The sequence below is a fragment of the Cucumis melo genome, chromosome 4 (genome assembly GCF_025177605.1).
Source record: "Cucumis melo cultivar AY chromosome 4, USDA_Cmelo_AY_1.0, whole genome shotgun sequence".
NCBI classification, from domain to species: domain Eukaryota; kingdom Viridiplantae; phylum Streptophyta; class Magnoliopsida; order Cucurbitales; family Cucurbitaceae; genus Cucumis; species Cucumis melo.
In genome coordinates this window covers 30,133,786-30,373,693 of record NC_066860.1, presented here as the reverse complement: position 1 = coordinate 30,373,693, position 239,908 = coordinate 30,133,786, and the positions used below count along the sequence as shown (strand labels likewise).

At 31.5% G+C, this 239,908-nt stretch overlaps 22 protein-coding genes, 1 long non-coding RNA gene, 1 other non-coding gene and 2 pseudogenes across 46 annotated transcripts; 15 read left to right on the top strand and 11 right to left on the bottom strand.

The window, feature by feature from the left end:
* Nucleotides 1-1,095: 1,095 nt before the first annotated feature.
* LOC103487163 (protein NRT1/ PTR FAMILY 3.1-like) lies at nt 1,096-5,322 on the top strand. Its single transcript, XM_051083984.1, has 4 exons — nt 1,096-1,280; nt 2,958-3,175; nt 3,374-3,933; nt 4,336-5,322. The coding sequence occupies exons 1-4, from the start codon at nt 1,136-1,138 to the stop codon at nt 5,231-5,233; spliced, it is 1,821 nt and encodes a 606-aa protein (XP_050939941.1). The 5' UTR covers nt 1,096-1,135; the 3' UTR covers nt 5,234-5,322.
* Nucleotides 5,323-5,597: 275 nt separating this feature from the next.
* Nucleotides 5,598-7,574, bottom strand: LOC103486870 (cytochrome P450 94A1-like; annotated as a pseudogene).
* Nucleotides 7,575-9,935: 2,361 nt separating this feature from the next.
* On the bottom strand, nt 9,936-11,870 carry LOC103486871 (cytochrome P450 94A1-like). The gene is made up of 2 exons (XM_008445009.3): nt 11,129-11,870; nt 9,936-10,950 (listed from the first exon to the last, which is right to left on the bottom strand). Exons 1-2 carry the CDS (start codon nt 11,803-11,805, stop codon nt 10,092-10,094), a joined length of 1,536 nt encoding a protein of 511 aa, XP_008443231.1. The 5' UTR covers nt 11,806-11,870; the 3' UTR covers nt 9,936-10,091.
* Nucleotides 11,871-28,035: 16,165 nt separating this feature from the next.
* LOC127149088 (uncharacterized) lies at nt 28,036-36,844 on the bottom strand. Of its 4 annotated transcripts, none has more exons than XR_007820378.1 (5): nt 36,533-36,844; nt 30,083-30,256; nt 29,050-29,134; nt 28,777-28,919; nt 28,036-28,397 (listed from the first exon to the last, which is right to left on the bottom strand). It is a non-coding gene; the product is annotated as an uncharacterized LOC127149088 (long non-coding RNA). The 4 variants fall into 4 exon arrangements; XR_007820379.1 differs by having other exon boundaries at nt 28,777-28,873; nt 36,533-36,843; XR_007820381.1 differs by lacking the exon at nt 36,533-36,844 and adding an exon at nt 30,336-30,375.
* On the top strand, nt 30,364-35,786 carry LOC127149087 (uncharacterized). Of its 3 annotated transcripts, none has more exons than XM_051083982.1 (9): nt 30,364-31,200; nt 32,055-32,123; nt 33,147-33,209; nt 33,917-34,059; nt 34,181-34,236; nt 34,310-34,409; nt 34,543-34,654; nt 35,000-35,209; nt 35,569-35,786. In XM_051083982.1, the coding sequence occupies exons 1-6, from the start codon at nt 31,171-31,173 to the stop codon at nt 34,381-34,383; spliced, it is 435 nt and encodes a 144-aa protein (XP_050939939.1). In that variant the 5' UTR covers nt 30,364-31,170; the 3' UTR covers nt 34,384-34,409; nt 34,543-34,654; nt 35,000-35,209; nt 35,569-35,786. The 3 variants fall into 3 exon arrangements, 2 of the variants coding, with proteins under 2 accessions (XP_050939939.1, XP_050939940.1); XM_051083983.1 differs by having other exon boundaries at nt 34,310-34,437; XR_007820377.1 differs by lacking the exon at nt 32,055-32,123 and having other exon boundaries at nt 30,365-31,200.
* A 3,103-nt stretch (nt 36,845-39,947) lies between the features above and the next one.
* On the top strand, nt 39,948-42,735 carry LOC103486873 (WAT1-related protein At5g07050-like). Its single transcript, XM_008445011.3, has 6 exons — nt 39,948-40,239; nt 40,377-40,439; nt 40,545-40,661; nt 41,131-41,542; nt 41,627-41,778; nt 42,175-42,735. The coding sequence occupies exons 1-6, from the start codon at nt 40,037-40,039 to the stop codon at nt 42,428-42,430; spliced, it is 1,203 nt and encodes a 400-aa protein (XP_008443233.1). The 5' UTR covers nt 39,948-40,036; the 3' UTR covers nt 42,431-42,735.
* A 3,420-nt stretch (nt 42,736-46,155) lies between these two features.
* Nucleotides 46,156-48,789, top strand: LOC103486872 (WAT1-related protein At5g07050-like). Its single transcript, XM_017044180.2, has 6 exons — nt 46,156-46,517; nt 46,855-46,917; nt 47,159-47,275; nt 47,434-47,845; nt 47,935-48,086; nt 48,391-48,789. Exons 1-6 carry the CDS (start codon nt 46,324-46,326, stop codon nt 48,674-48,676), a joined length of 1,224 nt encoding a protein of 407 aa, XP_016899669.1. The 5' UTR covers nt 46,156-46,323; the 3' UTR covers nt 48,677-48,789.
* A 3,148-nt stretch (nt 48,790-51,937) lies between these two features.
* On the top strand, nt 51,938-55,014 carry LOC103486874 (cytochrome P450 98A2). The gene is made up of 3 exons (XM_008445012.3): nt 51,938-52,547; nt 53,470-53,867; nt 54,182-55,014. Exons 1-3 carry the CDS (start codon nt 52,064-52,066, stop codon nt 54,824-54,826), a joined length of 1,527 nt encoding a protein of 508 aa, XP_008443234.1. The 5' UTR covers nt 51,938-52,063; the 3' UTR covers nt 54,827-55,014.
* A 1,521-nt stretch (nt 55,015-56,535) lies between these two features.
* Nucleotides 56,536-64,580, bottom strand: LOC103486875 (V-type proton ATPase subunit H). Of its 3 annotated transcripts, none has more exons than XM_008445013.3 (12): nt 64,408-64,580; nt 64,096-64,148; nt 61,836-61,961; nt 61,587-61,689; nt 60,991-61,063; nt 60,202-60,267; nt 59,968-60,085; nt 59,233-59,394; nt 58,931-59,056; nt 58,545-58,670; nt 57,321-57,500; nt 56,536-57,097 (listed from the first exon to the last, which is right to left on the bottom strand). In XM_008445013.3, the coding sequence occupies exons 2-12, from the start codon at nt 64,129-64,131 to the stop codon at nt 56,849-56,851; spliced, it is 1,365 nt and encodes a 454-aa protein (XP_008443235.1). In that variant the 5' UTR covers nt 64,132-64,148; nt 64,408-64,580; the 3' UTR covers nt 56,536-56,848. The 3 variants fall into 3 exon arrangements, with proteins under 3 accessions (XP_008443235.1, XP_008443236.1, XP_050939937.1); XM_008445014.3 differs by having other exon boundaries at nt 64,401-64,504; XM_051083980.1 differs by lacking the exons at nt 64,096-64,148; nt 64,408-64,580 and having other exon boundaries at nt 61,587-61,702.
* Nucleotides 64,581-65,110: 530 nt separating this feature from the next.
* LOC103486877 (protein kinase and PP2C-like domain-containing protein) lies at nt 65,111-73,587 on the top strand. Of its 3 annotated transcripts, none has more exons than XM_051083978.1 (12): nt 65,111-65,312; nt 65,403-65,520; nt 67,002-67,168; nt 68,304-68,371; nt 68,499-68,722; nt 69,164-69,215; nt 69,946-70,483; nt 71,300-71,369; nt 71,459-71,678; nt 71,778-71,882; nt 72,954-73,058; nt 73,331-73,587. In XM_051083978.1, exons 1-12 carry the CDS (start codon nt 65,198-65,200, stop codon nt 73,523-73,525), a joined length of 1,977 nt encoding a protein of 658 aa, XP_050939935.1. In that variant the 5' UTR covers nt 65,111-65,197; the 3' UTR covers nt 73,526-73,587. The 3 variants fall into 3 exon arrangements, with proteins under 3 accessions (XP_050939935.1, XP_008443237.2, XP_050939936.1); XM_008445015.3 differs by having other exon boundaries at nt 65,113-65,312; nt 72,963-73,058; XM_051083979.1 differs by lacking the exon at nt 65,111-65,312 and having other exon boundaries at nt 67,002-67,143.
* Nucleotides 73,588-76,076: 2,489 nt separating this feature from the next.
* LOC103487164 (zinc finger protein GIS3-like) lies at nt 76,077-76,736 on the top strand. The gene has a single exon (XM_008445387.2). It carries the CDS (start codon nt 76,077-76,079, stop codon nt 76,734-76,736), a length of 660 nt encoding a protein of 219 aa, XP_008443609.2.
* Nucleotides 76,737-83,426: 6,690 nt separating this feature from the next.
* LOC103486878 (uncharacterized) lies at nt 83,427-90,333 on the top strand. Of its 3 annotated transcripts, none has more exons than XM_008445020.3 (11): nt 83,427-83,752; nt 83,993-84,098; nt 84,197-84,511; nt 84,612-84,699; nt 85,582-85,628; nt 86,420-86,482; nt 86,604-87,461; nt 87,611-87,868; nt 87,955-88,220; nt 88,317-88,575; nt 89,900-90,333. In XM_008445020.3, exons 1-10 carry the CDS (start codon nt 83,664-83,666, stop codon nt 88,531-88,533), a joined length of 2,307 nt encoding a protein of 768 aa, XP_008443242.2. In that variant the 5' UTR covers nt 83,427-83,663; the 3' UTR covers nt 88,534-88,575; nt 89,900-90,333. The 3 variants fall into 3 exon arrangements, with proteins under 3 accessions (XP_008443242.2, XP_008443241.2, XP_008443239.2); XM_008445019.3 differs by having other exon boundaries at nt 89,897-90,333; XM_008445017.3 differs by lacking the exon at nt 89,900-90,333 and having other exon boundaries at nt 88,317-88,734.
* A 616-nt stretch (nt 90,334-90,949) lies between these two features.
* On the bottom strand, nt 90,950-91,861 carry LOC103486879 (3'-5' exonuclease-like). The gene has a single exon (XM_008445022.3). It carries the CDS (start codon nt 91,807-91,809, stop codon nt 91,180-91,182), a length of 630 nt encoding a protein of 209 aa, XP_008443244.2. The 5' UTR covers nt 91,810-91,861; the 3' UTR covers nt 90,950-91,179.
* A 1,843-nt stretch (nt 91,862-93,704) lies between these two features.
* LOC103487165 (uncharacterized) lies at nt 93,705-97,799 on the bottom strand. Of its 4 annotated transcripts, none has more exons than XM_051083977.1 (6): nt 96,905-97,799; nt 95,909-96,021; nt 95,456-95,827; nt 94,596-95,222; nt 94,442-94,504; nt 93,705-94,100 (listed from the first exon to the last, which is right to left on the bottom strand). In XM_051083977.1, the coding sequence occupies exons 1-6, from the start codon at nt 97,146-97,148 to the stop codon at nt 94,014-94,016; spliced, it is 1,506 nt and encodes a 501-aa protein (XP_050939934.1). In that variant the 5' UTR covers nt 97,149-97,799; the 3' UTR covers nt 93,705-94,013. The 4 variants fall into 4 exon arrangements, with proteins under 4 accessions (XP_050939934.1, XP_050939933.1, XP_050939932.1 ...); XM_051083976.1 differs by having other exon boundaries at nt 93,705-94,109; nt 96,905-97,797; XM_051083975.1 differs by having other exon boundaries at nt 94,442-95,222; nt 96,905-97,797.
* Nucleotides 97,800-101,382: 3,583 nt separating this feature from the next.
* LOC103486880 (pentatricopeptide repeat-containing protein At1g80270, mitochondrial-like) lies at nt 101,383-137,132 on the top strand. 5 transcript variants are annotated; one of them, XM_051083971.1, is made up of 4 exons: nt 116,704-116,872; nt 117,218-117,761; nt 118,353-119,329; nt 136,547-137,132. In XM_051083971.1, the coding sequence occupies exons 1-4, from the start codon at nt 116,838-116,840 to the stop codon at nt 136,815-136,817; spliced, it is 1,827 nt and encodes a 608-aa protein (XP_050939928.1). In that variant the 5' UTR covers nt 116,704-116,837; the 3' UTR covers nt 136,818-137,132. The 5 variants fall into 5 exon arrangements, with proteins under 5 accessions (XP_008443253.2, XP_050939926.1, XP_050939927.1 ...); XM_008445031.3 differs by lacking the exons at nt 116,704-116,872; nt 117,218-117,761; nt 118,353-119,329; nt 136,547-137,132 and adding exons at nt 101,383-101,580; nt 101,927-102,470; nt 103,062-104,473; XM_051083969.1 differs by lacking the exons at nt 116,704-116,872; nt 136,547-137,132 and adding an exon at nt 101,386-101,580 and having other exon boundaries at nt 118,353-119,748.
* Nucleotides 108,052-111,507, top strand: LOC103486882 (pentatricopeptide repeat-containing protein At1g80270, mitochondrial-like). Its single transcript, XM_051083973.1, has 3 exons — nt 108,052-108,210; nt 108,887-109,409; nt 109,992-111,507. The coding sequence occupies exons 1-3, from the start codon at nt 108,176-108,178 to the stop codon at nt 111,234-111,236; spliced, it is 1,803 nt and encodes a 600-aa protein (XP_050939930.1). The 5' UTR covers nt 108,052-108,175; the 3' UTR covers nt 111,237-111,507.
* Nucleotides 122,388-125,883, top strand: LOC107992295 (pentatricopeptide repeat-containing protein At1g80270, mitochondrial-like). The gene is made up of 3 exons (XM_051083967.1): nt 122,388-122,542; nt 123,198-123,795; nt 124,420-125,883. Exons 1-3 carry the CDS (start codon nt 122,508-122,510, stop codon nt 125,665-125,667), a joined length of 1,881 nt encoding a protein of 626 aa, XP_050939924.1. The 5' UTR covers nt 122,388-122,507; the 3' UTR covers nt 125,668-125,883.
* On the top strand, nt 128,294-131,772 carry LOC127149086 (pentatricopeptide repeat-containing protein At1g80270, mitochondrial-like). Its single transcript, XM_051083968.1, has 3 exons — nt 128,294-128,446; nt 129,102-129,699; nt 130,284-131,772. The coding sequence occupies exons 1-3, from the start codon at nt 128,412-128,414 to the stop codon at nt 131,529-131,531; spliced, it is 1,881 nt and encodes a 626-aa protein (XP_050939925.1). The 5' UTR covers nt 128,294-128,411; the 3' UTR covers nt 131,532-131,772.
* A 1,682-nt stretch (nt 137,133-138,814) lies between the features above and the next one.
* LOC103487166 (pentatricopeptide repeat-containing protein At1g15480, mitochondrial-like) lies at nt 138,815-139,648 on the top strand (annotated as a pseudogene).
* Nucleotides 139,649-140,447: 799 nt separating this feature from the next.
* On the bottom strand, nt 140,448-149,219 carry LOC103486884 (transcription factor HBP-1b(c38)-like). Its single transcript, XM_008445033.3, has 11 exons — nt 148,360-149,219; nt 146,700-146,800; nt 146,010-146,083; nt 145,703-145,897; nt 145,135-145,212; nt 144,971-145,030; nt 144,661-144,738; nt 144,497-144,548; nt 143,372-143,643; nt 141,308-141,556; nt 140,448-140,961 (listed from the first exon to the last, which is right to left on the bottom strand). The coding sequence occupies exons 1-11, from the start codon at nt 148,458-148,460 to the stop codon at nt 140,815-140,817; spliced, it is 1,407 nt and encodes a 468-aa protein (XP_008443255.2). The 5' UTR covers nt 148,461-149,219; the 3' UTR covers nt 140,448-140,814.
* Nucleotides 149,220-157,411: 8,192 nt separating this feature from the next.
* LOC103486885 (uncharacterized) lies at nt 157,412-166,963 on the top strand. Of its 5 annotated transcripts, none has more exons than XM_051083964.1 (18): nt 157,412-157,752; nt 157,825-157,863; nt 159,054-159,119; nt 159,219-159,291; nt 159,389-159,491; nt 159,574-159,743; nt 160,311-160,460; nt 161,004-161,147; nt 161,289-161,349; nt 162,973-163,283; nt 163,771-163,902; nt 164,301-164,420; nt 164,531-164,617; nt 164,698-164,820; nt 165,029-165,149; nt 165,754-165,879; nt 166,002-166,136; nt 166,600-166,963. In XM_051083964.1, exons 4-18 carry the CDS (start codon nt 159,262-159,264, stop codon nt 166,743-166,745), a joined length of 1,959 nt encoding a protein of 652 aa, XP_050939921.1. In that variant the 5' UTR covers nt 157,412-157,752; nt 157,825-157,863; nt 159,054-159,119; nt 159,219-159,261; the 3' UTR covers nt 166,746-166,963. The 5 variants fall into 5 exon arrangements, with proteins under 5 accessions (XP_050939921.1, XP_008443257.2, XP_008443260.2 ...); XM_008445035.3 differs by having other exon boundaries at nt 159,369-159,491; XM_008445038.2 differs by lacking the exon at nt 157,825-157,863.
* Nucleotides 166,964-172,819: 5,856 nt separating this feature from the next.
* On the bottom strand, nt 172,820-173,248 carry LOC103487167 (uncharacterized). Its single transcript, XM_008445389.1, has one exon. The coding sequence runs from the start codon at nt 173,246-173,248 to the stop codon at nt 172,820-172,822; it is 429 nt and encodes a 142-aa protein (XP_008443611.1).
* Nucleotides 173,249-176,857: 3,609 nt separating this feature from the next.
* On the bottom strand, nt 176,858-185,072 carry LOC103486886 (amino acid transporter AVT1A-like). The gene is made up of 12 exons (XM_051083965.1): nt 184,693-185,072; nt 182,256-182,497; nt 181,762-181,988; nt 181,359-181,382; nt 180,776-180,956; nt 179,439-179,664; nt 179,195-179,330; nt 179,024-179,041; nt 178,774-178,921; nt 178,266-178,309; nt 177,570-177,632; nt 176,858-177,151 (listed from the first exon to the last, which is right to left on the bottom strand). The coding sequence occupies exons 1-12, from the start codon at nt 184,953-184,955 to the stop codon at nt 177,023-177,025; spliced, it is 1,701 nt and encodes a 566-aa protein (XP_050939922.1). The 5' UTR covers nt 184,956-185,072; the 3' UTR covers nt 176,858-177,022.
* TRNAM-CAU (transfer RNA methionine (anticodon CAU)) lies at nt 181,509-181,593 on the bottom strand. Its single transcript is given in 2 exon segments — nt 181,509-181,544; nt 181,556-181,593. It is a non-coding gene; the product is annotated as a tRNA-Met (tRNA).
* Nucleotides 185,073-187,033: 1,961 nt separating the features above from the next.
* LOC103486887 (amino acid transporter AVT1A-like) lies at nt 187,034-194,970 on the bottom strand. The gene is made up of 12 exons (XM_051083966.1): nt 194,587-194,970; nt 193,172-193,455; nt 192,794-193,008; nt 192,455-192,478; nt 192,183-192,363; nt 191,870-192,089; nt 191,662-191,797; nt 191,556-191,572; nt 191,309-191,457; nt 190,907-190,950; nt 188,337-188,399; nt 187,034-187,574 (listed from the first exon to the last, which is right to left on the bottom strand). Exons 1-12 carry the CDS (start codon nt 194,778-194,780, stop codon nt 187,482-187,484), a joined length of 1,620 nt encoding a protein of 539 aa, XP_050939923.1. The 5' UTR covers nt 194,781-194,970; the 3' UTR covers nt 187,034-187,481.
* Nucleotides 194,971-206,272: 11,302 nt separating this feature from the next.
* LOC103486888 (ferredoxin-dependent glutamate synthase 1, chloroplastic/mitochondrial) lies at nt 206,273-230,391 on the top strand. The gene is made up of 33 exons (XM_008445042.3): nt 206,273-206,727; nt 208,960-209,272; nt 210,945-211,387; nt 211,511-211,642; nt 212,373-212,471; nt 212,757-212,827; nt 215,050-215,146; nt 215,649-215,741; nt 217,769-217,914; nt 218,753-218,912; nt 219,748-219,858; nt 219,979-220,194; nt 220,685-220,842; nt 222,782-222,911; nt 223,085-223,143; nt 223,253-223,358; nt 223,742-223,838; nt 224,143-224,258; nt 224,378-224,575; nt 224,706-224,816; nt 224,966-225,205; nt 225,317-225,415; nt 226,081-226,176; nt 226,262-226,459; nt 226,660-226,734; nt 226,896-227,024; nt 227,154-227,252; nt 227,824-227,966; nt 228,042-228,135; nt 228,745-228,983; nt 229,088-229,166; nt 229,489-229,572; nt 229,900-230,391. Exons 1-33 carry the CDS (start codon nt 206,422-206,424, stop codon nt 230,059-230,061), a joined length of 4,899 nt encoding a protein of 1,632 aa, XP_008443264.2. The 5' UTR covers nt 206,273-206,421; the 3' UTR covers nt 230,062-230,391.
* The last annotated feature ends 9,517 nt before the right edge of the window (nt 230,392-239,908 follow it).

Genomic DNA, 239,908 nt, shown 5'->3' with positions numbered 1-239,908 from the left:
CAACTTTAATTATCTATATTCTCGCTCTTAATTTAGTAAATATGATTGGTCCAAAATTTCTCATTCAATTGTAAAAAAAAAAAAAATAAAGAAATTTAATTAATTATTATAAATTTTTTAAATTAATTAATAGACAAGACAAACAAAAAAGGGAAAGAAAGAAAAAGATATACATATATGTCAAATTGATATTTAAATTAATATAATTTTAATATAAATTGATATCAAATATGTGATATATTAATATATCAACAAATATAATTATTGCTTTTAATACTCTATACATCGTTAGCATTGACATAAATTTAGTGTAGGTTTAAAAAAATCAAGCTCTCCTATATAAACTTTATGCTTGTGATATATATATAATTGAAATTATGTCTAAATTGTTAATTAGTTTAGTCGGTGAATTAGTCTTTTAACCCTCTAAATTCAATTTCAAACTCCATTTCTATAGTTTTTAGATTAACTTTTACCGAAATATAAAGTCCAGTAAGAAAGAAAAATTTGCACCCACAAATTGTCTGGCTTTAGAAGAATTCATACCACAATTTTTTTCTCAAAATGGAACCAAATAAAGAACACAAAATATTCTTTTTTTTTTTATCATGTATCTCGAACAACTAAAATTTGAAGGACACATAAGGTCTAAATCATTGAAACAATGACATATATCATGTCACACACCAACCATATATATAGATATAAAATCTAAAACAAATTTAATTTTAGTGAGAAAAAGGAAAAAAAAGAAAGCGAAGAGCTACAAGCTACAAGCTACAAGGCAAGAACAAAAACTTACGCCAATAGTAATGTATATGTGTGCGATCCATATGCAATAGTTTGGAGCTTTCTTTCACACATATCATAAATTAAAAAGGTATAGTTGAATGAAGACAACCAAACTCTCTCAATAATTTGGACCTAAATTTATCAAAAAAAAGAAAGAAGAAGAAAAAGAAAAAGTGGGTGTGGCAGAGAGGGTCACATGCCATTGGCCAAAGTGGGGTCTCAACTTTTGGAGGGACCCTATTCTTTTTGATATGAAACGCACCGTTTTGTGTGTGATAGAGAGGGTTATTATAAATAGGCCTGAAGAGAAGGGTTTGGAAATGGGGCAAAGAGATAACTAAGAATGGAGATTGAGTCCTTGAGAGTGAGTGTTGATGGGAAGGTTTCGAAAGATGAAGAGAAAAGTGAGAAAGAAGAAATGAACGAGATGAAGAAGAAGAAGAAGAAGAGAAAGCTTGGTGGTGTCAAGACAATGCCTTTCATTCTTGGTACTCTTTTTTCTTTCTTTTTTTAAATTTATATTTTAGTTTTGTTTTTGAAATGCGTCATTCGATGATTTGTTTGAGTATATTTATTGATATGTTGATATATCTAAGGGTTCTACATAATTGACATATTTTGTCATGGTTACACATAAAATATAATAAATTATCACCTATTAAATTTCAATATATATATATATATATATATATATATATATATATATATATATATATATATATATATATATATATATATATATATTGGAATAATAATAAGATCTAAGTGAGCGTAAAAATATCATTGTTATTATTATTATTTTTTATAATTTTTTTGATATATTTAAGTTATATATGTATAATTAAAATCTTGTTATCATATTTTAATTCTTGGTGTTGATATCTAAGTAGAATAATGAATATAAAAATGGCTTTTTAAAGGATTTAAAAGTGAGAGTGAGAGTTTGAGATTTAGAACTTAAAAAATTTAAATCCAAAGTAAACTTTTTTAAACTACTTGTGTTTTAATATTCTTTTTCTTCTTGTGATTTTTCTATAATGATAGTTTGAAATTAAAATATTTCTTTCTTACAAATTAGACTTGGACAATTCAACCATTAAAAAATAAGAGTTTTATCATTTTTTCCTTTAAAATTAGGTCAATTATTTTTCCTCTGCTTAGTTACTCTTTTCTTTTTTTTTTTTTTTAAGAAAACTTCATAAAAAAATTTAATTACATAACTACTAAAAATAATTTTATAGTCCTCACAAGTTAAGTAAATAAATAAATAAATCAAGCATATATAAATAAAAAAAATATTATTAAATTGATGTCCTGATTTTTCCTCTCTCTCTCTATATATATTAGGAAGGGTTTGATATTGTGTGGAGAATAGCCTTTGTCTCAAAGATAAATATCCATTTATAGAAAGAAGAAACCATTTGTATTTTAAGACTTTTTTATGACTAAAAAAAGACTTTTTTAGAAAAATTATGAAGCAATCTACAAATTAATATATATATATATATATATATATATATATATATATATATATATATATATATATTATATGTTCAGATATATTCAAGATAAGTATTATAAGAAAAAGAACTATTATGATATTTTGACTCAATATTCATATAATAATAAATTGTGTGCATGTGAGAAAAATTAATAATTAAGTAATTAGCTAAGACATTGTCTTTCTTTTTTTTTTTTTTCTTTTTTTTTTTTATAAAATATAAAATATATTATGAATCTTTGACCTTGACCTTTGCCTTTTTTTTTTTAATCCTTTGTCCCATTGTTGCCAACAAAATTACTCATCTCTCTTGATGTCTAAATCAACAATAATTAGGGAATATAACAATTGAAACATATTAATTAGCCTAATCAAACTTAAATTACTTTTACAAATTATAATTGATGTATAATTAGGTAATATTTCAATTTTATCATATTTATATTAATCCTCTTGTAATTGTTTTAAACCTTATACTCATGAGGAATGCAATTTTTGAGTAATATTAGAGTCGTTAGATGTGTGTGATCGAATTCAAAATAATTTATTATATACACGTACAATATATGAGATATTGATCGAATATAATTAAGTCTCTTACTTGAAAGTTGTTAATACAAATTTATGTCTAGTAGAGTTATGTTTGTTTATATTATAATTGTAGGGAATGAAGTGTGCGATAGATTTGCAAGCTCGGGTTTTCATTCCAACATTATAACATATTTGACACAAGATCTTAATATGCCTCTTGTTCCTGCCTCCAACATTCTCACCAACTTTGCTGCAACTTCTAGCTTCACTTCTCTTATTGGTGCTCTCATCGCCGATTCCTTTGCCGGTCGCTTCTGGACCATCACTATTGCCTCCATCATCTATGAGCTCGTATGAAAAATCACCACCACCCTAATTTTGTATCGAAAGAAAAATTAAAGTTTAGATCCCGACTAAACTTAATATATAGTTTATTATTCTATATATAAAAAGAATCCATAATTTACATGCAGTTCAGGTAGAAGATACACGAGTTACTTTTTATTGTTCTTTCTCAATTACTTAAGACTCTTTGTATGTTATTGGTAGGGAATGGTCACCATCACCATTTCCGCTATTCTCCCATCACTCCACCCGCCACCCTGCCCCACCCAAATCAACTGCATTCAAGCATCCGGCACGCAATTAATGTTCCTTTATCTCGCCCTACTCCTCACATCTCTCGGCGCAGGCGGTATTCGACCCTGCGTTGTTGCATTTGCTGCCGACCAATTCGACATGACGAAGGTCGGTATTGCAGGGCGAACGTGGAACTTCTTCAATTGGTACTATTTTTGCATGGGAATGGCAACTCTCACAGCCCTGACCGTGGTGGTGTATATTCAAGACAACGTGGGGTGGGGCTGGGGGTTCGGCCTTCCAACCATAGCCATGGCCTTGTCTGTTGTGGCTTTTGTTGTGGGCTCGCCACTTTACAACAAACTCAAGCCAAGTGGGAGCCCTTTGGTTCGATTGGCTCAGGTTGTGGTTGCAGCCTTCAAGAACCGAAAGGCTGTTTTGCCCGATGACTCTGAGCTTTTGTATAGGAACCATGAGCTTGACGCTGCCATTGCTGTTCAAGGAAAGCTTGTCCACACTGATCAGTTCAAGTATGCCTAAATTATAAGTCAAAATTAATTAAACACAATTTTCAAAAAATTAAATAAAAAAAAAATAATGATCATCAAACCAAGTACTCTTTTAATATAATTATCAACTCATACACAGGTTTATGATTCAATTCCTATCGTTGTTGAATTTAGAAAAAGTAAACATATAATAGAATGGTTTTTACATGTGGGAACTAAATATGTATAATTTTTTTTGGAAAAAAAAGTCATTTTAGTTTTTTCAAAAGAGTACATTTTTAACTTCAAGTTTAAGATTGTTTAGTTTTGTTTCAAGCTTGAAAATTTGTAGTTCTAACATTAATTTTTTTACTAAAAACAAACAAGTTTAACTATGCTCATTTTAACAACTTTGATCCATTTATATTTTTGCGACACTTTCAGGTGGTTGGACAAGGCTGCAGTCATAACAACTCCGGACTCAACAGCCAATCCACCGAATCTGTGGCGGCTGGCCACCGTACACAGAGTCGAAGAGCTAAAATCCATAATTAGAATGCTGCCAATATGGGCAGCCGGAATCCTCCTAGTGACAGCCTCATCTCACCAACACAGCTTCACAATCCAACAAGCTAGAACAATGAACCGTCATCTAACACCCACTTTCCAAATTCCACCCGCCTCCCTCTCCATCTTCGGCATCCTATCGATGCTCACAGGCCTCGTTCTCTACGACCGTCTCCTCGTCCCCTTTGCCAAAAAGCTCACCCACAACCCCTTGGGCATCACTTGCCTCCAACGAATGGGCGTAGGTTTCGCCATCAACATCGTCGCCACCCTAGTCTCATCCGCTGTCGAAATCAAACGAAAAAAAGTCGCTGCAAACCATGGTTTGCTCGACAATCCAACCGCAACAATTCCATTTAGCGTGTTTTGGTTAGTACCACAGTTTTGGCTTCATGGGATCGCGGAGGTTTTCATGTCGGTTGGGCATTTGGAGTTCATGTACGACCAGTCGCCGGAGAGCTTGAGGAGTACAGCAACGGCGTTGTATTGGCTAGCAATATCAGCGGGAAATTATATAGGGACATTGATGGTTTATCTTGTGCATAAGTATACTGGGGAAGAGCATAATTGGTTGCCTGATAGGAACTTGAATAGAGGGAGATTGGAGTACTATTATTGGCTAGTGAGTGGGATTCAAGTTATAAATCTTGTGTATTATGTGATTTGTGCTTGGTTTTATACTTATAAGCCTTTGGAAGAGGAGAAGATTATCATAGAGAATAAAGATAGTGATCAAGAGGGAGAGAGGTGTGAAGACACAAGTAAGATAGCTTAATTTAATTTTCATTAACTAGGGGGTCAAAGGACTTGTTTGAGAAAGATAAGGTTTTGAATATGATTTTCTTTACAAAGGATTGTGCTTAATTGTATTGTATGGTAGTAATATGTGTAGTAGTGTGGATGGTTTTAGCTAGGGTTTATGTATTTCAAAGAAAAATAATTGATCAAGAAAAAAGGCTAAATATAATGTGTTTCACTGCAATAATGTATCAAGAAATTACGGTCTACGTCTTTTAAGAAATTTACTATAAATTCAATTATTATTTTAGGAAAATATAAAAAAAGATAATTGAAATTGGTAGCAATTTTAGAAATAACAATTAAATATATAGTAATATTTTTTATAGAATAAAAAAAAATGAAAAGAAACTAAAACTTCATAAATATCTACTTATTCTTTAGATACACACGACATAGTGATGAAAATGTAAAGAGAAGAAGAAAAATAACTTATTTATTCAGAGGCTAAATCAAGAAGAATGCTGTGGTGACGATGATAAATTTGGGCCTCAGATGGACAAACCCCTATCTCTCTTTTTAATCATCACTTGTAAACCATTCTCCATCCTCAATGTCAACGACAACAAATGCTTTGGACTCTTCTTCTTCTCCACCATCTCCACTTCAAACTTCTCAATCACAGCCGCAGCTATGGACTTCATCTGAATATAAGCCATGTCCTTCCCCAAACACATCCTCGGTCCCGCGTGAAATATCAGGAACCGAAACGGACTCTCTGTCTTACAAACCCCATTCTTCAACCACCTCTCTGGCGAAAATTCTCCATAATCCTTCCCCCATATGCTCTCCATTCTCCCCATTGCATGCGTATGGTACGTCACAAGCCAACTCTTCCCAATAAACGTCCCATCGGGTAAGACGTCGTCGTTTCGACATGTTCTTGAATCGACTGGCACCGGTGGGTATAGACGGAGAGTCTCTGATAAAGCTGCTTGTAGATAGTGCATGTCACGCAGTTCGTCGAAGCTATACATTTCTCCAATTTCCTTATGTGCTTTTTTTCGAATTGTTTCAAGTTCTGCGAGTATTTTTTGTTCGACATCGGGTCGAGAGGATAAGATCCAGAAGAACCATGTTAGAGCGGATGAAGTGGTATCAGAACCGGCGAGGATGAAGCTTATGATTATGTCTCGAAGGAATTAGGGAGAATTGTTTTGGTCGCCCATGAACCGAGATAATAAATCTCGATCGTTTTCTATTTGGGTTGTGTTCTTTTCTTCTAATCTTGAGTGGATGATGTCTTCAGCAGATTTGTGAACTACGGCTACTGATTCCTTTAGGGTTTTTTCTGATCCTATGTTAAAAAATTTCTTCACTTTGTAGAAACCTGGGAAAGCATACATGAATCTGTGTTTGCAAAGATAAAACTAAGGTTAATTAGATTAAATTTGTGACAATTATTGGAGTTTTCCGTATGGTAAATTGTTGCTCAAAATGTGTCGTACGTGTCGGTTGGACCATTAGAGAACTTAAAGATTATCCACCAAGTGATTTTAAAAGTAGCATTTATATTAATTATTATTTTGCAAATGTGATGTATCGTTTACAAGAAAATAAAAGTACATCTGTAATTTAACAAGAAAATAAAAGCTCAACCAAATAAAGTGGCGGAGAAGAAAGTACCTGCCGGAAATGAGATTGGCGGAATTCTCGAAAGAACGCATAAACTCAGCGGCGGCAGGGCCATCTCCGCCGAGACAAGCAGGGTCATAATTAAAAGCCAATCTACAAACATTGTCAAACGCAAACCGTTCCAAAACATCCTGTAGGTCCAAAATCCGTTCCGTTTCACAAGCTTTTCCAAAATGAGGCAACAATCTACTCTGAATCTCAACAATAGCATTCTCCAAAACAAAATTCCTCAACGATTTCGTATGGAATTCATAACTCGCCGTCTTCCTCTGTACTTTCCAAATTTCGCCGTCCGAGTTAAAAATTCCTGTGCCGAAGAAATCTTCCAAAAGCGAAAGGAATCTTTCTCCTTTTGGGTAATTCTCGAATTGGGTCTTTAGTATATGCTCAACAACAAGGGGGTTTGCCGTGATTACGCTGACTTTCCCTAGCCGTTTGTACACCGCCGTGTTCGTCCCGGCAGTTTCTCAGAACCTCTGTTGACCAGTCAAGAAAACGATGGCGGTTCAGTAAGAATAAGGGCAAGGTTCCGACGAAGGGGAAGTGTTTGAAGCCTTGTTGGGGTTTGGATTTTGATTTTGTTGAGGTGAAGAAGAGAAAGTAAATGAAAAAAGAGAAAAAAGTGAGGAAAATGAAGGGTGTTAGGATATCCATTGGATGTGGTGGAGAAGAGAAGAAAGGAAGGATATAGTTTTTTTTTTTTTAGAATTATTTGAAAATATATAATGGGATGACAAAAATATATATATATATATATATATATATATATATATATATATATATATATATATATATATATATATATATATATATATATATATATATATATATATAAAGGTAAAAAAAGGGCATATGGAAAGTAAAACCAATCAAACATCTATGGTCTCAAAGTGATAGATATTAGTTGAGGATGATATTTAATAAGTGAAAAGTTGTAAAAGTCACCTTGCCATGTAATTGCAATTATATTATTAAAGGTAGTCAAATTTGAGTATTTAAGGGTTAAAATTTGTAACTTTTAAGAGATTAATTTTTTAATTTAGAGATTGAATTTTTAGAATTGTCGTAAGTTTGATTGTCATACTTATACACACTTGTGTATGTTTAAGGATTTAACTTTTATCACATATGATAGTTTTTAGGTACACATAGCTAAAACTGGATCTAGATTTTACACTAATTGTTAAGATTAACATGCATCATCATCCTAAACCCTAAATTAATTAGAAATTAGGGTTTTGAGAAAATTTATATTCGAAATTTTGATTTTTTTTTTATAAAGAATTATTGTATTGTATGGTAGTAATATGTGGAGTAGTGAGGATGGTTTTAGCTAGGGGTTGATGTATTCGAAAGAAAAATTGAAGAATAAAAAAGGTTAAATATCATGTGTTCACAACAATAATGTATCAAGAAATTAGGGAAAAGTGAAAAAGGGTCTACCTTGTACAGAAATAAATAACATAGGTTGACAACGTTGCTACCGGCCTTATCATCCCTACTCAGTTATGAGAAAATGTCTAGTAATTAATCAACTCGTTTCAATATAGTTAATTGGTATTGAGATGAAATCTTATATTAATCTAATGAATAAAATGTATATAAACAACGACAAAAGATAATTATATTTCAAACTTTGTTTAGTTTAATAGCTTTAATTTTTTCCTTTTGAAAATAATTAAGACTATGTTCTTTCAATTTCTTAATTCGGTCTTTACCCTTTCTCAAATAAAGTATTAAATTCTCAAAGGAATTTAAGAAAGAAGGAAGTTTTTAAAAGGGACGAGAATTGTTATGGATAGCACATAAACGAAATTATTTTCAAGATATAGCAAAATATTTAAAGACTACATAGAGTTTGATAAATTTTGTTATATTCTTTAAATAGTTTTAATATTTTGCTATTTCTAAAAATTTCATTTTTTTAACTACTTTAATTTTTTATATGATTTTCAAAGTTTAGTATACATTTTTTAAATATTGGTAGAGAAATTATTGATAATAAAAGAAATAAATTTAGAGGTTGCAAATGGGTTTATTACAGGGTTTTTCTAAAAAAAATATAACAAATCGGCAATTTTAGGTTATATAGAAAAATTTAATGGAAAAAGTCCACAGATCCACAAAAAAAATGCTAAAAATACTTTCGTCAACATGTGATTAATTGACCATAAGAGTGTGGGTAATCTTTTTCTAAACGATTGTTTACTATAGTCTAAATGAATGATCTACGATCATTTAAGTTGATACATGATTACGTAGTTTTTTTAACAATGAAAAAAAGATTTCAATTTTAAACGATCGTGTTGACCATGCTAAACGAACGTACTGACTATAATAAACGATCGAGGTTGACAATGGTAAACGATCGTTTAGATCATGCAAAATTGATGTTTAAACGATTTTGATATTCTTGAATATGAGGAAGATTAGCTTCAAAGAATATTGTCAAAGATGATAGAGATAAAATAGGAGATTTAAACAAAATAATAAATCTTTTTAAAATAGAAGAAAGAAAAACTGAAAGAGGAGACTAAGAAATATGAGAAGAGAAGAAGAAAAAGTAGAGTGGGAATTGTCCTCGAAATATAAGGTAAATTATGAAAATATTGTACCCATTTCACTGATTTTTGCTTTTTATTACGCAAATATTTGGAAGATTTGTTATATTTTTTAAAATAGCTAATTTTTAAAAACTAAAAATCATAATGAAACAAACCAAATAGACATATTTATTTTCTAGTTATTAAAATTTAAGCTTATAAATACTACTTCTTCTTTATCTATGAATTTATTACTTTTTACTTGTTTCTAGTATTTTTTTTGGCTAGAAATAAAAATAGAATAATTTGAATAACAATTTTAAAAATAATTAAGTATATAACAATATTTTTTAAATATTGCAAATATAGCAAAGTATAGATTTTTACGATGTGTACTTCCACATATCCAATATAACAGGTACATTTACAACTATCCCATAACGTATAAAGATATTAGCCACACAAAAAAAGCAACAATATAAAAGTTCAAAGAAAAAAAAGGAAAAGAAACTAAAAGTTCATAAATATCTACTTATTCTTTGTATATACAGAAGACATATATAGTGCTGAAAATGTAGAGTAGTAGAGAAAAAAAAAACTTATTATTGAGAGGTCAAATCAAGAAATATGTTATGGTGACGATGAGAAATCTGGGCCTCAGATGGACAAACCTCTATCTCTCCTTTTAATCATCACTTGTAATCCATTCTCCATCCTCAATGTCAACGACAACAAATGCTTTGGACTCTTCTTCTTCTCCACCATCTCCACTTCAAACTTCTCAATCACAGCCGCAGCTATGGACTTCATCTGAATATAAGCCATGTCCTTCCCCAAACACATCCTCGGCCCTGCGTGAAATATCGGGAACCGAAACGGACTCTCTGTCTTACAAACCCCATTCTCCAACCACCTCTCTGGCGAAAATTCTCCATAATCCTTCCCCCATATGCTCTCCATTCTCCCCATTGCATACGTATGGTACGTCACAAACCAACTCTTCCCAATAAACGTCCCATCGGGTAAGACGTCGTCGTTTCGACATGCTTTTGTATCGACGGGCACCGGAGGGTATAGACGGAGAGTCTCTGATAAAGCTGCTTGTAGATAGTGCATGTCACGCAGTTCGTCGAAGCTATACATTTCTCCAATTTCCTTATGTGCTTTTGTTCGGATTGTTTCGAGTTCTGCGAGGATTTTTTGTTCGACGTCGGGTCGAGAGGATAAGATCCAGAAGAACCATGTTAGAGCGGATGAAGTGGTATCTCGACCGGCGAGGATGAAGCTTATGATTATGTCTCGAAGGAATTGTGGAGAATTGTTTTGGTCGCCCATGAACCGAGATAATAAATCTTGATCGTTTTCTATTTGGGTTGTCTTCTTTTCTTCTAACCTTGAGTGGATGATGTCTTCAGCAAATTTGTGAACTACGGCTATTGATTCCTTTAGGGTTTTTTCTGATCCTATGTTAAAAAATTTCTTCACTTTGTACGAACCTGGGAAAGCATACATGAACCTGTTTTTGCAAAGATAAAACTAAGATTAATTAGATGATTGTACCTCAAAACATTTGTAATTTAACAAGAAAATAAAAGCTCATTGAAAATTTCCTAATCCATCCCGAAACACAGAGTACACAAGCAAGCAAGTATTACTTAAAATGTCAACGAATAAAGTGGCTGAGAAGAAGGTACCTGCCAGAACTGAGAGTGGCGGCGTGCTCAAAAGCACGCATAAACTCAGTGGCGGCAGTGCCATCGCCGCCGAGACAAGCAGGGTCATAATTAAAAGCCAATTTACAAACATTATCAAACGCAAACCGTTCCAAAACATCCTGTAGATCCAAAATCCGTTCCGTTTCACAAGCTTTTCCGAAAATAGGCAACAACCTACTCTGAATCTCAACTCTAACATTCTCCATAACAAAATTTCTCAACGATTTCGTATTGAATTCATAACTCGCTGTCTTCCTCTGTACTTTCCAAATTTCGCCGTCGGAGTTAAAAATTCCTCTGCCCAAGAAATCTTCCAAAAGCGAAATGAATCTTTCTCCTTTTGGGTAATTCTCAAATTGGGTCTTTAGTATATGCTCGACAACAAGTGGGTTTGCGGTGATTACGCCGTGGACTTTCCCTGGCCGTTTGAACACCGCCGTGTTCGTCCGGCAGTTTCTCAAAACCTCGGTTGACCAGTCGAGAAAGCGGTGGCGGTTCAGTAAGAATAAGGGCAAGGTTCCGACGAAGGGGAAGTGTTTGAAGCCTTGTTGGGGTTTGGATTTTGATTTTGTTGAAGTGAAGAAGAGAAAGTAAATGGAAAAAGAGAAAAAAGTGAGGAAAATGAAGGGTGTTAGTGATAGAACAGAGATATCCATTGGAGGCGGTGGAGGAGAAGAAGAAAGGAAGGATATCGTTTTTTCTTTTTTTAGTGAATTATTTGTAAATATATAATGGGAATGACAAAAAATAATAATAATAATTATAATAAATAAAAGAAAAGAAAAAAAAAAAAGGCATATGGAAATTAGAACTATTCAAACAAACCATCTATGGTCTCAAAGTCATAATTATTAGTCGAGGATCATATTTAGGTACTTAAATACGGTAATTTTTTAGTATTTAAAAGACTAAAATTCAACCTTTAAATTCATATTATTATTTGACTTTGTAATAATAGTAAATTTAAAAAGTTAAATTTTTATAATTTAAGGTTGAATTTATAGAATTATCGTACGTACGTTTGTGGCTCATAATTTTAAAATTTATCCATAAATTTGAAGGTTTAATTTTTATAACCGTTTCTAAGAAAATTATGCATAAAATGATTTTAAAAATTGGAGAAAATAATAATCTCAATTTAAAAAGAAACAAATTGTTAAAGGGAGCTACCAAAACTTGCTTGGTTTGTTTGGAAGCCCCAAAATTTACATTTCAAAAAGAAATCCTTAGCTTGGAAATAGTTTAATTTTAAAAAATTAATTTTGTATGAAATGAAGTTAAAAAAATTGATTTTTGGATTTGGAAGTAAAGAAAAATGATCTTAAATATAAGCATAAACATGAACATGATTTTTTTTTCTTTTCTCCTACTCTCTATTCAATAGATTTAGTTGGTACAAGGCCAATGGACTTTTAAACTTGGGATAAGAAAGAACCCTAAAGAAATCCATATCAATCGTTCCAAAATTTGCCGATGAAATCATAGATATACAAGTACTCCATGACATGCACTATCTCCAAACAACATTATCCAAGACTCTTTGATTATACCTACAAGTGTCTATTGACTCAAAAGCTAATCTTTCCGAATTAAATACTTAATTGTACTTATGTATATAATACTTCTTTTATCACTTATTCATAGAAGACTTTCGAGTTAATCTCTCTCATTTGATTTTGGCTAGCTTTCATTCTAACTACTCCCTTTCTCGCTTAATTAATGAAGTATTCTTTTCAAAAATTAAAATAAAAATAAGAGGGAGAAAAATTGCAATGTAGTTCTATAATTTTCTATTATATGAAGTCTTCTCCATAAAATACCTAATTTATTTACAAATTTAGTAAAATGACAAAAAAAAAAATATTTTGTTTCATTTTACTATATTTAAAGATATTTTTATGGTTTTTTTTTAAATAACTTCTCTTCTATTATTTTGTGTTGAAAAAATAGAGAAAGAAAATAATAAAAAGAAATCTTTGTTGTTGAATTTTGAAACTTAACAAATTTAGTCGTATGAACGAGCTATAGCTCACACGTCTTGTGTGTATGAAAAGGGTAGTTCTAAATCCGAGTAATACTTAATCAATTCTTTCTAATCACATAAATTTAAAAACTAAAGTAAAATTATCAGGTGACAAATTTAGAAAAGAAAAAAAGATGACAAAGTTATAGTAGCCATTGGTTTATAAAATCCATATAAATTAATATCTTAAAGACTTAAACAATTGACTCTTCCAACGAATTTTTCATTTGCATGTGTACTAAAGGAAAACAGATGTTATCATTTTCTAAACCAACCTTAATACCTACCTACCTCATTTAATTTTACTTTACGTTTTTCGAAATTTCAAGTTTACAAATCCCACTAATTATTCACCTAATTACTTTTGCTGATTTGTTATTAACATTTTAGGACTTTTATTTTTAACAAAAAAAAAAAAAAAAAAAAACCAAAATTTGAGGAAAAAAAAAGGAATAATTTAAGATAATAAACAAGAACTCGGTACACACATGAGTTATTTGTTTTACTAATCGATGAAGTTTTACGATGTATGTTTTTCATTTCTTGGAATTTGGAAAGGCATTATCTACATTACTCCTAAGTCCTATCAACAACCTAGCTCTTACAATTTAAATTGTGTGAATTGTTCTATTCACGTAAAAATTCGTTGTAAATTAGAGTAACAAAAATAGATATATAGTAGGTTGAAATACATTCGAGCACTTTTCTTAAAATTCACATCCTAAATTCAATTTTTGAAAAACTTCATTTTTTTAATTTTTAAAAATTGATTTTAAATTTGATTTGTTTTTTAAGAAACATATTTAAAATTTAGGAAAATTAACAAAAAATAGTTATCGTACAAATGTTTTTTTAAAATATAGGAATGAAACATGAACAAAAACAAAAACATTATCAAAGTACCATTACTAAATAGATTAAAATTTTAATCGATACAAACTCGAGATTTAAGGTGTACGATTTATAGCTTTTTGGACAAATTCCAAAAACCTATATATATTTATAGTGGAAGTTGAAACTATGTGAATAGAAATCAAACCTCAAATTTATACACAAGTGCTAAACTTGTGACCCACAAACTTTTAACAATTCTATAAATTCAACCTTTAAATTATAAAAATTAATCTCTTCAAACTTGCAATTGTTACAAATTCAAACAATAATATGAATCAAAGGTCCAATTTTAACCCTTAAATATATTGGGAATGACTATCATTGTACTATTTTATAAGAGTTGGAAATTAATAATTGTTATTATTTAATATATTTTATAACTCAAAAACCGTAATTCTTTTATATATATATATATATATATATGTTTAATGAAATTTTTTTGGTGATCTTTTTCCTTCTCAGCAAAAGAAAACCCTAATTTTTTTCTTTGAGCGTTTTTCCTTCTGATTATATTCCTAACTCTTACGAGTGCACGCTAGAGTTTGGAAGTTGTGTTAACCGTGAGGAGCAATCTGACATATGCGATTTAGCACCAAGGTCGTGCCGAATTTTGCTTTCAAAGCAGTGGTTCGACACGGTACAACAACAATGGTCAACGTTTGTTTTTCCAACAAAATATTGGTTTGATATTCTTTTGGGCTTATCTCTAGCGCTTCTTTTTGGGACTTCACTACGTAGTTCTTTGTCGTTATCGAATATATTTTGAAGGGATGATAAGATTGGTGTTAAGAAGGTGTGTCCACTTGGTGAGAATTCTCGAGTACACCTACTTATATATGGCTAATGGTATAGTTATTTCTAAACAATTTTCAACAATGCATCTAATAGATCAATATTGTCAAACTATGGTATTTATTTCTTTACAATGTTGACACTTTTTCACTTTCCTCTAATTTCTCGATACATTTCTTGATGTAACATATTATATATATTTAACCTTTTTCTTTGATAATTTTTCTTAGATGAAGCTAAGAAGCGAAGGAAAAGGAAAAGGAAAAGAGAGATGAGGAAGGTGAGGAACAAAGTCGCCGGGAACAGAGAATTCCATTGGAGGGGTAGTAAAAAGATAGAGTTTGAATGATTGTTTTAAGTGTATTTTAAACAATTTTTAAAATGAGTTTCTTGAAAAATATTTTTTTCTCTTAAGTCAATCCAAACGAATTCTTAACTAATCGAGTATTTTGATTAATAGGTCATTCAACTTCTTTTTATATAAAAAAGGTTCATACACTCCATGCTATCTACTATATCTTTATTAATTATTTGATATGTTATTAAATATTTATTCCGTAGATTTTATATATATAATGCTTAAAAGTTCCTTACTAGCAAACAATAAATGGGTAACATCTAATTTCAAACTTTTTCATAATGATAAGTGATAAACTATAATTATACAATTTGATGAGAAGCTAACATGTAAATCAAAACTTTTTCTACAATGATATTTATGTCTAATAATGAATGTACTTCCCAACACTTGATGACATGATTAATCAACTTATCCAATTTCAATAAATAGATATTAATTAAATTAATTGATAATCATCCATTAGTTGTAATTGTTAAAAATTAAATGGTGGGAAAGAAATCACATTCCATAATTATTATAATCTAAACCTAAACCTAAAGATTCACTGGGAGGAAATAAATGTATCAATTTTAAATTGCAAATTTAACGAACATAGTTTAACTGACATCTATAAAATGATAAAATGTTGGTGGTGTTTTGATTTATTTTTCGTGATATTCATAGATTCAAGATAAATGAATTTTATTTTTAAATTTTTTATATTCTAGATTAAAAGGGTCTTACATGTTTGCAAATCTCCTACCTCATATATTTTCACATATCGATAAAAAGACTAAAGAGTTTCATTAATATATAACCTAGATTAGGGTTGCACTTATTAATCAACCTACAATATTATTTGGGGTATAAATGGATCTTTTATCCATAAATTATATGCAAATTAATGAAACTAACTTAAAAGTCACTCATTTAAAAAGTTAATTAAATATTGAATAATTTCAATGAATCTATGTTTCTTTCTTTTAATAGTTTCTCTATTCACTTTTTTGTCAAGGAAAGACTAACTTTGAAAGAGAAAACGAAATATATTTGATTACATGCAACACAATATATTTGATATAATATTATAATGTTCTAAAAACAAATCAAATATATAATTGATAAGTACAGAACAAGTTAATTTGTACAATATATTGTCTTGTATATCGAACAATATATACATATATTTTTTTTATAATATATTTGTAAAAATTCTCGAAAATTAAATAAACTTTAATATATGTGATGGAGAAGTGATTGAGATTTTCAACCTGAAAACATACTAAGAGAAAAGAAAGAAATCTTTACCTTAATTTGAAATACTTTTACATTAAATAAATATCAAGTGAAATTAAAAAAATAATAAAAGCAAACTAATTGAAAATTGAGTTAATAAAAAGTAAGTAAATACTTTGGAATTTGGACTAATAGAGAAAAGATTAAATTGATTGAAAAATTAAAGCTAATTTTTTTTAACGAAATAATTCAAAATACAAGACAATAGGAAAGAAATTAGGGATAGTTGCAAATATAGCAATTATATTCAAAATAATTAAGTACATAGCAACATCTAAAAAAATTGTAAATATAGCAAAATCTGTCAAAATCTATTAATGATAGAAGTCTATCACTGATAGATCATGTAGCAAATGTTGGTCTATCACTGATAAACCATAAGAGTCTATCAACGATAGAAGTCTATCATTGATAAATTTTGCTATATTTATAATTTTTTATAAATATTGCTATATACGTAATAATTATTCTAAAAATTGTTACCTGTTATAATTATCCCATAAATTATCGTGTAAAAGTGTTGAATGGAAGGTATAAAATGGGCCATCTAATTGTGAAGTCTTGTGGGCTTTATGGAGGCTTTTGATGGCTAAGCCCAAGCCCAACTTTACCCATCTATGGATCTTAAATATATCCAACCATCTAAAGAAGGAAGAGAAATCATATCCTTTCCTTCTTAGTATACAAAAAAACAGTTAGTAATCAAATTTATTTCATGAAAAAACATCTTATAATAATAACTATTTTATTTCTACTATGAAACTATTTTATTTTTTACTTTCAATTTTTGGAAATTCAACTCATAAATAATTTTACAGTAAACTTTTTTCTACTAATGTTTTCGAAAACTAAAAAAAAAAATGTCACTTTAACTTAAATGAAAAATTAGAAAAAATAAAAACAAAACTCTTGCACTTCATAGAAAAATTAATATAACAAATTTTATTTTTTGTCAATTTTTTTATTTGTGAAAGAACTATTAACAAATTTGTTTTTTTATTTCTAAACTTAACCAAAAACTCAAGTCTCTTAAAAGATAAAAAAATAGTAAATCATTGGGACATTTTAAATTATATTTGGAAAAAACATACAAAAAATTCATAAAGAGAGCTTAAAAAGAAAAATAAAAGAATTGTGAAGAGCAAGAGGAAAACACTAATCAAAAGAAGACTAGAACCATCAAACTTAAACATAAGATTGTTCGTGTCCTATATACTTCATAGAAGTACATTATCTAATTTGCATGTTTATATATATATATATATATATATATATATATATATATATATATATCTTCTTTCCTCAAATATAAATTTACCCTTATATCACATTAAAGGGCATGTCACTTCCCCTTTCTAAATTTAGAGATCAACAAGTAGTATATTATTATATGAGAAATGTGGTGGCTAGAGATACATTGAGAGAAGAAGTACAACAGCTAGAGACAGCAAAACAAAACATACACAAAACTTATTTTCAAATTTCAATTAAAAAAAAAAAAAAAGGAATACATAATTAATAAAGTGTACAAACTATATAGATATATAGATATATATATATAATGATTAGATGACACAAAAGTTGGACAAAAGTAAATGAAGTGGGATGCGAAGAGTCGACCCCGTTTAATTTGTCGGTTACTCAAACATGGGTTGGTGAAAAGAAATAAAATAAAATAAAGATTACTAATTTCTTCTTCATATCCCCCAAAAGGCCAAAACCAAACCCTTCAAAGCAAAATCAGATATGGTCTTTATGTACCAAATATCATTTGTCGCAACCCAAAAGCAACTTTTTTGTATTTGGTGGCCTCGTTTTAAAGCTTAATTAAAGTTGGACTCTTTTAAAAACCCCATAGTCTTTAAATTAAATTATCTTTTAAATCATTTTTCACAAAATTTTATTCACAAAGATCTATAATTTAGATATGTGATGAAAAAAAAAAGTTAAAAAACTTTTATCCGAATTAATCCGAGTCTATATCTCAACTAAAAAGTATAAAAAGAAAAAAAAAAAAAACTATATTATAACAAATCATCAAAGGAGGGTTAAATTGTGAAATATGAAAATTTGGTTTTTTTCTTCTTTTAATTTTTGGTAGTGCTCATGACTAAGCCCATTTCAAAGGCATATGAACGTGTTGCTTTCGAAAACCTCTTGGATTATTTTGGAAATAAAGGAAAGAATTAGCCTTTGTGGTAAGTATATAATATAGTGGATGACAGTGTGTTGTTGTTTTAAATTATAATTTACTTAGAGGAAATTAAACCACATGTTTTAGAAAATTATTTAGGGTTTTAAATTAATTTGTAATTAGTTTAATTGAGAATATTATATCGTAATTAATATAAATTTTAAGAGATGTTTAGATCGAACATATAGTTAAAAATTAAGAACATGAAATGATGGTTTGATTAATTAATTTAATTTCTTTTATGTGGAGTAGATGAGAGAGACCAAAAGGCATAGAATAATAAATGAGGTGGCCAAGGAGGAATTTTCTATGTTATATTAGACACAAAAGAGGATGATTAAAGCCTTCTATAGGCCTAATTATTTAATTACAATATTATTCTTTAGTACTTTGGTTAATTGCAATAGGATAATCATAACATCTTTGTCACAAAATTCTTTAATACTTATTGTCATTCGATTATGTAAATTTTCTTCCAACTATTTACATGAAATTTTACCATTATCTATTTTAGATAATGCTATTGTAAAAATAGTTTGTTTTTGTATGCTTAAAATATAAAACATCCATTCATAAATTTTTAGATTTTGTTGTTTCATTTCCACTTATGTTCTCAAAACTTAAAGCTAAATTTTATGATATCTTAAAAATAAAAAAGTGTTAGTTGAAAATTTTAATTCAAGCATTTTTTTTCTAGAATTAACTTGATTTGACTCTTAAATTATAATCGTAAAGATTTAAGTTCTCTACCCTTATAAATACTTGTCGTACGATGATTTCAGGAACGAGGTAAGTTTATTATCATTCTAAATTTCTAAAAAAAAAAAAAGGGACGTGATAAGGATGTTAAACTAGGTTGACACATCTGGGTGTGGGTAATCTCTTGTTCCCTCGATGTTGATTTTCTTAAAAAAAATCTAAAAATTTTATAATTATTCACACACATTATCGAACTTAATCCTTTGTTGAAATGGGAAGAAGTTTAGATTTTTTTTTTCAAATGTTAACAATAACATCCATAATTTAAAATTATGGTCTTTATTTTAATTTAGAAACTAGTTAATCAATAAAATTGATTAGATAATTCAAAGTTAAATATAATTAATTGTTATATTTAGTCGATCAAAGGGGACTTAATAGGTTTTTATGGGTCCAATATGTATATAATGCATTTAAGATTGATTATGATTATCTGTTGCTCACATCACCAATGCGTACGGAGCCATACATTTGTTATAATTAATGGCATCATTATATTATATTGCATTGCTTATGATGTTTCTAGAATACTAATTATCAATTCATAGACTATTAATTATCTCAAAAAGTCCATAGTTCTACTATGATATCAAAAATAAAAATAAAAAAAAAACAGAAAGCAAGAACTTTTCTTATAAGATCAACTAAAATCATTATAAATATATATATATATATTGTAGTCCTTTGCTCATTTTCATTGAGATTATATATACATTAAAGAATGAAATGGGTTGCTACATATAAATGCATTATTGTTTGTATTATTATTGTATATGAGTTGTTGGTAATTGGTGGGTGAGTGGTGCATTATATTTTCCAAATTGTTCACTAAGTGCTGTGAATATTTTGGGCAATTGGAAATCTCTGTCATTATAATTTTTGACTCATATTTTTGGGCCATTTTATTTGTTATTAATAATATTTTCAATATCCCATCATTATGTTTTTTTAATACAAGTGGAGAATGGAGTTTTATGAGGCCCAACACATGTTTAAGTACTTAAATCTAAAATATTAATAAATTACCTAAAGTGTTCTTCTTCAAAATTTCAAAGTACTAAATTTTGATAAAATTATATTTATATCAATACTTTAAATTTTTATTAAAGACTTTACAGGTAGAGAGAAATATAATCAATATTAATTAAAAAGAAATAACTTTATTATTATAATTTGATTACAAATTGTCTTATTTGTGATAACTTATGTTTAAACGTTAATACCAATCCGAGAAGTTTAAATTTAATATTATATGTCATCTAGCATTCATCCAACAAGTTAAAAGGTGATATTAATTAGCAGGAAATAACATTAACTTAGGGACATTTTAATCAAATTTAAATAGATTAAAGAAAATAATTAGTGAGTAAACAAGTTTGTTTTTTAAAATAAAAACTAAAAATGTCAAAAAAAAGTCCCCACCATGAAATATCAAAATTCTTGAATGGATAGATTATTTCTACGACTCACCCTAAAAAGTATAAAGAGCGATTTTTAAAATTACAATATGAATTATTTCTTTTATGATAAATTATGTTGAGTTACAATCCGTTTTTAACAAATATTAGGTTTTAAAAACAAAAATTTTGAACTAAAAGAAAATATTTTATAAAGAAATATCGATAGCGCACGTTAAAAGCATAAGGTGACCTCGTAATTTTTAAAAGAGATAAGTGAGTTACTCATCGTACCGTCAATTAAATTTTGAGATAGAATCTCGAGCATATCTAATGTATCATCTTGGTGAAACATATATGTATATATAGTTACTTGTCTCGTTGTTAAATGGAGAACACGTTTTTATTTAAGAATAGAAATATATTTACATTAAAAAAATATAGGAAGAGCCACATATGGATATGTGGGCATGTTTTTCACATATATGTAAAACATGATGATAAAAGTATTAGACTAATTCATGTAAAAGTATTGGCTCAAAAGAAATGATGTAGAAGTAGAAAATTAGTAAAGTGATGGATTAGTCACAACTGAAAATGAAAAACTAATTAGTAAGAGAATGGGAAACCCTATGTGTTAAGCATTGAATTAATATACAATACTTATTTCAGGTCAATATTTTTATATACCTACCTGCTTTATGTCACTAAAATTAAGTTTCACCCTTCAATTTTTTTTTAAAAAAAATTGTATTTTATTTACTAAAAACATTTTGAAAAAAAATATTTTTGGAAAGATAAGGAAAGATTTATGAATAGTTTGTTAATTGTTAAGTTTCTTCTTTATTTGATTCATATTGTCCACCATTATTTTGAAAAATCAACCCAAATCTTAAAACCTAATAAAGAAAAATAGTTTCGAAATTAGTATGAAATTAAAAAGAAACCAAATGTAAATTTCAAAACAAAAAAAAAAAAAGAAAAGGATGAACGAGATGGTTATCCTACAAAATTAACGAAAAGAATATAAAAATAAGCTCTCTCGTTCTAAAATGATTTAGGGCATTTAAGTTTAGAACACTACTTTTAACTATAACTTTTTTTATTAATTTAGTTATTCACTTTCTATCAAAAATATTAAAAATGAAATAAAGTTTTAAAAATTATGTTTTGAATAATGAAAATAGTTATCTTTATATGTTCTTTTATCTAATCGACGTGGAACTTTAGTTTGATTAAAAAAAAAACTATTTTTAAAAAGCTTGCCTTTTGATTTAGAAAAAGTGGACTAAAATTAAAAAAAAAAAAAGTAAAAAACAAAGTTGAAAAACCATAATTAAAAATTGATCGAAAGTAAATAAACATAAAACAAAAATTGAAATTGTTAAGAAATTACGGTAAAAAGTAAAGCAAGTTTTCACGCTAGGTCTGTTGGACGATAACAACAATATAATAACCACATTAATAACAATAACAATATTGAAATTTTAGATTTTATTAACGATAGATAAGAATAGACATTGCTAAATATTTATAACTTTTATCGATATTAATCAACGACATTGATAGAAAAAGTGTCGTGTATCAACATCTATTTTAATACGATCTAAAATTTTTATAATGTTTTATAAATATTTTTTTGTAATTTTATATTATTTACGATAATTTTGAAAAACAATAAAGCTTCAAAATTCAATATGACTCTGGATGTCTGGCTGAAAGCATTACATTAAAATATACCAACATCACCAACATATAATACAATTTAAATTAGTAGTAATTATTAGGTGTACAAAGATTTAAAATGTCATAAATACAAAAATTCAACTCCATACAAAGCTACTTTATTAAGCTAAAGGAATTTCATCTCCAAACATATTAAAGGGCTTAATTAATTAATTACATCAACATATCATATCTATCTATAAAAGAAACATCCATAGAAATTAATATTAAAAAACGTGTTTACAATTATAAAGAGATGGAGGTTCATTTTCAGCCCCAAAAGATGAATTTTTCTACCTATATATATTTTCACATTTATTTGTTGACTTAGAGCTCATGATATTCTGATTATTATTTTATTTATCAAAACCTTCTCTCTTCTCTAGAACATGTCATGTTTTATATCAAATTGCACAAACATAGATTATATATAATTAATTAGGGTTTTGTTCGATCACTCTTTGTTGCATATCAAATATCTCTCAAAAGCATGATCTTCGTCCAACCTTGTCCAAACAAAGATGTCCTTTTATATATATTTTTGTTAATTCCAAAATTCACAGAGGGGTAAAACATGCACACTTGGGCTTTGCATGATCAACAATGTTAAATTTATTTGATAGGTATAATAGATCCTAATGCTCTTTATGTGTTATTATTGCTTGTAGAATTGGAGAAAATAATGGTGAGAATATAACAATATAATAAATTTTGTACGATCATCGTTCCTGCAAGCATAAAGAATATATTCCAATATAATAATTCCAATTCATTTACCTATATAGATCTTTCGAATCATGATTTTTCTTTAGTACGAAAGAGAGAAGTGGGATACGGAAATTTGAACCTTTGACTTTAACAGAAAAAAAGTACATATTAATTACAGTTGAATTATATATTCGATATCACAAATATATATTCTTCATTAGATAAAAAAGTAGATACGTTACACAAAGAAAGAATGACATTTTTTTTCAAGCCAATCGAAATAGACGTTTATTAATTTTTTTGATTTCGCTTTTGCCACATAGCATACCGTAAAAAACAGTCACTCAAAGAATATAAGAGTATTTATTAAAAGATTTACTTACGGTTGAGAGTTATATTCACTTTGACAAATTTTCGTTGAAATTACGCAAAGAAACAAAAGACTTATCTACTGTATCTCTCTTTCTCATGGCCACACATGATAATACCATATATAAAAGAGAGGGTATGTCTTGGCTCTTATCAAGAAAGATGGAAGAGACTTAGAGCATAAGAATATATACTCAGAGAGGTTTAATGTTCCAATAATATATAAGAATGACAGCTGAAAATTTAGATGTGCCATAAAGAAAGTTCGTTAATTGTTGTACCTAACACGTATATGTACGATAAACATTAAAACAAATAAGACTAATCAAAGAATTTTAATTAGTCATACAATTTTTTTTTTTTTATTCATTGAAGACTAATCAAAGAAGTTTAATTAGTCATTTAATTTTGTCTTTGGTGATAGATATATATTCTAAAAGGGAAAAATAAAATGAAGCAAAATGAAGCCACAACTTGGCCTCTTAAGAGCTATTGATTTGGAATGAGAATTTGAGTCCATTAAATTGTCCTTTACAGCGAAGTACTGAAAGCCTCATATTATTCTGTTGGTGTGTAAAGTAAAAATATAGAGCATAATTATTTTGATGAGGACATAAGGTTCCAAACTTTGTCTTCATTCCGATATATATATATATATATATATATATATATATATATATATATATATATATATATATATATATATATATATATATATATATGTTAGATTTGGATGACAAATTTTGAGACTAATAATATTGAAACCTAAACCTAACTTCCACTTTCACGAACTAAACTATGTATGGTTAGAAGAATATAATGAAGAGAATATAATAGTTTTCATATATCTAACACTATCCAAAAAGACATATACCTAGTTTTTAACCTAGTTTTTTTTTTTTTTTTATTCTTGTTGTTTTAAGTGTCTTTTACGAAGTGATTTTTTCTTTTTCATTTTTTGAATTGTGTTATAGATCAAGGAATGAAATCAGCATATTCATGTTTACTTGGTCATTTTGTGCACATATCTTAGCTAGTACTTGTTCCTACTTTTTGTTGTCTTATTTTACATGGCAATCGTCCAATGGGTTCGTTGAAAAACACATCTTTAATACTTGAGATCATTATCATTATTGTTTGCTTGTATATATTTAAAATCAAAAGGAACAAGAGAAAGAAAACTAATTAAAGGAAGTAGAATTATTTAAGGGATGAATACCAAAAGACCACTTCATTTCAATTTTTCGGTCTAGAGAGACTTGGAAGGACTCTATTCATTTTTCTTTTGTCCAAGGAGCTTCACTAATGAGACCTTAGTCAAAAGAAATTTGGCCTGGGTTGATTTATTTTTGTCTAATTTTGTGCACACTTTTTTTTTTCACTTTGAGTTAAGGTTTTTTTATATCAAATGTAGGTTATAGTGTGGTTTGTCTAAAATTTCAAATCGGCCAACAATTTTATCCCCAAAGTTTATTTTTTGTGTAATACTTTATAGTAAAAAAAAAAAAAAACGAGGTGGCACCCTCTACACTTTATAAACAATTGATAAAAAAAAGGTTTCACATCTAGAATTCTACTATAGAAAATCTTCAAACGCTCCCTTAGATTGTATTCAACACAAGACCCATGAAAATCTTGGACAACAAAAACTGATCAACTTTATACTTCAAATTTTAAGAGAAATAGAGATGATCACATACATCAGAAAACCCTAAGTTGAAGCCAACGTATGTATTTATATTTTTAGTGGAATCTTACACACCCTACCGTCCAAGAAAATCAACTTGGCTAATTACCCAAAGAAAAAAGACAACAACACTCCAATGATTGTTCCCAACACATGCTCATGGATTATATTGCTAGCTCATGCCTCATACAAATCCAACATGGTTTGCCCCTTATGGTCCCACGAACTATTTCCCATATCTTCTACTGTCACTTCCAAATTTTAATTCAATATAACTCAACTTAGTAAGACGGATTATATTAATTAACAGGTATATATATATAAGCATGTATCTACACTTTAAGTGCAGAAGTTCGAGTATGTCATCTTATAGCTTTTTTAAATTTAGAAAAGAAAAAAAAGACAACTTTCAAAGTTTTATATATAAACACTTATGGATCATTTTTCTTTTGTTGTGATTATCCCATTTTAAAATGATATTCTAATCTTAAACAAAATTGCATTAGAACATCTATTGAATCATGCACTCCATGTCACATTTATATATTGAATTTAGTTTTTACAATCAAACTTGACATTGAATGAGTACAATCATGAAATTGAGTTGAATACATATAGTATAGTATAGGTAAGTGTCATGATTAGTGCGATGATATAGATAAAATTCTCATATCAACTAGATAATAAAAAGAAAATCTTGTAATTAGTACATTTAAATACTTTTAGTAACCAAGAAAATAATGTCCCAAGGGCTATATACTTTTCTCTAGTAGATATAGATTATTATGTTTCGTCTTTTAAAAATAATAATAACAATATTATATTTATAGACCATTTTTGACGAGACAGAATAACAACTAATTAATTTCTTTCAAGTTGACATCACACACTTTAGTAAAATTAAAAAGAAGAATAAATTTTTGGATATTGATTCAAAAGAAAAGATTTTAAAAGAAGATCATCGTGAAGGTGGTTAAAGAAAAGATGACGAAGATTCATTGTTGTAATAATAAACAAAACACTGTCGGAGGATCCATTAAGTTTGGCAAGTTGAGTACTATAGCTTACTCACGTCATCATATATCCTAAAGTTTGGGCTGAAAAGAAATCCAAAAAGGAAAACAAAAGACAAATGAGTGTGTGTGTGTGATGATCACATAACATAAAAGGATCGTATAGATATAATTTGTCATATTACCTATATTTACTATAAAGTATAAAATGATTGATAATTTCTCGACGTATCAAACACCTCCCGATAAAATTTGATAAATAAATAAGAAATCAATATGTATACAAAATTTACGTAGTTCTCTAGCTAACACACCTACACATCATCTACGAATAGGAAGATTTGAAACTAGTTTATTATCTTGAGGAACAAAAAAAGTAAATTATACAATAAAAGATCGATGTAGATATGGGTTAGAGTGTTCAAAATAAAAATTAAGTTTCTTATTGTGCTTTTTGAAAGATATAACTTAATGAGAACCATATGTGTTTGATCACTTTTTTAACAACATGTATTAGGAATAATGGGGTCCGTTGACGAATCCGAATATCTCAACTATAATATAACACATATTTTACAACCTTGATCATGCATCGAACTCAAAAGTGATGTATTGCTTGATAAATATATACAAAGACCGGAGATTAAAGGAGCTTAAAGATTAAGACTAAATAAAATGATATATATGTTTGATGACTCAAAATGTCAAATAACATATTCAAGATAGTTCAAACCTCGAAGATGTTTAGAAATTGTCGTGTAATTGATAGGGTTGTGTAGGTATTTTTTATTGTGTATTTTTGAAAGACATGGCAACGTCAACACCATTGGGAGGTGATTAGATTTCCATTTATTACTATTGTTATTATTTTCTATTGGGTGCTCCACTCATTATTTTCTATTTATTATTTTATTACTTGAATGAATAATACACGTAATTCCAACTCTCCTCTTATTCCATATCACTATGATATATATCATTATATAACTACGGTTCATTCTATAATTTATTTCTTAATTAACTTCCCCGATTAATCATTTTACTTTCCCTCTATTTTTGTAATTCAACCTTTACTTCCATTAATCTTATTTTAATTTCATGATATTATATCATACTTTTTACTAGTTTTATCGTTGTAGATTTTCCATTTGGACTTAACTCTAATCTCAAAAGTTAATAGCACTTATGATATTTGAGCTATAATATTATTTTCATATTTTCTTTCTTTTTAGTATACACACTACAAGAATTTTGGCCTTTAATGTCGGTTTAAAACCGACATTAAAGGCCTTTAATGTCGGTTTAAAACCGACATTAAAGGCCTTTAATGTCACTTGACAACCGACATCTTTGCGAGCGTTATTAAAGGCCTTTAATGTCGGTTGGGCTTTAATGTCGGTTTAAAAACGACATTAAAGGCCTCTTTAATGTCGGTTTAAAAACGACATTAAAGGCCTTTAATGTCGGTTTTCAACCGACATCTTTGATAGTGTTATTGAAGCCCTTTAATGTCGGTTTGGCTTTAATGTCGGTTTAAAACCGACATTAAAGAGGCCAATAATGTCAGTTTAAAACCGACATCAAAGGCTTGTTTTTGTCCATTTTTAGAAATTTATATTTATTTAATTGTTGTATTATTGTCCATTTTTTATAAACCAACATTGAATCCAACAAGTGAAATTAACTACAAACTTGAAACTACAAGTCACATTACGTAGGAAACCATATTATTCAAGTCTGATTCCACCAACAATGAAAATGCTATTAGCACTTGCACATAAATCCCATTCATATCTTAAAGCAACAATAAATCCCATTCATATCTTAAAGCACATAAATCCAATATTATTCAAGTCTGATTCCACCAACAATGAAAACACGCTTGTAAAATTAATTGCAACCAAACAGAATTATATAAATTCAAAGATCACGACATTTTAAAGGTCTCGAAAATGCTTCTTCAAACAATTATTAATATTGGAAACAGGCACCAAATGCAGCAAGGGCTTGACATTCCTCTTCCTGAACTGTAGCAACCGAGCTCGAATAACCTGAAACCAAGTCACTCAAGAATCAGCTAAGAAAAATGACTATAAAAACCACACCACAGTTGACAACAAATAATTCGAATTTCTTTCATAGGTATATTGAACCTTTAGCTATTTTCCATTGAAGATTTATATATGCAGTTATATCAATTTCGAGAAAAGCCTACCCTAGTCTACATAGGTCAGGCAGTTGAAAAACTAAACTAACAGTTCTCGAATTTATAAATTAGACCTAATCTTCAAGAATTCAACAATGTAGGTCATAAAAGAATTTTTTCTGTGTTTCATAAACAAAGTAATGAAACCAGTTAATATCTAAGATTCAGACACTTCAGAATATAAAGTGGCATTGTTCAAGATAAATGAATGAGAATAAGTTCACCATCTCAAGGCCATCTTGATTGGTGTTGTAAGGCAAGAGGTAAAAACATCTGCAGGAAATTCAGCTCTTTGGGGAAGAGTTTCATGTTATTCACATGCTGCAAGCAAAATGCAGTCCCTCGTTGATCCAGAGGGATCGTGAAGCTATAAAAAAGAATGATATTGATGTAATTAAGAGTATGAACATCATGAATCTTATGAAAAGAAAATGAAAAATATCACTCCTGATGATGATAAATTAGTACAGATAAAATAAATAGAAGACAGTAAATACCTCAGTGAAGGCATTGACTATCATCCCAGCAGCAGAACAGTCGAACACGTAAATGGAAGGTGTCTTCAACCATGAATCCAGATCACTAATAGGTAAGGGGATGTTAAACAGAAAATCATTAAGATGAAAAAATTAGGGGTCGTTTGATTTAAGGTTTTATAAATGCCAGGGAATTAAGAATGTCGGGGAATATGATACCTGGGATATAAGGAAATAGTGTTTGGTTAAATGGCAATGGTATCCAATTTTCTAGGAATAAATCTCCAATTTACATATAGAAAAGTTGTGATTCTTTTTTTAATTTGTGCAAGTAGTTATCAGAAATTTAACTTCCACGTAATAGCTGTCTTTCCCATGTTCTTGGCAAAAGCATTTACATCAGGGGCTGTGATTTTATCCAAGCAGTGAGAAAATAGTGGGGAAGGATTTGGATTTGGAGATTTGGAGATTTTGGTTAGGAAAATGAGGAAGGACATTTGAAATAGATAAAGCCCAGGTTTTGTCATCAAATCACATCTAAAACTTAACTCATTCAAATTCTTCAAAATAAATAAAACAAAAACAAATAGATTTAATGATTGCATCAGACGTTTTTTTGTAGAAAAAAGAAAAGAAGCCCTAGAAGGCCTTGAAAAGGTGAAGGCAAAGAAGAAGGAAGAAGAGTGATGGCAAGAAAAGCCAGCAGCATGGAGGAGGAGAAGAAGCAAAAGTTGAAGAAGAAGAAAGTAATCGATTAAAAAATCAGTGACAAAGAAAAAGAGTAACTGAAAAGGAAGGAATTTTCTAAAACCCACCATTTTATAAGGTAAAAGAAAATCCAACTTCAACTTCATTATGGATGCATTGGAAAATGATTTTCCTAGGAAAGTAAAACAAAACCATGAAAAAAAACACAGGCTTCAAATGCCCGTGCCCATTCCCCCCTCCAAAATCCCCCAACCAAATGCACCCTTAGTGAAATACGATAATCACATAAAACTCAAATAAAAGCAAAAGTTCAAGAAAAAGAGTAGTAATGGTGTAAAATATCTACCTATCCAGCACTCCATTCTGGCACAAGGTGAAATCTTAATTACATCAGGTGGATCAACACTAATATTTAAACATAATGGAAGAGAACCCGTTCAGTCTTTGCATACTTGCGACATGTACTACAAAGCTTTTTTACCTCTTCCACAGTGGGATCCAGCTGAACTTTATAACGGGCCTGCATACACATCATCAAGTTAGGATATAGACTAGCAATACAGTAAATCAGACAAAGTTCTGGGCATAATGGTCTCCACCCTGGGTTGCCACCTCTCATACTGTACACTCACTAGAAGAAATATGATCTTTAATGTCGGTTGTAAAAAATGAAAATGGATGTTTAATGTCGATTTTTAAAATACGGATGTTTAATGTCGGTTTTAAACTGACATCAAAGAGGAAGGATTAATGTCGGTTTAAAACCGACATTAAAGCTATGTTTATTTATTTATTTTATAAATTAATATCTTCCTTTAGGTTTAGTATTTTGATGCTTTTTTCTTTAACCCATTTGCAGCCGCCTCCATCCCCCTTCCTCCCTCTCACTCATCTCCCCATCTTGCATCTACTCTTTCTCCATCTTCATCTCCTTTTCTTCCATCTTTTCCATCTCTTCGATCTCCATTGGTGCGAAGTTCCAACTCTTCTCTCTTCGCCTCTGAGATCCTCCCTCATATAGTTTCATCCGACAGTGACTCTCGTAATCTCAAGCGCATCTTACATATGCTCACTAGCTACGATGTTTTTGAGGAATATCTCAGCAACATTTACCTAGTCGCAAACGTTTAGATTCACCGTCATTCTCCCTCTGTCAAAAATGGCGAAAATGGTGAAAACCCCCATTCACCATCATTATCAGCAGAGACAAAACCAGTTTTAGACGAAACCGAAATTGAAGTTGATGGGAAGAGAGAAGAAGAAGAAGAGAAAGCGACGGATGAAGGCATCGGACCCGACGACGAAAACAACGGCGCATTGGCGGGTCCAGAGGAGGAGGACCAGTCAAAGGAGTGAGAAACTCCGTCGCTGGAACCGGAACCAGAGAGAAAAACACAAATAGAAACATCTGTTCTACCAAATTGCTTGCTGTTAATGATGTACGAGCCAAAGCTATCAATGGAGGTATAGTGTGGTAGCAATTTGTATTTTCCCAGGAAAAAAAAGGTATTTTGCCATTGTAGGTTTTTGCATAATTCTGCCCTTTTGCAATCACATGTTTTTCTTTTTGCCCCTCAAATTTATTATATTGAAAAATTGGTTTTAAACATTTATATGATCATCAACTTTACCTCAATTTTGTTAGAAAAAAGAACAGTTCATGTGCTATGTAGTTCTTAAATTTATTTCAAAATAATGCTAAAATTTGATACTGGAAAGTGGATGTAATAATAATTTCTAGGATAGAATTAAATTTTAGAATTTAAATGAAATGGAGTACAACACAAATCTTAGTTGAAAAGAGATTCTAATCTTGGTTTATGAAAATCAGTAATTAAATAGCAATGTATTTCTTCATACAAAAGTTCTCAATATGGCATTAGCTTGCTCATTTGGAACGTAATTTTCTATATTTAGATTTTGCTTTGGTTCTTCATTATAGCTAAATAAAAAGGCTATTATTAAATATTAGGCTTTCTTACAAAATTGAGTTGGGTTTTTTTATCCATTTGAACTTGGGTTTAGGAAAATTAGGAGGAAACCTACTTACTGATCTCTTCATTTTTCTCAAAACAGTGAATAAATTCATTTACTCACTTACCCATTTGAAATTTCTTAAGAAACACACATACACACATGAATTCTCTTCCAAGTTTGAACTGGGTTTTAATCAAAACAGAAAAAACCCCACTTACTTGTTTGATTTCCTTCAAAATTTGTCTTAGATGATTGATAAAAACAGGGGGGAAAATACCCCACTCGCACACTCAAAATTTCTTCAAAACCCCACTAACCCACTTGAATATTCTTCAAAGTAGAAGAATCTGCAGCTTCATCGTTGTGGTCATAATCTTCCATGGAAACTCCGACAAAGGTCTAGTAATGAGGTGAAGAAAGTCTATGTTTTCCCTGAGATTTCTTGTGTTCATCATGATCGCTTTTAGAGCTCTAGGTGATTTGACTGGGATTAAGAAGCACTTTTGCATAAAGATAAGTAATTTTTGTGCCTAACTTTTGCTTTGGGTGATTTGATTGGGTGATAGTAATGTGATAAGTGTTTGAAGTAACATGCTGTTCTATTCAACCATTTGTGCTCTGTGGATGTGATCCTTCTCTTTATTACTTTTCTAAATAAGCAGAATTTCTTTCATAATCTAGTGTTTGTTTAGATTTTGAGTTGTCTGCAGGTGGCTTGTCTACTCCATTTCAAGTACAAGTCAAAACGTTTCTGATTTCCCATTTGTCTCTCTTTTTAGTTTTATTTACTTTGTATGGTTTGAAATTTTGGGGGGTTTTTTGCTCAAGGGATTGTTTTAGCTAACTGCATATTGTATTTAACTCTTTGTCAGATTCAGAGTAGTTGAAATGTGAAGTACAATAGAATTTTTCCCCTCTTTATATTTGTAGTATGAGCAAACAAATTTAACCGATCGATTGAATGTGGGCTGGGGTGAGGTGGGTCTGTGGGAGATTACTGAAATAGTTTAAATTAGTTTGAGCAAGCTATTAGAAGTTTTATTTGGTGAACCCTTGTATACTTTAATTCTTGGTTGAGTTTTACTATAATGTGATGTTTTTTTTTGTATCCATACTTGGTTCATGTTCTTTTTTTCATTATCAAAATCATTGTCCATTATGGTGCTTGTGAGATCTTATTATTTAAGGAAAGATTACTTAATAGGTTTTGTAAAATATAGGGAAATTTATATGGTTGAGTTTGATTTAGCAACCTAGTTGTGGTTGTATGCAATAGTGATTGTCATTTCAAGTTTGTACTAGAAATTTTTTCTTTTTATAGCATGACAAACATGAATGGACTGGTAGCAATTGGCTTCTGTTTTTGGTTGGTTAGGTAACTTTTGTTTTCTCAATGTAAATAACATGTTTCTTCAAATTGGTGGAAATTGTAGAGTGCAATGGCGTATGTTTTCGATTCAACCTTTGATTGCAAAAATATTGATGCTGCAAAAGAGGTATGCTAATTCAGTGTTCCTGTTGAGAGAAATAATGTGTTCTTAGAGTCCACAATTAATTTTCTTGTCGTAGACTTTTGGTATTTATTAATCTCCATGTTGCTTGTAATAGAGAAATTTACACCCCTAGTGTTACACTTGAAGTTCACGGGCGCTTTAAGATTTTGTAGATTTTTGAATCATCCTTGATGTTTAAGATTAATCTATCAATAAGTTTAGATGGCAATATTCCATAGGGACCATGCATACTTGGGCATGCACAAGTATTGGTTTCTGTATTTTGTGCATTTTATTAATTCTACATTCAAATCCAATGCTAATTCTAAATATACATAGGTTTGTGTCTATTTCATCCTGGTCTGTAAAGCATGCAAGTAAGAAAGTTAAATTGTGCTAAATTTTTTACTTAGTGGATTTTATGCTATGAAGGATGTCGCAGACTGTGTGGATGATTTTAAGGTTGCTTGCCTGAAAAACGACTTTTTGGGGCATTTTGATGTTTTTAATCCTTTTCTTCGGTCCCCATTACTACTTCAATAGGCTAAAAAATTTCATATTTTCTTTGTTTTTGATTGGTTGGTACTTGGTTATTGTGGATTACAGAGCCTGAGTTATGTTTGTCAATTATTTTTCTTTTTCCGTTAATAAACAGATGTATATATCATTTTTTTTAAATGTGAAAGACTGAGCTATCATTGATATGGCAGATATACGGGGCCCTTCGCATGTTTGTGAAAATGCATTTAATGTGGAATTCCAAAATACTTATAGACGGCGGAGACAATGAAATTGTGGCAACATCTCTGCTTGAGGCCAACGTCTTATACTATCATTGTTTTTCAGTATCTATGTAAGCTGAATTAACTTTCTTTACTGTTTAGAATTTGCTTAAACCGTACATATAAGAGCATGCACATTTTTTTTATTGTTTGTTTGTACCAAGTGTTGAATATCTACTTGATAATATTAAGGTTGGGCCTAAGTCATTCCTCCGAGGACCTTTGGACGATTCAAAAGCCAATAAGACGTAAGTTTTCTAATGTATGATCGTAGATCAGTAATTTCGTTTTTGTTTCCCTAACTTTTCTATAAATTTGCAGGAGACCACGGCTCTACTGTGAACTTTCTGATTGTCCAGCGGAACTACTTCACCCCCCTGAAGATTGTAACGTGAATTCCACATTGCCCTTCACTCTTCAGGTGTCTCATTAGCCAGATTGACCACTAAGTAGTTATCTTGTGTGGAGAATATTATTTTTTAGATTTATTCATTACACTGAACATGCTTTTCATTGTCTAATCTGATATTTGTTTGCTTGGCTTGTTTCTGCAGATTTGTCGAGTTGAAGATTTGTTTCTGCAGATTGACCACATTGCTTGGCTTGTTTCATGGGTCAGGGATATATTTGTTTACCTATCTGGTGCAATTAGTGCTTCTGGTCTTGGTATGCATTTTTCTTCCAATTATTTTGTTCTTACCTGGCAGGTTCAAGTAGTTTTAATGAAAAATTGTTAATATACCGCAGCTTCATCTCAACTGAAGGTTGAACATATTACATTACACTATTGTAGATAAATTAAAGTTTTCTGTTGTGCTTCGGCTATGTATCGTTTTTCTTCTTCTTCTTTTTTTCCATTTAAATTGGTATCTTAGTTTTATCTTGCATCCTTTGTGGGTTTTCGTTATTGTATGTGATTGTCTCCATCTTTTCTTGATGAAAGTTTGGTTATTCATAAGAGGAAAATTTTCCATTATTGCAACTCACCATGTTTTGTACTTGGTTGTGCAGGCTGCACCGGTGGAGTGGGTAGAGGACGAATTTTTGCAAATGGTCTTGGTGCAGGTGGTGGACATGGTGGGAAAGGTGGTGATGGATACTATAATGGCACCTTCATTAATGGCGGTGTTGCGTATGGTGATCCCAATCTCCCTTGTGAACTTGGCAGTGGTAATGGAAATGGTAGTCTTGCTGGCGAAACAGCAGGTGGTGGGATTATTGGTAAGTTGTGATTCTTCCTCTCTTTCTCTGGTTTTGTTTATTATTTATTATTTTAGTTAATTTTTAATGATGTTTATGTTTACTTGGAATGAAATTCCATTGGTGACGTAAGGGACATTTTTTCTTTGCGCTACTTATGCTTACGTTGGACTACAATAAGCTTTACTTTTCAACTTATTGTGTTGATGTTGCTTATTTCTTTATAGATTGATATTGGTTTTCATAATAATGTTATGTAAAAAAATGTTGATTATTCATTTTGTGGGCAATATTAAGAACTTTTCATCCTTTTCTGCAATTTCAGTACTTCAAACAGCTTTGTTATTCATATAAATGGTTTATTTGGATATTGTTTGTAGATAATTGAAGTGATATCGGGTTGAAAGCTAAGCGATTGTGTAGAAATGGTCAAGCGACCGTTGAAAATTGAAGACTGAGAAGGCATTTAGGATTTTAGAATCTTTTTTCATGTACTATTGTAGAATGTATATATAAACATAATATTAATATTTTATTTTGTGTATTCAAATGTAAAAGACAAATGTTATAGTTTCTAACATAATATGAATTTCATTGATTTGTTGGCGTGTGAAAAACATATTTATCTACATTGACCCAATGTCGGTCTATAGGACAATAATGTAACAATTAAATAAAAATAAATTTGTAAAAATGAATAAAAAACTAGGCTTTAATGTCGGTTTTAAACCGAAGTTCAACCGACATTAAAGAGCTTCAATAACACTATCAAAGATGTCGGTTGAAAACTGACAAACCGACATTAAAGAGGGCTTTAATGTCGTTTTTAAACCGACATTAAAGCCCAACCGACATTAAAGGGCTTCAATAACACCATCAAAGATGTCGGTTGAAAACTGACATTAAAGGCCTTTAATGTCGTTTTTAAACCGACATTAAAGAGGCCTTTAATGTCGTTTTTAAACCGACATTAAAGCCCAACCGACATTAAAGACCTTTAATAACGCTCACAAAGATGTCGGTTGCCAAGTGACATTAAAGGCCTTTAATGTCGGTTTTAAACCGACATTAAAGGCCAAAATTCTTGTAGTGACTCAATGTTTTTCCAATACTTTCAAGTGCTTTTTGGGGTGCCATAGAAAACGGATCTGCAACAAGAATCTGAAAATTAACAAACATGTTTGATGCTCACAGCTTCACATTTTGAGAAAAAAGAAAATGTTGGTGATAAATCAGTATCCGCAAACCCCATGAAACTGAAAATTAGTCTTTCAAAAGAATTAAGTTTACATAAAGCAACATACAGTGATGAAAGAGTAAGCAAAATTCCCAATTCAAACTTACCATTCTTTTCGTCGACAACCCCAAAGCAAAAAACCCCAAAGCAACATCAGTGTTTGAAGAAAGTGAGGAGTGACGGCGGTGGTGGCGGGCACGAGCTGGGCACGAGGGACGATGGTGGTGGTGGTGCCAGCGACTCTTCGGAGAAGAAAGGGAAGATTGTTAGATGAGAATGAGGAGTGAAGAAGAAATTGGAAGGATGAAATCGTGTGGGTGATTGAGAAAGAGTAAAGTAAGAGAGAGAAAGTCATTTTTTATAAAATAAAAAATTAAAATTAAAATTAAAAAGGAGCTTTAATGTCGCTTTTCAAAACAAGGATGTTTAATGTCGGTTTTAAACCGACATTAAAGCTCCAGCTTTAATGTCGGCTTAAAACCGACATTAAACATCCGCATTTTCAAAAACGACATTAAAGCTCTTTTTTCATTTTTTCCAACCGATATTAAAGGCCAGATTTGTTCTAGTGACATATAAAAGAAGAGTTATAAATTACATTTTAAGAGTCTTATTTGGTGTATAACTCTAAATGCTTTCCTAACTTTGTTTTGACGTTGTATATTTTATATTAAAAGATTGAGATGGCAGTGAAATATGTACATTTAGAACTTAGTGTTCAAATTAAATTCAAAATTTAAAAAGCACACACAGAGGGGTTTCTATTTAGAATATATATATATATATATATATATCTTTTTAATGGTGATTGACAGGTACAAATCTAGCCCTTATATTTCACAAGAAAATGTATATCTTTTGGCAATTTAATACTTTAAAATGAATAATAATGATATAGTCTTTTTTCTAATATATATATATATATATATGAAAGTTACCTCCATTAAGAAAAGGAAAAGAAAGAATATGGTGAAAGGTTACGAAATTTTACCTTCAATTAATAAGAAGAAAATTAAAGTTAGGCTAGAGATTATCCAATCTGCTTGGAGGTTATATGATATCAAATCAACTAATTGTGATTATCTTAAACATAAAAACAAAAGTTTGGATACAAAAATCTAATTTTGTGGAATTTAGTGGGAATAATTTTTCAATATGATGGTTTACGTAAGACTTCATTTATATGTGATATATTTTATACTTAATTCTAGAAGAAGAAAATTAATAAAGGAGAAAATATCTTCTCAAACTATATATTTTAATGAAAATAAAGCACAAAATTTGTAACTTTTTATTTTTATTTTTATGGACAAGTAGTATATATTAACATATCTTGATTTCTTTTTTCTTTTTATATGCCATTGTTAGGGTTCCCAAACTCTTTCCCTTTTCTTTTTGGGATAAATGTGTCTGTTCCAAACATATTGCTTAGAAGTTGTAATATGAGGCAAGTGACACCAGCAGAGGCCATTATATACTAAAAGTGCTAAGAATTCTTCTGTTTAAAAAGCCAAGAAATCAATTAAAATCCAAAACAGTTGTAAATGATTATTAAAGTTCAAAGTTCTAATAATTTTATCATCCACTTTGCTCTTATAAAGTTCACAAATGTTATATGTTTTTTTTTTTTTTCTTTTGAGAAAGTTATGAATCTTAATTAATTGTATAAGCCTCTAATTGATTCGCCTTAAATGAAAATAACTTAACCCGAGGTAGCCATTGAAATGAGAATAGTAATTTATTTTGATCAAATATGTTCAACTTAGTTAGTGTGAAGAAGTTATATTTGAAAGCATAAAAGGTGATTTAGTTTTTTGCTGATGCATGAATGTGTCTATATATAGTTGAAGCTACCGACCCCCTAACTGATATATATTTGTTATAAGAAAATGTATCTATTCTGTATAAACATGTCTCCACCAAATTTCCAACACTAACGTTCGATCATATTAATAATGTGCACTCTTTACACTCTAGAATCAATTTTTCCCTATGTGCAATCTCTAACTTTTGCTTGATATTTAATTTCTCCCAGTTGCCGAGGGTAAGCAATTGACAAACTTTTGATATTTTGACTTTGGCCACATTTTCTTTTCTCGTAATACATTCATCAGTACCCAACAACTCACATCAAATATTCTCACACAATCATGTCTTTTGAACATATATATGAACATTTATATATACACAATAAAATTTAAACTTAAATCTAAGGACACCCTTCAATTTTTCCAAAATTATGAAAGAGAAAAGATCAAACCCTTGTGTGTGGTTAATTATTATTGAACGAAGTTCATTTTCACTAGCTAAAAATTACATCGTTATAAACTTCAATTAGATTTTATTTTTATTCCTACAGAAAAAGGTTGAAATACAGTAGAAACTCAAAATATATGCACTCTTACCTTTATATTATTGAGATTAGATTTGGTATTAGCCAGATTGTTTTTGTGGGTTCCATATTCTACCAAATGGTCCAATAACCAAAGTAAATTCCCAATCCCACCATCACAATAATGCTTTAATTTCTTTCTTCTTAATTTCCTGTCATCTCTCTATGGCCTTCAACCCAACCACTCCAAAAGTCACTTTTCTTCTCTTTTTCCACTCAATATAATATTTATATAAATATGTATAAATCAAACCATAATATCCACCTCAACTCTTCTATGGATATATACACACAACTTTTATGAATATACAAATATTACTTTAACATTGTACATTATTTGCACTCCAAGGATATGTTCGTGTGAATTTGGGTTGGGCTTGATTACATGGAATAATTTTGTAGATTCAAAAATTATTTTATAGGGTAAATTTCTCTCTTACTTTTTTATTTGGAATGGAATGACATTTAGAAAAATAATTGCTGTCTTTGATGGACTTATGCTCATCATATAAAATCTTTTTTATTCGATTAAAAGCCATAAAAGTTGTGTATTCTTTTTTTATCATTCCATTTTTACATCATTTATAATTAATTTTTTCCCATGTTTTTGTTTATTTTTTATCTTTTATCCTTTTCTTGAAAGGGAATAACTTTAGAATTATTAACTAAAATTCATATATATGGAACAACATATTGGAGGTATATTTATGAAAGTGACATTTTATATGAGTAGTTTTAAATATTGCCTTCAATAAATAAATTGCTAACTTATATTTTTATCCACTAAAACAAATATCACATCAAAAGAAAGGAACCAACATATGGAGGGAATGTTCTTTTTCTTTTCTTTTCTTATCTTTTTTTTTTTTTTTTTTTTTTTAATTTTTTCCCTTTAGTCTACCAAGTTTTATTCTTTAATAACATATGCATCAACAAAAAAGAAAAAAAAACCCATTATATCTCACAACTCAAAATTACGTCATGAAATATATAGAATTTATTCTTGAAATGAAAAAAAAAATATTATAATAATAATAATAATAATAATAATAACAACAACTCCACTTAATTGCCTATAAATATTTAGTGTTGCAAAGCCAAATTCTCTTAGGAAACACACTCATAAGCTTTTCTAAGAAGTTGTGTTGTGTTAAATTCCTCTCTTCATTGTTTTCCTCTTCTTCTTTTAGTTAAAATTCTAATTAAACTTGACAAAGCCATGGGATTCTTAGAATGCATTGGCCGTTTCTTTCAAAATGCAAACCCATACATCGCAGTCATCTCCCTTCAATTCGGCTACGCCGGAATGAACATCATCTCCGTCGTCTCCCTCAACCGTGGTATGAGCCACTACGTCCTTGTCGTCTACCGTCATGCCTTTGCCACTGCCGTCATGGCACCCTTTGCTCTTGTTCTCGAGAGGTATACATAGTACATATCTTTCGAGTTTCATTTTCAAACAAAAAGTTTGTAGTTTTCCTGTCATCGTATCTTAAGACAAACATATTTTCTTTTTAACTTCTATAACCCATAACTCATTACTATTTTCATATTTTCAGGAAAGTAAGACCTAAGATTACATGGAAGATTTTCATTCAGATGTTTGCTCTTGCTCTTCTTGGGTTAGTACCAAATACTAATTATTTTCTCATTCTTTCAAATATCTAAAAACTTATCATTTTTGTGACCTTCTCTATATCTTCCATGGCTTTTGATCTCTGAAACAGACCACTGATTGATCAAAACTTCTACTACGTGGGGTTGAAAATGACATCCCCAACTTTCTCTTGTGCGATAAGCAACATGCTCCCTGCAATGACATTCGTCATGGCAGTCATTTGCAGGTACTTTAAAACTCCGTTTCCGTTTTCTCGTGCTGACAAACTAATAAAAAGTGCAAAGAATATGAATAAATAAATATTCTGAAATCAACGACAGAATCGATATAGAGATTGATATGTTTATATGTTTAGCTACATCCACAAACAAAAGAATATAGCAGTTTATTATAATTAAAAAAAAACTATCAAACTCAGAAATATACATAAAGTTAGAGAGTTTATACAGTACATTCGTCTAAAATCTAAAATCTGTACCTAAGTTGTAAATAACATAAATACAAATCTCTTATGTTCAATAATTCAAAATAACATATAATATATTCAAAACATTCCAACAACAAAGATAGGGAAAACACACGCACCAATAATACACATTTTTAATAGCGGATCAAGTTTTTACTTTAACATAAAGTTACAACATTCTATTACGATGTTACTTCTTCTCCAATAATTATTATCGGGGTTCTATCAGGATGGAGAAGTTGGATTTGAAAAGAGTGAGATGTCAAGCGAAGTTGTTTGGAACGATAGTGACGGTGGTGGGAGCTATGTTGATGACATTTTACAAAGGAAGTGTCATCAACATCTTCGGGACCGGGCACAGCCACCAACCGTCATCGGCCGACGCAGCTGCAGTCAACCACCACCACGACGGAGAGTTCATCAAAGGCTCCATATTGCTCATCATCGCCACTCTGGCTTGGGCAGCCTTCTTCATTCTCCAAGTAATAACCTTGAGAAAATACACAGCCCATCTTTCTCTCACCACCATGGTTTGCTTTTTGGGAACCCTTCAAGCCATTATCGTCACCCTCGCCATGGAGCACCGCCCTGGTGCCTGGGCCATCGGCTGGGACATGAACCTTCTTGCCGCTGCATATGCGGTACGAAAAGACGATAATTATGTCGACTTTTCCGTGTTTGAAATTAAAAGTTATGAGTTATAATGTTGAATATTATTTATGCAGGGGATCGTGACATCAGGGGTGGCATATTATGTTCAAGGTTTGGTTATGAAGACAAAAGGGCCAGTTTTTGTTACAGCTTTCAGTCCATTGATGATGGTTATTGTTGCTTTCATGGGATCTCTCATCTTGGCTGAAAAGATTTATGTCGGAGGGTAAAATAATCAATTTCCTCTTTTTTTTTTTTTTTTATTTCAAAATTATTAATTTTCACTCCAAATTTTCTTATTTAAGAATAATATAAATATAAATACTAAAATAAAATATTAAAAACACACTTAAAAATGAGATTTTATCTCTTGGAAATAAAACGAGTCAAACTCATCTATTCTATAGATATCAAATTTGGTGTGTTTTTTTAAGTTCATCTCAATTTTAGTTTTCTTTAACTAAATGTTCCTTTGGGTTTCATGAACTCCAATATTATATTAGTAGATAAATATATAATGACAACTTAAAACCAATTAGTTATACGAAAAGAGTAATAAGATAATTATGAAGAGATTAGTTGGAACACAATCTCTGACTTATAATTATGTTTGAATTTACAGGATAATTGGAGCAGTGTTGATTGTAATAGGATTATACTCTGTTTTGTGGGGAAAATACAAGGAAAGCAAAGAGAAGGAAAGTAATGGAGATATTGTTGAAGCAATGAAAGGTGGAGATGAATTGCCTATAACAAATGAAGGCAATGAAGAAGCAATAATTGATCATCAAAAGAAAGAGGGTTTGGCCATTACTATTCCACCCATCGAAGCACTTAGCATGGAGAAGAGGCAGCTTCAAGACACACTCGCTAATTAATTATATAAATACTCCAAATTTATTAATAAAAAAGAGAGAATCTTGAAGATCAAATAACTTAGAAATGGCTAAGAAAAAGTGAGGAGAGGAGGAGGAGGAGGAGGAGGAGAATTTGATCAAATACTTCTTTTTTTTTTTTCTTTTTTTCTTTTTAATTTTCTTTTTTTCCTTTTTTTGCATTCTATTTCCAATTTAATCCCTCCATTTTTCCCCCTTTTTCCCTTTTCTTTCTAAACTCTAGTTTTCTTTTTCTCTCTTGATCTCTTTTTGGTTGAATATGTGGGCCTTTAATGTTGGCCCTTTCAAGTTTTCTACATGTAATCTCATAAGATCCTTAAGTTAGATAATGAGAATCAAAAAGAAATGGAGCTTTCTTTTTAGTAAATCTATGGAGGGAATGATAAATTATTCCATAATTTTTCTCCTTTTCTTTTTTAGTGAAACAAAATTGTAAGAACGGAGAACATGATAATCAAAACATATTCAACCTTAGGGCGTAAGATAATGCATATACTAACCTACCACTTAGTTAACCATGTAATTGTGTATAATTGCACTAATAATTGCATATATAGTTTAGTAGATAAAAGTATAACGTCTTAAAATATGATGGTTGAGTGTTTGATGTATTAAATATTATAGGTGTGTGTGTGTGTGTGTGTTGGAATATAGGAATAATTGTGCATGTTCATGCACATATAGATGAATGAGTGTGAGATGGTGGGAAATTGTGGGACAAAAGTATGGAAGAAAAACGCTGACGTTTGATAAAGATTCCACTAAGGTTGTCTTTGAGTGGCAAACTCCTAAATGTCACCAAACAACATTCTCTTTTTATTCGTTAATATTAGTAATATAACCAAATACCCAATTGCTCCAACTTTATGTTTTTTGAGGATATATTGAGATCACTTACATCACCATCCACCCATCCACCACCCTTATCGTTTTATTTATACATTTTCTCATCTTCCTCGTGTTTCCTTCGAATTATATGATATAATCTATCAACTTGATCATCATGATAAATCTCTTCATGGGCCTAAAGTCTAGAGGTCAATTCATGTGTCTAGTTCAAGCTTAATTATTAGGATTCTTTCATGAATTAGATTGGATATATGAATCACTGTTTCTAATGGTGAAGTAGAAGATGGTGGACGAGAACTTTGAGAAACAATGGAGAAAAAATTGTGTTAGCGAATGTCTGAGTACTTGAAGAAAAAAAAATTGCCTTTTGCAAAAGTGAAGATAAATATTATTGATTTTCTTACTTTTGAAAGCAATTTGTTTACTTTTTACTAAATAAGTAATGATTGACATAAGTTGTGTCACAAATGTAGACATTTAATGTCAAGTACTTATCGATGTCAAATGGTGATCCTGATTGAACACCTATAATAATAACATGTTCTTTAACGTCAATCGCTTGTCTGTCATATATCACACCTTTATAATATATTAGTTTTTGACCAACATAAAACGTCATATATATATATATATATATATATATATATATAATATCGAGAATATTAACTCTTCATATTTGTCACAAATTGATTGTTTCAACTTCTCTTTGTGGCAACTTTTTTTTGACATTTAGTTGAAAAGAAGAAAACATAGGCAAAAGTAAATTAAAGACTAAATCTAAATCATTATCCTTTTCATTAACAAGATATCTTCATTCTAAAAAAAATATAAAGAATTTGAAAAGATTTTAAACTTAGCATTGAAATATAGTTAATAGCATGAGAGAAAAAGAAGTTCTTTAAAACATAAGTATTGATTCCATCGTCGAGTTTTTAACCAAATTTTAAAGATGAGATAGAACAATACATGAAGTATAATATTTCATAGAAATAGCTTTCTATACGACTTTTAGTAAGCAAATAAGCTCTCCTTTTACCTCTAAAACTAATGCTACGTCAAAGAGAAAATTTACGTATGTAATATTGAATTGAAGGTTCTTTTCCCTATTTTTTCTATGCTTTTATTCTTTAATTAATGTAACATGTTTCAACCAAAACACCAATATATATCTCACGACTCAAAATTATTTAGGCAAACTACATATAATTTTTAGTTTTAAATTTATATATATAGATTATATAAAGTGATTATAGGGAGAAATGTTTGTTTTCTAAATTTATGTTAGGATTATTCCATTTTTCTCAAATTATGGAATATAAGACGTAAAATAAAATAAATAATTAAAAACTTATTTTCTTTTTCCTATTTCTTAATATCACGTGAAAAGGATTTTTCTTTTCTTTTCTTTTTTTTTTTAAATCTCATTGTCACTATTTTGGGCAAAAAAGTAAAAAATAATTAAAATAGGATTAAAAATAAGGAATTTTTTTAAAAAATAAAAAAATTTAGCAAACTATTTACATCAAAAAAACTATTAAAGTCAAAAAAAATTTACAAAAGATAAATATTTTATCAAATATTTTATTTTTGATAATTTTTTTTAAAAGAATATCACTGTTTGATTTTATTAGTTTGAAAAAAATCCTTTAAAAAATGGATTATCTACAAAGGAAAAAAAATAGATGATATTTTCTCTCCCTCTTTATTGTTCAAATTTTGTTAGCTCAATTACCCTCCCTATCAAAATATTTGTGTATGTTTTCTTTCTCATAGATAGTTATTACATCTCCATTTTTAATTTGTTTGTTTTTTAAACTTGGTATGTAATTGAGATTTATATTTAATAGTTCAAAATTGAAAATTTGATTAAATAGTCTTAATTTTCAACATATCTATATAAATTTCATTTACAACTTTACGATTAATTCCTACTAATTAATAACAAATAACTAAATAAAAGAAATTTTGGTGGAGTAAATTAATTAAATTTTGTATTGGTTAAAAGTTGATCAGTTGTGTATATACAATAGTAATTGAGATTTTCTTTTTCCTTTGTGTTATTTGTAGATGAAAGATTTTATCGGTTTTCGAGCTTGAGTAAAACAATAATTTGTTTATTTTTCAATAAACTAAGTGATGATTAGTATCGGTTGTCACAAGTAATGTAGGCATTTAATGTGATCAGATACTCTTCAATGTCAGATAGCGGTCGTCATTGAACACCTATAACAACGTTCTTTGATGCCGGTCACTCGTATATCATCACCCATATATATATATATATATACACACATGCACGGGTTTTACTAAATCTAAGACAACGGTGGATATAATTTTGTCAATTACGATTTTTTCTCCATTCCTTTAAATTTGGAACTTTAGATTTATGTAAATTGCTGTTTTTATTCTTTTTCATATATGCTTAATTAACAAGGTATATTCATTCTAAAAAAAATATATGAAGAATTTGAAAAGAAATCAAAGTAATAGTTTTAAACTTTGGCATTGAAATATATAGTTAATATATAGTAAGGGAAAAAAATGAATTCTTTGAAGCATAAGTATTGATTCGGGCATAGTATAACATAGAGATGTCAAATTTTTAACCACATTTTAAAGATAAGACAGAACAATGCATGGATGGATAGTTTTATACAACCTTTATAAATAAATTTAACTCTTTTCATCCTCTAAAGTTAATGTTACATCAAAAAGTAAACAAGATATGGAATATGGAATTGAAGGGTTCTTTAATTTTCAGTTTTCCCTCCTTTTTTCCATGTTAATTTTATTCTTTAATGTAACATGTTTCAACCAAAACACCAATATATATATATCTCACAACTCAAAATTTATATAAGCAAATATAGAATTTATTTTTTAGTTGTCTATAAAGTACATATTTGGTGTTTCAAGGCATTTTGTCATAAGCATTTTTGACAGTGTTAATTCCTCTCTTCTCATTTTGTCATACCTAGTTTTCTTCTTCTTCTTCTTCTACATATTATCTTCAAAAACAAAAAGCCATGGGATCCTTTGGCCATTTCTTCCAAAATGCAATGCCTTACATCGCAGTCATCTCCCTTCAATTCGGCTACGCTGGACTGAACATCCTATCTGCCATCGCCCTCAATGGTGGTATGAGTCACTACGTTCTTGTCGTCTACCGTCAGGTCTTTGCGACTGTGATCATGGCGCCCTTTGCTCTCATTCTCGAGAGGTCCAAATATTATACACTATCCTTCCTCTGCTATCATATTTCTACAACATTACAATAACTTTTGTTTTGTTTAATTTCACCAAAAAAATAGTATCTTATACCTTGTGATCAACGCTTTTAAATTAATAATGGATAGTTGTGGTTAACTATTGCATGCTAGAATAAATTAAAAAGTAACTTTAGAGGTATATATTAATAAATAATTTGTTTTGACAAACAACTGAGGTGGGAGTTTTTTCTATAATCGTTTTTTCTGCTTGCAAACGCAATCCAAGCGTAGGGCTACGTTACATTATTTCCCTATAACTCATTTTTCCATTCTCTTTTATATTTTCAGGAAATTTAGACCAAAGATTACATTTAAGATTTTCATTCAGATATTCGTTCTTGCTCTTCTTGGGTTAGTATCAATACTTGGCTTTTAATTTCTTTATTATTATTATTATTATTATTATTCAAGTCAGTTTGCATAAAATTTAGAGGTGGAACAAGTTCTTCTACATGTAATTTTAAAAATTTTAAAAATCAAAAGTCAAATGGCTATCAACTAACAAGTCCTAATTTCTCCTTCCTTCAAGGTTACGTTTTTTATTTTACCTCTATATCTTCCATATGGCATTGATCTAGCTATGTCTCAACAGGCCATTGCTTGACCAAAACTTATACTACATGGGGCTAAAAATGACATCTCCAACAATCGCTTGCGCCATAGTCAACATGCTTCCTTCGGTGACATTCGCTATGGCAGTCATTTGCAAGTACTTTAAACCAGCTTTGGTTACCCTCATCCTCTCGTTCCTATTAAAATAATAAAAAGTGTAAAAATATGAATAAACTTGCTAATTTTTATTGGTCAAGTTTATGATAATTAACCTTATGAAACTTCTATGTTCTTATTTCTTTATTGATTTATCAGGATAGAAAAGTTGGACTTGAAAAGAGTGAGATGTCGAGCGAAATTGTTGGGAACAATAGTGACCCTAGGTGGAGCCATGTTGATGACATTTTATAAAGGAAATGCCGTCAACTTTCTCGGCACAAAGCACGGCCGCCAACCGAACACACCATCCACGGCCGTGCTCAATCACCACAACCAGGGAGAGTATATCAAAGGCTCCATTTTGCTCATCATCTCCACTTTGGCTTGGGCAGCCTTCTTCATCCTCCAAACAATAACCTTGAGAAAATACACAGCCCATCTTTCTCTCACCACCTTGGTTTGCTTTCTGGGAACCCTTCAGGCCACTGTTGCCACCTTTGCCATAGAGCGTCGCCTCTCCGCCTGGGCCATCGGTTGGGATTGGAACCTTCTAGCATCAGCTTATGCAGTAAGAAAGACTAATTATTATCAGAGACATTTTTCAATCTTTAAAATAAATGTATAACGCCTCATAATATTGAGTTACAAATTATGTAGGGCATTGTGTCATCAGGGGTGGCATATTATGTTCAAGGTTTGGTAATGAAAACAAGAGGACCAGTTTTTGTTACAGCTTTTGGTCCTATGGTAGTAGTGATTGTTGCCTTCATGGGTCATTTCATCTTGGCTGAAGAGATTTATGTTGGAGGGTAACTCATCAATTTCTTTCTCTCTTTCTCTTGTCTATAAAATTAATTACTTTCCTCACTAAAATTTTCATTTAAAGAATAATATAAAATGTCAAAACAAAATTACTTAGAGATACATTTGGACTACACACATATTTGTATATATCTTACCTAAACCATAGTTTGTCATGTGGTAAAACTGTCTTTTTCTTCTTTCTTTTTTTTTTTAAATATTTTTTTAGTTTTTTTTCTTGTGACTGTTTTTGGAACACAACATAATATGATAAATCTTAATTATATTATATTTTTATGTTTGAATTTTCAGGGTAATTGGATCAGTGGTGATTATAATAGGGTTATACTTTGTTTTGTGGGGAAAGTATAAGGAAAGCAGAGAGAAGAAGGAAGAAGTTATTGGAGAGATTATTGTTGAAGCAATAATGGAAGAAGGTGATCATCATGATCATCAATTGCCTATTGTAAATGAAGGTATTGAATTAGCAACTGATCAAAAGAAAGAGGGTTTGGCCATTACTATTCCATCCATGACTTCACCTAATAACATGGAAAAACAGGCCTCAAGACACCAATCAAACCAAATCAATAATTAATAAATAAAATATATTGAAGAACACTAACAAAGAAATTAAAAAAGGGAGGAGCAGAGAATATTGATGATTAAACACTCTTTTCTTTAAATTTGCCTTTTTTTTATATTCTATTTCATCCTCATAAACCATTTTAGATGATTGTTGAATATCAAACTAATATATTATCAACATCACAATCCTCTATTTTTAATTTAGAGAGAAATGAAGGACTGTGGTGATTTAAACACATAACCTCCTACTTTAATATATATATATATATATTGATTAAAAATCTTAAAATAATAAGGTGAAAGTAAGTTTAATATTATATATATCGAACACATCAGAAAACGAGAAGTGAGGAGCATACTTTTAATTCATTGTAAAATGAAAGTAAAAATGAAGCACATAGAAAGAGGATTGTATAAAAAATTTAAAGGTTATTCAAAGAGTTAGAATGTAATTAGAATTATTAAAAATCATAACAGCAAGAGAAATGGTTAGATTGAAAATTGTAGGATAGAAATGGATTTTATGTTATAAATGAGATGGAAAACATTCAATCTAAAACATTCCTTGTATTGAAAGCTTTAAAAACAGATGAGGGGTGAGGGGAGTAGGTATATGAGTTTGAAAAGAAAAGGAAAATGATGTCTAAAAAGGAAGATATTGGAGTGAGAATGTTGGGCATGGGTTTGAGAGATAATGATGTTTGTCCACCATCCACCCTTTTCATTATTCAAACCCATATCCCTACCTAACTCCTAAAGTTATCTTATTATGTGCCTCTTCTTCCCCATATTGCAATACAATGTTCTGATCCAATTGTATTTTATTTTGTTTCCTAACTATTATCCGTTACTTAAAAGTCATTTTTGAAGTGGTTGAAAATAATTTGATTTTATGTCATGTTTATTTAATCACTTCATACTAGCTAATTCAATGTTTTATTTATATATATATATATATATATATATATATATATATATATATATATATATATATTATCTATTAAGAATTTTGTAACGTTCCGAATTTAAGAGGGGGACAAGAATGAAACGATATTACATAAAAGAAATCCTAAAAACATAAAAGTAAGGTTAAGAAAGACTTAAAATTTAATACAATACATATACCAACAAGATGCATTTTCCTTTTCGACAGTTCAATCATAGAAACTCCAAAATTAAGCATGCTTAGTTTAGAGTAATTCTAGTTGGGTGATGCATATGAGTGAAGACAAAACATCCTCAAATGACTCGTGTAATTGGTTTATGGGGACGATTATCACTCTTTTGAGGCCATGAGTATTAAGTTCAAATAAAGTTCTACTTTTATTTCAAAATGATTTATCAAAAATCCAACGTGAGCACTAAAATAATTAAATTTATGTTTTCCCTACTTTCTACCGACAACAATAAGAGTAGGGGAGATGGAAGCTTTCAAACCTCAAATTTAGTAAATTTAGTACACGTCAATTATTATATAAAATAAAAAAAATATATGTCACATTTAGTTAGTGGCAGATTGTAAATGATGAAGGACTTCACTTACCGAAAGATTATTCTATATTTAAATTAATATAAAGAAAAGAGAGGAGAAAAAAAAAAAGGTTTGAAATGTCAAAAAGATTTGGTAAAGTAGATTATTGGGTTTGAAATTGATAATTAATTTACATAAGATAGAGAAATGTAGGTTGGTGTGGTTAGAAATGAAAGAAAAGGGTAGTGATCGTGGGAGTATGGCTATTTAACATTCCACCAAACTCTTTTTATAAATTTATGACCTCCACGTACTCCAACACCCACCGCTTCTCTATCATTTTCTCCCAACAAACAAACTCTCTCATTCCTTTCCTTTCTTTTCTTTATTTCCAATTCTGCCCCTTTACCTACACCACTCCTTCCCACCACTCCCAACCTCTCCAACAACCTCCTCCACTATTTCCAATTTTGTTCACAAACTAATTTCATTTTTTCCTATTAATATTTACCTCAACCTTTTTTTTCTTTATGATGCCCTCGAAAAGAAAAAGAATACCCCTAAATTTTTAAAACTTAAATGTCTTTGAAATTTTGTTTCAAATATAATCGTTAATTATAGAAAAGTTTCATAAATACTCTTAAATTTATAAAAATTTAAAAATATATATTTTTTAAAAGTATAGTTTAAATTTTTGTGGATATGTGGATATTTTTAATGATATTTTCATATTTTTATGGATTCGATATCGATAGAGGAGATTAATTGTTATTTCTCTTATATATAGTAGAAAAATCTACAAAACACAAATATAAATATGAAAATGAGACTAATGTAAGTATAATATAAATAATAAATATGCTTATTTATTTGAAAATAATAAATATTTATTTACTAATTTAAAATTATCTTTTGAATTTGTTGTTTTTATAATTTTTAAAAAAAATATCAATCTAAATCAAAATTTATGTAAAATTAAGACTTTTATATATCAATCAACATCAATATTTCAAATTTTGATTAAAATACAAAGTAACACAAAATCTCATGATCTTTCAAGAAAAATATTCCCTAAAATATACTAAAACAATAACTAATCAAACTATCATTGTCTGTTAATAGTTAATAATTTTATTATATATTAATTATAATAATAACTATTGAGATTAATTATATTTATGATCTATCAATGGGTGTTAATAGTCAAATAAATTTAAAACTTTGGTTTTAATTTAAAATTTTTGTTTAAATAGCAAGAAAATCGGTGTAAATTTTGGATCTATGAAAGTATTTCTTAACATTTGTTAAGTTCAATTATATTTTTGAAACTTTTCAATAGTTTAAGGATATTTTTTAAACAGAATTTTAATGAATAGGATATTTTTTAACATTTTTTCTTCTTTTTATAATTTAGCCCTATATAATCTTACAATTTCATTTCATTTCATTTTGATAAATATTGGATATGTAAATATGAATCTTCGATCTTTAAGAAAGAAAAGATAGAATCATATTGCTATCTTTCGGAATATAAATGAGTGTAGCGGTATTAAATTTATATTTGAAAACATATTGCAACGTTTTGGTTTTAATAAAATTATTTTGTTTGATTTTTGGTAATCAAAGTATTCCCATATTAATATGATATTTCCAATGTAAAATTGATGAAAATTGACATTAGAGTTTTATTTTAATCCGAAAGGATTTGGTAAATATTTGATTAAATTTAAATCCTAATAACTGGATGAAAATAAATAAATAATTATGTGTTGTAAAAATAGGAGTAAGTTATAAGTTAAAAAAGGGTAAAAGAAGATTAGAGTAATCACTCCACCAACTCCCCCTTCCTTCGTAGGTCATATATCATCCTCTTCCCTCCACACCAACAATTCCTAAGAAGAAAATAAGAAGAAAAGAAAAAAGGAAATGCTTCTCTCTCTCCTCCCTCTCTCTTTTCTCCTCCTTCTCCTCCTCTACAAACTCTACCACCGTCTCCGCTTCAACCTTCCTCCAGGCCCACGCCCGCTTCCCGTCGTCGGTAACCTATACGACGTCAAACCTGTCCGCTTCAGATGCTACGCGGACTGGGCCAAGCAGTACGGTCCCATCATATCGGTGTGGTTCGGCTCCACCTTGAACGTGGTTGTCTCCAACACGGAGTTAGCGAGGGAGGTTCTGAAGGAGCACGACCAGAGCCTGGCGGACCGCCACCGGACCAGATCGGCCGCGAAATTTAGCCGGGACGGGAAGGACTTGATTTGGGCGGATTATGGACCGCATTATGTGAAGGTTAGGAAAGTTTGTACCATTGAACTCTTCTCTCCCAAACGACTTGAATCTTTGAGGCCCATTCGAGAAGATGAAGTTTCCGCCATGGTTGAAGATGTTTTCAACCATTGCACTAATCCTGGTAAATTTATTTAATTAATTTTTCAAATATCTTTTTATTTATTTATTTATTTGGATGATTTTTGGTGGTTGAGGAAATTAGAAGCAAAACGGAATTATATAATGAATTGATTGATTAGGAGGATCTTAATAAGTAATAAGTAAGATTTTAGTTTTGTTTTTGTTAAGGGGTAGCTCACCTACCATTGGTTCGAGTAGGAATTAGGGACGTGAGGGTGCGAACTACATTCTTTGGTTGGTCTAATGGATATTAGATTTCGTGACTATATAATGTCAATTTATCCCTTGTTTTAAAAACAACATTATTGTTCTATTTAAAATTATAACACTAAACTTAAAATTAATTTTGGTACCATAAAAACTTATAAAATTTTAGTTTAATTTCTACCAAAAAGAGAAGCGTAAATATGTTATAAGATTAGAAGTTACTTACTTGACTATATGTTTCTTTAAATGATTAAAAACCAATAGGTTGAAGAAATCAAATGAGGAAATGTCCAACAACGGAAATTAATAATGAGTCCTTGTGGATGAGAAGATGAGAGAAGTGAATCAGTAAAGTCAACTCTCCCGCTTGAATATTCCACTTGGTTTTTTAATTCTTTTTTTTTTTTTTTTTTTTTGAATATTTAACTATTTTTTGTTTTGACCTTAAATTAGAAATAAATGAATACCTTTCTTATTTAACTAATTTCAATAAATCAATACCATTGAATATGCGATGGTTCACAAATTTTATTTTCATTATTTGTGTATGAATTTAAACTTCAAAATTTTGTCAACATATCATCAATGTTTACCCTCCTATTGTAAATTGTTTCTTATTAATCAATGAATTGAATTGATAGAAGGTATAGTATAAGATTATGAATTGAAAATTTTGTTACATTTTACCGTATGTTGACTTTTGTTTTGTTAATCAGAGAACTATGGAAAGAGTTTGAAGCTTCGGGAATTTCTGGGAGCAGTTTCATTCAACAACATCACAAGGCTTGCTTTTGGGAAGAGATTTGTGAACTCCAATGGCGTTTTGGACGAACAGGGCTTGGAATTCAAGGCTATTGTCGCCAATGGCCTCAAGCTCGGCGCCTCCCTTGCCATGGCTGAGCACATTCCTTGGCTCCGTTGGATGTTCCCTCTCGAAGAAGAAGCCTTCGCCAAGCATGGCGCCCGTCGCGACCGCCTCACTCGGGCTATCATGGATGAGCATACCAAAGCTCGCACCTTGAGCGGTAATGTCAAGAATCACTTCGTTGATGCTCTCCTCACTCTCAAAGACAAGTATGATCTCAGCGAAGATACTATCATTGGCCTCCTTTGGGTACGTTTGCTGTTTCCTTTATCTTTATAGGGATTAATTCTTGCTACGGACACTCTTGATGTGGAATTTATTCCATGATTTTGGTCTCTTTATTAAACTCTGTGAAGTGAAGAAATTGAAGAGCAATTTCTTAGATGATTTTCGATTTCTTTTCAACTCTGTGAAAATCAAATCGATGAGAAATTTTAAATGATTTTGATCTCTATTCAAATGAAATTGAAGAGCAATATTCAATTGTTTATTCAACTTGTGAAGTGAAATTGAAGAGCAGTGTAAGATGATTTCGATCTCTAATTGATGTGAATGTGATGCAGGATATGATCACAGCCGGCATGGACACGACAGCGATTTCAGTGGAATGGGCAATGGCGGAGATCGTAAGAAACCCTAGAGTTCAGAAGAAAGTACAGGAAGAACTAGACAAAGTGATTGGAGTAGATCGAATCATGACAGAGAACGATTTCTCAAATCTTCCATATCTTCAATGCGTCGTAAAAGAGGCAATGAGATTACATCCACCGACGCCATTGATGCTGCCACACCGATCCAACGCCAACGTCAAGATCGGCGGGTACGACATCCCCAAAGGCTCAAACGTGCACGTTAACGTCTGGGCAGTAGCACGTGACCCAGCAGTATGGAAGAACCCGGAGGAATTCCGGCCGGAGCGATTCCTAGAAGAGGATGTAGACATGAAAGGACACGATCTCCGACTGCTGCCGTTCGGAGCAGGGCGGAGGGTTTGTCCAGGGGCTCAATTGGGGATCAATTTGGTGACATCCATGTTGGGGCATCTACTTCATCACTTTGAATGGACGCCGGCGCCGGGGATGAAGGGGGAGGAGATGGACATGACAGAGAGCCCTGGATTGGTGTCGTACATGAAAACGCCGGTGGAGGCTGTGGCCACTCCAAGGCTGGATTCTAGATTGTACAAACGTGTGGCTGTGGACATGTAAGTTGTTGAGTTGATCTTCGTGTTGTTTTTTTTTTCTAATGTTACTAAAAATGGGTTCTTGTTGGTTGGAATGAAACTGAGGTTGAAGATTTGTTTTTGTGTGTTATGGAAAAATCATGGTTTTGTAAATCTTTGCAGGGGAACCATAAACCATGATGAAAGAAACAACAGATTGGTTTCAAATTTCAACCACTGTTTTTCTCTCTTTTTACTTTGCAATTTCTGCTTACTTTTTAAGCATATGTCTCTTCTTTTTTCTTATATAGCTAAATAACCACTAAACATTTTTATAAAACTCTTAAAAAAAGATAAACCAGTTTGTTTGTTTGTTTCGTGATCCAAAATTTATTTTAGAAAATAAAAACAAGTTTTCTTTTTCATTACATTCGAAAACACGTTTGGTTTCAAAAAGCAAATACACCAAACACATTTTAATGTGTGAATGAATTATATCTTACATATGAACCAAAAGTGTAGTAGAATGTACAATGCACTAAAATTGTAACCATCAAAATCTTAAGTAGAAAATGAGTTTTTAAGTTTTTATTTGGTAAGGTAATTATCCAAATCTTAATAGTAAGACCAAAATATGCTATTTTTAAAAATTTAGAGACTAAAAACGTTTTTAAAAGTTTAGGAATCAAAATAGAATAAAACACAAAGTTTAGAAACCAAAATAGGATTTTTTTTTTTGTATTATATAAACCTTTTTATAACATAATCGAACTTAAAAAAAATGTAAAAATGTTGGCGGAAATATTGATATGGGGATGTTGGTAGAGAGCATGTGAAATGCTTAACCTTGAAGCTTTTTGCAAATTGTTCTATTACTTCACCTTCAATATGTTTTATTACCCAGACTTAGCTTAGGGGTTATTTAATCGTGGAAGGAATATTATTCCATTGAAGAAGTTGCTACTTATTTAGATTATCCTACAAAAATAAAATAAGTCAGTGCCCATGTTTAGAAAACTTCAATTTTTCTTTTAGTAGATTATCCTTTTGTTCTATTCTAAAGATAGATGATCAATGTATAGATAAAGAAGAGTTTAGTTCAACCATTATTTTTATTTTTATGTACTTGAACATCAGAATGTCACATGTTTAAATCACCTTCCAATTTTTGTACTTTTATTCAGTTAACCCCTTGCAGTTATTCCAAATTATCTAATTGTCCCATCGAGAACTTTCAACTTCATCAAAGAACGAACCTATTGAAGGACAATCAGTTTTTGACCATTGATTCAGCTTGTTGAAGGACAAGTGAGGAAGCACCTCGCTAATCTTCCCTTTGGTGCTGAGAATGCTTTCTAAAAGATTCGATTCTAGTGTATTGGTTGTTTAAATATGATTGTCAATTAGACACACTTTAGAACAAAAGAGAGAAACTTACCAATTGAAGAGGTTAGAATGAAGGGGAAGAATAGGAAACGGTTTTATTAGGGTAGAGATGAAGGACAAGTGAATGAAAAATGCTAAAATTTGGGAATGTATTTTTTATTCTTTTCTCCAACGTTGGAGCCTCGGGGAAGCATGTTTTTTTGTAGACCCTATTTTTACAAATGAAACTTGAAAGAAAAAGAAAATCCAAATTCTAAGATCACAATGTATTTAGAAAGAATGACATAATTGATGTTCGAACATGTATCCAAATAATTTCACAAAAATGTATTAGAATTTCCACAATTTAGAGTAGAGTGAGAGAGAAGATCAAAGAAATTTCTACTTAGCTTTCAACTCACTATCTCAAAGAGATCTCTTCAGTTTTCTTCAAATCAATACACAACAAAAGGTAAAATACAAGGTATGAAAACCTGGTGACTTTATTCAATATACCCAAATAACAATCTGGGAATGCAAAGAAACGAATAAAATCTCTAGTTGAATCACACCAAAAATTTTAAGAAGATAATTACTTAAATAGAATTAATAAGAACCCCTTTTAGCTCCAGCAACTGGGGGTGGGTGTGTTCAAGTAGATGGATTTTATTATAACTTACACGCAAATGGAGAGAGGACGGAGTTAAGCCTGTAGAAAGCTTGCATACTTGGCACCTAGAAAGAGCCTTTGAATGCAAAGGAGAGCATATTTGGTAACCTCAGCATTCTCATGATTCATCAGTTTCATCACTCTTTCTTTGGCCTTGAGATCTGTCACTATAACTCTCCCAGCTGGATGGTGTTGAATGAACTGAGAAAGATCAAAACAAGCAACTGCCAAAGCCCTTGGATCACTGGAACTATCCAGAATTGTGATTAGAACCCTCAATATCTGTATTAAATAGTTCACCGATTACTTTCACTTTCATTGTAACCAACAAATTCTTCATATAATCGTTACAGATCTATGTAGGATAAAGTGATTTCTTTACTTAAGCAGGAGTAACATAATAAGCATATTTACGGAGTCCATTTGAGCTTGATGATGGCTTTGTGAAGATTCAGAAAATGGCAGGAAAAGAAAAGAATCTAGAACAAGAGGAGGAGAGAAAAACCTTCAAGTCGTTCTCTTCAAAGCTCATTATGTTTTCTCGCCAGAAGTTGACATCTTTGTGCATAGGAGACCAGTCAAGATGCCCAAGAAGGACTTCTTGCTTATACTTGTCGAAAGAACTTAGTTTCTTGATGTTATCTTTCAGCCCCTCTTCTAGTTGATTCAAAGCCTCCAAAAGGTCCTATTACATGATGGTGAACACATTTGTAAGTACGAAAAAAAGGGGGGAAAGGTCTAAAAGATTTACTTGGTGAAAAAATGTGTATATGGTAATTTTCTATAAATTCAAATAAAATGAAAATCAGTCTGCCTTGTTGGTGCATAATTCCATATTTGAGAATGTACATAAAATCCAATTTTAATTGAAAAGAAGTAGGATTTAACCCATTTGTTCAATAAAGAGATTGTGAGTTCGTAATGAAGAATACAGTAACCAAATGCAGAATATGCAGTCACGCCAGGAAAGAAACTTAGTCGACTTTCAAAGTCAGGATTACGACAGTGAGAAAACTTTTTTATGCTAAGTTCGCAAATTTCCTATTTTACAAGTTTCACCAATAAAAAGTCGTTATAGATCAAGAGAAGTGGGGATGAGTGTTGCAGAAAGGTGGAACAAAGAATGAAAGTAACTTTAGGAAAGGAAATATAGTGATCTCTCTACAAATCCTAAATAACAAACCTATCTCAGTCCCTCCAATACCCTCTTTTCGGAAACCAAACATCAAATGGAAAACATTATAGGGAGGTCTATCTTGAAAAGGCTTGGGGTCATAGAAGAAAAGATTGGTGAACAAAATTATCTGGTTGTGAAAACATAAAACAGAAATATTAGGAAAGATCAGTAATGTCATTCGTTACACACTCAGAAGAAATGGTGCATGAGAAGAATGTACAAGGGAAAGAACAAAGAGCACCTATATCCGATTCAGAGAGGGGGGAAATGGAGAGGAGAAGTAATTCAGCCATCAAAGCTTAGCTTTCAACTAACCATCAACGTAGTGGAAATAATCTTGAGACAGACAATAATGTCACTTAAGTGAATTTATTCAATTGTTACATGTTGTAGAAGCAGTGAGATTGTTATTCAATAATTCATGTACTCAGACCATTAAAAAAAGAAAAATCAAGAATTGTTTCTTTGATGTCCATAGATGAGGTTGGTGCGTTGACTATTTAAAAGAAAATAAAATAAACTTGAGAAGGAAAAATCTTCAACTTTTCATACCTCATCACTCCATGCTTGTGATTTCAAACTTTGAACAATTTGTGGTAGTCCAAGACCCACCATTTGAGCTCCAAATGTCCCCTTGTGGAGTAGGTTCCTCAAGGTCAAAATAATAACTCGGACAACCTAGTAGATATATCATAAACAAGTTTAATAAAATTATAAACATTGATGTTAGAACCTGAACTTGGTAAACCAGCCAAAGTAGTCTAAGCGGTTAATCACTTGAAGATATAAAAAACAATGGCAGATTGTCCCCGTACTGCAAAGAATGTACGAGGGAGTATGAATACAAATTAGTTATAGCAAACTAAAATAAAAAGAAAAAGACAAGAACCTTTATTAGAATGGCCACAAAAAATCAGAGGGTCAGAGGATGATTTCACCTTCTCTTTTGTAGAACTCTTGACAACATCGATGAGTCTTGGAAGGGTCCTAGAGGTGGCCAAGAATTCAATTGCCGGCTCATAATATGACAAGAGCCAAACACACAGACAAGTTTCGTATAGAAGCTGTAAAAAAAGAACAGTTAGCTTCAATGATAAAGATTGCTAATAACAATTTTCAAAATTTAATGGAATAATTGGTTACTGGAGACAACCTTATAAATGTGAACATAGTGTTAAAGAAAATATCAAACAATTAAGAATACGAGTGTCAATGCCAAAAATTGAATTACCATAATTACCTGAATAGATTGTTGGGTCGATGCAGGAGAAATCAAAGGAATAAGCAATTTCACTCCATCTGTCTGAACGAAGGAGGATCTGACCTTTGGTTCCTTCAGCAGAGTTGCAAGGCAATTGATAGAAGTCTGTACAGCACGACTAGGATGTGAAGGATTCTTCAGCTACAAAACACAGACCACTATGTCAGCGTTGTTGAAAATAGAGCTCAATAATAAACTTTCAATAGACTAAATAAAGGGGCCACTAAAAGGGTGTGGATTGCCTGCATCTGCTCTTGTTCCTCAGATTTCAAACTTAGTTATCAAAGGAGAAAAGTACAAACATACATGTGTTTGTATTTATGTTTGCATTTTTAAAAAAAAAAAAAAAAAAATCCCTTTTGCCTTTCGCTGAACTTATCTCACATCCATACCAATTCATCACAAGTGTTAATGCCTAATGGGACAGAATTTTGACAGGTTACAAGCTAAAAAACACGACATAAAATGGAGACATCATTTCAAAAAAAAAAAAAGTTGAGATGCCAATACTAGCAACACATTAAAATATATATATTTTTCACATTTTAACTATTGACACATTATATATATCCATTGAAAAAGAATATGCAGGAATGAATAAGATATATAACATCAATTATCTCTCAAGAAAATCTTGGATGCAGTTTATGTTACAGGCTCTCTAGTCTCTACATTGAAGATTTGGTAAAGAGCTATTGACTATATGAAACATACCTGTGCACAAAGCCATTTCACCAGTCCATCCAAAACATCATCAATGGTAGTATTTTTGTTCTTGGAGTTCGAGGCATCATCATTTGCAAAACTTCCATCATGAGTTTTCGGTCTAGCACTATAGTTATGAGAAGAAGAAAAAATTAAAGCACGCCATAATGGTTACATCAATCATACATATACACACAACTAATTCCTTCAAAGTTGTGGTGGAAAATATTTCCAAATGTGTACCTCACTATCAGCGCAAGTATTTTACAGCTCTTCTCCTGTATGAACCAATTTCCTTTCCAAAGCAATCTGAATTACATAAAAATTTACTTAGTATTATACTTATCCAAATATAATTAGCATACTGCTAAATATCTGAACTACATGTAAAAGACAGTAAATTATAATGTGGAGTTCAATTGAAATTTTTATTTAAAAAATGCAACGGTTAGTGTTGTAAGGTACTTTATCCTTACGTCCCAAAATTTTCTTTAAAGAAAATAAACAAGGAGCCTTTCTTTCTTCTTTTTTTTTCTAGGGGCCATTGGTTTAGGTAACATCAACTGAAACAAAACCCTCCTGAAATATAAATTATGGAAGTGAAAACCTGGAAACCAAAGCAGAAATAGAAGACTATTTTGCCTATTTTGCCGGGTAAGGTTATAACTTATAAAGATTAAGTGCACAGAAACTTCGTTTGTGTCTTAACTACTTGAGAATTAATACACTTCCTCCAAGATTCCTTCAAGGGCCTTTTCTTCCATTCCATTTGTACTGCTGATCCTCAAACAGTCGGGATTAAACTCTCCTGACTGTTATGTTATGTTACTTTATACATATTACATAATGGAAGGATTAAACTTTACTTGATCAAGAAACAATGTAACTCATCAGCAAAAAATGTATTACATTAGATAGAAGTTCGAAAAAAGCAAAAACAAAACAAAAAGGAAAATCAGAATATCAAGATCATAGAAATGAATGAAACGTATGATTAACTTGCATAAAGCCATGCTTGAGTCTCATACATACCTTAGGAAAGGTTCATAAGCATCTTCACTTGCAAGAGAAGGATCATGGAACAATCTTGCTCTTTTTGGGTTCGCTGCCAAAGCATTTAACAAATATAACAGTAGGTTTATAATGTTTTCATTTGCTTTAACTGAAATTATTTGTCCATGAACACTTTAGTTAAATACTTGAGGGACACTTACAAACTTTACTTAAACATTAATACTTCTATTGATAAGTACGAGTCTCAAATGATTCGAGAAACATTTTAAGAAGAAAGTAGCATGAGATCCGATGGTAAAAGTATTTATTATCAGTCTTGCTCTTTCTTTGCATTCCTTTATTTTGTTTCATTTATTAAATTAAAAATAAATAAATAAAAACTCAAAAAATCAAAATTGAAACCACAAATTCGCTAATTAGATACCCCAGCCTACAAAAATATTGCTAACTTCTACTAAAAGACTCTTATACCAACCCCTTCTAATATAATTGGAATATTCTATTTGTTACCTTGCAATTACGACACAATTTTCAGAAAAGCACTTTTTTATACACTTAAAAGAAGCCCCAGATATCCCAAACAGAATCATTCACTGCTATTCGTATGAAGTTACCTGTAAGCATTTCATCGATTAATGCTAGAACATATTCCACTGTTTCTTCCTTAAATATATCACGTAAAATGCTAACAAATACCCGAACATATGCTGGACCATCCTACAAAATCAAACTGAACTTAGATTGTTATGATATAATGTAAAGAAAATAGTTCCTGGTTCACCATTTTCTCTACAAAGGGTGGGCAAACAAGAATTCATACAGAATAGATGAATTAAAATCAGACATATAGGAGGGAAATTTACATCATCCAACAGCTGTGCCCTGTAACTTTCTGGTCTGTTATCATAACGCCTTAACAACTGAAGGCTTGTTCCACTGATAAGTTTAGTAGACATGTATGTCTCCCATGGAATGTCCCTTGTAAGAACCTTTCACAATTAGAAAAAAAATGTTAATGATGTAACTGTTGAACAAAATCATCTTTCAGGTAAAATGTTAAAATCCAATTACTGTGAAACAGTTTCATAGAAGGAATATTTTGGTGCAATCACCCGGAAGAGAATTCAAACTCATAAATCATACTCAAAAAGAATTTTCATTTTTTTGAAACAATTACACTTATGCAATCATTTGCCCCAAATTTTATCATAAAGTTGGAGAAGATGAAGTTAATGGGATAGAAGTTTGTTATATAATCAAAGGGGTGTGAATCATCCAATAATGGTAACATTATAAGGCATTTTCATAATTTTTATAAGAAACAGAACTTTTACAATCCATATAAATACCACCAAAAACATAGCTTTTCTTTATTTTTTTTTGGATAAGAAATGATAATATCAAAAACATATTAAGAAACAAAATATTCTGTACGCACAATAGTCCAGCCTTGGAGATGTCACATTCAAATACAGACCTTGAAACAAAAATTACTTGCAAAATTTCAATGGATCACCACATTTAGTGGGTGAATCCAGGTGAGATATCTGTCATGCTAGGCCTGGACTATGGAAAAACATCAATTCAAATTTACTTATTGGAAAAGTTGCAAAGTTTCATGGTGCTTTTTCGAAGCATTGTCTCTCCATGGTAGAAAAAGCAGCGGAGCAGGTAAAGTTTTTTTTAGAACCCTGCTCACAGATGACTTTCAAAACATAGGAGGAGTGAAATCATTTAAAAGCCTTCTATCCGTTCCGGCCTAGTTTTCTTTTTCTTTTCTTTTCTTTTTTTCTCTTTTGATAAGATACGATTTCATAGATTGAATGAAATATCCAAAGATATCAAAGGTACAAAAGGGCCCAATTCATAGGCTACGCAGAACACATTTCCAATTAACAATAAGAAAAGAAAAGCTGTTACTATTTACAGCCAGTATATCCTTGCATCAAAAAATAGTTGAATGAATACTAGTATCAACAATGTCCTTCGTAGTTTTGTATTTATACTGAAAAACTTTTGCATTTCTTTCACCCCAGATCTTCCACAAACCAGCACTTACAATGCATAACCACAAACGCTCTTTAGTTGCTTTGAAGGGAGCGCAACAAATCAACAGTCGAAGCCAACTCTGAGTATCGGAAGGAATATTGAGCCTGGGAGCTCAAGATTTTTATCCCCTACTCAAACCACAAATTTGAAGGACAGCTTAGAAGGATTTTTGAGATACAAACACCTCCCTTGGCTCAAATAAATAGAACATAAGTGTTCTTTACCACTCCTAACAAAACCCTTTTGAACCATCGCCCAGCCTGAAGAACCTTATATAAAAACACATTGATAAAGTGGGATTATTCGTTATCCAATATCCAGATCCTAAAAGAAAGCAAAGGAGGGGGCGAAAGAGAGAATTTAACTAAATAAGTTACAAGGTTCTCCCAAAGGACATCTCAAGACCCGTCACAAATACAAGCTGAATATCATAGGCCTTACTGCCTTAAAGAAAAGGAGTTTGTGGCAAAACATTAACACTCCTTTGTGTTTTTTCTTGTATCTCTTTCTTTCTTTTCTGGAAGGAACCGATACTTATCAAAAGAATAATGACAATGATGATTCACAGAAGAAAATCCCAGATCTTTCAAGAAACTTTATCCCAGTAACAATTCCAGATTAGTGGATCACCCAATTGTAAGCGACAATTCTAAAAAAAAAGTAGAATCAAACTTGCAATTGTTAAGCAAATGAATCTCTCAATACAAACACCTTGATTTCGCTCCCCTCAATTTCTCGATCAACTAATGTTTTCTAACGAACGGCAATAATATGCTTAAACGAATTGCAATTTTAGATCCTAGAAGAAATTTACAATTACTTACAACCCAGAACTAATGAGTAAACTATCGTTGGATCATTGATCTAACTGCTCAAACACATAACATTCAATCACGATAAGTGTAGATACACACACACCACCCAACTGACAAATAGTACAAAGAATTCGATAATAAAAATCATTTCACCCCATCGAAGAAATCACGTTCTTCAGAGTACTACTAATTACCATCTAAAACCACCTCCAAATCAAATCTAAGAAAAAAGAGGGGAAAAAAAGATCCAATCACCAACCTGCTCAGTGCTAAGCTCGGCCTGGTCAATTGCCATCGCAACTTCCAGCAACGCTGCAGATCAAAGAAATAGATGAAATCCCCAAAATTGAACTGAAAAATCACTCCAAGAAGAAGAAGAAGAAGAAGAAGAAGAAGAGTTTAGGCGTTGTAGAGGAAATCAAAATATGGAACTCCCAACAACAAAAATGGTTGAAGTAAAAGTGATGGGTAGAAAATGCAGAGAATTTTGAAGAGTAGGAATGGGGAAGACAAAAAGAAAATATTCTTATCCCGATTCGAAAAGCAGCAAGGAGAGAAGTATACAACTTACGATCCTTTCGCAAAATTATGATGAAGATGGGAGAGAATCGAATTGAATTAACTCTTCCTTTTTAATTTCCTACGCGAATTGGAGATTTCGTTTTTCTTTTATTTTCTTCTTTTAATTATATTTTATTTTGGATAAATTATAAAACGAATGCTGTCTATATGAACCGAGTGGATGGGTTGACCCAATTCAACCCAACCCAACCCAACCCATACATCTACCCATGTCCATGGAGGGTATGGATGTCTTCTCCCTCTTCCTCTCATCCCTCCACCCTCTGTTTCACTCGATTTTTGTATTGCGAGGTTTTAATTAAGTTGATATAAATTTTAACCTTTTATTTATCTATCATCTAGCAAATTTATATAGTTATATTTACTGTTCTTTTCACATACGATCAACTTTCGACTGAATTATAAAAAGTATAAAATCTATTTTATGTTTGTGAAATCCAAATTTGGTAATTTTGAGTTAAAATATACAAAATAAAACAACTACTTATACTTCATTCAAAAAAATATAGAAAAAAAAAAAAGTCAATATTTTGTTCATTTGGTCATATTTGATAATAGAGTTGGACAAATCTCATATCTTCCCCAAAGTTTGGGTCATCCACCCGCCCAACCCAAACAATATTGGACAATGGCCCAATGGAAAGTGGCGGGTACAACGTTCAACTCCAAGACCTGAGAATCGACGAAATTAGCAAAACAATATGAACTTTCCCACTCTCCAATGGTATAAACTGAACGCATAATGAATTTTTCCTCAACATTTCTTCACGAAAACGGATATGGGTTTGGGAATTATGGATCCGAACACCTGCATCAGGGGCTGCTGCTCCAGCAATTCGATTCCTCTTCATCTTCAACCTTCCGCATTCACGCTGCTCTCTCCAATTGCCCGAGGTAAGCACTCAACGCTGCACTAATTGATTCCGGTTCAATTGCCTGAGAGGTTCTGTTGAAATATTGGATTTTTATCGAATGGTGATGCAGGGGCCGAGAGTACTGTGTATGAAGGAAGGTTGGATGGTAGAAAAGTTGCTGTAAAGAAGCCTATATTGTCTACTTCTGAGGAATTGGATAAATTTCACAAGGAGCTCCAGTTGCTGTGGTTAGTCTCTCTTTCTCTCTGTCGCTCTGTTATGTTGTCTTATATTTTTTTAACAAAATTAAAGAGTGAGAAAGTGCAAACAAAAAGCAAGTTTACAGTAGAAGTCCTTACTATCTACAGAAACAAAGGCCATTAACAACCCACAAAAGTTAGTATAGCACCCACACCCAATGCTTAACGAATAAGGAGAATAGAGGAAAATTTAAAGCAAGAGCAAGTTAGAGGTTTTTACTAATGGCCCTTGACTTATGATTCAATCCATGGTGGTCGGAATCAATTTCCTACAAGTTTCTTTGACACCCAAATGTTACAGGACCAGGCGGATTGTCTCATGAGATTAGTAAAGGGGCACAGAAGTTGACTCAAACACTATAGGGTGGAAACCGTACTTACTAATCAGTATGATCCTTACCACAAAGTATGCAGTTATGATAAAATGACATAACTATTTTCCCAACGTAGCCTCGTTATGTTGTCTCTGAAATTACGAATGCCTAAACATCTAGTCTCCATCGATGTGAAACTACTTCAAATTTAACCAAGCGAGATTCACCAGCCTTAATCGCTCTCATAAGAAATTCCACATTAAACTTTCTATGCTTTACACACCTAGATTAGTATTTTAAACAAGACCTGCAACTATTATCAGCCTTCCAATACCAGCTCGCTCACAATATCAGCAATAAGAATGAATAGAAAGGTGAGAGGGGCTTATCTGGGCCTTTGGACACCAAAGTCTTACTTCTTGGCTTCCCATTGACAAAAATGGAGAAATTCGCTGATCTCATATAGTTCTAATTTCTAAATCTATGTTCTCCATTTACTGCCAAAACCTATTTCAAAAGAACTCTACCTAAAATATTCAGCCAACAATATCATAGGCTTTCTCAGAATCGTTCTTTATGATCCCACCTTTTATCTTTCTCTTCCTGTAGTCCTCAAAGCTTCATTTGCAATCAACATTTGATCTAAACTTTGCTTGCACTCCTTAGGAATTAGAAATAGTACTAGGAAGCACTTTCCTAAGTTTATCTCCAAAGTTTTTGCAAGATCTGCTTCGTGGTGGAAAACTTTCTTCTCTTTTGGGTTGCAGAAAGGTTTTGGAGTGGCCAGCTTTCTATTTTCAACCGGTTGTCCTTGGCTATTTGATAGTAGATCTTCTGTTGGTTTTTTCTATTTGGTTCCTTTAGTTTGTCGAGCATTTTCTTTGGTGTTTGCTTCTTTGTTGTGGGTTAATTTTATTGATAGATCCATTTACTGTTCTGTTGCGTCTATGTTGTTTTTCATTTGTTTTTGGCCTATATTTATTTTGGTTGGCTGTCTTTTCTTTTCTTTTCTTTTTCCTCCTTCTTGAGGTTCTCTTGCACATTTTGTATGTTTTCATCCATCGATGAAAAGTTTCCTTTTCCTAAAAAAAATAATAAGCAATGATGATAATGGGTGCATCTGTTTTTTAATCATCAAATTTTCTTTCCATGAAGTGAATTAGATCATCCAAGCATAGTAAAACTGGTTGCAGCAAATGCGAAGCCACCTAACTACATGTTTTTCTTTGAATACTACGAGTCTCCAAATCTTGCGGAGAAATTGCATGTTGAAGAATGGAATCCAAGTATCAATCAGGTGCTTATGATCACTCTAGAGTTAGGTAATTTTTTCCAGCATCAGTTCTGATAACACGTTCTTTGTTCTCTGTATTAAGTAGTTTATCTTGTTCCTTTGTGTCAACTGTTCTTCATTTTTACAATTTGAGTGTTTTGTTTTCTGTATATGTACCTTTTTCTCTCCTCAAACTCTGGGTTTTACCCTTCTTTAAGCATCGAGTAATTTAACAATGGTAGAGTAATGCCTATAATCAATTTGTGATTCTAAATGTTGATGTGATTTTTCTATTTTACGAAATAGACATTCTTGATAATCAATAAACTCATAAGAAATTTTAATTTAATAAATAAAGATGTCACACAAATTAAATAATTTATTTTAGTGAAGAAATGGAGCTTTCATCAAGTAAAAGGAAAGAATATAAAGGAGATCATATGTTAGGTACCTAGTAAGAGATATTAGTTAGGGCATAAGGGTAATTAAATTAGGGAGTTAGTTAGTGTATTTGGTTATGAAGAGGCAGGGAGATTGAGCGAAGCAGACACTTGTTGAGTGATCTAGCGCCTGGGTTAGCATACTCAAGAGGGAGGTTCCAAATGCCTTATACTTGGTTTATCTTGTAAATATGCCCCTATCGAGACCAAACAACCCCCCCCCCCCCCCCCAAAAAAAAAAAAAAAGAAAAAAAAAGGAGTTTGAACCTAAGGAAATAAAAACATGCCCCTATCCAGAAGAATTATTTCTAACAAGTAATCATAAAATACTTTGATAGACGCCCAAAGCGAGGCATGAAACCTCGCAAGGGTATTACCTATCCTTGAAGGGAGGATGAAAGTTAACCTTCTTCATGATGAGGCAGAAGTCCTTGTTAAAGCTATAGTTTTACAGAGGTCCAGCTAACGTTGGGTATATTTTACTTTCTATTGTCAGCAATTTAGACCTTATCTGGTATTTTTTTTTTTTTTCACATTTCACTAACATTTTATCTGCTTACGTGTTAGCTACTGGCACACAAATTTCCTTGTTTTTTAATTGTTTCGTACAAATATAAACAATAAAGTTGTTGTCGCAGATACAATAAAACTTGTATAAATAGTTTACGTTCATTTTTAGGCTTAAGTAAAGATGCAGATTTAATTCATATCCACATTATTCTCTTTCCAATTATTTTCTTCCAGCAAAGGCTTTGCAGTATTTGCACAACTTGGGGATTGTACATAGGGATGTGAAACCAGCAAATGTTCTTGTAAGTGTCTTCCAGATTACTTTGTTAATCTGATCATTTGCTTGTCCTAAAGATGTGAAAATTCTCGAGTGGTATGCCCTTTGCTGGGGTGTACTTGGCACTAAGCTTTAGTGATGTTCTGGTGCAGCTTGACGAAGATTTGCATCCATACTTGGCTGATTTTGGTTTAGCAATACACCAGAAGTATCTGAAAGAAGTTTCTGCTGAAAACTGGAAGTCATCTGGCAAGCCAACAGGTGGTTTCTATAAGAAAAGCATGGTTGGGACACTCATATATATGGCACCTGAGATATTGAGGAAGGAAATACATACAGACCTATCAGACGTCTATAGTTTTGGCATCCTAATGAAGTAAGACTTCGTAATGCTTGTTAATTTATTTTTACAAACTTGTGGCATTGTTTGTGTAAACTACGCAGCAAGAGAGAATTTAAAAAGAACACATTTTTAAGGAGCTATATCTCCTCTACCGAAGGAAAATTCAGTCAATGAATAGAAGCTAGATTTCCCACTTGGAATCTTGTATGTGTGACAGCTTTCATACTATAGGATTTTGTGGATTTGGATATTATATGCCTTTGGGTTGTCAGTAGGCCTCTTAATTGTCAGGCTAAAATATTATTTTAATTGTGTTTAATCTATCATAAAAAAACCAACAAAATAAATAAAGAAAGAAAAGAGCGGAAGAAGCTGCCCAAAATATAATTAGGGTTTAAATCAACTTTGTTTTACTTTGGTCCACTAAAATATAATTAGGGTTTAAATCTTGATTATGTGACTTTTCGACTGCAGTGAGCTTTTGACTGGTGTTGTTCCATATACTGATCTTCGTACTGAAGCACAGGTCAGATATGTTGAATTAATTAATTCCTTTACCAATGAAAAATAGATATTTAGTAAGTAACACTCCGTTGGATATTTCAAACATTTCTTACAGATGGGTTCCGCTATTGATTGATGGTGAATGAATATGGACATGGAACATTTAACAATATATCTGATATATCTTTTGAAACGTTTTTGTGAATATACTACAGTCAACTCCCAAGTTAGGGTTACCATGTACTTGCCTTTTATCTTTTTGTCCTTGTTTTCTTTTTACGATTATTATTATTTCTGTTTTATTCTGATAGATCATGTATATTGAGTGCACCTCACTCTGTTGTAAAAGAAACAGCCTAGTTGCTACTGGTTTTTGACATATATTGATTGATAGAAATGGCGTAATTGAAACACCTTATAATTTATGCAGCTAAGTTAAAACATTCTAAACTATTTAGAAGCTAAATTGAAAAACAGCTCAAGCAATAGAGTGTGAAAATATAAATCTAGCTTTCGTTTTGTTAATGTAATAATTTCATTCCGAGAAAAATTAAGGGGGCAAAAATCTTGGATTGAAAAGCTTTACTTGTTTGGAAAATCCTATCCTATATGAGGCCATTATTGGCATATCACAACTCTATTATCACATTGCATATCTATACTTAGTAGTGACGCATGAAAATATGTGGTTTATCCTTTCTTTTCCAAAGCACTTGATGGCTAGATGACTGGTGTGAATTTTCATTCGGCAGGCCCACACTGTACTGGAAATGAATTATACAGAGCAGATGCTTACGGCAGCTATTGTTTCAGATGGCTTGCGGCCAGCCCTTCCTAGTGATGAGTCAGGCACACCATCTAGGTTGTTATCACTTATACAGTGGTGCTGGGATGCAAATCCTAAAAACAGACCATCTTTTTCTGATATAGTTATGGACTTGGAGTCAATTTGGGAGAATAGAAAGAGTCTAGAATCTGTTTCTTCTGTACAACTTGATTTGTGTGGTAGGCTTAGTGATGCTAATGAACATGATTGTGCGTATCAAGAAGAAATTAACTGGTCAAATCAGGGAGAACGTTGTTCTCAAAAGTCTTCTGATGCAGATAGGTGTGGTTTGAATGAGTGGCTTGATTTCTCAACAGACCAATTGGCGTACCGCCCAACACTTTCTTGGGGATCATTCTCCACCTGTGGGATGAGGGAGACCATGGAGGACTCTCATTTCCTTTTGCCTCACTTCTGCAGTGATGAGGACATCCATGCCTTTGGGATCTTTGATGGTCATAGAGGTTTGTTACTGTAAATTCTTTTAACTATTATTGGAGTACCTCGGACTGAATTGATATTAAGAATTTAAATGAAATTGGTATTTATAAAAATAAGTTGCGTAATTTATACACCCCATGTGCATCAATTGAAAGAGGTATATTTGATGCAATTTACTTGTGCTGGAGAAGGAGACTAAGGTTGGAAGGAGATAATGAGTTAGAAAACAGTTACAAGTATGTGCTGAGGGAAGTGGATTCAAATCAAACCTTACAGCAACCGTTAATGAGAGTGGTTGGGATGAGAGTTACATAACAAGAAAGGAAGGAATTAGGAAAAAGGTAGTTATTGCATGGTTAGTTGGGGTCCCTAGAAAACTCCCAAATTTTGGTTCATGCTATAATTGTATGAAAGCAGTTGCTCTAGGGATGGAAGCTGTATGAATGATGGGCCCTGATTCAATTTACCTAATATCCTAGGAAATGGAAATTGGACTGGGGCATTGTTTTAGAAATGGCAGAGAGCACCTTCACCAGTGACTCGAGGCAGGTACCGAGGTTTTACTTTAATTTATTTTATTCTTAGAAAATGAATATGTTCCAGAGGCCTAATTTCTCTAAACAATTGCATATCTAGAGCACCTTTCATATTAAAACCATAGCTAATATTTGGGGAATTACACTGTTGTAGTTTAAAGAGAGAACTTTTATTAAGGAATTATATTTGCTATGCTAGACAGCTTTCTGGCCTCTAATCCGTTGCCTTCTTACCAATTACTAATCACTTCAACGTCCTACAAGTATGTGAAATGCCTAATGCTGTAACTTTGAAGTATGCAGGTGCAGCAGCCGCTGAGTTTTCAGCTCAAGCAATTCCTGGATTCTTGCAAACATCATTTTCCACGAGAAGGTTTTCATTCTTTCTTTTAATATTTTCCATATTTTCACTTTTCAGGCTCTTTAATTTTCATATACTCAGATGGAATTTACTGTGTGCAGTCCTGCAGATGCATTAATGGAAGCATTTGTAAAAACAGACATTGAGTTTAGAAAAGAGCTCGAGTTCTTCCGCAAATCCAAGAAACTTAAACAGAAAGACTGGCATCCTGGTTGCACTGCTGTTGTTGCTCTAATTGTTAGAGACAAGCTTTTTGCTGCCAATGCTGGTGATTGCAGGGCAATATTGTGTCGGGCTGGGGATCCCATTGTTTTAAGTAAGGTGAGTTTCGTTCAAGTTTAGTTTGTTCTTTATTTTTTTAAATCTTTTCTTTATATTTTTTTTCTCAACATATCTGAAGTAATCAACATTTTCTATCAGGATCATGTCGCTAGTTGTCTTGAGGAGAGAGAGCGTGTCATCAATGCTGGAGGGCAGGTCAAGTGGCAAGTTGATACATGGAGGGTTGGTCCGGCTGCTCTTCAGGTCTCTCTTTTGAACTTCATGAAAAACCGAGATCCTATTTTTGCTTTTAGTTGTGTTTTCGAAAGTTGTTCGTTTTCTCCCCATTTCACTATTGTGGGTTTCACCCTAATTAATGAAACACTTGAATTCTTAGTAAACTAAATGACTATTTTTGTGGCTTGGTAAACACCATTCTTTAGTGAGTTCTAAAGAAACATATAATGTATTAGCTTAAGCAAGGGATTTAGATTTAGTAGTGATTTAACTTGGTGTATATGCCAGAGATCCTAAATTTAAATAAAAATATATATATAAAGGTTAAATACACCTAATAATTCAGTTTGCGCCCACCAACTGTTAAATAACTCAATGTCAATAGTGAACATTATTGAAGTTTGCCCTCTTATTCAATGAACTTTATCTTACAACTCTTATCTCCAAACACAGGCTACACAACTTCTTAACTCAAGACTTCTCAAGTCAACTCCACACCGTACCCCTTTTCTCTTTGGGCCTAGCGCAACTTAACAAGATTATCTAATGGCATTTATTTTAAAATTTCACCGTTCACCATCTGCTAATTATTTCAGTCTTGAAAATCATTGTTATGAAATGCTACTCTATGCTTGGTGGGATTATGCTATGCTGGACTTCATTGGTTCACTATTTTCTAAGTACATGTGAGGATATAGGGATTTTAACTTCCAGCCTAAGAAAAAAGAATACATGTCAATTATCACTAAGCTATGATCACTTTAGTAGTGATGGTTGGAGATCTCTGATTATCATATACAGAGAAACATAAAATAATGACGGAAACCACTAAATCTTACTAAAGAGAAGGAACGTACAAAGGGTCAATTCCTTCTCTGGATGGCTCTCTAATCTCCAAAGTAGACTTTCCAGGCTCACAGTACTGATATTAAAATTTTCCCAAATAATAGTTATAAGCACGTTCACTTTTGAGATGGCAAAATGACCTATCTTTACAAGGATAAGATTGTCTGCAGTTGTTGGAAGTAAAAGATGATCAAAACAGTAATTTTAGTTGTCTTTTCACAACTAATGATGTTTTTCATTAACTCTTCCAAGCTTGGACAGGTAACTCGATCAATTGGCGACGATGATCTGAAGCCAGCTGTGACTGCGGAACCTGAGATAACAGAAACTGTTTTGACATCACAGGATGATTGCCTGGTAAATTCAATTTACAATAAGAGTTGGTATGTTGTGGGTACTTTGATAGTATGATACAACAGTTAGTGACTTAGGTCCTTTATATGGAAAAGTAATTTTGTGATTTAATTTCAACTTGAGACGAGCAATGGAAAAATGAAAGGAGAAAAAAAAACAATTTTAGTAGGTACAAGTACAACCAAAATAGACTCTGTCAATCAAACAATATGACTCTTCATAGTTTATATTTCATTCATTTCTCTTGATCATGAAACCATGATGTTGGATATCAGGTTATGGCTAGTGATGGATTGTGGGATGTCCTTAGCAACTCTGAGGTAGTTGATATAATAAGAGATACCGTCAAAGATCCCGGAATGTGCTCAAAGCGACTCGCAACAGAAGCGGCAGCTCGGGGCAGCCGCGATAACATCACGGTAATTGTTGTATTTTTACATCCAGTATCTACAATAGAGAGAATTTATTAAATGGTGTAATTGGGATGCCTCTTCTACCTACCATAATGAAAAAGTTACAGCTACTTCTAACACATTATTTCCAAAAAAAAAAAAAAATGCATTAATGTTTCTGAAGAATCAATTGTTCATAATATACAAAGATGTGAGTTGAATATGATAAATACATTGGATTCGTAAGGAAAGAGTTGTATAATGAATGCAACGAAGGAGATGAAGTATTTCTTCACTGTTTGTTCTTTGGATGTAAAAATGTTGTATTAGTTGAATTAAAGTTGTCCTGAACTTCTGAATATATTATATGTATTTATGTATTGTCAGGTAAATTATTGGGAAAAAGAAATCAAACTTCATCTTAAACTTGACGAACTAAGCATTATGGACTAAATTTAATATTTAAAGAAAGTATATTAACTAAAATTAGATAATTGAAAACATAAAATTGAATCAATCTCAAACTATAGAAACTAAAACAATATCTTAACATAGAAGTTACTTTATAACCTTTTAAAACCTAAATCTTAAAAACTTTAGTACTAAAAAAATAAAAGCATGTTTGGTAGGGATCTAAATTAAAACATAATTGTATTTCTTGTTTTGATTCATAACTAGATTCTAATTTAAACAATTGCTTTAAAATTAATTATAGTTATCGATAATATGTGTTCGGTAGCATATTTATAAGTTGATTTTGATTATTAGTTGTGTGTTAGGGAAGTTATCGACTAAATATTAGATTTATTATAAACTATCACTAATTAATTTATAATTTATGATTGAAGAAGTATAGTTTTTATTGCGTAATACTTTATCATTTAAATTACATTATAATACATATTTTGCTATACTACGACATGCTAAATTTTTAAAGTTTTTAATGTATCAAAATTTAAAATTTTTAAAATTCAAAATGTAAAATTACATTGATTAAAGATGAGATTGTTTAAAAAATTTCTACCAATACTCTCCCAAATAAAAATTATTATAATTCATACTAAAATAATTTTCATACTAAAATAATTTACAAACTATATTTTAGTACGCATACTATAATTCAACAAAATTTATGAATTCAAACGCCAACACTCCCAAATTTCTAATAATAAGATGGGGATAAAAATAAATCCATCGGTAAAAGATATTAAATATTTTATGAGTAGATAAATATGATTCTAAGTTGAACACGTCGAATTATGGATTTTTAATAAAATCATATTTTGGGACATAATTCGCATTCTTACTTTAAGGACAATATTAATTTATATTCTTAAACTTCGAAGATTATATCTTTAAACTCTAAATTAATTATTGTATTAATTAAAAACTCTAAACTTTAAAGTCTAAAAACCAATAATTATATTAATTTAAACCTTAAACTTTTATGAATACATCAATAAAATCCTTAAATTTTTGTGCATATATCAATTTAAACTCTCAACTTTTATAAGAATGTCAAGGTAGAAAATATAATGAACGGTCTAAATTGATACATTTATAAAATTTCAGAGTCTAAATTGATACACTTATAAAAATTTACGATCTAAATTAATACAATTATTAGTTAAAAGTTAAAATTAATACCACTTTTAAGTCCGATAAAAACTTCGAAGTTATCTAGAAATTTTGTAACTAATAAATTTTCAATGAAAATTATACAGCTAAAATAGGTAATGAATTTTATGAAGAGAAATTATCTTCTTCTCTTTTTTCTTTTTTCCTTTTGAAAAAAAGAAAAGAATTATCTTCGCAAAATCGAAGAGATAATTAGATGAGAATGATCAAAGAGATGCTTAAATTACTTAATTATTTATTTTGGAAAAGAGAGAAGTGAGGAAGATAAAGATGAACAAAAATAATACAATAATAAATAATGAATAGATTGTTTTCAATAAAACTTGATTCCATCTTCTCCGTGAAAATTAATTATTACGTTCCAATTTCCAAACAATACTAAACTACACCTCTCTATCTCTCTCTTTCTTTAATTTGTACTTACCATTTATATTTACCATTCTCTCTTTCACTTCTTCTCTCTCTTTTGTACTTTCCTTCTTTACCTTTAAACCCTAATGTCCATCAACAACTTCATCTCCATATCTTCCAAATCAACACAGTACTCATTTTACCATTCAACTTTTCTTTTCTTTTCTTTTCTTTACGACATACCAATATGTTAATATCACCAACTCAGTGATTTAAATCTCTCTCTCTCTCTCTCTCTCTTTTTGTCTAAAATTTTGTCGATTTTATATCATATATATATATAAGACCTTTAGTTTAGGGTATGTATATATGGACTGAGATGAGATAAAGTTTAGAGTGAGAATTGATAATATGATTTCTTCTTCCCAAAAAAAATTGATTATGACCTACTTTCCATTAATTGGGTATAGTCCACAAAAGTCAATATTAATCTTCCAAAACAGATACTGTTTTTCCTTATTTAATATCCCAACTTTGTTTAATTTTCCCCCTCTATAAATACACCCTAACTTTTAATTACCACTTCTAAGCCCTCTCTTAATCTAATAATACTTCTTCTCTTAAACACTTTAGAGCCAATATGTCTTCTTCTGACAAATCCAATGCTTCAGATCATGAACGTAATTACAATCAAGATTCCTTCAAAGAATCCGAACAACCCGAGACCGAAGCCAAAGCGAAGGAGGAAACCCGAGTTTTCTACTGCAAATTCTGCAGTAGAAATTTCTCCAATCTACAAGCATTAGGAGGCCATCAGAACGCCCATAAACGAGAAAGAGATATTGCCAAAAGAGAGAAAGCCGCGGCAGCCGCCGCCGCCGCCGGTGGAAGAACTACGGACGTCTTTGATTCAATTGGGTCTTTTTACCATCCGTACTATTCGGCAATGGCGATTCACTCTCTGCGAAACAAGTCCCCGGGGTTTCCGATTCGGCCGCAATCGGTGATTCGTAAACCGAGTCGGTCCCGAGTGGAATTGAGCGGCGGCGGCGCCACCGCTGCTGCTGCTGCTGCCGCCGCCGCCTATGGATATCGGTGGTGGCCGAGAGAACAGTACATGGCGGCGTTGGCGGCGGCGCAACAGCAACAAATACAAAGTGGGGGATTATTACAAGGCTTTAACAATGGATTTGAATCCATAGCCATGGAGAATATAAACGCTTCTTCTTCTTCTTCTCCCCAGATTTTTGGGGCTGATCAGTGCATTGTCAATGGCCTTGATTTATCTCTCAAACTTTGATTTTTTTTTTTTTATGTAATTTGAAATTCATTGTTTATCTTTTTTTCGATTAAACTATTACATTATTATTATTATTATTATTATTATTATTATTATTATTATTATTATTATTATTATTATTATTATTATTATTATTATTATTATTATTATTATTATTATTATTATTATTATTATTATTATTATTATTATTATTATTATTATTATTATTATTATTGTTATTATTATTATTATTATTATTATTATTATTATTATTATTATTGTTATTATTATTATTATTATTATTATTATTATTATTATTATTATTATTATTATTATTATTTGGTAAACATATTAATTTACTCCTATTTATAAAATTAATTACATCAAGACTTATAATTTTATGATTGAAATTCATTAATCCACAGAATAGGAGTAAATTAGATACGTTTACCAAATAGTTATATAATTTTATTTTAATTAGTAATTATATGTTAATATCAAATAAATAATTACTTAAGTATAGTTTATATATAAAATTTATAAAATTGAAAATCCTTTCGAAAAATATATAAAGATTAGAGAAAAATAATTTGGTAAATGGAGAATATATAATTTATATTTAATATAAAATAAATATATTGATATGCTTTTTTATGTAACCATAAATATTAACATTCATTTGTATCTATACATGCAAGTTATTATTACTATTATTGTTATTTTTTAAAAAAGTGAATGTTATATGTAATAGGCAACCTAATAATGATATCTTATTTTAATATGACATACTCCATATATGAATCTATGGTTTGTTATTAACCTAATTAATTAGAGATTTAGCATTGTTTTCGAGGTCATTTTGAAAAATAGCAAAATCGATTTATTTTTAGCAAAATACACGTGTGACATGTGTGTAGCATTTTATAAAATACCTACGACATCTTATAGTATTTCCATTGTAATTTATGAACTTATGAGTATGTAATTAATTTCTATTATAACATCTATTTCCTAGATTAAACGATTTGGTTGAAGATTAATTTATCTCGGAAACATTAGATCTCAATGGCTTAACTCTTTTTTTGTAGTTTTTAACTCATAGCCAATTTCTTTGTTATTTTTTCTTTTCATTCTCTTTTGTATCGTTTTTTATTTGCTTTTCCTCATTACTATAATCATATTTAAAAATAAAAGTTGGAATACATCATTGGATTACCTCATTTGAAACAAATAAAAACCCTCTGTCAATTTTTAGTCCATTTTCCTTTGTCACTTCTCAATCAATTACTTCGTCTTGCTTTCGTCATGTGGCCTTCTTTTTCTCTCTTTTTAATTGATTAAACGTTGAACTCATTTTAATTGGTTCAACGCTAAACTCATTTGGACTTTTTCTTATTTGTTTTGTTTGCAATGAAAAACATCTAATTAAACTTTGTTTCATGGTCTCTATTTATATTTTACATAATTAAATGTTAACAAAAATATACACATAGCATTCTTTGAAAAGAAAAAAAAAACATATATATGTATATATGTATGGATAGATATGTAGATATACATCCATACATACACAATACATATATACACATATATATATCTACATACATACATATCTATAGTATACATAAAAGTCTCAATATGGAGAAACTTTATTCTCTTCGTTTATACCCTTGATTTCAGTTCTATGTTCCAAACCACTTTTTAGTTTTATGGTAAATTCATTCTTAATTTTATTTTTCTTATAATATGGTAAAAGACACTCTCTTCCACTATTTTTTTGAATTATTTCTGCTCAAGTTTAGTAGAATTAAGATATGCACAATGTAAAAAGTTGAATACAAGTGGTTTTTCATTTACCCACTACATTTTTAATTAATTAAGTGTAGTGGAATTAAAGTATAGAACGTAAAGAATTGGAATGCAAATAGTTTTTCATTTATATTTTAGAAATTAGTTACAAATTAAATATCTTATTAATCATAATTAACAATACAAATTTAAAGACTTGAAAGTTGAAAAGTTTTTGTAACATTTTTTTTCTACGGTATAAAAGGCTTTTTGATTTTTTTTCTACCAAAGTTGTTATTGAGAAATTTGAATCCATCCAATGGATTGTGTAATAGGACAAGATAAGTATGTCGACCATTTAGCAAAAATAGCATACATGCTGAAATAGCAATTGGTGATTACGTAGGAAAACAATTTTTTCTTCCACGAATACCATTAAGCCCACCAAATGACAAATGGATATCCATTCAAGTTCAAAATAAAACAATTCTCCATTCATTTATGCTTTGCAATGACAATTAACAAAGCACAAGAACAAACAATTCCTAATGTTGAAATATATTTTCATGTGTTTTCTCATAGACAACTTTATGTTGTACTATCTAGAGGAAATTTAGTAAAGACAACAAAAGTTTGGATCAAGCTCATGGGTGACAATAAGTTACTTTCAAACTGTACAAAAAAAAATATATTGTTTATAAAGAAATATTTTTTTTTATATACGTAAGTATTACATTTAAATTCTTATATTTTAATATAATTATTGTAACTTCTTCCCACGTACATCTAACTCTATTACATTTTAAATTTTGTATCTTTAAATTCAATACAACCTAAATATATACATATAATGTTTACTATAATATAAAATTATGCATTATACGTGTCATGCACATGTTTTTTTACTAATTTACTAGTGTATGTACGTGTCATGCACATGTTTTTTTTATACTAATTTACTGGTGTATGTTCGTGTCATGCACATGTTTTTTTACTAATTTACTAGAGTATGTATAGACCTATATATGTAATTTATTTAATTTTAGTCGTCATATATACATTCAATAAATCTAAACTATAGTTACCTACTAAATCACTTGAAGTTTATAATAAAAACACTACCTAAACACATGTGTTTAAAGTTTATAATAAAAATACTATATATTAAAAAAAAAAAAAGGTTAAAATCAATCATAAACTAATATTGAAAACTAAAATTAAATTTTGTTGAATGATTAGAAATTAAAATTGAATAACAAAGTTAAAAATAATTTAAGACTTTCCCTTTAGTCTTACATAAATCGAAATTAAAACTTTTAAAAGATAATTTAAAAAACTCAAAATCATCGCTTTTCAAATAAAAACTCAAAACCGTTGCATTTTCTGATTTCTCTGTCTCCTCAGTAGTCTCTATCATTTTCATTCAGTGTTCCAAAAGCCAAAACCCTACGCCAATTCCCCGTCCTTCATGCCCACTCTGACCATCTCCAACCGCCAAATCCCTCTCAACTCCCACGACTACTACCACATTACCTTCGACGACGATGAAATCCGAAATCCTCCGTATTCACCGCCCTAGACTCTAGTGTCTCGTCGTTGGTCTTGACATTGAGTGGCTTCCTAACTTCGGTCTTCATTTTCATAACCCCGTCACCACTTTACAACTCTGTGTTGGTCGCCGCTGCCTCATTTTCCAACTCATCCACACATCTGAAATTCCTCCGTCTTTGATTGATTTCTTGAGGGACGATAACTTCACTTTCCTTGGCGTTGGAATCGACATTGACGTTCTAAAGCTCTACAATGATTACGATCTGAATGTTGCTAACACTGTTGATCTTAGGGAGTTGGCTGCGGATGAGATGCAGAGTGATGAGTTGAGGACCGCCGGACCGAAGACTTTGGGGAGAGAGGTTCTTGGGAGGGAGATTGATAAGCCGAGAAATGTGACGTTAAGTCGGTGCGATCGCGACTCTATGCTACTGTTGATGCTTTTTTTTGTCATTTGAGATTGGAAGGTATCTGCTGAGTTGATCGAATCTCCAAAAGTAATGCTTAGGGATTTTGATTTTGGTTGTGAAGATCTTTAGGGCTCATGGGTTCCGTTTGTTCATAACTGTTATTCTTGTGGATCGATCCAATCTACTTGGTTTGTTCGTTTTCTTGCAATGTTTAGTTTTCAATTTTCTTTTCTCTATCTTGAATACAAGTGTTGTTCATCGTTTTATTCTTTTTCATTTCCTTTTGTCTAAACTGAAAGGTTAATAACAAACAATAATAAGTTTTTTTTCCTTTGGAAATTCATTTTTGCTGTTCTTAGTTATCCACCCAAATTTAATGAATTAAACATTTTTGTTTATTTTTTATTCGAAATTTTGACCTTTGCAAAAAGATATATTTACTACAGTTGGAACATTGATGATATTTATCAACAACCATGAACATATTGTTTACTTCAATTCTCGAATCCAGTTATAGATTTTGTTTGTGTCCAGAGATTTCTCCTTGGAATAATCAAAATAGCTTAAATACATATCTCTCTAATTGATATAAGCTTTTACACAATCAAACAAATAAAATAATCAAATACCACGTAAATTTTTATCAATTTTCTTATATATACATAGAAAATAGTACAAATATTAATTTCAAATTTGATAAATAATTTGTGACAAAATAGATAAACTATTTACAAGCAGTGTTCAAAAAAACCCATCCAATACAGATTCAAACAAAGGTACCTAATCCAAACTGTACCAAAAATGTTGGGTTGGGTTAAATTTTATTTTGGGGCCGGTTTTGGTCTTGTTGGTGATCAACCTGACCTGGTCATATATATATTGATGTGTTTGGGGAAGGAAAGAATTATGAAGGAAAAGAATTATAATAATTCTAGGATTATGATAATCCTAATGTTATGATAATATGTGTTTGGAGAAAGATTATTATTGTTAGTGTTATGGTAATATGTGTTTGGAGGAAAGAATATGAAAGGTACTGTTTGAGAGAAGGATTATGATAGTAGATAACTAAGTGTTTAGGAGAAGAGTCATGATTATAGTAATTTAAAAATTAATAATAGAATTTGGATTCGGTTATTTGAGTAAGGTAATGTAGGGTGGTAAGAAAGTAAAAGAGAGAATAAGATAAAGTTATTTAGGGATTAGTACCATAATCCCCATTTATCATAATCCTTAGGTCAAACACGACCTAATTTTCTAATTTTTCCCCTAAACTCCAGCCCAAACATACTCATAAAATTTAATTTTCATGGATAATTACATCTATCTCCTTCCTACAGTAAACCAAATTAATTTATGTATAATGGTTGTTTATTAATAATAAATTTTGTACATGAAACAATTTATCTCTAAGCATAATTTATTAGTCACTTAAATTAAATATATCTCTAATATTTGATTCCAAAATTTATCATTAGAAAAAAAAAACCTATATCATTCCAATGAATTTCAGAAACAAAAGTATCATTCACAATTTTTATTATTTAAGATACAAAACTTATTATTAATAAACAACCATTATACATAAATTAAATATGTGGATATTAAAATAGCCAATTATACCTATAATTATCAATTTCAATATTCACCTCTAGTGAGCAAAAATAGTCAAACACATGAGGTGGTTTTATTTTAATTAGTTTTTATAAAGAATATTTGAGTGAAAAATAATTTTCTTTTTTTAAATGTTTAGGGTTTCTAGAAAAATATAGTTACTAACTAAAATAAAATAACATTAACAATTAAAAAAGATTAAAAAAAAAACATAAATTTCCTACCAACTAAATTTTCTTCTTTTTTCTAATGGATTGTTTTGAGTCTGTCGATTCATCTAATCATATAATCTTTCCAAATGAGTAAATCTTTTATTTCTTCCATTTTTCTAAATTCAGTTATCTATTAAATATTATAACAGACTATACTAAATATTATAAAGAATCATATCAAATATTATAACAAATCATATCGTAACTATTAAAAAATGTTCTAGTTTTGTATGATGAAATCCTAAAAAGCTATTCATATAAATTATTATTGTTTGTTATAATGAACTTCGAATTGTTTAAAAGTTCTGTTACTAACAAATTCAATAAGTAAATATCCAAATACAATTCTCCAACCCAATACCCTTAATGGACTCATAAATAGAGAATTATATGTTTTGCACTCAAACTCGTCATGATCAATGGCAGCTGAAACGAAATCTGGCTTATTCATGGGACGACGAAAACCACTGCTGAAAACTGCTGGGCGTAAGATTGGAGAAGAAAAGAAAGAAAGAAAGAAAGTATGACGTGGGCTTCAAAGTTTCGAACAAACATAATCTCCAAGATTGCAAAATCACCCACGTTTTTAATCTGTTGTGAAAGAAGAAAACTAGAGGTTAATCTTCTTCTTCTTCTTCTTCTTCTTCTTGAAATATTCATGATTATGTGTGGGTGTGTTGTTATGTTTTTGTTATAATGTCTTTTCCTTCGACTGTTTGCGCTACATGACTTCAGTCTTCACCTCCACTAAAAAGTAATTATACAAACTCATTGTCCCCAAACATATTTTGACTACACCTGTTTTGATACAATTATGAAATACCTCTCCCTTTATCAGTTTCTAATTAAGCAATTAGAGAGACTACACATATAAATGTGTTTCCAAAAAGGAAGAGGAAAGAAGAATTATCAACGAGGGGAATACTTAAAAATTAAATGGATATATATAAATAAATAGGGTAGGCCCCACATGCCACGTCCTTGTTCCTTCCTTATTCCTTATTCGCAATCTTTCGCTTTCTTCCCCCAAAAGTCGGTTACCGAAATTGGAAATTTCTCCGCATTTGAATCCTTCCGTCTCCCTCTAAATCCGTGTGAAAATTTCCTCTAATCCTTTGCTTCAACCAACCCAAGAAACTGCTTCTACTAGCTTTCCAACTCTCCTTTTCCTCTCTCTTTCCCTCTCTCCATATCCATTCAACTTCTCACTCTTTTTCTCTTCTTAATTCTTCCTATCCGTCTCTCTTTACTTCCTTAATTCATCCTTCGATCGCTCTAAACTCTATCGGAAGTAATCGGTTGTTTCTATATCTTGCTCTCTGTTTTTGTGGGTTCTTTTCTTTTCTTTTCTTTCTTTCTTTTCTGTTTGCGTAATGGACAAGAAAGCTAGTATGGCTACTGCGACGACGGATTGGAGGACGGAAATAACTAAAGAAACTAGACAGAAAAAGTTTCATTCGATGTAATCTAATCTTTTCAAAACTTATTCTCTGCTTTATTTATTTATTTGTTTGTTTGTTTGTTTTAGACTTTTAAGTGTTGCTTATTTGATGTTTGATTAGGATTACTTTGTTGGCTCTTTTTTCTAATTTCATTGTTGAATTGAAAATTTCATGCATTATTGCTTGAGGTTTACTCGAATTCTATTGATTTCTTGAATTATGAATATGAGGATTTTATTGATAATATCATGATATTGCAGATGGATGGTGTTGGAGAGACAGTTTTCTGGTCAGTTCAATATGAACGTAATTAGTGACCATGCGAGGAAACATGAGATGAAGTTGTTTAGTCAGGCCAATTCTACGGTATTATTTGTGAATTTTTCGATGTTTTCTGATGTGAAACTGATGTTTTGTAATATTACCTTCCAATATTTGTAATCTAATCTGCTTATGCTTCTCAGGATGAATATTTGAATGCTGGAATCGGAAAGCTGAGTAAGAGAGAAAATCACCGGGGGAGTTCAAGCAGTCGAGCAGCAGTGGTTTATCCGCAATATCATCAGCCAACGCCACAGCTACGTAGACAACATCCAAAGGTGAGACAGGCGCATCAACAATTTGCGATGCAGAATCAAAGCTGTGCTAGTCTACAAAATACATCAAATTCACAATCTAGACCCCAGGGTTTCCAGAGACAAGATATTGGAATTCATCTGTCCTCAGAAATGTTCACGCAACATCCTAACTTTTTGAACTTGACAACTCAAGTTGAAAAGGTATTGAATTTTGTGTCTAGATATGTGTAAATGGGTAGTTTGCTGGGACATCTAGATCAGATATATTGTGTTCTGAAAGTGAAACTGTATAAAATAACAGGAAGCGAATAGCGAAGGTTTTAAGGCCTCCAAATCCTTACATCAACACGAGCAGCATAAGCAACAACACTCCATGAGAGCTTCTGCAGGTAAGTTTAAGGTTTTGTAGATGCTAAGCTTCAAATCACCTGCAATGATAACAACCAGCACCCACAAACAACGGAAATCTGGGAGGAAACTATCGTATTGGATTCAATCAATACTACAAAATAGTTCTTCAAGTGATACGCCCACCCAAATAAGAGGGCTGTGTCCCCTCCCCAATGAACACAGGTTCATACAAAACACATAAACAAATAAGATTACCAACCCTAGCACAAAACACCCACATATATATTCCTTCCTCTCTACTGCGTGGTTCTAGGACTACTAACTTCTCTAACTACCATGTTGTCTATGCAGAATTTCCCTTTTTACCCCTCTTATACACTTGGGGGTAATGGGTGGCCTAGCAGTAGAGTTCCTATTTTCAAACACTATAATTTTTAGCCATATATAGATTGAAAAATGCAGTGTGGATTTAATTTTAACAACTTGTATCTTTCATTTGCCTTTTGAATTTATGATGTTTTTAAGAAAGTGTTTACATCCTGTTTAATCTTTTTGTTTGTTAGAGTTAAGCTTGTATTCTAACGAAATGTATATTTTTCTGTTTCACTTTTTCTACTTGGCTTTTTCTTTTTTATGCTTTTCTATTAAATGGTTGGCCAGAACTTGATAAACTTTTTGAGAAAAGTGTATTTGAGCAAACGAAATAATATTTTTACTTCTAAAAGTGAGAGCTATCGGCAAAATCATTATATAGTGAAACCCCAGATTACTACCCTCCTTTGATGGTTTCTCCGCCTGCATGATGACTTATGTTTAGAAACATGCATGGAGCTTCAATCTACTTCTCTAATGAATATTTGGAACCATTACTACGGTATTCTGTGCTTATTTTTCTTTCTTTTTGTTACACACATCTCCAGAAAGAATTCCAAGTTCAGAAGTTTTGCATGATGCTGCCTTTGCTGAGGTAATTTGTTTACTGGCATTTGTAATTTTAAACCATAATGGCTCGTCTTAGTGCTAAGAAAAGAGACTTTCAATAACTAACTAAGAAGTCGTTGGTTCAATAATCTATCTAAATATTTTAGGATCAGCCGATTGTCCACACTATGATATAAAAAAAGTTAACGAGTTCCCTAGACATCCAATGTTGTAGGGTGAGATTTATATTATTTAATAACTATTTGGAAAACTGTTATTATACTTTTATTATCATTTATCTTGATGATTTTTTTAATGTATTTTATTTAAACATCTTTTTATTTGAACAATGGAGTAAAATAAATACATGAAACTTTTTATACAGATATCATTGTCAATTTTTTATATATAAATCACTTCATATGCGAATAGACGTATTGGCCACTGAGGTTATCTGGTTAAGTTGCATTTTGGTCCCTCACTTTTCATCTCAACAATTTTATCCTTAGGGTTATTAGGCATTTGTGGTTTATTTCCATTTTTGTCATTACACCTATATTTATTAAAAATAAACACCCATATTTTCTTTAAAATAATTTTTATTTTTTATCAATATGGGTGAAAAATGGGAAAGAGAGAAATAGGAGAAAAGGAAAGTATAAGAGGTGGAAAATGGGAAAGAAGGTGGAAAAATATTGGCAGCCATTGAAGAGGAAGGAGGAAGATGAGCAAGAAGGAAGAGATGGAAAGGGAAATAGAAAGAAAAAAAAAAACAAAGGAAGAAGACATTATATATATATATTAATAAAGTGCTAAAGCCACTTTTTCTTATTGCAGATGGAGCAGCTCAAGAAGACGTTCTTGCCTTTTATTATTAAGGCATATGAACCGTATCGAAAGGTAATAAACTGACTTTAAATAAATAGTTTATGGAGAAACCATATTCATCGATCTATATCCGACTTATCTCATCCTTAAACTCTCTTCTGTCATATTTCTTGACGGTTCTTAATTCTTGTAGGTTCACCCAGACGCCCAGCACAAGAACAGGCTTATGAAAACACTGGAAAGAATTCTGACCTTTTTCCATTCTCCTAAGGAGAAAATCATTGCTTCTTACACCAAGGAGAGGTTTTATCGATGTTTGAAATATATTGAGCAATTTGGGAACACAATTAAGTGCAATACCAATGTTGCTAATAAGCAGTCGTCCCTACATGGTGGCCAGCCTGGCCTTAGTGGATCTCGCATAAACCATCCACTTCAGCAAAGTGATAATGTGAAACTCCCTTGTCAATCAGTAATCCGGGCTACAACTGGCTCTTCTGGTAGTTCTTCCCCAATAGCACCACAAGAAAAAGGTTCTGTAAGGTCAGAAACAGATTATATTCAGAAAAATCTGTTGCAGAATAGGCAACATTATAAAAGCATCAAATCAAAAGTACATCCCCAATGGATACATGCTTCAGGAAACACTCCAGCTACGTATAGGTCAGGAATGTCTTTGAATCATCATTTGAACTCAAACTTTTCCCATCAAATACATGATGCTTCACAACTTTGTCATGTTGCTGAGCGACCTCGTCCAACAAAGCCTTGTACTTCTCCATTGTACGGAATAGCTTCTCCAGCTCCATCTTCCCCTATAGTTGGGCTTGAAAAAACCTCTCCAAATGTTACCTACCATTCAGGTTTGAACTTTCAATCCCCTCAACATTGTAACCCATATCAGTTATTACATTCCAAAACAGAAACCCAAGTCCCGTCTCAGAAGATTAGAAGCTCTAGTGCAATGACCTCTCCAGTCGCCGAACCTACCAGTCCTGGAATCAATGGGCAATTTTCAACGTATCAGGCTTATAGTCGCTTACTTAAAGCTGTAAGTCTACGTAATGTGCAAGAATATCAAAATGAAATGCATGTTTCAAATATCAACTGACAGGATTTCTCTAAGATGATAATTTCATTTTTCTTCTTTTCCTTGGGCACTTACAATTAGTTGATTATGTGAGAGAACAAAATATGCAGGTTGGGTCATCATCAAGGGCAGCACTGAGAGCAGCTGTGTCGGGAATAACTTCAGTTGGGTATATGGAAGATGCGATAATAGATCCCCGGTGTCATGCAATGGTAACAAATTTAAGGTTGCTAAACGGATGTGGTTCCTCAAATAATATGAAGCGCAAAATAAACGCAATGGCCTTAAACAACATACCATCTCCTCGCAGTGATATTCCTGGGTCTGAAGAAACAGTTACATCAAGAACAAAGAAGCTCAAGAAACATGTCATCATCTTTATCTAATCTCGTTGGTACTGTATTTCTATGTATTTTTCTTACTGATTTTCATTTCTCTGCTGACAATTATGCAGACTGATTCTTCGCTCTTAGAAGAAATAAGAAACGTAAACAAGCAGTTCATCGAAACAGTCTTGGAACTAGATGTGGACGAGAACCTCAATCGACGATTAGCCAATGCGGGTACGGTTCTTCGATGCTCCTATAGTGCTGTAATTGATAGTACAAATTCAGAAGCCTACCCTGTGAAACTGCCAGTGCTTACTATGAAACTGCTTGTGCCTCTTGATTATCCTGAAGACTACCCCGTATTTCTAAGCAAATTCGACTCAGGCTCCAGGTAAGTAGGACCGACTCTTGTATATGAGTTTAAATGGCCCTACCCACATTAGTTTTCTTGTACCTTTCACTGAAGTTCTTTCATATGTTTGTATAGCAACGTGGATGAAGAATGTAGTAACCTGTCGAACGAAGCAATGTCGATGTTACGTGCATTCCTTCGCACTGCTCCGGAATGTGTGTCTCTTGAAGAATATGCAAGGGTATGGGATGAATGTGCTCGCTCTGTGGTATCTGATTATGTTCAACGTGCGGGCGGGGGAAGCTTCAGTGCTCGATATGGGACCTGGGAGGACTCTGTTGCCACTGCCTAACCCCTCCCTTTATTTTGAACCAAATTTATACTATACCACAAGGTAGTTTGTGTTTTTTTCTATTTTGCTATCTTTTTATTGTAGATTTAAAATTTTGTTGAAGTAGGAGTTGTGTTTTTTGCAATTTTGCATATTTTTCCATTGTAGATCAAACATTGTTGAACTAGAGTTGTGAAAACGAATCAAGATTCCTTGTGGGTATTTCTTCTTAGTTTACTTTTAAACAAAATTTATTTAAATATCATTCATGAGTGATTAATTTATAACCAAATAATTAATTTTTATTTAAAAGATGTTGAATATATCATATTAATGTTATATTCTGAAAAGTTGAATATATTTTAATTATACATGAAAACATTCTTTCCAAAAATATATATACACATTTGCAAAATATCCTTATTCTTGAGTGTCCTAAGTTTAACTATCTTTGTTTCAAAAATACTTTAGAAATTTTCATTAAAAATGAAACCTTTTGAAGTTCTTTACAGATTTTCATTAAATTTAAAATTTTGAAACATACTCTAAATCTAACTTAACCAAATTAGACATATTATCTTAAAATGTTGATATTTAATATTTCTTTTAATAAATTGATATTCAGTTCGTATAAATCACTATTACTTATAAAGTCTTTTAAAAAATATAACGAATATGTGTGATTGAAAGATTAAAAAAAAACATTTGTTATACATAATTGTAATAAATAAAAAATATCAAAATTTAAATCCCTCTCTTCACCTTTTTTGGCATTTAAAATTATACTAGAACTAGAAGACATGTCCAAAGCTACTCTATTTTCTAAATAGTTTCAAAATTTTGCAAATAATAATGATAAATAAATCCACCATTGTTCTTCTAATTCATCCTTGTGCTTTCTTCTTGAAAAAACTGTCCAAAGTAAGACATGATTGTCCAAGAAATAAAGTCTTCTAAAAAATAGATAACAAAAAATGTCAATAGCTGCATGAGGTTCATACGTTCAAAAGGTGGGAAAGCCAAATCGACAAATCCTCGTGTTTGACTCTGTCGACCTCACCCCATTTCACCGGAAAGAAAAAGTCACGCTCATCTCTGATACCGCCGATATTAGTCCTCCTATAGTTAGAGTACGCAATTCACTTTGTGTTTGAGTTTGTGCTTATAGCTTGAATCGAATACTTTGTATAACTAACTTAGGGTTTGTATCATAGCTCGATCTTGACACCACGTTGGCAAACTAATTACGAAAGCATACATCAGTATTCTTTTAATTCATATAATATAACAATCAAACAATAAAAAATTAGATAAATAGGAAAACACCCATTAACCATTTAGGTAAAATTTGAATCTGTTTTCTGATATTTTTTAGTACATACAGCAGTAGCAGCCTCCAAACAACCGGCGGCCTTATTTTCGACGGTGCATTCGGGAGTTTTGCACTTGCGACCGACTGCCGTCGTTGTGGGGTCCATGTAATCCGCTTTGAAGATGTGGAGTTCTCTGCCTGTCTCCTCCGGGTCGTCATGTGCAATATTAAGAAGGAGATAATTTTATGCATGTCTCCTCTCGGGTTTATGGGCTTTGGACCGGAAACGAGGCAAGCTCAAGTACTTTTCGCAAACATTAAAAATTAAGGAGATAATTCACTTGTCTATAGAATTATCTGTGATAAATAATCAATGATATCTCTTTTAAAAATTTTACAAATGGTTTTTGTTTACTGGATGCAGTGACATTTCCAACTCCAATTTGACATCAGTCAACTCAATTATAGGGTTTACCTCGTTTATTGGAAAAGTGCGGTAGGAGTTATTTTAAGCTCGTTTAGTACCCTATTGTAACTTTATTTACAACTTAGCGATTAAAATAGCCAACTCTCTTATCAAATCAATTTCAATATCCATCCCTAGTCACAATTGTAGTGAAGACAATAGATGGTATTAGGATTTTATGTAAGGGTACAAGTTCATATGGATAAAATTATAGATGTGTCTAATTAATCTTCATATCATCTAATATCAGTAAAACGACCGCAAGTTAACTAACATATTAACATGTTAGCGACCAAGGTCCTAAAGTATATGGTAATTGCAAACCCAATCTTAAACTTCCAAACTTAAAATTTGAGTTTTCAAACTTGTCCAAAAAAAAATTGGTCCATCAAACTTACATTATTCTTTAGGTTATATAACATTTGGGTTCGTGGGTCTATTTTCACTTTTAAAATTTTAAGGACTCAATTATTACTATTTAAAATTTGAAATTATCTCCGCATAATGGACTTTTCTATTATAAAAACACAAACAATAAAAATTTTATATTTAACACAACTTTTATTTTATGTATTAAATATATGAGAAATTGTTATGGATGGTAAAAAAAAAAACTATTTATAAAATATAAAAAAAAAATGGAGTAAAGAAAAACCAAATTTGATGAACCATCGGCTTGGTTCTAAGATCAACTATGATATAGAAATTCTAAAATTGAGATCCCAGTTTGGTAAAGTAAAGAGCAAACTATCATCCACTCCCTCCAAACTTTCCACAAAGTTTTGATTCGCAAAGAAAAACACCATACCCAAACTAAGAACACGCCCATCAAGCAGCCATAACAAAAAAGAAGCCTAAACCCTGAAAAAAGATTCCTAAAATTCCCCTTTCAGGAGGATTCAGATTGCAAAAACCTTCCAATCTCAAACGAGAAAAACGCATCAATGCAAGCATACTTCACCTGATTAAGTGTAAGCCATTCTTTATCCCATCTACTCATCGTCACACTCTTCGGTTTATGAATCTCTTTCCCCAATACTTCTTTCCCCAATCTCTTCAATCCCGCATTCTTCAATTCTCCTCTTCCCGTTACACTCTCAGCCAAATCCCTCAGATCCATTCTCTTCCCCACTTTCAATCCGTAGTCACAGTTTAGCTTTTCCGCATCTTCGTCGATTCCCACTCCTACGAATGTGAACGATTCGTTTTCCAAAAACTCGAACAGAGATTTAGGGATCTCTGGTATGTGAAGCAATTGCAAGATGAGGCAGCGGCGGCCGATGCATAGTTGTAAGGTGGCAACAGGATTGTCGTAGGAGCGATTGTTAGGGCGCCATTCGATGTCGAGGCCGACGAGGAGAGGTGGAGTTTGAATGGTGAGGGTTTGTGAAATCCAATCGTCTACCATGGATGGTGAAGTGGTGAGAAGAGTGAGAATTGGCTCGTCGTTGTCGAAGGTTATGTCGAAGTAATTGTGGGAATCGGAGGGAACTTCATGGTCAACAATGGTGATCGACATTGGTGAGAACTTGAAAAAGAGTAAAGCAGGTAAAAGGGTTGAACGCTGTATGAACTTCAAATTTTTACTTAAAGATTGCCTAATGCTTTCTATTTTACCAAAATACCCTCTTAATTTTCAAAAAAGAACCTTCCCTCCCTATTTCTCTCCAATATATATATAATATGTTTTTTCTTAGGAACCTTTAAAAACATTTTTGTTTGAAAGGTTAGATAACAACAAAATATATAATGATTTTAAGAATTGAAGATGTAATTTTAATCTTCTTTTTTTTTTAAATAAAACCAGTTATCAATGAATTTATATTATAAATTTGCTTTCAATGATTTATTGTACATAATTTCTAGTTAGTATTTATGATTTTATAATAAATAATTGGAGAATTATTATGAATAGAAAAAATATATATAACTATTTATAAAATATAGAAAAATTTTCAAATGAGTTACTTATATTTAGGATTTATAGTTTTAATATTTTACTATTTTTGAAATTTTTCTTATTTTTAAATTAATTATAGTTATTTTTTAAATTAATAATGGTATAATGTGAGTATTTGAATTTTTTTTAAAAAAAATAGCGATATTAAAAGTCTCAATCTTGAAGTTTTAGGGATGAAATTAACATAAAACTCAACACTCAGTAGAATTATTATATCTTGAAATAAAACATACTAAAAAGTAGAATATAATAAAATGTACAAATCAAAGAAAAAAACAAATGAAACAAAAATGAACTCTTTAATATAAATTATGAGATTTCTTACTAAACAAATGGAGTGTGGCTTATATAGGTTGTAGTGTCTTTGAAGAAATGGCCAAGGGTGTTCATAGTTCGAGATTTGTCGAGTTTGGATAATTTGCATCGATTCAAAATTTTAGGTTAATCAAATCAACCCCACGTATAGAAGGCAATCAAACCCAACTCACATATTTTTGGATTGGGTTATAATTAGGGCTTTGCACAACAAAACAAGGTGCATTAAATAAAGTTTACGAGAAATGGGGAAGAAAAGTTCATTGTTCTTTATAAAAAGATAACAAAATAGTCCGTTAACAAAGTTTTGAAAAATTTATCTTTGGAGCACATAGATGATGAAGGATTTGTTTAGCTATTTTTACTGAAAAATATCTAATTCGAGGGTGTTCTAACAAATAAATGCAATATCATTTACTTTCTCAGTTCAAAAAGACTAAACTTTATAACAATTTGAAAAAACAATATGAAATAGGGGAGAATAACAATAATTCGAAAAGACTAAACTTCATAATAATTTTAAAAAAACAATGTGAAATAGTGGAGGATAACTATACGTATAATAATATATAATTTCATGTTGGTTCGGGTCAATCCGACCAAATATAACGTATGTTGGGTAGTTGGGTTGGTCAGATTAACAGATTTTTCGAACAACCTTAAAAGAAGCATCCAATAAAATTTAGGATTTTCTCCATAATGTCTTTTATCCATTTTCAAACTACACAACCAATTGATCAAAGTAAGAGTCAAAATTCCTAATAAAGTCCACTCTAATAATTATAACCATATCCATCCAATTCTCTTCCTAAAAAAATATCCGTCCAATTTCTTAAACAATGAAAAGCTAAGAAATTCAAAGGGCAAGCAACAAAGTAACTAACTCTGAAGAACAGTAATGCCACAAAATAAATGAATGCAATATGAGTCAATCGATCAAAAAAATAGTTCAAATTTTAAAGTTCATAATTTAAATTCAATTCAGATATTAATTCAAATATGAAGAATGACAAAAGTTTGACATATGCTAACTTGATTCTTAAATCACTCGAGGACCTCAAGTTTGCATAGTAGACATTTAATTTGTTGTTATAGAGTTTATTTTCTTTTTGTTGGTATTAAATGAGGCTTTTTGTGCATTGAAAAAAAATTGTAATTGCTTGATTGACCTTATAACAATTATAAGTTGAGAACAAAACAAAATGAGACGCATTTAGCAGATTTCTTCCCTCCTCACATTTTATGGAGAAGAGAAACACAATACACAATTACAAAAGGCCTGCCACCTCTGTGACTTTGACCTACAAAAATGCATCTCCCAACTTGCTTCATCTGGTATTTACATACATGGAAACATCATTTATCAACTCTAGCAGGAGCACGCCTTTGCGTCGGTCTCGCTACCGTAACTCTAATCTGAATTATGAGGTCATCCTGAAATATGCATGTTACATGTAGGTTTTATCTGCTTGGTTATACGTGCCATACAAGTAGAAATAGCGCAAGTGTCCATTGAATAGTATAAACACGAACATCTGCAGTAGCTGGGAACAAGCATGTTAGATTACAACATAATCAATCTTACCTCCATGAATAAGAAAACAAAAATGGCCAACACTACAACTCTTGGCATAACCAAACTAAGAGGCTAGAGGCTCAAATCTAACTCAATTATAAGTTAATACGTCTTCACACTCCAATCTCCTAAGGTAGCCCTTACTCTTAACCAAAACCATATATATAATTCCCATATAGGCCAATCGCAATCATACTAACCACAGTTAAACAATCAAAAGGAGAATTCTCTTGGGGAAAAGAAAGTCAATAAGAATGAGCTGTGAAATAATGTGAGAATGAGGGATGCCACTATACTCACAAGAAAATTGTGGTGGTAAGACGGAAGGGGAACTTCTTTCAAAATTTTCTGCATGTCCGCTGCCTGTATTTGGAGGCTGTACATTAGATAAAACTACACCTGACAGTGGACTAGATGCAGAAATAGAATCAGAGACGGGTGCTGGCAGGCCTACTCGTAAGTACGGCGACGGTGGAGAACTGCTTGGAGAAGGAATAGGGCCTAAATGATGTTGTTTTCTGAGTTTTGTTGACGATCTTTTATATCCATAACGAAAAGCAGGTGGGGTTGCTTCGTAGTTTCTTTTTCTTGAAGTTGGACCTTCCATTGGGGATGAACCAGCTTCGGGAGCAGATGAGACCCCGTTTTTCGGTGCATGTTTGTGCTCCTCTGTTCCGGGACTTGGTGAATATGCAGCATGCTGGTGGTGGTGGTGGTGATGGTGGTGGTGATGGTGGTGATGGTGGTGGTGGTGATGACGGTGGTGGTGGTGGTGGTGGTGGTGGTGGTGGTGGTGGTGGTGGGAATGAGGCAGAGGTGCAGGTGAAGGCGACCATGCATTTCCACCACCACCAAGAGAGTGGTTTAGAAATGAAAGACGCACCCGCTTGACCTTACCAAATACGGTGTTGTTCAGGCCAAGGTTCCCTGAATGAGAATTTGTGATGGTATGAGCCAACTGTTTCAGCCTTTGTTTCGATGAAGATAAATTAGTCCCAATTGCCATCAGGACAGATGATTGGACAACAGTGGGTGCATCCATTGTTGAGCCTCTCTCGTTTGATAGGCTAACATATAAATTCTGCATCAAATAAAACACCGTCAGTCAAATCTACACAATTAAAAACAATATACATCAGAATCTTCAACAACCAAGAGAGTGAATATAGTTTCGTCATCCATGTATCTAGCTGTTAATTTTCTTTATGCATTTTAACTCAAACCTAATGCTTCGTGAAGTTTAAAGTTGCTTTCATGAGTAGCTCTCCGAGTCATGTAAATAATGGGAATGAAGATAGTAAAGAAGACTCGGACCTCATAAGGAGATAGACGTAATCCCGACCTCAGCTGGCTGGAAAGATCATCGAAATTCACTTGAATTTGATATATAGAATAATTTAACGTAAAATTGAAATAGATCTGCGCTGTCTGAAGAAGAAATGCACTTTGAGGAGGAATAATAGTTATTCCTCCGGGAAATTTCAACACCTCGAATAAGGATGTATTGCCAAATAAAGATTCATTCAATCTGAGAGGAGGTTCATTTATAACCAATGTTTCAAAGGTTTCCTTGATTAAGCTTTGAGATGTTGGGGGAATTTTTGAATACTTGGCATCAGAATCTACCGCAAAAACTATTTTTGTTACATTTGGTCCACTTAATGATTGTAGTGAGAGGATAGCCACCTGGTTCAAAAGGAGTATTAGATCAAACGGCCAAAAATATGACTTATCAAGCCAGAGAAAACAGGAAACAGAACTGGATACCTTGACAGAAGGTATGGGTATTTCTCCGAAAATGTTATCCTCAAGCTCAAAAATATGGTTTTGCAGAAAAGGAACTGGCTTCCAAGCATGAAAACTTGCTACTATGTCATGATCTGGAAGTGTGATAAAATCATATAATTTCAGTGGAAATAATATAATTTACGTGGAGTAAATTAAATACAACAAGAAATAGTATATTGCAATATGTTACTATGTGTTTATTTATGTGTTTCTTTGAGTTTTTTGTGTTTGAGTACTGCAACTTGTTAACCACTTCATGCATAGATGCCACCAGAAAAATGAAGCAGTGAGGGGAGACGATGACAAAATAGTCATAACCTTGAGCTAACTAACCAATTCATTTTCTGTTTCAATAACATTCTAATTATTTTGGTTCAATCGCCTAGGGCTGGATTTTTTATTATTATCTTTATTAAATGGAATTCTAACTGAATGTCAAAATTGTGACATACATTTTGATAAAATTAAAAGTTTATGAACACCAAGTTTCAGGGATCAATATTGAATTTTCTGTTTATTTATTATTACTTGGTCAATTGGTTTTTTACAAATTCTTCCACTTGTTGTTTATTCATATGTCATCTTGACCTATTTTTAGAGCAATTGAAGTTAATCTTCCAACTGTTTCTCATGAGTCATGAAGGACTAGAGCATAATCAAGCTTGGTCTCAAAATTCCCCATGATTGCAAATTTCTCTTCTTACACTCCTATCACATCAAATTACAACTATGATTCTTCCACAAAAAACCATCTATACACAAGAACAATAGTTCCAAAACAGCCTACTCTTCAAAACAATCAAAATTTGTATCCCATCTCTTGATTATATCCTTAGAAGTCACAACAACAAGAGAATGGTAATCTAATAACAAATACCGACACCCACCAACAGAATCCTAGTGTACAAGCACTCAAAACCCTGGAAACCAGAACAAGAAAGCCATGAAACCAAAGAAAATGAGGAAGGTTCCAACCTCTATAAGCAGAATCAATAGGCCGATCCGGCCAATTTCCATAGGATAGGAACGGTGGCAGCCAAAAAATAGCAGAAAGAAACACAGCCGCTGATAGTAACAGGAAGAACACACATCTCACCGCAATCAGTTTACGAATCTCAGAGCACCCACCGCCGCCGCATCTGTTCTCCACATTCCGGTCAGAAAGCTCAGAAGAGCTCACTCCAACCGGCAGTGGCTGTTCTTCTTCACTCTTTCCCATAGAAGCAATGCATGTGAAATGGATTAACAATCTTCATTGCCACCTCCCTCAATTGGGTCTGAATTATCTTCACTCATTACAGCTCAAATTCAAATCAAATCAACCCCAGAACAACAAATAACTAACACAACAAGATAAAAGCTCAAAAATCCCACCTAGTGGGGCTAATCCACCGCAAACCCAGAAGCAAATTTGAAAAGAAAATCTAGGGTTCGAGAGAAGAAAAAGAGAGAGAAATGGGGTGGTTTGGTTTGGATTTAAGTGGCGCAACAACTACAAATGACAGGAATAGTGTTTGAAGTTAAATGGGGTTATAGTGGTGGGTTTATCTATCATCAATCAACCATTCATCTATCAGTTTTCTTTACCAAAATTTATTTTCTAAAAAAAACAAAAAATAAAAATTTGAAAAAGAAATGGAAGAAGTTGACAAGAGAAGCAAAAAAGGGCAGAAGAGGCGGCAAAAACAGAGAAATGTAAATTGAAGGCACTAATTGCGCACTTAAATGAAGAGCCGTGGAAGATGGGTTATGGCGATTGGCGATCTCTTACTTCCACTTTTAATTTTTTAATTCATAGAGAGAGAAAACAAAAAATCAATGAGTGATTCAGCTCAGTGTGTTGAAGAAGAAACCGTGTGAGGCGCATAAGCATTCCTTTCTTCTTCGACAATAATCATAGATTTTTCCCACAAGGAAAATGTCCATTCTATTTATTTATTTGTTTGTTTGTTCTTTTTATATATGTTTAATATTATTGCACACGTGGCATTTTCTACTTCTTTTGATTAATAAAAACTCTAAAAATTACTATTACCCTCTAAACATTTCAACCAAAAAAAAAAAAAAAAAAACTATTTAGGTTCCAAACTCTTAAACGTAACGATTTAATCTCTAAACTTTAGTCTCTCCAGTGAAGTTTTGTTAATTAATCAATTGAATTAGAAAATAAGTTTAACTATCAATTTTCTTTCCGCATTCTACTTCTCTTTTATCATATATCATTCAAAAAAATTGCATGCCCCAAACCCATTGTATTATTTGCTATTTAAGCTCTTTTTCAAACCCCTTAACCATTCTCTCTGTTGTTATTTTTGTTTTTCCTTGTAATCATTGACTTCTTCGTGATTCTATTTAACCTTTTATTCAATTTGTTCCTTGCTAACCTTAATCATTCCAAACAAATTTAACTACGTGACCATCGTAATTTTTATTGTATCTTTAATTGCTTAGCTTGGTTAAAAGTTCAATTCAATAAGTTTGTTGGTTGTTTGATTTAGAGACCAAGAAATGGGATCACCTCTTTGTTTATCTTATTATCTTCTACAAAATGTATAGAGCAATTAGGTTTTCAAAGTTTTTTAAAAAGGGCGAGATAAAACAAAATACACTCTTTTAATTTTGTTTTTTTTTTTCTTTTTTAAATTCATCTTAAACTTTAAACCCATATTTTTTAAGAAACTTGGATTTGATTTACAATCAAATCACTTCACTAATTTAAGATCACAACAAATATTGAGAAAACTTTGAAACTAACCTTAACAAAGTTATTGGTGTGATTGCCAAATTTTATAACTCTTTAGACTTTCCTATACTTTGCAATATGAAAGCTAAGAAGTAGTAGGAAACAGTGAGAAGAAAAGAAATCCTTATTTTCTCTAACTAATTCTTACTCTTTGTTTTTCTCTAATTCTAATGTATATCTACGCATGACTTAAAATGATAAGGTGTCATCTCATTGTTGCGTTTTCAAATTATGAGAATTAAAATAGTACTCATAAAAAAGATTAGAGACTAATTCATTCTCTTTAAAACTGCAAAGACCCAATTGACATTTAAATGTCAAAATACTACCTTGTTTTAATACAATTTTGACCCAAGGTTATCCATTTCATTATTTTGAAAAAATATATTTTTGTCAAAAGCTGATATCAATTAAAATTATTGGCAACATCAAAATATTAAATTAATTAATTAAAGATTAAAGCAAAAAGTTAAAGTAGGCACTGGTAAAATTGTAAAATACTAAAATATAATGGCCAAACAAAGCTAAACCTAAAATCTTAGAGTAAAAATATAGCATTCTTATTATATAATTAATAATAATAATGTGAAATTTTGTTTCAAATAATAAAATTGTTGAAAAATATTTACAAATATAACAAAATTTTATATTTATCGGTTATATTAATAAATATATTAATTTATTGTACTATATTTAAAAATATCATAAAATTAAGGGGTCTTTTAAAAAATATAAAAAAAAGGCAAAGTATTTACACGGTATAAAACAAATTCGAAAATGGAAAAAGCTCAATGGCTCATCGTGTAAAATACCCGTCAACAATGCGCGTAAAGCGATTTGGTTACACGATCGTTTACATTTGTTTACACGATCGATTTTGGGTTCCAAATCTTAAAAAAAAAAAAAATCAAATTTTGGTATATAATTGTTTAGATTTGACTACACATTCTAAATCTAAATCTAAACGCTGGCCGTAAATATTTAAATAGTTTGTTATATTTAAGAAAATTTTCCTAAAATTAAATTATCTTAAAATTTTGAACTCTAAAATACAAATCAACATAAATAATAAACTTAGGGGTTAAATAGTTTTTTGTTCTCCAATATATTTATATTTAGAAAGAGGACTAATTAAGTTGGGTTGAGGTATATAATCTTATATTTTATTTGTTTTTATTTTTTGTTTTTCCTTATTTGTGTGTTGGTTTTCTAAAAACCAGTTTTCCATTCTTACTTTGATGATAAGAGAATAGTGGCGTCCGAACTTTCAATAGCTATATATATATTTTCTTCAATCTTTTTACATTTTTGGACATTGTGGACAAAATTTGTATTTGTCTTTTTTATATTTTTAGAATAAACAAAAACTATATTTATCATTTTAATTTTAAATTTGTTTGATTTAACTTTAAAATTACTTGATTTCTAAGAAAATGGAGAACAAAAAAGTTCCACTCATAACTATTAGAAAAATTAGGTTTGTAAATAATTTGGCAAGCGAGAAAATTGAAATATACAAAAAAATATTAATATCTAATAATAATTGAAATACTCCTATTATTCATTTACCTCAATTTCATCCTAATTATCATCAACTATAATTTCCCTCTGCTAGAGGGGGATACTATCACCGACTATGGTGTCTATCTTCGTCAACCACCACCACCAAATATGGCGGCGACCACTATTGACGATTGACTTTAACAACCAACTTCGTCATTCATATGGATTATCTCCAACAAAACTCTCTAATGACAAAGATCGTTCATGCAAAAAGAAGAAAAACAAATTGACAATTAAATTGTTTTAAAATAACTAGTTCGCAATGTTTGGTAATCATCATTTGTAGTAACTTAACATAATAGAAATACTTTTAATATATAGCAAAACCTTCGAGATAAGTCAATGCCGAATAAACTAAAAAATCCTTAAAATCAAAGAGATCTAGAACTTGAATTTATATCTTTTAGGGAGTTTTGATTTTAAAATTTGGTGGAATTTTATTCTAATTTGTTTTGGATTTATATTATGTTGTGATAAAATTGGTGTGCGAATTGAAAAAAAATGGAAAGACAGAGAAAAAAGAAGTCATCCGGTGTAATTATTGCTTAAAATTGGTGTGTTTTTCAAACTTAAAAGTTAAAAAGGAAAGCTTCAAACTAAATCGACTATACTAATGGTAGAATCATTTTAAAACTTTTTTATATATCTTGTTAATTCAACTTTTGTTAAGCTAAAAAATAATATTTAAACAAGTGTTTGCGTTTACGATATTAAAAGCAAAGGTATATTATGAAGTGTTTTATGATTTTAGGATATATTTAAAAACTTCCTAAAAAATTTACTATTTTTTAAAACAAAACACAAACGATAAATGTATTTTTTATTTTTGGTAAATCATTCTAAATGAATACTGTTTAAAATATTTACAAATATAATAAAATATTATAATATATCTATGATAGATCATAATAAACTATTATATTTAAATTAATTATAGTCTATCAAATTAATTAATTATAGTACGCTGTGTTATTTTATTATATTTATAAATATTTTCTTTTAGCTTTTCTATAATTCGTATATTTTAAACCAAATGAAATGAAACATTAAAGTTTTTTTCTAAAAAAAAATTGATGTCATAAAGTTTTTTTAAACACAAATTACAAATATTTTTTATAGTTTAAAACAACATTAAATTCTAAAAGAAAATGCAAAAGGGCAAAGTTTTGCAATGGCATTTTCATCGATTAGATGCATGAGAGGTTTTAGGGTTTAAGAACAAACTCCAAGCCGCTCAGTATAACTCATCTCTCACTCTCGCCTCCATTGTTGAGCTTTTCTGAGTTATTCACTCCCGATATCATCTCACCATGTGGGCTCTTCGTAGAGCTTCTACTCCTCTCAGGTATTCTTCTCCTCCTCCTTTATCTATTCCCCTTTTCTTTACACTACACCACCATGTTGTAAGAAGCTTGAGAAGAAAATGAGAAACCCTTATAATTTGAGCATTTTTCTTCTTATTCTAATGTTCTAAACATGAAACCTTATAAAAACAAATGTTCTAGGCATGAAAATTTCTACTGGCAGTTTCCAGAACTAAATCATTATCAATCATCCGAAGGACTATTTTTTGTATGATTGTACTTCTGTATGGATATACTACATGCATGAACGTGTCTATTTGGTGGGGAATCTATGATACCTCTAACTTTTCAGGCCCTTTCTGTATGATCTTTGTGTTCTCTTTTCAGGAATCATGGGTATAGAGTAAGAACTTCATATGTCTTTGGCAAACTAGAGGTACCATATTTTGGGGAAGGAAATATAGCTGGTTTTGGAACCACCGCTACTTTATCCGGCAGATTCATTTCTTTTGAGAGAAATAACCTTGCAACATGGCCGTCCTCTGGGATTTATATCAGTAGTCATGGTCTGTCTACACAAGCTGGTGCTGAGAACAGTGGGGAGGAAGATAATGTGGAAGATGGATTTTCCGAACTTGATGAAACACATCCAACCACTAGATCAGAAATTTCTGACGACGATGAGAATGTTGTTGATGATGGGACTCAAAATGAACTGGATTTACCTGAGGGAGAAACTGAACTTGCTGAAAAGATATCTAGAAAATGGGTTCCTTCAGAGCTGAACGAAGCTATTTGGAATGCTCCAGCTTTATCTGTCACTAGTGCACTTGATAAGTGGGTCAGTGAAGGACACGAACTAAGCCGGGATGATATCTCTTCGACCATGTTCGGTCTTCGTAAACGTCGAATGTTTGGGAAGGCTTTGCAGGTAAATTGACTGGATGTTACTTTTCTGGCAATGATTTTCATTTGTGTGACTTGTGGTTTGTAACTTATCTCATTCCACCTGGGATTTGTGGAACACTATATAAGTTTATGTGATTACTTGACACAATTTATTACAGGATAGAAATGTTGGTCAATTCGTAGAAAGTACAACGATCGATTGTATTAGGGTCTAACCAACAGAAAATGATTGCGAGATATGTTTTTTAGCCTTTTAATCAGTAAACCTGCATACGACGATCAGTTCTTAAGAACTACCATTATCAAATATTTTTATGACAAAATTGTTGAAAAGGCCTTCAGTATTCCAATGGTACTGGTGCCTCTTACCAAATTTTAGGTTGGTTTGATGTTTGGTTGAGCAGAATTGGAAGTGGAACTGCTTCCAGTTTATTTGGATCGTCATTTATATATTTTGGCCCTATAAAAGCTACGACAAACATGAAAATAGTTATGCAATTTTTGTCATTGAAAATTTTTGTAGCTATTGTGTGGTAAATATTTCCCCCTATTTTTAGACATTCGTTTGTTATTTCTTGAACTCATCGCTTGCATTTCTGTATGAGTTTCACAGTTTTCAGAGTGGTTGGAAGCAAGCGGACAACTCGAATTTAATGAAGCAGATTATGCTTCTCACCTTGACTTGATTGCAAAGGTACAAGGTCTCCATAAGGCAGAGACTTACATTGCTAAAATCCCAAATTCCTTCCGGGGGGAGGCGGTGTACCGAACTCTTTTAGCTAATTATGTGCTTGCCAACGATGTAAAAAAAGCAGAGGAAGTATTCAACAGAATGAAGGACCTTGAATTCCCAACGACAACATTTGCTTACGACCAGATGCTTATTCTTTACAAGAGGATTGACAGGAGGAGAATAGCCGACATTTTGTTGTTGATGGAGAAAGAAAATGTCAAGCCTCGTCCGTTTACTTACAAAATCTTAATAGATGCTAAAGGCCTTTCTAATGACATAAGTGGGATGGAACAAGTTGTTGATACAATGAAGGCTGAAGGAATTAAACTTGATGTTGATACACTTTTACTATTAGCTAAACACTATGTTTTAGGTGGGCTTAAAGACAAAGCCATGCCCATTTTAAAGGCGACGGAAGAAGTTAACTCGAAAGGTTCTCGATGGCCATGCAGATATTTACTTCCCCTTTATGGGGAACTCCAAATGGAAGATGAAGTGAGGAGGCTCTGGGAGATCTGTGAGCCAAATCCTCATGTTGAAGAATGCATGGCTGCCATTGTTGCTTGGGGAAAGCTGAAGAACATCCAGGAAGCAGAGAGAATTTTTGACAGAGTTGTAAAAACATGGAAGAGGCTATCCACAAAACACTATTCTACCATGATAAAGGTTTATGGAGACAGTAAGATGCTGACGAAGGGCAAGGAACTAGTTAATCAGATGGCAAAGAGCGGTTGCCGCATCGATCCGATGATATGGGATGCAGTTGTGAAACTCTATGTGGAAGCAGGGGAGGTAGAAAAGGCAGACTCTTTCTTGTTTAAGGCTGTTAAACAATACGGGATGAAGCCATTGTTTGACTCATACAGGACTCTCATGGTTCACTACGCAAGGAAGGGTGATGTTCACAATTCGGAGAAAATCTTTCATAAGATTAGACAATCGGGTTACCCGACTCATTTCGGCCAATTTGTAACTCTAGTACAGGCATATCTTAACGCCAAGACTCCGGCCTATGGTATGAGAGAGAGAATGATGGCAGATAATGTTTTTCCAAACAAAGCTTTGGCCGGAAAATTAGCTCAACTTGATTCTTTTAGGCAGACGGCAGTGTCAGATTTGCTTGACTAAGAAATATAACTGGTTACATTTGGAATGTATTAATACCCCACATTTTCGCATTGATCTAGTGGCTGCGATTTGTTGGATGAACGTATATGGCTCTTAGGACAACGAAATTTCGGAATTGTATTCTGTTGACCTGTGTTAATTAGTTTGTAGTTTTTAATCTGTAATTTTTGTCTAGTTTAAAAAATGTTTTTAGTTTATAAAAATAGATTTATTTTAGGTTTACAAGTTTCTAATAGTATTTTATGTTTGATTTTTTAAAAATAGTCATAATATCTAAAATTTTAAAAAATAGATTTAAAGATGGGATGATTTTTATAAATTATGCTTCTAATAAATGTTATTATTATATAAAATAAAAGTAAAAATTATTTAAAGACTCTTTTAAACCTATTTTTGAAAACTCAAAAACTAGAAATGTATTTTTTGAAAACATATGGAACAAATGAGTTTATTTTATAAGGATTAAAAAGATCTATTTTGAAAACTCAAACATGAAATGTACATATTCATCTAAATTTCCTAAATATGTAATTTTTACCAGTTTATATTATTCCATTGAAGCAAAACTTTGATCTTCCAAAAGCTTAGAAACTGTTGTTATTGTACATCCCCAACTTTAATTTGTCAAATGATTCAACAAATGTCTTTCCGGCTGCTTTGTTTTTGGATTGTGGTATCCAAATTTTGGGAATTTCGACAATATTGTTTTCATATTCTCGAGACTTTAAAAGTTCGAAAATATGATCATATGAAGAGGTCTTAAATTAGGGGGTCATGTGTTCAATACACGGTGGTTACTTATCTAAAAATTGTAGAGTTAGGCAATTTCATGAACTTAGTCGAGGTTTGCGTAATTTGGTCCGAACATTCATATATGAAAAAAAAAAAAAAACATAAATACATTATGTCGTATAGATAAAATGGTATTGTAAATTAGCACAGTTAACAATACGTTCACAGATTAATTAATGAATTTAAAGAAAGATTCAGAGATCGATTTTAAAAGGCTAAACTACTGTAAACATTTTTTTTTTAAAACAACATAATGGTAAAACATTTCTTTTTCCCATCTTTCTGTGTTTATAAATAAATCGATCACTTTATTATATATAAAAAAGTGTCTTTGTCAATGTAATGCACAAAAGAAACACTAAAAGTAAATAACAGGAAGTGATTTTTGAAATTATTAAAATCAGAAAAAGAGTAATTTAGAGTAATAAAATTTAAAATATCTATGACGCGTATAATAAAATAAGAAAAGCTCAAATGTCAATCACTTTTTCATAAATTCAATATATGTCCTTATGATTTATTAATCCCGACCATCTCGATATAATTAAGGTCAGAGATCAAATAACTAAAGGCAGAAGTTTTTCATATTTGAACCTCTCCAAGTAATGTATGCTCGAGATCAAATAAAATAAAAGGCATAATTCTTTCATCTCATGTCATATTGGTGCCACTAAGGTTCGAGATCCAATAACTAAAAGGAGAAATCTTTCATCTTGAAGCATCTCGGTGTAACTAAAGCCTGAGATCGTGTATCTTAATCTACACGATCGTTTAAATTTGAAAATCATCGTTTAAAATGAAGTACAAAATCGTGTAAATCTACATTTCTATCTTTCATCTCGGGTCACCTCAGTGCATTGTATGCCTGAGATTGTGTATCGCGTGCATGTGGTCGATTATCACATGTTGACTGAGATAATCTTAGTATTTTATATCGTGGGTCTGTGGATTTTTTTCCGTTCAAAATTATCCATAGAGTTTAAATATTTTGTTGATTTGTTATATTTTTTTTTTTAAAAAAATCCCCTAACAAAATTAAATCATTATCACTATGTTTCCAAAAATTAATATTCTTTCTGTTTATGTACACCACATTCACATCCTTCTTTCACTTTAGTTATCTTCTTACCTCAATACATGACCTTATCATTTTCCTATTCCAACTCATGCACTAAGGACATCTTAGAACTTAAATTTATATAATTTAGGAGATTTTAGATTATATTTTATTGCGATAAAATTGGTGTCAATCGAAAAAATGGAGGGGGAAAAAATCACAAAGGACAAAATATATTTGTAGCATTTCGGTTATATTTTATTATGATAATAATTTATTTTTATAGACCAAAGTGAAGGTATATTTTGAAGTGTTTCTAATTTAACATTTTTGGTTCCTAAAGTTTGAAAAGTACTCTTTAATATTGAAGTTTTAAAAATGGTTTAAAATAGTTTTTAAGTTAACTTGACCATTAGTTAACTAACGAAAAAATGGCATGACCAAATGAGGTGGCACGAAAAATTTACCAATTTTATACTACTATTTAAGATTTATCGGCTTTTTCCACTTCAATTGCTACTTAAAATAATTGGTTCCCTCACCAACGATTCTAGTGGTTGTATTTTATATTATTTGATAGAAAATCTAAAAATGGTTTGTCCTTGTATCCCAAATCTCAATCCATCCATAAAGTCGGTACTAGAATTTCAACGGTTTATTTTATTTTCCAATATCCTCATCTAATTTCAAATTGGGGAGATCGAAAGTTGAATATCTCATTGTTTAAAGTATTCCTCATTTTCTGTCAATTAAACCTAGTTTCATTTAGAGAATACAAATGAAACTTGAAAAGTCAAGATAGAAATTGAGCCTCGTGATGACAATGATTTACGAAAAATGACAATGGTGCTAACACCGTCATTGAATCAACAACAAGGTAGTGTGATAAGGAGGCATGACATCCATTGCTTACACCCTCCTGAGTAGGAGATACAAGAAAGAAGAAGGAGAAAAGTGGAGAGAGAGAAAAACATAGTTCCCAACAAAAAAAAAGATTATTAAATTAATATATTTTTCAAGTACCGGTGAAAATAGCTACATAGATCATTTAAAATGATTTTCCAAATGTCATGAACGAAAGTATTCATTTTGAAATTTTAAAACTTAAACTTAACGGATCAAATGTGTAGTCTTTTGTTAAGTATATTTTAAAAAACTTTTAAAAAACTAACAAAAATAAAAAATTTGGACCAATTACAAATTGTCACTTCAATTACGAAATTAACTATAAAAAATACAAAAATTAAGACTAATTGAAAAATTGACATCTTTCCCAAATTAAAATTGAAAACATAAATTAGCCAATTCTAATGATACACTTGTTTTCGTTTTTATGACGATGAATCAAGTTAATTATGTTGATTCAATTAAATATTATTTACTTAAAGTAAAGTTCAATTTAGTCCAAGAATAAACTTAATTTAGTCCAAAAATAAGGTTAGCGCAATCCCTAAATAGTAGCATTTGTTGAATCAATGGGTTTGGTGTATGGACCAACTAAGCTCAAACCCATAAAACTTACAATAGAACTCAGTTCTGGAGAGAATTCTTCGAAGAGCACACACATTCTTTCAAGACTCCAACTTCCAGATCGGAGCAACATCAAGAACACGTGCTCAAACGAAACACAGAGAGAATTAGATCGACACAAATTCAATTAAATTTCTCTATAAAATAACGTGTGAACACACTCATCATTAGTATTTTAATTTTTATATTATTTATTAAGTCTAAAAATACTTTTATTATTATTATTTTTACATAAACTACATTGTTTTAAAATTTTAGGAGCATTTTTTATAGTTTAAACAAAATTAAATAAAGTCTAAGAAATAAAATAAAATAAAATTAAAATGCAAAAGGGCTAAGCGACGCAAGGGTACTACGGTCAATTACACGACGGGTTTTAGGGTTTAAGAACAATCTCCGTGCCACTCCCATTGCAACCAACACATCTCTCACTCTTCCTTCCATTGTTGAGTTCTTCTCAGTTCCTTACTGCTAATATCGACTCACCATGTGGGCTCTTCGTAGAGCTTCTGCTCCTCTTAGGTGTGCTTCTCTTCCTTTATCTATTCGTCTCTTCTTCACACTTCACCTCTCTGTTTCTCTACCTTACATACTTCATTCAAGAACAAAACTTTCAGTCTTCTTTTTCGTTGTTAACTTTTGAATTCCTTTCATGTGTTCTGTTTTTCAATGACACTATGCATCAACAATCTCCTTTCTTGCTTCTGGTCGACTTTCCGGTGCTTATTAAAGGAAAAAAAAAAAAAAGAAGAAGAAGTAAAGAGTTCTGCGTGATGCGTTCTGTTCTTGTGGTTACCTTTGCCTTCCATTTCTGTTTTCTTTAGTAGGTTCTTGCTTGCTTTTGATTGATATTTTCTTTTGTCTCCTACGGATAACTTGGTCCGAGTGATGAAATTAGAATCAGTGCAAAACGTCGATACTGGAATTGGGATGTAAGATCTTGTAATATTGAGAAGAAAACAAGAAATACTTGTAATTTGGACATTCTTCTTCTTATTCTAATGTCCTAAACATGGAATTTTGAAATGGCAGTTCCCTGAAACAAATCATTATTAATCATCCGAAGGACTGTGTTTGTATTTATTTATTTCCGTATACATTACTACATGCATATACGTGTATATCGCGGTGGGGAAGGTATAATGCCTCCAACTTTTGAGACCCCTCTCTGTAAAATCTTTTTGTGTTCTCTTTTCAGGAATCAAGGGTACAGAGTAAGAACTTCATATGTCTTTGGCAAACTAGAGGTACCATATTTTTGGGAAGGAAATGTAGCTGGTTTTGGAACCACTGCCGCATTATCCGACAGATTCATTTCTTTTGAGAGAAATAACCTTGAAACTTGGCCGTCCTCTGGGGTTTATATTAGTAGTCACGGTCTATCTACACAAGCTGGTGCTGAGAACAGTGGAGAGGAAGGTAATGTGGAAGATAATGAAGAGGAACTAACTTCTGGATCAGAAATTGATGACGATGATGACGTTGATGATGAGACTCAAAATGAACTGGATTTACCTGAGGGAGAAACTGGACTTGCTGAAAAGATATCTACAAAAGGGGCTCCTTCAGAACTTTTCAATATTATTTGGAAAGCTCCAGGTTTATCTGTCCCTAGTGCACTTGATAAGTGGGTCAGTGAAGGAAAAGAACTAAGCCGGGCCGATATCTCTTTGACCATGCTCTATCTTCGTAGACGTCGGATGTTTGGGAAGGCTTTGAAGGTAAATTGACTTTGATGTTGCTTTTCAAGCAATGAAATTCATTCATGTGGCATGATGTTTGTAATTAATCTCATTTCACTTGGGATATGTGGGACTCTATATAAGTTTTCTTGATTAGTGGACACAATTTATTTCAGGATAGAAATGTTGATCAAATTTTATGAAGTACAATAATCAATTGTAGTATTATGGTCTAGCAAGCATAAAATGGTTAAGCAATTTCTGACACTGAAGATCCATCCGTTAGGCTTGAAATCAGTAAATCCAATTATGTAGATCAATTTTTAAGAAGAACCATTATCAAATGCTTGTATAAAATCTGTTCTGGCCTATAGCATTCTAATGGTGTCGGACCCTCTTACAGAAATTTTAGTCGGTTTGATGTTTAACTGCTGCGCCAGTATATTTGGATCAAAATTATATATTGTTGGCCAAAAGTCATTACTGGTATAAAAACGGTTATGCAATTTTTGACACTGAAGATTTTTCTGGCTATTGTATATGGTAAATATTTTCTCCTATTTTTAGATAAGTTCATTATTTCTCGAATTCATTTCTGGCATTTCTGTATGGCTTTTACAGTTTTCAGAGTGGTTGGAAGCAAATGGGAAACTTGTTACTGACAGAGATTATGCTTCTCAGCTCGACTTGATTGGAAAGTTACGAGGTCTCCGTATGGCAGAGAATTACATTGCTAAAATTCCCAAGTCTTTCCAAGGTGAGGTGGTATACCGAACTCTTTTGGCTAACTGTGTGATGTCCACCAATGTACGAAAAGCGGAGGAAGTATTCAACAAAATGAAGGACCTTGAATTCCCCATCACAGCATTTGCTTGCAACCAGTTGCTTCTTCTTTACAAGAGGACTGACAAGAAGAAAATAGCCGATGTTTTGTTGTTGATGGAGAAAGAAAATGTCAAGCCTTCTCCGTTTACTTACAAAATCTTAATAGATGCTAAAGGCCTTTCTAATGACATAAGTGGGATGGAACAAGTTGTTGATACAATGAAGGCTGAAGGAATTAAACTTGGTGTTGGTACACTTTTACTATTAGCTAAACACTATGTTTCAGCTGGGCTTAAAGACAAAGCGAAGGCCACTTTAAAGGAGACGGAAGAAATTAACTCCAAAGGTTCTCGACGGCCATGCAGATTTTTACTACCCCTTTATGGAGAACTCCAAATGGAAGATGAAGTGAGGAGGCTCTGGGAGATCTGTGAGTCAAATCCTCATGTTGAAGAATGTATGGCTGCCATTGTTGCTTGGGGAAAGCTGAAGAACGTCCAGGAAGCAGAGAAAATTTTTGATAGAGTTGTAAAAACAGGGAAAAAGCTATCCACTAGACACTATTCTACCATGATGAACGTTTATAGAGACAGTAAGATGTTGACGAAGGGCAAGGAACTAGTCAATCAGATGGCAGAGAGCGGTTGCAGCATGGATCCGTTTACATGGGATGCAGTTGTGAAACTCTATGTGGAAGCAGGGGAGGTAGAAAAGGCAGACTCTTTCTTGGTTAAGGCTGTTCAGCAAAGCAAGAAGAAGCCATTGTTTGCCACATACATAGCTCTCATGGATCACTATGCAAGTAGGGGAGATGTTCCCAATGCTGAGAGAATTTTTGATAAGTTGAGAATATTGGGTTATGTGGGTCGATTCACCCAATATCAAACTCTAATACAGGCATACGTTAATGCCAAGACTCCAGCCTATGGTATGAGAGAGAGAATGAAGGCAGATAATATATTTCCAAACAAAGCTTTGGCAGGACAGTTAGCTCAAGTTGATTCTTTCAAGATGACAGACGTGTCCGATTTGCTTGATTGAGAGATATAACCCGTTACTTTTGGTATGTATAAACTCCCCAGATTTCAAGTTTATGGTTAGAATCATGTATTTGTTCGTTAGTCTGGTGGATGCGATTTGGTAGATGAACTCATGAAAGTATATAGCTCTTAGGACAAAGAGATTGCAAAATTGGATCCTGTTGCACCTATGTTTTATTGTCCAATTTTTTCTTAGAGCTAAAAATGGTTTATTATTGTATGTTTCCCAACTTTAATTCGTCAAATGAATTCGACAAATCTTCTGACTGCTATGGTTTTTTTTTTCTTTTTGGGATTGCGGTATCCAAATTTCGGAAATTTTGACCATAATGTTTTCATGTTTTCAATGTGTTCAAGTTCTGATATTGAAAAGTGTAATGGAGTTTGAATATTTTAAGACAGGATTATAAATATATATGTGTGTGTAAAAACAGTATTGTATTAAGAAGTTTGATTATAACATAATATTCCATGTAGCAAGCTTGATTTACTATTGTTGAAATTATAATGTATATTAATAACATAATTATATTGTAAATAATATGGTATTTGTAAATTTATTACCATGCACGATCTATAACATGTTACAAACCATGGGTGTGTGATAGATGAGGTATTGATTCAAGAAAAAAAAAAGGTTATAATTGATTTTGTAAAATTGATTTTTAAACAATCAAATTTTATGTCCGATATCAAACTCATATATTTAAAATTGATTTTCTATTATTATGTTCGGTTTCAATAGTCAAATTTGAAATTATGCAATTATTAATTGTATTTTTTATTTGATAAATAATTATGATAAAAATCTTTCTATTTATTTTATTTTTTTTTATTTGAAAGTTTACAATATAATGACAAACAGAGATGTCCATTTATTTTAAGAATCTCCGATTATATAGGACCGAGGACAAGGAATATATTTCTTGGCCCCGCTCCGACCCCTGCCGCCTCATCCTTATATATATATATAAATATTTATTTATTTACTTATTTAATAACATGTAAAAGATTAAAAAAAAAAAGAAAAAAAAAACTATTTTGATATTCTTTATTTTCCTTTTTTATCTATTCCATTTATTTATTTTTTTTCCTAATTTTGTTTCAATGTTGGGAACAAAAAGTATTTATATATATTGCGCCTTTGACTTATAATTCGTAAACTTTTTGATAATGAGGTTAATGTTGCTAAGGCACACATTCTAGCTTATGAGGTTCCATCAGCCAATGGAAGATGCTGTCTGGTTGAAATTGTGTTATTCACTAATCAGGAATTGTCATCAACATATTGCATGATCTCTACCCTTTCACTTCAACTTCCTGACAAGTAAGTCTTACTTCACCATCCTCATCTCCATAAGCATTTCCAAGAAACCGCTGCTTTCTCGACAACGATTTTTTAAAATTATATAACCCCTCTTTCCATGTCAATGTTTATTGATCTTATTTGATTTGTAAACTTCATTTCTTTATAGCTTTCTTCGCTTTGGTTTTGATTCCTACCATAGCATTTATTCTTAAGTTTCTTTACGGAAAGAATCGATTGAACATTATCGACATACCCTACAATGTCACAATAGGTTCATCGTTGGACTGAGACTACTATCTTTGTTTATCAGTGGATAGACACATATGATAATCTATCGATGTCTATAATAAATAAGTTGTAATATTTTTTTTATATTTGTAAATGTTTTCAACAATTTTGTCATTTAAATAAATTTTTTCTGATTTTGTACGCACACAATATTTTAACACTATGTATGAAAATTCCAAGTCAAATACAAAACTTGGAAGTATAAAAATCAAAACTGAATATAGCTCAAGAAAAACAAATATAAGATTTGGACCAAAGGAAAACAATTTTTTTTTTCTTTTTTACTTTTAATTAGGTTATACCGTAGAGTGTTGCGGAGAATTATATATATAAGTGATAAGTGATATTGATAGAGAGTGATCACTTCTATCAATATCTATTTTTGATAGAATCTAAAATTTGCTCTATCTTATGTAGTTATTTTTAACAGTTTCGTCATTTAAAATAGTTCTATATGTACGTGTGTATATATAGTTGTAGTGGCGAAATAAAGAAAATACAAACAAAATTTTGTAGAAAAATTGCTTTGGTGTGTTGTACTTAATAAAAAAGTCTTCGACTATATCGAGACTCAAACAACTACTATTTCTCTTCGAACAATTGTAATATAATTATTGTGAGCATGCCTATAATCACTAAATGCATGCGATCAAACTTGTCCAATAAGTGTTTTTAGGGTAAAACAAAAATATGCTATTAAAATTAAAGAATAGTTCAAATGATTTGAAACATTTGTCTCATCTATAAAACTTCAATCGGTTGATGGACCATCAGCTGGTGCAGGTTCACCACAGATTGAGGGATTTTGTTTTGTTAAAATGGCGAGTTTCACATTTGCATACTGCGACTTAATTTGACCTTCACTTTCACTATAAGTGAGGCCAATATCAACAACTTCCACTCGACCCTCACATGGATTTACTTGTACTGCAAACAAGTTTGACTGCAGTCGGAGTTACAGAAGTGTATGTGATATCCTTGAAGCTTACTTTGTTGATCTTAATTTTTTATGGAACCTGAACAAACAAAGAAAACATAATAAAAATACATAACTCAAACAATAATATTATTGATGTCTTTTGAGTTAATTAATAAGTTCAAAACTAAGGAGGCCTAATTTTAGATGTACCTTTCGGTTGCATTGGTTCCATGGACAATATTCTTGGTCTATAATGATAGGATTACTCACATTAACCATTTCTATATCTTCAAAATGCATGTCAGTGGTTGGGAACGTGCCAACAGAATCTGGCCATGTTTTGATTCGAACACCGTTTGTAGTACTGGCCAATTTACATTTTTTCATCGTCACTCCTACCACTTTTTTCCTTGCTATTTTCCCAAATATCCTATGCTAATTCCATGCCCCGATTCGCAAGTAATATTGCTAATAACTATCTGTTTGTTGGTATCTCCCACCGATATACAATTATCTCCGACTGTGATATTGGTATTGAGAATGTTAATCTCCTTTGAACTACTCATGTGAGTTCCATCGATGTTGGGACTGTTCTCTGGTGTAGTAATTGTCACGTGGTCAAAGGTAAGATTCTTACAACCCAAAAGATTAATATGATAATTCTTGCTATCCAATGACATTATGTCCTTTACTATTGAATTTGTGATAAAATTCAACTTCAAATTCTGATCATTAAGAAAAAAAAAAAAGGAATTCTTGAGTTAAATCACGTTTGATGATTGACAAAATCTGTAGTGGTTAAATTATATGTAAGAATATTAGGCTAAAAAACATAAACCTATTGTAATTAACGCATGCAATTACCATGGGAAGTTTGGTGCATCTTTTCTTTAAATCATAATCATTCTTTTCCCAACCTGCTTTTCCTTGACCAACCAAAACTCCAGTACCTGACACTGTCAATTGGTCGACATATTCCAAAAGGAACCCATCTCTTCCCTTCGATTTGTAGTTCAATAGAACTTTTACATGCAAGGGCCTTTAAGGATGGATTGACTTAATCCATATCTTCCTTTTGGAATCCAAAAACTTTACTTGGAGTAGTTGATGCACATACCTCCTTCCATGCACTTGCCAAAGCCTGTAAAATTAAATCATTTCATTTGATAACTAAAATGTTTTAATTTGTATCAATTAAAATCGTTCATCCACCTAAAGTACTCATACCGTAGTTATATCAGCATTAGGTTTAGCATCGTATGTTGTGACATTAAAAACACCACCCGTAGATTGAGCTTTAGAATTAGACACCAACAATAACAACAATGGCAATAATGCCACAAAATTTGATATCGATCCCATTTTTTTTCCTCTTTCTACTTTGATTGGTTTTTTTTTTTTTTGGATCAAATTCCTAGCTTTGGAATGATTGGTATGCTTTAAGTTTTGATTCATCGAACTCTATTTATAATGGAGAAAATTATTGGAATTGAAATTCCCTCCCAAATATTCCATTTTTCATTTTCTTTTTATTTTAGGCAAAAATAAAGCAACACAGTAACATACGAATATTCCAAAGATAGATGAAATATTTGATTGAAGAAAATATAAATCAATCATATAACTAATTAAACGAGTTAACATAAACTAATTGATAAATTAAAAGTATTATTTCTATTGTTAATTAACTCAATTTTTAGAGTTTAATTCCCTCGTTAACATTGCGATTGAACAACATGCCATACATTTTAAGCTAACTAGTGTTTTTACTACATGCAACGCAGGTGTGTCTTTTTATTTTTTAAATACATAAAGTTTTGAATAATAAGACATTTTAAAAAAATATCAAAATATTGAAACTATTTACCAAATATACCAAAATCCATCAAACTCATTGTACCATTTAATTTTTTTTTGTTATATATATATATTTTGTAAAGTATATACGACAATTTTCCTTGGATAATTTAGATTTATTCTATAATTTAATAAAGATTAATATATATTATTTTGATCCATTTAAATTAAATAATTATTTTAAAAAATTTAAACATTACATTATACTATTATACTCATTAAAAATTGTATAGGATGTTTTCAACTCTTCAATTACAATTGAGTTACATTTCTATTTCAAATTAAGTGAAAATGGTGAAATTATTTAAATTAATTATAATTTTGTATGATCACTTTAATTTATTAATATTGATTTGACGATTGTAATTTAAAAAACCGAACCTATTTTGTTTGAGTGAATGGTTACAAATAATGTTAAATGTTTTAAAAACGTTATTTATCCAAGTAATGATTGTTTACTTGGTAATATGTGGGTGACTTTCTCCCTTCCTTATTTATTATAAAAATTATATTTGTCTATAATTGTATTATAATGAAACAAACATTGAAATGGTAAATTACAACGATTATTTATTACAAACAACATAAGAAGAGGTGTGAGGTTATAAAGTAAATTAAATGACAATAATTTAAGATTGACATTAATCCAAAAAAATGATAATATGTGAGTGACTTTTTTATAAATTTAAAACAATAACTTAAAATAGAGTAAATTTAAAATTTGACAGGGATAGAATCGTTCAAAAATGATATATTAAGCATAAGGATATATTAAAGTAAAAGTAGATTTAGAAATGTTTCTAATGGAAGTATATTTTAAAATACTCAAAAGTGTTTGACAAACTCGAGTAATTTAAGAGAGCTTGAGTTAGGTTGGGTGGGTTAAAAAAACCAGGTCTTATCTAGTTCATCAACGATCGAAGGGGTTTATGTTATTTCCATCCATTGACATTTTTGTAGGGCTATATTTATGTCAACTTAGACAAATAACTTCAATTTAATTACCTCAACTCTTCGTTTTTATTGATCAAACAAAATTCCAAAAAGAAAACACAAAGGAATTCTAAAAAAAAAAATGCAGAAGGGCAAAGTTTTGCGATGGTATTTTCGTCAATTAGATGCGTGAGAGGTTTTAGGGTTTAAGAACAAACTCGAAGCCGCTCTCATTACCCACTCTCGCTTCCATTGTTGAGCTTTTCTGAGTTATTCACTCCCGATATCATCTCACCATGTGGGCTCTTCGTAGAGCTTCTACTCCTCTCAGGTATTCTTCTCCTCCTCCTTTATCTATTCCCCTTTTCTTTACACTACACCACCATGTTGTAAGAAGCTTGAGAAGAAAATGAGAAACCCTTATAATTTGAGCATTTTTCTTCTTATTCTAATGTTCTAAACATGAAACCTTATAAAAACAAATGTTCTAGGCATGAAAATTTCTACTGGCAGTTTCCAGAACTAAATCATTATCAATCATCCGAAGGACTGTTTTTTGTATGATTGTACTTCGGTAGATATACTACATGCATGAACGTGTATATTGTGGTGGGGAATCTATGATACCTCTAACTTTTCAGGCCCTCTCTGTATGATCTTTTTGTTCTCTTTTCAGGAATCATGGGTATAGAGTAAGAACTTCATTTGTCTTTGGCAAACTAGAGGTACCATATTTTGGGGAAGGAAATATAGCTGGTTTTGGAACCACCGCTACTTTATCCGACAGATTCATTTCTTTTGAGAGAAATAACCTTGCAACATGGCCGTCCTCTGGGATTTGTATCAGTAGTCATGGTCTGTCTACACAAGCTGGTGCTGAGAACAGTGGAGAGGAAGTTAATATGGAAGATGGATTTTCCGAACTTGATGAAACACATCCAACCACTAGATCAGAAATTTCTGACGACGATGAGAATGTTGTTGATGATGGGACTCAAAATGAACTGGATTTACCGGAGGGAGAAACTGGACTTGCTGAAAAGATATCTAGAAAAAGGGCTCCTTCAGAGCTGACCAAAGCTATTTGGAATGCTCCAGCTTTATCTGTCGGTAGTGCACTTGATAAGTGGGTCAGTGAAGGAAACGAACTAAGCCGGGATGATATCTCTTCGACCCTGACCAGTCTTCGTAGACGTCGAATGTTTGGGAAGGCTTTGCAGGTAAATTGACTGGATGTTACTTTTCTGGCAATGAATTTTATTTGCATGACTAGAGGTTTGTAATTTATCTCATTCCACCTGGGATTTGTGGAACACTATATAAGTTTATGTGATTAGTTGACACAATTTATTACAACATTGAAATATTGGTCAATTCTTAAAAAGTACAACAATCGATTGTAAAAAGGTCTAACCAGCAGAAAAAGTTCTCGAGATGTGTTTGTTGGCCTTTTAATCAGTAACCTGCGTATGTAGATCAGTTCTTAAGAACTACCATTATCAAATAGTTGTACGAAAAATTGTGGAGCTGGCCTTCAGTATTCAAATGGTACTGGTGCCTCTTAGCAAAATTTCAGTTGGTTTGATGTTCGGTTGAGCAGAATTGGAAGTGGAACTGCTGCCAGTTTATTTGGATCGGCATTTATATATTGTTGGCCCTATAAAAGCCATGACAGACAGGAAAATGGTTATGCAATTTAAAGTCACTGAAATTTTTTGTAGCTAGTGTGTTGTAAATATTTCCCCCTATTTTTAGACATCCGTTTGTTATTTCTTGAACTCATCGCTTGCATTTGTGTATGAGTTTTACAGTTTTCGGAGTGGTTGGAAGCAAGCGGACAGCTCGAATTTAATGAAAGAGATTATGCTTCTCGTCTTGACTTGATTGCAAGGGTACAAGGTCTCGATAAGGCAGAGAGTTACATTGCTAAAATCCCAGAGTCCTTCCAGGGGGAGGTGATATACCAAACCCTTTTAGCTAACTATGTGATTGCCAACAATGTAAAAAAAGCGGAGGAAGTGTTCAACAAAATGAAGGACCTTGAATTCCCAATGACACCATATCCTTACAACCAGATGCTTATTCTTTACAAGAGGATTGACAAGAGGAAAATAGCCGATGTTTTATTGTTGATGGAGAAAGAAAATGTCAAGCCTTCTCCGTTTACTTACAAAATTTTAATAGATGCTAAAGGCCTTTCTAATGATATAAGTGGGATGGAACAAGTTGTTGATTCAATGAAGGCCGATGGAATTGAAGTTGATGTTGGTACACTTTCCCTATTAGCTAAACACTATGTTTCAGGTGGTCTTAAAGACAAAGCCAAGGCCATTTTAAAGGATATGGAAGAAATTAACTCGAAAGGTTCTCGATGGCCATGCAGAATTTTACTTCCCCTTTATGGAGAACTCCAAATGGAAGATGATGTGAGGAGGGTCTGGAAAATCTGTGAGGAAAATCCTCGTATTGAAGAATGTATGGCTGCCATTACTGCTTGGGGAAAGCTGAGGAACGTCCAGGAAGCAGAAAAAGTTTTTGATAGAGTTGTAAAAACATGGAAGAAGCTATCCACAAAACACTATTCTACCATGATGAATGTTTATGGAGACAATAAGATGCTGACGAAGGGCAAGGAACTAGTCAATCAGATGGCAGAGAGGGGTTGCAGCATGGATCCGTTTACATGGGATGCAGTTGTGAAGCTCTATGTGGAAGCAGGGGAGGTAGAAAAGGCAGACTCTTTCTTGGTTAAGGCTGCTAAAAAATTCGGGATGAAGCCATTGTTTAACTCGTACAGGACTCTCATCGATCACTACGCAAGGAGGGGTGATGTTCACAATGCAGAAAAAATCTTTGAGAAGATGATACAATCGGGTTACCTGCCTCGTTTCAGCCAATTTGGAACTCTCATACAGGCATATGTTAACGCCAAGACTCCGGCCTACGGTATGAGAGACAGAATGATGGCACATAAGGTTTTTCCAAACAAAGCTTTGGCCGGACAATTAGCTCAAGTTGATGCTTTTAGGAAGACAGCGGTGTCAGATTTGCTTGATTGAGAAACATAACCGGTTAGTTTTGGAATGTATCAACACCCTACATTTTCAACTTTATGTTACAAATCAGGTCTTTGTTCTATGATCTGGTGGCTGCGATTTATTAGATGAAAGTATATGGCTCTTAGGAAAAAGAAATTTCGGAATTGAATCCTGGTGCCCTGTGTTAATTAGTTCCTATTATCCAATTCTTTTTTAGAAGTAGAACTTTGATTTTCCAGATGCTCTACGTCCTCCAACTTTAATTCGTCAAATGGATTCAACAAATGTCTTACTGGAAGCTTTGTTTTCTGATTGTGGTATCCAAATTTGGGAATTTTGACAATGTTGATTTCATATTTTCAACCCAGTCAAGTTTTGCCAGTTTTAAAATTTGAAGACAGTATTATATCAAGAAGTCTTAAGTTAAGAAATCATTCATGGTGGTCACCTAGTTGCAGGCAGTCCTAAGAGATTATCGGGGTGTGTGTGGTCTAGGCATCCATATACAACAAGGGATATAAATATATTATATATTATAAATAATATGGTAGAATAAATTAGTACAATTTTCAATATGTTCGCACCCTGTTTATGATAGTTGAAAAAAATATTTGAAGGCAAAACTATTGTAAATATTTTTAGATATGGCAAAAAAACAAAATTATAAAACCTTTTTTTTTTTTTTTTTGCCAATTTTCTGTATTTATAAATTAATTGACTTTTTTTATATATGGAAAGTGTCCTTGTCAATGTAAAGCTCAATACGTGAAAAGCCAATGGTTATTCAGTGAATTTTTGAAATTATTAAAATTACTTTAGAAATTTAAATTAGTATCAGTCACTACCTTCTCAAAAATTAACACTTTTCTTTTCTTTCTTTCTTTATTTTTTGGTTCTAAACTGTTGCTCTGCTCCTTGTTCCTCTTCTTCTTACTTGTTTGACATTTGTTTATCGCACAAAGAGAAAAAAAAATCTTCCAACATCTATGCAGATTATAACAAAAATAAATAGAACAAAAGCACTAAGGAGATCTCAGAACATAAATTTATATAATTTAGTAGGTTTTGATTTTGAAATTTGGTGAGATTTTGCGTTTGAATTTGAAGTTTTTGGATTGCATTTATTTGTGATAAAATTGGTGTGAATCGAAACAATGGGGAAAAATCAAAAGGACAAAATAAATTTATAACTTTTGTTTTGAAAATGTTAGTTTTTCTTACGCAAACAAATCCATCACCATTGGTATTGTAGGAGCAGTTTTTAATATATATATATATATATATATATATATATATATATATATATATATATATATATATATATATATATATATTTTCTAGTAAGGGTGAGAGTATTAATGCAACTTTTGAAATTTGAAGATTTTTTTTAGAGTATTAACAATTTGATTTTACAAGCTAAAAGGAAAGTTATATTTTGAAGTGTTTATATAATTTAAACACTTTTGGCCCTTGAAGTTTAAAAAACTACACTTTAAATCTCAAAGTTCAAAAAACTACACTTTAATCTTAAGAAGCCGTTTGGGAAAAAGATTGGGTTATGGAGGGTTAGTGTTGTGCTAAAACTAGTGTTATGATAAACGGTTTATCATAACATGTGTTTGGAGGAGAAGTTTAAAAAGGTAGTTTATGATAAGATGTGTTTGGAGAAATGATTTAAAAAGGTAGTTTTATGGAGGAATTGGAGAGATAAAGTTACGGGGAGTTGAAAACGGTTTAAGAAGAAGGAGAAAGAGGGAAAAGAGGTTATGATAACCCTAAAACAAAGGTTATGATAACCCAATCCTTGTTTGGGGCAAATATTACCATAACTCAACCTAATAGTAATAACCCTTAAGCCAAATGGCCCCTTTTAAAAATGGTTTTAAATAATTTTTAAGTTAACTTGACCATTATACTAGCGAAAAAATGACATGGCCAAATGAGCTAGGTGGAAAAGTTTACCAATTTTATACTGCTATTTGAGATTATTTGGTTTTTTCCACTTAGCTACTTAAAATACTTGGTCCTCTCATCAAATATTATTCGATTGAAAATCTAAATATGTTTTGTCGCTGTATCTCAAATCCCAACCCATCCATAAAACCGGTACTCGAATTCCAACCGTATTTTATTTTTCAATGCCCTCATCTAATTTCAAATTGGCCAAATCTACGGGAGATCAATAGTTCAAAATCTCATCATTTAAAGTATTCTCTCATTTCCTATCAATTACACCTATTTTCCATTATAGACTATAAATGAAACTTGAAGTCAAGATTAAAATCCAGCATCGTGATGACAGTGATTTACGAAAAACAACGACGACGACAACAACGTCACTGAATCAACGATAAGGTGGGGCGATAAGGAAGGATGACATCCATTGCTTACGCTCTCTGGAGTACATAGGAGGCAAAAGGAAGAGGAAGGAGTAAAAGGGAAAATGAGAGAAAAGCATAGTACCCAAAACTTTACGGGTGAAAATAGACCTAAGTCTCATGAACGAAAGTATTTATTTTGAAACTTTAAACCTCAAACTTTACTAAACAAAAATGAAATTCTAGATTAAATATAATTTTTTAAAACAATTAAAAAACTAACAAAACACTGAACTATTAGTATTTACACACACACACATATATATATATATATATATATATATTTAAGTCTAATTTTTTTTTTTTACTTAAACTACATAGTTTTAAAATTTTAGGAGCATTTTTTATAGTTTAAACAAAATTAAATAAAGTATAAGAAATAAAATAAAAATGCAAAAGGTCTAAGCACCACAAGGGTATTGTTGTCAAATAGATGACAGGTTTTAGGGTTTAAGAACAACGACAATGCCACTGCCATTGCAACTCATCTCTCACTCTTTCTTCCATCATTGAGGTCTTCTGAGTTCCTCACTGCTAATATCATCTCACCATGTGGGCTCTTCGTAGAGCTTCTACTCCTCTTAGGTATGCTTCTCTTCCTTCATATATTCGCTTGTTCCTCACACTTCACCTCTCTGTTTCTCTACCTTACATACTTCATTCAAGGACAAAATTTTGAATCTCCTTTTTGGCTGTTAACTTTTTAATTCCTTTCATGTGTTTGGTTTTTCAATGACACTATGCATCTACAATCTCCTTTCTTGCTTCTAGTCGACTTTCCGGTGCTTATTAAAGAAGAAAATGAAGAGTTCTGCGTGATGCGTTCTGTTCTTGTGGCTACCTTTGCATTCCATTTCTGTTTTCTTTAACGGGTTCTTGCTTGATTTTGATTGATGTTTTGTTTTTTCTCCTACGGATAACTTGGTCCGAGTGATGAAATTAGAATCAGTGCAGACACTGGAATTGGGATGTAAGAACTTGTAATATTGAGAAGAATACAAGAAATCCTTGTAAATTTGGACATTCTTCTTCTTATTCTAATGTTCTTAACATGGAATTTTCAAATGGCAGTTCCCTGAAATAAATCATTATCAATCATCCGAACGACTGTTTTCGTATTTATTTACTTCTGTATACATGTACTACATGCACATACGTTTATATATGGTGGTGGGGAAGGTATAATGCCTCCATCTTTTGAGACCCCTCTCCGTAAAATCTCTTTGTGTTCTCTTTTCAGGAATCAAGGGTATAAAGTAAGAACTTCATATGTCTTTGGTAAACTAGAGGTACCATTTTTTTGGGAAGGAAATGTAGCTGGTTTTGGAACCACCACCGCTTTATCTGACAGATTCATTTCTTTTGAGAGAAATAACCTTGCAACATGGCCATCCGCTGGGGTTTATATTAGTAGTCATGGTCTATCTACACAAGCTGGTGCTGAGAACAGTGGAGAGGAAGATAATGTGAAAGATGGATTTTCCGAACTTGATGAAACACTTCCAAGCACTAGTCCACTTGAAGATAGGAAGGCAGCAGATGATAATGAAGAGGAACTAACTTCTGGATCAGAAATTGATGACGACGATGACAATGCTGTTGATGATGGGACTCAAAATGAACTGTATTTACTTGAGAGAGAAACTGGACTTGCTGAAAAGAAATCTACAAAAAGGGGTTCTTTTGAACTTTTCAATGTTATTTGGAAAGCTCCAGGTTTATCTGTGGCTAGTGCACTTGATAAGTGGGTCAGTGATGGAAAAGTACTAAGGCGGGCCGATATCTCTCTGGCCATGCTCAATCTTCGTAAACGTCGGATGTTTGGAAAGGCTTTGCAGGTACTGGATGTTACTTTTTTGGCAATGAATTTCATTTGCGTGACTTGAGGTTTGTAATTTATCTCATTCCACCTGGGTTTGTGGAAGACTATATAAGTTTATGTGATTAGTTGACACAATTTATTACAACATTGAAATGTTGGTCAATTCTTAAAAAGTACAACAATAAATTGTAATATTGGTCAATTCTTAAAAAGTACAACAACCGATTGTAAAAAGGTCTAAACAACAGAAAATGTTTTCAAGAGGTGTTTGTTGGCCTTTTAATCAGTGAACCTGCGTACTTAGATCAGTTGTTTAGAACTACCGTTATCAAATAATTGTACGAAAAATTGTGGAGCTGGCCTTCAGCATTCAAATGGTACTGGTGCCTCTTAGCAAATTTTTGGTTGGTTTGATGTTCGGTTGAGCAGAATTGGAAGTGGAACTGCTGCCAGTTTAATTGGATCGGCTTTTATATATTGTTGGCCCTATAAAAGCCACGACAGACAGGAAAATGGTTATGCAATTTAAAGTCACTGAATTTTTTTGTAGCTAGTGTGTTGTAAATATTTCCCCCTATTTTTAGACATCCGTTTGTTATTTTTTGAACTCATCGCTTGCATTTGTGTACGAGTTTTACAGTTTTCGGAGTGGTTGGAAGCAAGCGGACAGATGGAATTTAATGAAAGAAATTATGCTTCTCGTCTTGACTTGATTGCAAAGGTACAAGATCTCCGTAAGGCAGAGAGTTACATTGCTAAGATTCCACAGTCCTTCCAGGGGGAGGTGATATACCGAACTCTTTTGGCTAACTGTGTGATTGCCAGCAATGTAAAAAAAGCGGAGGGAGTATTCAACAAAATGAAGGACCTTGAATTCCCAATGACACCATTTCCTTACAACCAGATGCTTATTCTTTACAAGAGGATTGACAAGAGGAAAATAGCCGATGTTTTATTGTTGATGGAGAAAGATAATGTCAAGCCTTCTCTGTTTACTTACAAAGTTTTAATAGATGCTAAAGGCCTTTCTAATGACATAAGTGGGATGGAACAAGTTTTTGATTCAATGAAGGCTGAAGGAATTGAAGTTGATGTTGATACACTTTCCCTATTAGCTGAACACTATGTTTCAGGTGGTCTTAAAGACAAAGCCAAGGCCATTTTAAAGGAGATAGAAGAAATTAACTCCAAAGGTTCTCGAAGGCCATGCAGAATTTTACTTCCCCTTTATGGAAAACTCCAAATGGAAGATGATGTGAGGAGGGTCTGGAAGATCTGTGAGGAAAATCCTCGTATTGAAGAATGTATGGCTGCCATTATTGCTTGGGGAAAGCTGAGGAACGTCCAGGAAGCAGAAAAAGTTTTTGATAGAGTTGTAAAAACATGGAAGAAGCTATCCACAAGACACTATTCTACCATGATGTATGTTTATGGAGACAATAAGATGCTGACGAAGGGCAAGGAACTAGTCAATCAGATGGCAGAGAGCGGTTGCCCCATGGATCCGTTGATTTGTGATGCAGTCGTGAAGCTCTATGTGGAAGCAGGGGAGGTAGAAAAGGCAGACTCTTTCTTGGTTAAGGCTGCTAAAAAATACAGGATGAAGCCATTGTTTATCTCATACCGGACTCTCATGGATCACTACGCAAAGAGGGGTGATGTTCACAATGCAGAGAAGATCTTTGATAAGATGATACAATCGGGTTACCTGCCTCGTTTCAGCCATTTTGGAACTCTCATACAGGCATATGTTAACGCCAAGACTCCGGCCTACGGTATGAGAGACAGAATGATGGCACGTATGGTTTTTCCAAACAAAGCTTTGGCCGGACAATTAGCTAAAGTTGATGCTTTTAGGGAGACAGCGGTGTCAGATTTGCTTGATTGAGAAACATAACCGGTTAGTTTTGGAATGTATCAACACCCTACATTTTCAACTTGATGTTACAATCAGGTCTTTGTTCTATGATCTGGTGGCTGCGATTTATTAGATGAAAGTATATGGCTCTTAGGAAAAAGAAATTTCGGAATTGAATCCTGGTGCCCTGTGTTAATTAGTTCCTATTATCCAATTCTTTTTTAGAAGTAGAACTTTGATTTTCCAGATGCTCTACGTCCTCCAACTTTAATTCGTCAAATGGATTCAACAAATGTCTTACAGGAAGTTTTGTTTTCAGATTTGTGGTATCCAAATTTGGGAATTTTGACAATATTATTTTCATATTTTGAACTAAGTCAAGTTTTGCGAATTTGAAAAATTAAAGACAGTATTATATCAAGAAGCCTTTAAGTTGATAAATCACTCATGGTCGTCGTATAGGAACTAATTTACTACGATTTGCAGGTAGTCCTATAAAATTAATTAGAATGTGTGGTCGTATATTTCAAAAAGGATATAAATATATTATATACTATAAATAATATGGTAGAGTAAATTAGCACAATTTTCAATATGTCCACGAAAATTGTTATGTTAGTTGAAAAAAAGACACAGGATCAATTTTAAAAGGCTAAACTACTATAAATATTTTTATATATGGCAAAAAAACAAAATGATAAAACATTATATATATGCTATCACAATTCTCTGTTGTTTAGGAAAGCTAGAATAGAACTGTGCATAGCATAAGAGGAAGAGTCCGCTGCTGTCCCGCCTCAATGAACAAGGGGTAGGGGGTGGTCAGAAGCTTCTGTCCTGAGTCGGGGAAGGCCTTATGGAATTGCACATAAGAGTGGATGACTCTTTCCGTCTGAAAGAAGAAAACCATAAAAAAAGTTCAGACGCTCAAACTCAAATAGGTTGAATAGTCCTTCGGAAAGTGTCCTTGACATTTTGTTATATATTTATAAATTCATTGACATTTTGTTATATATAGAAAGTGTCCTTGTCAATGTAATGCTCAATACATGAAAAGCCGATGGTTATTCAGTGAATTTTTTAAATTATTAGAATTACTTTAAAAAAATTAAATTAGTATAAAAAATTAACACTTTTCTTTTCTTTCTCTCTTTATTTTTGGGTTCTAAACTCTTGCTCTCCTCCTTGTTCCTCTTCTTCTTACTTGTTTGACATTTGTTTATCTCACAAAGAGGAAAAAAAAATCTTCCAACTAATGTATGCAGATTATAACAAAAATAAAGAGAATAAAAGCACTAAGGAGATCTCAGAACATAAATTTATATAATTTATGAGATTTTGATTTTTGAAATTTTGTGAGATTCTATATTTGAATTGGAAGTTTTGGATTATATTTAATTGTGATGAAATTTGTGCGAATCGAAAAAAATGAGGGAAAATCACAAGGACAAAATAAATTTATAACATTTGTTTTGAAAATTTCGAACATAAACAAATCAATCACTATACCAAGTGAAGGTAGGAGCAGTTTTTAATATTTTTTTTTTCTAGTATGGGTGAGAGTATTAATGTAACTTTGGAAATTTGAAGATTTTTTTTTTGAAGAGTATTAACAATTTGTTTTTACAAACTAAAAGTAAAGATATATTTTGAAGTGTTTCTAATTTAACATTTTTAGTCCCTAAAGTTTGAAAAACTATACTTTAATCGCGAAGTTTGAAAAACTACATTTTAATTCCAAAGTTTTGAAAATAGTTTTTAAGTTAACTTGACCTAGTTTATTAGCGAAAATATGATATGGCCAAATGAGCTGTATGAAAAGTTTACCAATTTTATACCGCTATTTGGGATTATTTGGTTTTTTCCACTTAGTTACTTAAAATAGTTAGTCCTCTCACCAAATATTATTTGATTCAAAATCTAAACATGGTTTGTCGTTGTATCCCAAATCCAAATCCATCCATAAACCCGGTACTAGAATTCCAACTGTTTATTTTCTTTTCCAATCCCCTCATCTAGTTTGAAATTGGCCAAAGCTACGGGAGATCAATGGTTCAAAAATCTCATCATTTAAAGTATTCTCTCATTTCCTATCAATTACACTTATTTTTCGTTAGAGACTATAAATGAAACTTGAAAAGTCAAGATTGAAATCTAGCCTTGTGATGGCAGTGATTTACGACAAACAACAACGTCATTGAATCAATGATAAGGTGGTGTGATAAGGAGGGATGACATCCATTGGTTACACTCTCTAGAGTACGTAGGAGACAAAAGGAAATGGAAGGAGAAAAGGGGAGAGGTGAGAAAAGCATAGTATCCAAAAAAAATTAGTAAATTAATATATTTTCCAACCACGAATGAAAATAACCCTAAATTTCATGATCGAAAGTATTTATTTTGAAACTTGAAACCTTAAACTTCACCTAACCAAAATGTAATCGATTAAAAAGCTAACAAAACACTGACTATTAGTTTTTTTTATATATATTTTTTTTATGTCTAATTTTTTTTTATTTTTATTTTTTTTACTTAAACTACGTAGTTCTAAAATTTTAGGAGCATTTTTTATAGTTTAAACAAAATTAAATAAAGTATAAGAAATAAAATAAAAATGCAAAAGGTCTAAGCACCACAAGGGTATTGTTGTCAAATAGATGACAGGTTTTAGGGTTTAAGAACAACGACAATGCCACTGCCATTGCAACTCATCTCTCACTCTTTCTTCCATCATTGAGGTCTTCTGAGTTCCTCACTGCTAATATCATCTCACCATGTGGGCTCTTCGTAGAGCTTCTACTCCTCTTAGGTATGCTTCTCTTCCTTCATATATTCGCCTGTTCCTCACACTTCACCTCTCTGTTTCTCTACCTTACATACTTCATTCAAGGACAAAATTTTAAATCTCCTTTTTGGCTGTTAACTTTTTAATTCCTTTCATGTGTTTGGTTTTTCAATGACACTATGCATCTACAATCTCCTTTCTTGCTTCTGGTCGACTTTCCGGTGCTTATTAAAGAAGAAAATGAAGAGTTCTGCGTGATGCGTTCTGTTCTTGTGGCTACCTTTGCATTCCATTTCTGTTTTCTTTAACGGGTGCTTGCTTGATTTTGATTGATGTTTTGTTTTTTCTCCTACGGATAACTTGGTCCGAGTGATGAAATTAGAATCAGTGCAGACACTGGAATTGGGATGTAAGAACTTGTAATATTGAGAAGAATACAAGAAATCCTTGTAAATTTGGACATTCTTCTTCTTATTCTAATGTTCTTAACATGGAATTTTCAAATGGCAGTTCCCTGAAATAAATCATTATCAATCATCCGAACGACTGTTTTCGTATTTATTTACTTCTGTATACATGTACTACATGCACATACGTTTATATATGGTGGTGGGGAAGGTATAATGCCTCCATCTTTTGAGACCCCTCTCCGTAAAATCTCTTTGTGTTCTCTTTTCAGGAATCAAGGGTATAAAGTAAGAACTTCATATGTCTTTGGTAAACTAGAGGTACCATTTTTTTGGGAAGGAAATGTAGCTGGTTTTGGAACCACCACCGCTTTATCTGACAGATTCATTTCTTTTGAGAGAAATAACCTTGCAACATGGCCATCCGCTGGGGTTTATATTAGTAGTCATGGTCTATCTACACAAGCTGGTGCTGAGAACAGTGGAGAGGAAGATAATGTGAAAGATGGATTTTCTGAACTTGATGAAACACTTCCAAGCACTAGTCCACTTGAAGATAGTAAGGCAGCAGATGATAATGAAGAGGAACTAACTTCTGGATCAGAAATTGATGACGACGATGACAATGCTGTTGATGATGGGACTCAAAATGAACTGGATTTACTTGAGGGAGAAACTGGACTTGCTGAAAAGAAATCTACAAAAAGGGGTCCTTCAGAACTTTTCAATGTTATTTGGAAAGCTCCAGGTTTATCTGTGGCTAGTGCACTTGATAAGTGGGTCAGTGAAGGAAAAGAACTAAGCCGGGCCGATATCTCTTTGGCCATGCTCTATCTTCGTAAACGTCAGATGTTTGGGAAGGCTTTGCAGGTAAATTGACTTTGATGTTGCTTTTCAAGAACTGAAATTCATTCATGTGGCATGATGTTTGTAATTAATCTCATTTCACTTGGGTTATGTGGGACTCTATAGAAGCATACTTGATAGTGGACACAATTTATTTCGGGATAGAAATGTTAATCAAATTTTATAAAGTACAATAATCAATTATAGTATTATGGTCTAACAAGCATAAAATGGTTAAGCAATTTTTGACACTGAAGATCCATATGTTAGGCAAATCAGTAAACCCGATTATGTAGATCAATTTCTAAGAAGTACCATCATCAAATACTTGTATAAAAAACTGTTGTACTGACCTATAGCATTCAAACGGTGCCGGAGCCTCTTACAGAAATTTTAGTCAGTTTGATGTTTAACTGCCGAACCGGTATATTTGGATCAAAATTATATATTGTTGGCCAAAATTCATTACTGGTATAAGAATGGTTATGCAATTTTAGACGCTGAAGGTTTTTATGGCTATTGTATATGGTAAATGTTTTCTCCTATTTTTAGACGTTGGTTCATCATTTCTCGAATTCATATCTGGCATTTCTGTATGGCTTTTACAGTTTTCAGAGTGGTTGGAAGCAAGTGGGAAACTTAATTTTACTGACAAAGATTATGCTTCTCGGCTCGACTTGATTGGAAAGTTACGAGGTCTCCGTATGGCAGAAAATTACCTTGCTAAAATTCCCAAGTCCTTCCAAGGTGAGATAGTATACCGAACTCTTTTGGCTAACTGTGTGATTGCCAGCAATGTACAAAAAGCAGAAGAAGTATTCAACAAAATGAAGGACCTTGAATTCCCCATCACAGCGTTTGCTTGCAGCCAATTGCTTCTTCTTTACAGGAGGACTGACAAGAGGAAAATAGCCGACATTTTGTTGTTGATGGAGAAAGAAAATGTCAAGCCTTCTCGGTTTACTTACAAAATCTTAATAGATGCTAAAGGCCTTTCTAATGACATAAGTGGGATGGAACAAGTTGTTGATACAATGAAGGCTGATGGAATTGAACTTGATTTTGATACACTTGCCCTATTAGCTAAACACTATGTTTCAGCTGGGCTTAAAGACAAAGCCAAGGCCACTTTAAAGCAGATGGAAGAAATTAACTCACAAGGTTCTCGATGGCCATGCAGAATTTTACTTCCCCGTTATGGAGAACTCGAAATGGAAGATGAAGTGAGGAGGCTCTGGGAGATCTGTGAGTCAGATCCTCATATTGAAGAATGTATGGCTGCCATTGTTGCTTGGGGAAAGCTGAAGAACGTCCAGGAGGCAGAGAAAATTTTTGATAGAGTTGTAAAATCAGGGAAAAAGCTATCTGCAAGACACTATTCTACCATGATGAACGTGTATAGACAAACTAAGATGCTGACGAAGGGCAAGGAACTAGTCAATCAGATGGCAGAGAGTGGTTGCCGCATGGATCCGTTGACATGGGATGCAGTTGTGAAGTTCTATGTGGAAGCAGGGGAGGTAGAAAAGGCAGACTCTTTCTTGGTCAAGGCTGTTCAGCAAAACAAGAAGAAGCCATTGTTTGCCACATACATGACTCTCATGCATCACTATGCAAGTAGGGGAGATGTTCCCAATGCTGAGAATATCTTTGATAGGATGAGAAGATTGGGTTATATGGGTCGATTCACCCAATTTCAAACTCTAGTACAGGCATACGTTAATGCTAAGGCTCCAGCCTATGGTATGAGAGAGAGAATGATGGTAGATAATATATTTCCAAACAAAGCTTTGGCAGGAAAATTAGCTCAAGTTGATCCTTTCAGGATGACAGAAGTGTCCGATTTGCTTGATTGAGAGATATAACCCGTTAGTTTTGGTATTTATAAACTCCCCAGATTTCAAATTTATGGTTAGAGTCATGTATTTGTCTGGTGGATGCGATTTGTTAGATGAAAGTATATAGCTCTTAGGACAAAGAAATTGGAAAAATAGATCCTGTTGCTCCTATGTTCTATTATCCAATTCTTCCTTGGAGCTAAAAATGGTTTATTATTGTTTGTTTCCCAACTTTAATTCGTCAGATGCATTCGATAAATCTTCTGGCTGCTTTGGCTTTTTTCTTTTTTGGATTGTGTTGTCGAGATTTCGGAAATTTTGACAATAATGTTTTTAATGAACTTTAAGTTTTGATATCGAAAATTTTAAGTGAATTTGAATATTTCAAGACAGGATTATATTAAGAAATTTGATTATAACACACTGCTTCACGTAGCAAAATGTTTTACTTCCGTTGAAATCATCTTATAAATAACTGTTTAGGATTTATAGCTGGGTATTGATTTTAATAAAAAAAAAATTATTGTATAATTTATTTTGTTAAATTGATTTTGCTTATTTTATTTTAGAATTAATTATTTAATTAAATAATTATGATAGAATTCAATTTCTCTTTACTTCATATATGTTTATATATAGGTATGGAAAGAAAATTTAAAACATATATAGTTATTTGTTTTATTTACAATTTAATGACAGTTCGGCTATCTTTTGTATCAATATTTAAAATTTAAAAAGGAATCGCTAATCAGACATATTTCAATTCTTAAATGGCTAATTAACAATATTTTAAACAAAAATTGAATTAAACTTAATTAGATAATTATTTTGAAATTGATTGACCGGAAATTACTTAACAAAAAAGTACCTATCACTTAGTTTCTACGATCAATTTTAGTTCATATCAAACATCTTTATTTTTAAAAGTGATTTTGGTAAGAGAAAAAACGATTTTGACAATCTCAAAATAACTTCCAAATATATCCTAACAAATTTCAGATATTAATTTATACGGCAAACTAGATATCTTTAAATATGGTAAGATACAGTAATTTACATACAAATTTGATCATTTTGTTATATATAAAAAATGTCACTAGACAATGATTATTGAAATTGAGAGGAAATTTGTGTACCTAATGCCCAAAACATCGCAATTTAGTGATTAAATTCAATCACTCACGGGTGATTTTTTAAATTATTAGAATTACTTTTAAAATTTTCATTAATATTATTACCTTTAAAAATGTAATATTCTTACTCTTTAAAACCATAACTGATTTCAATTCAGGATATTTTTCAAAAATATTTCAGTCCTATAAAAACATATTTTTTTTTAATTTTATTTTCAAATTTCTACCTTCTACGTGTATCTATCTATTGTTTCTTCAAACTCATCCCATCTAATTGATCATAAACTCGATCTATCTAGAAAAAATAAAAATAAATCAATCGATCAAGAAAATGGAATCTAAGATAACAAAAAAAATTGTATTGGGTTATACGGAAGTTTTACTGTTATTGTTATTTATCAAAAAGAAATATTATGGGGAATCAGATAAGGGTATCCGACAAAAACATCGAAAGGCAACAAGTACAAGATGAAATGAAAACTTCAAATCCTATAATCAGTATTGACGTAGGCATGGAGGATTTTTGCTAACGAAAACTAAAATTTAAATTGTTTTTCTTAAAAAGAAAACTAAAAAGAAATTGGGTAGTCTTTTTATTTTATAATATATATAAAAAATGATTTATAATTACCAATACAGTAATCAAATAATTAAATATTGAATTATAAAATGGCAAAAAAGAAAAAAAAAACAAAAAAACAAAAAATCATAGAATTAAGAGTACTCATACAATTTCTGAAAATTCAAAAATATTTTTTGAATCGAGTATCAACCATCATATTTATATATTAAAGTAAATGTATATCTTGAAAATGTTTCCAAACACTAACGATGAGTGTTTTTTATTTTCTTTAAGTCTTAAAGTATTTTTTTTCTTTTTACAAACTACAAAAATTTTGTAAAGTTTAAAGAAAAAATTATAAAGAATTATAAATTCTAAAAAAATGGAAAAGGCCAAAGTTCTACAATGGTATTTTCGTCATTTAGATAAGAGGCTTTAGGGTTTAAGAACTAACTCCAGCCACTGTCACTAATACTCATCTCTCACTCTCGCTTCCATTGTTGAAGTCTTCTGAGTTATTCACTCCCGATATCATCTCACCATGTGGGCTCTTCGTCGAGCTTCTACTCCTCTCAGGTATTCTTCCCCTCCTCCTTTATCTATTCCCCTTTTCTTCACACTACACCACTCTGTTTCTCTACCTTACTTACTTCATTCAAGATAAAAACTTTGAATCTCGTTTTTGGCTGTTAACTTTTGAATTCCTTTCATGGGTTTTCGTTTTCATTGGCTCTATGTATCAAAAATCTTCTTGCCTGCTTCTGATCAACTTTCCGTTGCTAATTAAAGAAGGAAATGAAGTAAAGAGTTCTGCGTGTTCTGTTCTGTTCTTGTAGTTAACTTTGAGTTCCTTTTCTGTTTTCTTTAACAGAATTCTTTCTTGCTTCTGATCGATATTTTCCTCTTTTTTTTTTTTTCCTATGGATAACTTGGTCCAAGTGATGCAATTAGAATCATAGAAAAACGTAGACATTGAAATTGGGATGTAAGAAGCTTGAGAAGAAAATGAGAAACCCTTATAATTTGGGCATTTTTCTTCTTATTCTAATGTTCTAAACATGAAAACTTATAAAAACAAATGTTCTAGGCATGAAAATTTCTACTGGCAGTTTCCAGAACTAAATCAATATCAATCATCCGAAGATTTGTTTTTTGTATGATTGTATTTCTGTATAGATATACTACATGCATGAACGTGTATATTGTGGTGGGGAATCTATGATACCTCTAACTTTTCAGGCCCTCTCTGTATGATCTTTTTGTTCTCTTTTCAGGAATCATGGGTACAGAGTAAGAACTTCATATGTCTTTGGCAAACTAGAGGTACCTTATTTTTGGGAAGGAAATGTAGCTGGTTTTGGAACCACCGCTGCTTTATCCGACAGATTCATTTCTTTTGAGAGAAATAACCTTGCAACGTGGCCGTCCTCTGGGATTTATATCAATAGTCATGGTCTGTCTACGCAAGCTGGTGCTGAGAACAGTGGAGAGGAAGATGATGTGGAAGATGGATTTTCCGAACTTGATGAAACATTTCCAACCACTAGTCCACTCGAAGATAGTAAGGCCGCTGATGATAATGAACAGGAACTAACATCTGGATCAAAATGGGCTCCTTCAGAGCTGACCAAAGCTATTTGGAATGCTCCAGCTTTATCCGTCGCTAGTGCACTTGATAAGTGGGTCAATGAAGGAAACAAACTAAGCCGGGATGATATCTCTTCGACCATGACCAGTCTTCGTAAACGTCAAATGTTTGGGAAGGCTTTGCAGGTAAATTGACTGGATGTTACTTTTCTGGCAATGATTTTCATTTGTGTGACTTGAGGTTTGTAATTTATCGCATTCCACCCGGGGTTTGTGGAACACTATATAAGTTTATGTGATTAGTTGACATAATTTATTACAGGATAGAAATGTTGGTCAATTCTTGAAAAGTACAACAATCAATTGTATTAAGGTCTAACCAGCAGAAAATGATTTCAAGATATATTTGTTAGCCTTTTAATCAGTAAACCGGCATACTTCGATCAGTTCTTAAGAACTACCATTATCAATATTTGTACGAAAAATTGTTGAACTGGCCTTCAGCATTCAAATGGTACTGGTGCCTCTTACCAAATTTTTGGTTGGTTTGACGTTTGGTTCGCAGAATCAGAAGTAGAACCACTGCCTAGTTTATTTGGATCGGAATTTATATTGTTGGCCCTATAAAAGCCATGACAGCCATGAAAATGGTTATGCAATTTTTGTCCCTGAAAATTTTTGTAGCTAGCGTGTGGTAAATATTTCCGCCTATTTTTAGACATTCGTTTGTCATTTCTTGAACTCATCGCTTGCTTTTCTGTATGAGTTTCACAGTTTTCAGAGTGGTTGGAAGCAAGGGGACAACTCGAATTTAATGAAAGAGATTATGCTTCTCGCCTTGACTTGATTGCAAAGGTAAAAGGTCCCCATAAGGCAGAGAGTTACATTGCTACAATCCCAAAGTCCTTCCAAGGGGAGGCGGTGTACCGAACTCTTTTAGCTAACTATGTGGTTGCCAAAAATGTAAAAAAAGCGGAGGAAGTATTCAACAAAATGAAGGATCTTGAGTTCCCAATGACAACATTTGCTTACGACCAGATGCTTGTTCTTTACAAGAGGATTGACAAGAAGAAAATAGCCGATGTTTTATTGTTGATGGAGAAAGAAAATGTCAAGCCTTCTCGGTTTACTTACATTGCCTTAATAGATGCTAAAGGCCTTTCAAATGACATGAGAGGGATGGAACAAGTTGTTGATAAAATGAAGGATGAAGGAATTGAACTTGATGTTTATACACTTTCCATATTAGCTAAACACTATGTTTCAGGTGGGCATAAAGATAAAGCCAAGGCCGTTTTAAAGGAGATGGAAGAATTCGACTCCAACGGTTCTCAATGGTCACGCAGACTTTTACTTCCCCTTTATGGAGAACTCCAAATGGAAGATGAAGTGAGGAGGCTCTGGAAGAGCTGTGAGGCAAATCCTCGTATTGAAGAATGTATGGCTGCCATTGTTGCTTGGGGAAGGCTGAAGAATGTACCGGAAGCAGAGAGTATTTTTAATAGAGTTGTAAAAACATGGACGAAGCTATCCACAAGACACTATCATGCCATGCTGAAGGTTTATGGAGACAGTAAGATGCTGACAAAGGGCAAGGAACTAGTCAATCAGATGGCAGAGCGCGGTTGCCGCATGGATCCGTTGATATGTGATGCAGTTGTGAAGCTCTATGCGGAAGCAGGGGAGGTAGAAAAGGCAGACTCTTTCTTGGTTAAGGCTGTTCAACAATACGGGATGAAGCCATTGTTTACCTCATACATGACTCTCATGGATCACTACGCAAGGAGGGGTGATGTTCACAATGCAGAGAAAATCTTTCATAGGATGAGACAATCGGGTTTCATGGCTCGTTTCGGCCAATTTGGAACTCTAATACGAGCATATGTTAACGCCAAGACTACGGCCTATGGTATGAGAGAGAGAATGATGGCAGATAAAGTTTTTCCAAACAAAGCTTTGGCAGAACAATTAGCTCAAGTTGATCCTTTTAGAAAGACAGCGGTGTCAGATTTGCTCGACTGAAAAACATAACCTGTTAGTTTTGGAATGGATTCTTCTCATCGGCTTCTTCTTCATTCTTCTTCACGATTTTCACATTCATCTTCTTGTTAGTTATTCTCTTTGAGCTGGTTTTCCTTCTTCTTCTTCTTCTTGTTCAATTGTTATAGGTTTTTCATAATGTTATTTAGTTTTTCTTTTATTAAGTTCAGACCAAATTGAACTGTAGTGAATTGGAACTTATTGTTATTTTTCATAATGTTTTTCTTCTAGGTTTTACTTTAAATTAGTCCAAATTGAACTGAACTAAATTGGAAATAATTGGAATTTACTTGTATATGTTTTTCTCTGGTTTTTTATTTGTTGAATTCAACCTATCGGAATTTAGTTGTATATTTTCTTATTTGGTTTCTTATTTGTTGGTCTCAAGATTTGTTATCAATTTCTATCTAGTTTATCTTAGTCTATCATTAATAAATAATAAATAACGATATAACAATAGATACTCTTTTTCTTCAATTTTTTATAATGCTATTGAGTTTTTGGAACTTGTAAAAATTCACTTTTGTATATTTTATTGGTTGAATTTAAATTATTGGAGTTTAATTGTGTATGTTATTCTCTGAATTTTTGTTGGTGCGAAGATTTTGGTATAATTTGAGATAGTGTTTTCAATTTCTATGATAGACATTGAGATAGTGATAAAACAGTATCAATTAGAAAAAGATCAACTTCGAAAGAGAATAGAAACTTACATGCACGTTGCAAGTTTACTTAATGCAATTGGAGATGGATTGCAAAGCTAGTTTGTCAATGAAAATAGTTTTGACTCCTTGTGCTGAAGTCGTATGAGTTCTTTATTCTTTTTTATCTTTTTTTTTAGATATATGAAATTGATAAAAGAATGCTAAATATTGATAAAACTGATATTAGTGTCTATTAGTGATTAGACCTGATAAACACCAATATATGTTTATTACAATAATGATAGTATATTTGTAAATGTTGCTTTGCTTTTTCATTCTTACTTAACAACATTAAATGCAGAGTAATAGAATGTGATAAACAATTCATAATGAAACTCAACCTGGGATCTTGCAGTTGTCGAGTATGGAATTTCTATGAAATTTCACATTCTCATGAGATGATTGTTCTTTAAATACTTAACGTGGATGTTTATTCTTATGTAATCTTATTATTATTATTCAAGCATGTTGTCGTCAACATATAAGAATTGTGATCAACCTATTGTAGTTTATTCAAATTGGAGGGTTGTAGATGATTACATCATAGCACTACCTTCTGTTTTCAAATGCTCTAAATGTTCAACCCGAAGACCTAAAAAACAAAGAATATCATCTATAGGTGAAGTTAAAAGAAGTTCATCAAGATGTGTAGTTGCCATTCCAAATGTTATAACTCTAGAACTTGTAAGCTTTGTGAAATTAATTAACGTTGTGATCGTTGTAGTTACATTTTTCTCTTCCATTGTCAAATGAATTGGTATTAGAATTTATGAAAGTTATTATTTTCTTTGATTGGTTCTATTGTTGAGTTTGTAGATGAATGGAGCAATATCTTTTATCAACAAAATTCTTCAATGTCTTTGTCTATATTGAAACATTTGATGCACATGTTTATACACATTGATATACATTGATACGATGATGTATCTTTGTATTAATGTCTAATATTTGTATCAATGTCTAATATTGATAGACTCCGATAGCTTTCTATCATTATTTATTATTACTGATACACATTGATAAAAAGTTATCAATGCATCTCATTCATGCATGTTAGACCATGATTTTGACAAACATTGATATCTTATCTATCGGCGTCTATTAGTAATTCCTTATAGTTTTCTGTTAATCTATATTACTGATACACATTTATAGTGTTTTATCGGTGTATATGGATATCTTTCTAGCACATTGATAAACCACGATATTGATATACACTGATATCTTTCTATCAGTTTTTATCATTGATAAATACCGATAGTTTTATTAGTGTATATGACATTGATAATAGTCTACAAGCAAAGTATGAAATTTCTTCCATATTTGCCAAAGGAATCGAACATAAATGTTATTGCACTTTCCATTTTAGCTAAACACTATACTTCAAATGGGCTTAAAAGACGAAGGCAAGGCCATCTTAAAAGAAATGGAAGATGCTAAATCCAAAGATCCTCAACGACCATGCAGAATTGTACTTCCCCCTTTATGGAGAACTTCAAATGGAAGATGAAGTGAGGAGGGTGTGGAAGATCATCTGCAAGTCAAATCCTCGTATTGGAGAATGCATAGCTGCCATTGTTGCTTGGGGAAAGCTGAAGAACGTCCCGGAAGAAGAGAAATTTTTTATATTGCTGTGAAAACATGGAAGCTATCTTCAAAACAATATTCTACCATGTTGAAGGTTTATGCAAAGGGTGACGAAGGGCGAGGAGCTAGTCAAGCAAACGGCAGATAGCAGTTGCCACGTTGGTCCGTTGACATGGGATAATGCACTTTTGAAGCTCTATGTGGCAGCTGGAGAGGTAGAAAAAGCAGAATCTTTCTTGCTGAAGGCTGTTCAACAAAACCAGATGAAGCCAGTGTTTACCACATTGGAGGTGCGATGTCCACAATGCAGAGAAAATCTTTCATAAGATGAACCTATCTACTTACGTGGCTCGATTTCGCCAATTTGAAACTCTAATACCATACCTCAACTCCAAGGCTCCGGTCTATCGTATGAGAGAGAGAATGAAGGCAGATAATTTTTTTCCAAACAATGCTTTGGCAGAAAATTTAGCTCAAGTTGATGCTCTCAGGAAGACGGTAGTGTCTGATTTGCTTGACTGAGAAATTTAACCCGATAATTTTGGTATGTATAAACTACCCAAATTTCAACTTTATGTTACAAATCAGGTATTTATTCATCAATCTGGCGGCTGTTAGATGAAGTATAGCTTTTCTTAGGACCAAGAAATTTTAAATTTGGATCCTGCTGCACATGTGTTCATATGCTTAGATTGTCCAATTCTTCCTTGGAAGTAGAACTTTGATCTTTCAGACACGAAAAAATGAGTTATTATTAGTCTCCCACTTCAATTTGTCAAATGGATCCAACAAACGTCTTTCCGGCAGCTTTGTGGTATGGTATCCAAATTCTGGAAATTTGACAATCGTGCTTTCATGTTTTTAATGCATTCAGGATTTGAAAATCTTGAGACGGGATTACATTAAAAAGTTTGATAATAAAATGTTACTCCCTGAAATGAGCTTGTTTTACTTTTGTTGGAATTAAGTTATGTAATGTAAAACATGCATACTTTTTATATGGTTGATTTAACAAGTAATTTCAAAAGATGGAAGATTGTTTAGGAATTTATCTTGTGATACTCAGTGTGGCAACGCAGTGACTGCACTGATCACTTTTGTTATGTTAATTCAAAATCTCTTTAAAATGGAAATTTTCTTACTATTAGAAGTGATTACAATTATTTTTAGGATAATTTTAAGTGCATTATGAAATATGTAAGATTCTGTCGTATGATGCTCATGACATGGCTTACTATTTTACTCCTTTCAGAGGGAAAAAATGGAGAAAAGAAGAATGGAATGTAACATTCAAGAGACATTTTTTAAGATCAACAAAACATACAAAAAAAGACGCTAAATTTTATATAAATATGATTTACTGGTGTAGTAAGCTGATGTAATACAAATCTAAATTACAGATACAACCTATTTTCCCTTTCAGTTCTATGCAACATCGCCTAACTACATAAAGAGATTATTGTAATAAGCATACAACACCGACACTAACAACTGCAAATGTGAAAGCTATATATATGTATATATCATTCACAAACTTCACCTAATACCATTACCCATCTTCATTCATTGTACAATTTCTGTGACAGAACCAGCTTCATCCAATGAAGAAATCCAACAGCGCTTGAGGCTCTTGTTCGATAAAATTTGATTTCAGTCTGCAGACTAAGTAGAAAGAACTTTGATACCCTTCAATCTCGTGGCCGTGCTAGCCACAGAGAACTGAGGGCTCTAAGGCGGGAGAAGTAGTCGTTTATTGCAAGAAGTGCACGGGCTGATTGACGGGTTGTCAATATGCGATGCATTTGTTGAAGTGTTTGTTGACGAAGATTATCCGCCTGCAAGTTCCAACAAGAGGAGGAAAATGGGAAAGTGAGGCATGGATAAATATTTCAACTTTAGTTGTGCGATGCAGATTTTGAGGAACGTTGATGAAAAATATAAGCAACGTAAATAACAAGATGCACCTCGAATATTGAATACCAAATGATTATTGAGGATCATTAAATGCTATCAAATGACAAATATTTCCTTTATAAGTGTTGAAACCATGGGGTTTTTTTTGTTTGAAATAATTTCTTCCATTTGTAAGTGATCTCCGGTAATCAGTCAAGGTTTTCCATAAGAACGAATCCAGCTCGAATCAGCTCAAATAGAGTGGCATCAAATCTAAAACCAAATTACCTGGCGTAAGAAGCCTTCAAGAGTTCCAAGCTTTCCCATTGCCATGGCCATTTGACCCATATAATTTGCCACATTCCCAGACGATCCCGACGTTGCAGGGGTGGCACTGGCCAACGTCTCGGCCAACGATTGCTGCAATGCATCCATTCCTTGTGAAAGAGCATCTTCTGCTTGTTGTGATAATTGTTGTAGGTTGCAGATGCCCATTAGCTGCTGCTCAGCCAAAGGCTCTAACTGGTTTACAAGAAGCTGCATTAACAAACATGGTTGTAGATTTGAGTGAGGTTGCTATAAAAGAAATCAGAAAAAAATTAGGACAGTCAGAAGTGAAATGGGAGAAATGATTCTAAGAAGAAATGAGAAACTGTTGGCAGCAATTTAACATATAGACAGCTGCGCCTTTCGAGATTCATCAAAACTGAAAAATTCCGTCAACAGTTCGAAGCTCGAGCTTAAACGGAATACTGAAACCTAAGGGTCTTAGAACGATTGATGATGAGTGGTGAAACACATTGCATAATGGGACCAAGCAAAGGGTAGAGTTTTAAGTCATGTCTTGTTATTATGAATATTATCATTAGTGAGGATGGTAGTGGAAAGATTTTGGTTTAAATACAGAACATATCTTGATAATAATTCACCTTCAGATGGTAGGAATGTTCATTGGATGAATCACGTGCTGCTCTGACTGAATATAACCTAGCACATGCAAGAAGGGTTTAACATTAAACTAAGCATCTTTTGCGTGCTCCAATCTTTTCGGACTTAATGTGAAGTAGCTAAAAATTGAGCACCAGACATTGGAGAAAGGGAGCCAAGCCCTCGTTTGGACACTGAAAGGGTCTTATCCAAACGGAAGAGAATGATAATGAGACTGGAAAAGCTGGTTTTGGAGAATGTGAAGGATCCCACTCCATTCATCAAGAAAGCCGTATCTAGTCACCACCGCTCAGTTAGATCTACCTCAAGAAAATTGATAAAGGGTCTTCTTCTTTCATCCAATCTCCCAGAAAATTGATAAAAGGTTTTCCTCTTTGAGGAATGAAGGATTTGATTTCCTGTATGCTTACAACTTTTGTGATTTCAAGATAACTACCACTTTGTGTCAAAGATTTTTGGTTTCTCAAGGTTAATAATAGGGCCTCAAATGCATCAATTATCTTGATTGACCACTTGTTCCATGGACCAAAACTTGAAATAACCTACCTTTTCAACAAGAGTCGAAGTCTGAAGAAAAACACTTATCATTCTATACTACATAGCTTTGAAGATGAACATCATTGCCAACCAAATCTGGAAAGATAAAAAATGGAATGGTCCTTACGTGTGCCATCAAGCCACAAACTATCTAGGGGAAAACTGCCTAATCCTCCAATATTAGCATCCGAGAATGCTTGGAATATTCTATGCTCTAAAAAGCTGCAACTAGCTAAAATAAGTTTAACCTATCACCTTAAAAGCATCTGAGTAGACAGCCACTTCGTAACCCATAATGGTTGACAATGACATTAAAAAGTGTACATAATTAAATAGGCATAAATAATAAAATAACAGGTGGGTAGAGAGAGAAAACTTCACTTTTGACCAAGGCGTATTACATCTAAAGCATACACACTAAAAATTAAAGAGCAAAGTCAAGCAAGGATACAAGTATTTAATTAACTAGTATCATCAAGTATCATAAAAGATGAACGGAGAAAATTGCAATTGCAAGGGACCATTAAACTTTGCCGCCTGGAGAGGTTCCGAATCATTACAACTTGTGATTTTTTAATGCTCAGTGCTCACTACTTAAGAACAATTTATACGTCATCACACTTTTCCATGTGAATTCTCACTTGAGCATGAATCAATTCCCAAAAAGAGAAGATAGGGAAAGAAGGGGGTAGAAAATCTAAAGTGTATCCCATAGCTGCACATTAGAGGTACCGAACTTTTTATTATATGGAATACAGAGTTGGGAACCAATTAACTTTCTGTTTTTATGATCTTAGATGTACATGCATCAATCAACAAACATTTTCTTCTCTAATTTCACATGCAAATATATAGAGAATTTCTTACCTTTAGGATTTCGGATGAACGGAAGCCACCAATCCACAGGAAACACCGCTCTGCTGGTGTCTTCCACATTCCTGACAAGATGTGGAACACATCAGCTTTGGCTGCAATGCCTTTCAACCTGAAAATATCATCGAACTGTGTAGTCACATTATCTACAATAGTACGAAGTTCAGTGTCACCAGCATGTGAATTAACTGCAGCTCTAAGCTCATTCATCAGCCTGTTATGCTCCTCTAACCAACGTGAATATTCTACATCAAATGCTAGGGCCCCTACAAACCAAAAGAAAAGATGCGACAGAAAATTAGATAAAACATGTACAAAACCAGTTTAAAGATTTTTCCTTTTTATGAACATGACGATGTCATCGGCAATAATAATTGTAAACAATGAACAAAGGTTCCACACAATAGCTTCGTGGAGAAGGTACAACTAGGCCATGCTTTGATACATTGGTAGGTAGTAATTGAAAATACCTAGGAACCCAAGAATGCATGGGCATCCTATTGGGCCAAGCCCATTATATGCCACAGCTAAAACCAACTACAAAATCGAACTTATGAGTTCCAAAATTGTAAAAATAGTCATTCATATCAAAACGAACCAAATATTAAAAATAAAATCCCTGAAGGAGGAGTTGTTATTTTTTATAGAATTAACAACTTTCATTGAGAAAAAGATGAAAGAATACACGGACGTACAAAAAAGTCAGCCCACCGAAACACCTCATCTAAAAGAAGGGAGACCAACTAAGTAAAATGTGACCGATGGAATAATTACAAAAATCTTCAAAATCAATACCCAAAGGGAAATGTGAAATCTAACCAAAGACCAAACCTTATTGTGGTCCCTTTCCTTACCACGGAACACTCAATCATTCCTTTCCCCCCAAATGACCCAAATAACAGCACACACCCCGGCAAGCCATAAGAAAACCCTTGTGGTCCCTTTCCTTACCACTGAAGGAGGAGTTGATATTAACAAAAACAAGACAACAAAAGGCATTTTTCTCTTCGGTGATATTCAACATGATGAATAGAGAACAAACATGGTAGGATAACTCAATAACTGACACATTAAAAAAAATTGCATGCCATAACATGTAAAGAAAAAAAGCTTCAATACCATTCCCACTCATTGAATGAGCTTGGTCCCCAGAATTTGAAATAAATATACCCTGCACAAATTACCATAGAAGATATAAGTGAGCATTCATCTTAACACTTCCTAAATATTGAAAGGTAATGTGCGACTACGATGGTCAAGCACAAAAATACAGATAACCCAACCTGCTGGCGGGCCCGCTGGAGTTCTTGCTCAAGCTGAGTAAGCTTCAATCTGCTACTTTCTAGCTGCTGCACATATGCCTACAGATGGAATGTCATAATCAAATAATTATAGAAATTCAAGGCATAATACAATCAAATTCAATGAACATTTCTAAACCAAGTCAATATCAGTTATTAAGCAGGACACTAGCTGCAACCATCATCGAAGCCAAATTCTCCAGACAAGGTACAGCTTGTTCAATATTAGACAGCTAACAATTTAGAGATTTAGTGGAGTAAGTGAAAGAGGATGATGATAATGGAAGCTTACTTTTTTCCTTAAACGGCTTTTTCTAGCAGCTTCACGATTTTGAGCAAGCCTTCGCAAGGTCTGGAAAGGATGCCAAACAACAAATTAGTTGCTTGAACAAGCTGCTCCTAATTATCCATCAACATGTTCAGCTAACAACAAAATTGTTTTTAAAAAAATATAACCTTCTGGTCGGCTGTTTTTTCTTTTGATTTGTTGCTAGAATCATATACGGCAGGTGAGTTTCCTTGATCCTTGTCAAGCTGCAGAAGATAAAAGAGCATGAGCTTACAACCCAAGAATGCTAAACAAAAACCACCATCACTTGAGATAATGAAAACATTCGACCATAAAATTATTAAATATATTTAAGTAACTAGTTACAGACCGCTACAGGTTTTCTGGTTCAGTGGCCTTCTCATAGTCTTATGAAAAAGATAGGCATGAATCTAGAAAATTTGCTTTCAATCATAACTGTGAGCAGAATTTCGCTGGAAGAGATAATCGACCCACATATCCCAAGTCCTCTCACACAACACACAGAAAGGGAGGAGATAGTGAAAAGAAGAAATCATAAGTATATTTGTACGGTCATCTAGCTGCTCTATTCAATCAAGGCATATATTACCTAAACTTTAAATTATAATATTGATATCGGGAAACTTGTATACATTGATTATTAAACAAAAAAAAGCAAGATCTCCAACATGAATCGTGTAAAATTAATCTGATAACATACTCAAGAGACTTTACCCTTTGACTTTTGTCATCCGTGTCATCTGTGGAGGTATCAGTCCTTGTGCTGGTGTCTGCCATATTAGACTCTCCCCAGTTTTCACGAGGACCACCAGATGTAGAAACCAAATTTGAATTTGACTCCTTCTGTAATGGCAGTGTTTGAGACCCCATGACAGCAGTTGGCAGATTTACATCAGTGGATGCAAGTGGCTGAATTCCATTATAGATATGTCAGGAGGATGTTAAGTTTCATTACATGCAAAGAAAAACCAAATAAACCTTTCTATTAAAAATAAAAAAATGAGAACAGGTAAAAAAGTACCTTAATTAAAGAACCAAATTGGATGTTGTTGTTCAGGGTTGAACTATTTGACTTTATCTGATTATACAAGGGATCTAGAGCAAGTATATTTGGTAAGAAAAGATATTAGTAGAAGAACGACTGGAACAGAAGAAAAACAGAGAAGACAAGAGCACTCAGACTTTCAGTGTAGATTTTATAAACAAGAGAAAATGCAGTTATTGCTCTTCTATATTATTATACATAATAGTACAAATGCATCATTGGAAGAATCTAAGCAACTTTCAGTATCATATTATACGGAGAATCATAATTTGCACAAGAAAGCTTTAGACATCTAATCAAATTGAGAAATAATCGACAGATTGCCGATGTAATCGAAAGAGATGGCAAAGGAATATGATCAACAAGCCAGCAATGAAAATCTGGGAATGCAATGGAACAAGTGTTAGAAGGTGTGTTCTTCTTGGGCATGTTTTTTAGGGTTTAACTATTTAAAACACTTCTTAGACATGCTAGAAACATAGCAGAGGAATTATCAAGATAGATTAGTCAAGATCATTAGAAGTTCTGGATACACTGATTGTGTGCTCAATTATGCAACATCAAAAGTGAAATGAGATAAATAGATTATCACTGAAACTACTTTGGAAGTAGACAAGTAATCAAAAGGCCTTCGGTTCAATAACAAAATAAAATAGTGTTACATACTTCTAGTAAGATCTACATCTTCTATGTGAAATCCAAGAGTTTGCTCAAGTGTTCTTAAGTCTGAAATCCGAGATGAAGGAATAGAGCTCCCCTCTGCACCCCTGAAAATCAAAGTGAAAGAGACCATAAAGTATGAAAAACAAAAACCAACACTAATGCAAAAGGTGAACAAAAGAAGCTAACAAGGAAGTGGAAGTTACGGATGCCTCGAAACAGAACAGCATGCATTCCAAACCCAATAACTAGGGCCTGGAAGGGAAAAATGTTTCCTGAACTCAAGAATCTAAATTGACCAAGAAAATCTGTCTTTAAGTTATGCTTGACAATTGACATTCAACTAAGGATTTAACTTAACAAATGAATATGCTAAGACATAATAAAGGTTGAAGATGCTCTAAGTCACATATACAAAGAATGACTAAATCAACTTAAGGCAGGTGTCCTTGCAAATGAGAAGAATTTTTGTGATGTGAATAAAAAGTGTCCAAAGAAACTCATGGGAAGTATAAAAAGAGCACGCGTGCAAGCATACATATACACATGTATCATGTAGTTAGCAAGCTATATTTTGATGTGTAATGTAATAAAACTAAATCAAAATAAAAAGAACTTATGAGTTGGAGTGCATTGACTGTGAAAAAGGAGTTAGCAAAACTCCAGCCAGAAGCATTTATATTCCACTCAAACTTCACATATGACACTTTTTTATTAACCAGAAACCGAATTTTGCACAGATGAAACAAACAGAGACTAATGCTCAAAAAATACAAACTCCAAAAAGGAGCAAACTGCGAAAGGAAGAACAAAACATAGAAAATAAGTAAGGTAGCCAAATGATAGCTTGTCTGCAAATAACTTCTGAAATCTTCACATATAACAATCTTTACCATTAGTAATATATATCCATCTTAGTTTGCCAGTCACGTTAAAAATCATATCTTCCTTGGCAGTAAACTCAAATGCACACAAAAAATTACTCTAACTTACATCTGCAGTTCCAACATTACTTCCATCTCCATTTCCTAAGATCGGTGAATTATGAGGCATGGTGGGATCGAACTGTTACAACATCCTGACGCCCTACTCCCTCCAAATTGGTTCATGTTTAGAGAACAAAAATTTTGAAGCAAAATAAAAAATAAAAAAAGACACAGACTGAAAGCTCATGGGAGATTAGTTCTTTTTGGCGGTTTTCTATTTCTCCTCTAGGCACGTTATATCCTTAGACTTTTTCATACTTCCCATATATCAATGAAAAGTTGGTTTCTTTTATTGCACTGAGAACTTAAGAACCTGTTGTTTCCCATCCCTGGCTTCTTAAGTGATCGAACAAAAGCATAAGCTACAAGTCTTTTGTAGCCCATGAAGACCTGATAGAGAATGCTTCAACGTTGCTATGGTCAACCCATGAAATTAAACAAAGTGCCACAATGAAATTAAAGCGGGTATTAATAAAGTCTTATAGTCCTATGTCCCCTCAATGAATTAATAAAGCACGATTTGTTTATCAACTAAGAAGTACGAACAAGCAGAAAAACAGACAGACTCATCAAAAGCCAAGTACGTTTACAGCAAAATTAAATTCAAATAGTGTGTGCAACATAGTTATTCAATAATTCAAATTAAAGTAGATAGACTATACAGAAGCCAAGAAAGTTACATGGAATTATTGGCCGTGGGCATCGAAGAAACGAAGCTAGGCATCCCGTTCACCGTTTTGTTTAAATCGTCTGCACCAATCTTCACTGTTCTACTACCCATCAATCACCATCATCACCACCAGAAGAAAAACAGAAACCAACCAACAAGAACAGACTCTTCAAATTCTAACAAAATAACTCAAACCCAGTTCGCTGAAACTGCTGAAGTCCCAAACCGACAAACAACTTCTCAATCCAAAGAAATCAAAAACTTCAGCTATCAACTGCCCAGCTTTCAACTCATCGATGAGCTCAAACAAACACAACACACCAAAACTATGAACAATATAAATAAAGAATCACAAAACTAAAGCCCCACACCTAAAAAATAGAGGAATCACGAGATGGGATTTCACTTTCACAAATGAATCGACATCCGGAAGGTAGAAAAATCCCAATAACAGCGCAAACAAAACCCTACCCAGAAGGGAGCATGGAGATAAATAGCGAAACCTTTTTGACTTTTTGATCAAATTCAAGTAAAAAAAAAAAAAAAAAAAGGAATTCTCTACTTTCTCTCACCCACACAGAGGAAAAATTCAACAGGCCCACATTGAATTTAGAGCTTTTTTTTTAGAAATTAAAACTTGGGTTTGTGGCTTGTTGGTCAGGTGGTGAGGTGGGGGAAGAGAGAGAAGAGTTGAAGAAGCGTGACGTTTAGACCATTCCAAATTCCAACCTCCTCCCTTACGTCCTTTTCCCTTCAAAAATCCCTTTTTTTAATCATATTTGATTGATGCTACCACTTTCTTTCTTCTTTCCCTTATTTTTCTAATGCTGATTCTTGTGTAGTGGGTACACCACCGCCTTCCTCGTTCTTTCTCTCTCTCTCTCTTCTTCCTGTAATTCACCATAGCCTCCATCTCCACTGACAAACTTTTTCATTTCCTTCATAAACCTTCTCCCTCTTTCGTCATTCTTTCTTTAAATAATATGAAAAAAGTTGCATCTTCTTTCCATTTTGGACTGATTATGAGGGTGCAGAAAGAGATTTGCTGAGAATCTTGCTGGGTTTTAGTGTTTGAATTGATTCCATGTTAATTTACATTTATTTTTTTTCTTAGGTTAAGAACAGAGTTCAGTCAACTATAATTTTGAGCATATATACTTTCGTCGTTGTTTTTTAGGTCGAAAGTTCAAATTTTGGAGGTGAAGTATACGAATCTCTTACTTTTTAGTCCACCGTTGAAATGGTTGTAATCTCTTTTATCATCCTTAAAAAATAAGGTGTGTTAGGCTCGATAGTTATTAATATTAGGTTGGATTACGATAACTCAATCTTTGTTTGGAAAAATTTATCACGTTTTAATTCTCTTTGGAGAAAGTTGTTATAACACTTCTAAAGTTATCATAACTTCTCTTTCACATGTCTCCTCCTTCAAATCTTTTTCAGTTTTTCATAAAACCTTATTTCTTCGACTCTCCCATAAAACTACTTTTTTACTCCTCCTAAACATATCCTATTATAAAACTATTTTTTTAAACTCTTTCCCCGATAAAACTAGGTTTGTCATAATATTAATTTTATTATCACTAATCCTCCGTAACATAACCCTTTTTTCAAATGGCTCTTAAGTCTTTGGTGATCGAAGTTTAATGTATAATTTTATGTTTTTAAATACAATTTTTATTTCGTTAAAGTTATATTGAATCATAAAAGATACATATTTAATAGTTATTAAAACAAATATTTTTTTTACTAATTTAAGATCATTTTCGAACACCTCCTAATTTACTAGTAATTTTTACTAGTTTAAAATAATTTTTGAGTCGATGACAACTAATTTATGTTTAACTAGTGTCTAAAATTTTAATTGCATTAATAACATGACTTAGAAAAGTATCGATAAATATTGACAATATATCGAATGAATAAGTAATAACTAATCCATTGGTAATATCACAATAATGTCAATACTATTTAATCACTATCACATCAATCTAAAAGATAAGTAAAATGATATTCGAACTATAAACCTCTTTCATCTTTAACATTTTTTAGCTACTAAAGAAAATCTAAAGACATAATTAAATTTGTTTGTTCAAACTTTGTGGATTCGAAGGTGACCCACCTCAAGTGGGTGTTTTCTTGTCCCCTTTCTAGTCAATCTTGCTTCCATATTCAATTGCATTTGGTGAAGAAAGAACATTTCCACTTATTTATTATTTAATTTTCTTGTATAAACCTCAAATCTTGTTGTCCATTTTATAGTCTATATTGTTAGTTGTCTCATCTTTGTTTTCTTGGTTTTGTTGTTGTTCTTTTTCTACTTTTTTGGTCACGAACAATTTAAATTTATCTCTTATCCGATGCTAAAGAATAAAAAACCATAATTTCATGTCAATTGAATTATCTTCGTATTGACTTTTCAATATTATAGTTAAGTATTCTTATTGTATGTAGTCATATTAATTTTAATGCACACTATCGTTTAAATTTTATGATTTTCACTACAATATAATTAGGAATGGATATTTGAATCTATAGCCTTAAGAAAATAACGAAACGCACGTATTGTTAAATTATACTCGTGTTGTCTTTAAATATTAATCAATAGTATTTGTTGTCGAGTTTCTAAAATAATTTGACTGAATATAAAAAACATGTGTCGTAACTTATTGAAGGGAATAGGGCGAAATAAACAATAATTTGTTAAATTAGAAAGGAAAGTTACATTTTGCTAATAGATAGTAATAATAATACTTAGTCATACTTGTAATCTTAGCAAAACTAGCTAAAAACAACCCTTCCATTTTGTTACATACCAATACGATAAAATGATTTGTTGCGATCATATGTAATGGTATACTAACCAAGTAATATAATTATGAGTGCATTTGTACAATAAAAACTAATAGTAAACAAGAAAGATCATTCGGCAAGTTGAGAACATAAAAATAGTCAAAACTATCAAAGGAAGTTTTGAATTTAAATATATATGATAATATTTAGTCGAGTCGTTCTTTGTAATATTTTTATTTAAACTATGCTTGCTAGATTTGCACCTATTATAAATTTTTTTTCAATAATTAAAGATTGATGAAAAACAACCTCTATGTGTCTCATGATCTTCAATAATTGGGATGGGCCATGAGTTTAATAATAGAGATATGAGTCAAAGAAGCCTTTAAATTAAAATTTGAATCATTTGAAAGAATATATATGTGTGTGTGTGTGTGTGTGTGTGTGTATATATATATCACAAGGTTGTGGAAAGTTTATAGATGCATCCATCTCTATAAAAAGGAATTTATGATTCCATATCATGCCTTAAATGTAGCATTTAAGAATATCTCCTTCATCTTCTTACTACCCTTTTTATTTCTTTTATTAGTGTAAAAATGTTTCACAATATAAGTTATATGTACTCACCAACCTTCTTCACTTACATTTACAAAATAAAGAAAAATTGAAGTACATTTGTTTAAATAAATTCGTAAGTCATAATTAAAATATTCAGAAAAAATAAATAAAAGATATTGAAAGATATACAACAAAAAGATTTATAATTTTTTATTTTTTATTTTTTTGTTTCATAAGCTTTCACTAATCACATGTAAACTTAAAAATTTAAAAAAGTAACATGTGGATTGGTTTGTTTTTGTTTTCAATTTTTCTAAACACGTAAAAAAAAACGTTGTTTTATAAACTTTACTTCTAAAATATAATTAAATAAATGGAATTGTTTCATTTGTAAAATATAACGACCTATTTATAATTGACCAGAATATATTAAAAATATATATTATATGAATCTATAACGAATCCTCGTAAATAGATTGTTATATTTTGTTATATAATTTATAAATAGTTTAAAAAGTTCTTTATTTAAAATAGTTTTTAAATGAACATTATAGAGTGAATATGTCTCATATTATCTAATACATTTTTAATCTAATGCTTCCAAATTTCAATTGAAAGTTTCAAAGCAAAAATAGTAGTTTTTAAAGTTTTCATTTTGGTTTTAAAAATTTGTTATGAACTCGAACATTTTCGACGAACACCTATTTAAGAAAAAAATCGTTAAAAAACATAAAATTTTCACCAAATCGAAAAACTAAACATCATGTAAAGTTATCAAACTAGGTTTTAAATTTGTGAAAATAAAAGAAATATATATATATATATATATATATAAAGCGATAATGCAATATCTCAAAAATCCAAAATACGTTCGTTAAAATATACATTTGATGTATTTTATATATTTAAGAAAGAACGTGCAGTTCAAATTCAACATCATCATTGTTGTTATTATTATCATATACGTGTCTTTTGAGTTCACTCAACAAATGTTCTATGCATGTTTAACACATTTGTTTTACTAACAAGTGTTTGACGTGTTCAACAAATTTCAAAACATCCAAACGCTCGACACGTATTAAACATGAATACACTAATAAAGTAAAGTGTTTGTGCTTTTAAAAATAATTAAAAGTACAAATATCAAACTATGTTGTTTTGGTATGATTCACAACACGTATCTAAATTTGATTCAAGCAATCAATTTAAGGACTCAAAAAACCAGGTAGCTAAAGAACACCAAATAGAGCAAATCCCAAAACTAACTCCAACTAAATTAACCAATAATTCGGTCGAAAGAGTAGAAAAAGAAAAGTAAGCAAGGATAAACCAAAGATTAAAAATACAATAATTAATAACCACACTTAACATTTTTCTACAAAGAAAAAGTAAATGCAAAAGTCCAAATTCATTAGCAAAAGGTACAAAATCCATAGTTCTAAGGGCGAGGGGCATTATTGTAATTTATCCCAACTATGGGGTCATTTTAACTTCCTAGGAAAGTGTGTGGCTTAGAGCAAAGTGCAATATGAAATAGGAGTTGAATAACTTTTTACTTTAAATTTTAATTTTGTCTACCTAATTTTAAACTTCAAGAATCATTATTACTTTAAGGAAAACCTTGAAAAAACTAATTACCCTATTTTTAAAGAAAAAGATATTTTTAGTTAGTGGATTATAAATCTAATTTTCATTTAGCCTGTGAATTTTAAAATATTAAATTTAAGTTTTGAGTTTGATCTCACGTATTGATTAATAATTTGTTGTAATTTTAGAGGAAAAAAACTTAAAATTTAAATGGTTTTTTCAAAAATATATATAAAAAAGTTGTTTACATATATATAAAAGACGAGATTTATTAACTTGATTTTTGTTAGGAGGATAAATATCAAAATTTTTATCTTGAAAATTTCTCAAATTTAAACTAGTTACGTTTGGTGATTGTTTTGTTTGGAAAAAATAAACCTATTAACACATTTTCAACTAACTTTCTTTATTTGTTATTTAGTTTATACTAATGGTTTGAAAAACAGGCGAAACTTTGAAAAATACTTTTATAACTGTGTCGTATTTTTAATCTAATTAATTACACGACAACAAAAATTGTAATATTTATTAAGTTGATAATGAATTGAAATTAAGCTAGGAAAATCTAGAAGATACATAAATAAATAAAATAAATATATGTATATAAAAAAATATATATAAACGTATTTTCCCCTTTATTTATTTATTTTAGGACGGGACAGTTAAATAGTTAAAAATAGAAGAAAAAGCTGTTTGGAGGGCCGCCGCCTAATTGAAAAGGAAAGAGGAAGGTTCGCAGATAGAGAATTACGTATATACCCTTCTTCTGTAGAGAAAAAGTCAAATTTGGTATCCCCGGTCTTGGCCTGACCTTAAAAGAAAAGAAAAAAGAAATGAAAAGGGGTTCATGTCTTACCCACCCCTCCCAGTGGGTCCCACTGACCTAGAATTGGTAAATAAATTAATTTATCTTCCTTTTTTGTCTCTGTCTAATCTAGTTTTTAGTTCTCCCTCCCCTCCCTCCCCATCCCCATCCAAATTCATATATCCATATCCAATCTAACCAAAATTATTTCCAATTTTCTCGTTTATTTCAAAAGAAAAAAATTATACATTTATTATTATAAATTATTTTAAATCTTATTTTTACGGAATTTTTCTTAATGTTATACAACCATTAAAATATAAAACTACCTGGAAAAATATTGTTTGTTCGATTTCTATTATATTCTTGTTATCGCTATTTCGAATATTTTTTTTATCGTAAAAAAATAATTAATATCCAAAATATACGAAAGAATAGTGTAATTTTAAGATGTTTTCATAAACACATTTAATGAAACGAATATAGTTATCTAGACCAAAACATCTTTAAAAATCATCTCTTCAAACATTTAAAATATAACTACGTACTCATATATTTATTTGTATGTAATCATAGATCAATAGTAGAACTTTAAAAAATAAATTATAGAAAATGTAATATTTGACAAAATTTTACATTTCATATAAAAAATTCAAGTAAAATTAAATTTTGTATTTTAGTAATTTTGTTATATGAAATATAAATAATTTGTCAATATTTTCTATTTTTGAAATAATTCCTAATTTTTAATACTTCACTTGATTTTAATTTCGATTTTTTTATCAAAAGATAAAAAAAAATCCACACCCAAGCCTCGTATAGCTTAAGTCCTTGTTTTCCCTTATTTTGTCTGTTATAACTTGCACTGGTTAAGGATTAACTTTTCTTTATAGTTAGGTCACGATCTTTAGTTCGCGTGGTTTGTTTTGATTTTAGACCATGAAATTTGATTTGCCCATGCCTTTCACCATTATATTATATTTGTTTGGATCGTTAAAAATTGATCAATATATCACTGTTTTCTAATTGTGCAAAGTAAATATTACTCGTGTTTCCTAGTTGAGTTAAAAACGTGATAAATGATTATTGGTGTCAAATCTCACGTGACCTTCAAGTGATTTAACCATAAAGTTTTCATAATTTGGAAAAGAGATGTAAAATGATTGTGATACAAGTTAGAGATTAATAAAAGTAGAGCGAAGAATAAATGATCATAAAATCAAGTTACCTCGATGACGACATATTTATGGTTAGACTGATCTTTATAATGTTCATCTTAGTCATTTTAATGGTTAAGAATGTTCTTTTTCTTTCTAATCTTGAAGAAGTTGAAACTATATTTGACTAATATTGTTAGGGTGAATTTAGACATAACAAAATAGACAAAAGAAAAAAAAAAACAAGATAAGATAATATAAGATAAGATGAACCAATGCGGTAAAATGAGACTAGATAATGTAGTCATGACTTTTGTAGAACAAGTAAAAATTCATCTCATCCTACTTTATAAAATTCTCCTATAAATACATTTTTATAGTTTCGTACGAGGTGTTAATTTTATGTAACGTTGAAGTTTGTTTGAAGTTATCATTTGGGGCGACTATTAGAGGCCATAGTCAATCATTGAAGTTGACTATATCGAACGTATTCATTGAAGTATGTTGTTGGAGTGTAGTAGCAGTTATCGATGGATTTAGTGTAAGCTCATAAAAACTTGAGCCCTTCAACTTCATTATATATATATATAATTGGTTAATGTTAAACTTAAGAGGAGTTGTGTTGACTTGGTTAAAGTAGTGAACAAACTTCGCGATTTGTTTTAAGTAAACTATATCAACTCAAGTAGTTAATCAACCTAAAAATATTCTAATTTATTTTAAAATATAAATACGTGTGTGTTATCTTTGACGGTAAATTTTATTTAGTTTATTTTAAGAATTATTTTTCAAAAATATCAATCAAAAGTTTTTAAGGATTTTTGTCAATCATCAAACAGTGGCTTTTTCTCTAAATATTTATTTTTATTTTTAATTACCTCGTAGCAAGATTCTTATAGGTTTGACCATAATCTTTAAGACTAGTTGTAATCGAAAAATACTCGAATATTGTTTTTTCAACTTCGGTTTCAAGTTCATCATTCTCTATATGTAAATAGGAGTTTTCATTATCTCTTGAGATGTCGAATCAAGACACGTTATAAAAAATATCTCGAATCAAGACACATTAAAAAAAAGAACCATAGAAAGATCTTAATCAAAAGGCAAGTCTTTATTGTCAACAAAACAAATATATCAACGAAGGCCATATGAAAAAACTTAATGTTTTCAATTATCCAAATCGGGAAGAGTAAATAACACTTGCTAAAAGAGTACCAATATTGCAAGAATGCTATATATATACATGTATATATACATATGTAACATTTTCGCAATATTGTACTCATTTGAATCCTGATTAATATATCTCTTTACCTAGCTTAAAAGTTCTATAGAAGTAGGTGATATTCACCTTATCAAAATAATCTTTTTTACTTAACAACTAATTTAACTAAAGTAACAACTCAAAAGTAAATTACTTTTTTAGTCATTAGATTTTGATGAATATATATGTCTGGTCCATGTACTTTAAAAATAGATATTTTTAGTTCCCACGTTTATAAGAATAGACTCGTTAGGTCTTAAACTTTTCAAAATGTATTATTTTAATCATGAGTTTTTAAAAATAAGTTTAAAAATCCCTTAAATAACTTTATACTTTTTTTAAAAAATAACTATTTGACATTTTAAATAAAATAATGATTTTTAAAAATCACATTCTCTCTAAAATTATATTTTAAAAATAAATTTAAACATCATATAGTTATTTTTAAAAAACTAAACATAAAATACTTCATGACCTTATAATTTTTTTTTAAATATATGAATTAAAAAGATACATTTTAAAAATTTGAAGATCTAATAGATCTACTGTTATAAACTTATTTTTTAAAAAATTTATGAACTAAAAATGTACGTTTTAAAAATTTCTAAATACAGGTAGGAACTAAAATTCAAATACCAAAGTATATATTAATCAAAACTTGGGATTAAACAAAAGGTATTTTTCCTAATAATCTATTTTACTTTCTCGAGTGAATTTTAAAAAACAAGGTTTTAATTAGTTATTTAACACAAGTAATTCGAACCAAAAATATTTTGTTTCCTCCAAGTACAAGATTTAATTTTATAATTCTTAAAACCAAAACCAAATCAAAGCAACAGACCGTTGGTTGGTTTGGTTTGGTTCGGTTTTTTCTGTTGCTGCACTCCTAATTCCCGGACGCTCTCTCTTTTCCCCATCTCCCGCCTTTGGAGCCGTGCATCCCTTCCCCACCGTTTTCTCCAACAGCCGCCGCCCAAGCTCCCTGTGTTTTTGTTTTTTCTCCGGCCAGCACATCCCCCTTCGGAGAAAACTCTCACGAGCAGCTCCTCGGAAACACCTGGACGCGAGCTCAGACCAAGCGGAAGTACGCCAGAGCACGGCGACTCCTTCAACGCGTGCCTGGGACGACAGCCTCAGCCCACAGCGTAAGCGCGTTTTGACGACGATTGCGACGTTTTACGCCGTTTCTTCCGGCGTACAACAGTGAGCAGCAGCATCTTCTTCACTCTAGTCGAGGTTTGTCTCTAATACTTGCTTAGTCGACTATAGATTCGGGTTTCCCACTCTCCAATGGCTTCGATTCTGCAGGCCTGAGCTCCTTTAAACATCAACCAACACCAACCAGAGGTGAATCTCTGTTTATGTTGAACTAATTAACACCTGTAATTGTTGTGATTCTATGGCTTAGTGACATTACTGGTATTAAAGAAGGGGAAGGGAGATTTTGAGTCTGGAGACAGAAGAATTAGCGAGAGAAATCCGTGGCTCTGGCTTTCCGCTTTAGAGTCTGTTATTAGCAAGCTTGCTGCATTTTTTTTATAAAAAGAAATATAATTTAGAAGCCATGTTACTGGAATCTAGGCAAAGGATTTAGAGTCTATTGTTGCAAAAAGTTCTATTAGTTGGCTTGCCTAAATTACTCGATCTCTTAACTTAGAAAAATGGTAGGTAAGGGTTTGGCCTCTCTTTTTTCCTTGATCGAGGGTTTTGACTTTAGGTTGGGAGAATGGATGTTTGTGTTTGGAGTCCTAATCTGGTGGAGTGCTTCTTTTGTAAGTCGTTCCTTATAATTTTATTGGATCCTTCTCCTGTTGTCAAGTCAGTCTTTATTGTGTTATGGAGGATTAAAATTCCAAAGAAAGTCAGGTTCTTTGCCTGACAAGTTTTGCTTGGTCATGTGAATAGGATGGATAGGATTTTGAGAAAGATGCCTTTGATAATGAGTCATTTTTATTTTATCCTTCGTCGGAAGCTGGAGTTAAACCTGGATGGGAGTGTCAGTATGCGAGATTTGTTAGGAACAATTTCTCGTAAGAGTTTGATTTTTTGCTTTTTCGCCAAAGTGATGTCGGTTGATGATATGTGAGTTCCTCCTCCATCCGCATTTCAAATAGAAAGGTTTTTTGGATTGCGAGGGTGTGCGGTTTATTGTGGGATTTTGGGGAGAGAACAATAGACTGTTTGAGGTGTGGAGAGGGACCGTGGTGAGATTTGTTCTTTTGTAAGGTTTCATGTTTCTCTTTGGGGTTCGGTTTCGAAGGCTTTTTATAATTACTCTCTAAGCAATATCTTACCCAGTTGGAAACCTTTTATTTAGTGAGGTTTTTTGTGGGCTTGTTCTTTTTTTTTTTTTTTGTATGCGCTCGTATTCTTTCCATTTTTTCTCAATAAAAGTTGTTCTTTCTATAAAAAAAAAAAAGGCTTTCATTTTTAAATTTCTGTTTTTATATTCAGGATATTCCCAACCTTATGGTGATATCACAAAGGAATAAGATATCATGAATTAGTTTATTGTTTAAGCTCTTGCAATTTTGCAGGAAAAAAGTATGGTGCGTTCCAAAGCTGCCTCAAAGAAGCAAAAAAAGAGTGGAATTGATTTTAAGGTATATTTCTTCCAACATTACTTCCCCCAAAGAAAAGAAAGAAAAAACTACTTCTGTGCCAGGGTTTCATTTTAATTATTCTTATATTTTGTTTTATAGAAAATCAAGCGAAAGATAGGCAGGAAATTGCCACCGCCAAAGAATGCTACAAACACTGAAATTAAATCAAAAGGTAAGAGTGAAAATATTCTTTAAGCTGCATAGGTTGCATGTACCGTTGTAACCAGGGTTTAATATGCACAATGTCAGCTATTATTTTACCCGAGCAGAGTGTTGCATCGGAGAAGGCTGGTTTAGCTGTGAATAAAAAAGGGTTGACTTTGAAGGAGCTTCTTCAGCAAACATCCCACCACAATGCTAAGATTCGTAAAGGTATACCTCCATTTATGGGTCCCAGTCTAGAAGGGTTATGTACCTCTATTCTAATCATCTATTATTTTCTGAGAGTTAATAGGTGCTTTGGTGGGCATTAGAGATTTATTCATGAAATACCCTGCGGAATTAAGGTTACATCGCTATACCGTTATTGAAAAATTGCGCGAACGCATTGATGATGGTGATAAAGTGGTTCGAGAGACACTATATCAGCTTTTGAAGTCGGTTATCTTCCCTGGTTGTAAGGAGGTAACTCTCTTGTCCTCGTGAGTTATATTAAATAATCTTGAATGTGCTTGTTCTTTTCAAAGAGAAATATATGTTATGGACACTTTTTTTTACTGGTACTCGTAAGGTGGGTTGGTGCATCACCTATTGAGGATAATTATTAGATTATTAGTATATTTTAGTTAATAGTAGTACAGCTGTTAATTTAGATTGATTTGTGTTTAAAGTTGTAATAACAAGGTTTTTGCAATCATATTTTGATTTAAACTATTGTTCTTGGAGAGATATCTCTCAACATTTATAGCATGGACTTGGCCTGATACCTTCAGGTTATGCATCATCACCCAATTTGAAAGTCTTGGAAAACCTGTTTATAGAAAGACGTGGGAGGTTTTGATTGATCAACCATATCGATTTCCTTTTGCCATTAGCGTGCATGCACACATACACATATTTGAATCTCTTTAATCTTCTCTTTAGAAAGGACACAATACAACCGTACGAACAGCTTTTCATTCACTTCATGCGTGTGTTCCAATGTAGTTCTTTTGACATTTGTGTGACAGTTCTTTTGTCAATTTAAACCAGGAAAATCAAGGCCTATTCATTTCCTTACTGATGGGTTATATTTTCAATGCAATGATTCACTTATCCATTGATGTTCGGATGATGGCTTTCAAATTTTTTGAACTTTTGGTGGAGTACTACCCTTCTTCTTTTTTCTTACATGCTGATAAGGTACGTCTACTAAACTTTTGTTTTCTGTGCCTGTTTATTAACTTCCATTTTGGAAGGAAACAAATTTCATCAGTAAACAAAATTTACGCAAAATGCATAGTCTTATTTGTAGTGTTAGATGTATTCACATTTGATGTAGTTAGCAAGATTTCAACGTCCCATTCCATCCTAAAGTAGCCCTTAAACTCAATTTTCTAAAGAAGAATCAAATTTTATTTATGATAGGAATGCTATCAGGAAATAATTAGAGCATTAAGGGCATGTTAGAAATTAGTTAAAGAGTTTGTTAGGGAAATTTGGTTATAGATACAGTGAGTGTGGAAGGAGGAAGTAAGCAATATTTTTGAGAATGAATTAGCTTGAGAGTGATCTCAAAATTGGTAGAATCCAAGTATCTCTAATACTTAGGTTTATCTTGTAGTTTGGTTACTTTTTTATCTCTCAATACATCTGGGTTCTATCGATTTATCAACAGTGCGATAAGCCACCGCTATTCGTTGTTGGTTTCTTTTATATGTCTTTGATTGTTTTTTCCATCTTCAGATTCTCCAAAACTATGCTGAAATTCTACAGAAGAATCAATTCTATTTACAAGATAAAGGCAAGCTCAAGAATGCTCTTACTGGGTTGGTCCAGTGCTTATCATTATTGCCTTGCAACAAAAGAGGAATTGGCTCATCTGACAATGTATGATGTGTAGAATACATCTCGCTTTTTGATAGTTCATAGTTTTTCGTCTTAATAGAATTATTTTTGTAATCTAATTTGATTATTTTTGAGCCTTCTACATATAGCCTTTTTGTCTCACACAATTTCTTTGAATTATAGAATGTTGTAGACGATGGGATGCTACATGCTTTTGAGCCTCATGTGCCTACAGAATCTGCTGGTAAGTGAAAGAAGAGTCCATTTGCTGGTTGCTTGTGTCTGTTATGTTGTCTCTCTCTATTTTAAATCAGATATAAACCAAATTTTATCAAGCAATTAAATGGGCAAAAAAAGATAAAAAAAAAGGCTATGGCTAAAACAGGGGAAATAACCAATCAATAACCATTAATCACAATGAGATATAGATCCTCCATGAAGCCAAAAGATAATAGAAATTAGAACCCACAGCAATCGACTTGTAAGATTTGGTTACTTGTAGTGTAGCTGTTTAGTTTAGTGACTCATTTGGACATCTGAAGGTATTGGAAGGGAAATACACCATATCCTTTCATAGAAATGGTTATAGCATGGTTGGCTTGTAAGCGTAATCTTATCTAAATAGACAAGATTTGGACATCTGAAGGTATTTAGGGTGAAAACCCAAGAAACGAGTAGGTAAGATCTTGCAGGGGGAAGTAATAGGCTTTCTTTGCCTACTAATTTATTTTACTGTCGATTAAATTACAAGATTTGTTCCTAGACTTTGAGGTTTGTGTCTCTGTTTGGTCTTTAAGCATTCGAATTTGTGTCCAATATCAATATTCATTGAACTTTAAAAAGTGCCTAATAGTTCCTTCGTCTTTTGGTATTTTAAAAAATTCACCTATCTACTTAACACAAAATTGAATACAATTGAAAGTTTAAGGTTTCATACAATTTCTTTTGAAAGAAAACGAAACCTTTTATTGATATAATGACAATGGAAAAGAGACTAATGTTCCAAATTACAAATACTCTTAAGATGGGAGAACAACACAAAATAGACAAATGACTATAAATTTTTTGGATGAATGACCAGTACACTTCCATGGAACTACTGAAAAGAACGCAGCTCTTGAATTAAGACAACCAAAAGTCTTTTCGGAAAAGGAAGCACCTTGTCTTCTTTTTGAATCTCTCCAGTTCGGAGAATGAAACACCTTAAAAACCTAACTTTTTTTTTTAAAGGAATTCTAAACTTTAACTTAATGCTTCAATCTTATGGCATTGTTCCTTGTAAAAAAACCCTCTGGCATAGCAATGCAACCTTGAACAAATATAATTTAAATAGAGGAGAATAAAAGTTTCAACTTCATGCACAATTAACCTGTCGTGAAATTCGGACTGCCTGGAGAATTAAAAATTACTTATAGATTACTTAAGGACCTATTAGACAAAAAATTGAAAGTTCATAGATATACGTATTTAAGGTCAAGGAATTAGACACAAAATTAAAAGTGACGAAATAGACAAATTTCAAAATTTAGGGACTAAAGTTGTGATTTAACCTATTATGTATTGTGTCATTGTGCATCATAAATTAAATCTGGACCTAGGTGGTGGTTTTTTATTTTTATTCTTTTTCCCTCCTTTCTCTTTTTCTTTCTTTTGCTAGGGTCACCCCTGTTTTGTTCTTCAATAGAGAAATTTAGGATTTCATCGCAAAAGAATTTCAAAGCATTGATTGTGTCAGATTGAGAAAATCAGCTTCATTGTAGCCTTTTCAATTTTGTACGATACTGCAAATTCTATTAATTATCGTAATGTTTTTTGTCATTAACTGTCAAATCTGACCCTTTTTATGTTTCTTTGTTGTTTTGGTCAGGGGCTTGTGTCATTATTAGGAATTTAGAGGATTTGGTGCTTGTGTTATTAAATTGCTTCCAAGAGTTTATGCCGGCAGTTCATGATGTAAATCTTCTCAATATGCAAATTTATGACTGTATTCTATACATTGTTCGAAGCATACATCTTGCCGTTCAGTATTTCTTTTACGGGAGTGAAAATGGTAAAGTGGAATCACATTCTCCTTGTAAAGGATCTGACACAAGGTTGGAGGGGACTATTTCTTCAGCATTGTTAAAGAAATTGCTTTCTGTGTTTCCCCTTAATCCATTGCATCACATTTCGGAGAAGGTAAGCTAAGATCATTGTCTTTGAACCCAATTGATAACCTGTGCTTGCTTTTCCTTTTACTTGAATAAACCTTTGACTTGCTTCCAAATTTACGACTTTTCCTTCTTAATGATTAAACTTTGGGGAGAAAGGAACGTTTGTGGCAAGCATGGGTGTACTACTTTGTGAATGATTTGGGGTAAGAGAAACCATAGAATCTTTAGAGAGAGGGAGCTTAATACCTCTCTAGATTTCATGTGCGCGTTTGTGTGTTCATTTTTTTTTCTTTTGTTTTGTTTTGGGCTTTGGTTATGGAACTTTCTTGCAATTATTCTCTTAGCTTTATCTTGCTTCACTGATTGCCCTTATATTATTTCGTTATTTTGTTACTCAATGCAATTGTAATAATTCATTACAAAAAATGAATGTCTGAGCACTAATGCACCAAGGTTATGCCGCTATGACCTTTTAAAATTTAGTCATTCAATTCTTTTGTTTTATCTGACAGGACCACGATAGATTACTGACACTGAACGTTATCATAACAGAGATATTTTTGCATTCAATCAAGTGTATCAACCCTCCAATTGCGATATTGGAGACATTTTTAGAATTTATAGAAAGTGTTATGCTGGGAAAGGTAATAATTCGCAAGCCTTATTTCAAGATTTAGTGCAAGTTAGTTGAGCTGCATAGTACTCGTGCCATTTTGGTTCATCATCTACACTTCATGGGGTTTTGTTTTTAGATACTCCAAAAAAATTTCGGTGATTTGAGTAATGCATTTACATGCATTGATCACATCACATTGCATCTAGTATCTTCTTCATCAGGATGCGGTTCACTTGATCACAGTTATTGATAATGATAGTATTCACCTTTTATAAATTCGTCTGGGTTTTATTTGGTAGTCAGATATTTTTCTTAGTTGATCAAATGATGTTTTCTTGGGTACTTTTTTATTGAAGTTTTGTTTCTGTTGGTACTTTTGGAAAAGTGGTTGATTAATTTTTGGGTCGCTAATGTTTTAACTTCCAGATTGTTAGTGGCACTCATTCTAGGAAAGTGGTCAGAGAGAAGCATGTCCTTCCATTACTTCCTTTTATTCCTGAACTTATTGCACAAGCCGAAAATACTTGGAAGTTTCGACTGCTTGAGGTTTGACCTTCTTAACAAGCTTACTCTACATTTTGTTTGGATTGTTTTCAATATTTTTAGAAATAACATAGAATCTAGAAAACCATATTCATCAGTTAAAGTACTTACAGGCATTTACTCATGCTTTCAAAGATTGCCACCCAGAGTCTTCATTAAAATTGGCTTGCTTGCATGTCGTTGAAGAATTGATCATTCCTGTAAGTTCTCAATTATATTCTTTAAGGAATTACTGAAAGTAAGAACTCACAAATCTCCTGATCTATTCTTTCAATCATAGACTGGTGAGCTGTCATGCATAGATACAAGTTTTCCTGAAATAGTAGAGCATCGGGTGGCATGGATTAGAGAACTGCCTTTGTTGCTGATCCTTCTTGGTGATAATTATCCTTCATGTTCTGAGGTATTTATTTTTCTAGGGGCTGTGAGTCTTACTTAAAAGTGAAAGTATGTATCTTGTTGCTTTGCCCCTTCTTCCAGACCTCTTCTAATGAAAATGTGTTTATTCTGGCTTTCTGTAATTCAGGATGTGGTTATCTGTAGTAGACTTTTGTATTGACTTTAAATTTTCATGTCTACTTCTCAGTTGCTAACTTGCTACCATATTGTAGGTTGTATTGCGTCTTTTACTTCATGTGGGACAAGCCTCTTTCTTGAACTCTGCTCTAAAATGGGAATACGACAACACCCAACATCCATTGCAAGAGTTTTACCACACAAGTTCTGCTGAAGGTAAGTATGGTTTGCCTAGGGGAGATTTATATTAGTTGTAGTTTTTTCTATTAAATTCTAAATTTGGTTTCTTAAATTTCTATGGTTGTGTATGTTCTTTTTACGTGTATGAACTTTCAATTTCAATTTTTACAGGGTCTTATTTTTTATCAGTATTAGTTCTTATGGCACGTTGATTGAATAAATAAGCTATCATTTAACACGATGGGACAACAAGTGACACTAGAGAGTTGGGCAGCTTGACAAAATTGGTTGGCTGGCCGTAAAAAAGTTTGACATGGGTAGACAAGATACATTTTAAATCAATTTTTTTATTCTCCCCATCTTTGTTTAATTTAGTTGTCTACTACATTATTATGTCAAATCAACACGCCACTCCAACTTAAATATTGAAGGCAGAAAATTATTGAAATTGAAACCAAATGCTCAATGATGTAAAGGAAAACTACCATCAAATTCGAGGACTAAGTTTGTAATTTTGCCGACCTTTTCTCACTAAAGTGCAAATCATCATTCACTAGTGTACAAAATCTGGAGGTTAAGTTTGTAATGTTCCTTCCATCCTCAAATAACTCTTTTTTCATTTATCTCCTTTATCTTGCAGGGAATAAATGCTATGGTCCTTTTACAAGGCTTCCTAAAAAATGTCAAGAGCTCTCAATTTGTTGTCTTTATTACTTCTCTTATTTGGATCCTCTTCTATTGAAGTCATTAGCTTCTTGCTGCCTATGTGAGTAGTTATTTATTGTGTTATTATTAGCATTATTATGTTTTCAGTCCTGTACGATATACTTACCTGCTCTAACAATTTCTTTTCCTTCTTTTTACACTCGTCTTATTTCATGTTCATAGGTCCCGAGTTGCAACCAGAAACAGTGTTTCGAATTATTGAGGTTCTTCATTCAGCCTATAAAGTTGGACATATACAGATTGCTGACTATATCAGTTTCTGTGCGACACTTCTCTCTTGTTTTAAAGTTTCCGCAGGTAACTCTCCCAAACATCTTTAGCACTTCCTCAACAATCTTATTGAACATGGGTTAACTTTGATGATAATCCTGTTAAAAAAAATGAAAATAGAAAAGTAAAACTTGATGAGTAATTATTATATAAATCATTGGTTAGTATAGATATTTGTTGTACAGCAAAGAACATAAAGGGACAGAGTTTAACCCATATTAGCCATCTATCTAGGATTTCATATTCAACAAGGTCTCTTGGTAATCAAATATAGTACGGTGGTGTTTCTGCGAGATTGGAAATTGGAATGGCTGATTAACTATTGTTTTCAGCTTACCTGTGTTACCTTTTAGATTCTGTTTCTTGAAAATATTTTATATATTTCTGTTCCTTTCTTAATTTCATTACATTTTCTTAAATTTAAACGTATATGTGCTAATGAAGTAGCCAATCTTGTTGATTTAAACAAGTCTTTCAATTTTTTTGACAGAAAATGGATCTGTTGATGCAGAAAGCAATAAGCTTCCAAACTACGAAACTTTGAAGTCAATCAATAAAGTAATTTACTCATGCTTGTCACAAATTGGTGACAGTTCCCTCATTAAACAGACGCTAGAGAAAGTAATAGTTAACTAAAATGGATCTATGGAGATGTATTATATACTTTTTTTTTTCTCATTTTCAATTAGTTTATTACGTAGTTGGGTTTTGAGGCAGCTGATAGTTAATTAATTAGGATTACAATGTAGAGCTTAGATTATTCTTTGTTGTACCTGTATGCTTGAAATATGCATCATCTATTATTTTTCAAAAAAATTAGTTAATGGTTGATTCAACCGCTTGAATGTTATTAATGATCAAATCTTCATAAAAGAGCTTAATTGTAAGGGGGGGTTTTTGGTTTAAGGGAATTTAGGACGAGAATTGGAATGGGTTTCTAATATGTTGTTTGACATGAGAATATTGTATTTCAAAGCATTCTCTTTGCCAATGGGTGATGGGTATTTTATGCCCTTACAAAATGAGGACTTTTCTCTCTTTATATATATAACTAAAATTAATTGATATTAATTTACTAAATTTAATACAACTAATTATCTAGCTAGATAACTTATCAAATATGTATTTTATTTATCTTTTACAAATCCAAACTTATTAAGTGGATGTGATTAGTTATTTTACCAAATTTGTTGATAAGGTAGGGGTAGTTGACAGAATAGTAAAAAACTTTTACGAACCTCCTAATTTAAAATTATAATTAAGAAAAATGGAAAATTATATTAGATAACAAAAAAAAAAAAAAAAACGACAATACTTTCTTTTTTTCATGTAATAAATATAACAAGTAATTAAATATATTAAAGATTATTAGAGGGTTATCTGAAAATACAGTGACATAGGTTATATTATCATAAGTTTTTTAGATATTTTTGCAAACGTCCCTTAAAATATTGCATCAAACTTATAATTTTGAATCGGTTCAGGCTTTTAATATTGATTACTTTTAAAAATCATGAATATATCAACTCTCACAAGCATATAAAAATTTTCAAGATTCCCATGGAAACTTTGAAAACTTTAATTAAGAGTGTAAATTGACTAACTTATGATAATCGAAGTTTTAGTTGAGAATTTAATCATTTAATTGATGCAATTATAAATTTTATACTATCTTTCAAACAAAAAATAATGGATGATATAAGATATACTTAAAAGAAAAACTTAAAGTTTAAATAGATAAAGTTTATTAGTTTAGAGTTTTAATAGATACCGTCCTTAAAATAAGATAATTTGTGTAAAAGTGAAAACAAGAAGATGATGATGGTAATGAATTTAATATGTGGAGGATATTTATTTAATGAGAGTTGCTCCACATTATCCAAGTCGTCTCTCTCTATCACACACACAACGTTGTGATGGACTCAATAGTCAATGCCATGGATGAATGGTTCACATACGTTTCTTTCGGGGATTTTTCTTTTCATGAAAGCAAAACCTTTTCCCAAAATTTTCCTTTCATATCTACTTAGTCCATAGCACATATGTTCCACTCGAAATTTATAGTTATATATAAGATCATAATTGATATATCATATTGATTCGAATAGTTGTGTGGTTATATTTGAAAATTAACGAAATTTTAGTAGGCAAAAGAGATGCGATTGTCGATTCTTCAAACATATTTATCTCGTTAAATATTAGTGTTTCATAGTCATGGTCTAACTTACATTTGTACATGAGATATACTATTTCGACTAGAATATTTATAACGTAACAAAAGATATGACTGTTTGTTCAAACATATCTCTAACATTAGATCGTGAATTTTCATATCTATGGTATACTCAACATCCCCATACATGAAAAGATATTCCACTTTAACTTGAATAGCTGTAAATGAGAAATGATGTGATTGTTCATTCAAATGGGGGTGTAAGAATAACCTGACAACCTGAATAATTCAGACTACCCAACCCATATTATAGAATTGGGTTGGGTTGGGTTCTTTTAAAATATAGATTCGGTTGGGATGGGTTGATTTTTTTTGGGTTGGGTGGGTCTCAGGTTGAGGTTTGAAAATTCGATTTAACCCAATCCAACCCGAATTAATGATATTATGTATATTTATATTAAGTTTTATAATATGATGCTTGGAGTGTATTTTGATTTTAATTTGAAGTGTGGTTCATATTTGACTCTCCTTAAGTAATACTATATGTTTTAAAACTTTTTGTTAAATGTTATTGTATTTATGTTGTTGTTGACACCATATGTTTTTAAAATTTAACAAATATTAGAAATGAGAACAAAATTATCTAACTCGATATGGATTGGGTTGGGAATGCTTCTCGAATACCCTCAACCCAACCCATTTTACACTCCCACATACAAATACGTCTCTTTCATTCTACTATGATGTTTTTATATTTATGATCTCGATGACATCTATACATTATATAAAAGAGTACACCATTATCTGTATAGTCACCTTGACTTACATAGTTATATGAAAGTAAAAATATGAATGATGGAAAGTTAATAGCAAAATGACAACTATCTCAAAATTAGAAAAAAAAATGACATTTTTTCCTTTTTAATATTCTTATAAAGTATAAAAGTAATATAATTTTAAAATACTATCTCTATTCATTGTTTGTCATAAAAGATAAATTAGAAGTGACTTGCGTTTTCTGAAATAAAATAATATATCATTTAATATCTTCTTAGAATGACGTACCCATACGAAGTATTAGAATTTTTTTTTTCATATATGGTTATGTCATTTGTCCAAAAGATAACTTTATCATTTAAGTGGACAAAATATTGCCACATCAAATGTTGTTTTTTAAACCTACAACTTACATAAACATTTAAACAAACTTTTGTTCTACATGATGTTGGCGTCTGTTCGTTTCTATCTAGCTCGAGTTCGATATACTTCTAATAACGTCTAATTCAATGATCAAAATGTTAAAAGAATGACCATTGTAGATTGATATTTCTTCTTATGGTAAACAAAATAAGAATATTTTATAAATTGATAAATAAAAAATATTATGGTTTTCTTTTGTATGAATGAGGTGAAAGGATTTAAACAATCCATTAATCATCAACATGTATAAGTGCACGTTGAGCTATATATATTCATTTTGCAATTACTCTTTTTTTAAATTATTATATAAAAAGATTTCATTTTTTTTTCGTAATCTTAAAAAACCGTAGTTTTTACAAGAAAATTGTCAAAAATAGAGTATTTGACAAAATATTCACATTTCATATAATAATCAAGTATAATGAATTTTTTTGTTTAGTTGTTTGGTAAATAGTTTGTTGTCAATTTTTTCTATTTTTTTAAAAAATCCAGTTTTTATATATATAAAAAGAACCTATGGTTGACATCAATTTTGCCATAATCAATTATTGAATTTCGTATCTTATATAGACGACCTGATGACACATTGACAACTTTATTTTCTTCGCAACATAACTTTGTTTTGATCTTTATGAAGTCACACCATTTATGTTTCAAAATTCAATAACATATACAAAAATAATATTTTTATCTCTATCTTTTATGTTTAATTTCTATTTCTTCTTTATACATTCATTCTTAAATTTTGAGTTTAATTTCAATTTATTTTCTAAATTTCAAAATGTTACATTTTTACTCAAAAGATTGAGTTTTATTTTAATTTGATCCTTCAATATCAAAATCTACAATTTGATTTTTGATTTCTTTTAATTAAATACTCTTTTTAAGTTGTCTTTTAATTAAATACTCTTTTTAAGTTGTCAATATCTATTAGTTAATTTAAGAGAAAATTTTAACTTTAATTTTATCATTGAAACCTAATAAATTATATTTATTTATTTTTTCTCAAATTAATTATTGACAGACATTAATATTAAAAATAGAAAGGAGATATTTAGTGAGAAATGAAGTTGATGACAAGTAAATTTTAAAGCTATAGAGACCGAAGTGAAATAAATTAAACTCTTAGAGATAAAATTATAACATTTTTAATATAGAAGGGATAATAAAACCATATTCAAAATTTAAAAACAATATAATATATATATATATATATATATATATATATATATATATATATATATATATATATATATCCTTTAAAACGTGATATAATTATAGCATGAAATCTTAATCAACTACTACTTAATTGGATCCTCGTAGTTCAAATCATTTAAAATGTTTCATCATGATTTTTTTAGTTTATAATTTTTCCAACTATCTTAAATTCCACTCTAAAATGCTTGAAAAAAAATAAATAAAAAAACAACAATAACAACAATATTGTAATCGGTTAAAAGCACCATTAGAATTTCTGTTGATTATTGCAAACTAAGTCCCTATAATTTAGTGATTGAAAATAATTATAGTTTGTAATTAGAATTTAATTTCTACTGTCTTAATCAAATTATCAAATCATATCAACTATTTATAAAGGTTTGTTGGTATTTAATCTTATAATATAATAGCATTTCAATGTATATTATAGGATTTTATCAAATCTTTGCCATTTTCTCTCTAAAATTTTTCTTTTATATTCTTTCGATTTTAGGGGTTTTATCAAACCATGTTTACTATTGATTATTAGAGATTAAATTCTAAACTTTTTCCATGCCATATTGATTATACTATTATCATTTTTCTTTAAGGATATTTTTAATTTTTTTTTAAACATATGTTAAAGGTAAATATTCAAGATCATTAAAGTTCGCATCATCAATCAAAATTATCATGATATAGACTTTTATTAGACACAGAGTCTATCACTAATAGATGTGATATGTATAATTTTGCTATATTTGTAATTGTTTTTCCGTTGGGTTACGTTTGCAAATATTTTTAAACTTGATTAATATATTTCAAACCCTACTGAAAAAACATAAACTTTCGGAGTAATGCATTTTTATATTTAAGACATTATTATGGGTTAAATTTCGAAAAAGATCACTTGGGTTAATGTTGTTTGAAGAGTGCAAATGGGATATAATTATGGGCGAATTAATTAAAAGTTGAAGATTAATTTTTTGGTCAATTGTACAACCATAGATAATATATAATAATATTGATCTTTTCGTAAATATAGTAAAATAAACAAAAATATTTACACCATATAACAAAAATTTTAGATTTTATTAATGAATGATAGATATTGACAATCTTCTATTATTGTCTATCAATATGACTGCTAGAAGTATATTGGTATGTATCAATGTCTATTATTGATAGAATCTAAAATTTTGCTATAATTTGTAAATATTTTGATAAGTTTGTCAATTTTGACAATTTTTTAATAATAAAAATGTTAAAAGTAATTAAACCTACACATCAACTATTGAAATTAGATTAAACCAAAAAAGTACTTACTGTTTCATTTGTTTCCAAAATACTTCTATTGTTTTCTTTTTTGAAAAAAAGGTCAAAAGTTATAACATTACTCGTTGATTACCTTACGATTCAAAAGTTTGAAACAATGTCGATCTAGCTCAAAAGATAATTAATTAATATAACAATTTTTGTATGAAATTCTGAGTATTTCTTCCTTTCAAAAGTAGTTTTAAGATATTGGACAAACATTAATTTTTCTCATACTCTCGAAGTTGTATCAATTAAAATTACAAACTAATAATTATATATATCAACTTAAACCTCTTAACTTTCACACGTAATTTACCTCATAGTCTAGATTTCGTTGGACCAATATTTTGTAAAACTTATAATTTGAGTTAATTAAACTCCCAAATTTTTATAAGTTAACCGATTTAGACCCTTCTTATGTTTACTTTTGAAAAAAACTATATATGCATTAATTTTTAAACACATATAGACTTTTTCAAATGTCAATTTTATAAAATAAAAAATTAGAGTAGATGTATGGACGATTCTCAAACAAAATTAGAGTTTAAAGTGATTCAAAAGTGAATATTTAGGGTTCAAGTAATTATAGTATATTACGACATTGAGAATGGAAAAAGAGTTTTTTGTTTGGAAGAAGAAAAGATTAGAGCTGCAGAGTTCAAGGGGATATGATTTAGGGTTAGAAATTATGAAGTTAGCTAAGAGAATCATTAAACACATTACAGTATTATTGTGCATTTCATTTATTTTTGGACAGGCTTGAAAAGATCATAGCAAAATTAGATGAAAGCTGAGAATAAAAGATGAAACCTCAATTATTATACTAAACCAAAGGATTGATTAAAGATGTAGAGATGGCTCCAAAGTTCTCCATCACATCTCTCCTCAAAATATCCTCCAAGCTTTCAAATGAACTCCTCCAAAAGTCATCATCACAGCTCGAATCAATTAACAGTTCTTGCTCATCGTCCTCTCCTTGATCTGCTACTACTTTCTTCTCAAGATCATTCATGACGATCTCGCACGACGCTGGATAGAACTTGCTCGGGTCGGGAAACTCGGCATCTCGCCCCGTTAGTTCTTGGACTAAGGCTCTAAATTCAGATGCGCTCGTGTGAACCCTCATCGGGTTGGATATGTATACAACTTTAAGGGGTTGCTTATTCTCTTCGCATGATTTCCTTTTCCGTGTTGTTTTCTTCTTCTTCGTCGTCGTCGTCGTCAGCTCACTTACCAGTAAAGTTCGATCCATTTTTTCGTCTTTTTTCTTTCGAGTTCGGGTTCGTAAAGAGGCAGTTTTGGAGGGTTAATTTATGGGGAAAGAAAAATGTTTGGTGGCTGCGAAATTGTAGGTAGGAGGCTTCTTTGAGAGCAAAGGAGGAAAAAAAGGTTAGACTACAAAGACATATTTTGTATTTTGTTTAAAATATTGTATTCTATCAAAAAGTTACAATTTTATCCTTTTATTTTTCGCATAAATAAAAATAAAAATATTCTGAATTATGCAAAAATATACAAATTAAGTACTCCTGTCTTCTATTACAAATTTCGAAGGTTTTGTAATGTATAATATAATAATACAACACAATTTTGGAAAGATGAAATGAATATTTTTAACAAATATTAAACTAAAGATTATATATTTCAAAAGAAGAAAAGAAAAAAAGAGGAAGAGGGAAAATAGAGATACGAAGAGACAGCCAATGCCATGAGACAAATCAAAGCAAATTGACAAATTTTGTAAGCCATTAACGTTGAAGAACGACAAGGAAAACACAAATATTGTCAAACTCACGCGCTGAAGAAGTGCGTGGCGCATGGAGAATTAATTAGGCTTCCTTTTACTCTGTGCGTGTATTCCACGCTGTATGAGATAGCGTGGAGGATGGTGTGAATTTTTGGACCAATAATGCACTGGACCGCGGGGAGGAAAACGACAAGTAGTCTCTGTCGTGACGTCATGTCGACTTTTTGTGATGACGTCATAGGGCAAAAGCAGCCACCGATGCGGATTTTTGGTTTGAAATAAAAACCTGTGAATGAGGTGTGTGGGTGAAAATCTAGTACTATCCTATGTAATAATATATCATGCACCTTTCTTTCTTCCCCCGAAGTTTAATCATCTTTTCTTAATTTTATTTTATTTTTAAATTCTTTAGGTTAAATTATAAAAATTGTTTTTTTAAACCCTAAAACACTTATATTAGTCTTTATCATTAATTTAATGTTTATCATCGTAAGAATTCTTTTTTTTGTTGTATCTTGGAAATAATTTGACCCAACTTTTTATATTTAAAACTGAGAGTAACTTCAGTTGATGCAAAATAGGCACCAAAAATTATTTTGATATTTTATTTTACATTTTCAATTATGAATATATTTTTTTTTATGATTATTTCGAGCTCAAGTAGTTGTTAACATTTAGCCTAAGTCCAAATAATTTAGTGATTACTCTTTAAACACGTATAGCTGAATATTTATTATATTTGTTAAAATTAGTTTAATTCAATAATTATTGACATGGTCTCATCTCTAGAGATTGAAAATCTAATCTTTCATCCTTAACATACATTGTTGTACTAAAAGAATTACAATGAAATTTGTTCTATTAAAATGTCGTCTTTAATCTTAACAGTGAGTTGAGTCTAGGTATAATAAGTCTTGATGGTGGCTTAGGCGAATGACTCAAAACCTAAGTTAAAAATTGTATTTGGTGTACTTACGTTATTTACAATTTTAACTCTAAGATATAGAAACGTACGTAGAATATATAAACTCTCTAATTGTAGAGGTGTATTTAAGCGTACTCTAAATTGTCTCTTTAGCTAATGAAATTGTTGATCTCTTTTTACGGGTCGGATGCAATTAACATATTATTAATGAATCCATAAATTTATATGAATATACATATCTTGAAAAATTGATTTGTGGAACTTGAAATTCCAGCCAAACACGTCTTGGCCGCCATCAAAATTGAATCTCAAACATAATCAATAATTGCATCTCATCTCAAGCAGGTTTCTTAATTTCGAAGAATTTTTAATATCGTAGCCCTACACTTCAATTTCTTCATAACTCCAAAATCATTTAATCCTTTAAATGTCCACCTCTTGTTTAGGTTCATGCGCACACTTGAGATACGTGCAAAAAATGGCTTCATTTATAATTAATGACCTTTGCAAGAGGGTCGACACAACATTTATGTAATTAATAAATTTAGTTTTGTTTAATATACTTAAATATTTTATCCTCAATTCTATCGATTTAAACATTTTTATTATGGTGTGTTTAAAAAAAAAACCTACATCAAAATTCATAATAGCATCGACTGAATCCTATTCCTAAATGTTTCATACTTGAATCACAATTTAAACGGTTAGTAAGAATTTTCTTTTGAATATCATTTGTGTATTTATTTTAATTATTGAACATTTTGTGAAACTAACATGTTAAGGAAAATTAACGAGACAAACTTTAAAATCTATGGACTAAAATAATTGCTTTAGCATGTAATTGAATATTTTAAATTATCGATTTTCAGTTAATTCTAAAGGAGTGTTTAAGACCTATTTATCGTTAAAATAAGTGTAGAAGTTGTCATCTCATTTTAAATTATTTCTAATTTAGGGTAGGACTAAAGTATAACACATTTAAACTTCAACAGCTAAATAGACGCTAATTCCAAGAATATAAATAAAAATATAGTTGATTTTATGTTTTAAAAAAGAAGTCTTCAAACAAAATATAACAAATAAAGCGAAAAAATATTTACGCCGTATAGAATAGTTTCGAAAACGGAAAAAGTCCACAGATCCATAGTGAAATTTATTTATATATATATATATATATATATATATATATATATATATATATATATATATATATATATATATATATATATATATATATAAACTATGTCAACAACGCACTTAATATATTTTGTAAATGATTGTTTAGATTTGACTTTTGTTTGGTACAAGATTGTTTAGATTTGGATAGCCAAATCTAAATGATTTATTTTTTTCAATTTTATTCTTTAATTGAATGTTTAATTTGGTTACATGATGGTCACATGATCGTTAAACAATTTTTTTTTCAAAATTTGATACGCGGTCGATCGTTTAGATTTAGCTAAACGAATTTTTTCAATATTATTTTGGTAAACGATCGTTTAGATTTGACTAAATGATTTTTGTAATTCTTTTAGTACATGATCGTTTATTTTTTTTTTCACGATCGTTTATATTTGACTACTCCAATCTAAATGATTTTTTTCAAGATTCTTTATACATGATCCTTTAGATTTGGCGAAGAGAAAAGGAAAGATGGAAGAGAAAACTTGAGATATTTAAAATATGATTAACTTTATCGATTTTTGTTATACCTACCGTAAATATTTTAATGGTTTGTTATATTTATGAAAAATAATCTTAAAAGAAATTATACAAAAAGCTTAATTAGAAATATAATAAATTTGAATAAACTATTTTAATACTAATATTAACAATAAATATATATTGACCATATAATTAGCCAAATTAAGAAATATAAAATCTAACATATTTATGTCATGTAGTTGAAAAAAGAAAATTTAGGTCCAACCTTACATAACAGAAAATTGATGCAATATAATCAAAAGTGTTCATTAGTACCAAAAGAAGAAAAAAATTATTACAAATCTCGTGGTTAAAATATTGAGACCCAATTGTCCAACTAACCCCACATTTTTTGAATAAAAAGTCTATATATATACTTTTCTTCTTTTCAAATTTGAGCATACTTATATATATATATATATATATATATATATACACGATAACACAACCAACATGAACATAACTCAATAATTATAATATTTTGCTGAAGATCGAAGGCATAAGTTTTATAAAAAAGAAAAATATACAAAAACTATTAATATCATTTCTGAAAACAAAAGTATAAAAAAGAATATAGCAAAATCTCAAAATTTAACGACCTATGAAACTTTTGAGAACGAAATATTATCAATAACTAATATTAGAGGTAATTAAAATTTAACTTGACTTTGCATACTTTTCACTATCTCTGATCTATGAGCTAATCGTGAAAACGAAGAGTATGTTCCAAGGATTGCTGCAATGATGCCCAACACGATCACCACTTTGCATGAAATTATCTGATTTTTCACAACAAATACAAAACATTAGATTTCTCAAAAAAAAAAAAAAAAAAAAAATCAAATTTTGTGCACATTAAGATATATCCATTCAAGATAAAAAAGCTTAATCTTACTTCTCTATTTATTTTTTCTTTTTGAAAATTGTGATTATTTTCAATTGCAGTATATTATTTATTACTCTTTAAGAATTATTCTTAGAGAGAATCTAAGAAAAGGAAAGAAAAAAAAAAGTTTCAAAAAGAATTTATGAAGTTGATTAATGTTTATAAATTTCATTAAAAGAAAAGGTTGTTATGATCAAAATTTTAGAATCTAACAAACATCGATCAACATTGCAATATAGATATCTAATTTTTGCAGTTTGTATATATTAATAATAAGTTGGTGGAAAAGAAAACAATAGAATGTATATTACCTGTATTTTGGAAGCTTCCCTCCCCATTATTTTCAAAAAGCACGACGCGGGTATTATTATTGCCTGAATCAAAAGATGTCGGTGTAAAATTTCTAGTACTATAAAAGTATAACAAGTTCTTTGTTCATCTTGTAATTTTGTTTTTATGATTTTTTTCTTTAATAGTAATGAATTCGTTTTCATTAATGAGAATGTAGTACTTGTACTATTTTTGATATAAAGAAATTTTATTTTTCTAAGGCTGAAAGTTGTTCAAGTAATTTACTACTATATATATTAATGCTTTTAATATAAACATCTCGTCTTGTTAATTGATTATATGCTAGGATGTTTTGATTACTAATTTTTTTATAATTAGCAAACTAATTTTAACAAAAGTAAATACTGTAATAATGTTAAGAAAAAAAATTTTGGCCTAACCTTTTGAACATCCCTAATGCTTCTCTCATATATTATCAATTGTTTCATATGGCCACTTTCTATTATTAAGAATTTTTTATATATTGATACCTTTCTAACTATAAATATTTTATTCTAATTCTCACCCCATTAATTCTTAATTATCATATGCTTTCTCTCACCATATAATTATTTTCAAAATACAAAATATTGTAAAGTGAAGAAAATCACAAATTTTTAGAATTTGGTTTTTGTTTTGAAAAATAACACAAATGTATTGAACATATACACACTTACAATGAGTATGCAGAGAAGGGAACCAATTAAAGCCATCACAAGACCTGCATTGTTATATTTTTCACACAATATAAACACTTTTAATTAGTTGCAAAAGCTATATATATGTGTATGTATATATATATATATGTATGGACTCAAGGCAGTTCAACCAAAGAGTTCACTGTTAAAATAGAAAATTAATAAAAGGAAAAAACCATTTATACTCCTAAATTATAAATCTTAAACTTAAACTTTTGTAAGTGTATCAATTTATACCCTTTATTTATTGACGTTGTATTTGAAGAAACCTTGAGTAAAAGTTAATTGTATCAATTAAGCATAAAAGAAACAATTTAGACGCTTAATCATAATGAAAATAGGGTGTTATAAATTGATACACTTTCTAAAGTTTAGGGTTAGAACTTAGAACGGATACAAAAACTCCCCAATATTAGGGATAAAGTTGATATTTGCACCAAGTGAAAATTTTAATCATAAACATAATGAGAAGAAAAAGAAAACATACCAAAAAATGGGAGAAGGAGAGCAACACAAAGGGAAGAGATAACAAGTGCAGTTCTTATGAGAACGGAACACCAGTAGCTATTTGAAAGTCTGTTTGGTAGTCTCTCCTCTATACTTTTTGCCAATGGAGTCATCAACAATGCATATTTGAGAGAAATGTTAAGGAAATGATATATATTCCAAAATTCACTTATCCCATCATTATTCAATATAAAAAAATAATGCTAATGTAATATTTGAAAAGGATATTTAGTCAATGGAACAATAACCTGTCAACAAAAAGAAAAAAAAATCACATTCTTTCAATATATATAGAGAGTAATATTTACCCTAAGTTCAAATCCATGTAAAAATTAATTAAATTGATCACACTTCAACCTAACTTCTAAGAAAATTTGTTTGGTAGATGTGAAATTACTTACTGTGGTCCATTTTGCAACATTGGAGGCAAGAGCATGTTGTGGCATGTTCAAGGTTATTTGGGACAGTATACTTTGGCCAAACATGAGGAATCCCATAATAGCAACTCCCCCATATATTAATACACAAAATACAAAGCTGCCAAATATATAAACAGATTTCTTTTAAAGTAATTTGTTATAAAGTCTGGACAGATAAAGTCATAATTAATATAGTAGAAATAGATGAAAATCGTAACACACCTACCATATTAAAAGAGCCTTAGTGAACTTGGTTTTATCAGCCATAGAATGGTAAAGATTAGGGAATAGAGTATGACCAGAGAAGCAAAATCCATAAGCTCCAATGGCAAATGGAATGCCATTCCAATTCACTAATTCAGCAGCTTCAGCTTCATGAAACCCTACTCCTCCAATTGTTCCCAAATAAGCTATGGTTAGGATCACCACTGTTGTTGCTAGCACCCCACCAGCTGTCAAATTACAATTTTAACTCTCAAAGTTAATATAGTTAATGATTTAGTCCTCATTGATCGTCTAATTAGATTATGTTGTCCGTATATATCGTTAACCAGTTCAGTTCACTAAATAATAACATTACATGAAGAATATTTAACGTAAAGTTATTTAATTAGCAGGTCGTGATGAAGAAATGATAGAAACAAATGAATAATGAGACAAAATACTAAGCACGGCCTAAAGTTCCATGTTTTCCTTTTATTTTTTCAACAACTGTCAGGTCATTCTGTTTACTATATATATATATATATGTATATATCTACCTCATCATAACAATGACTAATCAATGTCTAATAGTTAATATGACTTTGTTGTGTTCATTTATATATCTTAATAACAAAAAGCTGTCCTAATAAAATTAAATAATGTCATAGATCACTATATATATTGCTAGCTAACCAGTGATCACTAGACAATAACGTAACATAAAGAATACATAACGTGAAGAATAATATTGATTCAGTTACCTAAACTTATTTAATTAACACATGTCATGACAACAAATGACAGAAACAATTGAATAACAACTCAAAACAAAATAGTCTACATGCCCAAAAAAAATGAATCTGATACATTGTTTTTAAACAAAGTACGTGGTTCCATGTTTCAATTTTTTCCAGCAAATGTCCATTTTTCATTAGTCTACTGTGTGTATATATATATACTTCTATCATACTATTGACTAATCAATAATTTATTTAATAGTTAATGATATAGTCATCATATTGATCTTAACAAAGAAAAGATTATTCTGATTACATTGGATTGTCTATATATATATATATCACTAAAGTGTTCTATCCACTGGATAATAACATGACATAAAAGTAATATCAAACATAGTTACAGAACCTTAACTAATAACATGTCGTGAAAAACAAAGGGATAGAAACAAATGAATAACAAGACAAAATATAGTATGCATAGTCCAAGAAATGAATCTGATACATTGTTTTCAAAATACAGAATACGATGATTACATGTTATGTTGATTCAACAGACATGTCGAGTCTTTATTTACGTAAAGAGTAAAAGTGTAAAATAAAGAGAAAAAAAAGTAGTTACCAGAGAGATATGAGATCCAACGGAGATCCCTAAGCCAAACAGTAGGCAAAACAAGAAGAGCAGCAATAATTCCAAAGAGATGCATCGAGTCCAAATGAATGCCACCAAAATTCAACCATGTATTTGGAAATAGACTGCTAAGGTTGTCCTCTTCCAAGATTATGAACTCAACACAGCAACACTGCACACATTTTTTTTTTTCTTAAATAAAAAGTTTTATCTCTTATCCCTAAAATGAATATTTAATATTTTTTAAAGAAGAAAGTTTAACATAAACTTCAAATAATAAATTTTTCTTGGAAAAACTAAAATCTCTTACTTTATAAAATAAATATTTAGTATTTTTAAAAAAGAAAAAACAATCTAACATAAACTTCAAATAGTTTTTACTTTAATTTTTTTTATAAGGTTATGAAGGTGTATTTATAATTCAACATCTAATTCTTTTTGAACAAAATTTCTCATTTTAAGAAAATAGAAAATAACTAAGGAAACAATAAATCCAAAGGGGAAAAAATGGAAAGTAGACAAAAATTGAGACATAAGAAACCACACATATGAGAGAGAGAAAAGAGATACTCACATATAATTCCATATATAAAAGAACCTGAGAAGACCACAACCTTAATTAGCAAAAGCGATTAAAATTCATAACCCAAAAAATTAGAAGATGGAACGAACATTTCAATTAGATTGACATTTCAATATTCTAAACTACAAAACCGAAAACAAATGGGGTGAGAGAGGCTCGAACTCTCGACCTCAGGATCGCTCTTTAGCTATGAGACCTACGCGCTAGCCAACTGCGCCACCACCCCATCAGTGTGTTCAGACATCAAAAACAACTTTTTGAATTCAATGTCTACAATGTGTATACAAAGTGGATATATATATCTACATGTATGTGAAATTGTAAGTTAGGTTTAAAGTAGGAAAGAAAAACAAATAAAATTGAAAATAGTTGAATTAAGAGTAAATTTACTTACGGATACGAAGAGGCGTCCAAAGGTTCCAAAAGCAGCTTCACCCAAATCAGGAAAGGTAATAATATTGAATTGGGTAGAGGTTGTCTTTTCAAAGCAATATTTCATAAGCATAGCTGTGAAAAAGCAAACAAACGCAAAAACAAGAAGAACTCCTAAGCTTCCCCATCCAGCTTCTTTTACTGTGTAAGGTGTCGACAATAACCCTACCCCAGCCATGAAGTTCATTCCTGCAGTTACATCAACACAGTAATACCACCATTACTTTTAACTTCATTTCTTCTTCTTTTTGTTGTTTTATATATGGGTGCTTCTCATACCTCGGGATACCAAATTATACGCTCGTTTTCAAGGTGATCTAAACTACTATTTTGTGAGGAATACTTTACAATCTTTAAGTGAGTTTAATAATTACTCATATTTCTTATTTTATTGTCGATTGGTTTTTAGAAAAGGATTTGAAATAATGATAGAATTAGGGTTAATTAGTGTCTTGCCATTAAAAATGGTCTGTGAGAAGGTGCAACCGTGAGGAGAAGACAGTTGCTGGGAAGAAGAGATCTTATATTCCAAATTATTATCAAGTAATGGAGTCTTTGCATCAACCTCCACATTGATATCATCGGATTCCAGTAAACGACTCTCAATTCCATTCTGAAAGCTTGATCTTATGATATTTGGAATCCGTAGAATCCCAAATGTTGGTGAAGTTGTTATGGCATATGAATCAGTTGCTTCTCTGCCAATTTTTACATAACAAAATATTAATCATCATTCAAACTCTGGCAACCAATAGGTTTATAAACTTCATTCTAAATATCAACCACGTTTACATTTCAACATAAATATAACTTAATTTGTTACGATAAATATTTATGCGTTTTAAGTTCAAAAGTTTAAATCTTTTCGCTTTTTGTTGAACTCAAATAAAAAAAATAAAGCACGGTTGGAATAATTGTCCACAAAGTCGGTAAGAAGCCATAATATAAATAACTTTGAATTTATTATTCTTTTAAAAATAATGAGAAAAACTCGAGATCAAACGTCCACAAAGTCAAAAATAAGTCATAATATAAGCAACTTTGCATTTATTATTCTTTAAAAATAACGAGTAAAACTTGAGATCGGATTATATACATTAAGATACATGAATTGGATAGGTAGGATATATAAAAGTTTCTTTAGAAACTCGAAAGGGTCCAATAAAATCTACCATTCAACCTAATTTAACCTCTAAATTTTTTGTTATTATTATTTTATTCTTACTAATTTAAAATATATACATCGTCTGATAAAAAATTTAATATATATAATAGATAATTAAGAAAAAAAATAAAATTTATTAAACTTTAAAAGTTGAAAGATCTCAAATTTGAAAACCAATAATTTAAATTTGGAAAGAGGTAAAAGATGAAATAAAGTGTTTTATTCCATCTATCATCAATCTAAATTCATGCATGTGTAATAATTTAATTTAAAGATAGCAAAAAGGTGAGAGTGAAATAAAGTGCCTCTTTTTAACTAAAATAATAATAAAGTACTTCTGAAAAACAATTCATATATTAAAATGTCACTTTAGAAAAATAATAAATAAATGACACTTTTTTTTTTCCCTTTTTTCTTTTTTTTTTTGAAAAATGCATTCAGCAATTATTAGTTCAGGCCTTTCACTTTCTTTGTTACACACAACATTAACTTTTTTATATATCTAATAAGAAAGCGTAGCAAATTTAGATATAAATTATGATTTTAGATTCTTGCAAAATTATTCTAATTGAAATTATAATTATAATAATTGAGATCGAACTATAGTTATTATAATAACGAATCTAAATATTAAGTTACTCATTCTAGTACTCGATCAAACACACTCAATATGACCTATCGAATTATGTGAATAAAATTCATACATTATATAGCTTAGAATAAATCAACAATTTTGTAAACTAAAATTATATTTAAATCTTTATATTTATTATATTTTACTAAAATCAGCTAAGATTGATTAAAAAAAACTTTATCATTGCTAAAAAAAGAATAAGTAAAAAGAAAAAAGCAACAGCTTTTTTAGTTTATGTTATCTTTTTGTATCACACAAACAAATTAAAGCAAGTCATGAATTGTTGCTATCACATGACAAAAAGGAAAATTAACACTTTTTTTAACTTATCAACTTCTTTATTCACATTATTATAATAATACACAAACCTAACATTTCTTTTATTGGGTATTCAATTCAACCCATATCATATCTTAATTGGGTAAAACGTTTTCTCAATTCAAAGCCATAACTTTGTCAAATTGTACCTTAATTTATTTTTTATTTTTGAAAATTGTACTTGTTCTCTAAGATTTAATTTAGAATGCTTCCCATCTTTCTTCTTTTAGGCTTGATCTTTTTCTATTTTCAGCCGAAATACCAAAAATATTTTTTTTTCATTTTTAAAACTTAGACATAAATTCTAAAATTCTTGTAAAAAGGTACACAAATAAAAAAAAAAACATCATGGGTAGAAGTCGTGTTGCGAAAATCCCATGCATATACTAGAAAAATGAAGATCGAGATTATCTATCTCATCTTACATATATGAATTAATTTCCTATTGTCAATTAGATATAATTTATCTATGTTTAATTTTTAATTTATTTTTTTACAACTTTAACTTTCAATTTAATCAATAAGAGGATTATTTTAAATGAAAAGACCTTTGAAAATATTTATAATATATAATTTAAAACCAAGGAACAATCAAAAGATGTTATTAGGATGAACAATAATCAAAACTCATTCCTCCAAAATTATATATTAGACATCAATCTTTGAAGGAAAAAAAGAAAAACAACCAAAAAAAAATACTATCTTTACCAGTAGAAGAAAAAGAATCAAGAACGGAAACATTAACGTAACAACTTAAACATCAAATAAAAACACACCTGAAACTTTGTGGCCATTGTTGTGAAATGGAGGTGGAGTTGCAACCTCGACGGACACACTTATTAATAGCAGCAACGGTGGCGGTAGAGTCGTCTCCATTATCGCTGAAACTGTCGCAACTGCAAACACTTCTACTTTCCAATGATCCGTTGTTGTTCATCTCTACATCGTCATCTTCATCTTCATCTTCATCTTGACCGTCATTGTAACGGGGCTGATCCAAGAAAAACTCTGAATCTTGGTTGTTTTTCTTCTGAGCCATGGAGACTATTCGGAGCTTTATTGAGTAATTTGGTGCGTTTAGAGCTTTATAGTATAAAGAGGAAGGCCAAAGATGGTAGCTTTGTTATTTATTTTATATGTCAACAGTTATTAGTCTTTCTTTAATTCCCAACTCGATCTCTTAAGATTACGTATGGGGAATATCCTTATTATTCTTATTATCTATGTATTTCATTAATATTATCTTTTGTTTGGAATGGCCTTTTTATCTCCTTTTCTAGTCATTTCATCCTAATCGTACCCATTGGATGCATATTGAAGATTTATGTACATGTTTTTAATGATTTGTTTGACTAGATTTTTTATAATTTTTTTTAATGATTCATTTGAACTTGGAATGATTTGGGGAATAAGTATTGTTCGCGTTTTGGGTAGTTGTTCGTTCGGTTTGTTTTTAAAGAAAATTGGACCTTATTGGTGATTAGAACTTGTTAATGTTTTGTTACCGTGGATTTGACCTTCGAACTGTTTTTCCCTATTTGAGCTCACTTTTCAAACTAACTTAATTGAGAGATTCTCACATACTTGTTTTTTCTAGTTTGAGCTCACTTTTCAAGTTAACTTAATTGAGAGATTCTCACATACTTGTTTTTTCTAGTTTGAGCTCACTTTTCAAGTTAACTTAATTGAGAGATTCTCACATACTGGTGTTATGTCAAACCTACCACACTTTAATGTTGAGTTTGTATACAAGAGTTTATTGTTCAACTGAGCACACAAGAATCGAAGTCCTAGTCCTCATTTAGAGATTACTTTCTTCTTTCAATTTAAAATTGTTGAATAATATTTATAGAGATCATTCTTGTAACGTTGACCTCCGAAATTGTCGTCTTGTACAACTTTTACTGTTTTATTTATGAAGTGGCATACAAAAGATTTTTGAATACTTATCTCCTTATTCTTTTCTTCTCTTTTCTTGTTTAGTCCATCTCAAATATTACTTTTTCAAATATCGTTCATCTATTAAGAAGCCCTTTTTTTTTTCTTGTTGGTTAGTACATTTCATACATCACCTTTTATCAATTTCGATAATATAAGATACTTTTTCTTATTATACTTTTTTTATCTTCTAAAAAGCTATGTACAAGATGTACTTAAAAAAAGAAAAAATAAGACTTTTAAAAATTAAAGATTGAATAATATTATTGAGAAAAAAAAGGTATCCAATGTGTTTAAATAGTACATCAAAAATACCACGTGTATCGTATACATCAAAGTGTATATTACTAAAGTATAACTACTTTTTTGGTATTTCATTGATTGAAATTGTTTTTTGTCATTTTGCCAAAAGTAATAAGTCTATAAGTAATATGAATCTAGTTTTTAAAACTTATTTTATCAAATCTGTAAAAAAATACTCCTAATATATATGAACATTACATGAAACAACAACGATATCCCATAATTGATATGTATTCTTATCCTTAATTTCTTTTGTTTGAATCTTTATAAAAACATAAATCAACAAGAGAAACCATTAGACAAGAAATACAACGTATACTTCTACAAGAGGGACACTTGGACAACATATATATTTCTACAAGAACAATTAGACAAGAATTACATTACTAATTAACATTCCAAATAAGTAATATTAATTAATTGTAATTAAATTGAAATAACAAAATTATTTTAATTTATAGAACTATTGAAATAAATACCGATGAAGACTCCTAGCAGCGTCTATTGATATCATTGATAAACACGTCTAAAGAAATTTATCAACATATCTGAAGTTTTATTATATTTTATAAATATCCTAGATACATTGTGCTACCCTTTTGTTATAAATACTTCCTTATTTACAAAATAAATCCAATGAAAAAAAAAAAAACATCTTGTTTCTCTCCCAAAACTTCCCACTCTTTCTTCCTCGTTCAAAACAATGCGTGCAGTTGCACTACCCATTTACACCATATGAAATGATAATAAAATAAAGCTTAAACAAATACTAACATACCAACAATAAAAATATTTGAACATTTTTTTTGAAAGCTTAAGGTATGACTGAAATTTTTTTAGAAAGTGCCAAACAATTTTCATACAAAACCAACAATATAAATCTTTTTTTAACCCTTTAAAAAGTTCAAAAAGGGTAATATTACAAAATTTAGAATTTCAGAAATACCAAGCTTAAAAGCATATAACTTCCTGTTTATTGGATCCCTCTTCTTTTCATACCACTATCTAAACACACCCAATTTTTAAGATTTTATATCCCAAAACTCTCCTATTTCAACCCTCACTCTACTTCCCCATTCCTCACACTGATCTTCTAACAAAACTTTCTAAGGTATGTAGTTTTTCTTTTATTAGAGAGTGTTTGTCAAAGGAAATATCTAATCTAAAGCATACAAATAATGAGATCAATAACAGCTGGTAAAGTTATTTAGAAGTTCAAACTGCCTAGTTATGACTTCGAAGCTACCAATAGCTAACATATGATCTCGAATGGCAGCAGACATGAAGTCTGCAGTAAATCTAACCGGACCATATTATATGTTTCTCAGTAACTCTTTGCAATCCGTGACAGAGAAGAATATGTTCCCATGATCGCACTAACGATACCGATTCCAACAACAAAGATGCTCGAAGTGATCTGATTTCATATGCAAAAGGTGAATAAAGCATACAAATGTAAAGGTAAGCACTAACATCCAATCCAACATATTTTGACAGTATGAATCCTCATAATGAATCAAAATATCCACTCTGTTTTTGAAAAAAAAAAAGTTTCCAAGAACTTGCTTTTGTTTCTATAATCTAAAAAGAATTCAAGTGTTTCTTAAAAAAAGTTAAAAATTGAAAGGAAACAAACACAAATTAAAAAAAATAAAATAAAATAAAATCGTTATGGAATAGAAGGATAGTTTTTCAACCTTTTGAATTTGACTAAGAATTCAAATGTATCTTTAAGAAATGTGAAAACCGTTCTATAATAAGAAAATTAGGAAGAAACATGTATATATGTCAAAGTAGAAAAGCAAAAACAAAATCATTTAGATTTTGTTTGGTAACCCTTTTCGTTTTTTTAATTAGGCTATTTTTTTATATTTTCTTGATTTACATCTCAAAAGTTGAATTCTTAACTAAATTTGAAAAATAAAAACATGATTGTGCAAACTATTTCTTTTTAATTTTCAAAATCCAGAATGGTTTTTTAAACCATCGGTAAAAGTAGATAACAAATCAAGAAATTTAAATATGAGATAAATATTAATAGGTTTTATTTTAACAAATAAAAAAACCAAAAACCAAATGATTAGCAAACCAGTTTTAAATGTAGTCACATTTATTAAAAAGAGAAAAATTACTTCTTTAGAAAAGAAGAAAGATTAATTACCGTTAAAAATATACTTACATGTATCTTTGTAGCGTCGCTTCCCATTATTTTTAGATAGCATATGGTTGGCACTATTACCGACTGAATCAAATACCATACATTAAAAACAAATCCACAAGTGTGTATTTTAAAATAATAATAATAAATAAAATAAAACAAACTTAACCGCAACACGATGAACAAGTCTCATACTCCAAATCTTAGTACAATTTACAAACTAGGGGAATGCTTCAAATGATTCGAAAAGAGAAATTAATAGAAAATGATTTAATAAACAGATCGCGTAATATATAATGTTAGTCAAACTTTTCACATATTGCTAATAGATAAAGATTCAATCTATAGAATACATAACTAACAATATAGTCCTTTGTTCAGGCAAATCTTTTGGACACATACTAAAAGTTGAAGTTCATAAGCTAAGAAAAAAATTTAGGTCAGATACTAAAAGTTGAAGTTATAGACCACGGTTCCAAGTTTGAAGATGCTCAAATGAAAAATTAAACTTAAGAGTGAAAGTATTTAGTAATCAAAGAAATCGAAGGTGAATAAAGTGAAGGTTTCTTTCCTGCTTTCCTTATCCCAAAAAGTAAATTATGCATTATTAAAGAGAGAACGGCTGCAACTTTGAAAAGGTAGATCAGTATCTGCTTATTTTCAAACTTGGCATTGACCTTTTATTGGAAGTTCAGAATAATCTAGATTTTTCAGCTCTTATCGTCCATGTAACCTCCGACATGCTTTGTAGGCTTAGATATTTGTAGACTTAGGTATTTGCAAAGAAAGAAAAAGTTCAAGAGGTCACCCCAACATAAAAATTGAAACAGATAAAACTATTTAATTAGTTTTGAAGTTCCTATGGTTGAGTCACAAAAAAGAAAAGCGTGTGTATATACCTATATCCTCATTTTAAGCTCTTGGAAATGGAATGGTTTTCTTCTTCATCGGGTGGATATTATTTTTTTTCTCTTTCACGAATCCCTTATTTTGTTTTTATCTTTTGTTTTTTTACTTTTCATTTTTTATTTCTTTTTATCACTTTTCAATCTCCATATTTCTCCATCATTCCTTCTCTATTCTCAATCTCTTCCCTTATCTTTCTCCCTTAAAATTTCTCTTTTTTAGCCATACATTTTTCCTTCTTTTCTTCCGTTTCAGTTTAGTGCTGGAGATAGGTCGTCACAAGCTAGATAGGCTAAAATAATGAAGAAGATGAAGCAAACATGGAGAAGAAGAAGGAAAAAAAGAGACATCAAGGTTGACCAATGGTGGAAAACAATGGTCGTTCTTTGATAGTAGTGAAGACAAGGTTGTGGTTGAGGTTGAAGGTGAAAGAACAAAGAACATAGAAAAAGAAGGTCCTAAATTACCAATCGACCAAAAAACTTAAGCTTGTAGGTGAAGCAATATTAATTAGTGGAGAAACAACAATATAGGGATTTGGATACAATATCTCCTAAACAAACTTGCTTTGATATCATCTTAAATCATCTATTGACCCAAAAGCTTAAGAAGGAAAAATAAGAGACATCAAGCAAATATAGAAAAAGCTTAACAGTATAGGGCCTTGGAGACAAGGTTGTGGTTGAGATGAAGTGGGAGGATAAGAGGTTTGAAAGTATAGAAGAAGTTCTTAAATCACCGGTTGACCCAAAAGCTTAAGCTTGTGTGGGTGAATGAATATTAATCAGGAAGGAAACAACGATGCAAGAATTTGAACACAAGACCTCCTAAACTCAATCTACTCTAACACCATCTTAAATCATGATTAATCTAAAAGCTTAAGAAAGAAAAAAAGGAACGTGGTTGATCAATGGTGGTAGACAACGGTCGGTGTTTGATGGTCGTGAAGACAAGTTGTGGTTCAGGTGAAGGTGGGAAGGTCAAAAATAAAATAAAACAAAAAATTCTAATTGACCCAAAAACTTAAGCTCATTGGTGAAAGAATATTAACTGGAGAGAAAACAACAATACAAAAGTACGTTTGAACAAAGGATCCTCTTAACTAACATACTCAAATACCATCTTAAATCACTTTATTGACCCAAAAACTTATGAAGGAAAAAAACCATCAAGGTTGATCAATGGTGATAGACAACAATTGGCCTCCAACGGTAGTGAAAACGAGCTTGTGGATGCGAGGAAGATGGGAGGGCAGAGGTTAGAGACAGAGAATATAGAAAAAGAACATCTTAATCACCAATCCACCCAAAACTTAAGCTTATGAGTAAAGAAATATTAATTGGGGAAGAAACAAATATTAATTGGGGAAGAAACAACAATGCAGAGGACACATAACTTCCTAGACCTAAAACCTTAAATTTATGAATGGAAGTAAATTTAATTGCATAGTTCAACTTCCTAATTATTTAATAATTAAAAAATGAAAAATATATATGGTTTTTTACTGGCATTTAATGAAACCTAACCAACAATTTAATAGCTAACAGCTCCACAAGGCTACCAATTAAAATCTAACGAATTAATCAACAACCATTAGGTGCAACTAGCTATGAGCTAAAACGATGAGCATTGTAAAAACAAGATTACAATCTCATCAAGATAAAGAATCATCAAGAAGCACTTACCACAAGTATGCTGAGAAGAGATCCAATCAAAGACATCACAAGACCTACAATCAACACAAATGTCAATTTACTTCTAGTTATGCTCAATTCATCTGCGATGTTGAGATAAAACTGTTCATGGAAAGTTCAAATTTGGCTTTACAGTTAGTTAGGTGCTTAATCAATAAGCATCTAACTGCATCCAACAGCTGTACAGTTAAATGCTTAATCAATGAGCTTCTAGCATGAAAATATATATGAGATAACACTTTGGGGGTACTAGATAATGACAGTTACATTTTACAAAAGCTTATCATCTTCTATCACATTAGTGGAAAGGTTATTATCATCCATTATGTTAAGATGACTTCAAAAACGAAAGTAGTACACCAATTACAGAAAATCTGAAGAAGATAGAATTACCAAAAAAGGGCAGAAGGAAAGCCACACAAACAGAAGAAGCAACAAGGGCTGTTCTTAGAAGAATGAAACACCCGTAGCTAGCTGAAATTCTAGGAGGTAATAGCTCCTCTATGCTTCTCGCCAGTGGATTCATCAACAGTGCATATTTGAGCAATGTCAAGGAAGCGAATTCAACCATTGGTCCAAACATAAAATATTTTGTCACTTAGTTTTCTACAATGACATCCCTATCTAAAAAGGATATTTGGTGAATGGATTGATAACCTATAAAAAAATTAAGGTTGATCAGAAATATTGCAATCCTCATACTCCTTAAGTTTAGGTGGGAAATAATAGAACAAAACAACACTTACTGTTGTCCACACTGCAACTTTAGAGGTAACAGCATGCTTTGGCATATTCAAAGTTATCTGGCTTAATGTATTTTGGCCAAACATGAGAAATCCCATGATAGCAACCCCTCCATAAATCAGAACACACAAAATGAAGCTGCATAGATAAAAAATTTAGAAGAAGCAAGCTAAGTGGCTAGTAAAGAGCATTCCAAGTCTTGACATGTACCATACTATTAGCGCCTTGGTGAACTTTGTTTTATCTGCCATGGATTGATAAATGTTTGGAAACACGGTGTGGCCAGAATAACAAAATCCATACACACCAATTGCAAAAGGAACACCCTTCCAGTTTACTACTTCACCAGTCTGATGAAACCCCACGCCTCCAAATGTACCAAGAAAAATTAAGCACAGCCCTATTAAGATGGTTGCAATGACCCCGCCAGCTGAAATCAACATTAAGTAGATGGTTTCATCTAATATCCAAATTATCATAGCAAGCGTAGATTGGACATAATTAGTCTAATATTATACATTACCTGACAGGTATGAGATCACACGGAGATCTCTCAGCCAAACAGTGGGCAAAACAATCAGTGCAGTTAAAATTCCGAAAAGATGCATAGGGTCCAACTGAATACTCCCCAAACTCAACGATGCTCCAGGAAATAGACTGGTTAGATTGTCTCCTTCCAAGATAATAAATTCAACGCAATAACACTGTATGCATTGAGAACATCAGAGTTTAGCAAAATAAAATATCATTCTATTTGAAAGAATAATGTTGAAGATAGATTAGAGATTCACTTACATATAATTCCAGGTATAAAATGATCTGCATCAAAATTTCAGAAACATAATATTAGAACTTCTTGATGGAAAAACCAATTATGTATGCACGTGAAATATATAATTGCATAACTAGAACTTAACTACTGTTGAAAAACCTGAATCGAAATGAAATCTAACTCAAGGTGTTTGTGGTCAGGCAAGAAAAAAGCAACCATTTCAATACAGATGCACATTACCAACATGGACCTTTCTAATGCACCTAACAACAGAGTACAAATACGGACACTACCATACACTTTGAAAGGAAAAATCAATAGTATATATGTGAAAAACATGTATAATGCGAAAGTAAACTCACAGACACAAAAAGACGTCCAAATTTTCCATAGGCTGCTTCTCCTATATCTGGGTATGTTATAACTCCCTCTCTTTTCTCGAAGCAGTACCTCATAAGCGTGGCTGTGTAACAACATACAATGGCAAAAAGAACCAAAACTCCCAAACTGGCCCAGCCAGCTTCTTTTACAGTAAAAGGTGTGGAGAGAAGTCCAACTCCAGCCAATACATTGATCCCTGTCTCAGAATGGACGGACACATGAACAAAAAATAAATATATGTATATTGTTAGAAATTTTAAAACTCATCAAGCTGCATTGCTTTTCACAATCAATAGCACTTTCATCATAAGGACAGAAGATTTTTTCAGAGAGAACGTATAACATAAAACATAGGCTACCATTGAAGATGGTCTGCGTGAAGCTGCACCCACGACCAATAGGTAATTCACCAGTCAGTTGCTTAGAAATTGTTGTTCTCCCTGACCTTAATGATTGGAGTCTTGATATGTTATAAAAATCCTCATTTTGATCAGCACCACCATGATCTGATATCAAAGGCGCTTTTGCATCCATTTCTAAACTACTTCTACTAAGATTATGCAAGCTTGTTTGCAATATACTTGGAACGCGGAACATTCCAAAATTTGGAGAAGCCATGATTGTATAAGAGTCCGTTGTCTCTCTGCCAAGTGAAAAACAGCAAGATAAACAGCAGCACCCAAGAACCAACTGCTCAAAATTTCAAACACACACAACCAATTTTCAACAAATTTTCACTTTAAATATGTTAAGAATCAGTTCCCCAAGTCCAGAGTAATCCGTCCATATACTACATAGAGAAATACTTCCAGTTCCATACATCACATCAGTAAAATAGTAAAACTATTGCTCAATAATTTGATCCTCTTCAATAAATGACGAGTGTGCATTACATCGCATTTAACAAAAAGCAAACTTTTCTAGTTAATATTACCTTGATTATCAACAGACATTTTAGACTGGCTAACAACTCCACTTTGATATGCCAGTGCCTAACAAAAGAGCGTGGAAGAAACCAAACTTTATGAATGGACTACAAAATCACGAATGACAGAACTAAGCCATTATTACCAGTCAAACCAACCGGTTCTACAAGTTTTCTCTTCTCACAAGTCATTCATTATTTTCAAAGAAAAAACAAAAGCAGAACATCGATTACATGGAGGCAACCACCAATTCGCTATCACTCAAACTGAGCTCTCCACAGAGACAAATCAATGATAAACAATCCACGATTCAGAAAACTCTACATGAACAAAAGAAAATAAACAACAACTCAAACAACGCAAGCTTCCGACTAGATAGATTTCAGATGGCCAAAAGGAACAGAGTCTGTTCGATTTCTAATTCAACCACCAAATTTTCCTCGTCTTCAACTCGCTAAATCGTTCTCTCTCTCACAATTTGAAAATGCAACTTGAAGAGAAAAACCAGAGTATCAGACGGAGAAAGAAAAAGCCGAGAAACACGGACAAAAGAAAGCTAAAAAGAAGACAAAACACAAACGGACTATCGTAGTTCCGCATTACGCCTACATCCGCTCTCGAAGGTACCTAAGTATTTCATTACTCTGACTTCATAGATGAAACACAAAAATTCGCCTCAACTTCCTCTCAATCACAGCACAAACATACAATCTCTTCATAGTAATCTCTAATATTTACAGAGTAACGGTATTTCATTGTCATAAACACCTAAGCTTCGAGTGAGATAATAATAACATGCATACAACAAAAAGCAGAAACAAAATCCGCAGGCAAACGGCGAAGTTCACCTGTAACTCTGTGGCCATTGCTGAGAAGTGAAGGTGGAGGTCCGACCTCCAAGGCCATTAGGAGCATCGTCAGCGTCGCTATAGGTACTGTTGCTACGATCCCCCATGCTTTTAGAGCGTTCAAGGTCGTCGTCGGCATAGTCATCGCCGTCGAGAAAGAACACGGAGTCGGGATCGTTGGTTTTGGCAGCCATGGGGAAGATAATGTGAATGAGAAAGAAGAATGGAAAGTGGGGGATAGTGAGCGGTGGAATATGATTGTTGTTATTGTTTGGCTATGGCGTTTGCATTTTGGCGTATAGCACAGAAAGAAAGGAGGGAATGATGAATGAGGGTGGTTTTATTTGATCATGATCCGAAAGCTGAATTTCCGACGCCTCGTATTGTCATTGTACGGATCCATTTCTTGTTCTTTTCATAAACCGACGTGTCGGAAATTGTGACGATGAAAGGGACCTTGCTTTTTCCTTTTTTGGCATTTCAGTCCTAACCGACTTTCCTCAAATCCTTTTTCCCTTTCCTCTCCATACTTTTCTTTTCACAAAATTGTCCGAAATAGCTTTTGATATGTTTGTCCGGTAAAATTAGCATCTTTTTCTATAATTGTTTAAACATTTTTTTCGATCCATTTCGAAAGTGAAGCTGCACCCATCCAGCATTATTTTTTAAGAAAAGATCCAGTAATAATATTATGCACCTATTTTTTATAGGTACCAGCCTCAACGTAAAAAAAAAAATTAAAACGAAGATGTAAGAAACATTTTTCGTAAATTCTACATTCAAACTCCATATTGTCACACCCACCACAAGTGGAATAATACCCAATCTTACCTTTTTTTACCAAATTTAGTGGATGTTGCTAATGATCGACCATCAAGCTTTGCTGACTTCATAAATGGATAATCCCCAATAACACAATTTAAATGTCCAGCAAAAAAACAAATCTGTTTCCTACTTTTTAGAGGTAAAGTCGCACATGTTGTGTCCAAATAGAAGTTGCATTCAACACATCGAAAAGCTTCTTTATTCTCCACTCTCCCCCACAAGTTTGTTTTTTTATCGGTCAATAAACAGTGGATGTTTTCATGTTTATGACTTGGATGTGTAAATGGGATTGTAGTTCCGACACATCCTGTGTCAATAATGAAGTAACATCCTTCATGATTACAGCGATAGGGCAAAGCCATGAAAGTTTCGAAAACAAACAGAGCATGATATGACCATACAAAATCTGGGATATAGACCATACTCAACAAATTTTTGATGGAACAAACAAGTTTTTTGTATTGCCAACCTTGCAAAATTTTTCATGCAAGAAGAAGCTACACGTTAAACAACAGTACTGCATCTCATGCACCCATCACAACGCATATCCTCGCCAAGACGGACAATTTGTCGATTTTTAGCACAATCCAAATGTGCTATATATATGCTTGCTGCTCTGATGATTATCACATTGGTAATAAACATATGCTGCACATGATTTTTTGTTATTTTCACCAAATATTTTGCACATAGCGTGATGATTAAGATCAGAGAATAATGTGAAAGTTAAGGAATGGTGATGTTCAGATATTTGGAGAGTGGATGGTGACTCAGCACATTTCTTACGAATGAAAACATGACATATTTTACAAAACTAAGGAAACCCTTTCTCTAACTTCCCACAAGCTTGTCACTGAAAAAGGGAAGCACTTTATGTAGATTGATGAATTCATGTTGGTGTTTAAATGATGGCAAACTACATGAATATTGAAATCTCAACTTGGACCAATTTAGAAAAACTCAGTACTATATAATAGACTCTCCTCGTATATAAGAAATAAATTAAAAGTTTTCAAACGTGAACTCAACACATGAACAAGTCAAACTATATTAACAATCAACACTCCATTCTCTTATTCCTTAAATTCTTGTAATTATTTTTAAAAATAACTCTATGTTGCCGTAAGATAGGACGGTGTTTGAATAGCTCAATTGTCTCTTAGTTTTGTGCTTTTCACGCGAATTATTTAATGTATAGTGAATAAAATTCTTATAAATTTGAAGATATAAAACGGAAGTGTCAAAGTTAACTAATTAGCTGATCAACATAATTGATATGACATCATAAGTTAGAGCTGAGAGATTTGATGCATACTCTTCACGACTGTTGTACTAAACAAATATAAAATAAATATATAGGACGGTTCATAAACATAATTGATGTTTGGGGTGGGTGTTTAATTCATCTCAACCAATTCCAACCATTATCAAAATTCCAAATTGTAACTCCACATTGCAAAAACTTTGGTATCCATAAAATTAGGGGAACAATTTAATATAAAACTATAATATGTGGATCAATATTACAAACGTCTTACTTTCAAACATTTTAATTCCGTGCATATACGACCCTAATTAAGCTTAAGTATGGTTCCATAATTCGTGAGTGATTTTTCTTTTCTTTTGCAATTTTCTCGAAAAATAAAACTTCTAAACTATTGTAAAGTGACACCAAATTTATGCATATATTGTCATATTTTTTTCATTAGTGTTCTGCAATGAAAGTCGTGCTTAAGGGACGATCTAATGTCCCGCTTATTTATGTATTTTATTTTCTTGAGTTGCTTTCAAATGTTTATAAAGTCATGATATATCTTTATATTGGATAATTATCATGAGTAGCAAATTTATATTGGATAAAACACGGAGCGGTTTAAAGAAGATTGAATTTCTCCGATACGGAGTTTTCTACCTTTAAAACTCCCAGAAAAAGGTACTGCTAATTCTGATTCCCCAACCCCGACACCTCTTGCTGCTTCTTGCTTCGGTCGTATTCATCCCTATATGTCAATATTGTTAATAAACTTCTATCATTCGCAGATTTTGACTTAGACTTTGACGTATTGTTAATAAATTTGTATCATTAGTAGACTTTGATATATTTTTTATATTTTGAATGTAATGGTTACATCTACAGCTCTTATTGTTATTGTTGTTTTAGGTATTTGGTAAAAAAGTGATAAACTTCTACGTAAAAACCCATAAAATATGTTCGGCCACTTCTCAAAACCACCCTTTGAAAAGTGGCCTTTATGCAATAGTCCTAGTTAGTTTGGCCCACCCCAGTTCTTTAGCCCACAGCCCAAAGTCACACACTTTACTTCTATGCCTAGTTTGATTTTGAATTTTATTTCATGGGTATGAATATTAGACATTTATATTTTTAAAAAGTAGACTAAATTATTAGATGATAGTACACATCTATATATTAATTGAAATCCAAATGGTATTGAAATGAATGGAAAATCAAGTACGAACAAAAAGAGAATTGTGAAGTATAGAAACGATGGAAAAGAGAGAGTTGGGTTGACGAGTAGTGAAAATTTAGAGATGTGAATAGTAATTATAGATTTAATTTTCAAAAACAAAATTATTGTCGAATATAACCTTAGTAAATTAAATGAGTATTTTAGAAGTTTGTGAGATAATTTGTCTATATGACCACGAAACATTTTGAAACAAAATTGAAACATTTTTTAAAATAAAATCTTATTAGAAGGCTTAAGGTATTTATTTATTCCTTCATTCGTTTTGAAAACTTTATGCTCCTTTTGATTTTCGATAAATTATAAAAGAACTATACCCCTTTTTTAAAAAAAGAAAAGAAAGAGAAAAAGAAAAACAGTTTTACTTGAGCTATATATTTTATTAATTACAAGAAGAGATGTACGCAGTGATTTGGGAATACTTTTTGATAAAAAAATATATATATATATATACATATATATATATATATAATTATCAAGTGAAACATTTTGTCCATGAGTACTTCTAACCTCCCTCCTCTCAAATCACTTCAAAATCTTTATATTGTGTTTTTTATCTCAAGATATCATCAAAGTCGTTCTCATAAATTGACTCGAGATACATTTCAACCTTCTAAAAGTGATATAAGATTTATAGAATATTTAATTTAACTTAAAAATAACCAAATTAGTCTAGAAAATATAAGTCGTGAATTTAGGAAAATAAAGATCGGAATATAAATGGGTAGAATTTGGAAATTAAGAGAGACCTTTCAAGTGTCCAAAAGGCCAATGAATCCATTCAAAAGAATGTTTTGGCTCTATATAAGTTTTGTCATTTATTAATTGGTACGCAATTTATATGGTCTATGTTGGTTGGTTCTTGGGGGCTAATCTAATATCCTCATCTAACCCCAACATCCTCCACACACATATGATATAACACATTATCCTAAAAAAAGAGAAAAAAAAAGCACACTTTGCCACATTGGGAAAAAATATGTATGCCTCACTTACTTTATGTATATTTATTACTGTTCATTTCAATCATATGTTAGATTTTCTGTTAGCCCTTCAATAAATTTGTAAATTTATTCTGAAATTTGCTACCTAACATTTAACAAGCCATTAATTAGTATATTAGCTTTTAAAAAATATACGGGGAGATCGATTTTTAATCTTAATATTACTAGTAAAAAATTTATGTCAGTTGAGTCATGTTCGTTTTAGCAATCAATATATTAGTTTATTTTACACATCAACACTACATTTTTAAATACTTTGTTACGGCAAACAATAAATGAAAGTAAAATAACATTTAGTTTAATATTATTTCGCATCGCACCAGATTGAATTACAAATTTGGTTCTTATGGTTTGGAAAGTTTAGAATTTAATTTGTATGACTTTGAAAGTTAGATCATAATTGATATGGTTTGATAAAATCTCGTAAATAATGTCTATAATTTGATAAAAACTCACATAATTAATTAGTAAATTTTATCAAATAATAATTTATGAGTATATCGGAACAAATAACCAAAGTGCGGCAATTCCGACAGAAGGTCCTGTTAAATGGGACATATCAAGACACGATTGATGTTTTGGGATTTTTTTTGAACCAATTATGCAAAATGTGCGTTATACTATGCCAAACCATTAATGATAATAATAATATTATTATTACTATTATCGTTTTCATTTCGAATGAGTTTGACCTTGTCTGAAATTTGTATTTTTAAAATGACGTTTAGTGGTTGAATTGATTATCATAGTCGTTAATTGTTATGATAAGTGAGTATGATAGTTTATGTTTGTGCATCAACTATTTTAGTTTTTTTTTTTATAAAAAATAATAAATATCGTACCTATAGGATGAAATTGATAAATAAAATAATAAACACAAACTATTATTATTAAAATTCAAAACATGAAGCAAGTTATAATGACTCGTTCACACGCATGTAAAGTTGGAGTCCAAAACACCTGTTAAAGAATCATTTGTGAGTTTTTTTTTGTTGGTTTAAATTTTTTTACTTCGGTTAAAAATTAACTTGCTTCATAATCCATCACTCTTGATGTGCCTTTTTAAATTTTTAAGAAACATTTATTTAGAAAAAACAACAATAATAACAAAATCTAAGAAGCTAAGAGAATGTTTACGATGATATTGTTGTTAACATTGTGATACTTAACTAAAATTTACAAGTCGTAAAGGATTAAATTAAGCCTCGTATCTCAAAATTGGATGAAATAAATTATAAGTTGAGTGCTACACTCTATCGAACATTTATAAGCTATATATTAGGGAATGATTTTTTGTTAATTAACACTTCTATGTTCCACTAAAATTTATAAGCTATATGTTAGAAAGTTTGAAAACATGGTTATGAATCTTTTATTAGAACTTAGCATAGTCATGGCTCTTATGCTCTTTGATGATTATCGTGGGTGATTCCTTCTTTCAAACTTCTTCTTTCCCTTTGACTTCTTTAATTTAATTTATTGTTATTTTAAAAATGTTCGATTAATTACACTGACAAATTTTTAGAAGTACATCAATTTAAATTTTAAAGTTCTCTAAATTTATCGATTTAAACTTCATTTAGATTTTTGTTTGATAAATATTGTATGAATATTTCAATAAAATTCCTGAATTTTTGTCAAAAAGTTATGTTAATTAAGTTAAAATATTGCTTAATTGCAATTGCCTTTTAAAAGTCAACCATGCCTCAATTCTCTTCCTACATGAGTCTATTTACTCAAATTTGTCAATTTTACAAAATAAACGATTATAATTGATCATGTATGACGACTTTCAAAGATAATTCTAATGGTTCGTTTAAATTAGTTCACCTATAAAAATTTAGAAGTTTAAAAATGATAAAATTATGTCTCGTGTGATGTTTTCGAATAAAAGGTTAAACCTCGTTGAATATAAATTTAAATGTTTTCTTACAATAATTTGAGGGAAATTTACTTTTTATATAGCTTTATTTATTACTCCATGGTTCAGAAATTGTTTACCTTTGATTCAATTTTCGCTCCATTAGTTAATATGTTTTTTTAAGGTACAAATTATAAAAATTTAATACATCTTAACAATATCAAGTTTCACAACCACAACAAAAAGAAAAAAGAGTTTAGGTTAAATGCAAAGATTTAAAATTTAAACCGAAAAAGGTTAATTAAAGGTGTTATGCCAAAAATATATAAATTTATTAAAAAAAAAAAAAAAGAATGTAACTTTATCCTGTTGTTTTTGATAAGGTAATTATGAAATTTTTGTTATATTTATAAATAGTTTTGGTATTTAAAATAATATTATTTTTGTATGAAGTTGCCTACAAAGAATCCAACTAATATTAAAAAGGAATAAAATGCACCTCTTTGAATTTGACTCTTGTATAATATAATATTAAAAAGAATCAATAAAACAATAATAAAAGTGGAAATATGTTAAAGGGCATTTTGTTCCTTTTTATTATTTGAAATTAAATAATATTGGTAAAAAGGTATCGACTTATATTGATTTCAATCAAGTGAAATATATTTTTGGTATAGAGGTATGGAAATGCAAATTGTCCCACGTCAACTATTTCTCAAGATTACCACAACATTATTCTTGATGTACACAAAGGACTTACGTCCGAAAAAGAGTTAAAAATTAAAAAAGAGATATCGAAAATGAAGAGAAAGAATAAGAGATAAAATCAAATTTCTAATCTCTATGTATATAATTGGGTAATGTAAAATGTACCCGATCCATCTCGATCTGAAATTTTGAAATGATCTAATTAGTTTAACATAGGTTTTGGACTAAAGTAAAAAGATACTTTTTAACAAGTTATTAAAAAAAACAAATAAAACTTTTCTAATGTCAAAGTGAATAGTTCAAGAGACATATCATACACGTGTTGAAATCAAATGATTTGAATATTAAACTTAAAAATCATATGTAAATAATGAGTCCAATTACTCAAAAAATATATTACCATATTATGTGAAGTTGAGATACTTATAAAGTACTAGATTATGTACGAACTATATTCCTTAAGAAAAGTTAATATAATCTAACAAATACTCGATGGGTTAATTGTCAAATTATTTTGTTAATATTGTCGTTTTGATTTGGTTTAATTCAAAGTTACAAGGAAGCCGGAATTATCTGTTGGTGCCCCCTCTCGCCTAAAGTTCGAAACTTGCCATGGGTTTATTTAAACTCCTTTATTTTATTTTCTTTTTCCCCTAAACCTTTTATTTCTTTTTCTTTTCCTCCCTTTTTAGCCTCTCTTAATGTCCGTGTCTTTTATTTGAATATTTAAATTAGATTCCGTAAAAGTTTTAATTAAAGGAAATTGTAAAAAATGGTAAATATGATAAAACATTTATAAAATATAGCAAAATTTTTAGATTTTATTTGTTATGGATATGGTATATTTAGTTTATTTTAATATATTAAAAATTGCCATAAATTTTAATTTTAAATAAATTGTTTTAGAAAAATTAATTGCTTTTAACTTTTCATTTGTTTTATTTTATTGAATTTTAGTAGAAATATTACTTAATTTAAATATTAGGACAATGCATTTTACATTAAAAAAACACTAATATAAAAGAAGTTAAAATGGTTTCTTTTATTGGACGCAAAAATTAATTTTATATTTAATTGAGTCTTAAAATTACATTTTAGTAAGTAGTATAATGTTTAATTCTTTAAAAAAAAACATACAATATACCATTTACTAGATCCAAAGTTAAATTTATATATAATATAAATTTGAAACACGTACACAAAGTAAATTTTCATAAATATAACAGACTATTAAAATATCATGGTCTGTATAATAAGATCGCATAAAGTTAGTCATTTTTCTTTAGGTTGCGACTTTTTTCTATCTTCATTTTTTTTCTTGCTATTTCTTTACATAGTCTTTCCTTTTTTTTTATTTTTTTTACGTCATTTAGATTTGGGATTTGGATAATCAAGTCTGATTTCTTTCTATCTATCGTCTTTCTTTTTCTACTGACTTTCTTCTTTTTTTTTCTTCTCATCATCTTTCTTCTTTAACTCCTATTTTTTTAAGTTGTTTAGATTATGTAATCAAATCTAAAAGATGGTGTATACAAATCTTGAAAAAAATCGTTTAGATTGAAAATATTGAAAATTTTTGTTCAAAATCTAAACGATGATTACCAAATTTTGAAGTCTAGCTAAATCTAAAGGATTATGTAACCAAATCGTGTAACTAAAAAATAAATAATTTAGATTTGATTATCCAAATCTAAACGATAGTGTACCAAACAATAACCAAATCTAAAACCAAATATATTACAAGACATTTTTTGTATTTTCCACAGTGCCATGGTAAATGTTTTGCTGTTTTATTATATTTTTTTTAAAAAACTTCATTAAACAAAAAATAAAAATTGAGGGGTTTGTCCTACAAATTTCAAGGTTTAATGGTCACAATATAAAAACAAATTCAAAAAGTCTAAATTAGATTTTCAATCTTATATGATCCGCGATTACTTAAACAATTATAAATCTATACGGACAAACTCAGCGACTGTTCACCAACTGCTTAAAAAAACATATATATAAACAAGGCATCTTACTGAAAAGAGAAAAAAAAGTATATATAAACAATATTGTCATCACTCTGCCAACCCTTGTTACTTGTATTTCTTATTTTAAAATGAGCAGAATCAAATCGTACAAAATTCATATTTTATCTTTATGCGCAATAGAAAAATGAAAAAAAAAAAACATAACTAATTAACTAACTTTAAAAAAGTTAACCAAAATTAAAATATATTAAAAATATTTATAAAATATAGTTAAATTTAAATTTTATTAATAATAAACATTGAAACGATCTTAAAATTTGTTATATTTAGTAGATATTTATATTTAAAAATGTTTCTATATTTACATAGCTACTAAACGAACCAATGAATTGTATATATTTAATTTTGGGGACAATATGTTTTTCGTTTGTGGAAATTTCAAAATATTACTCTTTTAATTTTGATTTTTTAGAATTATAGGTTTAAAAAGTGTATGAATAATTATTTTTATTATTTTAAAGGGTGACAACATTTTAAATTAAAAAATATAGGGAAAGTGGAGGAAGGAGGAGAGAAATGAAATATAAAATTTTAATTTAGAATGCGATGTTAAATTAAAAAATAATAATTGACCTTTTAAACTTACCACTTGATCTCTTTTTATATTACATTGTCTACTTTATATCAATATTTTTAAAATATAACCTAAATTTTAAGTTCTTTAAAAAAATCAGAGTTTAATTATTTTTGTTTTCTTTAACGTAAAAAAAAAACTTTGTTTTGAAATTTGAGAGTTTTTAAAAATAAAAATAAATAGTCCAGACTTAACAAAATATATCTTAAAATCTAGAAGAAAGTCGTATTTATAATTAAAATCTTAACTACTTAATGTATATATTTTTTTTATTTAAAAGTACATTTTTACAGTGTATGATTTGAAAAGTTTTTACAATTATTTGATGGATATCGAGAATAGCAAGAAAAAACACTTTTAAAATGAAGTGGTTTGTTGAATAACAAACTCCTTTTATCAAACAAGTTGATTAAATAGTTGTATGCATCATTCCGTTTTAAGTATTGCAAATTGGGATGAAAAATGGGTAATCCATGATGCTATTATACAAATTCCATTTATTTTTAGTTCTTCAATGGACTGTGACGTGACATGTATATTAGACCTTTCAGTGGTGATTAATATCTTAATTTGGTTAACTATAAACTCTGTTAAATTTGATTATTTATTGTGGTCTTATGTAATTTTACCGATCAAATTAGTTTTTATCATTCTTAGATGCAAATAAGTAATTATGTATTGGTCGGGGAGTAGAGATCCATAAACATCAAAGGAGAGAATTAGTCTCTATTGTATGAGACATTTTCTATGGTTCTAAAACACAAAGTTGCGAAGGTTAATGTCGTGGTGTGTATAATATTATATATATACTTGTAGACATAAGAAGAGAGCCTGTCATTTAATAATTTGGTAAGTGAGTCATGATTTAACCCAAGTTTGACAAGCAAACACACATCCAAGTGGATTTAAATATGAAAAACAACGTTATAAAGTTAAAAATAGATTGATGGGAGGAGTGTATCTTATAATTGAATATGAAGAATAACATTATAAAGTTTAATGATTCAGTATGTGAAAAATAGATTGATTGGAGGAATGTATCTTTGTTAGAAGGAAGATAAATTACACATGTGATGGTTTTTGATACCAATTATATATATATATATATATATATATCCCTATGTGATTCGTGGTCATGCTCTACCTAACTTGCTTTAAACTACGATAAGAGCAAACTCTCGAAAAAGTCTAATGGATGAAAAAATACTTGACCTCATTGACCCATTTTTTCATAAACCTCACCAAGTTACAAAATTATCAGATATAAAATTTAACTCAAAAATGTTTGAATATATTTAGAAACCTTTGGATATTTGAAAAGTTCATCAACCAAACCGCATATATATATATATATATATATATATATATATATATATATATATATATATATATATATATATATATATATATATATATACATATATATATATATTCAAATTTCAAAGTCTAATTTACAATTTAACTCTAGGTTTAAATCACATATTGGTCCCTAAATTTTCAAGTTTGTTTTAGTAATCAAACAATGACTATGCGTATAATAAAAAGCTTAGAGATGACAAGTTCATCCTTCAATGTACACCTATCTAAGATTTAATACTGTACGAGCTAGTTTTATTGATATATAAATGTTCTAAAATACAATGAGTTGTCTAATGAGTCAGTCGACATGTCAAAAAACAAACTCAAACACTCACATATATTAAAACATCAATTTTCGTTCAGGTAAAACATTAAATTTCTCCAATACGATATTTATATTTTAAGAAAATAACCAATTTAATAAATATATTATGAAAACAGAAATAAAATGATTCAAAAGTTTGAATAAATTATGAAAATTATTTAAAATAATATTTGAAAAATATATAAAAGAATAATCAGATTTAAATATAGACTAAAATTAGATTAAGATAAACTATTATCTTGATAGAAATAGTCAAAGATGGTAAAGATGGAGTTTTATCCAATTTTTTTTTTTTTGATATTTTGCTAAAAGGACAAGGAGAAAAAAAGAAAAAAGAAAAAAAGAAAGAAAGAAGGGGATAGCCAAAACGAAGGGTGACGAAGGGATGTGGACATAGCAAAAAAGTAGTAGAACTTTCCACAGTGGAAAGCAGCCAGGCATTGAAAAGCAGTCAGCATCAATAGAACACAAAGAGGAAAAGAAAAAGAGCATAAAATAAAACTAAAACACCGCACTATTTACTACTACTACTACTTCCCTCCTTCTTCTTCCACTACTACTTCATCTTTCAGCTGAGGCTCGGGTGGTTCCCAACATTTCTCCTCTTCCTCTTCTTATCCCAATCCATTTCCTTCCTCCGATCCTCCTCCTCCTTCCATGGCGTTTCCTTCCATTTCCTCCTCCATTTCTCACCTCCCTCCTTCCTCTTCCCCTTCTCTTTCTCCTCACTCTCCTCTCCTCTCTCCCAATCCCTCTCTCTCCCTTCTCGATTTCGTTGCTTTCTATGGCAGGTCCAATAGAACCAGAAGGAAATCATCGCTTTCCTATTCCTCTTCCTCTTTCTCCACTCGTCGTTCCTTTCGTCACTTCACTTCTTCCAACTCTTCATCATCTATCAAGGCTGTTCTTGATCTTCCACTCCGTACTTCTTCTTCTTCTTCTTCTTCTGAACCCTTACCTCAGGTATGTGTGTTTTTGTAGTGAAATTGCTTTGATTGTGAGGTGTTTGTTTGCTTGGTTGTATGATTGATTTCTTTTGTTATGATCGAGTCTCTGTTTGTGGCTATTGAGTTTGGAATGATGATCGTTTGTGAATCATGTTTGATTTTACTTGTTTGAATTGTGATGATTGCACGGGGAAGTTGATCGAGGCATTTCTGTAATCCTATTTTCTTACCGTGGAAAAGAAGATGAAGTTGACTATTTCTATTGAAAAGACGATCGTGTGAGGATGACATTGACGTCAAACATTCTTTCTTGATGTTGTTATTGGGAGTTATTACCTCTCAAGACTTTTTGGAGTAACAGTAACTTTTTAGGCGTTTAGAAAGGCAATATCGGTCTTTTCATACTTGGTTTGATGAAGAGGTTCCTTGAGGGAAAAGCTATTAGATTACATATGTATGTGATCCAGGAGGTTAAAAAATCCCTGGGTTTGGATAAAATTTTGGTAGTCTTTGACGATTATATTCCAGAATAATCTTAGAGGATACTATACATTTTTGTTGCGGAGTTTGAGAATTATGTTACCGTCATTGTTAGTTTTGCGAAACAAATGCCTAATCCTACAACACTTGATGTCAAGAAAATTGTAAGATTTTAACATCTTATGTAGGTACCATTTTTTCAAAGTCTCTTTACCCTTTCACATCTCCCAATGTCATTAGGCCTCAACCCACGGTGGTTCATGTGGTCATTAATTTTATCGCCACTAAAATTTTTATTATCTTACCAAAAAGAATAGTTGAACACAAATATCTGATTTCAGTTCAGTATTTTTTATTATCAGTCTTAAAAGCTTCAGGACACTCAACTAGAAGGTGGACTTGTAAGTCGGTCTCTTTAGGATCGGGTACCCACTTCCCCCTGATCCTATTGTTAGGCAGTTCTCCAAGTTTCTTATAAATAACAACAACAATAATAACGAAGAAGTAGCAGTAGTTTTTGGACAGGTTATGATTGCAAGGAAGAATTCTGGAGATTGACTTGACTACCAATGCCATTAAGTGTTCGTGGATGTAAACTCTTTTTAGCAATTGTGCACTGGTATGAAGATTTTTGGCGGCAGCTTATAGGAAGATTAGTACTAATGGAAGTTGTGTGAAAGACGTGCCCCTACAACTAGAAATGTGTACAACTAGCAAAGTGTTTCTTCTAAGCAAACACATGAACTTCTTGATCATCTATTATTTTTTGTCCTTGGACTTGCATCCAAGGGTAAAGTGGTTCTAAGTGTTCGATTTAGCTTTGGGATTTGAGGCATGTGAGGGGATTGCTTGTATTGGGTTTTAGTGGCAGGTCATGTTTCTTAAGGTGCAATAATCATTTGCGGCTTAAAAGTGCAAAGGGAAAGAAACGCTAGGACTTCTTTTTTGAAACACAAAATATAGAAGTATGAATAAATTTGTTATATATGAATAGTATATTAACATGAACAATAAGATAGAGCCGTTGCAAGTGATTCATTAGAGAAAGGTATTTGGACATTTTTCATGATCAAACAAACGAATAATAATAACAATAATTAATCATTATTTTTAACTAAAGCAAGGGTGCCTTTTGCTATGCTGCTTTTTGAATCACGGTTAGCAGGGATGGACTAAAATCATTTGAACAATCTCATTTGTAGCTATTATGTGGAAATCATGGAGAGGAATGAAAAGGAGAATTCTTCAAAAGAGAAGTGGCAATCTTGCAAAGATTTGGAATATAATTCACTTCCTGGCTTTTTTTTTTGTAAAAAAAATTAATTTCCTGAAGTGCACAATCGAAAAGTGTACATAAGTTTAAAAGACACGAAAATGTATAGCGTCATGAATGATAAGTTAATAAAAAATTAAAGTAATGAGATCAATTTTAAAAACCATTTTTAAACCACTGTTGTTGAGTTTAAGCAGCTGGTGCTATAAAACTATATACACTCGTGTGCCTTGTAACTTGATGAAGTGGCTTCACTGTTTGAATAAAGTTCTGCTTTCCTCTTTTACTTTTTATTTGTTTAAATTCTCATTTGGTGTGAGGATATTTAATCCTTCATTCTGACTACTGTATTCTTTGTATAACTTAATACAAATTTCTTATGGATTTGTTTAAGCTTTCTCAGAATGTCACACTTTTGAATATCATTGTATGCTATTTCTGTAATCAAAGCATTTAGTTATACCCGTATACATGATGTAATTTGATGCTGACCAGGTTGCAAATTTGGATGACATAATATCAGAAAGAGGAGCATGTGGAGTTGGATTTGTTGCCAACTTAGAAAACAAAGCATCCCATAAGATTATCCAGGATGCTCTTACAGCACTAGGCTGTATGGAACACCGTGGTGGATGTGGAGCTGATAATGATTCTGGTGATGGTTCAGGATTAATGTCTTCCATCCCATGGGATCTTTTTGATAATTGGGCCAGTGGGCAGGGGATTCCTTCATTTGATAAGTTGCATACTGGCGTTGGCATGGTTTTCCTCCCTAAAGATGATGGTGATTATAAAGAGGCAAAAGAAGGTGACTGTTCAATTATGACCGTTCAATTATAATTGATCTAGTTGAACCAGATTAATTGTTTCTTTTCTTTATTATTGCTACTATTTTACTTAAGTGTCTATAGTTATTTATTTATCTTTTGGCAATTAACAAAATTTTTTGTTGAGATTCAAAAAGTTTCAATGGTCAATTTTGTTTGAACTCTTAAACTCTGTGTTATTGTTTTTTTTGAACTTTACATTCGAAAATGTTTTGTAGTATTTGTATCACTTTTGTCTAAGATATTTATAGCTCATCTAATAATATTATATTTTTTGTTCACCTTTTGTACAGTATTACTTAACTATATCTTGAAGTAAATTGCTACCACGTTATAAATCTACACTTTTGCATCTCTTAATACCAATTGGAGAAGTCGTTTGCAGGTTCTTTTGTTTGGGATTTCTTTCCCATCTTTTGTAATTGCATACACCAATGAAATTGTTTTTTTAATAGAAAAAACAATAATTCTGTAGGCAACGTTTTAAATAGTTGGGGCGAGAGGAATGATAGAGTGTTTAGGGGTTGAGAGAGAGGGCATAATGAGATTTGGTCGTTGGCTAGATTTCATGTGTCTCTTTTTGCTTCGGTTTCGAAGAACTTTTGTAACTATTCTATAGACAACATTTTACTTAGTTGATCCCTTCCTTTAAAAGGGTGGTTTTGTGGGCTGTGTGTGTGTGTGTGTGTTTTTTTTTTTGTATGGCCTTATACTCTTTCATACTTTCTCAATGGAAGTGGTTGTTTTCATCAAAATAATTTTTTCAGTGGTAAACTGTGGGCAGATGAAGATATAGGATGATGAAATGATTTGACATGATTAGCGGACATAAGCTTTTTCCTTTTCTCAATCCATCTGTCTCTTCATGAGGTTCAATCCATTAAGAATTTTGCTAAAAGATTTTGTAAAAAGTTAAGGGAAAAAGTACTAGAAGGAGAGGAAGGAATATAGATTTTGCTGCTTTTGGTTGGCAATTTGCCTCTTCCTTGGACACAATTGCGTGGATCAGAATGATGTTCATTGATCTCCTTTTGAGGAAAACATAAAAGGTATATATGGGCTAGTGTAATTAGAGTCGTTCTTTGGAAGATATGGAATGATTAGAGCCATTATTTGGAAGTTATCGGACGAGAAGAACTCAAGGACTTTTCAAGGAAAAGAGAGATCATGTGGGGAAGTTCCTGAATCATCTTTATTCAATGCTCTTTCTTGGTGTAAAAATGTACAACTCCTCGGTAGTGACAACTTCAATTTCCTTGTTTCTAGTTGAAGGAATCTTCCAATGCCCTTTACATGCCCCTTTTGTAACAGTTTGGGTATTTCATTCATCAATGACATTGTTTCTTATAAAAAAATAGAAAATAAAATAAACAGTATTTAAGAGATTCTTCATGAAAAGTTGAAAAAGAAATTAAAAGAAGAAAATAAAAAGGGGACCTGGCTCTTAAAGAACATTTAACCGTGCAAACTGGCACTGAAGATGTGGGGGCCTCGCTTCTTTGAAGTGAGGTGCGCATGTGTTTCGGGGGGACTAGGCCTGGTTGTCAAATATTCTATCATATAGAAATAATTTATTTATCCAACTTTGTCCTTGTGGACATCATTTTTATTTGGACTTGTAATTAGGTAAAGCTATTAATCCTTGTTTTGTAGTTGTTGCAAGTATCTTTAGACAAGAAGGTCTTGAGGTGCTTGGTTGGAGACCCGTTCCTGTGAAAGCTTCTGTGGTTGGTATAAATGCAAAGAAGACCATGCCTAACATTGAGCAGGTATTCGTCCAAGTAGTTAAAGAAGAGAATGTGGACGACATTGAACGAGAACTTTACATTTGTAGGAAATTGATTGAAAGAGAAGCAAACTCTAAGAGTTGGGGAAGTGAGCTATATTTCTGTTCTTTGTCAAACCAAACTATAGTTTACAAGGGAATGCTTCGCTCAGAGGTTCTCGGATTATTTTATGATGACCTTCAGAATGATCTCTATAAATCCCCCTTTGCCATTTATCATCGAAGATATAGTACAAATACTAGTCCTCGATGGCCTCTTGCTCAACCAATGAGGTTACTGGGTCATAATGGAGAGATCAATACGATACAGGTAATTGTTGTCTCTTTGTTTTCTTTTGTTGGGGTTCTATAAGTTATACTAATTGTCTCTAAGCTTATGACGTTAATGTGTTCATGGTAAATACCTTTAAGCTAACTATTTACTGTTAATCAGGGAAACTTAAATTGGATGCAATCTCGAGAAGCTTCCTTGAAGTCATCTGTATGGCGGGGTCGTGAAAATGAAATTCGTCCATATGGCAACCCAAAGGCATCGGATTCGGCAAATCTCGATAGTGCAGCCGAAGTAAGATCTATATACATTAATAGTGAAAATGCATATCCACAAGATGGACAATATTAATTGTCTGATATTTAATTTGTTATTTGCATTTTCTTTTTGAGAAAGTTATTTTCATATGTTGAACATAGTATTTGTAGTTTGCTGTGTATTGTTATATAAATGCTTTAATGATTATAAATTTGTGTTGTGTCATGTCCAAAGGTCTGTGTAATTAGAATTGAAGGATAATTGAAAATTGACAGACAAAATTGTACAAAATAATGGCCGGTATACAACATATTAAATTACTGATCAGCCCAAATTTTTATGTTCTCAAAGTAGGTAGTCTAGGAGATCCTTTGTCCTGCAATGTTATTTCCTCCCAATTAATTTAAATTTCCTCTTGTTGGGCTACATATTCAAGCTCACAAGTGAGGGGAAGTGTTAAATATAATATTAAATTTATCTCCAAGAAGCAACAGTCATCAACATGTTGATTGTTGGGTATTCTAAATGTTGATCAAGGTTGGATTTCTAGATTCTGGTATTTTATTTGGTGCTTTACTGTGTGACTTATTATGTAAATTGTGATTATATTATTATCACTGTTTCTGTGATTTCTAAAAAGATTGGTATAATTCTCTTGAAGCCTGAAAGATTGATGACCTCTACTAATATATGTATTTACTGAATTTCTTCTTAATCTGATTCTACATCCTCCTATTTTACTAGTCGTTCTCTTCTACTGGTTTAGTTGTTAATAAGAAGTGGTCGTGCCCCCGAGGAGGCTCTCATGATCCTTGTTCCTGAGGCTTACAAGAATCATCCTACATTGATGATCAAATATCCGGAGGTACCATTGCTTTTGGTTTCATCACTTTGTCATTCCATCCTTTTCTCCCTTCTTCCCTGGAATGTACTGTTTGCACACCTTCCAGAGAAACATAGTCTCTTTTCTTAGTGCTTACGCAAGTCTAGATTTCTAATAGCCGTTCTTCTTCTTCTTCTTCTTCTTTTTGGGGGATATAATTTTAATATGTGTCTTAACTATCTTTTCCACCAATCTTAATTAGTTGTGTAACCAGATTTAAATTACATTGGACATGATTTTTTGTTGCTTTTTCTAACCTTCTCTTAGGTTGTTGACTTTTATGACTATTACAAAGGTCAAATGGAGGCTTGGGACGGACCTGCTTTATTGTTGTTCAGGTAATATGTAAAAAAGATTTCTTCTCAAGTGTCTGGTCGTTATGATATTAAGAAGTGAGTTAATAATTTTAATCCAACATGGATGAAGAATACGAGTTTTGAGTTAAATTGTTGCATCTTTTCTTTTTGAGGAACAAACATTTCATTGATTAATGAAACAAAATAGTAAAAGTTGTTGCATCTTTTCATCGTTTCTAAAAGCAGATAGTCTTCACATTGGTATCAATCAAAAAGTTTAACAAAATCATCTCTTAACCTTAGTTCTCACCCACCTGTTATTTGTTTTCATGTTTGCTGCTCTTCCTTTTTCTTTCATTTTTTTCGTTATTTTTTTGTTTACATTTTCATTTTAGGAAGAAAAACTACTTCGTTAAGAGAACAAAATATACACAACGTGACCAGAGGAGTTGCTAAAAGATCTGCAATTGATTATGGTGGCAAGGGTGTAATTTTTTTTATAAGAACAACAACTTTCATTGGAAATGAAAGAATACACGGGCAGAAAAAGAACAAGCCCACAAAAGAAGGGATTCTAACTATACAAAATCAAGTTCTAAGGGTAATTATGACAACTTTGAAATCGAAGCTCACCAAGAAACGTGAAAGCGAATAATAGACCATGTTTCTCTAACATCCCTCTCAACGCCCCTAAACACCCTCCTATTCGTTTCATCCAACAAAACCTGAACAATGGCGCATGTGCTAGCAAGTCAAGAAAGCCGCCTTTCTTCTCGGATGACGGATTTAGGAGGAACTCCTCAAGCATATTTCTAATAAATCTCTGAACAACTGAAAAAAGGAATCCCAGACACATTTGGTGATTGAAACCAACTTTGGCTTTTTGGTGGAGCTCAAATCACACAGATTTCTTTATTAATTGTAGTATTTCCATTTTGATTACATTTTTTGTGTGAACTGAAGCAATTCTTTTTATTGATGTAACAAAAAGAGAGCTCATAAAGTACAAGAGATAGAAAGCGTAAAATAGGAAAAATACTACAAGGGAAAAGCAAAAGGGTTCCAATTAAGGCATAGGCCTTGGAACAAATAATCTACATAAAAAAAAGAGAGCATTGATGAACTGAATCAAAACAATAGCAACTTGTCGCTAGATAATCTTTGATTCTTTCAAACCATAACTAAGGAGAGCTTTTACTGCGTTAGCCCATAATAGTCTTGATTGATTTAGAAGCTAAGGATGAGCAAACGACGCCTGAAAACATTGTCCTTGAAAGTCCTGAAGAATGTTTTTGTTTTTTGTAAGAAAAGGAAGCATGGATTTTCATTGATATAATGAAAAGAAATATTGTTTACACAAGACGACAGTGAGACAACAAAAAAACCCAAAACAATGATTCCAATATACGGAAACAAAAGCAACTAACCCAAATCTGAACAAACTAAATTAGAAAATCAAAACTAAACAAGTAGACCGCCACCGACAAATTCAACAACAGAATAATATCAATCCAAAAACAAAACAACACAAAAATAAACTTTCATCTTCATAAGCTGCTGAAGGAAAAGAAACTTGAATTTCAAACATGGCCTGAATTTGTTGAAAAGAGAGAATAACTTCAACCAACATTTGGAGTAAAAACAATCCAAAAAAAAAAAAAAAAAAAGTTCTGAAGAAAATCCACATCAGAGAAGCATCAAACTACAAGTAGCATTTTGTGATTATTTTGTAATTACAGGCTTTTTGTATTATAAAAAACATTTCATTGATAAAATTAAATAAGGGAGACCCCAAGCCCTATAGGTGATTACAAAAAGAGTTCCGTATCAAGGAAAGAAACAAGGTTAAAAGCCAAGCCAATTTGTTTTGAGTAAATTCTGTCGAAGGCATCATTTGAGAGGTTTTGGCTGGAATGGAATCAACCAACTTCGGTAGAAAATTGTTTTTGATAGGAATCAGTGGGTGTATATTGTCAAGCTTCATAATTCTTGTTGTGTTTTATTGAGTTTCTTTTACAATTACCCTTTAACATGGTCAAACGAAGTTGGGGGGGTCTCTTGTTATTTCTTTTGATAGGTTGAAGATATTATTGTCCTTTTTGTTTGTTTGTTTTTTTGAAAGGTGAGGTTTACTGTGTAAGCTTATTGAAATTTCCCCCTTTTAGGTTTTAACTTTGTACATCAGTGGAATTCCTTGATACCTTTTCTGGAAAATATAGGTTCATGCTGGTCTGATTGTTGTTAATGCAATTGATTTTGTGCAGCGATGGAAAAACAGTTGGTGCCTGTCTTGACCGCAATGGATTGCGCCCAGCTCGGTATTGGCGCACGTCAGATAATTTTGTTTATGTTGCTTCTGAGGTGTGTTCTCCATCTTCTATTTGTTTTAGTTGCACGACTTTGCCAGTTTCTGTTTTTTTTTGTTCACTTTGTGTTTTCTCATCATGGAGATATCTTTTCTGTTGTTTCTTTGGCTCTCTGTAGTGGTTTGTCTTGTCTTCATTTTTGTTCTAATTTTCGTTCTTTTATGGAGTTTGTATCTTTGAAGATTAGTCTCTTTTCATTGAAATAGGTATGGTTAGATCTATGTTTATTTTCTAGTTACTTGGCCTTGATGACACCAAAATTATTTGGTTTTTCAGTAGTTGCGTTGATGTTTTGATGGGATCTCAAATTGAAGTTCATGTTTCTTGTAATATTTTTATATTCTAAATACTACTATCGCAGGAATTAAATAGAATTTTGTAAAAGTGAAAAAAGAAAAAGAAGAAGAAGAAGAAGAAGAAGAAAGACGTGTTTTATGATTTTTTTTGAGGCACAATTGCTATTTCAACTCTTTATCTATTACATTCTTCTTTCTCAGGTTGGCGTCTTACCAATGGATGAGTCTAAAGTTACAATGAAAGGCCGTCTTGGTCCAGGAATGATGATTACTGCTGATTTGCAGACCGGACAGGTTTGTTTTGAATTTTCGCTGGTTTCAATTTCTGCCTTAAGAGTAGTATAGTTAAACCCCCCCCCCCCCCCCCCCCCCCCCCCCCCATATTTCTATCTTTTTTTTTTTTTCTTTCTTTCAACAACATTTTCAAGCCAAGCCCGATCAATATTTTCTTCAAAGGACTGATTTTAAGATGTATGGAAGGTACATGTAAATTTGGACGGTTGAAAGTATAGGCAAAATACAGGGACCAAATATACATCTCAATAAGTATTACTAGGCCATCTTTAAAATTGTTTTCTTCTTCCTGTAACCAACTTAATCAAGCATCTAAAATTTCTCTTTCATCAAAGAATACACTTCACCGCTGACTGAACACCAATTAAAATGAGATTATACCACAGAACTTCTTCTAATTCCAACTCCACCCCCCTCCAATTTCAGTCTCTAAACTAAATCTACCTCCCCGAACTTTTGACCCCTAAAACACCGACCTGGGAATCCAATCCAATTCGTTTTTCAACTCTCCTTAAACTTCTCTCTCTCTCAAACGCAGTTTTCAAACTTTGTTCTTTATGGCTTTCTTTTCCCCAATCTTCAATCTTATTTCTCTCATAATTGTTTTTCCCAATCTTCAAAAGCAACTTATACATGACAAGCATGTAAAAGCTAGCTAAGGTCACAGTTTCACTTCTCCTCTTAGACTCTGTTATCCCATTAAGTTTCCTGACTAAGCTTCATGCTAAGGAAAGTCCCCTTGGAAATTATTAAAAGCGGAAAAGAAAATAAACACCGAGTCACGTGGAAACCCAAGTACCGAGAGGAAAACCACGATATGACTTTCTTACTAACTTTTCATAAAATACAAGGGGGAAATAAATAGACAGCTTGCTTGTGATAAAAAAGGAAAGAAAATTAGGTTAAATCCTTCCTTAGGCCAAACCCACTAATTCTAACACTCCCCCTTAAGTTGGGATGTAGATATTAATGAGGCCCAACTTTCTAACACATGAGTTAAAACTCTATCTGAGAAGCCCTTTGGCGAGAACATCAATAACCTATTGGCTCGAGGGGACGTAGGAATGCATAGGCTCCAGTCTTTCTTTAATGAAGTATCGATCAATCTCCACATATTTAGTTCTATCATGTTGAACTAAATTGTTGGTGATGCTAATAGTTGCTTTGTTATCACATAATAGTTTCATCGACACTTCACAGTTTTGATGAAGGTCAGATATAACTTTATGAAGCCAATCCTCACATATCCCCAAATTTATAGCCCTCTACTTAGCTTCAACACTGCTTTTGCCACAACCCCTTGTTTCTTACTCCTCCGGCTTACAAGATTGCCCTACACAAAGGTACAGTAATCGGAGGTGGATTTCCTGTCATCGACGGACCCTGCTCAATCAGAATTAGTATAGGCCTCAATAACTCTCCTGTCTGTCTTCGTGAAACATCAACCCTTTACCTGGAGTTGTTTTTAAGTACCTCAGGATTGTGTTAACTGGCTCCATGTGTTCCTCATAGGGAGTCTGCATGAATTGACTAGCGGTACTCACAACATAGGAGATATCTGGTCGAGTATGTGACAAATAAATTAACTTTCCCACAAGGTGTTGATATCGAGTTACATGGAAGCCCAAGTACCGGGAGAAAAACCACGATATGAATTCTTATTAATTTCTCATATTAACAAATATACAAAGGGGAAATAAATAGACAACATGCTTTATGATAAAAAAGGAAAGAAAATTAGGTTAATCCTTCCTTGGGCCAAGCCCACTAACTCTAATAGAAATAGGACCAACCCAGCAAACAAATTAAGAGTCCAAGTTGCACACAGAGAACTTCCCAAATAAATAGCCGATGAAGAATAGTTTTTGAACTCCTTTGAAAGACTACATGAAGAACCATGGTTACATTTATCAAATCATATCTATCTTTTCATCTTAAGAAGATTATTTCTCTTTAAAAATTCTGTTGTTTCTTTCTTCTCAAACCCCCAAAAGTAATGCATTTATTGAATTGACATTGATTTGCAGGTTTTTGAGAATACAGAAGTTAAAAAACGTGTAGCGTTGTCATATCCATATGGAAAGTGGATCAAGGAAAATATGCGCTCATTGAAGGCTGAGAATTTTCTTGCATCAACAGTATTGGATACAGATAAATTGCTGAGAAGCCAGCAGTAAGTTCCTTTCAATATCTCTTTAAGTTTTCTGAGACAGATTATACAGCCTGTCTTTTTCATAACTTCTGTAATTTTTTTTTACTTACCGATCCTTGTAATGGAATCTAGATGAACTATATGGTTTTTTTAATATGTTCTCTGGTTTGTTTTCATGTTTCTTATTGGACTTCTATTTTGATATTTTTTTTTTGTAATTATTCAGTTATATGATTTTGTATAGTTGGAGTCCCTTCTTGTAGGGGGAGTCTCCTTTTTGTACGCTTGTGTATTCTTTCATTTTTCTCTATGAAAGTTGTTCATATAAAAAATGGTTTTTTAACAATTGTCCAAAAGTTCAACTTTGGGAGTTGTTAGGTATGGCTCTCTTCAGCGCATAATTTGGGGAACTGGCCACGTGAAGTGGTTGTAGCTTGAGAATGATTGAGGAGAAATCCTTGAAGAATCAAACTTTTGAATCTTTATTATGAATCAAGCCGTATAAAAAACATGAGAGGGATTCCCTATTTATAAGGGATTAATACACAAAGGGGGGTAAAAGAGACTAACGTAGGATTTATCCAAGAATAACGTAATTTCTCCTAATTATCCCGACATTGATTCTATCCTTCCGAAAAACAAACAAACAAACAAACTTGCCATTGAGTTGAATTAAAAAAGAAGACAGTGTTATCTTTTATAAGAAGTTGACATACATGTGATTCGTTGCATGAATTGATAATTTATTCTCTTTTTGTCCATAGTTAGGTTCCTCGTATAATTTCAAGACTTTTGCTTTCACTCATTGAGATTTTTTGCTATCTCTATTCATTCTAACTAATTCAGATTGTTGCACCAGGGCATTTGGCTACTCCAGTGAGGATGTCCAAATGGTTATAGAGAGTATGGCTGCTCAAGGAAAGGAACCTACGTTCTGCATGGGAGATGATATTCCACTGGCAATATTATCTCAGAAGCCACACATGCTCTATGATTATTTTAAGCAACGGTTTGCACAGGTTCACTGGAAGTTTCCTTTTCCTGATTATAGGAATACTTGTGAATGTCCTTCAATCTGTTGTGTGCTGTTCCGTGGTGCAACATGTTTCGCTGTTATGCTTACTTGTCATGTCCAAAATTATTATCATGCTTTCAGGCGGGTCAATACTTTCTACTGAAAGTGATCGAGTCGAACCAGCATGGATGACAACATAACATACATGATCATCGTTCCATTTCATTTTCCCCCTAAAATAATGTTGACTAAATTGCAGTTGTTTGTTTTGTAAATCTTCATGCTTTTAATTTTATACCAAGATGTTTGTTTGGCCTTGTTTGTGTTCTGTGCATGTTTACGATGACATTTAGCTTAAAGTAGTGTTACTTGTCATAGAACAGCATTGTTGAGAGAAAAGCTGAAAACGTCTTCTCTAGTAGTTTTATATGTCATTGACTCTTTTCTATACTGTACTGTTATGTTTTGCTCTTCTTTCTTCCTTTGTATTTTCCATTTTTTAATTTTGTTTTCTAGTGTTTGGAGCATTAGTCTCAGTTCAGTTTTCAATGAAAAGTTACACTTCCTTTTTTAAAAATGTCATTGACGCTGTAAAATTTGCAGTTCTGACATTGTGCATCATCTTTATTCTCCTTAAACAGATGCAAATTAAACCATCTATTTTGATTTCTGTTTCTGTATGTCTTCTTCTTTGTTTTTTGGAATAAATGTTGCCCGATTTTCTAGTTTATAAAGACATTTTATGGGCTTGCCTGTTTCTCTGAATTTTTCTTTTTGCTTATGGTTTTACTGTTATTAGTACTTCTCTATGCAATAAATTCACTATGCGGTACTTTTAGGTGACAAATCCAGCAATTGACCCTCTCAGAGAAGGACTAGTCATGTCTCTTGAAGTCAATATTGGAAAGCGAAGAAATATATTAGACATAGGACCTGAGAATGCCTCACAGGTTGGCAAGCTTTCTTCTTTCGTTCTTCGTAGTAATTTTATATGTTTTAGGTATCAGAGACTTCTACTTTCTCAGTTTGATCTTCTCATGTGTTCCAATTGCCTACTCAATGTTGACCAGGTAACTTTGTCTAGTCCTGTTCTGAATGAAGGAGAGCTTGAATCCTTGCTAAAGGATCCATACTTGAAGGCCCAAGTATTGCCAACATTTTTCGATATACGTAAGGGTGTGGATGGTTCTCTGGAAAAAATTCTAAACAGACTTTGTGATGCTGCTGATGAGGCTGTTCGCAATGGTTCTCAACTGCTCGTTCTATCTGATCGGTCTGAAGAGCTTGTAAGAACTATTCTGGGTTTTATTTGTATCTCGAAGACTTTGTCTATATAGTTTCTGTTCCAACCTATAAACTAATGATAATGCACTTGAACTATATATATGTTTTGCGAGAAGAAATATATTAGACATAGGACTTTTATGGTAAATTCGCCAGTATTTGCACAGAACAAAATTTTATTTTTGTGTTGCTAATGTTGTTCTTAGATTTTTTTCTGCACGTTTAATATATTTTTTGTTTTTCTTGTTCACTAGCACTACAATTTTCTGTACTACGTCCTCTTTTACCTGCTTTATTTATTATTATTATTATTAGTAGTAGTAGTTTGCTCACATTCTGTTGGATTCTATCTATTCTTGAATTTTTTTTTTGCCATGTATTTTGAACATTAGCCAATTTTTGAAACGTTATTTTCTTTCAAAAAAATTATTATCACTATTATTCATTGTCCTTGAAGGTTACCTTATTTTGTGCTGTATGTACACCTTTTAGGAAGCTACTCGCCCAGCAATTCCAATTCTTCTTGCTGTTGGTGCTGTTCATCAGCATCTTATTCAAAATGGCTTGCGAATGTCAGCTACTATAGTAGCAGATACTGCTCAGTGCTTCAGTACTCATCAGTTTGCTTGTTTAATTGGATATGGTGCAAGGTAATTTTCATTCACTGTAATTTTCTTAGATCTATTTAACTTCGATTTTTCTTAGGATTGAATTAATCATGCCTTTTGTGTTAATTAACAATCAAATCATTGATTGTTAATTATATGATTATATTTAACTTTGAATAAGCCCATGTTCAAGTGAAAAAAGAAAATACAAGAGGGTTACATGCTCTATTCATTCATTCATTGTTATTATTACTTCTTGTCCTTGAAGGTTATATTTTAAATTTGAAAAAAGAAAATACAAGAGCGTAGAGAGAAAAAAAAGTTCGAAAGAGTTGGAAATAAGATGTTGAGTGGTAGGAATAGAGAGAAAACACAAGAGAAGAAAAGTTTTTGAGAGAAGAAGAAATCTAAACATTAGATGAAGAACGAAAAGAGAAGAAAAATCGTAGATGAAAAGACATAAAACAGGGAAAAAAGCGAAGAGAGAAGGAAGACAAGATGAAGTAGAAAATTTTTGGAGGAAAAGCCCATTGTCAAGTGGGGTTTTATCAAGTTGTAATTATAAAGGATGCCTTAATTGGGTTTTGATGGGATACTGGATGTTAAGTTTTCTTTAGTTATCTGACTTTTATTTTTGTTTAATGATAGGGTTGAGGGTTGACCATTTCAGAATTTACTTGTGTATTGTTATGTTGATTTTGGTAATGTGTTTCTGGCAATTGGAAACTTAGACAGACTTCCGAATTGGTGTTTGGTAGTTTGTCCACTGGAAGGTGGGTGGGTGGTTTCTCATTTCCAAAAGAGGACGACGTTATAGTTTTCTTCCTCTTGTGGGTGTAGAGGACAGGAAACATTGTAACTAAGAATAGAGAGCAAAAGAACTGTGAGAGAGACCTGTAGTTGCAACTCAGCGAAAGCTATACAAAGGCTTCAAACATAGGTTCCCAATCCCAATACTTAAAAAAGCTAAGGCACTTTACCAGTGTCAATAGTTGTGGTCCTAAGCCTTCAAACGGCTATCACTGGTGGGTTTTGTCTTCGATATTACAAAAGATATCTGGAGGGTTTGGTCTTTTGTCTTGAAAGATTTACATGGAACGTAGTTAAGGTGATTGCAAGGACTAGTTTGAAGATCATATGATAATCTGGACCAGGTGCACGCTGTTGGTTTGCATTTTGGCGAGAAATCTTGCATAGTTTCACTCTCTCTCTCTCTCTAAATCGAATCAATTCTCATTGAGCAAAAAATGGAAGAATAATGTCCTCTTTGTGTTGTCTGTTCTCTTTTTGACAACTTTATTTTTGGTTTTTTTGTTTGAATTTTATTTGATATCTTATATTTTGAGAACTAGTCTCTTTTCACTAATTCAATGAAAAAAGTTGCTTCCATTTAAAACAGAAAAACAAGGGCATGCGGCTAAAAAACCACAAAAAAGGGGACCTCCATCCACAAAAAATTACAAAAGATCTTGAAAATCGAAGACCACATAGAAACAAGAAAGCAAACAAAGGACCAAACCTCACTAGGGTCCATTTCCACCCTCTAAAGACCCCTATTTTGCTCACACCACAAAATCCATAAGATTCCATACCTTAACAAGCCATAAAAGAGGCAGCTTGAGAAGTCCCAGACAGTAATACCTCAAAGGAAAGTAATTAAAATATAAGGTAAACCTTCTCCCCATGAGGCGGCTTGAGAAGGATCTCCATGATCACAACAATAGTGTCCCTGTGATAATCATGCAAGCTGCTAAACTTCTGGAAGAAAAGTTCCTAACAGAACTCACAAAATCACAATGCTAAAGAGGCCTATTTTCTTATTTTGCTGACACATAGTAATTAAAAGATAAATCTTTTTGAAGCCTGTATTTTTTATTTTGTAAATAATTAATTTGCATAGAATTATTTCTACATTAGTTATGGCATCAAATGGTTCATGAGTAAAGATGCAGCATATTACAGCCTAAAATCATTTTTTCAGTGCTATTTGCCCATACTTGGCTCTGGAAACTTGTCGGCATTGGCGTCTTAGTAACAAGACTGTAAATTTGATGAAGAATGGAAAGATGCCTACTGTAACTATTGAACAGGCTCAAAAGAATTTTTGCAAGGTTTGGGCTCTTGTATTACTGGACTTATTTAAATGGGTTGACCTCTTATGTTTTAATCCAACCCTTGACTTAGTTCAGTTAGATCACTCTCTATTGAAATGTTGTCTTTGGAACTGATCGGTGTTGTTGCTGTGCTTTGGATGCATATCCAACTCAATTGCTCCACCACTCAGGCAGTGAAGTCTGGTCTTCTCAAAATTCTTTCCAAAATGGGTATTTCTTTACTATCAAGGTATGGTTATATTTTCCCCTGTTCTGTCTGTTTCTAAGAAGTTGTTTACTTCGTTTTGTCCGGTAACTCTATGTAGTTCTTGACAACTTTTCTTGTTTTGTGTGCTTAGCTATTGTGGTGCGCAAATATTTGAAATCTATGGATTAGGAACTGAGGTTGTAGATTTTGCGTTTCGTGGAAGCATATCAAAAATTGGTGGGTTGACGTTTGATGAGGTAACTAGTATTATCTGAGGTTAACCTGAATTTTTTTTGTGGATGAGGAAGGAATTCATCTGGGTAGCAATTGAAATGCTGATTCAGAACTTAGATTTTCATTTTTCTTGGAACTTTTATTTTAATTTCCTTCAATTTTAGAATTTTGGATGGGATCTATTAATATTCATTTGCGAGGATATTTTCTCTAAATAGTGTGCTAGTAGACATTCTTGACTTTGGTTTAATAAGCAAACTGTGTGATACTATTCTTAAATTGCTCTAGGCATGTAATTGGTCGTCAGATTAGTGTGTATGGCATTATCAAACACTTAATATAGTTTGAAGTTTTCAGTCATTTTGTGACCCCTCATTCTAAAATATTTTTCAATCCCTTGCTGCAGTTAGCCAGGGAGACCCTGTCTTTCTGGGTGAAGGCATTTTCCGAGGATACAGCTAAGAGGCTAGAAAATTTTGGATTTATACAATTCAGACCAGGAGGTATGTGCTGACTTTCAAACTTGGCAAACCTGCAATCAAGATTTGTATATTGGGTGCATATCAATTTTGTGTGATTAATAAGCAATCGTGACTTGTATTTTCTTCATGTGCCAATGCTACTGTTATTCTCTTCGATAGTTGTTGGAGTGCTTTTTATCATTATGATTAAAAGTTAATTCATAGTTCAACCGTTATCCCCTTTCTTTTTTTTTCTTTTTTGTGTGTGTTGGCATATGGTTATATTATTTTTGGTTGCTTGGTGGAAAAAAAAGGTTCTTAAGAATCGTGTTTTTGTGTGATAAAGGGGAGTATCATGGAAACAACCCTGAGATGTCAAAGTTGCTCCATAAAGCTGTGCGTCAGAAAAATGAGAATGCTTATGCAGTATATCAGCAGCATTTGGCTAATCGGCCAGTGAATGTAAGTGCTGAAGACATATTTTGGTCTCTCCCTTCAAGGATTTAACGGAAGTTTCTGAGATTAAAGAAGTTCCATTTTGAAGTTTATTGGAGTTTAAATTTTGTTCTTAAATCATACAGGTTCTTCGTGATCTTCTGGAGTTCAAAAGTGACCGTGCTCCAATTCCTGTGGGAAAGGTTGAACCAGCAGCATCTATTGTTCAACGCTTTTGCACTGGTGGAATGTCACTTGGAGCTATTTCAAGGGAAACTCATGAAGCGATTGCTATTGCAATGAACAGAATTGGTGGTAAATCCAATTCAGGAGAAGGTGGTGAGGTAGTTTATTATATGCTTGTTTCATAAACGTTACTGTGTTATTATCTACTCTTTTAGCAGCATTAAGATTCAAGACAATAGGAAAAGAACTTCCAAACATAATGACTTCCCCAATATTGTTATTATCCAGGATCCCATTCGTTGGAGACCACTAGCAGATGTTGTTGATGGGTATTCTCCAACATTGCCACATCTTAAAGGCCTTCAGAATGGTGATACTGCTACTAGTGCTATTAAGCAGGTAACACCTTTAAGAACTTGGATGTACATTGTACGCATCCTATGTAGAGGTATATAGCCAAGCCAACTCACGATAGAAAATCGATGGATTGTTGACAAGGCAAATTTAGCTGCACTTTCTTTCTAAATTGTGGTTTACTTTATTTTCAGGTTGCTTCTGGGCGTTTTGGTGTCACTCCAACATTCTTGGTCAATGCCGATCAATTAGAAATCAAAATTGCACAAGGTGCAAAGCCTGGTGAAGGTGGCCAATTACCTGGAAAGAAAGTTAGTGCCTATATTGCGAGGTTGAGAAATTCCAAACCTGGTGTTCCGCTTATATCTCCACCTCCACATCATGACATTTATTCTATAGAGGATCTTGCACAGTTAATATTTGACCTTCATCAGGTAGTTTCCGTGGCTTGCTGAATGTAGTCACTTTACATTAGTGATGAGATTGCTTCTGGAATTTTTATGAAAGCCATTGTCCATTTCATTAAAAAAAAAAAAAAAAAACAGGTGAATCCAAAGGCTAAGGTATCAGTGAAGCTGGTTGCTGAAGCTGGAATTGGAACAGTGGCTTCTGGTGTTGCCAAGGGTAATGCTGATATTATACAGGTATCCCCATTTCAAATTTCTATCAATATATGGAGCAGTCCGTAATTTATGTGCTACAGCTGATGTTCGATACAAGTTGTCTGGTCTTGATCTCTCTACATCTGGGAGATCATATGGATGCCCTAAACAATCATGCAAAATCGAGATTTCTCCTGGTTTCTTAAAATCAAGTTTTCTAGCCTTTTGATCTTGTGACGCTCTTGTGTTTTCAATTGTTTATTAAGTTTCCTTTTACTTCTTTTACTTTGAGCATCAGACTCATTTCATTCATTCAGTGAAAAAGTCTTGTTTACTTTTAAATAAAAAAAGGTTTCCTCTCATTTTTTCAAGCTTTAAGCAGGTAAGACATAATTTGTAGAATAGGGAAAGAAGAATGTTAGTTGATAAATTATCTTATTAGTTTTCAGTCTCTTAATTATGGTTATGGCCTGCAATAACATAAACATATTGACAAATCAATATATTTTCAAATGAGCATATTTACTATGATACTATTTCATCTTCTAACTTCTTTTATTTTAGAGCTGCAAGTATAAATTAATAATTGGCAGAATAAAGAAAATGAGCTTGGATGATATACAGGCTTTGATTCTCTTTTAGTTCTAAATTTTTAACATTTTAGTCCATCCATTTGATTGATTCATGTATCTTATATGCCTCTTCAGATATCAGGGCATGATGGTGGAACAGGAGCTAGTCCTATAAGTTCCATTAAGCATGCCGGTGGTCCTTGGGAACTTGGACTGACAGAAACACATCAGGTTTCATGTTCATGATCTTATTAGTAATCTTTACTTCTGTTGTTATGGAAGGTATGGTTTGTGATAATTGAATGATGATATACAGACCCTTATTGAAAATGGACTTAGAGAAAGGGTCATTCTTAGAGTTGATGGTGGCTTCAAAAGTGGATTTGATGTCTTAATGGCCGCAGCAATGGGTGCAGATGAATATGGTTTTGGTTCAGTTGCCATGATTGCTACTGGTTGTGTGATGGCCCGCATATGCCACACTAACAACTGCCCAGTTGGTGTTGCCAGTCAGGTAATGCATACAAAGTTATGCAACTTAGAGGCTGTTTTGAATGTTGTTTATGAAGCTGCTTTTCTATTTTTTATCTGGAACTGTGTGAAATGACTTGTAAGAGTTACATTATTGCAGTCAGTACTAGCAGTTCAACCTCTTCTTCATATTTGTATGAGTTCGATATACGACTAACTACTACTATATCTTGCTTTTTTCAGAGAGAGGAGCTGCGTGCCCGTTTTCCTGGTGTACCTGGTGATCTTGTCAACTATTTCCTTTATGTTGCCGAGGAGGTTATTTCTCTTCCTACACTCTAGTTTTCCTTTTGTTAACCATTCATTTGGCATTCTTTATAGATCTTAATCTTGGAAGTTTGTTAGTTCCATTTTGTTAATTTTATCTCGCTCAGTTTTTATTCTGTGGTGTGTGAATCTAATATTATTGTTTGTTTCAGGTAAGGGGTACATTGGCCCAGCTGGGATATGAGAAGTTGGACGACATAATCGGAAGAACCGAACTATTAAGACCCCGAGATATCTCTTTGATGAAGACACAACATCTTGATCTTGATTATGTTCTTTCAGTATGTATTAGATGGAACCATTTTAACTTTTGTTTTTGCATACTAGGTGTTATTATAGGATTAGATCACCATGCAATTATGCTCTTGTTTATTAGTGTTGTTATATAACCTTCTTAAATTTATTTCTAGAATGTTGGATTACCAAAATGGAGCAGTACTGAAATCCGCAATCAAGATGTTCACACAAATGGTCCGCTTCTGGATGATACCCTACTTTCAGACCCTCAGGTATGAATGAAGTCGATGGATTGCGCATCTTGAGTTTTTATATTATCCCCCAAGGTGCCTCTTCCTTGTTCTAGAAACAAAATACTTGCACATAACTATCACTTTCTGTTATATGAATATCCCACTGATCACGCCGTACCTTCTATTTTTTTAGTCTATAGCCTTCTGTATCTGTTTGAAGTGCCTTTAAACTCTTTTCTTGTTAGGAGATTGTTTGTAAATGATAGGCTTTTATGAGTTTTATTTTGAAATTATTAAATGAAACAAGAATTTAAGGAACTCCTTAAGGGAGGGTGCTTCATCTTAGGCGATGCTAAGTAATGCCAAAGCGCAGCTAGGCATGTTTATTTGAGCTATGTATGCAGTAACCTTTTTTTGGTGGCATCCTGCAAGTTTGCGCTTTATATTTATAGTAGTCTTGAGTTTTGTTCACCATTTGTTCTATTAGCAACCACTTTCACTTCCAAAGAACTTGTGACGAGTGAAAATATATTGGCTGAACTTATCTGACTGTGTTCTGATTATTTTTTTGGTTTTTTCGCTTTTTTTTCCTTCCAATATATGTACCCAGATATTAGATGCAATTGAGAATGAGAAAGTAGTAGAAAAGATGGTGAAGATATACAATGTTGATCGTGCTGTTTGTGGGCGTGTAGCAGGGGCGATTGCCAAGAAATATGGTGACACTGGTTTCGCTGGCCAACTGAACATTACGTATGATGCAAATTTTAAAGAACTATTACTTGTGTCAGACGTGTTGGTGAATACTAATTTCTTTCATTTGTTCAGGTTCACAGGTAGTGCTGGACAATCATTTGCATGCTTTCTTACGCCTGGAATGAACATTCGGCTTGTAGGGGAGGCCAATGATTATGTGGGGAAGGTATTTCAAATTTTCTTATACTGGAAACTAAATCTCTTAAGTAGAGAGGAAACAACTTATTGAAAAGAAGAAGACAAGATATACTTGGAAAACCTTAGTACATAGAAGCTGTTTTTATTATTTTTGAATAATCAAAAGATTACAAGAGGGCATAATATATATAGGATATAATAAGCCCTAACAAAAGAAAAAGGAAATAAAGCTAGAGAACAGTAAATTACACAAATGCCCTTGGGATATAAACACTCCACTAGCCTCTAATCTCCAACGCAACTTTATTCTCAACCTCATTTTTGGCATGCTATTTATTTTAACTTTGGATGAAGAGAAACTATTAACTTTACAATAAGCAGTTAGAAGCTTCTCCCTTTTAGATGGTGCATAGGTTGTAGAATAGTTTCAGTGACATTCGAACTTGTCAGAGTGCGGGTGAAAATATTTTGCTATTCTACAACCTTTGCACAATCGATGAAAAGTTTTGTTTCTTGTTATACATTTATACATATTGCTTTTTTTCATATTGTAAATTGCATGTGATATTTTATTGTTTTAACGACTTTATGCATGAACATTATATGGTTTCTTACAGTAATTATTTATATTTGCAAGGGTATGGCGGGAGGTGAATTAGTTGTAACTCCAACCGAAAATACCGGATTTGTTCCTGAGGATGCAGCCATAGTGGGGAATACATGTCTGTATGGAGCAACTGGCGGTCAGATTTTTGTTAGAGGAAAAGCTGGGGAGAGGTTTGCAGTCAGAAATTCACTTGCTCAGGCAGTGGTTGAAGGAACTGGTGACCATTGCTGTGAGTACATGACTGGTGGCTGTGTGGTTGTACTCGGCAAGTATGTATTTTTTGCTTTATCCAAATTATACTGCAGTACTTTGGTTGCTCTAGAGAGCACATTGACCATTTTTCTAAAAATAAAATTGCGCCAAACCTATTTAGAGTGGGAAGAAATGTAGCTGCTGGAATGACCGGAGGCTTAGCTTATATTCTGGACGAGGATGATACTCTTATTCCGAAGGTTTTTGCTCCTCATTCTAGTCAATCTTTACCTCTATTTGGCAACCTCGTGTTTTATTCCTCTACATGAAGCTTTGTTGTTTATTTGTTAGGATCTCGTTGCTATCTTAACTTGCAAAAGTAATTTCTCTAATGTACCTCCAGGATATTAACTCACGACGGATTGTTATTTATTTATTTTTATTTTTTTAAATTTTGTTTTCTTGTTCTTGAGTCAATACTTAAAAGCACTTTGCTACCATATATTATGTGTATATAATGTTCTTTATTTCCCCTATTAAATAACACATCAAAATATTTAATTCCTTTGGAAATATGAGCAGGTTAACAAAGAAATTGTAAAGATCCAGAGAGTAACTGCTCCAGTGGGGCAGATGCAGCTGAAGAGCCTGATCGAAGCCCATGTTGTAAGTGCTTTCCAATTCACAATAACTCCAAACATTTGATGATGGAACTATCAATTCCATTTGAATCACTATCTAAATATATGTTACTTCTAATTGTAATTGACCAAAAGTTTTAACTGATAGGATATGGTAATTTAATTATATCAATACTTCCATACTTTCTTACTCGTGGACTTGAAAATTTATGATAGTCCATGTGTTTAAGTAATAGGATCTCTCCGGCTTTGATATCATGTTAAATCATCAATTGACCAAAAAGTTTTAGCTAATGTGATATGGTCTATTTAATTATATCTATACTTTAACGCTAATTCTTTCGACAAATAGGAAAAAACTGGTAGCAGCAAAGGCTCCGTGATCCTGAGCGAGTGGGAAACTTATTTACCGCTCTTCTGGCAACTGGTTCCACCTAGTGAGGAAGATACCCCAGAGGCTAGTGCTGAATATGTAAGAACAGCTACTGGAGAAGTGACCTTTCAATCCGCCTAATGGATCAAGGCAACAATTGCTTTGATCGTGTGATTAATTTGCAAATGCTGCAACTCTACGACATCTGGATTTGGAATGTGGATGGTACGAAAAACGTTCACATAACTCAACAGCGAAGGCTATGTGACTTGGTGAAGGAACCATGATCTACCACCATTCAGCAGTGTAAGCCATTCTCTTGTATTGATCCCTTTGTAAATATCAATTTGCAGCATAAAAATAAAATGTAGATTTCATGTAGTTTAGGGTTTCTCAATTCTTGTTGAAGCCAAGCATCTGTTTATCCTGTCATTAATAATAAATTTAGGCTCGGCTCATTATTATTGGCCATTGCTTTCTTCTTTTTCTGGCTAAATGTGCTTTTTGGCATTTCTGGTTTGAAATTCTCTGATTATTTTGTGCTCGCATTCTGAAAAACATCAACGAACAATGTCTATTCTTATACACTGCTCTTGAATGTTTGTGTGTTGAAATGAAATTATTTGTTTCGAGTATTTTTCCTTGATTTTGGAACCTGGGGTTTTGAGTTTTGAGTTTAGTTTTTATTTACTTGGATTTTTAAGCAAGACCTGCATTAACTTTCAAGTTGTTTAGGCCTCTTTTGATAACTTTGTTTTTGTTTTTGGAAATTAGTATATTTTCTCTGTGACTTACATTCATTTGCATATTTTTCAAATACAATTGTTGAATTATTGACTAAATTTTAATAACAAAAACCTACTTGAAAAAAAAAATTCAGTTTTCAAATCTTTTCTTGGTTTTTTCAACAATGGATAGAATTTTATATTACAAAGAAAGGCTAGTGGTAGAAGTAGTGTCAATAAGTTCAACTCTAAAAAACAATAAAAAAAAACAAATTGGTTATCAAATCTAAGTACTTTTTTCATGAGTTCACTAGCTGTGTTTTTTTTTGAAATCCAAAACCTTTTGGTTGAGATGAAACAAATACTTATATGGTTATTAATTGAGTTCAACAATTACAATAATGACATGAAACTTGATCTAAATTTTTAAAATATAGTACATGTAAATTGCCTATACTGATATGCTCACTCTGAGAAACAGACATTGTTTTCTTGGTTTGTCGTTTTAAATTTATTGCTTAAGGACAAATGTTAGGTTGATATATTAAGGTCAACTAGTTCTTCTTTATAGTATTGATTCTTATTATTATAATACGTATGACATTCTATCAAAATTTTTGTTTTTTTCTCTAATGGTTAAATAATTATCTATTCATGTAGAGGGGAGGAGTTTCGATAATCATGACATTAGTCCATGTTTGAAAATATTATCTTTTATATAAAAAAAGAAATTGACTGAATGAGGGGAGATGCAATGCATTTTGAAGATAAACCCATTTTTGTCAGAATTTCTTTTTCTTTTCTTTTCTTTTCTTTTCTTTTCTTTTTCCTTTTTTTCTTCCCAAAAACAATATTAATATTCCACTTAAAACAAAGTTACCAAACAAAATTGGTCAGAGGTTTGGGAAAAAAAAACAATAAAAACAAAAGTTAACAATGATCATCTAAATTGCCAATTTGCAGGCTTTGGTGGAAAGACTCTAAGCCAAATATGTTTGAATAATCTTCGAGTTGGAAGTTTCTAGCTTTTTATCCTTCGGTGGAGATTACGTATGCTAATTGAGATATACAGACCAGTTGGATTTTTTTTACTTAATTTATTGTAAGCTCAAATAAATTAGTTTTAAAATAGTGGTTAAAAGAATAAGTGTCAATTGAATATATATATATATATATATATATATATTAGTGTGAGTAAATTGTTCAGTCAATGATTCTGAATTTGAGTATAACACAATAGTAAAATACCTATAACTATATATCTTAGATGTAATTTTATTAGGTGCCCTGTACCCATTATTGTTGTTGAACTATATAAAAAAGTTTGGTTAGTAATTAACCATGATTGTTATTCAATTAGCACTTTAATTAATCATTGGTTATATAAATTAATGAGATATATAGAATAGAAAATAAAATTTATTTCTTTCAGTTTAAGGATTTTTAGATTGAGGCATCAAATTTTCAACGGTAGAAATGAAAATTAATTAGCTGTTTTGTAGTGCAATCATATTCTCGAAAAAAAAAAGGTTGAGTATCCATGACACTATAGACAGACAAAATTAAGGCATAAAAACCAATAAAAGTTTTTCCTTTTTTTTTTTTTTTTTTTTCTTTTTCTCTTTCTCTTTAAGAAAATTGAGATTTTCTTAACTTTAGAAAATTCATTAAAAAGCTTTGCCCACGCCGTATTTACGCGTTGTGATTTTTGGATTATTGGCAATGGGTGAAGGGGGAAGTGGGAGACAGACCCTATACTTCATGCCTATTTACACCGTCGTCGATAGTTATCTATAACTTTTGATAGTTGTATTTTTTGATAGAATATAAATTTTTTTCATATATATGAGAGTGTCTCTTATTCAAATTTAGAACAGAAAAATACAACCGTTTACGATTTTGATTAACTTTTAAATAATGAGAAACATACAACAGAAAAAGAAACTGCAAACGTTGTCAAATTCAAATGTAACTTTATGTGGGGTTTTAACAAGTCCATCAACGATTATGAAGTTGTAAGTACATAGAAATTTCTATTTACTTTTATTTTTAAATGTAACACGTGTAATGTCTTCCTAGTATTAACAAATACAAACATAAATATGAAAAAATATGTACATATAATAAAATTTGGACTAAGCTTTTGTAATCTCAATGGTAGACCATATCGCTAGTTGTGGTCTATCAACAATAGATTATTTCATTAGTAAAAATACCAACATTTTAGAATGTATCACTTATAAATTTTTACTATATTTGCAATTATCTTAGAACAACATCTTCCCTTTTGTGGATCCGACCATAGTCCCACATCGGTTAGATAAGGGATAATCTTGGTTATATAAGTGAAACAAATATCTCCGTTGGTATGAGGTCTTTTGGGATGATTCCAAAAAACAAAGCCATGAAGGGTGTATACAGTACCATACCAGGAGTTTGTTGTCCTAACACCTTCATTCTCTCATCATTTTTCTAGCGTTTCTTAATTCAAGACAAAAAAAATTTATATAACCCAAACATAAACTTTCTAACTTCAACATATTTATTGGAAGAATGAGCAAGAGAGGACACAAAGTTAGAAATAGAATGAGTTGTGTTTTGTTCTCCTCTTTAGGAGCAAAAAGAAACTTAACAACGTTTACCAAGAGAAAAACAGAACATCCAAATTCTCGTCTACGAAAGAGTCAACCTCAATAGTATCGAAATCAACGTGGTTTAACAAACGTACCAATTTGGATAAGATAGATTCCATTATGGAGGGTGTCGATTGCCACCACCCCCCAAAGCCTTCTTTAGCAAGTGGGGATAAATAACAAGTAAAAATTTTCAACTCTATTATGCATGTTGTGTCGGATTATAATGACATTCCAATTATGAATAATACTTCTTCAAAGTTTCTACCTACTTAAGAGAAAAAAAAAACTAATGAAAAAGGAGATCCTATATAGTAAAACAAAATGATTTTCAAGATCACATATAGCTTTTTAATATATTATATCTTAGAAGACCAAAGAATAAATATATTTTACATCTGCATTGTTCTCGCATATCGCTAGATCGAATTAATTTTTTCCTAATCCATCATCCATTCTTGGTAACTTAATTAAAACAAAATAAAGAAAATATATTTTCACCTATCATCATTTCAACATATTTTTACTAATATTGGATTATACATATAATTCTAACAAAAAAAAAAGTAGATTATTTTTAATTTAATCAAACTTAGGAGTTGGAATCTTAGCAAAGCAAAATAGGAAGTGACATTTAGAAAAGAAAGGCTATAACTTTGATTGACTAAGTCACAGTGATTTAGTGGGTCTTTTTTTTAGAAATTAATAGCTTTGAATGTTAAATTAATTGGTTCAATCATCCATTCAGTGAATCTCTCTTTCTCCCCTTTAAGCTATAGAATTTTAGTGTACATATAAATTGCTATCTCCACTTCATTTTAATTCATATATATATATATATGCACATACCTATAAATTCATTAACATTATTCAATTGATCATTATTTTATTCCATATGGTTTGATTCATCATATTTTTATTGATCTTTTAACTAAACAACTCCCTCGATATTCGATTATGTCTCTATGGTTTGAAAAATGCTACCTTTTGTTGAGAAATGTACACCCCTATATTGAAATAATGGAGAGATCTTTATATAAAATATGAACAAGTTGTTTTTTTTTTTCTATTGTCAACTGTTGATTTGTAAATGTTAATTATATAAATAATTTTAAATAGTATTCTTTTATAAGAAAAGAAAAGATAACGTGACAATCTTTTGAAGTCCAAATATGATCTTCTCTCAGATGTGGTATTTTGGTATGATATTGCCTATTTTGGACATAAATTCTCATGATTTTGTTTTTGGATTTCGAAAACCAAAATTTCTCTCGTATTAATTGAGACAAATTGTCTTCACTTATATATTCATGATCACGATCTCTTTATTTAATCGATGTATGAATATACTCATGATCATCTCTTTTATCCTCAACCAAGTTAAAATAATAAAATCAAAAATTAAAAAAAAAAAAAAAGGTATTTTAACAAAAATTGTAAACACCTATAAATGATTGAATATATGAAGGTCAACCCCAACTTTATTTCTTTCAATTTTTCTTTTATGATTGTATATTTTGTTGATGATTAACAATAATATTCTTTTCTTTTTTCCATTTTTTTTAATGGGATGATCAATAATATATATATATATATATATAAGCTTTAAATTAGTGAATGTTCATGCCTATTGTTTTCCACCTTTTTATAAAAAAAAGTTGAATAGTTAATGAATATAGGAAGTTGAGATCTCATTTATATATATCAACATCAACCTCAAATTCTCACCCAACACACATTTTGTCCATTCTCTTCAAAATGATAATTAATAATAATAAAACTAATAAAACTAAAATACACATTTCTAAGTGATTTGATTTACGTACAACATATATCTCATCGTTCTAGAGGTTAAGAGTGATTCGACTCTGATATTTAATTATTACAATAATAAACTATATACAATAAATTCTTCGAAGTATTGACATAAAGTGTTATTTAATATAAATCGATAAATTTTTTTTATATATTTTGGCAAGAGAATTAATTTTTTTTCTATCAATTATGTAAGCTTTATATAATATAAAATTTTACTTTAGAGGAATAATGAGAATTAATGTCAAATGTGTCCCCCAATTTGTCAACTCTCTCATACTAATGTGTCCCATCATTGCCTTATCTCATATCTTCTTTGTGGAGAAATTTAAGCATATTGTTTTCTTATACTAATACACATTTTACAATTATACTTCATTTTCAACTCTATCTAAGACTCTTCTCAAGGAGTACAGTACATTCTTATTTCGAGACTAATAATATAAATTTTATATTGATATACTTTTACGTATTCATGTTATTTTGTTTTAATTCATTTACTATTAACATTTTTAGATTTGCTTAATATCGATGTAACTCTTTTTAATTAATACAATAGGTAGGTTAAGTAAAATAAAACGTTCTTACTTCGAGATTAATAATTATAAATTTTGTGTCGGTTTATATATGCTTTTACGTTATCATCTTAACTACTACTCCATGTAATTACATTACGTACGAATATACTTCTCCATTTAAAGTTATTAGTGGTACGTACTGATATTATTATTCTAGAATCACTATATATTATTAGAATTGATCTTAATCTTTTTTTATTGAATGAATGTTTAGCTAATTCGTACGATGGAATTTTTGAGGGAGGATAACTTTTTTTTTTTTTATTCAACTCATGACCTTTTTCTCTTTAACATCAAACATTGTTTGTTCAATAGATCTTTGATTCCCCGACCACTTGTGATGATAAATAAAATTAGATGACTAAAAAATATCACTAGATTTTTATTCCTAGATTAGTTTAACTATAAATGCTCATAGCTAGATTGATATGTGCTTTATTAGTGATATTTACTCTTTTAATTACTGCTTCTGTTCAAGTGGAATAATTACACAAGAAAAGTATCATTCCTTTCCTTTCAATGAATTTTCAAAGTATTAAAATTAACATATATTGTGTGCCAAATTAACCTTTATTTAATTTAATCCGACAAAAAGAGCCTCAACCTAATCTATAGGTAAAAATATATATCTTATAATACAAAGTTTTCGTAATTAGTAATAATGATATTTTTGTTTTATTAGCTATGCCTTCTATCTATATATATAACATCAATAAATTAATTTAGCATCTATTTGGGTATTGGTTGTGTTAAGTTGTGCTTTCCAAAAACTCACACATGCACACAGTGAAATTTTAATTTGGTATGAACTATAGGATGCAAAAGAAATAGTGATATATATATATATATATATGTATGTATTGTAGTGGAAATATACATATTATGGATGGAGATAAGGGAATAAGGTATATCGTTTTAATTGAAAATGGTTGAAAAATCTTCCATATACATCGATAGAAAAGGATGTAGTAATTAGATCTTTTTAAAATAAGTTGAAGAATCATCTTTGAATTAACTACATCATGGACAAATTTGTTGACAAGTGTTGTAGAAACATCATGAATTAATTCTAGATATATCCTAGACATGTCCTGGACTTTAATTAACATTTTGTTTTGAATTTTCACAACATTTAAGATTCAATTAGAAATTTTCATTTTTTACCACATTAAGAAAAAAAAAAAAACTTTCACTTTCAATCAATAAAATTTAAATGTAGCCAGTGGGATGAAACACCCATTACCATATTCTAAATATGTAATTACTTATTCATTTAAAAATATATATTTTCAAACTCTACCAAAAAAATAATAATAATAATTTGAATATCTATAAACATAATAAAATTTTCAAATATTACAATATAGTTTTTGATTTTCCAATTGAAATACTTTTTCAAAGAACAAAGCTATATAAAAATTTGGGTCCACTCTTTCATTTTCCTAAACTTTTACAACACTGTGGTTTCTTATTAATATAAATTTTATAAGATTTTGAAGTAATTTCAAAGGATAGTTGCAAATATAACAATTATATTCAAAATAATAAAGTATATATCAATATGTTTTAAAAATTACAAATATAGTAAAATCTGTCAAAATCTATCAATGATAGACCATGTAACAAATGTTGGTCTATCACTGATAAACCTTAAGAGTCTACCAATGATAGAACTCTATCATCGATAGACTTTGCTATATTTACAATTTTTTTAAAATATTGTTACATACTTAATAATTATTCTAAAAATTGTTACCCATTGTAATTACCCTAATTTCTAACCATAGTCAACTAGATAAATAAAAGATAAGTGTCCAACTTACAAAAATTAATTATAGAAATGAATTAAAATAAACCTAACTCAACCAACATAAATTTTGAAATTCCGACCGATTAATAAACATAAAAATTCAAAATTTGATAATAATTTAAGAAAAAAAGTATATAGAGAGAGGGAGGGGGGGGAGAGAAAATAAATAAATAGAAGAAAGTATTTCAAAGATTTAAAAATAAATTAAATTAGAAAGGAGGAAATGAGAAGATGGAGAAAATAAAAGGAGTGGGTAACGCATTGAATGATTGGGAAGAACAATTTGAAGATAGTGTTAAAAATTCCCAAGTAGAACACACACACATTATTTAATATAAACTATTTTATTTATATTTTCATTTCTTAAGTTGGTTGAATGAAGACACTCCTGACTCCCCCACCCTTTGTGGGCCGTCCCATAACATAACACCCCAACATGCGCCTTCAAGTTCACATATATATACACACACACACACATTAATCTCTCTCACCATTTTCATTTTCTCCCACCACCGTCTTTTCCGTCCCATGCGGCGGCGCTTATGGAAGAGCGGGAGTTTTTTTTTTAGATACTAATTACCAGACGATGATCGGTGTCGTCGTCGTTGGTTTTGATGGTAAAGTTTTTCGGATTGATCTGCCCCGTGGTTCTCGTGCTATGGACGGCGGCGCTCGTGGTGCTTCCGGTGGTGTTGCCGCCGCTTCCTCCACCCCCATTGCCGGTTCTTCTTGTGCCTGTTTTGATATTGGGAATTCTTGTTTTTTGTGCTTTCTCCACTTCTCAGCTGCCTGATACGTACGGCCATCATCGTTTTTCCTAATTATATTCAAATTTCTTGTTTATTTCTTGTTTTTTCTTTTTTTTTCCTTTTCTATTTAGAGTTACATTATCATCGTTTTGTATACTTTTTTTTTTTTTTTTGTAATGTATATATACCAATTTTCTTGTTTCGTTTTCTGGGCCTTTTTTTTTTTCTATTTTTTCTGATTTGAGTTTTGGTAGAATGTAAGGAGTAATGAAATGTTAAATTGGAATAAAAAAAAAATTACACAAATTACACCATCTCTTTTAGACAAGTTATCACAATCTTTTACTTTAAACTGGAAAAAAAAAATAGTTCTAACTTTTATCCTCACAAACTGTTGTTTGAAAATTATAAAAAAAATTATCGAAAATAACAAACTTGATAAAATATATACTCCTTGTAATAAGATTGAGTTGTTGTTGTTTTTTATTTTGGTGTGAGTTTTTGTCAATGTCTTGTTTTTTTTTTTCATTATTATTATTATTATTTAAAAGAAAACCCTGAAGACCGACTTTATGAAATATGTTAGCCTAAAAATGTGATCCAATAAAAAAAAAAAAAAAAAAAAAAAACCATTGAAGTAAATTTTTGCTAATATTTCTAATAGGTTAATTGGGAATTTATCAACTTTAAATTGGTGTGTGTGTTTTTTAGTACTTGGAAATTATTGATATGATTCAATTTTTTAAGATTAACTTTTGCATCAATAATTTCTTTTTTCTTTTTTGCTAAAATTGAATGATATAAGTTGGTGAAAATGGAAAAATAATTATTGAGGAAAATTGCATATTTAATTAATTCTAAGATCCAATAGGTTGATATAGTTAAAATTTTGAAGTGAAAATTTGTGTTGATGCAATAAAAGTTTTAACTTTTTCACTCTCTCTTTATATATATATATAAATGCCCAATTGTGGGTACACTATACTTTCTTTCAATGACTCTTTTTTTTCAATGTGTTTATTTTTACAAGTTGGAATCTTTATTCTTGCACCTATAATAATGTTATATTATATATTTAGAAAGAAAAACAAAACAACAAAACCATTCATGTATTACCCAAATAATTGCATAAATCTAAGTACTATGTGGGAGGATAAGCTTTGTAATGTTATTCCGCTAACTCAGTATTTTTATTTCTTTTTAGTTCCAACAGATAGCAAGCGGACAATTCCAATTGATCCAACCTCAAGTCTTGGAGTATTGTCTTGAACACTAAGTAATCGTGTGTGTTCGTATTCAATCGTCTAATAAAATTTTCAACTTTGTATTTCCAAACGCTAAAAAAATAAAATCAACTTTATGTTTAATGGATCTCGATAACTTATTAGATATAAAATCATGCATGATGAATAAAAAACCATATTAATGAACTCATTACATTGTATACGATAATAATTAATTTAAAGTTACTGTCTTTAATTTTATATTTAATTTTTATATAATATATAATACATAAACTAAGACTACACTTTATATAATATAAAAATATAAAAGAGATCGTATTGACTAAAATTTAATATCATAGATGATATTATTTATGATATGTCAATCTCATCTCAGTTGGTTATTATACATTTCTAACCTTATTAGAATTCAAGTATTCTTAGTGTGCTTCATT

Bases quoted from the DNA above. Each gene is read 5' to 3' on its own strand.
- LOC127149086 (XM_051083968.1), top strand. From the start codon at position 128,412: ATGTGGGCTCTTCGTAGAGCTTCTACTCCTCTTAG. The intron at 128,447-129,101 runs GTATGCTTCTCT...TTCTCTTTTCAG, and splicing joins AGAGCTTCTACTCCTCTTAG to GAATCAAGGGTATAAAGTAA. The intron at 129,700-130,283 runs GTAAATTGACTT...TGGCTTTTACAG, and splicing joins TGTTTGGGAAGGCTTTGCAG to TTTTCAGAGTGGTTGGAAGC.
- LOC103486875 (XM_008445013.3), bottom strand. From the start codon at position 64,131: ATGGCAATTGACCAGGCCGAGCTTAGCACTGAGCAG. The intron at 59,395-59,967 runs GTATGTTTCATA...TGTGTTTTGTAG, and splicing joins TGAAATGGCTTTGTGCACAG to CTGAAGAATCCTTCACATCC. The intron at 57,501-58,544 runs GTATGAAAAGTT...ATCATGTAATAG, and splicing joins CACAAGCATGGAGTGATGAG to GACCTTTTGGAGGCTTTGAA.
- LOC103487165 (XM_051083974.1), bottom strand. From the start codon at position 97,148: ATGGGAAAGAGTGAAGAAGAACAGCCACTGCCGGTTGGAGTGAGCTCT. The intron at 96,022-96,904 runs GTTGGAACCTTC...TCACACTTCCAG, and splicing joins TATTGATTCTGCTTATAGAG to ATCATGACATAGTAGCAAGT. The intron at 95,828-95,908 runs GTATCCAGTTCT...CTTTTGAACCAG, and splicing joins TACCCATACCTTCTGTCAAG to GTGGCTATCCTCTCACTACA.
- LOC103486887 (XM_051083966.1), bottom strand. From the start codon at position 194,780: ATGGCTGCCAAAACCAACGATCCCGACTCCGTGTTCTTTCTCGACGGC. The intron at 192,090-192,182 runs GTAATGTATAAT...TGTTGATTTCAG, and splicing joins TGTGATCTCATACCTGTCAG to CTGGCGGGGTCATTGCAACC. The intron at 190,951-191,308 runs GTAATTCTATCT...TGTTGATTGTAG, and splicing joins TTTCCTTCTGCCCTTTTTTG to GTCTTGTGATGTCTTTGATT.
- LOC103486878 (XM_008445020.3), top strand. From the start codon at position 83,664: ATGGACAAGAAAGCTAGTATGGCTACTGCGACGACGGATTGGAGGACG. The intron at 83,753-83,992 runs GTAATCTAATCT...ATGATATTGCAG, and splicing joins CAGAAAAAGTTTCATTCGAT to ATGGATGGTGTTGGAGAGAC. The intron at 88,221-88,316 runs GTAAGTAGGACC...ATGTTTGTATAG, and splicing joins AAATTCGACTCAGGCTCCAG to CAACGTGGATGAAGAATGTA.
- LOC103487163 (XM_051083984.1), top strand. From the start codon at position 1,136: ATGGAGATTGAGTCCTTGAGAGTGAGTGTTGATGGGAAGGTTTCGAAA. The intron at 3,176-3,373 runs GTATGAAAAATC...TGTTATTGGTAG, and splicing joins CCTCCATCATCTATGAGCTC to GGAATGGTCACCATCACCAT. The intron at 3,934-4,335 runs GTATGCCTAAAT...CGACACTTTCAG, and splicing joins GTCCACACTGATCAGTTCAA to GTGGTTGGACAAGGCTGCAG.
- LOC103486872 (XM_017044180.2), top strand. From the start codon at position 46,324: ATGGGATCCTTTGGCCATTTCTTCCAAAATGCAATGCCTTACATCGCA. The intron at 46,918-47,158 runs GTTAGTATCAAT...ATGTCTCAACAG, and splicing joins TTCGTTCTTGCTCTTCTTGG to GCCATTGCTTGACCAAAACT. The intron at 48,087-48,390 runs GTAACTCATCAA...TTGAATTTTCAG, and splicing joins GAAGAGATTTATGTTGGAGG to GGTAATTGGATCAGTGGTGA.
- LOC103486874 (XM_008445012.3), top strand. From the start codon at position 52,064: ATGCTTCTCTCTCTCCTCCCTCTCTCTTTTCTCCTCCTTCTCCTCCTC. The intron at 52,548-53,469 runs GTAAATTTATTT...TTTGTTAATCAG, and splicing joins CAACCATTGCACTAATCCTG to AGAACTATGGAAAGAGTTTG. The intron at 53,868-54,181 runs GTACGTTTGCTG...AATGTGATGCAG, and splicing joins CTATCATTGGCCTCCTTTGG to GATATGATCACAGCCGGCAT.
- LOC103486879 (XM_008445022.3), bottom strand. From the start codon at position 91,809: ATGTCGATCACCATTGTTGACCATGAAGTTCCCTCCGATTCCCACAAT.
- LOC103486888 (XM_008445042.3), top strand. From the start codon at position 206,422: ATGGCGTTTCCTTCCATTTCCTCCTCCATTTCTCACCTCCCTCCTTCC. The intron at 212,472-212,756 runs GTACCATTGCTT...ACCTTCTCTTAG, and splicing joins TGATGATCAAATATCCGGAG to GTTGTTGACTTTTATGACTA. The intron at 215,147-215,648 runs GTGTGTTCTCCA...CTTCTTTCTCAG, and splicing joins TTGTTTATGTTGCTTCTGAG to GTTGGCGTCTTACCAATGGA.
- LOC103486880 (XM_051083971.1), top strand. From the start codon at position 116,838: ATGTGGGCTCTTCGTAGAGCTTCTACTCCTCTCAG. The intron at 117,762-118,352 runs GTAAATTGACTG...TGAGTTTTACAG, and splicing joins TGTTTGGGAAGGCTTTGCAG to TTTTCGGAGTGGTTGGAAGC. The intron at 119,330-136,546 runs CTCGTACAGGAC...GCCATTGTTTAC, and splicing joins GGGATGAAGCCATTGTTTAA to CTCATACATGACTCTCATGG.
- LOC103486873 (XM_008445011.3), top strand. From the start codon at position 40,037: ATGGGATTCTTAGAATGCATTGGCCGTTTCTTTCAAAATGCAAACCCA. The intron at 41,543-41,626 runs GTACGAAAAGAC...TTATTTATGCAG, and splicing joins TTCTTGCCGCTGCATATGCG to GGGATCGTGACATCAGGGGT. The intron at 41,779-42,174 runs GTAAAATAATCA...TTGAATTTACAG, and splicing joins GAAAAGATTTATGTCGGAGG to GATAATTGGAGCAGTGTTGA.
- LOC103486884 (XM_008445033.3), bottom strand. From the start codon at position 148,460: ATGGGTAGTAGAACAGTGAAGATTGGTGCAGACGATTTAAACAAAACG. The intron at 145,213-145,702 runs GTAAAGTCTCTT...TATCTTCTGCAG, and splicing joins CGGATGACAAAAGTCAAAGG to CTTGACAAGGATCAAGGAAA. The intron at 144,739-144,970 runs GTAAGCTTCCAT...TTCCATCTGTAG, and splicing joins AAAGCCGTTTAAGGAAAAAA to GCATATGTGCAGCAGCTAGA.
- LOC103486871 (XM_008445009.3), bottom strand. From the start codon at position 11,805: ATGGATATCTCTGTTCTATCACTAACACCCTTCATTTTCCTCACTTTT. The intron at 10,951-11,128 runs GTACCTTCTTCT...TTGCAAAAACAG, and splicing joins GCCACTCTCAGTTCTGGCAG to GTTCATGTATGCTTTCCCAG.
- LOC107992295 (XM_051083967.1), top strand. From the start codon at position 122,508: ATGTGGGCTCTTCGTAGAGCTTCTACTCCTCTTAG. The intron at 122,543-123,197 runs GTATGCTTCTCT...TTCTCTTTTCAG, and splicing joins AGAGCTTCTACTCCTCTTAG to GAATCAAGGGTATAAAGTAA. The intron at 123,796-124,419 runs GTACTGGATGTT...CGAGTTTTACAG, and splicing joins TGTTTGGAAAGGCTTTGCAG to TTTTCGGAGTGGTTGGAAGC.
- LOC103486882 (XM_051083973.1), top strand. From the start codon at position 108,176: ATGTGGGCTCTTCGTAGAGCTTCTGCTCCTCTTAG. The intron at 108,211-108,886 runs GTGTGCTTCTCT...TTCTCTTTTCAG, and splicing joins AGAGCTTCTGCTCCTCTTAG to GAATCAAGGGTACAGAGTAA. The intron at 109,410-109,991 runs GTAAATTGACTT...TGGCTTTTACAG, and splicing joins TGTTTGGGAAGGCTTTGAAG to TTTTCAGAGTGGTTGGAAGC.
- LOC127149087 (XM_051083982.1), top strand. From the start codon at position 31,171: ATGATGTACGAGCCAAAGCTATCAATGGAG. The intron at 32,124-33,146 runs GTGAAGAAAGTC...TGGAAATTGTAG, and splicing joins GACAAAGGTCTAGTAATGAG to AGTGCAATGGCGTATGTTTT. The intron at 33,210-33,916 runs GTATGCTAATTC...TTGATATGGCAG, and splicing joins ATATTGATGCTGCAAAAGAG to ATATACGGGGCCCTTCGCAT.
- LOC103487167 (XM_008445389.1), bottom strand. From the start codon at position 173,248: ATGGATCGAACTTTACTGGTAAGTGAGCTGACGACGACGACGACGAAG.
- LOC103486877 (XM_051083978.1), top strand. From the start codon at position 65,198: ATGGGTTTGGGAATTATGGATCCGAACACCTGCATCAGGGGCTGCTGC. The intron at 68,723-69,163 runs GTAAGACTTCGT...TTTCGACTGCAG, and splicing joins AGTTTTGGCATCCTAATGAA to TGAGCTTTTGACTGGTGTTG. The intron at 71,883-72,953 runs GTCTCTCTTTTG...AACTCTTCCAAG, and splicing joins TTGGTCCGGCTGCTCTTCAG to CTTGGACAGGTAACTCGATC.
- LOC103487164 (XM_008445387.2), top strand. From the start codon at position 76,077: ATGTCTTCTTCTGACAAATCCAATGCTTCAGATCATGAACGTAATTAC.
- LOC103486885 (XM_008445036.3), top strand. From the start codon at position 159,063: ATGGTGCGTTCCAAAGCTGCCTCAAAGAAGCAAAAAAAGAGTGGAATT. The intron at 161,148-161,288 runs GTATGATGTGTA...TTTGAATTATAG, and splicing joins GAATTGGCTCATCTGACAAT to AATGTTGTAGACGATGGGAT. The intron at 164,821-165,028 runs GTATTTATTTTT...ACCATATTGTAG, and splicing joins ATTATCCTTCATGTTCTGAG to GTTGTATTGCGTCTTTTACT.
- LOC103486886 (XM_051083965.1), bottom strand. From the start codon at position 184,955: ATGGCTCAGAAGAAAAACAACCAAGATTCAGAGTTTTTCTTGGATCAG. The intron at 181,383-181,761 runs GTAAGTAAATTT...TGGTCTTCTCAG, and splicing joins TTGGACGCCTCTTCGTATCC to GTTCTTTTATATATGGAATT. The intron at 179,331-179,438 runs GTAGGTGTGTTA...TATATTTGGCAG, and splicing joins ACTAAGGCTCTTTTAATATG to CTTTGTATTTTGTGTATTAA.